Here is a 242,084-nt window from a genome sequence, read left to right on the forward strand (position 1 = left end):
TTGCAGTTCACTCAAATCAACACTAGGTGTCATGAGACAAATACAAAGAGATTTTTGTTGAACCATACTCTATTAAACAAAATTCGAACTTTCAATAAGTGTACAAAAGTGCTGAAACAAATATATTTAATATAGAGTTGTCCCAAACCCTTAACCTGAAATGACCTAATTAAAGCATTTCCCACAGTGGAAAAATAAGAATATGTAGGTTTGTTAAAGTTCTAAGTTCATCTGACATTTTGGTTATGAAGAGAACATTACATGGTTAATGTGTGCAATAGTGGGTTATTTTACAGTGTAGTTGTAATACTCCTGCTAGCAATACTAAAGTAACGCTGTAAAATAACCCTACTGTAATTGACCATGAAACCACATTTCAAAGCATTTTGTTAAGTCAGTGATCTACTCTGTCAGTGATCTGCAAATCACCTTGTAAATAACTACTCATTATGATTTGTAGATCAGTCAATGATCAGCGACTCAGCAGAATTGATGCTCTCAAACATGGCCAACACCTTCTACATCGAGGTCAGCAATAGACAACCCGCGAGCAAAAACCGTCCTTCAAGTGTTTTTTTGGGGTCCCCCAAAGTTATAACTTTTTTTGTTTTCGGTCAAAAAAGACTGAAGTCAAGAATTCAGCTAAACATGTGTTTAATTTAGGAAATCTGTTCCCAAGTATTCCTATGAATAATTTTTAAAAAGAGACCTGATCGTGTCTCAATGTAATCAACATATAAAATTGTTATTTTCAAATACAAATCACTTTTTGGGCTTAGATGTGGTCAATTTGCAGTGTATAAATATAATTACTGTATGTTCCGGCCCCCCGATCTAGTTGCCTACCCTGTTCTACATCAAATGAACCCGGGGTTTCTGTGCTAACACAGTTTTTAATTGCCAATACGCTGTACAAGTGACATTGTCCTACGTTATAGATCCTGGTCCTGTCCCCTAATCTTTTGAATAGGCTTGACGATCATATAACCAAACTCAAGGGTTAAAAATAGACTGTGCAATAAAACGGTAGCTACAACAAACATACAATTCCATGAAACAGTGTGGCAGGAGACGCCATGTCCTATACAGTATAGTGCGAAAACATGCTGGGTCCATTTAGTCAAATGTCACCTGTACAAATGAGTGCTAGGTCTAAGATATGTCTCATTTCCAAATCCACACTGCAAAAAGTTCAATCTAAGCAAGCCTAAATATCTTATATTGACTGATAATTCACTTACAATTAGTGATATGTTTTTTCTTTTTTTTTTTTAAAAAAAGGATTTTATCAAGCTAAATGATCTAACGTCATTTAGCTTGGTAAAATCCTTTTTTTTTTTTATCAATCACTCAATATTATAAGCTTAGATTTCACTTTTTGCAGGTTACTCGGCTACTGAAACTGTGCCACTTAGCCCATTAAGTCCACTTACTTTTTCGTTCAGCGGTTAAATGAGACTTGCAAAATTGCACACCTTGTATCCTCGACCATTGTTTGAAACCGCAGCATTGTACAGCATTGTACTTTCAAGTACACTTCCTTAAAATCTTAGCCACTGAATGGAAGCTACAGTAGTGCACACTGTTAACTTTACTCTGAACCATACAATGAGAGCAACAGTTTTGCACACTTTCCACACCCTTACACCCACTGTCATCATTTAAGAAATATAGCCAAGTATTACATAAACGTAATAATACCATCTGCAAGCGCAGGGCTCTCCAGAGGGTGGTGTGGTCAGATGTCCTGGAGGGCACACTGCCTGCCCTACAGGACATCTACAGCACCCGGTGTCACAGGAAGGCCAAGAAGATCATCAAGGACCTCAGCCACCCGAGCCACGGCCTGTTCACCCGCTACAATCTAGAAGGCAGAGACAGTACAGGTGCATCAAAACCGAGAGACTGATAAACAGCTTCTATCTCCAGGCCTTCAGACTGTTAAACAGTCACCACTAGCCGGCCTCTGCCCAGTACTCTGAACTTTAGTCACTGTTACTAGCAGGCTACCACCTGGTACTCTACCCTGCACCTTAGAGGCTGGTGCCCTATGTACAAAGTCATTGAACACCGGTTGCTATAATAATGTTTACATCCTGTTTTACACACTTCACATGTACAGTATACACTGTATTCAAGTCAAGGCATATCCTATAGAACTACTGCTGTGCACACCTTTTCTATTCATATAGTGTCCATACACACCATCAAATACACACCATCAAATACATACAGTATATATTCATATCCCAAACTCAGACATTTCTTTCTTTACATTTTGGGGATTTGTTTTGTATTGCTAGTTATTACTGCACTGTTGGAGTTAGAAACATAAGCATTTCGCTGAACCTGTGATAACATCTGAAAAATGAGTACATGACCAATACATTTGATTTGGCTTAAGTCAAATTTTCAGTACACCTTTAAGCATAATGGCATGGAGAAAGTTACTGCACTCGGTTGGTGGTGCTCAGGGCGACGCGGAGCCTCTGGTGGAAGGCGGGCACCCTCTCCCTCTGCAGGGGCCAGTTGAGGATGCAATGTGGACGAAGCATGCCCCTGCGCAGGAGCAGACAGCGGGACAACTTGTAGTCCTGCACGTCCTCCAGGAAGACCAGCACCACCGAGTCCCGGCTGTCCTCGATCACCTGGTGCAGGGCGTGGTGGGCCGTGAACCTGAGGGGAAAGGGAGAGAATGGTAGGAGGTGAGGGGAGGGAAAGGAAATGGGAGGAAGTGGTTTTCAGGGAGAGGAGGGGGGGGGGGGGGAAGTGGGGAAACGCGGAGAGACAGAAGAGGGCATTTGTCAGAGAGGGCAAGTAAAAGAGGCTCAAAGTACAGAAACATAACAGGAATAACATTTCAGATCTCAATCATATACATATCATTTACACTTATCCAGAGTGATGTGCAATCAAATCAATCAAAAGGGTGAAACATGAAAAGTGCTAGAATAAAATACAATCAAAGTTTAAAAAATATATATAATCAATGAATGGCAACATTTAACACTGGTTTATACTGTACTGTTAGAGCAGCTTTCAAGAACACAGATTAAGCCAATAACCTCAACACTTCAAGGGTTTAGACAGAAACACCTGCCTTGGATCAGTGCTGTGTAGATCCTTTAAATATGCATTCTTCACTTAGACATTCTTTGAGCATTATGGTCCATAGCCAAAAAAAGGGTAACGAGTTCAGAATAATAGCATTTTACATTTATGTAATTTAGCAGACGCTCTTATCCACGGCGACTTGAGTTGTGAGTGTACTTACATAGTTTACACATTATAGAATCATTATTGAACTCAAATATTATTATTTTTTCGATGAAGAAATGGTTGTCCAGACGCTAAGAGAATTTTCTGTGTAAAATGTTTTTTTTTACTGCTTGTTTGGGTTTCATATCTTCTTCCAGAAATACCTAAACTCACTTACCCACTTCACACAATCTCCACTTCCCCTGTATGAGTAAAACTTGTTCAGTTTAATTTTAAAACAGAACAATTATGGTATTATCACTATCATAACACATTAAAACGCCTGAAATAAAGACTCCTGCAGATTTTCCAACCACTGTCCTTATCAATGTTCTCTTTTCCATGACCAGTGACCACACATGCTCTACCAAAGCTTATGTAACGTGAATGTTAGAAAAAATATAACAATATTAATTTTACTTACTGTCGACACATGGGGTCTTCGAGAAGAGTTTCGGTGACCACAAATAGTATTTTTCTGGACCTTCTCATATTCTCCACAATGGACTCCAGTCGCGAATCACCTGGCACTGCATCTCGATCCTGCAGATAAAATTTATACCCCTGTTCTTTCTCTAAGGGGATCAAGCTTCGATCCACCCAGGTTTTATCCTTTGCAACATGAATGACGTACGCGTCGTAGTTGAACTCTCTCCTCTCCCCGGAACTGGCATCGCTCAATCCGAGTGTACGGTTGATCAGAACTTTCCAGTAGAACTGAATCCTCCAACCCTGGAAGCGCACTAGGAGTGAGGTCACCATTAAGGTCAGGACCGCAGTGCTGGTGAGCACGTAGAGCGCCTGGAATGGTGTCATGTCCAGGCAGGAGAGCCTGTCGAACTCCATGATCGAGCGGTTGTAGTAGGCTTGCGGCGTGTTGCACACATATTCATCCCTGAGGCCCGGCACACTGGCGTTTGATCCGTTCAGCCACACCACAAACCACAGGATGCTCTCGCAGGTGCAGTCGAACGGGTTCTTCTCCATGACCAGCTGGCTGAGGTTGGCCAAAGCCGGCCCAAACACTTCCTTCCTCACCGACGTTATTAGGTTCTTCTGGAGCCGAAGCACCCGGAGCGACCCCAAGTCGTTGAAGACTGAGTCCTTGAGTTGGTTCAGGATGTTCCCACTGAGGCTGAGCTCTTGAAGGTTGGTTAATCCATGAAGGGCCTCCTCGGGGATCTCATCCAGACCGTTGAAGTCCATCTCCAGGGCAACAAGGCTGCGGAGCCCCCTAAGAAATAGCACCGGCCCACCCGGGTTGGCACTCTTCCACAGCCGGGCCAAGTTGTTGTGCTGAAGCTTCAGCACCTTCAGATTCTCTAGTCCATCCAGAAGATCAATTCTGATGTTGGCGATGTTGTTGTTGCTGAGGTCCAGGATGGTGAGGTTGGACAGCGGCTTGAACGGAGAGGTATTCATATACATGGTGCTTGACAGAGCTCTCCCCAGCATCAGGGTCCTGAGAGCGGGGACATGGACGAAGGACATAGGGCTGAGGATGAGCTTCTGGTTGCCGTTAGAGAGGTAGATCTCCTGTAGCTGGCCCAAACCCTGGAACTCTTTTCCCGTCAGGGTCTGGGAGATGGAGTTGTTGCCCAGCAGAAGGGTGGTGAGATTGCCCAGGCTGGAGAAGGCTCCAGGGTCTAGACGGGAGATTTCAGTGCGTGTAAGCTTTAGCGTAAGAAGTGGTGAATGTGCGAGGGACACAAAGGTCTGGTTGGTGATGATTTTGAGCGACATGCAGCTGGTCCCGCTCAGGTGGAGTTGGCGGAGACTCATCAAACCCGCAAAGGTGAGCACCGAGATGTTTCGAAAGGCAGTATTCTCCATGCTCAGGCTCTCCAGTGCCCCTAGTGGCTGGAAGGAGAAGTCGTCGATAATAGGGTAAGAAGAAGTGTGACTCTTCACCAGCGCCATATTCAGGTTGAGCCGTGTCAGATTCCCCAGCCCGTGGAAAGTGTTCTTAGTCAGGCGCTTGATGTTGCTCTGCTCCAGAGAAAGAACTTCCAGCATGGGCAGCCACTGGAAAGAACCATCCCCGATCTTAGCTATGCTGTTGTGGGATAGATCCAAAGTAGTGAGGTGGGTCTTCACCAGGCCTTTGAAGGTGGTGTTGTCTAGTGTAACTAGCTGTGTCTTCTGAAGGAAGAGGCTGCGGATCGCTGTCCCAGAAAGCTCTGTACAAAGTTTAGACGTGAGCGAAGGGCCAAGTTTGCTCCCATTCATGACTAACTCATGTATGCTTGCAATGGGCTTCAAGCAATCAGGCTCAAACTGCAAGGGAAAAAAACACTGATTAGTTGCTGATTAGATGCTGCACAAGATGCTGCCATAGACTGTAGATACGTTGTCAAAAGACCTTGAACCTACTAATTCCTACTTATTTGTGGTTCAATCAATGTTGTTTCCATGTAATCTCAACTAAATTACGTTGAACCAACGTGGAATAAACGTTGAATTGACGTCTGTGGCAAGTGAGCTGTCGCATTATTACAACCTTTCAAGTGAGGCGTTGAGTGATCCAGTTTTCACTACCATTGTATTTTTCTGGACCCTGCCTTGCTCTGTTCCTCTTTTGCCTAATTTGGCATCCATTAGTTTAATATGAAAATGTTGGTTCAAAATGCCCTCGATGTTAATTTGGTGGCTTTGCACTATGCCTAGAAAATAAGAGAGGAAACACTGAAGGGATCTTGACAACATAAAAAAAGGTGTGATTGGTTGAGCATGGTTCTTATTCCTAGTGTCAGCAGCTGAAATCATTAACATCCTTTCATTTCCCATTTCACAGGATCTTTCGTACCTTTGCTAGAGTTGTTAGATTCGACAGGTGGAGGACTCGTAGGGATGAGGAATTACTGAGAAAATTGAAGTCATCCTTTTTCAAGGTTGATATGCTGTTGCTAGACAAGATGAGAGTCACCAGGCTTGGAAGCTGAATGTAGGTGCCCAACTTGGCTGTCTTCAGGTCATTTTTGGACACGTCCAGCAGTGTCAGACTCTGGTGAAAAATGGAAAGATATTCTAAGAGGGTTTGAGAGAAAATGTAACTGAGACAACTGCAATCAAATCATAATTTGTCTATGGTTTAGGCTTAGGCTTGAAAGAGAATAACCCAAATCCAAATCATTGGATGGTATATGAAAGAAACAAAAAAAATGGTCCCAAAATATTGTCCTGAAGAGTCAAGAGCATCCCCCGCTCTCTCATCTGTATCATCATCATCTAGTACTGTATATCATCATTATCAACACATCCACAACCCCTGCCATCCTTGTCTTCACCATGACACCAGGCAGATCCCTACCTGTAGGGCAGCAAAGGGCTCTCCCTGTAGCTTCAACCTGTTGCCAGCCAGGTTAAGCTCTGTCAGATTGGTGCAGTTGCTCAGGTCCTTCTCCGTCAGCCGATGTACCTCGTTGTGCTGCACGGTCAGTGTCCTCAGCAGGCCCAGGGTCTGACACAGGCTGTCCTCCAGCTTGGTGAGGCTGTTGAAGCCCACGTCCAGGTGCACGAGCCCTGGGTAAGTGGCCAGCGATGCTGGGGGTAGCTCCACCAGCCTGTTGTGGGAGACATCCAGGCCGGTGATATTCCATGGCAGGTTGGGAGGTATCTCCTTGAGGCGGAGGTGGCTGCAGTCGGCCCGGCCGTTTCGCACCTGGCATTCGGATTTCTGGCGCTTTTGAGAGGCGTGGCATAGGGTAGGGCCAGTGATGAGGTCACCCAGATTGACAGCCAATAGAATGAGGATTATATCTGGCCAATTCATAGCTTCAGATGGTTTTAACAGTTTTTCATAAAAACTGCAAAAGAAATGGATAGGTATATAGTAAGTAAGCAGAGCTATATAAAGAGTTCAATTATTTGGCAATGAATATTTGTGAACAGGTTTGGCAACATATGGTGATTTATCATGAGTCATCAGAGAGAGAAAACAAACATAGCTTCTCCCATTTAATATACAGTTGCACTATCAGAGCCATTGTGTCATTTTGCACACAAGATTATCACAATCTACATTTTGATAAATTGAAACAGTTAAACTGACAACTGCTGCAAAACTCTGCAGAGCAAAAATAAGATACACATTGGCTACAGAAACCTATTTCGATTCTAACATTTGAAAGAAGAAAACAGAACCTACCAGATGTCGTTTATTGAGACGGAGAGTGTTGCTCGTCAGTCATTTTGAACGTAAAAGTTGCAGAGTTATGTACACAGTAAATCCGAGGAAGCATAGAAGCCTTTGAGACATGAACAGCTGCCGTGTGGGCGGCTGCAGTGTTGTGGGAAGTGAAATGACACGTATCTGCATATCTATAGCAGTGCGTTGTTCCGTCAGGCTACGTGCTGGCCCACAGACAATTTCTTCAAAAACGAAACTGGCAAGGACCCAAGGTTTGTGGGTACAGTTGGATCTTTGGCTGCCACTTTCGTTGTTGGCGGGATGTCATTGGAAAGAGGACCCAAACAACTGTGCAAACCTTTTAAAGGCATCACCTTTGAACGTTTCTGGTTCATGTCCGGGTCTGTGTAGGTTATGTTAATGTACTTTAATAGACATGCAGTTATCAGTCATAGAAAATATGAATTATGTTTAGAAGATAGTTTTCCGTAAATGTGTATTTTTTTTTGCTCACTGTTAGGACACTTGAAGTAAGCCTATAGTGAAACATGTGCGTCGCTTTCATTGCCCATCCAATTACACAAGAGTCCTAGTGAAATTGATAAACTGTCTAGGGGCCACTTTCACAGACTTCACCCACTATAAGCCTAGCTTTTTGCCTTTTGATTTAAAAAAAGCTATACATAAATTAAAGCTATAGTCTGCGATTGGTGCATCAATTTGTTTACTTTTAAACTAATGAAATATTGATTATTGAATAATATAATATGTAAATGCCAAATGACCTTAGTTCAACTGAACACAAAATATAATGGCTATTATTAATTCTAAGTCCAAAAATGGACCAATTGCAGACTGCAGTTTTAATAATATTTGATGAACTTAATGTCAATGACTTGTTCAGCCTTGTGATAACTGCAAAGCTCACTAAACAGGGGCGGCAGGTAGCCTAGTGGTTAGAGCATTAGGCCTGTATCCGAAAGGTTGCTGGATTGAATCCCCGAGCTGACAAGGTAAAAATCTGTCATTTTGCCCCTGAACAAGGCAGTTATTAACCCACGGTTCCTCAGTAGACCGTCATTGTAAATAAGAATGTGTTCTTAACTTCTTATGGCTGGGGGGCGATAGTGGCGATAGTGATCAAGCAAAAAGTTAATTGGAAAATGTGTAAATAAATGAATAAAATAAGTAGGTTGCGTAATAGAACATGACTCAAGTCAGAGTCACCCAGTAAAACACTTTTTGAGTGAAAGTCTAAAAGTATTTGGTTTTAAATATATTTAAATATCAAAAGTAAAAATAAAAATAAATCCTTACATTAAGCAAACCCGACAACACCCTTTTCTTGTCCTTTTAATTTACAGAGGCACACTCCAACACTCAGACATCATTTACAAACTAAGTATGTGTGTTTAGTGAGTCCGCCAGATCAGAGGCAGTAGGGATGACCAGTGATGTTCTCTTGATAAGGGATTTTCCTGTCCTACTAAGCATTCAAAATGTAACAAGTACTTTTGGGTGTCAGGGAAAATGTATGGAGTAAAAAGTACATTATTTTCTTTAAGAATGTAGTAAAAGTAGTTTATAAATATTATAGATAGTAAAGTACTGATACCAACAAAAAAAATCTACTTAAATAGAGAACTTCAAATGAATTGTCTAAACAAGAAACTGTTCCATTACAACAATCTACCATTTCCTTAAGTCTATTTTCATTTCCCTTTTTGGTCCATTCTTTGTGTATCGGGATTTCCCCCTCAATCCCTAAAATAGAGGTTTATCCCTTTGAAGAGTAGAGTAAGACAAAGAGTAAGACAAAATTCCACAATATATTCCAAAATCAGCATGGCTATGAATTCATCTGAATCAAAGTAGTCTAAAATAGTTTGGTAAATAAACATAACTCTAATTTCTCCTTTGTCATAGTCTGAGATTTCGAACTTCTCTGTGGTACTTTCGCATCCCCATTCACACTGACTAATATGAATGAAGTTAGTTCAGTTGAATTTACACAAAATTACATTTAAGGAGTTTGTTTGGCTACCAAACGTTCTGGATTTCTTTCTCTATTGCTGACCAGGAAGTGAAAGTAGACCACATTGTGAATTTACAGAACCCAATGTTTTTTTATTACCATCCGAATCAGAGGTATTGTGTCGACAAAGAAGCAATACAATCTCACTCCTCGAGCTAATCCATTCCCCCGTCTCTAGGAAATCCAACAGGTTTGTGTCAAATCTAGTGATTGATAGGGGAGTCAACTATGCTATCCACTTCTCAGCACAGGTTTACTCAATTGACGAAGGGAGCACACCTCCGCTTTGCCTGTCTTAGAGCTGTAATCACCAAGATTCTATAGGCAAGTGGGTTTCAGCGCCATCCATTCTGAAACATTGGCATTCAAATCTCAAATAGACATTTTTGTTATAGTCCTGCACAAACACACCTGGTTCAACTAATCATCAAGCCCCTGACTTTTTGAATCAGGTATGTTAGGAGTGTTAGAACTTGTAGTGGCTTCCTTACCAATTGACTATAGCCATTGCCCAAGCCTGAAGCGTGGCTGTTTCGGACGCATACAGTCCACATTTCGAAGTTCCCAAAAGCCAAACGGCAAAACATTCAATGAGATCCAGGGATATGGTGCAACAACAACAACAAAAAAGGTTAATTCTTCTTATATATAACACAAAATTCTTCTCCAATCAACTTAAAGCATAGCTTACTTGAAATGAAAATAAATAATATGGTTTATTTGTATGTATCTATCTATGTATGGTCAAAAGACTATAACGCTCCCGAGTCTAACTAGGATTACAGTACCTTCGCCCACGAAGGCCCAACTTCCTGCCTTTATCCTATCACTAACACACTTACCGCAGTTCAATGAATGGGCAAGAGGGGGAGCCAAAACCTAAGGTACACTAATGCCAAAGGAATATATCTCAATCAGGTAAATACAGATCATAAAGGTACGTACCTAATATATTTTTTATTCATATTTCATATATTTACAAATACATACATGGAGCTCTGTATGTTCTGTCTTTAATACAAATATGTCTAAATCGGCTCTAACAGTGCTAGTCTGGAACAAAAATGTGGAAACCATGTTGAAAACCATTGCCACAGAGTCGTAGATCTATAGATTCTAGACTGTATTGATTGACTTATTTACTCATCGCATCGTTGCCTCAGAAACAAACCAAATAGGGAAAGGATCCATACCTACCATATCTACCATACGATAGCTTGATTGAAACATAATCTTTTGGATATACACCCATTGATTCTTGAGGAATATAGCTTACAAATGTCTCATGGTCTTAGTTAAACTGCCTACCTGCATTAGAACCCAAAACGCAGTGGTGTAAAGCACTTAAGTAAAAATATTTGAAAGTACTACTTAAGTCGTTTTTTGGGGTATCTGTACTTTACTATTTATATTTTTGACAACTTTTACTTTTACTTCACTACATTCCTAAAGAAAAGTATGTACTTTCTACTCCATACATTTTCCCTGACACCCAAAAGTACTCGTTACGTTATGAATGCTTAGCAGGACAGGAAAGTGGTATAATTCACACACTTATCAATAGAACATTCCTGGTCTTCCTTACTGCCTCTGATCTGGCAGACTCACTTAACACATGCTTCCTTTGTAAAGGATGTCTGAGTGTTGGAGCGTGCCCCTGGCTATCCGTAACTTTTTTTTAAAATAAAGAAATGGTGTCATCTGGTTTGCCTAATATAAGGGATTTGAAATGATTTATACTCTTACTTTTGATACTTAAGTATATTTTAGAAATGACATTTACTTTTGATACTTAAGTATATTTAAAACCAAATACTTTTAGACTTTTACTCAAATAGGATTTTACTGGGTGACTTTCACTTTGACTTGAGTCATTTTCTATTAAGATATACTTACTTTTACTCAAGTATGACAGTTTACAAAAGTATGGTACTTTTTCCACCACTGCCAAAATGTAAGCCTGTTTAACTGTACTGTTTGTAAACAATGCAATTGTAAAGCTTCAAAACACGGTTCAAAGTATCATTGTGATCTCATGGATGGTCAGTCCTTGTGTCCATATCTTTGTGTGTGAATTTGAGAGTACTTACATTTATCCTGCCCCATCCCTCAGTTGTGGCCCTTTGTTATTGTATGACATTCCGATTTCCCCTTTACGTGTGCATATCGGAACAGTTCCAGTCTGGCACTAAATTACTTTGAAACGTGTTAATTGCAGAGCTGTCTGGGAGCTTCCCGTGTGAAATTACAGCCCTCTGATTCGCAGTTGTGTCGTTACCTGGCAACAACAGCAGGAAGAGAGCTGCGGTGAAAGGAACTGTGCGGAGATAACTAATTGACAGAGCGCTGCTTTACAGTTCCTGAGAATACATAAGAGGATGAGGGAACTGTGGGGCTCAATTTGCTCAAACTTGAACTGATTATCACTTTCCTTTGTTGATATTCGGAATATGAAGTCTGTAAGGATGAGGATGTTCATTATAACTCGCTTTGAATCATTGGTAATTGGAGAATAAGTTGATCATGTCCAGCGGGAATGATGGCAACGGTGAAGGGATCAGTTTGCATGCTCTGATTGTGTCTATGAGTATCATTTCCTCAGAAAGTCTTACATCTAATGGCCTTCTTTTTTCTCTCTCTCAATCTGTCTCTATCTCTCTCTCTCCTCCCTCCTCTCTCTTTACTCTGCCATTTCTATCTCTTTCTGTCTCTATTGATCTCAGTGGCTGGGGGGGGGTGGGGGTGGGGGGGGGGGGGCACCAACTGTGCTGTCAGTCTGCAGTCTTTCCACTCCAGCTCTTCTGCAGGGCCGATCACTGATCAATCTTTCGGGCCGTATGAATCTCTCCAGTCTAATGGATTACTGTACTACCGGGTGACAGAGGAGAGGATGTTCAATATGCTAGCCCGGCGCTATAGAGCGTGTAAGATTGGAATTACACTCTCGTGTTGTATTTTTATACCTTATTGAGACAGGTTAGAAGTGTAGGAGGGGAGATAAAGTCAGAAGGGTACACGTGGGGATTGAACTCCGGTCTCTGGTGGGGAGACACACATAACATATTATGTGACTAGCTTTGGACATACTGCTGTGAACTGCTATTTGTCTTTTATTTCAGCAATATAGTCCTCATTGATATAATAGGATGACTGATGCCATTGAGATTGAACGCGTCCTAGATTGTAATGGAGAGGTATCCCAAGTGTGTGGAAAGCTACCAAATAACAATTGAAGTCTTACAGTTCACATAATACACTTTTTACGCATCATTTGTTATTTGCTAAATATGATTGGCGAATTTACATTATGTTTACGGTAGTTTTACCATAAACTTACTGTAATACATTTTAGGATAAGGTACGGAACAAAAGGACTCAAGTTTTTGCCCGACTAAAACTGTATTTTAAACAGATTCAATGTAATTACTTATTTGTAGAGACAAGGGGTCCCTATGAGGCTTGGAGGGCTCTGTAAACACCAACAAATGACGATAACCACATAGTCATTCTCTGTCAACATCTGAACACCAAATGAATCTTTGTTTTTATAATACACACCCGAAGGTCGTAATTTTAAAGCACATTGGATCGACGGATGAGGTTAGTGCTGTTGTAAGCAAAAGTCCAATTAGCCCCAAGTCCCGGGATTGCACTTGACCGGAGTCTCTGAATTTATTTATTGATCGCAATGTGGTTATTAGATTCTGGCAAGGTACCAATTAAAAAGATTAATTAAAAAGAGCCGAACAGTAGCTTGTTTGTGAACGTTTCACGAAGATGAACAGCATTGCAGTGGGATTCAGAAATCCCTGTTCATTCACAGTCAGTAGTTGCTTGATTTATTAGTTGTGTATAGCTCAAATTCTTCCTCCAGTATGTCTGTTATTAATGTGTATGGCGAAACCAAGAACACTAGTGTTATCCACCATACTTATTAGTACTGTATGCTACTGTAATTACACTACTGTAAACAAGTCATGTAGTTGGCGTTTTGTTCTTCATTCAAAATTGCATTACACTCCATACATGCACAACCAACAATAGTATAATATTATAATCACTATTTCACGTGACCATTAGAGATTTCAGTTGAGTTTGAGAAATGCTATTGACATTAAAGGCATTTCTATATCATTTATTGTACAAATAATTCCTTTTCGAAACGTCTATGAGAGGAACACCTCCCTTCAAGTGCCTTCCGAAACAGCTTCCAAGTTCCCTCACTTATTCATGTGTACAGCAACACTTGTTTGCTACATTATTAAACAGATACAACGATTTGCCCGTCTGTCTCAGGAGAGCTGAACCTGCTTTTGTTCCCGCTCTCTTTATGATCCCCCCATCATTCCATCTCTCCCATGAGACCTTTCACTCAGAGCTGTGACCCTACCGTGACCTTTTGTCAAAACACTCTCTCGCTCTCTCTTTCAGAAACCTTTGAGTCATGTTGCTGTGAAGGAGAAGCATAAACATAATCACGCAAACTATGTTGGTTCCCCTGTCGGGATTTTGGTTGTGTTATTAAAAGCAGTTATATCCAAGATAATCACTGACATTTGAAGTCATTGAGTAGTAGCCTATATTGGTGTACAGGCTAGCAGGAAAGCATCAACACAATCACACCATTGGTTCTCTTGGGGATGTTTTGTGTGATTTGAAGCAGGTATATCCAACCTGATGGACATATCTTGGAGGTTTTGGAGTAGTAGCCTGTACTGGTGTATACTGTAGTCTACCAGGGTTTGGCTCAATTCCATTTCAATTCAGTTCATCCAGGAAGTTCATTCTCATTCTCGTAGAATCATTTCATTTTATTTCAATTCTGGTTGCAGTACTTCCTGCCGTGACTGAGCTGAAATGGCGTGATCCATGCTGTGAGTGGCTGAAAAGCGGAACATAATGGGACCATAGGTCAACGCAGATGTTCCTCTATTGGTCTTTTTTATTTCTAACTATCATACTTACACATACTGAACATTTTCAGGTCTTGGGGTAAATACTGTATTTTATTGGTTCGAGGTTATTAAGAACCATGGTCAAACCTGCACCTCTTGAACCCTTCTAGGATTCCGGTACAAATGAACATTTGCCTCCATGATGTGTAATGTGAATAAAATGTTATTACAGCAACATGTGTTGGAAAATTCATGTCATTCAAAATGTTTAGTTGCATGTCTCTGTAAGGAACGACGCTGGAGAAGAGAAGCGGGGGAGTTGGTGGAGTTGACATTTCATTTGGAACAGACATTTGGAACAGACATGCAACAGGACAGGAACAGCGTCAGAACTGGGAAACACAAAGACAGATGACAAGCAATGCAGCAGCGGGGAACAGAGCTGGGGAACTGACACATATAGGGGAGGTAATAAACAGGGGATTCCAATATCGCTGATGCGCGTGACGAGGGAAGACAGGTGTGCGTAATGATGGTGGCAGGAGTGTGTAATGCAGGGCAGCCTGGCGCCCTCGAGCGCCAAGGGGGAGAAGAGCGGGAGCAGGCGTGACAATTTCAAACACTCTCACTTACACTATCCACATTAGCCTCAATATAGTGGAGGCTGCTGAGGGGAGGACGGCTCATAGAGGCTGGAGTGGAGCAAATGGAATGGTAACAAACACGTTTTTTGTGTGTTTGATACCATTCTATTCACTCCATTCCAGTCCCAAAACTCCATTCCAGGCATTATTATGAGCCTAACAAGGCACAATGCGAGACCCAAATGCAGACACAGGAGGCAGATGGTTGGAGTCTTACAATGTTTATTAATCCAAAGGGGTAGGCAAGAGAATGGTAGTGGACAGGCAAAAAGGTCAAAACCAGATCAGAGTCCAGGAGGTACAGAGTGGCAGACAGGCTCGTGGTCAAGGCAGGCAGGCAGGTACAAAGTCCAGAAACAGGCAGGACTAGAAAAAGGAGAAAGCAGAAAAACGGGGAAACCGCTGGTTGACTTGGAACACACAAGACGAACTGGCACAGAGAGACAGGAAACACAGGGATAAATACACTGGGGAAAATAAGCGACACCTGGAGGGGGTGGAGACAATCACAAGGACAGGTGAAACAGATCAGGGTGTGACAGAGTCGTCCTCCCCTCAGCAGCCTTCACAGCCACAATAAGATGGATTGCCCGTCTATAGTGAGCCGCTCTATGGCTGGATCCTAAATGATACCCTATTCCCTATATAGTGCACTACTTTTGACCAGGGCCCATAGCGCCTCATACCCTGGGTCAGTGTCTGGGGATACAGGACAGTACCTTGTAGACAAGGTGCAGTAGTGGTGCCCAGCTATTGAAAACTGAGGTTGGCTGTTATAATACTAGCCCTCCTGAGACAGGTTTCTATAACTGTGCAAAATAGTTGCAGCGATAGAGAGATATGAAGAAAAGAGAGTGAGGATTTAGAGGTAGATAGAGAGAGAGCGAGAGAGAGAGATACTGAAAGGGAGACCAGAGAGGAAGAGAGAGAGGCAGATAGGGAGACAAAGAGGAGAGAGGGAGGCAGATGCCTAGAAAGATAGACAGACAGAGGGAGACAGGGAGACGGAGAGAGGAGAGGGAAGCAGAAAAGGAGACAGTGGAGAGGGGGAGTTAGAAAGACAGAGAGAAACTGACAGTGAGGGGGAAAAAAAGAGTAGAGAGAGGGAGATAGAGAGAGAGGGAAACTGACAGGATTCCAATGCGGATCAGATATCCCCACAGGAGTGAAACGACTTGCACTGGAGCCAGTGAGCAGGGGCTTGTGGGAAAAGGAGTACACCCAATCGTAGTATTTACTGACAGGCACAATGTGTTCTAGATACTGCAAGAGAGGTTAGTGTGTGTGCATGAGTGTGTGTGTTTGTGCGTGCAAGTGTGTCTGTGCATGTTTGAGTGCACTCATGCAGAAGGGATAACTGAGGGGGTGGTGGATCCATCATTGATCGTGTGTGTGTGTGTGTGTGTGTGTGTGTGTGTGTGTGTGTGTGTGTGTGTGTGTGTGTGTCACGCTCCTGACCTCCCCAACCTGGTTCGAATCCCCACTCTGTCAGTTGCCGACTGCATCTCTCAGGTGCTGGAATACCACGCAAATGACAGAAAGTTTTACCTTCTGCTTCTCTTGTGTTTTTACACACTTGGTCTTGTGCTCAGTGTGTGTCACTGTGTCTGTGATATGGTTGTGTTTCTGTGTAGTAAGTCAGTTTAATCTATATTTTTACATGTGTCTCTGCATGTTTCCTCTTCCGACCGTGGCCGATGTGATTGGCTATTGATTTCAGATGTGTTTTCCTAATTGCATTGTGGTCAACCTAACACTTTATAACATGTACTGTATGGTGCATTGCCTGAGTTTAAAGGCACAATCTGCAAGATTTCCTGCAGTTCAATAGTTATTTCAATTGGACTAAATGTCCATGAATTGTAATCCACGTAATAATTCACATTTCCTGTTGCTGCAAGATTATTTTCCTGCTGTAGCAAACTGGCTCAAATTAAGATACTACACATGTGTCTGAAAAATATCTTTGCAATTGGATTAGGAACATTACATCGGATAAGCAAATGTAGTTAAATAACAATCAAAAAGACACATGCGCTCTTATCTTCTTATGGGAAGTCACATAATGTTAGCATAAAGTATATTTTCTATGTAAACATGGTAATTGAACTGACAGTTGTAACAAGGGTTCCTACTGAGCAGAACAGCTGAGGTAAATAGAGCCTTCAACAGATTTCCCAACCCCAGGAGGAAGGGAAGAGGGAGAAGAAGAGAGAGCAAGCAGGAAAGGAGAGGAAAGAGAGAGGGAAGTAACGCGAGAAATAGAGAGCGGAAGATAGAGACAGAGGGGTGTGGAGAGTTTAGAGACAGAGAGAGGAAGAGAGAGGGGGTACATCGAAAAATGTAGAGACAGAGGGGGGAGCTTAGCGCGAGAGAAAGAGGGAGTGGGAGAGCAGGAGAGAGCTAGGAAGGGGAAGGAGAGACGGGGGAGCGAGGGAGAGGTGAAGCAGGAGTGGGGAGGAAACTAGAGAGGGCTAGCGAAAGAAACAGAAAGATATAGAGACAGATGGGAACAGAGACAGAGTGAGAGAAAGTGGGATAGGGGGAGGGAGAAGGCAGCAGTACTACATTATCTCTCCTTGTAAAAAAAGGAAAATCTCTGCAGTACATCTCCCCCTCCTCATTTGCTGACAGAGGATGTTTAGAGATCAGACACAGGCAGGTAGCAGCGGTGGGATCCAGAACACACTGGGCTTGCGTTCCCAATTGCATCCTATTCCCTACATATGAGGTCAAAAAAGGTCAAAAGTAGTGCACTATTAAGGAATAGGGTGCCATTTGGGACACCGTCTGGGTAGTACTGGATCAGAAAGTCAAGGACACAGAGTGCGTCCCAAATGACACCCTAGTCTCTATCTAATGCATTACCTTTGACCGGGTCAAAAGCCGTTCACTATGGGCCCTGTTCAAAATGTGTGCACTATATAGGAAGTATGCGGCCATTTTGGAATCATCCAAACACAAAAACATGGTGTGCTCAGAGCCATACTGCATGACATAGCCATTAGTCATAGTGACAAGGGCTCAACAAGGGCAGTACATGCTGGAAAATGGATTATAGCCATATACAAACATTGCAACTTTTTATGCTTATATGGTGACTTTCAATATTCAAAAATCTGAAATCATGTCCATCCATTTCTTATACTGTGTAGTTGTGACTCATTTGATTAAAACTATTCAAATACATCATTATTGCATCATATACAGCTTACATTTTAGGTCAAAGTATTGCATCTTCATTATCATTTCCCGCCAATCCGCTATCAACCCCTAACCAAAGAGCCCCTACTGCATATACAGTAGCCAGTAGGCGCTGTTATTATCAATGAGGTCAGTGGCATAGTGATTTTGAACAATGGCTGATGGTGTGTGTTTCTCATTGTTGGCTCGTGGACAGCGACAGACTGGGACCAGAAATAGGCCCTGGCATTTCTAACACACTGGCACAATATTTTTTCTCGAGGGCCCCACACTTGCCCATTTTGTTTCCCCTTGAGGCTCCATTATTAGCCAAATAATGTGATTTCTGCATGAAAACTCAAACTTAGACAGTCCTGCTGGGCTATATGTGGACCAGCCCATCTGGCATTTGCCAGAATTTCCCTATGGTCAGTCCATCTCTGTCCGGGTGCTGAGTCAGGTCTCTTCTCAATCTAAAGCCCTGGGGGGGCGACAGAACATCAATAACTGAACTGGGATCAGCAGCGTGGCTACTCTAGGCTCTCCCCTCTGCACTGCACTGTAATGTATTGTAATAAGATGACATCAACAGTGAACTGGGATCAGCAGTGTAGATCTACAGTACTAGGATCTCCCCTCTGTAGTGTATTGCAATAAATAATGTAATGAATTGAGAGGCCCACCATGGTTGACAAATCAATCTGCTATCGGTGCTACATGACATCAATACTGAACTGGGATCAGTACCGTGGATCTACATCACTGTGTTTTCCTCTGTACTGTAATGTAATGACATTAATACTGAACTGGGATCAGTAGTGTTGATCTATTAGGCCCGGGAGCAGACAACTTCAATGTCAGTCTGTGTGCAGGACCTTTTAAAAGACAGTTTGATGCATATGCAAATCAAACGATAAAAGGCCAGTTGATTTGATTGATCATTGCTCTGAATCACATGCACAGTGAGGCTAGGGTGCATATGTTTGTGTAGGTGTATGTGTGACTAAGGAACACACTCTCTAAGTCAAAATGTGCAAGCCCTCAGCAAAAATCTCCTTTCCACACTCTCATAGGCTCTCCAACCCTGAGCTTTGACAGATGTGTGTGTGCATGTGTGCTTGTGAGTAAATGCATGTGATTGTGTGTGCATGTTTCTGTATTTCCTCACACAAACCACACACACACACTCACGCACACACATACACTGTGCATAGCCTAGGCTCTCTTGGCTGCGGCCGTGGGACCTGGGTCTGTTGGGCAGATAGAGGGCTTGGTGGTGATAGTGAGTGGTGGTGGTGATACTGACTGGTGGTGGTGATACTGACTGGTGGTGGTGATACTGACTGGTGGTGGAGTTACTGACTGCTGGTGGTGGTGTTGGTGTTGATAGTGAGTGGATGTGGTGGTGATAGTGAGTGGTGGCGGTGGTGGTGGTGTGTGGTGATGTGGTGGTGGTGGTGATAGTGAGTGGTGGTGGTGATAGTGAGTGGATGTGGTGGTGGTGGTGATAGTGAGTGGATGTGGTGGTGATAGTGAGTGGATGTGGTGGTGGTGGTGGTGATAGTGAGTGGATGTGGTGGTGGTGGTGGTGGTGGTGATAGTGAGTGGTGGTGGTGATAGTGAGTGGATGTGGTGGTGGTGGTGATAGTGAGTGGTGGTGGTGGTGGTGGTAGTGAGTGGATGTGGTGGTGGTGTTGATAGTGAGTGGTGGTGGTGGTGGTGATAGTGAGTGGATGTGGTGTTGGTGTTGATAGTGAGTGGTGGTGGTGGTGGTAATGAGTGGTGGTGGTAGTGAGTGGATGTGGTGGTGTTGGTGATAGTGAGTGGTGGTGGTGGTAGTGAGTGGATGTGGTGGTGTTGGTGATAGTGAGTGGTGGTGGTGCTGATAGTGAGTGGTGGTGGTAGTGAGTGGATGTGGTGGTGGTGTTGATAGTGAGTGGTGGTGGTGGTGAAGGTGAATGGTGGTGGTGGTGTTAGTGAGTGGATGTGGTGGTGGTGGTGATAGTGAGTGGTGGTGGTGGTAGTGAGTGGATGTGGTGGTGGTGATAGTGAGTGGTGGTGGTAGTGAGTGAATGTGGTGGTGGTGGTGATAGTGAGTGGATGTGGTGGTGGTGATAGTGAGTGGTGGTGATAGTGAGTGGTGGTGATAGTGAGTGGTAGTGAGTGGATGTGTTGGTGGTGTTAATAGTGAGTGGATGTGATAGTGGTGGTGATATTGAGTGGTGGTGGTGGTGGTAGTGATATTGAGTGGTGGTGGTGGTAGTGAGTGGATGTGGTGGTGGTGATAGTGAGGGGTGGTGATATTGAGTGGTGGTGGTGGTAGTGAGTGGTGGTGGTGGTAGTGAGTGGATGTGGAGGTGGTGTTGATAGTGAGTGGTGGTGGTGGTAGTGGTAGTGGTAGTGAGTGGATGTGGTGGTGATAGTGAGTGGTGATAGTGAGTGGTGGTGGTGGTGATAGTGAGTGGTGGTGGTAGTGAGTGGATGTGGTGGTGGTGGTAGTGGTGATAGTGAGTGGTGGTGGTAGTGAGTGGATGTGGTGGTGATAGTGAGTGGTGGTGGTGGTGATAGTGAGTGGTGGTGGTGGTAGTGAGTGGATGTGGTGGTGGTGGTGGTGGTGATAGTGGTGGTGGTAGTGAGTGGATGTGGTGGTGGTGGTAGTGGTGATAGTGAGTGGTGGTGGTAGTGAGTGGATGTGGTGGTGGTGTTGATAGTGATTGGTGGTGGTGGTAGTGAGTGGATGTGGTGGTGATAGTGATGTGGTGGTGGTGGTGATAGTGAGTGGTGGTGGTGGTGGTAGTGAGTGGATGTGGTGGTGGTGGTGATAGTGAGTGGTGGTGGTGGTGGTGATAGTGAGTGGATGTGGTGTTGGTGTTGATAGTGAGTGGTGGTGGTGGTAGTGAGAGGATGTGGTGGTGATAGTGAGTGGTGGTGGTGGTGATAGTGAGTGGTGGTGGTGGTAGTGAGTGGATGTGGTGTTGGTGTTGATAGTGAGTGGTGGTGGTGGTGATAGTGAGTGGTGGTGGTAGTGAGTGGATGTGGTGGTGGTGGTAGTGGTGATAGTAGGTGGTGGTGGTAGTGAGTGGATGTGGTGGTGATAGTGAGTGGTGGTGGTGGTGATAGTGAGTGGTGGTGGTGGTGGTAGTGAGTGGATGTGGTGGTGGTGGTGGTGATAGTGGTGGTGGTAGTGAGTGGATGTGGTGGTGGTGGTAGTGGTGATAGTGAGTGGTGGTGGTAGTGAGTGGATGTGGTGGTGGTGTTGATAGTGATTGGTGGTGGTGGTAGTGAGTGGATGTGGTGGTGATAGTGATGTGGTGGTGGTGGTGATAGTGAGTGGTGGTGGTGGTGGTAGTGAGTGGATGTGGTGGTGGTGGTGGTGATAGTGAGTGGTGGTGGTGGTGATAGTGAGTGGTGGTGGTAGTGAGTGGATGTGGTGTTGGTGTTGATAGTGAGTGGTGGTGGTGGTAGTGAGAGGATGTGGTGGTGATAGTGAGTGGTGGTGGTGGTGATAGTGAGTGGATGTGGAGGTGGTGTTGATAGTGAGTGGTGGTGGTGGTAGTGGTAGTGGTAGTGAGTGGATGTGGTGGTGATAGTGAGTGGTGATAGTGAGTGGTGGTGGTGGTGATAGTGAGTGGTGGTGGTAGTGAGTGGATGTGGTGGTGGTGGTAGTGGTGATAGTGAGTGGTGGTGGTAGTGAGTGGATGTGGTGGTGATAGTGAGTGGTGGTGGTGGTGATAGTGAGTGGTGGTGGTGGTAGTGAGTGGATGTGGTGGTGGTGGTGGTGGTGATAGTGGTGGTGGTAGTGAGTGGATGTGGTGGTGGTGGTAGTGGTGATAGTGAGTGGTGGTGGTAGTGAGTGGATGTGGTGGTGGTGTTGATAGTGATTGGTGGTGGTGGTAGTGAGTGGATGTGGTGGTGATAGTGATGTGGTGGTGGTGGTGATAGTGAGTGGTGGTGGTGGTGGTAATGAGTGGATGTGGTGGTGGTGGTGATAGTGAGTGGTGGTGGTGGTGATAGTGAGTGGATGTGGTGTTGGTGTTGATAGTGAGTGGTGGTGGTGGTAGTGAGAGGATGTGGTGGTGATAGTGAGTGGTGGTGGTGGTGATAGTGAGTGGTGGTGGTGGTAGTGAGTGGATGTGGTGTTGGTGTTGATAGTGAGTGGTGGTGGTGGTGATAGTGAGTGGTGGTGGTAGTGAGTGGATGTGGTGGTGGTGGTAGTGGTGATAGTGAGTGGTGGTGGTAGTGAGTGGATGTGGTGGTGATAGTGAGTGGTGGTGGTGGTGATAGTGAGTGGTGGTGGTGGTGGTAGTGAGTGGATGTGGTGGTGGTGGTGGTGATAGTGGTGGTGGTAGTGAGTGGATGTGGTGGTGGTGGTAGTGGTGATAGTGAGTGGTGGTGGTAGTGAGTGGATGTGGTGGTGGTGTTGATAGTGATTGGTGGTGGTGGTAGTGAGTGGATGTGGTGGTGATAGTGATGTGGTGGTGGTGGTGATAGTGAGTGGTGGTGGTGGTGGTAGTGAGTGGATGTGGTGGTGGTGGTGGTGATAGTGAGTGGTGGTGGTGGTGATAGTGAGTGGTGGTGGTAGTGAGTGGATGTGGTGTTGGTGTTGATAGTGAGTGGTGGTGGTGGTAGTGAGAGGATGTGGTGGTGATAGTGAGTGGTGGTGGTGGTGATAGTGAGTGGTGGTGGTGGTAGTGAGTGGATGTGGTGTTGGTGTTGATAGTGAGTGGTGGTGGTGGTGATAGTGAGTGCTGGGCATTAGCACCAAGCAACTAGCTGTGGTGCAAGTGGCTTTATCAGGGGATGATTACACTCAGACAACCCCAGCTTTAGTGCACCGAAGCCAAAGAGATCATAATCCTTAGTGCCCTTAGCTTGCCTGCCTGCCTGGCAGAGTCTATCCACCAGCCGGGTTGGGGCTTGATGCATGGACATCTCATTGGAGTAGGCAGATGGTAGTTAGAGCATGGTGCTGGAGAGTGGTAACATTAGGGTTCTGGGTTTCATTGCTTCATGGGTCAAATATACTGAATATGTGTTTCAAAGTTATTTGTAAGTCAAATGACACCCTATTCCCTAGATAGTGCCTTACTTTTGTAGTATTTTATTATTGGACAACTCTGCTCTGCCAAAAAGAGGAACCCCTGGACAAAACCACCACTGATGATTATACATGTGATGCCGTTGCTTTACTTCTTGGTCATACATTGACAGGGTTACATTAGAATATCCCAACCAGATTGTACAGATTGTACAGATTTTTTGGAATAATAGGCCATTTAGCAGACACATCCAAAGTGGTGCGTGCATACATTTTTCTATGGGTAGCCCCACGATCCTGACGTCAGAAGCACCATGCTCTTCTACTGAGCTATATAGGAGAGGAATAATGGGGTTTGTAAATATCAAGGAAAAAGATGTTTGGCGCTCTTATCTGTCAGGTACTGAGATGAGTCATGAGAGCAGCCGTAACCATTTGCATTTTGGTGTTTGAATTTGATTATGCAAATACTGTATCATGGACAGGGACTGTCTGTAACGATTGTCGTCGGGAGAAGGAGAGGAGGACCAAAGTGCAGCGTGGTACGTATCCATAAACTTTTAATAAAGATGAACACGCGAACAAAAACAACAAAAACGACCAACGAACAGTTCTGAAAGATGCAACAAACACTAAACAGAAAATAACCACCCACAAACAAAAATGGGAAAACAGGCTACCTAAGTATTGCTCTCAATCAGAGACAACGATAGACAGCTGCCTCTGATTGGGAACCATACCAGGCCAAACACATAGAAATAGAAAACCTAGACCTACAACATAGAATACCCACCCACATCACACCCTGACCAACTAAAAATAGAAACATACAAAGCAATCTACGGTCAGGGCGTGACACTGTCATTAAACATGAACTGTTAAACCTGTTAAACCTGTAGATAAAATGCCCATTGTGGCAGAGATAATAGTCTAGTAGACTGACTATTTTATTACCTTTATTTAACTAGTCAAGTCAGTTAAGAACAAATTATTATTTTCAATGACGGCCAGTAACAGTGGGTTACTGCCTTGTTCAGGGGCAGAATGACAGATTTGTACCTTGCCAGCTCGGGGATTCGAACTTGCAACCTTTCGGTTACTAGTCCAACGCTCTAACCATTAGGCTACACTGCTGACTATACTGCAACATTATTTTTGCTTTCCACTGCATGCTGTAAAATGAGATCTGTTTCAGTTGTACGAACATGTACATTACAATGTAACACATATGCTGTTACCTAGTTCTGTCAACTCAGCTTGATTCCCCGAGTTGACATAACTTTTATCTCAGTGAAAATAAATATTATTTTTAAGTTGAAACACTACACATTTTACAGTTAATATATAAATGATGATGTTTAAATACTGCAGAAATATTCTGTTTTTACAAGTCAAATAGAGTAGGCAATTGGAAATGGAAGCTACAGTTTAACTACGATGGTTTTGACCATCTGTGTGTCCCAAGCTAGGCTTGGGCAGTATACTGTATATACCGTATACCAGGTTATTTTGAAATACACATGGTATGATTTTCAATACCATCAACAACAAAAAAGTCGGGGTGCCCAAAACCTTGTTAACTATAAAAGTTACCTATCTAAGATGTGCCTATGAAATTATCTCCAGCTCAGGGCTCTAGCCTGGCATTTGGTTCGCTAACTAAGTGGCTAGAAGTCAAGGTTAACTTCTTGGTTCATTTGTAATGCTGAGCCGTGTGTTTCAGACTGTACACACAGATGTCTGTCTAGAGTGGTAAACAACATGTTCAACAGAACACATGTTATATAACTCTGATCAACACACACACTAACACACACACACCCCATGTATGCATATACGTAGGCACGCCAGTCGCATACACACACACATACACACACACACACACACACACACACACACACACACACACACACACACACACACACACACACACACACACACACACACACACACACACTCTCTCAATCAACACAGAGGAACACGAGGGTGACCTTTGCCATTCCCCCTATGGGTAAAAACTTCCATGTGTAATTTGAGCACTGGTCAAGTCATGACACGACATGTGCAGTCAGCTGTTAGGGATGCAGTGAGGGGAAGGAAGCTTTCCACCAGCTCCAGTCAACCTGGCGACATTAATGGCTGCGTCTCAATAGTGCAGAGTGGCTTCCTTTCCTCGCCTCCTTTTCTGCACTGATCTGACATTTGAATAATAAAGTGACGCACAGGTGAAAACAATATGCCTCTGTCATTATTGAGTGAAGTTTAGAATTACATTTGTTTCCCTCCCCCTTTTCCTATTTGTCTTGATGTCCTTTGGTTTGGTCAACCAGGAGGCTATTTAGTTGAGTTTGTTGGCAGTGGAACCATAGTCAACACCCACATTTCCTCTGTGAGGTTATATAAGAGTTGTGATGCAGAACAACACTTCTGACTCATGGTTGGCACAGAGTACATGTCATCTTGCTCTCTGGGTTCACGCACTGTGGACTTCGTCACTCACTGATGAAATGGCATGCAGTTGCTTATTCTGAACACACGAGTGCATGGTTGTCTTCCTGAGTGTGTTTCTGCAGACATGGCCAAAACCTGACAGATTGCTCCACTGACCTGGCCTTCCGTTGTGAAGATCTGTCCAGCATGACTCTTACAAAATATATGTTGTTGAACAGCACAATTTCATTACTCAGACACATTTTGTGCCAGTTTCCGCTATTGAGATAGTAATGTGTTAAAAGCTGAAAACCACACAACACACCCTAAATATGTTAGATTATTGACCAATCAGATTCCGAATCCGACTTTGTGCATCTGTGCCAGGCCCCCACACTGTGGCCCACAAGCAGCACACTATGAAAAGTTCAACTGACAGCCTGGAGTGAGCCAGCCAGCAGGAGGAATGTGAAACAAGGTAAACGTTCTCCTTATCTCAATGAGGTGAACATTTAATTGCTAAAGCTTTAGCCCTGATTTATACAAATATTAGGTGTCTAAGACGGGTTTGATCCTGTTTCCTCCTGCACTTGCTGCTAGGTTAGTCAAGTTAGATAGCTAGCTAGATAGTTAGCTTGGTTGGACTGTTTCGACCAACACCGATATACTCTCATAAATGTGAGGCTGACACGAAGCTTGGTTAATTCTCTCAGTAAGTGTACATTTGTGAGGCGTCCCAGTAAATGTATTTTAATAACTTTACTTTCATTCTTGTCTAAAGGTACTGGGACATATCCAGCTTGGTAGTTAGCTAGCCACATGAGAAGGAGCTGCTTGTGTGTGAGCTGTTGCTGTGACCTTTTCCCACTCTCGTTAATTGAGTGGGGAAAGTCTCAAAATGCTATCAAAACCTCAGTGGCAAAACTCCCCAAAGGCAGCCGGAAAAGTAGCTGAATTTGTCACTAGCCTCTTTGACCAATAAAAGTCGCTGGAGGGGTCTGAAGAGTCGCTAAATATAGTGACAACGTTGCTAAATTGGCAACACTGGCGACAATGTCGCCATCCCCCTGGAGGATGAGAACCTGCGCTATTGACGAACTCCAAGCTGTACTGGGTTTGCACCTTATCATATTCAAATTCAGTCCATTCTCCTGTATCCCAGGTACAAATTTGTCTGAGTTGGTTTTTCTGGACAGCATATCTGACTGGCTAAAATCTAATAAATTAATTGTTTGAGATGTTTCAAGAAGGATATTTGGCGTGCACAAAATGTGTTTTATGTAAAATTCTGTACGTGGAACGCTGTATTAAATGTGTACTCAGTGATATGACATAGATGTAGAAAGTAAACAGCATAGTGGGTTAGTTTCCACAACAACAAAGAGAAAGGCTCAACTTCTCTGCTGTTTTGGTTCCCTGGCTTCCACTTTGTGGCCGGCGTAAAGCAAACTCGTGTACATGGGCCAATACTGTGTGTGACTCACTCATCTCAATACCTGCAATGCTGCTCGTGGGCAACGTCATTTCACTGAGTCTAACTTTAATTGAATAAATGGCTATAGTTTTACAGTGGAATATAACACAATATGTAAAAAAAAAAAAAACATATTTTGACACACCCCTCCCACTGGGCAAAAACTGGTTGAATCAACATTGTTTCAACGTAATTTCAACACAAAAAAAATCAAGCGATGATGTTGAATCAACGGGGAAACTGATTGGATCTGATAAAAGCAATCAACGTACAGGGCATTTCGTCTTTTTTCACCCAACTTTTAACCTAAATCCAATGACATGGTGACTTTGTATGTTAAACTCCACCAAGTGTAAATCAAAACTAAACGTAGAAGTGACGTCTGTGTCTGGTGGCCTGTGTCTAGTTAGGGACAACACATGCTGTGTTACTTTTAACATGATCACTGTGTTGGAAAATGAGCACAGCATGTATCATCTCCAACTAGACACACGGATGTGTTAAAAAACAACACAACATCTGTAAAAAAAAACTAAAAAACATTTGTTCTAAGAGTATGGGTTCAAACCCAGGTCTCCTGCATACCACGAGAGTGTTACCCCGCTGAGCTAAAGCCTAGGCATTAGCCCTGGGATTTAACACAATTATTCAGGTCTCAGATTGATTAATCATGCCACCTCCATTACATTCTATCAAGCGCTATCAAAGCCTGTTGGATAAAAACATACTGAAAGGAGGAGGGGTATTTGTTCAGCGGAGGAGGCAAAAGAGGAGAGATATTTATTCTCTTTTATCAGTCTGTGGGGTCAGAACAGTTAGCTTTTCTGAACGTCTTAGTCCTTTTAACTGAGGTGCTGGAATTTACAAAACGGTCAAATCGGGTTCCTCCCAACAGATTCCGGCTCATTCCGATTGGAATGTGGAAGCTTGTTCTGAGAAGGAATCCATCACTCTTAACATTTTCCTTCCTTTTCATTCCGCTTCAGGGAATCCAGCCCTTTTTGGTCATGGTGCGCCTACTTTCCTTTGTCATGTCGTCAAATACTGATCTCCAGATGTAGATTTTTTTTCTGAAGTGAGGGAATGTTGATACCAAAGAAGGAGAAAAAGGAGAGGAGAAAGGAATGTTTGAAATTCCATCCTAAAAATGTATGCTGTAAGACTCAAATGTCCCCAAAAATCTCACAGAAGACATTGGCTGTGGTGGGTCTGCAGAGGGTGTTTTAACCCGTTTTATTTATTTATTTATTTCATACCTCTTCATCTCTCCTCTTCTGTCTATCATATTTGTATTTGTCTCTCTCCCTCTTTTACCTTTTGACCGCCTGTCTCTTCTCACATACATTTTTTTATCTTCGCCTCTCGCTCTCTCTTTCCCTCCCTTAATCCAGTGTCTTTCTTTTTTGCTCTCTCTGCGCCCTCCCTCTCCTCACCTCCCGCTTCATTCTCTATTTGTCTCACCAGCTCTCTTGCTTCTGCTCCCCCATCCCCCTTTTCCCAGTTGACATAAGCCTCCGGGTCGTTTTAAATTCTTTAACGCGTGTCGGTTATTAGAGTACATTTTAATTCCTCAAAGCCAGGCATTACCAGACCTGAGGTGCTTTAGGACAAACTAGATTGCATTGTTCATCACCTTCATCCACCTGCAAAGCTGCACAGTCAGTGGTAGAGATCAGGGTTTAAAAGGACATTGCCGTGCAGAGCTGTGTTAACACTTCAGGCCCGACACATACTGCTTCCCACCAGAGACCGGGGTAAATCCCCACGTCCACCCTTCCCACTGTTTCTCCAACCTGCCTGTATCCCCATTCTGATTTCCGTTCTGTCTCAATAAAGTTTCAAAATACCCGAAAGTAAGTGTAGCCATGTAGAATTCACCCTGGTACCAACACCACTGTAGGCCTATGCCTGGCTTGTTCCCTAGTGGACCTCTGTCTCTAGCTGAATAGAGCTCCTCTCTCCCTGGCAGCATTGGCTTGATAGGATTAACTGAGCCATTACTTAATTACAGACCAGAGGAAAATCAAGCCGATCGCTAAAGCTGATTTTCCATAGAAATGCCTTCTACTACAGCCGGTAACGAGAGTGAGGGAGAGAGAATAATATTCTATTCCTATCTTTGACATCACATCCTTCAGACAGTCTGCTCAACAGAGCATGACCGATCTTATAATCACTCAGGATCAAACTGGATTCAATAAAGCACCAATGCACAGCACTAAGCCCAGGCAGTTAGCCAGCGACTTCAGCTGTTGAGGTTGTACCCTCACCAACCTGTGCTTGTTTTATGCCCCATGCCAATATCCTCTGGGTCTATCTGTGCCACCCTATTCTGTTCTGCCCTGGCACTGCTGGCATGCTGTCCATCCCAAATTCAACAGCAGGCATCCACGTATTTATCACAGGCACAGTGTGTGTGTGTGTGTGTGTGTGTGTGTGTGTGTGTGTGTGTGTGTGTGTGTGTGTGTGTGTGTGTGTGTGTGTGTGTGTGTGTGTGTCAAGCCATGACCTTAGAGAGCCTTTTACTTTCTCTATTTGGTTGGGTCGGGGTGTGATTTGTGTGGGCATTCTAGTTTTTCTATTTCTTTGTTGGCCGAGTATGGTTCCCAATCAGAGCCTATTGTTGTCTCTGATTGGGGATCATACTTAGACAGCCTTTTTTCCACCTTTAGTTTGTGGGATCTTGTTTTTGTGTAGCTGCCTGTGAGCAGGCCAGAACTTTACGTTTCATTTGTATTATTTTTTTTTCTTCTCGGTGTTCATTTTTAATAAAGTAAGATGTACGCCTACCACACTGCACCTTGGTCCAATCCATCTCTAAACGAACGTGACAGTGTGTGCGTGCTTGTGTGTGTGCTTGTGTTCCCGCTAAAAGTGAAAGTGAGGAAGACACAAGACGTAAACCAACAGCCATGGGAGCCAAACTGATACACTACTGAACCAGCCACGCTCGTTGATATCTCTCTGTTTCTCTCGTTGATACTTTATCTCTCTCACACACGCACGCACCCTCTCTCCTCTCTTTCTTTCTTTCTCTCTCTCTTTCTCATCTTCTTTTCCCCCCATACCATCAACAACATGATAAAAGACACCTGTTCTTTTGGTATCACATATCAGACCTTGCATCATCGAGCTACAGTACCTTCGGAAAGTATTCAGACCCCTTGACGTTTTCCACATATTATGTTACAGCCTTATTCTAAAATGTATTAAATACATAAAAATCCCCCAGCAATCTTGACACAATACCCCATAATACCCAATTAGCAATAAAAAACAGATATATCTTCTCTAAATAAGTATTGAGACCCTTTGCTATAAGACTTGAAATTGAGCTCATGTGCATCCTGTTTCCATTGATCATCCTTGAGATGTTTCTACAACTTGATTGGAGTCCACCTGAGGTAAATTCAATTGATTGTACATGATTTGAAATTGCACACACCTGTCTATATAAGGTCCCACAGACAGAAGCCACTCCTCAGTAAAAGGCAGATGACGGCCCGCTTCAAGTTTGCCAAAAGGCACCTAAAGGACTCTCAGACCATGACAAACAAGATTCTCTGGTCTGATGAAACCAAGATTGAACTATTTGGCCTAAATGCCAAGCGTCACGTCTGGAGAAAACCTGGCACCATCCCTACGGTGAAGCATGGTGGTGGCAGCATCATGCTGTGGGGATGTTTTTCAGCAGGATTGAGGAAAAGATGAACGAAGCAAAGTACAGAGAGATCCTTGATGGAAAACCTACTCCAGAGCGCTCAGGACCTCAGACTGGAGCAAAGGTTCACCTTCCAACCAGACAACGAACCTAAGCACACAACTGGCTTCGGGAGAAGTCTCTGAATGTCATTGAGTGGCCCAGCCAGAGCCCGGACTTGAACCTGATCGAACATCTATGGAGAGACCTGAAAATAGCTGTGCAGCGACGCTCCCCATCCAACCTGACAGAGCTTGAGAGGATCTGCAGAGAAGAATGGGAGAAACTCCCAAATATATATGTGGAAAAAGTCAAGGGGTCTGAAGACTTTCCGAAGGCACTGTATGCCCCATCCTCTCAGGCAACCCCCACTTATCGAGCCAGCCAGCAATCAGACTGAAGAGACCTGGCTGAGAATTAGACGTGTCACTAAACTACACTACAGTGCACCATCTAACAGGGGTGTTGGTGTGATGTCCTGGGTCGTGTTCATTTGGGCAAATATTCCATAAAACATTTTGCAACAGAAGACAATCTGATTCTCTAATTGGACAAGTCCAGGTTGTCCCTCTCTGTTTCAGTTTTTGTTTTCAGTTTTCTTACGTTCCATGCCGAATGAACAGGACCTTAGTGAAGCTGAATAAAACGCATGGGAAAATGTGAAGGAGGATGTTACTTAATAAAGTGTAACCTACGCCCCTAAGGAAAAGGCGAGAGGTATTAGGTGGGTTGTGAACTGTTAAGTATGAGTGACACTGGCATAGCACACACCCCCTCAAAATACTTTCAATATTATTAATTTCCATGTCGGCCCTATGCTGGAAAAGTTCTTGTCCGGAGAAAAAGGATCCCAATTTAAAACTCCCCCAAAAAGTGTTTCAAATGAACAAATCTGGCAATAATGGATATTAACTGAAAAAATGACCTGATGTAGTTTCTTTGGTGTCGGGCCCTTGCTCAAACCCTGTGGGGGGCCCCGCGAAACTGCGCTATGCTACTGATGAGTGGTATGTTATTGGAGATACTTGTCTACAGTTAGGTATTACCTGTGATGAGGTAAGTGGGGTACGGTATGAGGCGTATCACCAGGAATGGAGACAATGTGAGCTATGAATCTAATATTTAATCATCAGTCAAAAGTTTGCCTCTGGCATTTTCAGTTGCGTCGCAATTTTGCAAACAAGACAGGTCCTCTTTTTCTTTCGTTGTTTTACTGGGGAGTGACTGGCAGGTTGCTGGCACAGTTGTCAGACAAAATGCCATCTCCCATCAGAGACAGGAAGAGATCGAGAGAAAAAGGTCCAGACAGAGAAAGACAGTGGTTGAGACAGACGTGGAAGCATCCTGGTTGTGATGTGTGACGCTTACTGGTCCTGGCTAACAAAGCCTTGGTTAGCGTGTGCACGCGCACACACACACACACACACACACACACACACACACACACACACACACACACACACACACACACACACACACACACACACACACACACACACACACACACACACACACACACACACACACACACACACACACACACACACACACACACACACACACAAGCTCTCTCTTTCCCTCTCTCCTTTTCTCTCCCTCTCTCTCACACACACACTGAGCCAGCCATCTGTGTCTGAGCAGAGGTGTGAGAGGCAGATATACATTGCTAAAACAGTGGCTGCAGCTAAATTACCATGCGAATGTGACGAAGGTGAAATGGTGTCATTGGTCGAGTGTACAACCTTTCCTGTCAGTGGGAATGGGAGTTGACTTTTTCATTTGATATTCTGTCAGAGTAAACGTGTTTTATGAAGTTGTGGTTTCGGGGAAGGTGAGCACGAAGTTGACAATATAGCACCTTGTGTTTGTGTGTGTCAAATCAAATTGGTCAAATACACGTGTTTAGCAGATGTTATTGCGGGTGTAGTGAAATGCTTGTGTTTCTAGCTCTAACAGTGCAGTAATATCTAACAAGTAATATCTAACAATTTCACAAAGATATTCGGTGTGTGTGTGTGTGTGTGTGTGTGTGCGTGTGCACGTGCCTGACTTTGGGCATGTGTGTGCGCGTGCACGCTGGTGCACATTTGTTCATGTACTCCTTTGTGTACAGATGTCGGATCTTCAAATTAAGATCCTACACCTGTATGTGCGCACAAGCACTTTTGTGATTGTGTGTGCGTGTCACATTTAGTGTATTACAGCCTTTACAGTAGGTGTGATGTCTGGTTCCACAGGCCATTCCCTCGTCTCTGACACTAGCCCTCTCAGCACATCCCAGTATTACTGATAAGGCTGTTCTGAGAACTGCTTGGACAAGCCTTTTCACAGTGGCTGGATACAGGATGAAGTCACTGTATTTTATATAAACCGGCTTTGATGCCTGGAGAGCCTGTGGTTGTGTGGCTGCTATCATAGGAGCTGGTGCTGAGAGATGTGAGGAAGGATGTTATTCAGTTCTTCACTACATTCAGTTCTTCATATCGTAGATATTATACAGTGTGCGTTAATATAGTTTCTACATCCATTTTTGGACCTATAAATGAATGGTATACCCATTGATTCTTGAAGAATATAACTTATAAATGCCTCATGAGTTTAGTTCAACTGTCATACCGCATCAGGACCCAAAATATAAGCTTGTTTTACTCCGATGTTTGTAATGAATGTAATTGTAAACAAACACTAAATAGGCTGAAAACCAGCCAGGTCACCCATGATACAAGTCAGTATTCAACGTCCATCTAAACTCAGCATAAAAAGAAACGTCCCTTTTTCAGGACCCTGTCTTTCAAAGATAATTTGTAAAAATCCAAATAACTTCACAGATCTTCATTGTAAAGGGTTTAAACACTGTTTTCCATGCTTTTTCAACGAACCATAAATAATTAATGAACATGCACCTGTGGAACGGTCATTAAGACACTAACAGCTTACAGATGTTAGGCAATTAAGGTCACAGTTATGAAAATGTAGGATACTAAAGAGGTCTTTCTACTGACTCTGAAAAACACCAAAAGAAAGATGCCCAGGGTCCCTCATCTGTGTGAACGTGCCTTAGGCATGCTGCAAGGAGGCATTCGGACTGCAGATGTGGCCAGGGCAAGAAATTGCAATGTCCGTACTGTGAGACGCTTAAGACAGCGCTACAGGGAGACAGAACAGACAGGTGATTGTCCTCGCAGTGGCAGACCACGTGTAACAACACCTGCACAGGATCGGTACATACGAACATCACACCGGGATAGGTACAGGATGGCAACAACAACTGCCCGAGTTACACGCACAATCGCTCCATCAGTGCTCAGACTGTCCGCAATAGGCTGAGAGAGGCTGGACTGAGGGCTTGTAGGCCTGTTGTAAGGCAGGTCCTCACCAGACATCACCGGCAACCACGTCACCTATGGGCACAAACCTACGGTCGCTGGACCAGACAGGACTGGCAAAAAGTGCTCTTTACTGACGAGTCGCGGTTTTGTCTCACCAGGGTTGATGGTCGGATTCGCGTTTATCGTCGAAGGAATGAGCGTTACACCGAGGCCTGTACTCTGGGGCGGGATCGATTTGGAGGTGGAGGGTCCGTCATGGTCTGGGGCAGTGTGTCACAGCATCATTGGACTGAGCTTGTTGTCATTGCAGGCAAACTCATTACAGGAAGCGTTACAGGAAGACATCCTCCTCCCTCATGTGGTACCCTTCCTGCAGGCTCATCCTGACATGACCCTCCAGCATGACAATGCCACCAGCCGTACTGCTCGTTCTGTGCGTGATTTCCTGCAAGACAGGAATGTTAGTGTTCTACCGTGGCCAGCGAAGAGCCCGGATCTCAATCCCATTGAGCACGTCTGGGACCTGTTGGATCGGAGGGTGAGGGCTAAGGCCAAGTCTGGGTACTTGCAGGTGCCTTGGTGGAAGAGTGTGGTAACATCTCACAGCAAAAACTGGCAAATCTGGTGCAGTCCATGAGGAGGAGATGCACTGCAGTACTTAATGCAGCTGGTGGCCACACCAGATACTGACTGTTACTTTTGATTTTGACCCCCCCCCCCCCTTAGTTCAGGGACACATTTTTCCATTTCTGTTTGTCACATGTCTGTGGAACTTGTTCAGTTTGTGTCTCAGTTGTTGAATCTTATGTTCATACAAATATTTACACGTTAAGTTTGCTGAAAATAAACGCAGTTGACAGTGAGAGGACGTTCCTTTTTTAACTGAGTTTATGTCCTCGGACATCGGTAGATAACGTGGATACCGGCCACTAGGGGCAACAGTGAGCGCTGTTTCCTTCAAGTAGTTTTCGGTTTGACTAAGGCATGAAATTTAAGACTCTTTCTCTGATTCCAAAGGTTGCAAGTTCAAATCCAGCAATAGAAAGTAGTTTTTGATATTTTTGTTTTAAGCCTATTCCAAATCCTAACCATTACCTTAACTATTCAGAGTTAATGGCTAACCTTAAGAATTTGGAGTTAATCACTGAATTTAATTTTGTACAATTTGACATTTGGAACAACTTCGAAATATGATGTTTGAGAAACATGGATCAACGTCTAATTCTGACATGAGACTGTATATCTGGTATCTGGTTGCTGAAAACATGGCTAAAACAACTATTTTTGTACCGTGGATGGTCAGTCCTTGCATCCATAGCTCTGTTTATGAATTTGGGAGTGGTTACATTTCTCCAGGCCCATTCCTTTCGCTTTTTACCAAAATGGAGGCGGGGTGACGGCTTTGTTACAAGTACATAAGCATTTCAGAAATGCTTTAGTAAACTTTAGTTAACAACTGCAGTTGATGCTTAAATGCATTTATTTAAAAAAAATCTAATTATTTTTGAGAAAAGGATGTTGTCGTTTGCATCAGAGATTTAGGACAATGCTACAGTCAGGTGTTTTTTGGCCTGACAAGCATGTCCCTCTATGGCTGACAAGTGGTGGTTACGACACATTTCAAAATCCTCACTGTTATCCGAAGACATTCATCCATCCACCTCTCTCTCTCTCTCTTTTTCCCTCTTTCCCTCTCTCTCTCTCTCTCTCTCTCTCTCTCTCTCGTCCTCTCTCTCTCTCTCTTTCTCTCACTGTCGGTGTCTCTCTCTCTCCCTCTCTCTTTCCCTCACTCTGTCTCTATCTCATTATTTCTCTCTGTCTGTCCCCTACTGACGTGCATCAAATAACACCAGAATGCCAGCTGGCCTAATGTGAAATGCAGTGCCATGAATAAGATTGGCACTTTCAGCTGGCAGTGCCCGCTGTGTGGATTAATGCAGGCAGGCAGGGGGGTAGAGCTTGGGGAAAGGAATAGCGGGCATAATCTGTGCTCGGCTGGTCAAGGGAGGTGGGCGGGTGACAGAATCAGCATCTCTATCCCCTCCACTCCACCGGAGCGAGGTGGAAATCGATGCCAGCTTTAATGGTTTTTAATCGAATGTTGGCAGGAGCCATTCCCTCTTAATAGTGATGGAGGTCTGACTACGACCAGGTAATGAAGCATATAGGAGGGAGGTTAGGGTCTGACAGGAAAATAAAAGGGTCTAGATGACAGGGACAATGTATAATACAGGTCCTGAATTGAAAGGTAAAACGTAGCATGGTCAACCAAATCCATGACGATTCAGGAGATATTGGATTTGCCTAGACCCGATCAACTGTGTTCCAAATGAGTCACACTAAATCGGGTACATTAATTATTTGTATTACAATACCCTAAAAGGACCTGCGTCAGCAACCTTGGTCTATCACATTTCTGGTCAGGCACTTGACGTGGCCAGCCCTCAAAGCAATATCATCAAAGACAAGTCTGTCTGGAATTTACAGTGGAAGTGGCAACATAGTGTAATGCCCCAACAATGTCCCTGCCTGTGCCCTCTCTGCATACCTGCCAACCATCCATTCAGCACCACACGGCAGTGCCCTTAACGTTCGCCAGGCCACCAATAAAGACAATATCGGATGTTTGTTATGTGTACCCCTCTGGAAGCCAACAGAAGGAAACAGCCATGTGAGAGGAAGATCTCAGATAAAGAAGTTATTTTGTCCTATGGAGTGTCGAGTCGACCTTTCTAGCTCTTTTATTGTGGGCTGTGTGAACGACCACAGACGAGGCACGGCGCTATGTTTAACCCTTTGGACGTTAAAATTAAAGAGAGACACGGGGGCAGGGAGCCCCCCTTTTCACTGCGTTTGTTAAAAAAAATATATATACATTTTACCTTTTTTTTTAACTAGGCAAGTCTGTTAACAAATTCTTATTTACAATGATGGCCTACCACGGCCAAACCCTAACCCGGACGTGGCTGGGCCAACTGTGCATCGCCCTATGGTACTCCCAATCACTGGTTGTGATACAGCCTGGAATCGAACCAGGGTCTGTAGTGATGCCTCTAGCACTGAGATGCAGTGCCTTAGACCGCTACGCCACATTGTGAGAGGTGGGATGGGCGGTGCCAAAATATGTCACACCTTAGTTATGCCAGACTGTGCTGGACCCCTTATGTTTATGAATCAACCTTCAGCTATTAGCTCCGACATTCACAGACACCATGAAGGCAGGGTGTCTGTGAATGCCCAAGAACCAAGGGTTTATTTCTAAACATTGAATTCTTAGACTCTCAGGCCTTGTCCCAATAATTCGAAAATACATATTTCCTTCCTTTCCTCCTCACATTGAAGTGACTACTGGGCTGAGATGATTGGACAAGTTCTGGGGTCAGATAGGAAGTATTTACCTATCCAGCCATGAAAGAAAAGAAAGATGCATTTTACAGTTTCTAAATCCTTGGTTCAGTGAGGCCTAGTTCCAATCCTGGCTGGGTATGAGCTAAAAGCAAATCAAGCCAAGAGACCCAGCAGACAAGCCTGACCTCCATGAAACTAGCTGGCTTTTTCCATGAACCACCAGTCCGCCAGTGTACTGCAATGGCCCCAGCCGTCACCCCTAAGTATATCTTCCTGTGTCCCTGTCACCGGCGGGTCCCTGCATACTAGACGCCACCGCAGCGTCACCCTCTCTCTCCAGACCCAGCGAGGGGCCTGTCCCATGTCTGTCCCCCTGGAGTTGACGGGATAAGGGTGCTATTTAAGGGCCCACTATGCCCTGCGGATAACACCCCCCCCCCCCCCTAAAAGAAGGGCTCCACTTGACAACAGTAGGATGCTTTTGGATTTTGCAGTATGAGTATATTATTTCAAGATGGTAGCAGAAACTAAACAGACCCCACACACACACACATATTTGGACACACACACGCCTGCGCGCACACACACACACTCTTTGATGTTGTTACCACCCCTCAAAGGTCATCTATCAACGAATGGTTATATTTGGCCATCTTTGACCTTGTGTAGAGGGAGGGGCGGGGGACACCAAACTGGATGGAAGCTTCAAAACGCTTCATATACAACGTGCCCTTAACCACAGATCTAGGATCAGTTACCCTGAACCCCAATCCTAACCTTAACCATCAGGGGGGTGATAACATCTGACCCTAGATCAGTGGTTGGGGCAACTTCTGCCAACTCCATTCAAAGGACCACAATGGAAATAAGTCTTCAAGCTTTGTTGTGATTTTATCCTTGATAATGTTTAATATATGTCTTCACTTCCTTATGAGGTCGTCACCCACTGATATGCCCACTAGACTGTTCATAACAACCTACACTGGAAAAACATTTTAAAAATTCATAAGCGATATGGGTTCCTCTGGTCGTGTGTGCATGCATGTGTGCAAGTGTGTGTTTGTGTGTGTGTGTGTGTGTGCCCCCTTTCCGTTAGTCTCATTCATTTCTGTCCCAGTGGTGTTTACGATGCATTAGTACTCCATGTAAACTCGGTTTGTTCTTACTCATGTTATTCCACTACGACACCTGTTAAGGGTTTACAACTGTCTGGGCAAGTGTAGCAAAACACCAGCGGTCTAGCGTCTGCTATAGAACTGGTAATGAAGCAGAAAATGGAAAGAATAGCCCTGGGCTCTAAGGCTAAATGATTCCTTATCTGTTCAATCAATGAAATGTATTTATAAAGCCCTTTTTACATCAGCATTTGTCAGAAAGTGCTGTACAGAAACCCAGCCTAAAACCCCAAAGAGCAAGCAATGCAGATCTAGAATCACGGTGGCTAGAAAAACTCCCTAGAAAGGCAGGAACCTACACTGTAAGACTTTTCTGTAATTTCAACAGTAAAACACTGTAGAATGCACAGTAAACTACCTTAAATGTGTTTTACAGCATTCATGCTGTAGATTACACTGCATTATGGGTAAAATGCTGAAAAATACTGTTATTAACTGTCATTGTAAGCCACCTGTAAAAGTAGTACTCAAACACTGCTGTAGTTGGCGGCGCCAAACTTCTGTGGTGTGTGTGTGAGAGAAAGAGAGTTGTATCACAGTGTTGAAACAAATACTGTTCTCAGGGCAGGTCTGTCGGTTTTGACTAGCAGAAGTTGCTTTTCTTAGCAGGTTACGAGAATTAACGCAGCAGGTTAGGAAAGTTAGGGAAAGCTAAAATGCTAACTATGTCCCCGACGTGACACGAACCTATCTACAAACAGGCCTGCCCTGAGAACAGACTTGATTTCCACTAATGCGATGCTCCGCGCCAAACGATCTGTGAGGGAAGACTAATGAGAATATACGCTTTCTGTTCTACTCAAGCTATTTTATTTTGTATTTTAGTGCAAAAGTCGCCAAAATATTTTTGAGAAGCTGCTAGGTATGTACTAATTCCATATACTATATAATTGTAAATACCTACTGCATGTTTTCTTAACTCTAAGCAACTAGCTAGCTAACGTTAGCTTGTTTGGATTGTGTTAGCTAACAGTATAGCCAAGTTGACATGTCGGTTTGTTATGTTGATCTTTCTTGCTGGTAAAATAATCAGTGATATCGTAGCTATAGAGCAAATCATTTTAGTATTAACAACGTGCAGAAATCCATATGTGTGTTTCCTTGGATAGGCTAAATGATTTTACCGGTGGGTGCATGACATGGGTGACATGGTGCTAACTCTATGGTATTAGTGGCAAAGTGGTCGTAGGCTTCACCGGACAAAAATACAGCTCGGAGCGAGAGGGAGCGAGAGTTTAGCTATTTCGAATACGCCTTCAGTTTATCAGCAGGCACGGACTGACATGTTGTTGCATTGGGACGTATACTCTTTGGGTGATGGGTGATTCTGTAGTTGGAATGAGAGGAATGGAAGCGCTCAGATGAAATGGGAATTGTGCTTGCTAACGTTAGCTATAGCTCAGAGATGAGGAACTCCATTGGACACCTTTCTCTAAATATCTCTGGTTAACGTTAACTCTATTCAGTCTCGGGGTTCGTGTGATTTAGCAAAAGTGTACTGGAATATTCCCCCTTTGCTTTTGTTGCCCTTATTAGTCCGTTAAATTAATTAATTCAGAAACAACAGCCACAGACTGATATTTCACCCTGCAGGGTATTCTTTTACTTCAGTTTTCTTCAGATTGTGTGGTTAGCTTGCAAGCATTATTCAGGGCGATGGTCGTGGCATTTTCCCATGTGGTTTTGCTAATTTTTCAGAAGTGATCCTTATCCAAACATTAATTAGGCAACGTTATATTAATGATTTCTGAAACATCAGGCACAGACTGATATTTTATTTATCCTTGTAGTCTATAATATTATTTTTTAGATTGTGTGGTTGGCACGAGTTGCATGGTAACGTATAGCTTGATAGCTCTCTTCGTGTGTCCATGCAATTTGGTGGCTGGGGGGTAGTGTAATTTTGATATTGCAGGCTTGCTGGTAGCTGGAAGTAGCTGTATTGGGAATGTACAGGTGTAAATCCTGCAATTTCTGTTTCCTAAATATTAAAGCATTCATTACTCATGCAAAAAAACATAATGTGGCAAACTACAGTTTTGCTTGTGGGGTAGCATTGCACCAAAGCATCACAACTTGTTACACTACCCCGACCTCATCCTGCAATTTGGGCGACTCATTTGTTTGTGGACACCGAGGTTTGAGAGCAAGCACTCCTACTTCAAGGAGTGTGCCAGAAAACTTGCCCGAGTGCCACCAGTTACTCCAATCTTCGGTCCCGTGTGGCTCAGTTGGTAGAGCATGGCGCTTGCAACGCCAGGGTTGTGGGTTCATTCCCCACGGGGGGACCAGGTTGAATATGTATGAACTTTCCAATTTGTAAGTCGCTCTGGACAAGAGTGTCTGCTAAATGACTTAAAATGTAAATGTAAATCTTACTTATGCAGCTGCCAATTGTTTCCACATAGCATTGAAGTTGTTGGTGTCATGAATTAATGTGAGGAGCAATTATATAACAACGCCATTCAGGGAGCTGTACAGTCAAAAGGGTTCACAAAGCAAAGCACTGCAGAGGTGTCAAACATTTTATACAAAGTAAAAACTTACACTAAAGGCCTTGTTTTAATGGGAGAAAATGATGACGGATACACATTTGGAAAGATCTCACAGATTCTGGTCACAGAATCACAGGTTCATTTAATTGTTGGAGTGTATCTGTCTGTGTCACTGGTCGATCTCGGGGTTCATTTTATACCAGATTCTCAGATTAATTATGTGTGTGTTAATGAAGATAGTCTAATAATTACTCACCCACTACCAGTTTATAAAGTGTCAGGTTTCTCTGTTGTTTCCCTGCATCACTCAGTGTGTTCTCCTTAAACCAGTGTAGGCATGGAGGGTCTTCAAGATGCAATTAAACACCAATTGCCCGAGTTGGAGACCGAGGTGGTGAGATCTTTGTCAGAGCATCTGAGGGCAAATGTAGGAGTGGTGTCACGTTCCTGACCTTGTTTTCCTTTTGTATTGTTGTGTTTAGTGGGTCAGGACGTGAGATGGGTGGGCAGTCTGTGTTTGTTCTATGTTAAATGTCAGGTTTAATTGACCTTGTATGGCTCTCAATCAGAGGCAGGTGTTTTCGTTTTCCTCTGATTGAGAGACATACATAGGGAGGTTGTTTCACATTGTTTGTCGTGGGTGGTTGTCTTCCGTGTCTGTATGTTATTTCGTACCACACGGGACTGTTTCGGTGTGTATGTAGTCTGTTCCTGTTCGTGCGTTCTTCGTGTCTATGTAAGTTCTCATGTTTAGGTCAGTCTACGTCGTTTGTTATTTTGTATCATTTCAAGTGTAGTTCGTGTTCGTTTTTCGTCTTGTCAATAAATTCATTATGTATTCACAACCCGCTGCACCTTGGTTCAATCCCTGCTCCTCCTCTTCGGAGGAAGAGGAGGAGGACAGCCGTTACAGAACCACCCACCAAATTACCAGAACCAAGCAGCGGGGAAAAGGGCAGCGACAGCAACCGCAGAGATCCCAGGATTCATGGACATGGGAGGAGATCTTGAACGGAGAAGGACCCTGGGCACAGGCTGGGGAGTATCGCCGCCCCAAAGCTGAGCTGGAGAAAGCGAAAGCTGAACGGAGGCGATATGAGGAGGCAGCACGGCAGCGGGACAGGTACGAGAGGCAACCCCAGAATTTTTTTTGGGGGGGGCTAGAGAGGAGTGTGGCTAAGCCAGGTAGCAGACCTGAGCGCACTCCTCGTGCTTATTATAAGCAACGCGTCACTGGTCAGGCACCGTGTTATGCGGTTAAGCGCACGGTGTCGCCAGTGCGTGCCCATAGCCTGGTGCGCTATAGGGCAGCCCCCCGAAAGTGTCAAGTGAGTGTGGGCATCCAGCCGGGGCGTATTGTGCCTGCTCAGCGCGTCTGGTCTCCGGTACGCAGTTTCGGTCCAGGGTATCCTGCGCCGGCTCTGCGTGCTGTGTCTCCGGAGCGCTGGGAGGGTGCAGTGCGTCCTATGCCTACGCTCCGCTCGTACCGGGCAAATGTGGTAGTAGAGCCTAAGAGAGAAGTGCGTGTAGTAGGCACTAGATATCCAGTGCTCATCCACAGCCCGGTTCAACCTGTGCCTGCACTCTGGAGGGTACGGGCTGGTGTAGTATTCCAGCCTGGGGGAGTGGTGCCAAGGCTGCGCACCAGAGCTCCAGTACTCCCCCACAGCCCGGTCCTTCAGGTGCCTCGTAACATCAAGCCTCCTGTAGGTCTCTCCAGCCTGGTGGGTCCTGTGGCAGCCCCACGCACCAGGCTGTCTCTCCGTCTCCTCCCTACAGGTGTGCCCATCTGCCCAGCGGCGCCTGAACTGCCCGTCTGCCCAGCGGCGCCTGAACTGCCCGTCTGCCCAGCGGCGCCTGAACTGCCCGTCTGCCCAGCGGCGCCTGAACTGTCCGTCTGCCCAACGGCGCCTGAACTGCCCGTCTGTCATGAGCCTGCAAAGCTGCCCGTCTGTCATGAGCCTGCAAAGCCGCCCGTCTGCCATGAGCCTGCAAAGCCGCCCGTCTGCCAAGAGCCTACAGAGCCGTCCGCCAGACAGGAGCCGCTAGAGCCTTCCGCCAGACCGGATCAGCCAGAGCCTTCCGCCAGACTGGATCAGCCAGAGCCTTCCGCCAGACCGGATCAGCCAGAGCCTTCCGCCAGACCGGATCAGCCAGAGCCTTCCGCCAGACCGGATCAGCCAGAGCCTTCCGCCAGACCGGATCAGCCAGAGCCTTCCGCCAGACCAGATCAGCCAGAGCCTTCCGCCAGACCGGATCAGCCAGAGCCTTCCGCCAGACCGGATCAGCCAGAGCCTTCCGCCAGCCAGGACCAGCCAGAGCTTTCCGCCAGCCAGGACCAGCCAGAGCCGTCCAGCCAGGACCAGCCAGAGCCGTCCAGCCAGGACCAGCCAGAGCCGTCCAGCCAGGACCAGCCAGAGCCGTCCAGCCAGGACCAGCCAGAGCCGTCCAGCCAGGACCAGCCAGAGCCAGCTAGCCAGGATCCGCCAGAGCCAGCCAGCCAGGATCCGCCAGCCAGTCCGGTGTTGTCCCTCAGTCCGGAGCTGCCGTCCCTCAGTCCGGGGCTGCCCCTAAATCCAGCGGGACCCATGTCTAGGGTTCCCAGTCCAAGGTCGGTGGCGAGGGTCGCCACCTTGAGGAGGCCACAGAAGCGGGGATTTATTATGGTGGGATGGGATCCACGTCCTGCGCCAGAGCCGCCGCCGCGGACAGATGCCCACCCAGACCCTCCCCTAGACTTTTTTTTATGGTGCGTCCGGAGTTCGCACCTTAAGGGGGGGGTTCTGTCACGTTCCTGACCTTGTTTTCCTTTTGTATTGTTGTGTTTAGTGGGTCAGGACGTGAGATGGGTGGGCAGTCTGTGTTTGTTCTATGTTAAGTGTCAGGTTTAATTGACCTTGTATGGCTCTCAATCAGAGGCAGGTGTTTTCGTTTTCCTCTGATTGAGAGACATACATAGGGAGGTTGTTTCACATTGTTTGTCGTGGGTGGTTGTCTTCCGTGTCTGTATGTTATTTCGTACCACACGGGACTGTTTCGGTGTGTATGTAGTCTGTTCCTGTTCGTGCGTTCTTCGTGTCTATGTAAGTTCTCATGTTTAGGTCAGTCTACGTCGTTTGTTATTTTGTATCATTTCAAGTGTAGTTCGTGTTCGTTTTTCGTCTTGTCAATAAATTCATTATGTATTCACAACCCGCTGCACCTTGGTTCAATCCCTGCTCCTCCTCTTCGGATGAAGAGGAGGAGGACAGCCGTTACAAGTGGAGAATATTAACGACCTTGAATATGTTCAGCCGGAGGACATAAAATACAATTTGACGCCGATATAGTGCCAGGAATTGCTTCAGTCCTTCAACCAAAGAGGTGTGATCTTGATTCATAAATGTAACATATTTATGTCATTGTTATTAAAAAAGGTGCTATCTAGAACCTAAAATGGTTATTTGGCTGTCCCCATAAGAGAACCCTTTGAAGATCCCTTTTTGATTCCAGTTACTGGTATAACCTTTTTTTGTTCCAGGTAGAACTCTTCTGGGTTCCATGTAGAACCCTTTCCACAGAGGGTTCTACATGGAACCCAAAAGGGTTCTACTTGGAATCAAAAAGGGTTCTCCTATGGGGACAGCCAAAGAACCCTTTCGGAACCCTTTTTTCTAAGAGTGTACACACACACTGTCACGCCCTGACCATAGAGAGCTGTTTATTCTCTATGTTGGTTAGGTCGGGATGTGATTAAGGGTGGGTTATCTAGGGAATTATATGTCTATGTTGGCCTGGTATGGTTCCCAATCAGAGGCAGCTGTTTATCGTTGTCTCTGATTGGGGATCATATTTAGGTAGCCATTTCCCCATTGTGCTTTGTGGGATCTTGTCTAGGTATAGTTGCCTGTGAGCACTACTCTGAGCTTCACGTTTCATTTGTTCGCTTTATTGTTTTTGTTCTTTAAGTTTCTCTTCCTAATAAAAGGATGGAAACATACCACGCTGCATCTTGGTCCACTCCTTATAACGATCGTGACACACACACACAAGGTTAAAAAGAGTCTGTAAATAGTTTGTTTGTTTGCCCTCAAAATAAATGGTTTATGCTATGAGGGAGCGAGGCATATGCAATAAAAAGGACGGAAATACATAAAAGTACAAAAATATACAAATGTTTCTGTGAATTGTTTGTTTGTCCTCTTGTGCTGATATGGAGTGCAGCGCATAGCCTAACAGTTTTTTTCTTTGTATTTTTTTTTAAGAAAATGAAGAAGGGATAGGATTTGTAACAATGGATAGGACACTTGTCCTTCTCCAAGCATCAGTGACGTCCAGGAACAGTGGCCTTTCCTTTTCACCAAGTTATGGCTCTGCAACCATTTCAATACTCGTGATTGACAGTCACCTGACTCAAGTTCTCCTGAACAAGGGTAAGAGAATTGTCAACTTTTTATCAAAAGCCAAAAGACCAAATTGAGGAGAGAGTTCCAGTGCCTTCTCAATAAAATCGTCGGTTACATAAAAGGCAATGACGATCTAACAGCCACTGCTGCCATTCTTTTGTTGACCCACTTCAAAGAGAAGGACGAATCTCTGTTCCTCTTGGCAGATGTAAGGAATAGTGTTTTTATACTTATAAAGTTTATATGCACCCTCTCCGAGCTGGGCATCTCCGGCAAGGTCCACGCTTGGATTGCGTCCTACCTGACAGGTCGCTCCTACCAGGTGGCGTGGCGAGAATCTGTCTCCGCACCACGTGCTCTCACCACTGGTGTCCCCCAGGGCTCTGTTCTAGGCCCTCTCCTATTCTCGCTATACACCAAGTCACTTGGCTCTGTCATATCCTCACATGGTCTCTCCTATCATTGCTATGCAGACGACACACAATTAATCTTCTCCTTTCCCCCCTCTGATAACCAGGTGGTGAATCGCATCTCTGCATGTCTGGCAGACATATCAGTGTGGATGACGGATCACCACCTCAAGCTGAACCTCGGCAAGACGGAGCTGCTCTTCCTCCCGGGGAAGGACTGCCCGTTCCATGATCTCGCCATCACGGTTGACAACTCCATTGTGTCCTCCTCCCAGAGTGCTAAGAACCTTGGCGTGATACTGGACAACACCCTGTCGTTCTCAACTAACATCAAGGCGGTGACCCGTTCCTGTAGGTTCATGCTCTACAACATTCGCAGAGTACGACCCTGCCTCACGCAGGAAGCGGCGCAGGTCCTAATCCAGGCACTTGTCATCTCCCGTCTGGATTACTGCAACTCGCTGTTGGCTGGGCTCCCTGCCTGTGCCATTAAACCCCTACAACTCATCCAGAACGCCGCAGCCCGTCTGGTGTTCAACTTTCCCAAGTTCTCTCACGTCACCCCGCTCCTCCGCTCTCTCCACTGGCTTCCAGTTGAAGCTCGCATCCGCTACAAGACCATGGTGCTTGCCTACGGAGCTGTGAGGGGAACGGCACCTCCGTACCTTCAGGCTCTGATCAGGCCCTACACCCAAACAAGGGCACTGCGTTCATCCACCTCTGGCCTGCTCGCCTCCCTACCTCTGAGGAAGTACAGTTCCCGCTCAGCCCAGTCAAAACTGTTCGCTGCTCTGGCACCCCAATGGTGGAACAAACTCCCTCACGACGCCAGGTCAGCGGAGTCAATCACCACCTTCCGGAGACACCTGAAACCCCACCTCTTTAAGGAATACCTAGGATAGGATAAAGTAATCCTTCTAACCCCCCCCCCCCCCCCTTAAAAGAGTTAGATGCACTATTGTAAAGTGGTTGTTCCACTGGATATCATAAGGTGAATGCACCAATTTGTAAGTCGCTCTGGATAAGAGCGTCTGCTAAATGACTTAAATGTAAAAAATGTAAAAATATGATTAATGGTGTTTATACTGTACTATTACACATGATTTGAATATTTTTATATATGTACAGTTGAAGTCGGAAGTTTACATACACTTACAGTGAGGGAAAAAAGTATTTGATCCCCTGCTGATTTTGTACGTTTGCCCACTGACAAAGAAATTATCAGTCTATAATTTTAATGGTAGGTTTATTTGAACAGTGAGAGACAGAATAACAACAAAAATATCCAGAAAAATGCATGTCAAAAATTTTATAAATTGATTTGCATTTTAATGAGGGAAATAAGTATTTGACCCCTTCTCAATCAAAAAAGATTTCTGGCTCCCAGGTGTCTTTCATACAGGTAACGAACGGAGATTAGGAGCACACTCTTAAAGGGAGTGCTCCTAATCTCAGTTTCTTACCTGTATAAAAGATACCTGTCCACAGAAGCAATCAATCAATCAGATTCCAAACTCTCCACCATGGCCAAGACCAAAGAGCTCTCCAAGGATGTCAGGGACAAGATTGTAGACCTACACAAGGCTGGAATTGGCTACAAGACCATCGCCAAGCAGCTTGGTGAGAAGGTGACAACAGTTTCTATGATTATTCGCAAATGGAAGAAACACAAAAGAACTGTCAATCTCCCTCAGCCTGGGGCTCCATGCAAGATCTCACCTCGTGGAGTTGCAATGATCATGAGAACGGTGAGGAATCAGCCCAGAACTACACAGGAGGATCTTGTCAATGATCTCAAGGCAGCTGGGACCATAGTCATCAAGAAAACAATTGGTAACACACTATGCCGTGAAGGACTGAAATCCTGCAGCGCCCGCAAGGTCCCCCTGCTCAAGAAAGCACATATACATGCCCGTCTGAAGTTTGCCAATGAACATCTGAATGATTCAGAGGACAACTGGGTGAACGTGTTGTGGTCAGATGAGACCAAAATGGAGTTCTTTGGCATCAACCCAACTTGCCGTGTTTGGAGGAGGAGGAATGCTGCCTATGACCCCAAGAAACCATCCCCACCGTCAAACATGGAGGTGGAAACATTATGCTTTGGGGGTGTTTTTCTGCTAAAGGGACAGGACAACTTCACCGCATCAAAGGGACGATGGACGGAGCCATGTACCGTCAAATCTTGGGTGAAAACCTCCTTCCCTCAGCCAGGGTATTGAAAATGGGTCGTGGATAGGTATTCCAGCATGACAATGACCCAAAACACACGGCCAAGGCAACAAAGGAGTGGCTCAAGAAGAAGCACATTAAGGTCCTGGAGTGGCCTAGCCAGTCTCCAGACCTTAATCCCATAGAAAATCTGTGGAGGGAGTTGAAGGTTCGAGTTGCCAAACGTCAGCCTCGAAACCTTAATGACTTGAAGAAGATCTGCAAAGAGGAGTGGGACAAAATCCCTCCTGAGATGTGTGCAAACCTGGTGGCCAACTACAAGAAACGTCTGACCTCTGTGATTGCCAACAAGGGTTTTGCCACCAAGTACTAAGTCATGTTTTGCAGAGGGGTCAAATACTTATTTCCCTCATTAAAATGCAAATCAATTCATAACATTTTTGACATGCGTTTTTCTGGATTTTTTTGTTGATATTCTGTCTCTCACTGTTCAAATAAACCTACCATTAAAATTATAGACTGATCATTTCTTTGTCAGTGGGCAAACGTACAAAATCAGCAGGGGATCAAATACTTTTTTCCCTCACTGTAGATAGGAGTCAATTAAACTTGTTTTTCAACCACTCCACACATTTCTTGTTAACAAACTATAGTTTTGGCAAGTCGTTAGGACATCTACTTTGTGCATGACACAAGTCATTTTTCCAACAATTGTTTACAGACAGATTATTTCACCTATAATTCACTGTATCACAATTCCAGCGGGTCAGAAGTTTACATACACTAAGTTGACTGTGCCTTTAAACAACTTGGAAAATTCCAGAAAATGATGTCATGGCTTTAGAAGCTTCTGATAGGCTAATTGACATAATTTGAGTCAATTGGAGGGGTACCTGTGGGTGTATTTCAAGGCCTACCTTCAAACTCAGTGCCTCTTTGCTTGACATCATGGGAAAATCTAAAGAAATCAGCCAAGACCTCAGAAATAAAATCGTAGACCTCCACAAGTCTGGTTCATCCTTGGGAGCAATTTCCAAACGCCTGAAGGTACCACGTTCATTTGTACAAACAATAGTACGCAAGTATAAACACCATGGGACCACGCAGCCGTCATACCGCTCAGGAAGGAGACACGTTCTGTCTCCTAGAGATGAACGTACTTTGGTGCGAAAAGTGCAAATCTATCCCATAACAACAGCAAAGGACCTTGTGAAAATGCTGGAGGAAACAGGTACAAAAGTATCTATATCCACAGTAAAACGAGTCCTATATCAACATAATCTGAAAGGCCACTCAGCAAGGAAGAAGCCACTGCTCCCAAACCGCCATAAAAAAGCCAGACTACGGTTTGCAACTGCACATGGGTACAAAGATTGTAATTTTTTGAGAAATGTCCTCTGGTCTGATGAAACAAAAATATAACTGTTTGGCCATAATGACCATCGTTATGTTTGGAGGAAAAAGGGGGAGGCTTGCAAGCCGAAGAACACCATCCCAACCGTGAAACACGGGGGTGGCAGTATCATGTTGTGGGTGTGCTTTGCTGCAGGAGGGACTGGTGCACTTCACAAAATTGATGGCATCATGAGAAAGAAAAATGATGTGGATATATTGAAGCACCATCTCAAGACATCAGTCAGGAAGTTAAAGCTTGGTTGCAAATGGGTCTTCCAAATGGACAATGACCCCAAGCATACTTCCAAAGTTGTGGCAAAATGGCTTAAGGACAACAAAGTCAAGGTATTGGAGTGGCCATCACAAAGCTCTGACCTCAATCCTATAGACAATGTGTGCACAGAACTGAAAAAGCGTCTGCGAGCAAGGAGGCCTATAAACCTGACTCAGTTACACCATCTCTGTCAGGAGGAATGGGCCAAAATTCACCCAACTTATTGTCGGAAGCTTGTGGAAGGCTACCCAAAACATTTGACCCAAGTTAAACAATTTAAAGGCAATGCTACCAAATACTAATTGGGTGTATGTAAACTTCTGACCCACTGGGAATGTGATGAAAGAAATAAAAGCTGAAATAAATCATTCTCTCTACTATTATTCTGACATTTCACATTCTTAAAATAAAGTGGTTATCCTAACTGACCTAAAACAGGGAATATTTACTAGGATTAAATGTCAGGAATTGTGAAAAACTGAGTTTAAATGTATTTGGCTAAGGTGTATGTAAACTTCCGACTTCAACTGTGTATAGTATTGCGGTACCTATCTAGAGATGTCTAGTAAGTATACACTAACACCCTTACTTTTGTGTATTTCAAGAAATACTCTATTGGGTTTCCTCAAAATGGATTGTGTCGATCGAGGGGAGAGTGGTCTGTGTTTTGGACAATGAGTCCAACTTTGCTGCTGCCCTCTGTGCTCTTCAGCACTTTCTATGTTTTTAGCATAGAATACCAGAAGTCGGCCTCTGCAACCTTGGAGCTGATACAGAGGTAAACATTGAACATTCATTCATCCAACACTTACATTTAGCATTTGTTTGTTACATTGCAATGATATTTCTTATTGTTATTTTTTCAATGCCTCAACTGATTTAATATATTCTATGTTGGGTTGTGCAGGTTCCTGGCTCGAATAACCCCTGAGAGAACCAAATACACAGTGAAAGCAGGAGTGATCCGCAATACCGGAAAGGTCGTTCAGAGGAAGCCATTGCCAATTGACCCACGTGTTACACGCTTTCTCGCAGACCTGACGGAGTTTGAGTGGAAAAACTCCAACATGTGAGTACACAAACACACACACCTGATGAACACAAACTTTATTTGTCAGTTGTAATAGTAATAGCCTTTTTACCTAGCGAGTAATAGTAATAGTAGTAGTATTGATAGTAGTAGCGATAGTAATAGTAGTAGTATTGATAGTAGTAGGAGTATTATTGACAGTAGCAGTGGTGGCAGTAGTAGTAGTATTAATAGTAGTAGTAATAGTAGTAGTATTAATAGTAGTAGTGATAGTAATAGCAGTAGTATTGATAGTAGTAGTATTGATAGTATTTATAGTATTAATGATAGTAATAGTAGTATTGGTAGTAGTAGTGATAGTAGTAGTGATAGTGGTAGTAGTAGTGATAGTAATATTAATAGTATTGATAGTAGTGGTGATAGCAGTAGTAGTAATATTGATAGTAGTAGTGATAGTAATAGTAGTAGTATTGCTAGTAGTAGTATTGATATTAGTAGTGGTAGTAATAGTAGTAGTATTGATAGTAGTAGTGGTAGTAATAGCAGTAGTATTGCTAGTGGTGGTAGTATTAGTGATAGTAGTAGTATTGATAGTAGTAGTAGTAGTATTGATAGTAGTAGTGATAGGGATAGTAATAGTAGTAGTAGTGATAGTAATAGTGATAGTGATAGTATTAGTAGTGATAGTAATATTAATATTATTGATAGTAGCGGTGATAGTAGTAGTAATATTGATAGTAGTAGTGATAGTAATAGCAGTAGTATTGGTAGTAGTAGTGGTAGTAATAGTAGTATTATTGATAGTAGTAGTGATAGTAATAGTAGTAGTAGCGATAGTAATAGTATTGATAGTAGTAGTAGTAGTAATAGTAGTAGTATTGATAGTAGTAGTGATAGTAGTAGTATTGATGATAATAGTAGTAATAGTATTGATGATAGTAGTAGTAGTAGTAGTAGTATTGATGATAGTAGTAGTATTGATAGTATTGATAGTAGTGATAGTAATAGCAATCTCTCTCTCTAAGTAGGATCAGAGTTAGGAAGATTGGGGTGATAATCTGCATGCCACCAAGTTGCCACCGAGATTTATTTGAGACTTGTTTGCATCTCTCATTCTCTCAGAAATCCTGCCATGCGGGTTGGGTCAGCAAATGATCTGCTTGTGCCATCCCGGAGCCCGCGTTGGCTTGCGGTAGCGTGCTACTCTGGCTCCAGTCTAGCCCTGCTCGCTCCTCTCTATCCATCCTTCTCTCTCAGCCTCTTTCTTTCTCAATCTCTTTTTGTCATTTCTCTCTCAAAGACAGGCAGGCAAGCAGTTCTTGTTATAGTTTTTTGTAAAAATGTCTCCCTGTTCAACTGTTGTTTTCCTATTTTTCATTGATCTGTTTAGATTAAATTTTTTTCTTACATAATCCTGTATTTTCAAGAATGACCTATTCTGATGTCTTGGTTTGTGTATGGTGAAGTACATTATTTGCTAGTATTTGTCAATGTTTTTATCACTGTATATCTCTCTCCCCTACTATCTGGAGTTGTACTGTTGCTCTTTTCAAATGTTGTTCTTTGTGGTTTAAGTGCAATTCATATGAAATTCATGTTATGAAATTGAATAAATATATATTTGTACACGTATTGTTTTTCTTACAATATTACATTTCAGGGAGCTGTCTTCTAAAGACAACCTGCAATGCTGCTTAGTACTGTAAAATAATTGTATATTACTGTATGTATTTCCCTGTAAATGTACAGTATTATACTGGCACCACAGTTGCCAGTTTAATACTGTAATTTTGCTTTACAGCAGTGATGCTGTAATATAGTTTATAGCATGATTTTCCTTACTGTAAAACATATTACAGCATCCTTGCTGTAAATTTACTGCAGGAATGCTGTAATATCTTTTTATATTATGGAAAATACTATAAACTATTACAGAATCACTGCTGTAAAGCAAAATTACAGTATTAAACTGGCAACTGTGGTGCCAGTATAATGCTGTAAATTTACAGGGAAAAGTTTTACAGTGTAGGAAGAAACCTAGAGAGGAACCAGGTTCTGAGGGGTGGCCAGTCCTTTTCTGGCTGTGCCGGGTGGAGATTATAAGAGTACATGGCCATTAAGGCAAGATCGTTCTTCAAATGTTTCAAATGTTCATAGATGACCACCAGTGTCAAATAATAATCACTGGAGTTGAGGTCATCTCTATCACTTGAATGGCCCAGAGTGATGTATCGAAGGCTGGCAGAGTATAGCGACTGATAAAGTTGTCACCTTACCTTCTTGAGCTGGTTGGGAAGCCTGGGTTTCGATAGCTGGTTGGTCACAGACACTCGTATCCCCCCCCAAAAATCTGAAATGTACAATGTCATTTCATTTTGTGAAACACTTCACACAAATTATGCCCAATGTTTCACAGGGAGTATCGTATCTAATTTAATTCAGAGCATATAGCTTTCAAAGACATTTGGACAGTGACCAAGGTAATGGAAGTGAGTATGAAGCTTCCACTGTGTGTATGCAGCATGTGTCAACCCTGCTCTCAAAGCAATGTGCTTTCCCCTGCCATGACCAGACACCACAGAGGACATCTATATGGGTCATGGGCAACCCCCTTACACTTCATCTGAATAATTCAGTGGTGTGTGTGTGAGTTAGGCTATACCATGCTTTCAAAACTCACTGTGTGTACAACATGTAATATTTTTGGTATACTTTGATGGCCATGGTGATACAATATGGATGTATGTGTGTGTGTGTTTGCAATGCCTGATAAAATGCAAATCTTGATAGATAACTTATCTTCTGCAGGTGCTCTATTTCTCTAGCTATGGATCATACACTGCAGGCTCATTGTGCATCCTAACCAGTAGTGCAGAGAAACAGGCCGTATAGGCTACAGGCTCCAATATAGGCCACTGCATTGTAAGCACATGTGCTGGTCTTTTGCAAACTATATGCAGAGGTAGGGGAATGACATTTTGCCCTGTTATAGGTGACCTGCACATCTCTCATCTCCATTCCATCCTCCCAGAAGAGCACATAATTGAACCAGGGTCGTTGCCATGACTACGGAAGGGGCCAATGAACTGCACCATAGGCTACTGCACTAGGCCATTTTACACATGGAGGTGCACACAGCATATAGCATCATCCTCGCATACAACCGCCTTTTCGCTGGGAAACAAGGAGGCAGGCTCGAGCCATTGGATGATATCTGATAAACGCGAGCTGTTCCTGGGCTGTCAGATTGGCGGCACCCAGCCGCGTCGCTACGCGCAACGATCATGCGGGAACAATGTGAGCTCTCGTCTCCTCCTCTTCAGCTAGCCCCTCTTCAGTCAAGAGGTGTTGTCGTGGTGAGACGGCGTTTTGTCAGGAGTAAAGGGACAGTTTTACTGCAATGCTATCTCCATAGCTCCGAGTGAGAGCAAGTGACCCGGGAGAAAGGGTGTTGCCTTGCTTTTGCCTGGCCGTGCACGGTGCGGTATCAACGTCCATGCGCGTTTGCTTATTTGAAATTGGACCGAGCCAATTGAGGACGACGAGGCAGGTGTGCGGTGTCATTTGTAATTCTGCTGGCCAAAAGCGTATACCCTGTCCATTTTCCCGTCTCATATCAGATTTGTATGGACTTTAATTCCGGCCAAGCAGGCTCCTGTCGACGAGGTTGATACAGTATTTTGTTGCAGAGCGAATTTCTTCAGATGTCTCCGCGTTCGCTTTGAGGTAAGCAATATTGCAACAGCCACTGCAAGCTATCGCTACTGCAATTAACGCACATCAGCTATTGTAGCTAGGTTATCTACAGAGTTTCATATCAGAGACAAAACATTATCCAATATCCTGAGAAAAGGCTGCAATGTGGCCAATGTTCAAAGTAAGGCAACATTAACGGAACATCATGTTTTGCGGTTTGCTTATTTGGGAATGCATTGACGAAAACAACAGTGCTGATGCTTAGCCTAAATGTCCTCTGCCATAGCGGAATGGTTGTTGTTACGTATCCCAATTAATGTTCTATATTGTAGCATATTTATAAAACACTCACCATAATTTGAACAAAAAATTTGAAAAGTTTCTCCTTGTCAACTTCTAGATAACACGACTCGACTTCAATTCGATCTAAGTGGGTTTGATCACATTCCAATGGACCGGTGTTGCAAGTTCTTGGCAATGGATAAGAAGGTTTACGGTAACCCAGTCTAGCGTGACCTTCTTCAACAAGAAAGGATGCTCTCGAGTTGATGCGCCAATATTTGGCCACGTTAATTAACATAACAATTAGACAAGGACCATCATTAAACTCATTAGTGGAGACGGGCCCAGGGGGTTGTGAGTAGAAAGTGGATTTCTTGTTGAATACAATAATTACATTGTTGCACTGTTCTTGCTTGTGTGTTTCCCAAACTCGGTCCCGGTGCCCCCGCTGGCAGCCTGGTCTCATAGACTAGACGTGACATAGTAAATGTAAATCCGGCACACTCAAATTAGTGTAATATGTTACATTTGTTATGGTTACATAAGACAGATGTTTACTTAAGGCAAAATTTAAAGTATTGGATGGGTGAGCGCATAACTTAACCCTAACTCTAGCCTAGCTAATGTTAGCCACCTAGCTAACGTTAGCCACCTAGCTAGAATTCTGAAGATATCATACGTTTGCAAACTCGTAACATATAATACAAATTGTATTTCATAACATATAAATACGTGATGGGGGATGGACATCCACAAATTAATACATACCATACAAAACGTATCATATCATACTAATTGAAGGATCTCGGGTTTACATACAGAATATTACAAAATGCTCTGAGACCAGGTTGCCCCTGGGTGTACATTTTTATATTTTTGCCCTACACTCTAAGAAAAGGTTCCTGGAGTATCCTTTAGGGGTTCTTCAAATTGAAACTGTGGGGGAACCCCTTTTAAGAACCCCTTTTAATGGTTCCTCGAATAACCTTTTTGGGTAAATTTTTTACCTACCCCTTAATAATAATACTACGCATAACAATAACATATTTTAGTTGTCAGTGTTTATTATGATTTTAGTGGCAAAGCAGAATAAAAAAATCCAAATATGAGGTAAACTCCCACAGAGCCCCAAATATAATGGGTATATCCTCTGGTGTGTTAGCTTCCTGCAAGAACCCCCACCAACTAAGGAGGTTCCTCGATGAACCCCACCTCCCATGGAAGAACCTTTTGGGGGCAATTGTCAGTGCCAAGAACACTAAGGTTCTTCAAAGAACTTTAAAGCTATTAGAATAACCCATGTTGAACCCCAAATTACCAAAGCTTGATGATGAGTTGGTTATTTGAATCGGATGTGTTAGTGCTAGGGCAAAAACCAATCCATGCACCCAGGGTGCTGGTGTGCCCAGGCCTGAGTTTGGGAAACCCTGGACTAGGTGATCATTAGCCAAGCCAGCAATCAACACCATCCATGTTTACTTTGTAAGTTGTGTAGGAGATATTGAGTGAAACGATTATAGCCTACTTGGAAAACCAGACATTGAGTAAATTAAGTTATGTTTTCTCCAGTTTTCATACCTACCAAATAATGCCCTCTTCTTCCTTTGAACATTTTAAAATGAATACAGTGTCAAAATGGATTTTAAATTGTTGTCACCCATTCACTTTCACTGAAGAAAACACCTTCCTTTGGATTCAAATGCTCATTAACCTCCCTTCACTCACTGGGCTCTAGCAGAATGGACTCGTGTCATTACACCACCCCCACTGCATGGGCGTAAAAGGCTTAGTGCACATGAAGAAGATTACCCTGGCCAATTGTTGCAGCATTACTGGGGTTTCACTTCCTTCACTCACTGCTATGCCCTTCAACAATGGCAATCAGTCTTAACATTTGCCATAGTAGGCAGTTATTGATTAGTCTTAAACTTATAATAATTATCAGCCTGATGGTGATCATATGATGTTGGTTATGTTTTGCATAAACTATCAAAATAAATTTGCACACTCCATGTATAAACTCCCAGCAATTTAATGGGTATTTACCAACGTTTCGGCATCACTGTGCCTTGATCAGGGTGTTTTGCATCACATTAGTTGATCAATTCTATTTGTTATATGCAGTAGCACAAAATAAATGACTTGTTTTACATTAGATTTTTAATTTTTTAAAGAAAGTTGATGGCATTTCATGGCATATTCAATTGGTGAAATGAATGCCGCCACATAGAACAGCTGAACTGTCATGAAGGCTATTTAAGTCAGACACGATACGGTAGTCTCTTTTCACAGCCACTGTGTCTGACATACGGTAGCTCAGTGAGCTCACTCATGCCCAGCGATCTGACAGGAAATGTTCAAGAGGATTGAATCACTTTTTTTACTGTAACTCGGTCCCACCCACCATTAAAGGGATGACGTAATGAGAAAAAGTGAAAGGCCTTGTGGTGACTTCCCGTTGTCAGTCTAGTCATTTAGACACACACATGCACGTACAAACACACACACACACACACACACACACACACTCATTTTAATGCCTTCCCCTCTTCCTGTTCAGTTCCGATGTGTTTTGTTTTTGATGAATACTGTGTAATGCTATCTGTCAGGTTTTGGCCAGGACTGTTCTGGTTTTGTCACTAGATGTCCCCATTGCACCTTTTTTGAACCTTTTGTTTTTTCCTTGCTCTTTTATTGTTTGCACCTGTAGGTCGTTCCCTTGTTTGTATTTAAACCCTGTGTGTTCCTCAGTTCTTTGCTCAGTGTTTGTATGTTAGCACCCAGCCCCAGACCAAGCCTTTTTGTGTGAAACATATATTTCTCGGATTGGATTTTCCAGAGGTTCTCTGGTTTAGTTCTTGTGTAATTTTGAGTAGTCTTTTGAGGTTTGTTTTTCCCTGCTGTTTTTTACCACTTTGTGGAGTTTTCTTTGTATTTTTGAGGATATCCATTTTGTGCCTCTTGGCTTTATTTTGGACATTGTGGATTTAGATTTTGGCCTGAAGATTTTGTTCTTTAATTAAACCACCATCTCTAGAACTACTGTGTCTGCCTCATCTTCTGGGTTCTGGTGATTATTAGTGACTGTTTCTCGCACCGGGTCCTGACAGCTATCACTACGGGAACCGCATACCGTGTACCTGCGAGCGAGTCTGGGGTGTGTGTCTGCGTGTTTGCGTGTTTGCAGAAGTGTTAGTGTGTGGGTTTGTGTGTAATTCTGGAGGTAGGTGTGTGTATTTGGAAACTACTTTGTAACGTGTGTTTGTGTGTAAACAAGAGAGAAATCCAACCTAGTCCAATGAAACTCATAATGGGAATCAACAGTTGGCAACTTGGCGTTTGAATGGATGCCACTAAGACGAGCTAGCCAATAAACAGTCCGGAGGGGCGGCTTAAATATAACCATACATTAATGGGACAATCATCGCATTTTCACTTGATTGATTACCCAGGGAGGGATGGCGTTACAGTGTCCCGCCACTACAGCTACAGTGGGGAGAACAAGTATTTGATACACTGCCGATTTTGCAGGTTTTCCTACTTACAAAGCATGTAGAGGTCTGTAATTTTTATCATAGGTACACTTCAACTGTGAGAGACGGAATTTAAAACAAAAATCCAGAAAATCACATTGTATGATTTTTAAGTAATTAATTCGCATTTTATTGCATGACATAAGTATTTGATCACCTACCAACCAGTAAGAATTCCGGCTCTCACAGACCTGTTAGTTTTTCTTTAAGAAGCCCTCCTGTTCTCCACTCATTACCTGTATTAACTGCACCTGTTTGAACTCGTTACCTGTATAAAAGACACCTGTCCACCCACTCAATCAAACAGACTCCAACCTCTCTACAATGGCCAAGACCTGAGAGCTGTGTAAGGACATCAGGGATATAATTGTAGACCTGCACAAGGCTGGGATGGGCTACAGGACAATAGGCAAGCAGCTTGGTGAGAAGGCAACAACTGTTGGCGAAATTATTCGAAAATGGAAGAAGTTCAATCACCCTCGGTCTGGGGCTCCATGCAAGACCTCACCTTGTGGGGCATCAATGATCATGAGGAAGGTGAGGGATCAGCCCAGAACTACACGGCAGGACCTGGTCAATGACCTGAAGAGAGCTGGGACCACAGTCTCAAAGAAAACCATTAGTAACACACTACGCCGACATGGATTAAAATCCTGCAGCGCACGCAAGGTCCCCCTGCTCAAGCCAGCGCATGTCCAGGCCCGTCTGAAGTTTGCCAATGACCATCTGGATGATCCAGAGGAGGAATGGGAGAAGGTCATGTGGTCTGATGAGACAAAACTAGAGCTTTTTGGTCTAAACTCCACTCGCCGTGTTTGGAGGAAGAAGAAGGATGAGTACAACCCCAAGAACACCATCCCAACCGTGAAGCATGGAGGTGGAAACATCATTCTTTGGGGATGCTTTTCTGCAAAGGGGACAGGACAACTGCACCGTATTGAGGGGAGGATGGATGGGGCCATGTATCGCGAGATCTTGGCCAACAACCTCCTTCCCTCAGTAAGAGCATTGAAGATGGGTCGTGGCTGGGTCTTCCAGCATGACAACGACCCGAAACACACAGCCAGGGCAACTAAGGAGTGGCTCCGTAAGAAGCATCTCAAGGTCCTGGAGTGGCCTAGCCAGTCTCCAGACCTGAACCCAATAGAAAATCTTTGGAGGGAGCTGAAAGTCCGTATTGCCCAGCGACAGCCCCGAAACCTGAAGGATCTGGAGAAGGTCTGTATGGAGGAGTGGGCCAAAATCCCTGCTGCAGTGTGTGCAAACCTGGTCAAGAACTACAGGAAACGTATGATCTCTGTAATTGCAAACAAAGGTTTCTGTACCAAATATTAAGTTCTGTTTTTCTGATGTATCAAATACTTATGTCATGCAATAAAATGCAAACGAATTACTTACAAATCATACAATGTGATTTTCTGGATTTTTGTTTTAGATTCCGTCTCTCACAGTTGAACTGTACCTATGATAAAAATTACAGACCTCTACATGCTTTGTAAGTAGGAAAACCTGCAAAATCGGCAGTGTATCAAATACTTGTTCTCCCCACTGTATGTGGCTGCACCTGCTACCTGCCAGTTAGAGTTACTGAGGGGAGTGGTGCAGGATCTAGGCGGGCCATCTGGGATTTGGAGAATGCGATACGGTTTCTCTCGAAAGTACAGAACAGGGGTCGCACATTCTCTCTCCCCCTCTCTATTTTATTACCTCTTCTCTCCAACTCTCTCCCTTTTCTATTTCCCTTGTTTGCCCATTCACTCTTCCTTTGTCTCTCTCTCTCTCTCTCCTGCTTTAGAAGAAGAGCTGATGTCATGGCTCAAGTGGTCTGTCTTTGAAAAGCTTGCCTGACCTGTTTCTCAGAACCCTTTTGATAAAAGTGCTGTGGAGGATATTGGTTGGTCTCCAATACAGCAACTCAATTACCTTTTATTCAGACATACTGTAGTTTTCCCCAGAAACTTTCATCTTAGTAGCCCTTCCAACTATCTACTGTGTTTGCCATCAGTTTAAATGGACATTTTAGTCATTTAACAGACACTCTCATTTTACAGTGATTTAGTCAGTGAATTTAAATGAAGTAAGTTAAACGACTGCGTATCACAGTAATTGTTCGAAATGATGGAGAAGTGAAGTTGAAGGTTGCATGCCGTGGACTTTAAGGCTTCCCTCATAGTAAGCGGGTCAGAGTTGCCCTTTTGCCCGTAGCCTGATTTAGCGATAGTGGGATTACAGTCACACAAGGCTAGATCAGTGGAGAATGGTCTCTTGTCTGGTTTTTAAATAGTCATATTGTTCTTAAGTCATAGTGTTCTTAGTTTAAATTTGTGTTGCTGTTCTTTTCCATTAGTGTCCTGTGTTTTGTGTGGACCCCGGGAAGAATGGCTGCCGTTTCTTCAGCAGCTAATGGGAATCAAAATAAGAATCATAACGGACTGCGGGCTGCATTCCATTCCAAAAGGAGACACAGGATCTCTAGTGGAACAGTGCCTTAGACCCCTGCGCCACTCCGGAGGCCACATTAATTTCAAAGTTTAACAAACAATATGCACCAGGGCTAGAGGTCGACCGATTATGATTTTTCAACGCCGATACCGATTTATTGGAGGACCAAAAAAAGCCGATACCGATTAATCGGCCGGTTTTTATATATATATATATTTGTAATAATGACAATTACAGCAATACTGAATGAACACTTTTATTTTAACTTAATATAATACATCACTAAAATCTATTTAGTCTCAAATAAATAATGAAACATGTTCAATTTGGTTTAAATAATGCAAAAACAAAGTGTTGGAGAAGAAAGTAAAAGTGCAATATTTGCCATGCAAAAAAGCTAACGTTTAAGTTCCTTGCTCAGAACATGAGAACATATGAACGCTGGAGGTTCCTTTTAACATGAGTCTTCAATATTCACAGGTAAGAAGTTTTAGGTTGTAGTTATTATAGGACTATTTCTCTCCATACCATTTGTATTTCATATACCTTTGACTATTGGATGTTCTTATAGGCACTATAGTATTGCCAGCCTAATCTCGGGAGTTGATAGGCTTGAAGTCATAAACAGCGCAATGCTTGAAGCACAGCGAAGTGCTGCTGGCAAATGCAGGAAAGTGCTGTTTGAATGAATGCTTATGAGCGTGCTGCTGCCTACCACCGCTCAGTCAGACTGCTCTATCAAATATCAAATCATAGACTTAATTATAATATAAGAACACACAGAAATACGAGCCTTAGGTCATTAATATGGTCAAATCCAGAAACTATAATTTCGAAAACAAAACGTTTATTCTTTCAGTGAAAAACAGAACTGTTCCGTATTTTATCCAACAGGTGGCATCCCTAAGTCTAAATATTGCTGTTACATTGAAGGTTGTGCAATGTTATGTCATAATTATGTACAATTCTGGCAAATGAATTACGGTCTTTGTTAGGAATAAATGGTCTTCACACAGTGCGCAACGAGCCAGGCAGCCCAAACAGCTGCATATACCCTGACTCTGCTTGCACAGAACGCAAGAGAAGTGACACAATTTCCCTAGTTAAAATAAATTCATGTTAGCAGGCAATATTAACTAAATTGCAGGTTTAAAAATATATACTTGTGTGTTGATTTTAAGAAAGGCATTGATGTTTATGGTTATTTACACATTGGTGCAACGACAGTGCTTTTTTCGCAAATGCGCTTGTTAAATTCGATGATAAATGAACAGGCACCGCATCGATTATATGTAACGCAGGACAAGCTAGATAAACTAGTAATATCATCAACTATGTGTAGTTTATTATTGATTATGTTAAGATTGATTGTTTTTTATAAGATCATTTTAATGCTAGCTAGCACCTTACCTTGGCTCCTTGCTGTACTCGCGTAACAGGTAGTCAGCCTGCCACGCAGTCTCCTCGTGGAGTGCAATGTAATCGGCCATAATCAGTGTCCAAAAATGCAGATTACCGATTGTTATGAAAACTTGAAATCGGCCCTAATTAATCGTCCATTCCGATTAATCGGTCGATCTCTAACCAGGAACTACCATTAATAATTTACACTGAACATTTTACAAAAACACATTTACTGGAGGAACTGTGCAGATAGTAAGTTTGGAAACAGAATTTCCAAAAACTCCTATAAATATCTCCTCTGAATTAAGATTCAAAGATGTCTGCAGAAGAATGGAATGTCAGCTATGACATGATACCTTGACTTTGAAAACATCTCTTTTGTTTATGGAACTACAGTAAGTGAAGAGGATTTACACCCGGTAACGGAATTTCATCATTGGTCCCTAATCTGTACTACACAGAATGCTTAATTATGTATATGAATGTCATTCTCTTCATGATGAATACTAAGTTGATGCACAAATGTATAAATATGCAATATCCTCTTTTGCATATTTGGGTATTCTAAGAGCTATTTTAATGAGCTCTTCTTCCAAACAAGACCAACTTTGATTGGTCCGGGTCGGACCAAATCTTAAACGAACATCGCGTCTATGTTTGTCACGCCCTGAACTTAGAGAGCCGTTTTATTTCTCTATTTGGTTAGGTCAGGGTGTGATGTGGGGTGGGCATTCTAGTTTCTTTATTTCTATGTTTTCTATTTCTTTGTTTTTAGCCAAGTGTGGTTCCCAATCAGAGGCACCTGTCTATCGTTGTCTCCGATTGGGAATCATACTTAGGCAGTCCTTTTTCCCTCTTTCATTTGTGGGATCTTATTTTTTAATTGGTTGTTATTTTGTTTTGCCCTGCAGAACGTCACGTTCGTGTTTTGTTGTTGTCGGTGTTCATTAAATAAATAAATACAATGAACGCGTAACACGCTGCGCTTTGGTCCACTTCTTCCCATGACGATCGTGACAATGTTTCACAAGATTGGACATCAAAGTACAGCACGGTAGAGTACAGTAGATTAGTGTGCTCTACTGTGTACTGTACTGTACTTAACTATACTTTTCTGTGCTGTACTGTACCGCACTGTACTGTGCTGTCCAAACTTGTGAACCCAACTGTGATTTGTGACTAATATGATTTCCCATTGTAGCGAATTCAATTGCAGAAATTCCTTTTCAGATTTTTCTGAAATTCCATTACCGATTTGGTCACGGAATTTAGAGTTTTAATCACTTCATAAAAAAATTGATATCAGTGAAAACACTAACTACATGATATGTCTAACTTTACTTGTTACTTCTGTGAACTTTAATTTTCCTCCCATCTCATGAGGGAGAGCAATTAGAACATATCTTAATCGCCCACAACAGTAGAAATCCACTTTTTCAAGATAAATGACGATGGACAGAGTTTACCTATGATGTAAGTCAAGTCATCGGTTTAGTCAAAGTATGATTTATTTGGACTTGGAAGTGCCAAATCCGAATGTGTTACTTCAGATGTTTCTGTGAGTCTTACTTGTCTTTTCCTATGAGATTACGTGCAAATTCTTTTCAGATTACGGTTCATTTCAAGGCTGGGTTTTATTTATTTAAATGTTACCACCCACCAGCGTGGCACTGTTTATTAATCAGAAACACCTGGTAAGTTCTTCCTATTCGCAAGTTGTCTGAAAGCCGAACCACTTTTCTCTGTAGCCTACAATTGGGTTTCCACTAGATAAAACAGCCACAAAGTCAAAATTGGCTATATCGTATAAGTTCATGAAAGCAGACAGGAGCTTTTTGGTCTGAATTTAAAGGTAGCCTGACCCTAAGGTTTGCAGTGTGGTTAGGGTTAACCCGATTCTAAGGCCAGCATCATGCAGTGGGGATGTTTTTCAGCAGGAGGGCCTGGGAGACTAGTAGGGATCGAGGGATAGATGAACGTAACAAAGTACAGAGGGATCCTTGATGAAAACCTGCTCCAGAGCACTCAGGATCTCAGACTGGGGCGAAGGTTCACATTCCAACAGGACAACGACCCTAAGCACACAGCCAAGACAATGCAGGAGTGGCTTTGGGACAAGTCTCTGAATGTCCTTGAGTGGCCCAGCCAGAGCACCATCACACCACCACCTCCATGCTTCACGGTGGGAACCATGCGGAGATCATCCGTTCACCTACTCTTTGTCTCACAAAGATACGGCAGTTGGAACCAAAATTCTCAAATTTGGACTCATCAGACCAAAGGACAGATTTCCACAGGTCTAATGTCCATTGCTTGGCCTAAGCAAGTCTCTTCTTCCGTGTAGAATTCCCGAAGAGGGTGACAAGCAGAGAGAGATAGGTGGAATGGGCTGGGATGTGGAATTGGAGTCAAGCGGTAGTGGATTTGCTTTGCGGGAGATAGAATGATGGTCAAAGATAAGTCAAAATAAAACATGATAAAAAGTAAGTTTGAATGACACTGAAGGGCAGTGCTTTTACAGCTGATGCTGGTTTGCCTGAGGCTGATGACGTGCAGGTGTTTATACACATGCATATACACACACTCTCATTCAAATACACGCATACACATGTAATAGTGCCAGACATGCACTCAAAATATACAGTTGGTTTTGCTGTTATGATTTTAGTTGTCCTTGATGTCCTTTTTTTTGACTGTGGGATGGGTCTCAGGTGGTTGAGGGACAGCTATTGGAGAACTGTGGGGGGATCTTGGAAGGTTAGGGTTCACGTTTTTTGCCTTGTGGGAGATCTGTCAACGTGCCCTTGAGCAGGGCGCTGACCCTGGATGCTTCTGTGTGTCGCTCTAAATGGGAGTCTGTTGGATGACTGGTGTGGTGTAGTTGTTGAGCGGCTTCACTGCAAGTATATTGTATGTTTTGGATATTCAATTTAAAAAAAATTGTCTCTTCTTATTGGTGTCCTTTTTAGTAATGGTTTCTTTGAAGCAATTCAACCATGAAGGCCTGATTCACACAGTCTCCTCTGGACAGTTGATGTTGAGATGTGTCTGTTACTTGAACTCCGAAGCATTTATTTGGGCTGCAATTTCTGAGGCTGGTAACTCTAACATATCCTCTGCAGCAGAGGTAACTCTTTCCTGTGGCAGTCCTCATGAGAGCCAGTTTCATCATAGCGCTTTATGGTTTTTGCAACTGCACTTGAAGAAACTTTAAAAGTTCTTAATTTTCAACATTGCCTGACCTTCATGTCTTAAAGTAATGATGGACAGATTTGATGTCTTCACTTTTATTCTACAATGTAGAAAATAGTACAATTAAGAAAAAACCTTAGATGAGTAAGTGTGTCCAAATGTTTGATTGGGACTGTATATACAATCAATCAATCAAATGTATTTATAAAGCCCTTTTTACATCAGCCTATGTCACAAAGTGCTATACAGAAACTCAGCCTAAAACCCCAAACGGCTGGCGATGTAGAAGCACAGTGGCTAGGAAAAACTCCATAGAAAAGCAGGAACCTAGGAAGAAACCTAGAGAGGAACCAGGCTCTGACGGGTGGCCAGTCCTCTTCTGGCTGTGCCGGGTAGAGAGTACAAGAGTACATGGCAATTAAGGCCAGATTGTTCTTCAAGATGTTCAAATGTTCATAGATGACCAGCAGGTTCAAATAATAATCACAGTGGTTGTAGAGCGTGATACTGGTCAGAACCTGAGGAGTAAATGTCAGTTGGCTTTTCATAGCCGAGCTTTCAGAGTTAGACAGCAGGTGCGGTAGAGAGAGTGTTGAAACAATGTAGCACGTCCGGTGAACAGGTCAGGTTTCCGTAGCTGCAGGCAGAACAGTTGCAACTGGAGCAGCAGCACGACTAGGTGGAGTGGGAACAGCAAGGAGTCATCAGGCCAGGAAGTCCTGAGGCATGATCCTAGGGCTCAGGTGCTTCTGGAGGGGAGGGAGAGAGAGAATTAGAGGGAGTATACTTAAATTCGCACAACACAGCAGATAAGACAGGATAATTACACCAGATATAACAGACTGACTCTATCCCTCCGGCACATAGACTATTGCAGCATAGATACTGGAGACTGAGACGGGTGGGTCGGGGGGACACTGTGGCACCGTCTGACGATACCCCCGGACAGGGCCAACCAGGCAGGATATAACCCCACCCACTTGAGGGATATCTTCAACCACAATTTACTACCCTGAGACAAGGCTCAGTATAGCCCACGAAGATCTCCTCCACCGCATGAGCATGAGGGGGTGCAAAACCGGACAGGAAGATCACGTCTGTGACTCAACCCACTCAAGTGATGCACCCCTCTTAGGGACAGCATGGAAGGGCACTAGACAGCCAGTGACTCATCCCCCGTAATAGGGTCAGAGGCAGAGAATCCCAGTGGAGAGAGGGGAGCCGGCCAGGTAGAGACAGCAAGGGCAGTTCGTTGCTTCAGTGCCTTGCCGTTCACCTTTGCACCCCTGGGCCAGACTATACTCAATCATCGGACCTACTGAAGAGATGAGTCTTCAGTAAAGACTTAAAGGTCAAGTCCGAGTCTGCATCTCTCTCATGGATAGGCAGATTATTCCATTAAAATGGAGCTCTATAGGAGAAAGCCTGCACTGCCTCCAGCTGTTTGCTTAGAAATTCTAGGGACAGTAAGGAGGCCTGCGTCTTGTGACCGTAGCATACGTGTAGGTACGTACTGCAGGTTAGCGGTAAAACCTTAAAATCAGCCATAACCTTAACAGGAAGCCAATGTAGATATTTTCTGGGTCAAGGTTTGGCTTTTTCAAGAGAGGCTTTATTACTGCCACTTTTAGTGAGTTTGGTACACATCCGGTGGATAGGGAGCCATTTATTATGTTCAACATAGGAGGACCAAGCACAGGAAGTAGCTCTTTCATTAGTTTAGTTGGAATAGGGTCCAGTATGCAGCTTGATGGTTTAGAGGCCATGACTATTTTCATGAATGTGTCAAGAGATACAGGATCTAAAAACTTGAGTGTCTCCATTTTTCCTAGGTCCTGGCAGTTCTGAGCAGACTCAGGACAACTGAGCTTTGGAGAAATACGCAGATTTAAAGAGGAGTCCGTAATTTGCTTTCTAACGATCATGATCTTTTCATCAAAGAAGTTTATCACTGCTGAAGTGAACGCTACCCTCTTTTGTGGTAGGCTTGATTACCAACAACGACGAGGCGGCCTACAGGGAGGAGGTGAGGGCCCTCGGAGTGTGGTGTCAGGAAAATAACGTCACACTCAACGTCAACAAAACAAAGGAGATGATTGTGGACTTCAGGAAACAGCAGAGGGAGCACCCCCCTATCCACATCGACGGGACAGTAGTGGAGAGGGTAGTAAGTTTTAAGTTCCTCGGTGTACACATCACGGACAAACTGAATTGGTCCACCCACACAGACAGTGTTGTGAAGAAGGCGCAGCAGTGCCTCTTCAACCTCAGGAGGCTGAAGAAATTTGGCTTGTCACCAAAAGCACTCACAAACTTCTACAGATGCACAATCGAGAGCATCCTGTCGGGCTGTATCACCACCTGGTACGGCAACTGCTCCGCCCACAACCGTAAGGCACTCCAGAGGGTAGTGAGGTCTGCACAACACATCACCGGGGGAAAACTACCTGCCCTCCAGGACACCTACACCACCCGATGTCACAGGAAGGCCATAAAGATCATCAAGGACAACAACCATCCGAGCCACTGCCTGTTCACCCCGCTATCATCCAGAAGGCGAGGTCAGTACAGGTGCATCAAAGCAGGGACCGAGAGACTGAAAAACAGCTTCTATCTCAAGGCCTCAGACTGTTAAACAGCCACCACTAACATTTAGTGGCCGCTGCCAACATACTGACTCAACTCCAGCCACTTTAATAATGGGAATTGATGGAAATTTATGTAAAAATTTACCACTAGCCACTTTAAACAATGCCACTTAATATAATGTTTACATACCCTACATTACTCATCTCATATGTATATACTGTACTCTATATCATCTACTGCATCTTACCATCTTTATGTAATACATGTATCACTAGCCACTTTAAACTATGCCACTTTATGTTTATATACCCTACATTACTCATCTCATATGTATATATTGTACTCTATACCATCTACTGCATCTTGCCTATGCCGTTCTGTACCATCTCTCATTCATATATCTTTATGTACATATTCTTTATCCCTTTACACTTGTGTGTATAAGGTAGTAGTTGTGGAATTGTTAGGTTAGATTACTCGTTGGTTATTACTGCATTGTCGGAACTAGAAGCACAAGCATTTCGCTACACTCGCATTAACATCTGCTAACCATGTGTATGTGACAAATAACATTTGATTTGATTCAATGCTGCTTTTTAGTTAGCTTTGCGACAGTATCAAAAATACATTTTGGATTGTCTCTCAATTAGGTTGGAAAAATAGGATGATTGAGCTGCAGTGAGGGCTCTTCGATATTGCATGTTACTGTCTTTCCAAGCTAGTCGGAAGACTTCCAGTTTGGTGGAGCGCCATTTCTTTTCCAATTTTCTGGAAGCTTGTTTCAGGGCTCAGGTATTTTCTGTATACCAGGGAGCAAATTTCTTGTGACAAATGTTTTAGTTTTTAGGGGTGTGTCTGCATCTAGGGTATTACGCAAGGTTAAATTAACTTTTACTTGGTACTCATCCCGGATCCGGGAGCACCCCCCACAGTAAAAAAGCTGACTAGCATAGCCTAGCATAGCGTCACAAGTAAATACTAGCATCTAAATATCATTAAATCACAAGTCCAAGACACCAGATGAAAGACCAACATCTTGTGAATCCAGCCATCATTTCTGATTTTTAAAATGTTTTACAGGGAAGACACAATATGTAAATCTATTAGCTAACCACGTTAGCAAAAGACACCACTTTTTTTACTCCACCAGTTTTTTACTCCATCAGTAGCTATCACTAATTCGACTAAATAAAGATATATATAGCCACTAACCAAGAAACAACTTCATAAGATGACAGTCTGATAACATATTTATGGTATAGCATATGTTTTTTTAGAAAAATGTGCATATTTCAGGTATAAATCACAGTTCTACATTGCAGCTGCAATCTGAAATAGCGTTGGAAGCAGCCGGAATAATTACAGAGACCGACGTCAATTACCAAAATACTCATCCTAAAACATTTCTGAAAAATACACAGCATACAGCAATCGAAAGACACAGATCTTGTGAATCCAGACAATATTTCAGATTTTCTAAGTGTTTTACAGGGAAGACACACTATGTAAATCTATTAGCTAACCACGATAGCAAAAGACACAACTTTTTTTTCCCACCATTTTTTTCCTGCATCAGTAGCTATCACTAATTCGACTAAATAAAGATATATATAGCCACTAACCAAGAAACAACATCATAAGATGACAGTCTGATAACATATTTATGGTATAGCATATGTTATTTTTGAAAAATGTGCATATTTCAGGTATAAATCACAGTTCTACATTGCAGCTGCAATCTGAAATAGCGTTGGAAGCAGCCGGAATAATTACAGAGACCGACGTCAATTACCAAAATACTCATCCTAAAACATTTCTGAAAAATACACAGCATACAGCAATCGAAAGACACAGATCTTGTGAATCCAGACAATATTTCAGATTTTCTAAGTGTTTTACAGCGAAAACACAATATATCGTTATATTAGCATACCACATGAGCTAACATCACCCCAGCATTGAATCAATGCAAAAGGGGCGATAACGTTATCGCCACCAAAATATATTAATTTTTTCACTAACCTTCTCAGAATTCTTCAGATGACAGTCCTGTAACATCATATTACACAATGCATATAGAGTTTGTTCGAAAATGTGCATATTTAGCATCACAAATCGTGGTTATGCAATGTAATCTGTCAAAACATGGCATGCATTCTGGCCGGCGCCATCTTGGAAAGGCACCTATGTTTACGATTATTTATCGATTAGATTGACTAAAAAAATACAGGTTGGACAGCTAATGAAAGATTCATTGGTTATTAATGCAACCGCTGATTTAGATTTTTTAAATTAACGTTACAAGACATACATTGTGAGTTACAGCCAGACTAGTGCCGCAAAAAATGGCCGACAACTGCGTTTACATTTTTCCACATAAATACGGAATAAAATCATAAATAACTCTTACTTTTGGACGAGCTTCCATCAGTATCTTGGGCAATGTGTCCTTTGTCCAAAAGAATCGTTGCTTTGTTGTAAAACGACCTCTTCAACTTCGGAACTAGCAGCTAACGATAGCTACACGGCACACACATGTCCAAATCCTCAAACGCAATACTAAGGAAATTCCGAAAAATAGCAATATACTCGCATAAACTGATATAAATCGGTTTCAAATAACTTCGTTATGATGTTTCTAACACCTATATCGAATTAAATCACAGACGGATAGATCTTTGGTCAATAACGAGAGCTTTTGAGCATGCCATTCTGATGTCCTCCCTTGCGTCCTGGCGAGCGTCGAAAAGAAGGGACATCTCACTCCATTGCCTTTTATAAACTCTGAGAAACACGTAGAGACGCCATTCCACTTCTCATTGGTTACTGACATCCAGGGGAAGGCGGGTGCAGTTCATTTCGATCCATAGGGCACACACAGAGCTTAAAACTGATCCGAGATCAGAGACTATTTTTCAGAGCTTCGCATGTCCTGTCATGATTTTCGCTGTAGAAAGAGTTCTGGTTCACCCACAGACGTAATTCAAACGGTTTTAGAAACTAGAGATTGTTTTCTATCCAATAGTAATAATAATATGCATATTGTACGAGCAGGAATTGAGTATGAGGCAGTTTAATTTGGAGACGATATTTTCCAAAGTGGAAACAGCACCCCCTGTATTGAGAAAAGGTTTTTAAGATCCTCAATTAGGTGGTTAAATATTTTTTTTTACTCAGACGTCCTTGGGTAGGTGGAGGTAGTCTGGAAGGGCATCTAGGAATCATTGGGTTGTCTGAGAATTTATAGGACAGCTTTTGATGATCCTTGGTTGGGGTCTGAACAGATTATTGGTTGCGATTTGCAAACGTAATAAAATGGTAGTCCAAAAGTCCAGGATTATGAGGAAAAACATTTAGATCCACAATATTTATTCCACGGGACAAAACTAGATCCAGGGTATGACTGTGGCAATGAGTCCAGAGACATGTTGGACAAAACCCACTGAGTCAATAATAGCTCTGAAATCCTGTTGGAGTGGGTCTGTGGACTTTTCCATGTGAATATTGAAGTCACCAGCAATTACAATATTATCTGCCATGACTACAAGGTCTGATATAAAATTCAGGGAGGAACGCTGTACAGCGAGGAACGCTGTATACGGCCCAGGAGGCCTGTAAACAGTAGCTATAAAAAGTATCCACTTCTTCCTAATATTGAGTTGCACTCCCTTTTGACCTCCAGAACAGCCTCAATTCCTTGGGGCATGGACTCTACAAGGTGTCAAAAGCATTCCACAGGGATGCTAACCCATATTGACTCCAATGCTTCCCACACTCGTGTCAAGTTGGCTGGATGTCCTTTGGGTGGTGGACCATTCTTGATACACATGGGAAACTGTTGAGCGTGAAAAACCCAGGAGCGTTGCAGTTCTTAACACACTCAAACCGGTGCGCCTGGCACCTATGACCATACCCCGTTCAAAGGCACTTAAATATTTTGTCTTGCCCATTCACCCTCTGAATGGCACACATACACTATCCATGTCTCAATTGTCTCAAGGCTTAAAAATCGTTCTTTAACCTGTCTCTTCCCCTTCATCCACACTGATTTTAAGTGGATTTAACAAGTGACATCAATGAGGGGTCATAGCGTTCACCTGGATTCACCTGGTCAGTCAATGTCCCTCAGTGTATATGTCTTCATAGACTCTTAGCTTTCATCCGGCACCCAATTGTACATGCTCCTATGAACTTCACATGTTGGTGCTCATGGGTCCTTTACATGGAAATGACCTGGATAAGGAAGTCCCACGGCTGAGTTCTTTGTGACAAAGGACCCCATTGACCTTTACCCTTAGGCAGCGGGATATGACACGCTGAGTGTCCCAAATGGCACCCTATTCATAGAGCTATGGTTGAAAGTAGTGCACTATATAGGGGTTAGGGTGGCATTTGGGAGCCAGGCGCTATTTTCACAGCATCAAGAGGGGTCGATGTCACTGGAACACCAGCAGATCTTCTCTGTGTGAAAGAGGACACACAAACAAGCTATTTTCTCTACATGTAGCAGGACTATTGTACTTTTCTAAAGTGCTTCAGTGGGGAACAAAGTTACTGTTGGTTTGAATTGACCCCCCCTCTCTAGAAACAGCTATCGCTGAGTTAAGCAAATCCTCTATAACGCTTTAGGGCGCTGTAGAATATTGTAGATATCAACATAAAGTACTGAAAGCTTATGCCTGCAGTGTTTTCAAATGTAGGAGTTCTTTCTGAGGTTATTGAATGTACGAAGCCTACGTTTCTTTATAAGACCGTTATGTTTTCAAAGTGTCAAACCAGCTACTCCCTTCCCGGGTCTCGTTTGTTTACGTCCTGTTTGTTGCGAGCGGTGGAAAAAGTGTGCTGTGATTCATGGGGGTCAAAGGTCAAGCTCTCTCTGAAAAGGCACAGTGGTGGTGCCCCTCTGGCCCCGGCCCAAGGCTTGTTCCTCTGTGACCTTTCTGTGGGCCCGGGATAAGCTGTGAAAATGAGCGGTACGGATTACAGAGGAGGAAAGTATTAATGACAATCCTACATCCGTTTCGCTCTTTTTCTCTCTCGCGCGCGCTCTTGCTCTCTCTCTCATTCTCTCTGTGTATTCTATTGTCGTGCTGACATACGCTACCAGACGGTGCACCAGCTGCGAGAGTAGTTTGCGCCAACGACTCTGCAATAGATGCCGATATGGCGGAACTGGCGTTGGGGTATGTAGAGGAAGTAAGGGCTACACACACACACACACACACACACACACACACACACACACACACCACCTATCTCTTTCCCTCCCTTGCTTCTGTCTCTCCGGTTTGATGAGAGGTATAGCGCTAAAGAAAGCCTTCCCGTCTCTAAACCCTGCACCAGTCAAGTATGTGTAAATCCCGGGGTTGACACGTCCTAAGCCAAAATGCCTGGGCGCCGCCGTCAACAGTTTGGATCCCGTTACCGGGCAGAATGCGAGGGAAGTAGTGAGCGTGGGTGCCCGATTGGCTGCCGGGCGAGGTGGTAGGAAATGGGCCCGTTGGTGGGGTCCCAGGGCAGAGGTGTGAAGGAGTCTGGGAGAGGTTGAGCAGGGTTGATGGATGACTCGTGTCATAATGTTCATAACATTCTTACGGCACTCTATCATCGGAGAATAATGTTCCCACTTATGACATCGATCTCCCAACACTTCACGTCCCGAAACTTTCGATAAGGTTCAGGCTCAACAGTGGGATGCAGTTTATTTTATATGTGAAGGGTATGTTAACTTTAGCCACAGCCTACTTTGAATTCTATTTGGGGCCATTTTGTCATTAATCTTATATGGCTGTGTCTAGCCTTTACATGGCAAAGGTCACATAACCTACTACTGTATACTGTAGCTATAGCTATCTATATGATTTAACTTAGGCCTAGTTTAAATAGGCTATTATAACAGGTTTTATATAATCAACATACCAGGACAGTGTTCCTTGTTATCTGTAGGTGACATACATTAAGCCAACCATAGAGTAATTATATTTGTATGAAGCCAACCACCCAAAAATAAAAGTCAGTGGCTTAAGGTTATTTTCTGGGATGTTTGCTAGTGGGGTGAAATATAGGCCTAGGGCCGTTTTAATTTTTTTGGTCCACCACTAAACTGAGTTTGGGTGTGCCCCAAATGGCGCTCTATTCCAGGGATAGTGCATTACTTTGACCAGAGCACTATAGGGTCCCTGTTCAAAAGTAGTACACTCTATAGGGAATAGTGTAATTTGGGACGCAGACATTGTGCCACTGTAACTTGTGTTTATCCTGCTCCTCTCTGCTTTTTATAACCTGTCACTTACTTAGCTGGGAATGGCTGGACCCATATTGGTGCTGATAATGAATTGGGTGTTGAAATCAGGCCGGTGAGACAATGTTGACGTGCCCCGTCTAGTCCTGATTGGCTCAGGTTTGTGTGTGCGCCAGCTTTTCGTCTCTGGTACTTTAATGTGATAATTCCAGAGCTGTTTGGGCAACATATTTATTATTTTCTCCCTTTAACAATCATGTATTACTGAAGTCTCTACCTGAACAGTAATCAGCGACAATGCCCAATTTGTGTTTAAATGCCATAAGACTGGGCAGTACCAGGTTGGATGAAAACGTCCCATTTTTATCTTCATGACTAGAACTGAAATGGAACAGGCTGAAAATTACTCTCTTTCTGGCCCTCAGAATAACAGACAGAATGACAGACCGTTCCTTTTAGGTCCATGATCTGTCTGAATACCCCCCCCCCCCCCCCCCCACCAAGGTTACATCATTAGCACATGTCAATTCTCAGCTCATCGAGATACCGCAGCTAGCGCTGCCAGTTGCCGCTTAATCATGACAGCTGACGCCCCAATCGCCGTGGTCCTCAAGGTGCCAGGCTTAGAATGGGACTACTTCAGTGGCAGGAGACATGTTATCATGTCGTCAGCGCTGCTTATTTCCATGGTGGCCGTCGGTACCTTTTTTAGAGGGGATTTGAGCGTTACCACTTCATCGTTGGCAGGGTGACAGAGGGACTCGGACTGTGTTGATCCAGGACGGGCAGCTGGCTGAATCGATGCTCCATTTACCTTTTTGTCACACTGCATAGTTGCTGGACATGCAGGTGGAGGAGAGTTTCTCTGGGCCTTCTTGTTAGCACTGAGCTAGCTAGCGGTAGCGGCTCAACTGTCGGTAGCTCTATTGCTTGGACTTAGTTTGTTGTTAGCATCAGTTAGCACCAGGTTGTTGTTGTTAGCACAGTTCGCGGTTGACTTGTTGCTAGCTCTATTGCTAGGAGTTAGCTTGTTGTTAGTATCCGTTAGCATCAAGCTAACTAGTTGAAAGTATGAGCAAAGACCGCACAGTATGAAGACAGGCTGTAACTGCTTCCCAGTGTGACATTGGCTAGCTAAGCTCATGTGCAGAAACACGTCATCGGGTCTAACGGTCGTCTCGCGCCGAACTTGACGAAAATAAAAACGTGCCAGTTTGCAACTTTCACGAAGTTGGAGTAATAACATGTACGACTACTCAAGACATTGGCTCCAATCTAGGTTGTGCCTTTTTTAGATTTCGAGAAAATTAACAACTTAAGAATTTTTCACTTCTCACATTGACTTCTCAAACCACAATCCCCGGTCTGCTTGGTTGGCTTCACAAATGTTCCCGGAAGTCTTGCGATGTCGCGCTACTGGGTTTAGAAACTATGTGGTATTAGTTAGCATCACATTAGTTAGTTAGCATCAGAATCATTTAAACACCTATTCGATTATCAGGGATTTCTGTGTCTCAAAGCATGTGGATGATAAAGACTTGCAATTCAGGTTGCATGACCTTAAAAACTTCTTATGGCTGAGATCCCGCTAACGGGATCGATTTGACAACAGCCAGTGAAAGTGCAGGGCGCCAAATTCAAACAACAAAAATCTCATAAAATAAAATTCCTCAAACATACATGTATCTTATACCATTTTAAAGGTAATCTTGTTGTTAATCCCACCACAGTGTCCGATTTCAAAAAGGCTTTACAGCGAAAGCACCACAAATGTAAATGTTAGGTCACCGCCAAGTCACAGAAACACAGCCATTTTTCCAGCCAAAGACAGGAGTCACAAAAAGCAGAAATAGAGATAGAATGAATCACTAACCTTTGATCTTCATCAGATGACACTCATAGGACTTCATTTTACACAATACATGTATGTTTTGTTTCGGTAAAGTTCATATTTATATAAAAAAATCTCAGTATACATTGACGCGTTATGTTCAGTAGTTCCAAAAACATCCGGTGATTTTGCAGAGAGCCACATCAATTTCCAAAAATACTCATAATAAACGTTGATCAAAAATACAAGTGTTATACATGGAATTTTAGATCCACTTCTCCTTAATGCAACCGCTGTGTCAGATTTCAAAAAAGCTTTACGGAAAAAGCAAACCATGCAATAATCTGAGTACGGCGCTCAGAGCCCAAACCAGCCAAAAAGATATCGGCCATGTTGTGCAGTCAACAGAAGTCAGAAATAACATGATAAATATTCACTTACCTTTGATGATCTTCATCAGAATGCACTCCCAGGAATCCCAGTTCCACAATAAATGTTTGTTTTGTTCGATAATGTCCATCATTTATGTCCAAATAGCTACTTTTGTTAGCGCATTTTGTAAACATATCCAAAGTCACGAAGCGCGTTCACTAGGAGCAGACGAAATGTCAAAATGTTCCGTTACAGTCCGTAGAAACATGTCAAAGGATGTATAGAATCAATCTTTAGGATGTTTTTAACATAAATCTTCAATAATGTTCCAACCGGAGAATTCCTTTGTCTGTAGAAAAAGCAAGCTACCTCTCACGTGAACGAGCGTCACGAGCCTGTGGCACTCTGCCAGACCACTGACTCAAAGAGCCCTTATGAGCCCCTCCTTTACAGTAGAAGCCTCAAACAAGTTTCTAAAGACTGTTGACATCTAGTGGAAGCCTTAGGAAGTGCAACATGACCAATATCCCACTGTATCTTCATTTACATTTTACATTTAAGTCATTTAGCAGACGCTCTTATCCAGAGCGACTTACAAGTATGTGCATTCACCTTATGATGTCCAGTGGAACAACCACTTTACAATAGTGCATCTAACTCTAAGGGGGGGGGGGGGGGTTAGAAGGATTACTTTATCCTATCCTAGGTATTCCTTAAAGAGGTGGGGTTTCAGGTGTCTCCGGAAGGTGGTGATTGATTCTGCTGACCTGGCGTCGTGGGGGAGTTTGTTCCACCATTGGGGTGCCAGAGCAGCGAACAGTTTTGACTGGGCTGAGCGGGAGCTGTACTTCCTCAGAGGTAGGGAGGCGAGCAGGCCAGAGGTGGATGAACGCAGTGCCCTTGTTTGGGTGTAGGGCCTGATCAGAGCCTGAAGGTACGGAGGTGCCGTTCCCCTCACAGCTCCGTAGGCAAGCACCATGGTCTTGTAGCGGATGCGAGCTTCAACTGGAAGCCAGTGGAGAGAGCGGAGGAGCGGGGTGACGTGAGAGAACTTGGGAAGGTTGAACACCAGACGGGCTGCGGCGTTCTGGATGAGTTGTAGGGGTTTAATCGCACAGGCAGGGAGCCCAGCCAACAGCGAGTTGCAGTAATCCAGACGGGAGATGACAAGTGCCTGGATTAGTACCTGCGCCGCTTCCTGTGTGAGGCAGGGTCGTACTCTGCGAATGTTGTAGAGCATGAACCTACAGGAACGGGTCACCGCCTTGATGTTGGTTGAGAACGACAGGGTGTTGTCCAGGATCACGCCAAGGTTCTTAGCGCTCTGGGAGGAGGACACAATGGAGTTGTCAAGCGTGATGGCAAGATCATGGAACGGGCAGTCCTTCCCCGGGAGGAAGAGCAGCTCCGTCTTGCCGAGGTTCAGCTTGAGGTGGTGATCCGTCATCCACACTGATATGTCTGCCAGACATGCAGAGATGCGATTCGCCACCTGGTTATCAGAAGGGGGAAAGGAGAAGATTAATTGTGTGTCGTCTGCATAGCAATGATAGGAGAGACCATGTGAGGATATGACAGAGCCAAGTGACTTGGTGTATAGCGAGAATAGGAGAGGGCCTAGAACAGAGCCCTGGGGGACACCAGTGGTGAGAGCACGTGGTGCGGAGACAGATTCTCGCCACGCCACCTGGTAGGAGCGACCTGTCAGGTAGGACGCAATCCAAGCGTGGGCCGCGCCGGAGATGCCCAACTCGGAGAGGGTGGAGAGGAGGATCTGATGGTTCACAGTATCAAAGGCAGCCGATAGGTCTAGAAGGATGAGAGCAGAGGAGAGAGAGTTAGCTTTAGCAGTGCGGAGCGCCTCCGTGACACAGAGAAGAGCAGTCTCAGTTGAATGACTAGTCTTGAAACCTGACTGATTTGGATCAAGAAGGTCATTCTGAGAGAGATAGCAGGAGAGCTGGCCAAGGACGGCACGTTCAAGAGTTTTGGAGAGAAAAGAAAGAAGGGATACTGGTCTTCAATAGGGAATGAGTTGAAAAACGACCAACCTCAGATTTCCCACTTCCTGGTTGGATTTCTTCTCAGGTTTTTGCCTGCCATATGAGTTATGTTATACTCACAGACATCATTCAAACAGTTTTAGAAACTTCAGAGTGTTTTCTATCCAAATCTACTAATACTATGCATATATTAGCAACTGGGACTGAGTAGCAGGCCGTTTACTCTGGGCACCTTATTCATCCAAGCTACTCAATACTGCCCCCAGCCACAAGAAGTTAACTTTACAATTAGAAAAATATACTTTGTGTGAAATGAAAGTAGTCTATGTATTGTATGGTACATTCACATGCGAGGCATCCATATTTATAGCTCAATAATACATGATGTTAAAGTTCGGAAGTAATCTATGCAGACCATTGGAGCCATTTTAACGCAAGAGGAAGTTCTATCAGTGGATGGAATACAACTTATTTTTCCTACCACATCACAGATAGGGATAGCATTGTCCTCATCTCTCCAACAACATGAAACTCTCCATTTCTCTTAGCACGTTCACAGTGGGAACCCCATAATAGACACTGTGCTGTACGTCAATGTGCCTTTCTGTAAACAGCAGAAATGCATCGCAGAACTCACAACACACAAAGCTACACCCCAAATGGCCAAAGTAGCTCTTGTGGTTGGCAAGTGTAGGAGACACCCAAAATCCACAAGAAAAGGGAGTGGTTGGCACAGCAGTTTCTGTAGGCATGTTTGTTATGGAAGCCTCTGCCTCAAAATGGTAACAAGTGAAACATCAATCTCTTTATCCCACTATTTCCTTGAAAGCTTCCTCATCTCATTTCCTTCATGGCCACTGATTTTTAAATTACTCATCTTGATGAAAACATTTAATTGAAAACATATCCATTCTTGTCATCCATCTGTTTTGATTGGAAAGTAGGAAATGAGGCCATATATTACAGTATATTGGGGCGAAGCCCATGAGAGAGCACTGGAGTGTGAGCCGGTGAAGTTCACCGGAGAAATTGCGGTAGTGAATTATCGTCCACGATAACTAACTCCTTTTGTTAAATATGTTGAATAATTTATCAGTCTTGGCTACCTCATCAGTGACCACCAGTGAGTTTTTAATTCGACTCATCCAAAGGGGTTCATTAAAGGAACTTAATGAACATCTCAGGGACCAGGCGGATGAAGCTTGTGTTATGTCGTGTATGTCCCTTGCCGCATCTATTTGTGTCTGTTTGGTTTACTGCTGCGCTTAGAGAGGTGGAAGTTGTCCAGTAGCTGTGTTACGGCATGCGATGACCAGCCTCTAAATGCAAGGTGAATATAGCTCTAGTTATATCACTTGCCTGCGAATAGCTGCTCGGGATAGGGTGGAGGGGAGGGTGTGCGCGACGTGTGTGTGTGTGTGTGCTTAATGTTTATGTGCTCGCGGATCATCACACTGAGCCGGGCCAACTTTTCTGACAGATGATCAAACCGTCAACAGCAGCGAGCGAAAGCTTGTGTCATGCATGGGCTATATCAAATATGGCTTGTTGCTCAACATCATTTCTGTGTGGGAACTCCACTTTACATGGCCCCCAATAAGTTAACGGCACACACATAATCGTTCAAATAGCGACGCTTGGGGAGAGATGGGTGTGCGTTACCTATTTGACACCTCACTCCGCGCAGTCTGCCCATTCCGTCCCCCTTCTAGTCTATCCATCATTTATTTTGACTCTGCTGCTTATCCTGACAGAGGAATGCCTGTCTGGTACTTAGCTGCTGCCCCACTGGCGTTGCTCATGCCTGGGATGTGGAGGTGTGTGTGTGAGCGTGTGGGTTTGTAACTGCGTGATGGCTACGTGTATGTATGTATGTATGTATGTATGTATGTATGTAGGCATATATATTCAGAAGCAGATCCTGTCACTTTATCCACCCCCCCATACACATTCCCACACACTCTGACCCACCTACTCTAGGGGTAACTTTCCAGTCCTGTAGTTGCAGCATGTCTGTGTCTCAAAATAGCCATATCTCATCACTGCTTCACCTAAACAGGGAACTCTCTCGCTCTCTTCTCTAACTCTGTTTTCCTCTTCTCTCTGTTGCATCTGGGTGCTTCCCAGGAACGGACAGACTAGGCTCTGGATTTAAAGCCTGAGGAGGAGTGCGGAATTCTCCGGAACGAGGGAAGAATTGAGATCCCCGATGCCCGTCTCTCCCGAATAAGTCTCCCAGCTTTTGATTTTTATGACGGTAAGATTTTTCTTTTTGCCACTCTTGCACTAGCTGTCTGTACATGAAAGGTAATGAGTTTTTGCTGTGTTTGCAGGTGTAATGTCAGTCAGAGTAGGCTTTGTTTGAACGGACATGCCTCACAAACCATTGGGAGTCGAGCACTTGCGTATCAGTGGACTGGATGTATGATTTTGATAACAATTCATAAGTTGTCATAAAATCAACAATGAGGGCAAAGTGAATGGAATAGTCCAGCAGTAATTATGTGCACTCCAAAATTATGAATAATAAACAAGTATTTATTTTGTACTTTTTTTTTTAAGTCTATTTGCTTTTTGCATTATAGTATTTGATTTTAGTCATTTGTTTTTGTATTGAGAACATGCACTTAAAAACATAATTGTGATATGATTAGATCGGATACTCTTTGTCTGTTGGAACAGAACAGTACCACTACATCCCAGCACTACACCATAGCCAAACCCAACAGTGGACAGGACGAAAATGGTTTAAATTAAAACCAGGATTTTTCTTCCCGAACCTCTAACCTCAGGAAAAAGCCTGACAAATAACTGTACTCTGCTTTCATTTAGAACATAGAAATGTCTAACCCAAACCAGGCTCTTCAAATAGTCTACAATATAGCCACAAAAAAACAATACGTTGCTTGCATTTTCACCTCTAACACGTCGGCTGCCTGTCAAAATGGTGTATGGCCTTTAGGGCTTTCGCCTCTGCAGTCTTGTCAATGCTCATCATGTTTACACAGCCTCGCTGGTCCCGTGCCACTTGTCTGTCTTGAACCCTGATGTGCCATCATATTGCAAATAGAACATGGCTAAAATAATGAAAGAGATGGAGAACGGGGGGAAGATGGAGGCAGAGAGAGAGAGAGTGACATGGATTGAGTTTTGTGTAGTATCCGGAAGGCTTCCATAACTCTAATTTGAACCCATATTGAAAGACAACCGAAACCAACCAATTTCCCAAACCCTCCCCTGCCTTTTCTCTTCCTCTCTCTCCCTCCTACTTCATTCTACCCTTTTCACTTTTTCGTCCTGCTCTTTTTCCCCTCCACAATTATCAGTCCATTAGGCCAGTCTCTGAGGTGTTGTGGAATGCCACCTTGACCCCACCCACCCCTTGAGTCCACACTCTCACATGCAGAGAGAGAGAGAGAGAGAGAGAGAGAGAGAGAGAGAGAGAGAGCGCAGCTCCCTTGGTCCTTGTTCCCCCTGACCTCACACACACACAGGGACGCTTTGTTGCATGCCCATTGGCGAATGGTACAAGGACATTTTTGCCCCCCCACCACCACCACACTTTCGGGTGACGATTTCACCTCACAGGGTTGTGTACGCACAGTGTCCACAGTGATCAATCGATAGGGCGTTAATGGATGGAATGTGGTTCAGTTTTATTTACAGGCAAAGGATTTCAATTTAGTTCAGGAAGAGGAGGGCTTGACTGACCAATAGGCAAGAGGACTCAGTTGAAGTATTAGCAGATTTCGGGTTAGGTTGAAAAATGTTGAAGATAAATGTGTCTGGTTTGGCAACTCTTGTTTTTTTATCTTCCTCATACCATGCCGTTTAGGGTCATTTGTTAAAAGGCCCTGTCGTACACAAAGACAAAAGATCTTCCAAAGATTGCTTTGCAGCAAGCAGTGAAAAACAAGCTTCTTGAGTTACAAGGCCGTGTCAGAAAGTGAAACTCAGCAAACACGTATGCACAGATACACCAACACGCATGCATAACGACAACCACACGCATACAAACAGTTGCATGCTCACACACACACACACGCACACACACACACACACACACACACACACACACACACACACACACACACACACACACACACACACACACACACACACACACACACACACACACACACAGGTCAGCAAAGAAACCCACAAGCACAACAACACCCACAGACCTGCACACACACACTCATTTTCAGTGCTATGTAATGTCTGCTATTGCTTACCGTTAGCTGGGCGAGTAGTGTGTCAGGGTTGTGTCACAGCTAAACTCTTTAGGCCTGTTGCTATTTGATGACGGCAATGAAAATAGAAGTATAATTGTCTGTAACAAGAGCCCAAAACACCAGGAGGGTACTTAAAATATTTTTCTGGTACACAGTCTACCCCACAAGATTGAGACTGGTACCAAAACAAGGGCTCTCCAGTCCAACTATACACACCAAGAGTTTGTCTTTGACATTCTTTACATGTCAAGCCTTTGACTGTCACCTTTCCCATATACTTTAACCTCTGAGTCTATAAACTTTGTTTGCATCTGTGACCTTTTTTGAGCCACTTGCCCTACGATCTCGCGGGGGGCTTTCAGAGTGTTATGAAGTTGCCCCTTGAAGCTGATCAGAAGACAATTTTGCATTACCCCCTAACCCCTACTCCACCCTCACCTCCAAAGGTTAAGCTGATCTTAGATCAGTGTCTAAGGACAACGACTCGAAACTCAACTCAAAAAGTTAAATGTGGCATCATTACAGAGTGCCTATCCGACAGTAAAGCATCCTGGCCTGGGAATATCTTAACTCGCAGAGGTTAGTGTTACCCTCTCCGACACAGATCCTATAAAGTCCCCTCCTGATAGAGCAAGGCGCTAAACCCTAATTGCTCCTGTAAGTCGCTCTGGATAGGAGTGTCTGCTAAATGACTAAAATGTAAATAGACCTCTCTCTGCTCCAGAGCCCTCTGGAGGGCAAAGGGCCTGTCTAAGGGATGTAAGTATAACCCACTCGCCCCTCGTTAGACCACCTTATCCTACTCCACGCAGTTCACGCTGGCACCTGGGGAATTCAGTCCGTCTATGGGGTGGTAATACCGTATTGGGGAATTCCGTCCCATCTATTGGCAGGTAATACCGTATTGGATAATTCAGTCCCATCTATGGGGAGGTAATACCGTATTGGATAATTCAGTTCCATCTATGGGGTGGTAATACCGTATTGGATAATTCAGTCCCATCTATGGGGAGGTAATACCGTATTGGATAATTCAGTCCCATCTATGGGGAGGTAATACCGTATTGGATAATTCAGTTCCATCTATGGGGTGGTAATACCGTATTGGATAATTCAGTCCCATCTATGGGGAGGTAATACCGTATTGGATAATTCAGTCCCATCTATGGGGTGGTAATACCGTATTGGATAATTCAGTTCCATCTATGGGGTGGTAATACCGTATTGGATAATTCAGTCCCATCTATGGGGAGGTAATACCGTATTGGATAATTCAGTCCCATCTATGGGGTGGTAATACCGTATTGGATAATTCAGTCCCATCTATGGGGTGGTAATACCGTATTGGATAATTCAGTCCCATCTATGGGGTGGTAATACCGTATTGGATAATTCAGTCCCATCTATGGGGAGGTAATACCGTATTGGATAATTCAGTCCCATCTATGGGGAGGTAATACCGTATTGGATAATTCAGTTCCATCTATGGGGTGGTAATACCGTATTGGGGAATTCCGTCCCATCTATGGGGAGGTAATACCGTATTGGGGAATTCCGTCCCATCTATGGGGAGGTAATACTGTATAAGCTACAGCTGATCGAGTCAATCTTGTTATGTTGAAATCTACTTCTCTTTTTAATCATGCTTGTCTAGTAGCCTGATTGTAGGTTATGTGAATATCAATGTTATATCCACGATGTATTCATTGAGTGGGGTAATTCATTAGCCATACCGCTAAATTGTCTTTTGCAAGGATGCAGGGAACGCTGTCCCCCTTTGCAGTTGAAGAGAAATTGTCTTAGCATGACATTACCCCTACTGGTTAATTCCCGCAGATAGCCACATTCACCTTCAAAACCATTAGCATTGAGCCAGAAAGTTTGAATTCATACGTGTCTCAATTCTCTGCGCTAGCTGCTTCACCCCTCATTCCACCTTCAAAACATTTAGCAGTTAGCTATTATCATTAGTGATGTAGCATTAGCATTGAGCCTGCCTGAATAATGATCCTCTCTATCCTCCACACTGAAATGGCATTTCCTTCAGCGCTAGGCTAGCTGCTTCACTCTTACTACCACATTCCCTCCACCTTCAAAGTCGTTAGCAGTTAGTGGTAGCATTAGCATAGGAGTGTTTTAGAATAACAAGGCTCTCTAGCCTGCTGTCCAAAGACTCTGCAGGTCCCCTGTGGGGCTATTTAGCTCTTCGCACGTCACGAAAGGTCTTCTTTCCAATGCTAAACACCCAGTCAACAGACGGTGCTCTCGCTCCCAACTCCCCCATAACGTCTGTCTCCTCCGCACCGCCTAGCCGCGAATAGGAAATGTCAGGCCTATTAAAATGGATGTCAGGTCAGCTTCACAGAGATGGAAAGACGGTATAGAAGCCCTCACCAAGGCTTTTTAATTGCAGGCCTGCAGAGCTTCCGTTTCCTTTTCCACCTAGTTGCTCGCCAATGGATTGATTCGTGTCACGATTTAAAGCGCAGATGAGGAACACCGGCAGTGTTTGGGGCTCAGCCCTCCAAGCATGGAGTTGAAAAGTTCTGCGCCCTATGCCCTCCTAGGACTTCAGAACCTAGAACCCTTCTCAGCAGTGGCCTGTTTTAGGACCCTTCTCAGATGGTTAGCAGTGACTTTTCACTGATTTTGACTTACCAACCTTGGCCTGTCAGGAATGCCTGCTGTTTTACAGAGAAAGTCTCTTTGTGGAGACTATCTGGCAGGGCAGATAACAAAACTGCTTTGACAGTCAGCCCATGCAGTGTGTCACACAGAGCGATCGAAGGCCCTGTCACATTCCAAGATGGGTTGAAAATGAGAAGTATGGTTTTGAACATAGTTGACAGAGAATTGTTGACTATTGTATCTGAAATAAACTGTTTTGCCATTTCTGCAGCATTCAAGTAGACGATTCCACGAGACTCCATAGGACTGAGCATGGCACTTGACACGTGAAATATGATCGCGAGACAGTGGTCGACATTGGGGCTCCGTCATACTATCAGTCCACTGACTCCACTCTTTTCTGTTTTGTTTGTGAGGTCACATGGTGCCAACGTCTGCCAGGTCTATTCATCAGGGTATGCAATATGGACATGATGGCCTGTGGACAGACAGTCCCTCAGTAGAATAATGATTTGAGCTGAAATACCGCCGCTGACGAGGCTCCTCCAGCATGTCCACTCGCACCAACACACACACACACACACACACACACACACACACACACACACACACACACACACACACACACACACACACACACACACACACACACACACACACACACACACACACACACACACACACACACACACACACAGAGAGAGAGAGTCCTGCCAGACTGCAGACTTTGCAGGTCTACAGAGATGGAGGGACTGACAGGACCACAGGTAGACAGAATGACAGAGACGGGCAGACAGAACAACAGAAAGAGTGCCACATTGAGCAAGATTTATGGGCAGTCCTTTCACTCCAGGCTACCTTGACTTGTTTATCCCTATCCACATCTCCACACATTGGTAGGGAACCGCATTTTGAATGCATACTAATTACTCATATGATAATTCCCTACTTTTCTGATGAACCGGTTCGATCTGGTTTTGGATAGCAGGCCATCTCTATACTGCAATTACTTCCCGTTAGCGCTAACTGTTAATCGTTATGGCCATGGTCCAGTGGGGTAGAGGAGACCGCAGAGGCAACTCTTGAGGTATTGTTCACTGTTAGAGGACCATTCTGCCATACAGCTTACATAACGCTACCATGCTAATCGTAGCTAGCGCTATTGCTAACGCTAATGCCCTTTCTCTGTTTCTGCCTGACGGGATGGAGTGGTGACCTGAACGAGTCCTATTCTGCTCCCCGTCTCTATTTCTATCTCTCGTTCTCTGTCGTCATGCTTTTTCGCTCTGTCACTTTGCTCCCTCTGCCTCTTTCCCTGTTTTCCATTTTCTTTCTCACTTTTTCTGTCTTTCACTTTTTCTGTCCTCACTCTTCTAATCATCCTCCTGTGCCTCCATAGGTTTCTACTGCTGCTCTATAACAGTAACAGTAGCACAGTATAATCCCGGACCCACACTGGACAGAAGCAACACCGCAGGTTGTCATATCCAATTGCTTTTCCCCCCAGCCACAGAGCATGGCCTTGTGTTGCGTAATTGCATTAGCTTACATTAGCGCTCTCAGGGCAGTGGCTACTGCTCGTTGGCGGTTGGCCGCCATAGCAATGATGTGATGCAACCCTGCTGGACAACACCGGGCTCTGTTGTTGCCTCGGACCCAGTATGGGTATTGGGAACGAGGGGGTCAGCGTATTGTCCTCCCCCCCCCCCCCCCCCCCCCCTCCCGGGCTCATTCGTTCACACAGAGGGGGGTCCGCTAATGAGTAGAGAGGTTGAACAAACACATCCCATGTAACAGGGAGATATAATTTTATTTAAAACTGTTAAGTCCAGTGGAGGGCTTGTTGGGGATCAAATGTGATATGGGGTCTAAGCAGTTTGATATTTTCATTTTAGTCATTTAGCAGACGCTCTTATCCAGAGTGACTTACAGGAGCAATAAGGGTGAAGTGTCTTGCTCAAGGGCACATGGACAGATTTACTATCCCAAAGCATCTTATAGCTCTTTTAGTAAAGTGGCGTGGGCTAAAGGTGTTCTCAAGTCTTCTACACTTCAGCTGCCTATTTGGCCGGGGCTGTGACTGAATTGTCATACTACATACTGTTTAGTGAATACTACTTTAGGACTGTAAATAAATAAATAGTATAAGGATTCTGGGAATTCTGGAGTTGCCTATTTGGCTAGGCCTTTGACCGAGTTATCATAAATGTACTATGTATACTGAACAAAAATATAAACGTAACATGTAAAGTGTTGGTTTTTTGAGCTGAAATAAAAGATCCCAGAAATTTTCCACACGCACAAAAAGCTTATTTCTCTCACATTTTGTGCACAGATTTGTGGATTTGCAAATTGTGGGTTTTCACAACCAAAGGATTTCTGCACAAACTGTCAGAAACCATCTCAGGGAAAATCATCTGTGTGCTCGCCGTCCACACCAGGGTCGTGACCTGACTACAGTTCGGTGTCGTAACTGACTTCAGTGGTCAAATGCTCGATGGCCACTGGCACGCTGGAGAAGCGTGCCCTTCACAGATGAATCCTGGTTTCAACTGTACCGGGCAGATGGCAGACGCCATGCACGGTGTCGTGTGGTTGTGCGGCTTGCTGACATAGTTGTGAACAGAGTGCCCCGTGGTGGTGGGGTTATGGTATGGGCAGGCATAAGCTACAGACAAGGAACACACTTGCATTTTAGCGGTGCCAAATTGAATGCACAGAGATACCATGATGAGATGCTGAGACCCCACTGTCGTGCCGTTCATCCGCCGCCATCACCTTATGTTTCAGCGTGATAATGAACGGTCCCATGTCGCAAGGATCTGTACACAATTCCTGGAAGCTGAAAATGTCCTAGGCCTGACTGCTCACCAGACATGGCACCCATTGAGCATGTGTGGTATGCTCTGGTTTGATGTGTACGACAACGTGTTCCAGTTCCTGACAATATCCAGCGACTTTGCACAGCCATTGAAGAGGAGTGAGACAACATTGCACAGGCCACAATCAAAAGCCTAATCAACTATATGTAAAGGAGATGTGTCGCATTGCATAAGGCAAATTGTGTTCACACCATATACTGACTGGTTTTCTGATCCACGCTCCTACTTTTTTCCCAGTCAAATCAAATCAAAGTTTATTTGTCACGTGCGCTGAATACAACAGGTGTAGGTAGACCTTACAGTGAACTGCTTACTTACAGGCTCTAACCAATAGTGCAAAAAAGCTATTAGGTGAACTCCATAGATTAGGGCCTAATGCATTTATTTAAATTGACTGATTTCCTTATACGAACTAACTCAGTAAAATCATTGAAATTGTTGCATGTTGCGTTTTATTTTTGTTCAGTGTAGTAATACAAGCTACCAAATATTGAGAATTCTTGGAAAAGGGATTCTTTATCTCATTGGCAATTCCTGATTTTTAAAGGCTGAATAAAAAGTCAGAGTGCTGATTTACAGTGCATTCATAAACAGATACCTTATTTACATAAGTATTCAGACCCTTTGCTATGATACTCTAAATGGTTTCCGTTGATCATCCTTGATGTTTCTGCAACTTGATTGGAGTCCACCTGTGGTAAATTCAATTGATTGGACATGATTTGGAAAGTCACACACCTGTCTATGTAAGGTCCCACAGTTGACATAGCACGTCAGAGCAAAAACTAAGCCATGAGGTTGAAGGAATTTCCCGTAGAGCTCCGAGACAGGATTATGTCAAGGCACAGATATGGGGGAAGGGTACCAAAAGAATTCTGCAGCATTGAAGGTCCCCAAGAACACAGTGGCCTCCATCATTCTTAAATGGAAAAAGTTTGGAACAACCAAGACTCTTCCTAGAGCTGGCTGACCGGCCAAACTGAGCAATCGGGCAAGAAGGGCCTTGGTCAGGGAGGTGACCCTAAAGGACTCTCACAACATGAGAAACAAGATTCTCTGGTCTGATGAAACCAAGATTGAACTCTTGGGCCTCTCGGGTGGTGCAGTGGTCTAAGTGATCTGCTAGCTGTGCCACCAGAGGTTCTGGGTTCAAGCCCAGGCTCTGTCGCAGCCAGCCACGACCGGGAGGTCCATGGGGCGACGCACAATTGGCCCAGCGTCGTCCGGGTCAGGGAGGGTTTGGACGGCAGGGATATCCTTGTTTCATCGCGCACTAGCGACTCCTGTGGCGGGCCGGGCGCAGTGCACGTTGACCAGGTCCCCTGGTGTACGGTGTTTCCTCCGACACATTGGTGCGGCTGGCTTCCGGGTTGGATGTGCATGGTGGAAGCAGTGCAGCTAGGTTGGGTTGTGTTTCGGAGGACGCATGGCTCTCGACCTTCGCCTCTCCGAGTCCGTACGGGAATTGCAGCGATGAGACAAGACTGTAACTACTACCAATTGGATACCACATAATTGGGGAGAATAAAGGGGTAAAAAAAAACTATTGAACTCTTTAGCCTGAATGCTGAGCGTCACGTCTGGAGGAAATCTGGCACCATCCCTACGGTGAAGCATGGTGGTGGCAGCATCATGTTGTGGAGATGTTTTTCAGCGGCAGTGACTGGGAGACTAGTCAGGATCGAAGGAAAGATGAACGGAGCAAAGTACAGAGAGATCCTTGATGAAAATCTACTCGAGCGCTCAGGACCTCAGACTGGGGCGAAGGTTCACCTTCCAACAAGACAGCTACCAGCCAAGACAACAAAGGAGTCTCTTCGAGACAAGTCTCTGAATGTCTTTGAGTGGCCCAGCCAGAGTACCTGAAAATAGCTATGCAGCAACACTCCCCATCCAATCTGACAGAGCTTTAGAGGATCTGCAGAGAAGAATGCGAGAAACTCCCCAAATACAGGTTTGCCAAGTAGAGGTCGACCGATTATGATTTTTCAACGCCGATACCGATTATTGGAGGACCAAAAAAGCCGATACCGATTAATAAGCCGATTAAAAAAAAAAAAAAAAAAAACTTTTTTAATGTATTTGTAATAATGACAATTACAACAATACTGAATGAACACTTATTTTTAACTTAATATAATACATCTATAAAATGAAACATGTTCAATTTGGTTTAAATAATGCAAAAACAAAGTGTTGGAGACGCTAACGTTTAAAAAAGCTAACGTTTAAGTTCCTTGCTCAGAACATGAGAACATATGAAAGATGGTGGTTCCTTTTAACATGAGTCTTCAATGTTCCCAGGTAAGAAGTTTTAGGTTGTAGTTATTATAGGAATTATAGGACTATTTCTCTCTATACCATTTGTATTTCATATACATTTGACTATTGGATGTTCTTATAGGCACTTTAGTATTGCCAGTGTAACAGTATAGCTTCCGTCCCTCTCCTCGCCCCTACCTGGGCTCGAACCAGGAACACATCGACAACAGCCACCCTCGAAGCATCGTTACCCATCGCTCCACAAAAGTTGCGTTCCCTTTCAGAGCAAGGGGAACAACTACTCCAAGTCTCAGAGCGAGTGACGTCACTGATTGAAACGCTATTAGCGCGCACCCCGCTAACTAGCTAGCCATTTCACATCGGTTACACCAGCCTCATCTCGGGAGTTGATAGGCTTGAAGTCATAAACAGCTCAATGCTTGAAGCATTGCGAAGAGCTGCTGGCAAACGCAGGAAAGTGCTGTTTGAATGAATGCTTACGAGCCTGCTGCTGCCTACCATCAATCAGTCAGACTGCTCTATCAAATATCAAATCATAGACTTAATTATAACATAATAACACACAGAAATACGAGCCTTTGGTCATTAATATGGTCGAATCCGAAAACTATCATTTCGAAAACAAAACGTTTATTCTTTCAGTGAAATACGGAACCGTTCCGAATTTTATCTAACGGGTGGCATCTTACCTTGGCTTCTTGCTGCCCACGCGTAACAGGTAGTCAGCCTGCCACGCAGGCTCCTCGAGGAGTGCAATGTAAGGCAGGTGGTTAGAGCGTTGGACTAGTAACCGGAAGGTTGCAAAAACGAATCCCCGAGCTGACAAGGTAAAAATCTGTCGTTCTGCCCCTGAACAAGGCAGTTAACCCACCGTTCCTAGGCTGTGTTTTTAACTGACTTGCCTAGTTAAATAAAGGTGTAAAAATAAGGTGTCCAAAAAATACCGATTTCCGATTGTTACGAAAACCTGAAATCGGCCCTAATTAATCGGCCATTCCGATTAATCGGCCAAGCTTGTAGCGTCATACCCTAAAAGACTCGAGGCTGTAATCGCTGCCAAAGGCGATTCAACAAATTACTGAGTAAAGGCTCTGAATACTTATGTAAATGTGATATTTCAATTGTTATTTAAAACTTCTTATGGCTGAGATCCCGTTAACGGGATCGATATGACAACAGCCAATGAAAGTGCAGGGCGCCAAATTCAAAACAACAGAAATCCCATAATTCAAATTCCTCAAACATACAAGTATTTCACACCATTTTAAAGATACACTTCTTGTTAATCCCACCACAGTGTCCGATTTCAAATAGGCTTTACGGCAATACTGCCCCCAGCCATAGAAGTAAAAAAAAATGTCTAATCCTGTTTTTGCTTTTTGCATGACAGGAGCTAGCTGATGGGCACATTTTAATTTACACATTTCTAGATCAGATGTTGCTCTTAGAGAACGTGTTGACTGTGTGGACAGCAGTGGGGTTTTACTGACTTTGGATCAGTGCTTCTACACCTGCATTGCATGCTGTTTGGGGTTTTAGGCTGGGTTTCTGTACAGCACTGAGATATCAGCTGATGTAAGAAGGGCTATATAAATACATTTGATTTGAATAAACTGTTCTAATCCTGGATTACGACCCACATTTTCATCTATTTCCTTCTCAGGAATTGTTCAGTACAGCAGTGGAGCTTTTGTATTGTGTTTTGTTTATTGTTTCGGGTTTATCTGATTTTTATTGCAAAGCTCAATGGGAATCATGCTTTTCCTCAGACAATACCGCTTAGAAGTGCCGCACTAAAATACACACATCTGAAACCACAATTTGACCTTTTTACATTCTCTTTGCTTTTGTATTTTGTTTTGGTTCACTGATTTGGGTTTATTGATTTTCTTTCAAAGCTGAATGCAAATCATGCTTTTTCTCTGACAACAGTGCTTTGAAGTAACGCACCAAAATACCCGCAGCTAAAACCCCAAGCAACCCATAAAAATTGACCGTATCCACCAAAAGCACACTAGCCTTCTCAAGGTCTTATTTTGTTTCCCAAGCGTCTCTTTTCCTGTGCCACCGGCCCGAGCTCCCCACATATTTCCCACAAAAATACACCACTAAAATAACTTGGCCCCAATTCAGTTAATTGTGGAAGAGAGTAATTGTGGATTCTATCCTTTTTTGGCGAAGCGTTGAGGTGCCCTGTCGGCATCGGACGATTTAAGGGGAGCCTCAGACTCACCATGTCTTGACTGAGATTTACTTGGACTTGACGGACATTCCTTTGCTTTTACATTTCTGGTCTCCATCTCTCATTCTCTGTCGTCGAGATCCTCACCAAATTACCAGGCTATGGTTTATTCTCAACCCCACAGTACATTAACTGGGACTTTGAAACTATCTCTGGGGCTTCAATTACCGGTAATAATAAAATGAACTAATTTCACATTTACCTCCGGATATTGCACTTAGTCAACCTCCATTAGCACCAGAGCCAAAGAAACATTTTCACAGACAGTTTAAGTAATCCTTATGCGTGCATAAAAATAGACTCAACCCAAAAAAGGCTATCGGCTTCATTTTTGGTGTGCGTCTTTAAATAGCCCTTCCCCCACCCCCTTAGGACTTGCTGACCTCTTGCTAGTGTGTGTGGCCACTGTGGGGTCATGGCCCCTTGTAGAGGAGACCATAGTCAGCTTATCTAACAGCGGCCATCCGAGTCGCTCATGCGTCTGCGTACACACAAACGCATACAGACACTCACGCATACTGTACGAATTCAAACGGTCGGGCCATGTTCACCAGCTAACCTGAACTGACACAGATACACACACACACACACACACACATACACACACACACACACACACACACACACACACACACACACACACACACACACACACACACACACACACACACACACACACACACACACACACACACACACACACACACACAGGAACCTTCCATGTACACTAACCAACCTGAAAACATAACCAGACACACAATCAATCCTCTTTTGAAACGCTGTATGTTTGAATGTGTGTGTACATGCGTGTGTATCAAGAAACACAGAGATCGAAACCAACATCTGCACCTGACTTTTTTCAATGGCAAACATTATGCCTCCGTTTTTGACACTGAGCGCAGCTGCAGTGTATTACCTTGGTCACGGACACTGACGAACGTCAAACGGCATATAGCATGTCTCTTTTGCATCCATTATTTCATGAGGCCTTTCCACTAAAATACACCAACCAGCTCCTTTGAGACATATAACCGTAGCCTCTAATATGATTAGATCTTTGATTTGAAAAGTCCGTATTTGGAGAGGCAGAGATTGGAGACATTGGCAATGTTTTTCCCCTCAGTCTCTTTGCCGAGATTTTCCTTGACGTATAAGGCTGCCTCCCAAATGGCACCCTATTTGCTGTTAGTGCAGTACTTTTGACCAGGGCCAATAGGTGCCATTTTGGGAGACAACCTGAGTCTGTTTCCAATAGACTTCCCCTATATTTACTGTCACTGAGTGATGCTAGCGGATGGTGCTAAGCTTAGTTTCATTTTCTGCTCTGTTTTATTTACCTCAAGGCTGCAGCCAAGTCCATTATATCCCACTCGGTCATACTAGCTTTGACAAGCAGGCCTGTCTTGATTTCCATCAAATCAGCCATTTAAAAAGAAATCTCCCGCTCGCTTAAATGCGTTTGAGGGCCCATGTAAAGCATCTGCGATCACTCTCCCTTTCTCTCTTACTCAAATAAAATTTGTGGCCAATAAGTTTTGTTGAGATCATCATTATTATAACGCTAGCTCCGACAGGTCGGAAAAGTGCCAAGTCATCGGGGGAGATGGAGAGGGAACACCTCAAACGGCCACAGATGGAAGAGCACGCTTTAATAGTCACCACCTCTCTCCCCAGTTATCAGCACACGCCGACGAGGACTCTCTAAAGTGGAGAACGGTGGGAGGACGCTCTTCACACAAGTCACTATCTATCTTTTGAGTGCATTTAACATTTAACACCCCTGTGCGTCGGGAGTGGTTCGATCCACTGATAGAAAGTGACTGGTGATCCCTGGAGGTCATTCATTCAATCAATCAAATGTATTTATACGTTTTTTTTACATCAGCCGATGCCACAAAGTGCTATACAGAAACCCAGCCTAAAACCCCAAACAGCAAACAATGCAGATGTAGAAGCACGGTGGCTAGGGAAAAACTCCCTAGAACCTAGAAAGGCAGGAATTTAGGAAGAAACCTAGAGAGGAACCAGGCTCTGAAGGGTGGCCAGTCCTCTTCTGGCTGTGTCGGGTGGAGATTATAACAGAACATGGCCAAGATGTTCAAACGTTCATAGATGACCAGCAGGGTCAAATAATAATAATCAGTTGTTGTAGAGGATGCAACAGGTCAGGAGTAAATGTCAGTTGGCTTTTCATAGCCGAGCATTCAGAGTTAGAGACAGCAGGTGTGGGACAAGGTAGCACGTCCGGTGAACAGGTCAGGGTTCCATAGCCGCAGGCAGAACAGTTGAAACTGGAGAAGCAGCATGACCAGGTGGACTCTGGACAGCAAGGAGTCATCAGGCCAGTTAGTCCTGAGGCATGGTCCTAGGGCTCAGGTCCTCCGAGAGAAGAGAAAGCAAGAGAGAGAGAATTAGCATACTTAAATTCACACAGGACACCGGATAAGACAAACTAGAATGGTCCAAACACACCAAGACCGTCGTGAAGAGGGCACGACAAAGCCTATTCCCCCTCAGGAAAATAAAAAGATTTGGCATGGGTCCTGAGATCCTCAAAAGGTTCTACAGCTGCAACATCGAGAGCATCCTGACTGGTTGCATCACTGCCTGGTACGGCAATTGCTCGGCCTCCGACCGCAAGGCACTACAGAGGGTAGTGCGTACGGCCCAGTACATCACTGGGGCTAAGCTGCCTGCCATCCAGGACCTCTACACCAGGCGGTGTCAGAGGAAGGCCCTAAAAATTGTCAAAGACCCCAGCCATCCCAGTCATAGACTGTTCTCTCTACTACCGCATGGCAAGCGGTACCAGAGTGCCAAGTCTAGGATAAAAAGGCTTCTCAACAATTTTTACCCACAAGCCATAAGACTCCTGAACAGGTAACCAAATGGCTACCCGGACTATTTGCATGATGTGCCCCCCCAACCCCTCTTTTACGCTGCTGCTACTCTCTGTTTATCATATATGCATAATCACTTTGGACAGAATCACTTTAATCTTTGGACAGAAAGTTTCAGATTTTTGCAATGTTACGTAGATGGAAAAAAGCTGTCATTGAAACAGTCTTGATACGTTCATCAAAAGAGAGATCAGGGTCCAGAGTAACGCCGAGGTCCTTTTCAGTTTTATTTGAGATGACTCTACAACCATCAAGATGAATTGTCAGATCCAACAGAAGATCTCTTTGTTTCTTGGGACCTAGAACTAGCATCTCTGTTTTGTCAGAGTTTTTAAAAGTAAAACATTTGCCACCATCCACTTCCTTATGTCTGAAACACAGGCTTCCAGGGAGGGCAATTTTGGGGCTGCATTGTGTTTCATCGAAATGTACAGCTGTGTATTGTCCGCATAGCAGTGAAAGTTAACATGATGTTTCCGAATGACATCACCAAGAGGTTATATATTATATATGTGAAAACAATAGAGGTCCTAAAACGGAACCTTGAGGAACACCGAAATTTACAGGTGATTTGTCAGAGGACAAACCATCCAGAGACGAACCGATATCTTTCCGACAGATAAGATCTAAACCAGGCCAGAACTTGTAGACCAATTTGGGTTTGCAGTCTCTCCAAAAGAATGTGTTGAGCAATGGTATCAAAAGCAGCACTTAGGTCTAGGAGCACGAGGACAGATGAAGAGCCTTGGTCTGACGCCATTAAAAAGGTAATTTGCCACCTTCACAAGTGCAGTCTCAGTGCTATGATGGGGTCTAAAACCAGAGTGAAGTGTTTCGTATACATTGTTAGTCTTCAGGAAGGCAGTGAGTTGCTGTGCAACAGATTTTTCTGCATTCTAAAATGCTTTTTCTAAAATGTTTGAGAGGAATGGAAGATTTGATGTAGGCCAATTTTTTTCTTCTTTTTTAAATTTTGGGTCAAGGTTTGGCTTTTCAAGAGAGGCTTTATTACTGCCTATTTTTAATGAGTTTGGTCCACATCCGTTGGATATGGAGCCGTTGGAATAGGGTCCAGTTGGAATAGGGTCCAGTTGGAATAGGGTCCAGTATGCAGATTGAAGGTTTAGAGGCCATGACTATTTTCATCAACAAACTATTTTAATTCAACAGGTCTCGTGGGGGCGAACCGGGGGCCTTTCTGTGGCTTAGACATTGCTAGCTCTGGGCTGTGTCTCTGGAGACCCAGTGAAACTATAGAGAACAAAAATATTAACACAACATGGAAAATGTTTGAAACGTGTCCCATATGCACAAAAATATATTTCTCAAAAAATGTGTGCACAAATTTGTTTACATCCTTGTTAGTGAGCATTTCTCCTTTGCTAGATAATCCATCCACCTGACAGGTGTGGCATATCAAGAAGCTAATTAAACAGCATGATCATTACACAGGTGCAACTTGTGTTGGGGACAAAAGGCCACTCTAAAATGTGCAGTTTTGTCACACAACACAGTGGCATAGATGTTTGAGAGAGCATGGTATGTTGACTGCAGGAATGTCCACCAAAGCTGTTGCCAGATAATTTAATGTATATTTTTCTACCATAAGCTGCCTCTAAAGTTGTTTTAAAGAATTTGGCAGTACGTCGAACCAGCCTCACAACCACAGACCACGTGTAACCACGCCAGCCAGGAACTCCACATTTGGCTTCTTTACCTGTGGGATTGTCTGAGACCAGCCACCTGGACAGCTGATGAAACTGAGGAGCCACCCCCTTTTGTGGGGAAAACTCATTCTGATTGGCTCTCAAGTAGTTGGGCCTATGACCTCCCAAGCCCACCTATGGCTGCACCCCTGCCCAGTCATGTGAAATCCATAGATTACGCCTAAGGAATTTTTCATTTGACTGATTTCCTTCTGTGAACTGTAACTCAGTAGAATCGCTGGAATTGTTGCATGTTGCGGTTTTATATTTTTGTTCAGTAATTATATACACAACTCTCCAGAGGTCTCCACCAACACCTAAATTACAAGCTACGGATAAACCACTGTGACCCAATAAAATATAACAGCTCTAGGCAATCTCAACGTATGTTTTTGGGGCTTGAAAACAGAGGAAGAAGGGAATAGTACTTCTTGGAGATTTGCAGTTCCTCCTCTCCAGGCTTTCTGCTCGGCATTAGCCACAGATGTTGCAGTTAGCTTAGTTTATTTTAACTCTTGGGGGAGGATTCAATAAATTGCAAAGCTGAGAACTGAAGAAATTCAAGTATGAGAGTATTTTCCCACATAGAGTTTAAGGAAATGCATTATTTATCCATACAGAGCTTCTACATTAGGCTCAGATTGAATCGCCTTTTATATCATTCAAAACATCTGTGGTATAAAAGAGCGAAGTTAGACTCATAACATGCTCGGTGGCACCACAAGTGTCAGCTGGATATGATTTATAAGCCTACCCCAGACGTTTTAGTCAAAATGAGATTTTACTCTATCCTCAAAGGGCACGGGAGTATGGGAGTAGCGCATAGTGCTGCTATGTCAATAGACTTCTGAAAGTTACGAGTTTTTCCCCAAGAACAAGCCAACAAAAACTCCAGAGAAGTAAAAAATATATATATATTTATGCGAGCTGGAGTCTCTGGCATTTTATGTCTTAACTTTGGGAAGGAACTACAGTCCCATTGTTTGCCCCGGAGCACAATTGGAAGTTATTATGGACATTATTTTTGTTGTCGACGTTTTGATAGTGGCTCTTTGTGTACAGTAGGTCCCTTGATATGAGGTTTAGTGTTTTTATTGCCCTCCGATAAAGGTAGACTGACGTGTTCCTAGGACTGGGGCTGTGAATCTTTATAGAAATATAACATTTTGCCATAAACTTCAGTACATCATAAACCATAACTTAAACCACCATCCTGATTCAGCGCATCTGTTTTCTTAAGGCTACAAAATATAACTCGATTTTAAAATGGAAATAGTCCCTTTTTAATTGAAAACTGTGCAGTGTCAATCGGGTGATAATGTGCCCCGCTAGACTCTGACTAAACCAATAAACTCATGGCTAATCCACCTTTTAATGCCATTAATCAAATTACTTCATGGCAAAGGTATCATTTCTTATCCCTTATGGAAGAGTCTGAATGTATCCAACTGAAAGGAACCACCTGGTCAGAGTGATTTTCACAATGCTTTCATACTCACAAGGCCTAAATTACCATCTCTAACGGATTGTTTCACATCCACTTTTGCAAGTGTGAAACACCTTTTAAACGCCGTGATCACACCGACAGCGCCATTGTGCAAAATAGTACGCGGCATCATCTGGGTATGTGTGCAACAAAAGTTCAACATTCACCTTCTGCTACCATTTCTGTCAAGCCGTCTATGCATATAGTTTGACTCATACTTTCGATAAATCCAAGGTATGTGTAACAGTATAACTTTATGACGTCCCCTCGCCCCGACCCGGGCGCGAACCAGGGACCCTCTGCACACATCAACAACTGACACCCACGAAGCGTCGTTACCCATCGCTCCACAAAAGCCGCGGCCCTTGCAGAGCAAGGGGAAACCCTACTTCAGGTCTCAGAGCAAGTGACGTAACCGATTGAAATGCTATTAGCGCGTACCCGCTAACTAGCTAGCCAGTTCACATCCGTTACATTTGCACCACACAGAACGCACTGCGACTGCCTCTGCAATGCAATGCTGCAAGGCAAACACAACGTTCCATTGGAAATGAATGTACTTCTGCTGTACCAAAATGCAATGACGCTGTCATTGTGATCGAGGCGTAAGCAAAGTTCCCTCAGAATGCGTGGAGTAGGAGCCTATTGCATGACTCAGGCCCCTACTCGACACAGACCGGTGCGCCATAAAAAATCTGAGCTGCAGTAGGCCTATATGCAAATAGACCATTGCCATATATGGATCTGTGCCATTTACGTTGAACTGGACTGTGTTTACAGCATGAGCGAGTGGTCATGAGTAGATGCGCTTGTTATGAGATCAATGTGAAAGCTGCATGTAGCCATGTGTGCACATTTTGTTCATAGCCTTTGCTAGTGTGTGAGTTATAGATCATTTGTAGTCAGCAACGGGGGAGTGATTTCTTCCTACAAGAGCACAAAACGTGTACATTTCTAGACATCTTTGAAAAGTGAGTCAGGTAAAGTGCTTTTTTTTTGTCTTAAAGGGGCAGTGTTGTATTTTGAGATGGACTTGAATAAGCTTAGACAATAGGCAGAGGGTAGCACAATTTGTCTGATCCTCTAATTATGGTATGGGAATAATAATGCATTTTATTTTGTAAAGTGGTTTCTTGCATAAAGCTACACACCAACATTTTCAGTCATCTCCTTGTCTGAAGGACAAGTGGATAAACAGGTTAATGTCTAGCCCTGCATTTTTTTTTTCAAAAGGAATATAGGCCCACATTGGCTGCTAATGTAGGCTGAATGAACAGCTATTTCCATGTTATGGGATGCGTTTTCTCTGGTTAGCCTACATTATGAGCATCCACAGTAGCCTACTTGACCACAGTCTGAAACTGTAACTTAAAGCGGGTACAGCCTCAGTGTTCACAGTAAACGAACACAGAAAGTGGCACAGAATTTTCACAATGTTAAAGTTTGTGCTCAGCAGACCTGAAATTTGCTCTATGCTGAAGAAAATTTGAGGTACCATTGCTTCTAAGCAACATTTTTATAGCTCCACATTGCTCTCTTAGACTGACAACTATCCGATCCATGCAATATATCCTCTACACCAAGGTTTCCCAAACTGTTTTGCCCACCCCTGGACTAGGCACAGATTAAGCCTAGTCCAGGACAAAGAAATCATTCTTAATGGAATTTTGATGCACAGGCCTGGGCAAAGGCCGGCCCGGGCAGCCCGCAACCTGATTCAATACGGCCCGCGGAATCATGCTCAGATCACATAATGAATTTTCGATAGTAAAGTGGTAAACTTCATAACAGAAAAATCTTTAAATCACTGTCTCACTGTTGGAAGAGACAGAGTCGGGTCATGCAGATCTCCCCTACCACACAAACGTGAGATGGCTGAGTTTGGGGAAGGTGCTTAAAAGGGTGTGGGACCTGAAGTCAGAGATTGCTGAGTTTTTACAAATGAAAGGAAAATATGTGGATTTCCCTCAACTGCGAGATAAAGAATGGTTGGCTGATTTTGCCTTCACCGTGGGCATCATGGCCCTCATGAATTAACTGAATTCCAAACTACAAGGGAAGGGCCTTTTTGTACATCAGATGTACAGCCTTGTCAAAGCATTCAAAGGAAAATTTCTCATCCTGACCGGCCAAGTAGAAGCCAACAATCTCACCCACCTTCCGACACGACTAGTCTGTTCCCTATCAGATGACCAGCGGGAGAAGTATACATCACTGCTGCGTGCTTTGAACGGTGAGTTTTCTCATTGTTTTGAGGATTTCTAAGTGTTGGAAAATGACATGCTGTAATGCTGACCTGCAACTTGAGCTTATTGATCTTTACTCTGATGCAGTGATTGGAGAACTATTCAAAACAATGTCACTGATGAGGTTCTTTGCATCTCTTAATGAACAAAACTTTCCAAATATGTACATTTTGGGTCAACAGACATTTTCAGGGATGAAATATAACAAGTCAAGGCACAGATCTCTTACTGACTCACCTCTCAGCAATCCTACTCCTAGCGACATCCGAAACTACCTGACTTCACTGCTCTAGTCAATGCCCATCAGAGACATCACTCCTCACACTGAGTAGTTGAAATGTAATGTTGAGCTCTCTCTCTTTCTTGTGTTTTTGTGCATACCCGTGAACAAGAGTTCTGTCCGTGGTGCTGAATGCACAGTGTACTTTTCCCTCCGTGTAGGTCACTGCATGTTTAATAATGAAAATACTGACCAAAAGGAGAACATGGATGTGGTTTATTTCTGTGCATGTTAAAAAAGTAAAATAAGTAGCATATCTGGATGTGATTTACAGTAGATATATCTGTCAACACAGTCATATACATGTAATATGATTCTGGCCCGTGATGGCAAAAATATATTCTAATGTGGCCCTCCATGGAAAATAATTGCCCATGCCTGCCCTAGCACTACGCAGCTGATTCAAATAGTCAAAGCTTGATGATGAGTTGGTTATTTGAATCAGCTGTGTAGGACAACAAACTAAACATGCACCCAGGGGGACCCCAGGCCTATGGGCCGGTTTCGCTGGCACAGATTGTCTAGTCCTGGAAATTCCATTTGGAATGTGTTATTTTGTTTGTCCTGGACTAGGCTTAATCTGTGTCTCGGAAACCGGACCAAAACATTCAGGGTTATGGGTAAAAAGGGGTCCATTTGAAATTGGGTAGGAGTCTGCAGAAGATATACGTTTTTTTCCCAAGACCTACTAGCGTACATAGTCAAACGCACATCACCTGGGACGAAGACATCTTGTATAGGGAAATTCCCCCCCCCCCCCACCACCACTTGTTCGCGTATGTGTGTGACTGCGTACCCCAATGCTCCCAAGGGGTGTGACGCATCGGACATCCGAGAAGCTCAGAGGGTTTTATTTTGAGAAGTTCCCAAAATGTCGCAGTGAGATGCATTGTTTGTGGGTCATCAAAGATCAGCGGTGTGCTGGAGTGTCTTCCTTTTGTCATGAGAAGTGCACAGGGGAACAGCGTGGGAGCTCGGTTGTTTGTCGACGCAAAGCGGAGACATTTGTATAGTGAGGACCCAGCGAAATGCAACACTGAGGCTGAGCATATCTGTTCACGTGACGCAAAGTTAAGTGGTCACTGCAGTGGCAGAGAATGGCACGATTCGAACATGGTAGTCTCATTTTATGAATGTAATGGTTCAGACATTGTGTGTGTATGTATCCATGGAATAAGGAGCTCTGGTGAGAGCATCAAGCAGTGATCCCACATCCCTCTCCCTCCCTCTTTTTATCCTCCCATCCAGCTTACTCGTTTCCTGTTCGATAAATGATTCCGTTGATGTGTGGCGATGTGCTCGTCTGGGGATTCATCAGGTGCTGGCAGCTAATAAACAGCGCCGCCACACTCGCCGATTAATCACAGCGGTACGCGCCAGGCCTCAATATTTACAGCCGCTGTCACAACCGTCCCCATGACCGTCTGATACGAAGACTGTGACTTGTTTTATAGCCATTAAAGCTTTAGACATTGGAATGGCTCCATGCTGATTCTTTGGGTCAGAGGTAGGCTAGGCAAAGTGTAGGACACTGCCCCCCAAAGGGGACTGAGTGGAATTGCAGGTGGATATGGGGCTCGGTGTGGAAAGACATTTTAGGTGTACCTGCGTATTCCCAGATTCCAATTGGACACAAGTTGTGAATTATAGTTGTTCTCTCAGTCAACTTGCTTTGTGAAATAAGGGTTAGACAAAAACAATGTCTTCCTATTGGACACAAGTTTCTAAAGTTTTTTTTATAGCTGAAAAGGTTTGAATACCATTCATTTCCATTCAGAGAAGGGAGGGGGAGAGAGAGAGCGCGTGCTCGGATCCAGTGTCCCACCATAACACTTCCCCTGTGGGCCGTGGTGGCCACAGCTGCTGTGTCGCCGCTGGTCTGTCCCCCGGAAACATGATCCTTTTAATCTGGCCCTGGTTTGGATGGCGACAAGCCACGACGCCGGTGCCGTGATTTACCCCAGTGTGTGTGGCCGTGCGTGTGTGTGTGGCCGTGTAAGATTTCTAAATGGACAGACAACTAGCCATTTTATAGCAGCATTTACCATCTAGTATCATTGGCGCTCTATAGAAACCCATCACAGTGCTAGACCCTTGGCTAACACCACCAACACTGGCTGTGTTGGCAAGACATATGGCGTGTGTTTTTAAAAATCAATAGAGTCCTAAGTGCTTCTCTCGCACATTCTTTAAAATGGAGAGAAATAAATTTTCCAGTTCGCTGTCTAAGCAGAGGTGGCCTCGGTTGTTGGATGGGCTTTATCGGCTGTCTGTGAGCTTGTTTATCTGTTAGCGTTCTAAAAAGGACCAAAATCGATAGGTTCTGTTTTTGCCATTAAATGATTATTGAGAGTACCCTTTGTTTTAATCCATCCATGATGGTGCATTTGGGGATTTCTGAGCTGCTTTGGTTTTAGCAGAGCAACTTTGTATCAGATATCGAAAATATACGTTTGTAGTCAACTGTCTAAAGTATTGTCCACGAACAACCTAATCCTACTGTATATGTTAATTAGGGTAAGTTGAGACACCTGAAAGTTAGTTGGAGGTTTTGCATATTAACACGCTTATATTGAACTGTGAGAGTATTTACTGTCATTTCACGTCTTCCTATGGATGTATAAGAGCGTTCTATTTCCAGTCCCCTCCGTGTGACAAGTGTGGTGTGGTGTGTCACTAACTTGTAGACATGATGTGTGGAGGAGTCGTCACCCGGTGATGGCTCTTTCCCACATATCTCAAAAGTCTAAAAATGGCTTCTTCCCTGTGTGTCATGTGGGTTTGGTTACCTGATGACAACCATGCCAGAGGAGACGCTGTTTCTGTAGCTTTTAGTTAAACATCACTTGTGGGAGCAGCAAACAAACGGTGTGTGGACATAAACCTTTTTCAAAAGTGACTTCCTCCCCTCATCTCCTCACCCCCTGCGATGTTCTGAAAACACAGGATGGGTGAAGGCAATGTGGAGGATGCCTGCTTTTGTAAGTTGCTTTCACTTGTTCAGCTCTTTAATGCCAGTGCAGATGTGGAGACCATCTATGGTGTATTGAGATGTCCTCCTGGCTCCTGTCGTGACCAGAATGCAACACTTCCCCTGTCAGCCAGTCAGTCAGACAGGGTGTTGGTATAGTCATCATCTTCCTGCTGTAATATGTTCTCAACCTCCCCGGGTCCATTTTCACCTGCTGTATTTTTAGCCACCTTTTGCCTATTTTCAATGCTGCATAGAGGCTAAGTGGTTTGCCATGTACTGTACTGGCTGCCAGGAAAGGATTGTGGGTAATGGGCATTTCCATGTAAAGGACCCATGAGAACCAATATGTGAAGTTCGTAGGAGCATGTCAAAGTGGGTGTCAAATGAAAGCTATGAGTCAATATTTTTGAGAAATTAATGCATATATATACATTTTTCAACCATTTTCCAACCTAAAGTGAGGTATTTGATATTTATTGGTATTTAAAGGCTTTGATTTCTAGTCAAACAGACGGAAAAGGGGTCTTAGACAACATCTACAAGAAAACGTATTTCAAAGGGATTAGAAATGCAGTAATGCTGAAGTAAAGACCTCTGCCAACTACAATGAACAAAAATATACATGCAATATGTCAAGTGTTATAAATGCAACATGTCATGAGGTGAAATAAAAGTGCACAAATGTGTTTACATCCCTGTTAGTGAGCATTTCTCCTTTGCCAAAATAATCCATCCACCTGACAGGTGTGGCATATCAAGAAGCTGATTAAACAGCATGGCCATTACACAGGTGCACCTTGTGCTGGGGACAATAAAAGGCCACTCTAAAATGTGCAGTTTTGTCACAACACAATGCCACCGATGTCAAGTTTTGAGGGATCGTGCAATTGGCATTCTGACAGTAGGAATGTCCACCAGAGCTGTTGCCAGAGAATTGAATGTTCAATTATCTACCATAAGCCGCCTTTAAAGTTGTTTTAGAGAATTTGGCAGTACGTCCAACCGGCCTCACAACCGCAGACCGAGTGTATGGCGTTGTGTGGACGAGTGGTTTGCTGATGTTCACCACGTTGACAGTGCCCCATGGTGGAGGTGGGGTTATGGTATGGGCAGGCACAACCAAATGTGGTCTCGTTTGAGAGCGGAGCTCATTACAACATTAGCCAGTGTGTAGAATAATACCCAAATATGCAAAAGAAGGAAAATTCATAATTATGCATTTCTGTACAGATCAGGGACCCATGATGTAATTCGGTTACCGGGTGTAAATCCTCTTCACTTACTGTAGTTCAATAACCAAAAGAGATGTTTTCAAAGTCAAGGTGTCATGTCATAACTGACACCCCATTCTTTCTGCTGACATCTTTGAGTCTTATTTCAGAGCAGATATATAAGAGTTTTTGGAAAACATGGTCACACAAAGAACTGAGGGAGATTTTTACATATATTTTGTTTCCAAACTTTGCATCTGCACAGTTCTTCCCGTAAATGTGCTTTTGCGTGAATGTTCAGTGGAAATTGTTCAAATTAGTCCTTGTGCATAGAGTTTTATATGATTTTGTTCAACTTTGTTTTTTGTTTGGCACCGTGTATCCACGGACCGTGGATCGTCGCCGGGGGCACCGGACCGTGGATCGTCGCCGGAGGCACCGGACCGGGAACCGTCGCTGGAAGCTTGGTGCGTGGGGCCGGAACTGGTGGCACCGGGCTGGTGACACGCACCTCAGGGCGAGTACGGGGAGGAGGCACAGGACGTACTGGACTGTGAAGGCGCACTGGAGGCCTGATGCGTGGGACCGGTACATGTGGCACCGGGCTGGTGACACGCACCTCAGGGCGAGTGCGGGGAGGAGGTACAGGACGCACTGGGCTGTGAAGGCGCACTGGGGATACAGCGCGTAGAGCCGGCGCAGGATATCCTGGACCGAGGAGGCGCACTGGAGACCAGGCGCGCTGAGCTGGCACAACCCATCCCGGACAGATAACCACTTTAGCACAAGTGCGAGGAGCTGGCACAGAACGCACCGGGCTGTGAATGTGCACTGGAGACACAGTGTGTATCACTGCAAAACATGGTGCCTGACCGGTCACACGCTCCCCACGGTGGCTCTGGTTCACTCCCCTCAACTTTCGCCGCCCACTCCTCGCTCAATCTGTCCCAATATTCCTCCTCGGTCTCTGACTCACCCCTCAGCATCACCGACCACTCCGTGTGCCCCCCCCCCAACATTTTTTGGGGGGCTGTCTTTTGGGCTTGTGTCTTGGCCGCGAACCCTGGCGTCGTCGCTGTTGTTCCCTCGCTGCCTCCGCCTGCTTCCATGGCAGGCTTCTGTCTCCTGCCATAATCTCTTCCCACGTCCAGGATGTCCTCCACTCCTGGCTTTCCTCCTGGGCACGCTGCTTGGTTCCGTTGTTGGTGGGATCTTCTGTCACGATCGTTATAATAAGTGGTCCAAAGCGCAGCGTGATCTGGGTTCCACATCTTTTAATTACTAAGTGAAACTCACAACAAAACAATAAACCTCAAACGAAACGTGAAGCTAACAATAGTGCTAACAGGCAACTATCCATAGTCAAGATCCCACAAAGCACAATGGGGAAATGGCTGCCTAAATATGATCCCCAATCAGAGACAACAATAAACAGCTGCCTCTGATTGGGAACCATACCAGGCCAACATAAATCATTAATCACCTAGATACCCCACCCTAGTCACTGTCACGCCCCAACCAACATAGAGAATAAACAGCTCTCTATGGTCAGGGCGTGACACTAGGTTACAATACTGTCATTTCTAATGAAAAGGACCAGCATGCAGACCTAGGTTACAATACTATGGGAAATCTTTCAAATACTTTGAGCTTGAATATTTGCTCTAGCCTGACTGGAGGCTATTGGTACATGAAGATTTTTCTCTAAATTAGCTCGGGGAGGAAAAAGCACTTTATTTTGATCGGCAAACTTTGAGTGCACTAAATGGTTCCGTGGCAGCTTTCCTCGTGCCAATTCTGTGCCTTCTGCCTAGTAACATCTCTCTGTGGCTAACCTAATCATCTGTGTCACGACTGCTAACTTGTGCATTCGTAAACAAAACGTTTACAAGGCTTGTGATTTAAGACATTACTGTGCATTGCCTTTTGTTTAGCTTCTTTTGTGGACCATGCTTTACTGTAAATGGTTGGCTATAAATAATGGTGTGATGGTGTTTCATAGTACAGTGTTTTTCAACTCCGGTTTAGGGGTACCCTCCAGGTTGCACATTTTAGTTCTAACCCAGCACTAACACGTTCTCATTTAAACTAATAGTGGGTCTGGGTGAATAGTTAAGTAGCTGAATTAGGTGTTTGTCATAAGGCATTTACAAATTCTATTCTTCTAGAATCAATTGGTGTACGGGCCTATTATTATGAGTCGAGGTTCACATCACTTGAAATGTCCATTGAAGAGCAGAACATTGTACAGATTGTGCCTCCTCAAACATGGGGACATGCGCTTGAACACATCTTGGAATGATACCTATCAGCAAAAGCCATGAAGGCTAATCTCTGAACACATGCGAGTGTCATTATCGGGATGCACGCCCGTGTGTTGCAGCCATCTACATATCAGACACGTATGATCCCCGCCACAGACCCCGTGAGCTGACACTAGCTGGATCTGTCACGCCCATAGCCTCAGTAATGAAATGCATACGCACATATGCATGCACATACTGTGCCTTCAGAAAGTATTCATACCCCTTGACTTATTACACATTTTGTTACAACCTGAATTCCCCCCAAAATGTCACACCTGTCTACCCACAATACCCCATAATGACAAAGTGAAAACATGTTTTTTTTTAATATATATATATTCTCCAATTTATTGAAAATTAATTACAGAAATCTAATTTACATAAGTTCACACCCCCCTTAGTCAATACTTTGTAGAAGCACCTTTGGCAGCGATTACAGCTGTGAATCTTTCTGGGTAAGTCTCTAAGAGCTTTCCACACCTGGATTGTACAATATTATCCCATTTCTGTTATTTAAAAAAATTCTTCAAGCTCTGTCAAGTTGATTATTGATCATTGCTAGACAACCGTTTTCAAGTCTTGACATAGATTTTCAAGCCGATTTTAAGTCAAAATTGTAACTACTGAATTTCAAGCACAGGAACAATCAATGTCGTTTTGGTAAGCAACTCCAGTATAGATTCGGCCTTGTGTTTTAGGTTAATGTCCTGCTGAAAGGGGAATTTGTCTCCGTGTCTGTTCGAAAGCAGGCCGAACCAGGTAATCCTCTAGGATTTTGCCTCTGCTTATAGCTGTATTACTTTTATCTTTAAAAAACTCCCTAGTCCTTACTGATAACAAGCATACCCATAACGTGATGCAGCCACCACCATGCTTGAAAATATGAAAAGTGGTACTCAGTGATGTGTTGGATTTTCTTTTGTATTCAGGACGCAAAAATAATTTGCCACATTTTTTGTAGTATTACTTAAGTGCCTTGTTGCAAACAGGATGCATGTTTTGGAATATTTTTTATTCTGTACAGGCTTTTTTACTTCTTATTTTTTACTCCTGAACTTATTTAGGCTTGCAATAACAAAGGGGTTGAATACTTATTCACTCAAGACATTTCAGCTTTTAATTTTTTTATTAATTTCTAAATTCCACTTTGACATTATGCGGTGTTGTAAAGGTGTGTGAATACTTTCTGAAGGCACTGTACATATACACACACACACACACACACACGTACTCATACGTGCACGCACACCGACTGTCGCCTTAGTCGGGTAAGGCCTGAACTTTCAAACAGGGCCTTTCTTCCATGTCAATCATGGACAAGGGTATTTTCAGAGCCGATTTATCATGTCGGCCATGTCCCTACAGTATTAAGGAATTACATTTGGTGTTGTTACAACCTGGCTCAAGATTGTTTGTTTGTTGCAATGGGAAACCACACACTGAGTAAAGGAATAACAAAAATGAATTTATTCCATAAAAAGTAAACACTCCCAACTTTTGGAAGAGCCTACCTCGCCCAATAGTCCCCTCCCCTGGTCCCTCCTTCAACACAACCACAATGGGGGAGATGTTCCGACCAGATCAGATTCAGCGTGGTGATGGTCAGCAGTTGTACTCCGACTGGCTCCGTCGCTACAGCAACCCTGTGTCTCATCAGCTTACACCCGTCTCCCCAAACCTGGCAGAATCCCTACTGTGGGAGGAAGGCTGCCGATCTCACCTGGAATCTCTTGCTACTACCACTGCACCCGTTGGAAGGCAAGCGCACTTCTCACTGCCATACCGGGGTTGGGTTCAACCAGCCCTGCGTGGGCACCTCTGGGTATAGGAACTTTAAGCCACAGACTGTAGCTGGCTCACAGGTAAGATGGTCATCAAACCTCAGTGGACCAGGTTGTCCCCTCCCGTCCGCAGCAGATGTACTGGGATGTGACTCAAGGACAGGGTCATCATCCTCAGGTGGGCCCCCAGACCTCCATCGGATACATCTCAGACCTGATCTATAATGCTGCTATTGTCACCATCTTCCTGAAGTTCTAATTTCCTGCCCCTGCTTACCTATTGTATAGCCTGGTGGTCCCAGCTCTGGTTGTGCGGTCGGTAAATGAGGTGTCACCTGCCAAAACCACGACAAAACAACCAAAGGTATGCATGGAGAGAGGATTCTCTTGCTGAATGGGGAAACAGTGGCTTTATGCCACAGCTGATCTTTCACAGGTGTGCCCCATCAGCACTGACGACCCTCCCAGCTCCGCCCACCAATCTCCAGCAGGAAGTAAGCGCAGCAAAACCCAGTAGACAGAGCAGGGAGGGGCCGTCACAGTGTGTGTTTGGTACGGGTACATACAGTACAGTTAAGTAGCTGTACTGTCGGCCTGTACCATTTATCAGTCCCTTATCAGGATGTTATGCCAGTATGACAGCATGGACATTGAGTGTCTCCTTATCCGTTTATATGTTCCTCAAAGGGAATATCTGTCATACAAAGGTGATATTTGGCTCCATCTGCCAGGGATTTTCTGCGGAAGATACCTACCCTATTGTTGTAAGTTGGAAATGGCCTCATCAAACGTAAGGTTAGCTTTGTTTCCAGTCAACAGCGAGGCAGGGAGGATACATAAAGACGTGTCGGATCTGAGGTACACTAATTGATTTTGATCAGCTCAATGCTCCATGAAGTGAACCAGTTTGTTTCTGCCCGTCCCTCTGTTTGGCACTCTGTCATAACTAGTTATGTATCTGTGGATCTAACTTGTGACAGAGCCCTTGTGCTCAGTGAAGCAGGAAGTATATATTTTTTTGTCTGGTCTTTTGTGTGATGGTCTATGTTTAGCTTATAATATTATACAATATTTATAGATGAATGAATTAATTCAGTTTTCCATGTATAATATTCATATCATCCACATAGTCGCTGAAATTCCTGGATTTTTATTTTGTTACAACAATAAATTGTATATATTTGTTTCTTGTTAGGTCCCCCTGGGAAATGAGCTACAGAACTCAAGGGGGTTTCCTCACACAATTATATATTAAAGCATTTCACATTCCACGACTACCTACTTGTGATACTCGAATGCAGGAGCTACTCTATAAAGATACTGATAGGGCCTCCCGAGTGGCGCAGTGGTCTAAGGCACTGCATCACAGTGCTAGCTGTGCCACTAGAGATTTTGGGTTCGAGTCTAGGCTCTGTCGTAGCTGACCGTGACCGGGAGACCCAATGAGGCGGCGCACAATTGGCCCAGCGTCGTCCGGGTTAGGAGAGGGCTTGGTCGGCAGGGATGTCCTTGTCCCATCTCACACTAGCGACTCCTGTGGCGGGCCGGGCGCAGTGCAGTGTACGGTGTTTCCTCCGACACGACACATTGGTGCGGCTGGCTTCCGGGTTAAGTGGGCATTGTGTCAAGAAGCAGTGCGGCTTGGTTGGGTTGTGTTTCGGAGGACGCGCGGCTCTCGACCTTCGCCTCTCCCGAGTCCGTATGGGAGTTGCAGCGATGAGACAAGACTGTATTGGATACCACGAAATTGGGGAGAAAACAGAGTAAAAGAATATATATAATTTCAAAAATTCTGAAAGATACTGCTTCCCTAGCTACGGTATGACTGGACTGGTGTCCACCTGATTCAGAAGTCAAGACAAACACAAACACAAAATGTAATGTTCATTTTAGTCTACAAGCCCTATTGAGCCTGGACTAAAACTGCTGCCATAACGTCAATGGAAGGAATGAATGTTGGAACTATTTGAGGAAATTGTCTATTTTTAGAACCGCACTGCTTTTGGTAATAACAATCTCCCCCTTAAAGACATTAGCGTTTGAGTAGATTCTCAAGTTATTCCTGATGGAATTGATTTGTTATTCCCAATGTCCATTTCACAAATACACATTGGCAGTTGACATGGCATGTCACACTGACTTGCACCAGGTAATGTGAAAGAGAAGTAGGATTTCTGTTTCTCTGAGGGCATTACAGTGGGTAATAATCTAACCTCTATCTCTGATTTCCTTTATTCCAGGAAAGTGTACCCAGCTACGGTAGAACTGTTAGGAGAGCTCTTCAACATGAATACAGGTATATGACATGCCTCTTTAAACACTACGCAACACATGTACACACACACACACACTAGGATGTTGAACTCGAGACATTGCGCTGTGTCTGATCTGAATCATTTTGACCATCCATATCCATTTTTTATTTTTGCCAGCTGTTGAATATTGCTTGCTGCCGGAGTTGCATAGCTAAGCAAAACTTAACATTTAATTCATCGTTTTTTTTATTTCAACCAACTCATTTGATTTGAAGATTCAGATTGAAGTAAGTTCGCAACAGCTCCTCCTCTTGTTTCGCAAAAAATAACAAATGATCTGTTTGAAGGTTTTTAGAGCTGTTGGAGGATGGACATCTTGTGAAAGACGGGCGATTCCGCGCTTGATCAATTCAACATTATATAGAAAGGGAGTACACTTTCTTCCTGGAGAGCTACTCTCCTGCAGGGTTTCGCTCCAACCCCGCTGTAACAAACCCAACCAATCAGCTGCTCACAGGACCTTGTGTTACAATAGGGTTGAAGCAAAAGCCTCCCCGCAAAGCTATATAGGAGGAGGGATGGCCTCCCCTGCTCTATAATGTAGAATCATAGAGGCATTACACATATTGAATTGCTTTATGGTCTTATACACCCACTTAATTCCTCTCATTCATAAATCGGCCTCCAAAGCTCCGTCTTAAACTTGGCCCGCATCCCAAAATGTATAGAGTATTTCACTACAGTAGCTATGATGACTAATCATTCACTTAGCGTTATTACACTCCCACGCCCTCTGTTACTCTGCCAAATGAAAGTCTTGATTTGTTCCTGCTATGGTAATTGTTTCCAGCACAAGATCTATCGAGGTGCCAATAGCCTCCGCACAATCTAGAATGCTCTTATCAAGTCCACCAGGCATATGCTCTCATTACGTTTCCATGACATTGCAATCAGAGTTTTGCCCCAGCTTTGGTAAATGTTTACATCACGGGTTACTGAGTCACGGAACGTTCCACAGTGTTTGCCTACGGAACATTGCCCTGTTGTGGGGATTCCTTTTTGATTCCCTTACCTTCGTAATGGCAGGGTGTGCTGAAACCTTTTGCATGCGGAGGGATTCTGTGGCCTCTTGGAGAAATGAACAGCGTGTCGTTACTCCTACGTCGATGACCACGCAAGCATGAACGTCAAGCTGCGCTGAGGTCACAGTTCATATGAAGCAGGAAGGGGGACTTTGAATTGCTGTGTGTTTTACTGCATGCCTGACTCAACCAGAATGTAAACAAACACAAAATCCTTTAAGATAGGTTTTTGCCGATGATTGTTCTAGAGTCTTGTTTATAAGTTTTGGTTGGGTTCGGTATTGACAACCTAAGAGCGTGGACACACAAACAGACAAACGTGCCGGTTTTAAAGGTAGAGTCAACGATATGACATCACAGTGGGCAACTTCCTGCTGACGGACCAACCACAACATAGCAGACAGTTGCCCCACTGGGTATGACGGTATCATATTGCTTAGTCTACATTGCCGGGGTAACTATAGGTTACTATGATGTTTGTCAGTACAGTTGACTCCCTCCATCCATCTTGATATGAGCTGTCCTCCTCCCGTCCCCACTGCTTATGAGAATGGAGCCATTGTAATGCATGTGCTTTGCCTCTTTCCTGTGGGCTTTGGCGTGTGCGTGCGTGCGTGCGTGCATGTGTGTGTGTGTGCTGCTTCTGCTGCCGTGGCTGCTGGCTGTGCTCTCCCAGATAGTGGAGGACGCGCTCGCAGCAGCGCTGCCTTGGTACTCACCCTCTCCCACATGAAGCGGGTCCAGAGCGTCCCCAATCTGGCTACAGGTACACACACACACAAGAACACAACCCTTATGCCTACCACGCATACACAGGCCTGTACAGGCTACTGTACCATTGAGTCACACTGATGTTGAAGGGGGTAAGTGAAGGACATGCTAACAAAGTCGAGCAATGCAACTTTTGACTAGACGCAAATAAGACGTGCGGTGCGTTCGGAAAGTATTCAGACCTCTTGACTTTTTCCACATTTTCTTACGTTACAGCCGTATTCTAAAATTGATTAATTATAAAAAAAATCTCATCAATCTACACACAATACACCATAATGAAATCATATTTTTGGAAATTTATAAAAACAATGCGGTGCGTCCTGTTTCCATTGATCATCCTTAAAATGTTTCTACAACTTTATTGGAGTCCACCTGTGGTAAATTCCATTTATTGGACATGATTTGGAAAGGCACACACCTGTCTATATAAGGTCCCACAGTTGACAGTGCATGTCAGAGCAAAAACCCAAGCCATGAGGTCGATGGAATTGTCCTTAGAGCTCCGAGACAGGATTGTGTTGAGGCACAGATCTGGGGAAGGGTACCAAAACATTTCTGCAGCATTGAAGGTCCCCAAGAACACAGTGGCCTCTACCATTCTTAAATGGAAAATGTTTGGAACCACCAAGACTCTTCATTGAGCTGGCCACCCGACCAAACTGAGCAATTGGGGGAGAAGGGCCTTGGTCAGGGAGGTGATGTTAGGGTTGCGAAAGTTCAACTGAGATAGGAACAATAGTACACCTGAACTTGGTTAAAATAATTGTTTAATTCAAAAGTTAATAAATGGCAAATACAATTTCCGTATATACGGATTCAATGTTTCATTACGCAGGATAAGACAGAGAACTGATTTGTTTCTGACAAAGATATTATATTATACTCTGACAGAGGTTAGTTCCCACTTCCGAGCCGGCCTGTCAGAGTAGAGACTGGGCGTGGTTTAGACTCACCCAGCCTATCGTTGATGTTGGCGCCTTAAGCCAGTCCTGGCCCCTTAGCGCATGTGATGTCCCGACGCTGTTGCTGTGTAGATTATGCTCCTTCACCTCAAAGACTGAGGTCAGACAGCTTCTGCAATATTGTCTGAGCTATTCGCACCTGTATACAATGGCCACTTGTTCGCTCAAGGCTAACCACAGCTTCCCAGCTTCTTATCTGAGCTAACTGTTACTTCCAGCACACACACACAGACACCCAGGCGCCCAGGCCAACAGGTTATCAATATCCAATCACGTTTGTTATAGTATTCAATCACAAATAATATAGTTGCTAATCACGTTTGTTATAGTATTCAATCACATATAATAGAGTTGCTAATCACGTTTGTTATAGTATTGGGTTATAGTGCATAACTCAGAACCTCACATGTTTTTCGTGTGTATAGTTTATCTGTTATTGTCTGGTCAGCAGTCTCCTGATTCACCCCCCTCCTGTGTCTCTCTAAGATTAGCACAGTCTCGGTCACACAGTACAGCGCCCACACTACTGATACATTTGTTGTATACACACACATATTTCATACACACACACATTTCAGACTGCTTGTTCATATCTTATGCTCAGATACATTTGTTGCAATTTCAGGCTGTGGCCTCATGGTTAGACAACATGAGTCAGTAATTCAAACTTTAATGCATAAGAAGCCCTACTAGCTTATAGTTAGTTAAGCATGTCAAAAACCCTTATAAAAAACCCACAGTGACCAAGAATCTGATGGTCACTCTGAAAGAGCTCTGGAATTCCTCTGTGGAACCTTCCAGAAGGACAACCATATCTGCAGCACTCCACCAATCAGGCCTTTATGGTAGATGTGTGTTCTCAGTAAAAGACACATGACAGCCCACTTGGAGTTTGCCAAAAGGCACCTAAAGTACTCTGACCATGGAAAACGAGATTCTCTGGTCAGATGAAACCAAGATTGAGCTCTTTGGCCTGAACGCCAAGTGTCATGTCTGGAGGAAACCTGGCACCATCCCTACGGTGAAGCATGGTGGTGGCAGCATCATGCTGTGGGGGTGTTTTTCAGTGGCTGGGACTGGGAGACTAGTCAGGATCAAGAGAAAGATGATCGGAGCAAAATACAGAGAGATCTTGATGAAAACCTGTTCCAGAGCACTCAGGACCTCCGACTGGGGCGAAGGTTCACCTTCCAACAGGAAACTGACCCTAACCACACAGCCAAGACAATACAGGAGTGGCTTCGGGACAAGTCTCTGAATGTCGAGTGGCCGAGCCATAGCCCCGACTTGAACCTGATCAAACATCTCTGGAGAGACCTGAAAATAGCTGATGCAGCGACGCTCCTCATCCAACCTGACAGAGCCTGAGAGGCAGAGAAGAATGGGAGGAACTCCCCAAATACAGGTGTGTCAAGCTTGTAGCGTCATACCCAAGAAGACTCAAGGCTGTAATAGCTGCCAAAGGTGCTTCAACGAAGTAAAGGGTCTGAATACTTATGTAAATGTGATATTTCAGTTTTTAATACATTTGCAAACATTTCTATAAACATGTTTTCGCTTTGTCATTATGGGGTATTGTGATGTCATTATGGGGTATTGTGTGTAGATTGATGAAGGAAAAAAACGACTTAATCCATTTTAGAATAAGGCTGTAACGTAACAAAATGTGGAAAAAGTCAAGGTGTCTGAATACTTTCCGAATGCACTGTAATCGAGTAAATTACTGTACCAGTTGTTAATTTTGTTAAGACACCATACCATTTTATTTCATAGATTACTTGGTGGGGTTTCATGTTCTATCAAGACATAAAATGGCCCCTTTGTTCAAATGTCCACCTCATCCCTTCCACCGTCTTGACATCATTCACTTCCTGTTGCTTCCACTTGTCTGACTCCCTGTGACAGACGTCGTTTATCACCCTCCGGGACCAGCATCCTTCTCACTATCTGTCACTCCGTTCCGTCTCCTTTTTCCTCTGCTATCACTCAGTATCACTCTCTTTTCCTCATGTCAGTTTCTCAGAGCTTTGCTGTGATTGGGTAAGACTGGGCTCTGTTTGAGTCAAGAGGGAATTCCCAACGTGCTTTGCAGCGGATGTGTGCAGTGTACACTGTTGGGCGTGACCGCTAAAAATGGTACTGTGTTGGCTCAAAACCATAGCAACCCCGACTCACTCTTATCATTTCGGCTCTGAGCTTGGATCTAGTGGGAACCGACAGGGATTTTTTGTGTTTATTAATTCATAGACTGACATCCAACACAAATATTGCTTGTATTGTTTAGTCTAAATCAGGGTTCACCAACTGGTGGCACGTGGGCCAAATCTTGCCTGCCAGCAATATTATTTGGCCACAAATGAATTATGAATATAATTTATGCTACCTACATAAGCAATAGTTACATTTAACTTCATTCATGAGGAGAGAGATTGAAGAAGACAGTCAACTAATAAAGCAGGCAACGGACCATTTTGTGGTGCTGAAACGTAAAGCTGCAACCGCAGCGCAATCAATAGGAGGTGAACAGTGCCTGGTGCTGAAAATATAGCTAACTTGTTATGTACATTTTGCACAGCAACAGATGGAGAAGAACTACACCAGTCGAGTAATTGATTTCAACAAAAATCTTCATTTTAATTTACAAACAACAAGAGGGCATAATTGGAGTCTATTTCTTCATAGCCTAGGCATAAATAAAATAACTTGGCCTACCTCTGCCAGTTGTGAGGCTAACATCTTTCACAAGAAAAGAAAATATGGCCAAATACAAGTGGGAGGGGATTTTTTTTATTAGGCCTACTTACAATGGCAACTGACCAAAAATGTAGCATCCTACACAAAACAATAATTTAAAGAAAAGAAAGGTGCTGTCTGTGTCTGAATGTCTATCGGGATAGCCTGCTCCTGTAACGACAGAACAAACATAAAATACTGTCAGCTTGAGACTTAAATATCCCCAGATAAACACTCACAATAATGTTAGTATTTACTAAATACAGTTATATAGGCTACTAAGTTACCTACTCAATGGGAAAAGTTTCATTTCCCCTCGGACGCAATCTTCTGAATGTCGGGTGAGATGGATGTCATTTTGATGCGCAGGCAGTCCTCGATTGACTTATGTGAATGCCGGTGCCTATCGTGACTCTATATTGCGTTCATGGAAGAAAAATGAGGACTTGCAGGTGTGATCATTGTTAGCACATAAAATGCAAGTTTCTTTATTTTTGTGCTGTATTCCTCTGAGCATGCCACCCAAAACCCAAAACGAACGTATTATGTACTAATCAGACGTGTTAAAAATGTTGTTCAATTTGTAGTGTAGGCCAATTAACTGTGCTAATATTATATGCTAATTATGTTCTAGCCCACCGACTATTAGCTCAGAAAAGAATTTGTCCCGAGGCCAAACCTATTTGACAAACCCTAGTCTGGTGCACTAATCACTGATACAGGATCAGGTATTATGCCATCCCCTATGACTAAAACCAGGATTGAGATGTACGATAATCTGATCCTAGGTCTGTGTTTAAGCACAACTTCTACCTCAACTCTGCTGTATAGAACAAGTTGACAGATTGAAGTGCGGCCTGCCTCAGGCTGTTTGTCTTAGGAACCCAGCTAGCGCTCCATAGGGGGTGAAACCACATGAGAGGAGACTTTAGCGTGTTCATTTCCCTGCCGTGAAAAGTAATGGACCACTCCCCCCCCCCCGTGGCTCATGGGTAACATAGTGAAAGACATTTCCCCCGAAATTACAATGCAAGGCAGCGACGGCTTCGCACACTGCGGCATCAGCTATTAACGACATATCCTGTCTCAACGCCGAATATCTCCGGATACCCAGAATTCCCTGGGTGATGGCGTGCAGCGGGCGAGAGCTATTAAGCCTGGCCAGGGATATCAAAACACCCTCCGCACCTCATGAAATGTTCAACGCTCGTTCCGGCTACAAACACACACACACACACACACACACACACACAGGGGCGGGCACACACAAACACTCATGCACAGAGAAACACTCTCGCAACACACAGGCATGCACGCACACACACACACTTAATCTCCCCGACCCCGACTGTCTCATCCCCCTTTGAATGTGTTTCTGATATCAGTTTAATAAGTAGGAGAGAGCTAACTTAGCCAAGCCTCTAAAGACTTTGTATTCTGACTGGCCGGGAGATTCCTTTTCTTTTCTGGCTTTGTGTTGGCTTCTCTGTCATCAGTTCCCACTCTGGTTGGCTTCGGAGAGAGCAGCAGAGTCAAACCTATAGGGATTGATACATTAGTTAGGCTGATGTACTGTATGTCTGTGTTCAGTAGGCTCCCGTTACAACAAACTCTCCCGTCTTCTACAGTAGTGTTCCCTTTGCCTTTCATCGAGCGGCCCCAGTTCCACATATTTGATCTATTCCAGTGGTAATTAGTTTAGTCCGTTGTGCTAGAAGATAGAACCACATCATATACTATCATGTGTCAGTATGCAGCTTGGCTATGGCTACATAGTCAGTCTGGTGTTATCTGATAAAATACATTTAGCAACTGCAAATATTTATTTGGTAGCTATAACTGTTTGTCAGTTAGCCCGTGTTACTTTGTTTTGGGCCCCGTTGAGTGTCTCTAGCTGGTTAGCTGCCGTATGTCCTCTTACCTCTAATAATAGATTTATAATCAAGTCTTCTATTTGACACTGATCCCCTTGAGTGACAATCGAGTTAATAGCAGTTGGGATATGTGGACGGTAACACAGGGTCATGTGCAATAGGGCACAGCGTGGCAAAACGTTTTGCCACGGAAAACAAGCATTTCTTATTGGGAATATTCAGGTGGTACCTCCCCCTTCCACTCTGATTTGTTGCGTTTGGTGCTGAATGAGCACGACCCTGGTTTCGATCTCTCTCGCGTACCCTGGGTCATAATGTCCCGGCTTTGTGTCTCGGCTCCATTGGCTTTTGTAAGGGCTGCGTTCAGAAGGGCACAACGTTGAGATGAGAATAGGATTGTGTAGAACACACCCTTGGGGAACATTCTGATAGAAATCGATTGTGTAGAACAGACATGCCTCTGACAGCACTCTATATTAACTGTATCCCTTCTGTGTATCATTGAGTTGTCCCTTTTTCCTTCTCTAAATGTTCCTCTCACCCTCGTTCAGCAGTCTGTCGCATTCATTTGGATACGTATTCAAACTACTGAACCCACCGTTCAAATGTCTCTCTTGCTGCATATTGTTGAGGATCACGCATGGCAAAAGTCACATGTTAATGTGTGTTTATTTTCTCCTCACAGGGAGTGAGTCTCACTCATCAGATTCAGGTAACTACCGTTCAAAGTAGTACGTCTTGACACAGTTCTCATAATCCAATTTATCTTGGACTGTTAGCTGTGAAAAGGGATGCACCGTGTGTTGGCGTCAAGGGGTCTAGTTGTTATGTAAGGCCTGTCACCTATAATTGTATTTTGAGATGTGACTGTGACCTGTAATTGTGTGTGTGTGTATTCCAGATGCTTGGAGGTCGCGTAGCACCGACGGCCTGAGGAACGGCGACGACGTCAGTTCTTCCCTGGCTGCCAAGGGCTTCCGCAGCGTCAGGCCCAACCTGCAAGACAAGAAGTCCCCCACACAGGTGAATACACACACACGCACGCACACACACACACACACACACACACACACACACACACACACACACACACATACTGTGCCTTGTTGAATTCCTATACAGCTTTTTAATGTGCTTCATCAGTTTAACCAGAGTATTCACGCCACACTGATTGATTTCGGTGGCAAGCTATCATTGTTGAATCCGTAGTATTAAAGCAGTATGAATCCTGCTTTATCAGGGAGTTTATAATGTGAATAAATCCTACAGTGTTATTCCTTCATTCCTTCACCACCAGTGCCTCCAGAACATTTCCCGTGAAGTTCTTCTGTTGATTCAAGTTGATATGTTGTTTTCCGGCGGCTGTAAAGAGACTAATCAACGATTCCTTTTATCCTCCAGAGGAGTGTGTGTTCGGTGTTTATGCGTCATTTGAGGAAGATAATAAACGCAGCAAGGAAGCAGTCTGCTCCACACATCTCTTCAATCTTCTAAAATGATCTTTATTTGATTCCAGGCCACATTTTTATGACGTTGGCTTCAAAGTGGAAAATAAATCGCACCACAACCTCATAAAATGTTTACAACAGAGAGGGAAAAGATGAATATATTCCGGTCAAGGGTGTATTGTTCTTGTATTATACTTTGGCCTGGATTTTGTCTGTCTCATATATTTATTTCAATCATTCCATTGATAAACAATGTTTGTTTGCTGTTTTCTCCGATTCTAATTGGCTGCGCAGGCTGTCAATCAGGTCCCCCTCCCGCCCCCTAGGAGAGAGAGCTACCCCTCCCCCGCCACAGGTGCTATCCCCCCCTCCTACAGCTCCCTCCTAGCCGAGACCCTCGGACCCGGGATGCTAGCCCTCTCCAACGAGAAGGCCATCCTCAATGAGTCGTACACAGTCAAGAGCAGGTCTTCTTACTCCCACCATCAGAGTACTACCACCACTTTTGCACCTCAACCCCAATCTGAACCCGAACCCGAACCCGAACCGAACCCCCAGCCCCCACAAACAAACCCTCAGTCTCCCCTCGCCAGCCCCATCCCCTATGACACCAGCAAGGTCAAAGCCTCCACTGCTACTTCCTCCACCACCACCCAGCTTCAGGCTGCAGAGCGCAAGGTGTCCTCCCTCAGACTCACCCCCGTCACCATCCCTGATCCCCCCTCCCACCAACCCATCCCCCAGCCTGAGACTCTCACCACCTCCCTTCCTCCCCCTAACCTTCCCCCCCGTAGAGACTCCTCCATCGGCCCCCAAAGCCAGCACACAGCCTCCCTCTCCGTCCAGATGGCCCCGCGGAACCCCAAACCACCGGGCTCCAAGGCTCCTACCCTGGAGCCCAAGGCCCCAGCCCCAGCTTCTGACCCTGGGGAGGGCAGGAAGGTGAAGGCCCCCCCTCCAGTTCCACCTCTACCGTCCGCAGCGAATGTGGTGGTACTATAACTGAGTTCCAGTTTCCTAATCAACCTCCGTCAGTTATTCGTCAACAGCACCACTGTGGTTTGTCAGGCACAACCAACCAACCAGACTAACCGGGACTGTGTGCGTGTGTTTGTGCGTTTGTCAGGGGAAGGGCCAGATTTAGAAGCACAGTGTGTTTTGTTCAGTGTCCGATATCTTCAAACACCGTGATTGCACTAATCCAATCTCTTACCCCACAGTGAAGGTAACAACAGTCTGCCCACTATAATGCAGTGTGACAAAACACCACATAGTTTCCTGTCACACAGTGTCACTTCCTGTCCTTTTTGGACGACCCAACCATGCACAGACGCATCAGTTTAAACTCTCTCACCCTCCCTTTCTTCCTCCTCCATAACCCCCTTCCATCCTACCAGGGCTCGCCTCCTCACCCTTGCTTCCCCGACCACAGAGCCCGGCCCTCACCTCACAACCGCCAAAGCGCCGACTCACTGGACTACCTGGCGGGCTTCAAAGCCCTGTCGCCCACCCCGTACGCCCCATCTCCATACGCCACCTTGGAGCGCGGTGGGGGGGACCGAATGGACAAAATTGGCATAGTCGGCGGGGTTAGCTTTAGCGTGGTTAGTGCTGATGGATGTATGGGGGGCATGTCACCCTCGCTCTCCCCAGTGACAGTGTCAGCGCTCAGCCAATACTCATCCTCCACGGCAGGCCTCCTGGAGGAGCTCCAGATCTGCAGCCTAGACTCCCCCGGCGTGTCTCCCACACCCTCGCCCACCCTCAGCCACACGTCGACCTCCCCGTCCACCACGGGCAACGACGAGGCGCCGCCGCTAACCTCCGCCGCTGCTGCCACTAACGTAACTATCCCCCTCCACCCCCACAACGTCGCTAACTACTGGCTACACCAAGGAAGCTTGAGTCCCCACCCAACCCCCAAAACCTGTTACCCACCCAGACATTCCAGTGTTTACAAGCTCCTCCAACTAATCCACTCACCCGTCTTGAGTGAGGCGCTCTTGTATGCCCTACCCCCTTGTCCCACTGTCATAACATCTCCCTTCGCACTCTTCTGATGGTTTAGTCTAACGTCGTCTTTGTGCACCGTGATCCCACTTATGTAACGGGTCTTCTGTGTGTGTTTCTCACGCACCATAATGTGAGGATTTGTCCAACTGTCATTAACTCTTAGGTGCGACAACTTCTTTCCTATGTCTGTTAAATCCCGGTGGGACTTTTGACTGTTGGTCTTTCAATGTGACAGTGATGTGACACAGTCTTCTGTGTTTTGCACTGTGTCGTTTCTAACCAATAAGGACATCCCTGATTTGAAGTAAGCCCAAGTTTATTTCCAGCTACTCAACTACTTCCTTTGGACTAACCTGTTGTGTTCTCTGACGCTGCACGATTTTCCAGTACTGTCTGTTGCACTCCTCTCCTAACAATCAGATTGACCTATTTCACTTTGGCCCTTAAAATCTACTCGTACAGTCATTTCAGTCTTATTGGTAGCCTGTTCTTATTACAGACTCATCAGTTCTTAGTAGCGAGTCTTTGATTCTTAGTAGCGAGTCTTTGATTCTTAACCAGCTGATAACATTTATGTGGGTGTCTGTCTCATCAGTTTTGACGGCTATAGACATTTACCCTCTGGTTCTGATGTCTGTCCTGTCTGTCTGTCTGTCTGTCTGTCTGTCTGTCTGTCTGTCTGTCTGTCTGTCCGTCCTTCTCTTCTCTCCCTCTTTTTCTCTCACTTCATCTCCCCATCGCTCTCTCTTTTTCTCTCACTCTCTCTCCCCTCCAGGGCCAAGCTATTCAAGTGGCTATGAATGGAAGTGCGCCCCACCCCCAGAGGCCCTCCTCACCCCCGGCCTACCCCCCTCTCCCCGCCTCGTTCAGCCCAGGGGGGGTTCACATGCAGAGTCGGAGCGCAGGTGAGAGCGGGGATCCCGACCTTTGTCAGCCTGGGCTGATTTTAGAATTTTTGTTGACTTTGCTCTGCTATGAACCACAATGCCATATTGCTGAGTCTACCTTTAACAAAATAATGAGCACAGAATAAGGTTTGACAAAAAAAAAATCTATCAACCAATACATAACCAAGAACTCTTACGCTAAGAACGATCCTGAACCACAATGTACGCCTCCACACAAAGTAAGCCAATTGATTACCGGTATTCAGATGCCTGTGAATGTAGGCGTCGTCACACCACTGTGGTGATTTACTTCAACCCATACTTTCACTTTGTTCTGATGTTGATCCCCCTCACTATTACTACCGCCCAGAGATAATGGATCTTTAATGCACTTGTCTAGTTAGTTGATGTAACGGGACTATTGAGGTTCGCAGGATATGATGTATTTACACCCATTAGAGGCAGACGGGACCTAACCGATAGGGGAGCACAGTGGAAAATGAATGGCTGACAAAGTGGACCTGGGCAGTGGGAATATGCTTATCGGCGCATAACTCGCATCTGCGTTGCACAGCATGTACTATGATATACTGGATGTACTGTTTACACACTGAGTGTACAGAGCATTAGGAACACCTCTTTCCATGACACTGACACAGGTGGAAGCTATGATCCCTTGTTGGGGACACCTCAATCAGTGTAGATGAAGGGGAAGAGACGGGTTAAAGAATGATTTTTTTTTAAAGCCTTGAGACAATTGGGGTTTTCACGCTCAACAGTTTCTCCGTGTGTATCAAGAATGGTTCCACCACCCAAAGGACATCCAGTCAACTTGACACAACTGTGGGAAGCATTGGAGTCAACATGGGCCAGCATCCCTGTGGAACGCTTTCGACACCTCGCTGAGTTCATTCCTTGACGAATTGAGGCTGTTCTGATGTCAAAATGGGGGGGGGGTTTACTCAGTGGATATCTCTAATAAACTGTTTCCCCACTACTCTGAAGTGCGTGGCGAACCAACATTGTGGATAAGAGTGTGTGTGTGGTGAGGGGCTGCCGTTTCGTACCTTTGTTTGTGTGCGTGTGGCTGCGTCTGTATGAAATGGAGAATATAAGGAGAGCGTGTACGTTTGTGTGTTTTCTGGGCCAGCCGATCCACGTCACTCACATCAGTTCACTGTCCTCTCTTCCTTGCTCCATCCCTCTATTCATCCCTTTTTTTCCTCCTCTTCTCTCCCCTTCCACATACTACACTACACACACGCACACACACACGCACACACACACACCATAAAGAAGGTTCCGAGTCGGTGACGTCGGGCCACACCAGCGTGAGCAGCACGGTGCCCATCGCCCGCTTTTCAGAGGAGGAGAAGAGGGTGTCGGTCATCAAGGCGCCCCACTACGAGGGCATCGGCCCCGTGGATGACACGGGCATCCCAATCGCCATTCGCACGGTGAGGCGAGGGCCCGCGCAGTCATACCCACGCATGCATGTACACGCAGGCATACAGACGACAAGACAAGTGCAACAAAACAAACTCTTTGGACACATACTTTAATAAGAAGACGTTTTAAGAAGGCTTAAAAGCTCTGTTTCATTTTAAGTAGGATGAATTTCGCTACAGAGCAGTAAGCGTATATTCCATATCTGGTGGTCGTTGACAGTGGCTCTGTTCCACACAGCACCCGATTCCCTTTATAGTGCACCACTTTTGACCGGAACCCTATGTAGCTTGGCCAAAAGTAGTGCACTATGTAGGGAACAGGGGGCCGTTTGGGATGCACCCAATGTGTGTTGTGGAGTTTCATGACTCGCCGTTGTGTTTTTCCTTGGGGAATGTGGAGTACCTCTGGCCCTGACTATCCCTGTCTGCTGTCTGATATGTGAGCAGGGCCCAGTGGGAGGAATGCTTTTGAGATGTCAGCAGCTTTAGACCCCTTATTCAGAGCCCTTTCTCTCTCCTTACCTTTTTTATGTCCGCTAGCTATAATTAGGGACTTAGTCAAAGTCCTCCTTATTGTACTACAGGGCAATGAGCAGCCTTTCTCTCTCTGTCTCTGTCTCTGTCTCTGTGTGTGTGTGTGTGTGTGTGTGTGTGTGTGTGTGTGTGTGTGTGTGTGTGTGTGTGTGTGTGTGTGTGTGTGTGTGTGTGTGTACCCACATCCAAGTGTGTATGTATCTCAGCCGTCTATAACAGTACTTCAGACACTAGTCCTCGCTCTATTGTGAAGAGCACGGAGAAGGGCAGAGAGGCAGAGAGAGAGACAGATGCGCTGTGCGGAAAAGGTTTCTGGCCCCTCGCTGGTAACCATGGTATTAGCGGGGGTGTGTAGCCAGGCTTGGGCCATCTGGGTACGTCTGGTCAAACACACACACACATACGCACACACACTCTGGACTCAAAACAGACACTTTTCTGCCTAGTCAGGTCTCAGTGGCGGTCAATGTTATCGACTGGCCAAGAAATGAACTTCCCCTGTCAGCCGATGACAGACGACTGAGTGTGTGGGAGTGCGTGTGCGTGACAAACAAAAACACGTGGCTATGCACACAGACTTTTCTTTGCCCGTGTCCTGTCCGTCCATCTATCCATCCATCGATGGCCCGCCTGTCTGTCTGCCTGCCTATCTGTCCGTCTGTCCGTAGCCAACATTGATTTCTGATTGTTTTCTCTCTCCCCACAGACGGTGGACAGGCCGAAAGACTGGTACAAGACCATGTTCAAGCAGATCCACATGGTTCACAAAGCAGGTGGGGTGGATGTACAGTAGACTGGAGGAGATTGTACGGTGTACTATGTGCACGGTCAAATCCCATTTTATTGGTCATCTGCGCCTAATACAACCTAATAATACTGTGAAATGCTTACTTTACAGTATGCCATTACTTGCTGCTCACCTAGATTGGTCACCTGGGGGGGTGTGTGTGTGTGTGTGTGTGTGTGTGTGTGTGTGTGTGTGTGTGTGTGTGTGTGTGTGTGTGTGTGTGTGTGTGTGTGTGTGTGTGTGTGTGTGTGTGTGTGTGTGTGTGTGTGTGTGTGTGTGTGTGTGTGTGTGTGTGTGTGTGTGTGTGTGTGTGTGCGCGCGCGTCATGTATGTACACTATATATACAAAAGGATGTGGACATCCCTTCAAATGGGTGGATTCAGTTATTTCAGCCGCACCCGTTGCTGACAGGTGTATAAAATCGAGCGCACAGCCGTGTAATCTCCATAGACAAACATTGGCAGTAGAATGGCATTACTAAAGAGCTCAGGGACTTTCAACGTGGCACCGTCATAGGATGCCACCTTTCCAACAAGTCAGTTTGTCAATTTTCTGCCCTGTTAGATCTCACGCCGGTCAACTGTAAGTGCTGTTATTGTGAAGTGGCCGCAAAGTGGTAGGCCACACAAGCTCACAGAACGGGACCGCCGAGTGTGTAAAAATTGTCTGTCCTCAGTTGCAACACTCACTACCGAGTTCCAAACTGCTTCTGGAAGCAACGTCAACACATGAACTGTTCGTTGTGAGCTTAATGAAATGGGTTTCCATGGCTGAGCAGACACACACAAGCCTAAGAACACCATGCTCAATGCCAGCGTCGGCTAGAGTGGCTTTGGAGCAGTGGAAACGCGTTCTCTGGAGTGATGAATCACGCTTCACCATCTGGCAGTCCGACGGACGACTCTAGGTTTGGCGGATGCCGGGAGTAATGGTCTGGGGCTGTTTTTCATGGTTCAGGCTAGGTCCCTTAGTTCCAGTGAAGGGAAATCGTAATGCTACAGCATACACTGACACTCTAGACGATTCTGCTCTTCCAACTTTTTGTGGCAACAGTTTGGGAAAGGCCCTTTCCTGTTTCAGCGTGACAATGCCCCCGTGCACAAAGTGAGGTCCATACAGAAATGGGTTGTCGAGATCGGTGTGGAAGAACTTGACTGGCCCGCACAGAGCCCTGACCTCAACCCCATCGAACATCGTTGGGATAAATTGGATCGCCGACTGCGAGCCAGGCCTAATCGCCCAACATCAGTGCCCGACCTCACTAATGCTCTTGTGGCTGAATGCAAGCAAGTCCCCGCAGCAATGTTCCGACATCTAGTGGAAAGCCTTCCCAGAAGAGTGGAGGCTGTTATAGCAGCAAAGGGGGGACCAACTCCATATTAATGACCATGATTTTAGAATGAGATGTTCAACAAGCAGGTGTCCACATACTTTTGTTTCATATAGTGTATGTATGTGTGGATGGACATGCATGTATTGTGTTTGTTTGTGTGTGTGGGTTTCTTTCTGTGTGCCCTTGTTAAGCCAGAACTCATTAGACAGAGAGACAGAGTGTAGAAGGGGAGAGACTGAGACGGATACAAGGAGGGCAATAGAAAGAGGAAGACGAGGGAGGGATTGAGTGGGAGAAGCGGCGTCTAATCGAACCTACAGATGCACTGCCGCGATCTCTGCTCCGTTGTGTGGGCTTCACCAAATCACATAGTCAATACAAGGCATATTTGTTCTTAACAACACACACACACACACACACACAGATTATTGTAGTTCTCAAAGGATAATGTAAATAGTCAGCCCTTCATTATCCTTGATCCTTATACTTTGATCTTCAGTATTCACCCTGCTGATAAGCTACCTAGGGAGCCTTAGTGTGCCCACTGAGGTTTTCCCTGAGACGGGCAGAATATTTCTGCAGTAATGGAGGTAGGGTGTGTGTGTGTGTGTGTGTGTGTGTGTGTGTGTGTGTGTGTGTGTGTGTGTGTGTGTGTGTGTGTGTGTGTGTGTGTGTGTGTGTGTGTGTGTGTGTGTGTGTGTGTGTGTGTGTGTGTGTGTGTGTGTGTGTGTGTGTGTGTGTGTGTGTGTGTGTGTGTGTGTGTGTGTGTGTGTGTGTGTGTGTGTGTGTGTGTGTGTGTGTGTGAACAAATGGAGGCAGGGAAAAGGGTGCTCTCGGCAGGGTGTGTGTGTGTTCTGCTCACCGTCTTCCGTGTTTCTACAGATGACGACTACGCCGACTCGTACAACGCCACATACACTGTCAGCGGTGACAGTGGTAAGAGTCTCTAAGATCTCTTCTTGAAGATTCAAATGTATGCCGCTGGCTCGTCACATTGTCCTGTGTTCAAGGACAATGAAAAGACCTGACTCACAAGAATGCTTAGTTTACCATCCCCTTCTTCTCCTTTCTTTTCACTCTTTCTGTCTTTATCGCTCTCTATTTTTCCTGTCCCATCATATCTCTCTCTCTCTCTCTATTCTTCCTCCACCTCTTTCTCTATTTTTCTTCCCTTTTTCTCTCTATTCTCTCTCTCTCTCTCTAGACACATATGGTCAGTCCTCCAACCCCACCGTGGCCTACCCTCCCCCCAGGACACAAACGTACAGGCCCCTGGCCAAGAGCCCGTCGGACAACGGAGGCCCCGGGACCTTCAGGGAGCCCTCCCCCGTGCCACCGCCACCCCCGCCCAAGCCCTCCCTCCTACAGCTGAGGTCCAGAGACAGCGACCGGGAGCGAGACTCGCCCATGTAAGACACCGCGATCTGGTTTTCTTTCGCTTGGTCCTAGACCAATGGCCTGTTAGTCTACATCTCTTAGGCTTAGACTTAGGCCTTGTCTGCAATGTAGGCCTAGACATAGGCTTTGTCCTTACCCAGGCCTAGTCACTTGAGACCCTCACCTTAGGTGTTACCTTAGACCTAGAACCTAGACCTAGGCTAGTGGTGTGCCTTTGACATCATCTTAAACTAGGTCCAAGATCACACTGATGTTTTTTATTTATTTTCGCACCAGGAATCAGTGGGGCCCTCCCGATAGGAAAGTGGACACTAGAAAGTACCGCGCTGAACCCAGGAGTATCTTTGAGTACGAGCCCGGGAAATCATCCGTTCTGGAGCAGGAGAGGCCGGTGAGTGCCCAAAAGCACGTCTTGTCACTTTTTTTACTACCCTACATCAGGGTGTCAAACTCAATTCCCGGAGGGCCATGTGTTTCCTGGTTTTTGTTATTCCCTTTCAATTGGTGTCCAATTAGACTGCCAGAAATGAATAAATGAATCCATCAACCAGGTGAGGGGAGTTCCTAACTAATCAAAGGGAGGAGCGAAAACCCACTGACACTTAGCCCTTCAGGAATCCAGTTTGACACCCCCGGCCTACACTGTCATTATCTAAGCCATTTAAAACTCCCCATAATCCCCCTCTAATCTACAGCGTCCTCGTTTCCGAATAAGCGCGTGATCTCCAACTCTCGGTCCTGGAGAGCTAAATGGAGGTGTAGGCTTTTGTTCCTGCCCAGCACGAATACACCCGCTTTCAGATATTAAGATCCAGAGTGAATAAGAGGTGTGTTATTAGAGCTGGGTTGGGACAAAACCCTCTACACACAAAGGCTCTGTCTACAGGAACAGAGTTGGGAGACCCCTTGACCTACGCTCTAGGAAGAAGCGTTTAGAGGTGCTATACCTCAATCATTAGGGGGATAAAGATATTTCTATTCGTGTCCTGAAGTGGTTGAACTGACTGACTGCTATTTTGGGCTGATATGCTTGTTAAGGTTGAGTAGGAAAGCAATTATATAACAGTGGTAATTTTAAGCCCGAGGAGGGACTTATCCTTGAATGTGTATTTTTAGAAAGGCAATGGCCTTATAGATGTTCTGTTAGTGAACTGAAGTTTCGTATTAATGTCAATTCTGAAATTAGTCATAAAACGAATTTAAGAATATTAATGTTCCATGTGCTTTATATGCACATTTATGTATATACAGTGCACTCGGAAAGTATTCAGACCCCTTGACATTTTACACATTTTGTTACACACATTACAGTGCCTTGCAAAAGGATTCATCCCCCTTGGCGTTTTTCTTATTTTGTTGCATTACAACCTGTAATTTAAATAGATTTTTATTTGGATTTCATGTAATGGACATACACAAAATAGTCCAAATTGGTGAAGTGAAATGAAAAAAAGAACGTAAATAAAAATAAAGAACAGAAAAGTGGTGCATGCATATGTATTCAACCCCTTTTCTAAATATTGTCTGGTGCAACCAATTACCTTCAGAAGTCACATAATTAGTTAGATTGCACACAGGTTTATTTAAGTGTCACATGGTCTCAGTATATATACACCTGTTCTGAAAGAGTCCCAGAGCCTGCAACACCACTAAGCAAAGGGCACCACCAAGCAAGCGGCACCATGAAGACCAAGGAGTACAGATCAGGGTTGGGTTATAAAAAAGCATCCGAAACTTTGAACATCCCATGGAGCACCATTAAATCAATTATTACTTTTTTAAAGAATATGGCACCACAACAAACCTGCCAAGAGGGGGCCGCCCACCAAAACTCACAGACCAGGCAAGGAGGGCATTAATCAGAGAGGCAACAAAGAGGCCAAAGATAACCCTGAAGGAGCTGCAAAGCTCCACAGCGGAGATTGGAGTATCTGTCCATAGGACCACTTCAAGCTGTACACTCCACAGAGCTGGGCTTTACGGAAGAGCGGCCAGAAAAAAGCCATTGCTTAAAGATAAAAAAATAAGCAAACACGTTTGGTGTTCGCCAAAAGGCATATGGGAGACTCCCCAAACACATAGAATATGGTACTCTGGTTAGATGAGACTAAAATTTAGCTTTTTGGCCATCAAGGAAAACGCTGTGTCTGGCGCAAACCCAACACCTCTCATCATCCCGAGAACCCTATCCTCACAGTGAAGCATGGTGGTGGCAGCATCATGCTGTGGGGATGTTTTTCACCAGCAGGGCCTGGGAAACTGGTCAGAATTGAAGGAATGATGATGGCGCTAAATACAGAGAATGTCTTGAAGGAAACCTGTTTTTGAGACTGGGACGGAAGTTCACCTTCCAGCAGGACAATGACCCTAAGCATACTGCTAAAGCAACACTTGAGTTGTTAAGGTTGTCGTAGTCGTTCTCCTCCTCAGACGAGGAGGAGCATGGATCGGACCAAGATGCGGAGTAGGAGGTATTCATGATTTTAATGGCAAACCAACAAACACTACAAATTAACAAACGTGACTAACCTGCAACAGTCCTGTGTGGCCCAAACGCTAACACAGGAAACAAACACCCACAAAAAACCAGTGAAACCCTGGCTGCCTTAGTATGACTCTCAATCAGAGACAAACGATACACACCTGTCTCTGATTGAGAATCATACCAGGCCGAACACAAAAAGCCAACATAGAAATAGAAACCTAGACCAACCCACCCAACTCACGCCCTGACCAACTAAAACAAATACATAACAAAGGAAAACAGGTCAGGAACGTGACATGAGTGGTTTAAGGGAAACATTTAAATGTCTTGGAATGGCCTAGTCAAAGCCCAGACCTCAATCTAATTGAGAATCTGTGGTATGACTTAAAGATTGCTGTACACCAGCGGAACCCATCCAACTTGAAGGAGCTGAAGTAGTTTTGCCTTGAAGAATGGGCAAAAATCCCAGTGGCTAGATGTGACAAGCTTATAGAGACAAACCTCAAGAGACTTGCAGCTGTAATTGCCTCAAAAGGTGGCTCTACAAAGTATTGACTTTGGGGGGGGTGAATAGTTATGCACACTCAAATTTTCATTTTTTTGTCTGGTTTGTTTCACAATAAAAAATATTTTGCTTCGTCAGTGGTAGGCAAGTTGTCTAAATCAAATGATACAAGCCCCCAAAAAATCTATTTTAATTCCAGGTTGTAAGGCAAGAAAATAGGAACAATGCCAAGGGGGTGAAAACTTTTGCATTTTAAAATATATTACTTTTTTTCCTCATCAATCTACAGACAATACCCCATGATGACAAAGCAAAAAACAAGTCATTATTTTATTTATTTATTTGCTACGAAACTCGAAGTTGAGCTCAGATGCATTCTGTTTCTATTGATCATCCTTGAGATATTTCTAGAACTTGAAGTCCACCTGTGGTAAATGCATTTGATTGGACAGATGCGTGCCTTTCCAAATCATGTCTATATAAGTTCCCACAGTTCAAAACCAAGCCATGAGGTCGTAGGAATTGTCCGTAGAGCTCTGAGACAAGATTGTGTCGAGGCACAGATCTGGGGAAGGGTACCAAAAAATGACTGCAGCATTGAAGGTCCCCAAGAACACAGTGGCCTCCATCATTCTTAAATGGGAGATGTTTTGAACCACCAAGACTCTTCCTAGAGCTGGCCAAACCGAGCAATCGGGGTAAAAGGGCCTTGGTCAGGGAGGTGACCAAGAACTCGATGGTCACTCTGACAGAACTCCAGTGTTCCTCTGTGGAGATGGGAGAACCTTCCAGAACGACAACCATCTCTGGGCACCAATCAGGCCTTCATGGTAGAGTGGCCAGACGGAAGACACTTTTCAGTAAAAGGCACATTGCAGCCCGCTTTGAGTTTGCCAAAAGGCACCTACAGGAATCTCAGACCATGAGAAACAAGAATCTCTGGTCTGATGAAACCAAGATTGAACTCGGCCTGAATGCCAAGCATCATGTCTGGAGGAAGCCTGGCACCATACCTACGGTGACTAGTCAGGGTTGAGGGAAAGATGAACGGAGCAAAGTACACAGGTCCTTGATGGAAAACCTGCTCCAGAGCCCTCAGGACCTCAGACTTGAGCGTAGGTTCACCTTCCAACAGGACAGCGACCCTAAGCACACAGCCAAGACAATGCAGGTGTGACTTCGAGACAAGTCTCAATGTCCTTGAGTGGCCCAACCAGAGCCCGGACTTGAACCCGATCAAGCATCTCTGGAGAGACCTGAAAATGTCTGTGCAGCAACGCTCCCCATCCAAACTGACAACGCTTGAGAGGATTTGCAGAGAATGAGGGAAACTCCCCAAATACAGGTGTGCCAAGCTTGTAGCGTCATACCCAAGAAGACTTGAGGCTGTAATTGCTGCCAAAGGTGCTTCAACAACGTCCTGAGTAAAGAGTCTGAATAGTTATGTAAATGTCATATTTAAAATAAAATATATTTGCTTTGTCATTATGGGGTATTGTGTGTAGATTGATTATGGAAAAACAAACAATTTAATTTATTTTAGAATAAAGTTGTAACGTAATAAAATGTGGAAAAAGTCAAGGGGTCTGAATACTTTCCCAATGCTCTGTAGACCTAGAAGCAAGCTTATATTTGGATTTCCATAAAGTGTACCCATTTACATGTATTCAACGGACGGTGTTCATTCATTTTAAATGGTTTCCTTTTCACGCAATCCCCTTCCCGATGCCGTCAAAACTGAAGCGGAGGTTTTGTGTTGTGGTGTTGTGCCCAAATCAAGCAATTGTGTGGGCTAGAAGCAAGGGGAAGTAATGTCTAGATGCGTTTACAGTGGCGATCAGGAATTGGCTGGCTGGGCTGATGGGACAGTGAATGCGTAGGGAGTTCTCAGATGCAACAGAAAACAAAATGCCTGTTTTTGCGTCAAACGCTTACCAATGCTAAACTGTTTTTGTATGGCTTAGAACGCGTCTCAACCAATCACAATGCTTGTTTTGACCAACCCCTTGTAGAATATAATTGTAATATAATTTACATTCTATAGTGTTTCCTTATAAAGCATTTCAGTGACCTTTTAAAACAAAGGCGAAGGGTTGGAATCTTCTTTTCACTCCCTATCTGTGTGTCACCCATTGTATTGGTGAAGCTGGGCTTGTTTACTACATGGAATTGAGGGCAAGAGGTGACGTGAGGGGATAGTTGTGTATTGTGTAAGCTGTATTGGACTGGTCAACCATCCTCCTGGAGAGCCTGTCGCAATGCAGCGTTTTGCTCCAACCCTGTTGTAAACCCACCTGATTCGGTTTGGAGCGACATCTTGCAGGAGGAGGGTCGGCCACCCACGTGCTAGTCTGTATGCTCCATGGACTCGAGGGTGATCGTTTAGGACAGCGAGGGAGGTGAAGGGGGGGTGAAAGCGAACTCTTCTGAAGTTAAGGACGTTGTTCAGCTTAAAGCAGTCAAAAAACGTGTTTCGTTTCTGCAATCATAAACATGATTTTCCTGTGTTTTATATACAGTCCCACACTATAGAATAAAACTGTACAATTGTGGAAATGATGATAACGCTCTTTTAGTGTAAGAGCTGTTTGGAAAGGCTGCCTGAAATGTCAGCCTGTTTTGGTAGGATGGAGTTTTGGCCTGCCTGGTGACAACTGAGTTAATAGACCAATAAGAAAGAGGGTTCCAAACCTCTGTCAATAACATCTAGTTTTCAGTTTTCCCCTCCCCACTCAGAACACTCCCAGACAACTAGCTAAGTTCTTGCTTGATAAATTGCTATTTTTGTTTGTTTTCAATTAAAATGATCAAAAATAATCACAGTAACGAACTTAATTCTTACCCAGAAATGATTTGATATTGAGATAAAACCGGTTGCATTGGACCTTTTAACGTCTTTAGACAAGTTCTCCAGAACAACATGGCTCCCTCCCAAAGGGCACCCTATTCCCTATAGCAATGGTATAGTGTAGAGAATAGTGTAGGGAATAGGGAGCCATTTGTCGCACACCCTAATGTGGGAATCAATCCACGTCGAGCACAGGGAGAGGAGCAGGCGTGGGGAATATCAATGAGTCAGGGATGTCTGTAATGCAGGGTGAGCTATAGGCATCCGCATGCATCCCAACTACGCTGTCTCTCTCCCCGTTTCTCGAAAGAAAGCCACGATTAAACCATGTTTCTAGCCTTCGTCACATCACCTTCGTGTGTGTTTCTGGTCGCGGTGTGGGTCTCTCCGCTGCTGATGGAAAAACTAGTTCACACACGTCTACGCCTCTGGATATGGCCTTCCATAAAGAAGGCTATTATTAACATCGTGTGGTCCACTTCTTGGATTGTAGTCTGATCACTGCAATGACTGGAAGTCTATGGGTAGCTCCTAGCATGCTAGCAGATACTGTACCCATAGACTTCCAGTCAGTGCGCTAACGCTAGTTACCGTTGACTCGCGAAACGACCTCTTAACTTCCTTCAGACTGGACACGGAGACATAAAAAGGGTATCACACGTGTTCGTCTGACTCATTGGCAAAATCCCAAAGTATCCCTTTAAATGGCTCCTGGACATGGGTCACCCAGTGAGGGCTGGGGCTCAGCTGAGCCAGCTGGTAAAAGGCACCGGCGTTTTGGCCTTGTGGCATGAAGTAGCCAGAGGGGGAGGGGGGTGGTTGGTTGACCTCTGTAAACCTTTTCTTCAGCTACGTCAGGCGCTCTACTTTCTTATGGGCACGGCCCACATAGAGGCGCCTCCCGTTCAGCTCCTTCCTATTAATTTTATCGACCGCCTAAGGAGGTCAGCTATACTCCAATTAGACATAGTACAGTCCCCTCCACAGCGCAATTCACCTCTTCCTGAGCTAAAGTAGCTGTTTTGCAAGTCCAATACAAAAAGCCTTTTCCCCCAGCAGCTCATATACTACATTTCCCAGTAGACACTGGGGGTGGTAAATGTCACTGCCAGTCTGCAGTGTGCCGGGCACTGCAGTGAATCACTCCTCCGCTCCACAGTAAACCTCTTGGAAAGGGACTGAGGAATAAGCCCCAGGACTGGTGCGTAGGAGTCGTTCTAGCACTCTGTAGTCCTTCGGGAGAGGAGGTGGGAGAGCGAGAGTTCCTGTATGTTCAGTTATGGGGAGTTTTGCTACAGGTGTAAAAGTTCACTTTTAAGAGTATTGGGCAGAGTACATGTTGGAGGTTTAAATGAGACTTTTAGAAAGAATCAAATCATTTATTAACAGTTAAACCAACGTTCCTTTTTTTTACCTCACTTACCCAGGACCACGTTCAGCAGGATGCAGTGGTGTGGAACTTTTAATTCTGCGGCTATGGTGCTGTTCTGAACATTCAGTTGAATGGTGTGATTGTAATGGCCCAGAGGGTGATTTCGTATGGTGTGCTGCACAATTTCAAAATGGTCACGACCATATTGATCAGGTCACACCCACCGAACGAGAGCAAACGAACCTCGAAAAGGCCGGTTGGCGCTCAACTGGGGGGCGCGTTTCGGCAGGACCTAACGTTTTGAAACATCCAGATAGAAATGTACTTTGAAGAACGAACATGACTTTCTGACATGTAGAATAAGGAATCGCGTTGGCTCTGTTCGTGGAATTTTTATCTGCAATGTTTGATAATGTTTGGCTACTTGAACGTGGCCCAGGTGTTCTGAAATGAACCAGAGTTGTACAGGGCTTATGACAGGAAGATGTTGCCCTCTGCTGGAGTAGTTTACACATTACAACACTTTTTCTGCTCTGCTTTGGCACTTTCTAGTGAATGACTGTGCGGTGTCACAAGCTAAAGGCAGCAAAGACACATCACACAGGACTGTTCAACAGATGGTGATGCAGTTTGGTTTCTTAACCTCAGGACACTTCATGAGCCAATGTTATATCTTTACCGCTCAATTGAATTGACCGTTCTCCTACAACCCATTCAACTTTTTATCCGTTTTTCCATTATTTGAATGAGAGCTATGACAAGTAGCGCGGTAAAATGAATTGCACAACAATGCTTTCCGTGACGAGCGTCATAGTTAGCCCCCCAAAAATTATTTGTGTAATGGTGGGTGTGCCCCGGTAACAACACTGTGTTTGTCTCTTTACCCCTGGTGTTAAACTCTCCATCTGGACCCACTCTTCTTTACCCATCAGCCCCTGCAGCCGTGCGCTGCACACCCCTATCCTAGCCATGAGATCCATATCGCTCTGTGCTTTCTCGTCCTCCTCTCTCTCCCTCCCTCTTTCTTTGTCACTCTCCGCTCTCTCTAGACCTATAAGCCAAACCCAGATGACATAGATTTAGAGAACGAGCCTTGGTATAAGTTCTTTTCCGAGCTGGAGTTCGGCCGTCCGGTAAGTGAGGGTCCGTAACTCCCACCTAGGCACCCCCAGCCTTAGGTATACCCCCCCCCCCCCCTCCCCTCCCCTCTACCTGTTCAGTCTTCACCCCGCTGTAGCTGGGTGGTAATAATGTCGTCCAGGTGTCGTCCACGTCTCGGACTGGAGAGCTAGTGGGTGTGCAGGCTTTTCTTCCAGCCCAGCAGTAACACACCTGATTCAACGAAAGGCTGTTTGTTATATTTCGCAACTCAACACTAACGCATAATGAGTCAACGTTCTTCAGTCTGGACAGAGATTGGTCGAATCCGGTGTGTTAGTGCTGAGTTGGAACAAAGGCGTGTCTGGGGTCTGGAGTCTGGGGTTCTTCCTGTTGTAGTTGCTTTGGCATGCTGCTGGGTGCTGTGGTGGTCACTGTGGTGGTCGCCTGTTGTGTAGCTCCTTGTGACGGGTCTTCTTGTGTCTCTGCATCTTGGTGAGTTGGTTTTGCATAGTGTGGCTGTCTCGTTATCAGCTGGCCTCGCGACACGTTGAAAGCTCGAAACACTGCAAAACAAAACGAAGTCCCAAGTTAACATGGATTGGTCCTTTTACCACAAAAATCCTCCTACTAAGGGATACCTCTCTTCCTACATTGTATAATTTCCTATTTTTCACGAACAAAATTCAGGTTCTTTTTGCAGTGTGTGCTTACCGCTGTTGATAAGCTAGTGGAGCAGCCGGTAGAACTGAGCAGAACAGAGATCAATCGAAATAACATGCTAATTAAAATTGACAAATGAATCAGCAGTGTCTGGTCAGAGCATCGTTCTGCACCGTTCTTCATGCTCCTCTTGTATGTTGCAGCTTGTGTGGTTTGTTTCTGTTAGCCAGTTTAGACATTTTGGTTTCTACCCCTTCTCCCACATTCTCAACTCGGTCACTCCTCCTAAACCTTAGGCAACCTAAGGCATTAAAGGTATTAGATTGGTGTAAACTTGGGCTGGATTGAGTTACTGTTTTCCACCATATTCCTTGCACCAGTCCCATTGCTTTGAAATCCACGAGAGGAAGTGTACAGGTGCACACTTTGGGGAGAAGGGTGAGAAACACTCTGTTTTGTCGGTCTGTTGTTAGGTTGAGGAAATGGACTTATTCAGAATGTTCAGCTAGAAATATGCAGTCTAGAAAAGACACGACTCTGATGTCATGCAGAATAAGGAATGATTAGATTTTATATATCACATTTGTAGCTGTAATATTCTTTCTGTTGCACCCTGACCCCACCACTGAATAAACCCAAGACAACATACTCTGAGAAAGATAGAAAAGGTTCCTTAATGAACATGGCTGGAGGTTAGTTTTGAGACGGATGGTTCCGCCAATGTCATGTTTTAGCTAGTCCGTCTTCACAACCGAATCACCTTATGTCCATAGCTCTGCTTTCTGCCTCTTGCTCCCACAATCTGTGTGTGTGTGTGTGTGTGTGTGTGTGTGTGTTGCTTTATGGTTATGGGTTTGTAGATGTGCCTAGCAGTAGTGAGTGTGTGTTGGAGCTAACATAATGTACTAGATGTGTTCAAATTGGCTTAATCATTACTGCAATATGTGTTTGTGTGCATTGTGTGCATTGTGTGCGTGTGTGTGTGTGTGTGTGTGTGTGTGTGTGTGTGTGTGTGTGTGTGCAGCGCGTCTGAAACTCGTCAGTCTTCAGTTCCTCTGTGTGCTCTAACGGATGTCACTTTCCTCTTCTGTTTTTTTGTTGTTGTTTTTTTTCCTCCCCATGACGCCACTTCCTCTCCTCCTCCACCACCACTCCATCTTCACCTCCTCCTCTTCCTCCTCCTCTTCCTCCTCACCGCTGCTTGGGGCTCAAGCCTCCTAAAAAACGTCTGGATTATAATCCAGACATCTGCCCTCGCCGACTCACCGAGGTAAACGTTGGCATTCATGAGCATCGTGGGAATGGGAGGATTGGGTGGGAGTTGAATAGCCTGGTTCCAGATAATTTTGTGCTGTTTTGCCAAGTCCTTGTCACGCCAAACATGTTAGGCATCACTAAGGTTGCAAAATCCTGGTAACTTTCCCCAAAATTCAAAGAAAGTACAGAAATCCTGGTTGGAATATTCCTGGAATATCGAGGGAATAAGCGGGAAATCCGGGAATCCTCTAACCAGGATCTCTGGAAAACTAGTGGATTTTGGGAAAGAGACCCGGAATTTTGCAACCGTAGACACGGCAACTCCATAAGGAGTTGGCAAGAGAGTACAAACAGACTGGCAAGAGTTTAACGCAAACCTTGCTAAACAATTGTGGTCTTCGATTGCTTTATTACTAAACTCTGCGTGTTGTGTGCTTTGGATGAAAACTACCAGACGTACTGTGTCTATACATTTTCTTCGGCTACCGTACGTCAACACAGGCACAATGTGTACCTACACTATAATTACACAGCACCGAATGTAACCATGTAACTAGATGACTGATTGGGGACAGTTGTCGCCATGTGTAGTACACCATAGCAGGACCTTTTCATATGGCCTCATCTTTCAGCATCCGTATCAGTCCTATGTCATTTGTCAGTCAGTCATCTCTTTATTGTGTCTGTATTTACAACGGCCTCTCTGCTAGTGTCTCAATTCACTGTGTTATTACTAGATGTAAACCGGGTGGTTCGAGCCCTAAATGCTGATTGGCGGTTCTAATTAAGTTTGTAACCGGTTTATAATAGCTATAAGGCGCCTAGGGGGGGTTGTGGCCAATATACCGCGGCGAAGGGCTGTATCCAGGCACTCCACGTTGTGTCGTACAGAAGCACAGCCCCTAGCCGTGGTATATTGGCCATGTACAGTAGCACACCTGCTCTGGCCTTCTTTCTTAAATATAACAGCATAGACAGTACTGCTCTTATGTATTTCCAATATGGATGACCGTTACACAAGAAAATCTAGCGCTAATCATGATCTCGCTCTCGTCTTATCAATTATGTCTATCAATGTATCTCTCTCTCTCGCTATCTCTCTTCACTATCTGTCTATCGATGTATCTCTCTCGCTATCTCTCACTATCTGTCTATCTAAATCATCTATTGACAGCTTATTATTGACGTGAATTTTAAGACTGTATAAATTGCTATCAACCCATGTATATCATGTCAGATATAAAGGTCATATTTGAGTAGGTAAGCTTTGGGATTTAATATGTATCTGCTGGTCTAGGATCAGTTTTCCCGTTGGAATCAAAACGAATAAGATGATATGGACAGGGAGGACCTGATCCTAGATCAGCAAAGGGCCCAGGTCTGTAGCATAGGGTAGAAACGGCTGTGCTTTATGCTTTGTTACCACATGGAGCCAATCCTATGATCCAAAGAGTCCGTTTTGGGTCTTCCAGGGGCGCGTCTTAATCTCCAAGCCGGAAAGCGTGATAGAGCGCCTCCCTCACGCTACCCTTTAGTTCATCACTTCACTCATGCCCTTTCTCCCTCCTGAACGAACCCCTCAAACAGACCACGGTCAGAGATCAACAGAATCAGCGGTCGCAGCTCTCAGCGCCAACCGGTAGGCCCATTCGAGATTCCATACACACGCCATGTGGAACCTACCACGGCGCGGCGGTGGAGGCGGCGTGCGAGCTGAGCATTGTGTGTCCCACCGCCACCTCCTCCACCAGTCTTTGTTCGCGGGGCGCTCACTCTTCCTCTCCCTCCCTTTTGTTGTCTGCCCTCTTTCAGACGTCGCTGTACTTCACTCCGACTGCTGACCGGGTTCCAGAGAGGCCGGCGAGGTGAGTCTTCAATTCTCTCTCTCTCTTTCTTTTATTCTCTGCATCGCTCTCTCCCCCTCCTCCCTCTCGACCTCTTTCTTTCACACCAGCAGTAGGCCATGTCGTGTTGCGGCGCAGTGTCCCAAACTCTCTGTGACGTGTGACGGTGACTCTCCACACATACCGCCCCCCCCCTCCTCCCCAACCCTGCATACATTATCCACTCAGCCTATTGATTCTGCCCTTCAACCCTGTCCCCCTTCTCTTCTCCTCCCCTCCTCCTCCCATTCCCTTTCACAGATGCTAGGCTTAATCGGTTCTATTTGCTCTGAGTGAATGGGATGGTTGAAAAGAGGATGTCATGAATAACCCATGTTATTCATGGAAGGCTGACAGGGATTGTATTCAGTATAGTTGAACGTCTAGTAGCCCGGTTAACCCACACTAGAAGTCTTGATCTTTTTATTTATTGGCCGGGCAGTTAAGAACTAGATCGGGAGAGGTTTACATGTAGGAAAGACGTAGCCAGTCGGGCGACCCTGGGTTCGACTCTTTCGTCCCCAGGGGTCATGTGTAGTCCGGAGTCGGGACTCTGGCGCAGGTCTAGGGCGTTTTTAAGGAACAATAGCAGTCATGCTACATCATCCTAGTGTGAATTGAATTGACGGTGACGATAACGTTTTTTTTTGATGAGTTGGTAATGCTCAACAAATGTAGCTTTGTTCTTTAAAAGCTCTATTTTACCGCTTTCTTTTTGTTCCTTAAGGGTCTCTTTGTTGAACCACGAAAAGGCGATGAACGCTATTATACCAGAGGGAATTACAACCCAGGATATTAAATGAACTGGGTCAAAGGAACAATCTGTAATATTTCCTTGGATTGAAATATGAATTAAGGTCGAAGGTGTTTGGCGTACGTTTCACATCGATGTATCTCATTCTGTTCCAAACAAAGTGGCGGGGCCGTCGTTGGGCTGAAACACAGGCCCTGTTCGAATCATTTGAAAACGTACTTCCTCCCTTGAAGTAATGACTGATGTAGAAATAATGGCTAAACAGGTGATAGATTGTGGACGGTGACTTTAAAACCGTGTGTTCTATCGCTTTGTGTTCCAGTGCTGCCAGTGACTACAGAAAGAGGAGGAAGTCGGAGCCGTCAGGTGACCAGGGCAAGAACCAGGTCTCCCCAAAACCACCGGACCCTTACAGAGGCAGCAGCACACTGAGGAAACCTGCCATCCGCTCCTCCCCCTCCTCCCCCTCCAAAGTCAAAGGTACACACACAGATATATACACACACACACATACACACATACACACACACACAATGCAAACAGAGAGACGTATGTACACACGCACACTCACACATTCATAGGCATATACACACACTGGATCCCTATAGAGCCTGCACCCTGAGGAAACTGGCCATGAATGAGAAACCCATAAAGGATACAGATGCACACACACACACACACACACACACACACACACACACACACACACACACACACACACACACACACACACACACACACACACACACACACACACACACACACACACACACACACACACACACACACACACACACAGTACAATCAACCTCTCTCTTCCGATGTATAAGCATTCTCAAACGCACACACACAAAAACACACTCGCACACAATCTTAACAACCTCTCTCTTGCAGATGTACAAGCGTTCATAAACACACTCTCATACACACACACACACACACACACACACATTCGCTGCGCTCCCTCACTCTATACCCGACAGCAATCAAACAGTACACAAGCCCACTGAGAGACACATTTCCTCTTTTCACGCTATGCTGAGGGCCTCTTCCAGGTCAAGGAGCATCCAACCCAGTCTAAGTAGCCTTGTGTTGACGCTGTAAACAAACAACCATGTTCCACGAGCTAATGGGAACGTTCTAACTCAGTGTTTCTCATTCCAATTCAGGGGTTGCACATTTTTGTCCTAGCCCAGCGCTAACATAGCCAACAGAGCAAATCCACTAGGATTCCAGGCTAGCGCTAACACTTGTCCCAAACAAATCGACAAACCATGTAACTACGCTGTTGATTAGTCGAATGAGGTGTGTTAGTACTGGGCTGGGGCAAAAAAATGTGAACCCCCATCGGGATCCCCCCCAGGAATGGATTGGGAAACAAAGTCTGTTGTGTAGTGTTGTCTAATTACGCTCACTATGTCCACAGGTTTCCTCTCTCACAGTGGGGTGACCACAGAAAAGATTAGCGGTACTGTTTTGTCATCTTTCCGTTGTCTGCCTTTGTCAGTTGAACATCTGTCCCTGTTGCATGTACACTGACAAAACATTTAAGAACACCTTCCTAACATTGAGTTGCAGCCCTCCTTTTTGTCCTCAGAACAGCCTCAAATAGTCGGGGGAATGGACTCTACGAGGTGTCGAAAGCGTTCCACAGGGATGCTGACCCATGTTGACGCCAATGCTTCCCACAGTTGTGTCAAGTTGGCTGGATGTCCTTTGGGGGGGTGGACCATTCTTGATACACACGGGGAAACTGTTGAGTGTGAAAAACCCAGCAGCGTTGCAGTTCTTGAAACAAAGCGATGCGCCTGGCACCTACGACCATACCCCGTTCAAAGGCACTTACTTTTTGTGTCTTGCCCATTCACCCTCTGAATGGCACACACACACAATCCATGTCTCATAAAAATCCTTCTTTAATCTGCCTCCTCCCCTTCATCTACACTGATTGAAGTGGATTTAACGAGTGACATCAGTAAGTGATCATAGCTTTCACCTGGTCAGTCTATGTCATGGAAAGAGCAGGTGTTCTTAATGTTTTGTACACTCAGTGTATAGGATATCGTGAAAAGGATGTGAGATGTGTAAATGTAAATCTCTCCGTCTCTCTCTCTCCACCATTGTCCTCCTGTGTTTGACACAGTGGAACTGATGTTCAAGTGCTCCGTTTTAGCCTCTCTCTCGTTCTCACCCTCTCTCCACCATTGCATGATGAAGGCTACAGTATGTTCAAGTGTTCTGTTATAGCCTCTATTTCTCCTTCTCTATTTCTTTATCTCTGTATTCCTCTCTCTCTCTCTGCGTTGTTAATATCCTCCTCCTCTGTTCCTCTCTACCACGCTGCTCTGGTTTATGGGATCGTCTGAAAGGTGGGGACACGTGCGAAATGACCTACTCCCCCCGTTTGAGCTCTTCCCCGGGCCCGTACCTCCGCTCCCCTCTCTCCCCCATGCCCTCCAACCTCGCCCACCGTCGCTACGACGACGATGCCCACCCGGGGGCAGCCTCCTCACCCTCCTCGCCCCTCAAGCGCGCCATCTGCTTCAAGAACGGCTGGCAGACGCGGCGGCAGGACGCCGAGACATGGAGCAGCACAGAAGAGGCACCGCCCGCAAAGCTGAAGTCGCGTAGCTGCGACAACCTGCTCAACGACGGGCACCCAGTGGGCACCGGCGGGCACAAGGCTACCCGTTCGGAGAGCGCTGGGTCACTGGTATTCGACAACCCATTGGGGCAAACCGCATCGTCCTCTACTCGCTCCTTGCCTCGCCCGCACCGGCGACGTGCCCACGACGCGCCAGGCTTCCTGAAGCTCTACCGCAAGATGCACCACATCGACCGCGCCCAGCTGCTGCCCTCTGACGTCATCCGCTCAGTCCGTGCCCGCATCCTGGAGCTGGAGCGCCAGCCTCACCTCTTCCCCCGAAAACTCTCCCCCTGGGGGCCGTCGTGGGGCCTGGAGGTCCCTCGCGATACGGTGCCAATGCGCATCTCCACGTACGAGCAACTCATCCAGAAGTCCAAGTCCATGCCCGACTTGGGAGATAGCGAGGTCCCATCTGGCGCAACCACGCCTGGTGGGTCATCGTCCCGTGCCAGTAGTAGCGGGGGAGGAGGCGGCGGGGGCAGGGAGCCACCCGGGTACCCCAAACGCCGTTTCTCCATTGAGTCTCTGCTAGAAGAGGACATTAACAACGGGAATGGGAACGGGACGTCCCATCACACTTTTGACCACCATCACACTCACCAGGGGGCGAGGAACCCGCCTGAGGGTCAGCCCCGCCTCGCCCTGGACCCCCACCACCGCGATTTCCCCGACCCCCTCGTTTATCGACGCGAAGCTGTCCCGGGGGCCGAATACTCTGAGTCGGAGCAGGATGCAGCCGCCTCGGACCTCAGTGACTTTGTCCAAGTCGAAGGATCCTCCTTCTGCAGCGAGAGCGACTTCGACCACTGCTCGCTCACCTCGTCAGTCGAGAGCTTCTACGGCCCCTCCTCCCACCACCACCTTCGCCACCACCACAGCCACAGCCACCACAACCCCAGTCATCAGTCTCTCGGTCAGGGTCAGGGCTACCAGCACCGTCACCTCATCAGCTCGTGTAAAGGACGCTGCCCGGCCTCCAACACCCGCTTCACCACGATGCTGCGCCACGAGCGGGAGCGGGCCCGCCAGGAGCTCCGTCAGAAACCCCCCCAGACACAGCAAACCAGACACGTGGGAAGGGGAGGGAGCGGAGGGGACCACCATGCCCTACCCCCCTCGTCCCAAACAGCCCAAACCCAGCAGGGGATGTCCAAACTGGCCTTCCTCATCAGTCCTGTGCCTTTCCGAAGGAAAAAGGGGGATTCTCCACCCACTTCGAGAAGGAGTAGTGGAGGTCGAAGTACCAGGCCCAAGTCTAAAGAAGCCGTCTATGAAGCTTTGGATGCGGCCTTGAGGGATATCTACGAACACATCCAAGCGGAGCGGGGCCGGAGTGGCTCTAGGCTACCAGACGATAGCATCCTCCGGAGGCTACTGGCTGAGATCCTCCCGGATGTGCCCGAGAGGAGCTCCTCGTTGCGGGGACAGAGGGGGAGCCGCAAGGGGGGTCCCTCCTCGAGCTCCTCGTACCCCGACGAGAGTCCAACAGGGTATGGCTCGTCGCCGCAGCTACAGTCGCCGCTAAGTACCTCTTACAGTCTCCATACAGACGCCTCCAATAACGACTATGGAGAGGAGCCAGGCAACGGCAACGCAGGTGGAGCATGCACACACACATATATACACACACCTGTACTACAAACACACGCACACACACCAGCCCTGAGTCCATCATCTCCCTCCTCGACTCCCCCCAGTACTGCCTGCCTGTGACCACCTCCCCTCCTACTAGTCACTGTGCTCCAGCAACGGGCCAATGAACAGAGCTGAGGTTAAAGAAGCCCTGTTCCTATTGGCTCATCCTCAAGACACCCAGGGACCGCATGCTTCCTCTTCATTCCCTTATGTGGTTAAAGGATTGTGTTGTTCACTGAGATGTATGTTGTGTTATTGTCGGTATTTTTCTTTTTGCTGCTTGTTTCCCAGTTGTTTTTGGTGTATTGTTTCACTCCCCTTTGGTACGTGCCTTGTTACGTTGAAAATCATTTATGATTTTGTCAGGGATGGTTTATCAATTGGATGAGTATATTTTGGGAATGTACAGCGAGCTCAAAGTATTGGGGCAGTGACGCCATTGTTGTTTTGGCTCTGTACTCCAAACAAGTGTACACTTTTGGATTTGAAATGATACAACGACTATGAGTTTGATCCTTACGAGTCTAAAAAGTCACCCGTTCGTCAATCTAAGTAGCATAGTGAAAGGATCCCCGTCGAAATTCGACGGCCTACGCTAGAGGTATTGCACGGGCTGCGTCTCAATCCACCGGCATCCGCCTACGGTGGCCTTCTGCGGTAGAAGGTGGCCGAGCTGCAGCGGTGTTTGTCAGACCATGAGACATCCTGATATGGACGGTTTATCAATTGGATTCGTTGTTGTTGTTTTTATACGGTGCTCTCCAAATGTATTGGGACAAAACAGCAACAACAATTGTCACTCTCCCAATACTTTTGGAGCTCACCGTATGCACTTGCTGGTATGAATGACCTCTCCTTCTGTTCAAATGTTCTGTTCTCGTTTTGTGACGTGCATGCTTTTCCTTTTGATCATACTGTGCTACACTATCCAAACCATGTGTTTTCCCTGCAATGGAAATCAAATGCATTTGAATTCATTTCTTATAATTTTATTTTGTCATTTCCTGCCCGACACTCATTTCCTGGATGACATCACTACCCTGAATGACATCATCACTAATTGCGTAAACCAACGTGGTTTTACTCAGGGAGGCGCAACGCTACAGAACGCTAAGACACGGAATATATTGACTAGAACAGACGTACCTCATTTGATCATGGGGAATAGACATTTGTGTCAGCTCTATAATGTTGCATTTCCACCCTTCTGAATCCTCCATGGGAAATGTAACGGATAAAGCCAACATGATGTTCTGCATAAAAGACCATCATGTCAGTTTCTGCACAATACATTTCTATCTGAGCATGCTGTAACAGTTTCGCCCTTCTGAACATGCCTCCTGGCGTCGCTGTGCACGTGTCGTCCCATCGCCATGACAACACTGTTTTGTTGACCCTTATGATAACCTTTGACCCCTTGTGCTGTTCTCCCTCACAGAGCAGGATGCCTCCAGGGGGTACAACACAACCACCAGCGACGGGGGAGGGGGGCAGACCAAACGAGCCACCCCTGACAGAGAGGTAGCCAAACCAGAACTTTGATTTTCCAGACTAACTTTGATGATGAATGACACCGCATCACGCATGCGGTGATATATGCTTCAGCCAAGCGCCAACGCCTGGATCAGCCTTCGGCTGCCGATGAGGACGATGATGACATCATTGCACTAGACTAGTATGTCTCTCCTGGCCCCTCCCCTCTTCAGAAGGTTAATTAACAGTTTTTGTACATTTATATTTACACATGTTTGGTAAGAGGAACAGCGTATGAAAACACAAACACAGAGTTTCATCCTTCTGAAGAGGGGAGGGGCCAGGAGAGACATACTAGTCTAGTGCAATGATGTCATCATCGTCCTCATCGGCAGCCGAAGGCTGATCCAGGCGTTGGCGCTTGGCTGAAGCATATATCACCGCATATAGCATCACGAGACTAGCTAAACCAGTACATCCCGGTGTTTCCCTTAGTTTATTTATTTTGCAAACGGGGCGCATTAAATCTGCAACATTTTCAATTGAAATCAATTGAAGCCACATTCTTTTAGGTGGGGTCCAAAGAGCTAGACACCCCGTCTATTCAATGCAAGGGGAAACACTTGTACTCCTATTTAGAATATGTATTTTATTTTTAGCAGGCTATTACACCACTGGCCCAAAGGGGGCAGAAGTACTGATTGTTTTCTTCTCTACCTAGTACTTGATTGATTCAATAAGAATAATTTCACTGTCCTGATAACCTTTACATTTCAACATAATTGTATCATATCTAGTAACACATGGCTGCTCTCTTTCTCTTTACCTCTCGCTCTCTCTCCCTCCCCCTCTCTCTCTTTACCTCTACGTCTTTCTCTCTTTACCTCTCGCTCTCTCTCCCTCCCTCTCTCTCTCTTTACCTCTACGTCTTTCTCTCTTTACCTCTCGCTCTCTCTCCCTCCCTCTCTCTCTCTTTACCTCTACGTCTTTCTCTCTTTACCTCTCGCTCTCTCTCCCTCTCTCTCTCTCTCTTTACCTCTACGTCTCTCTCTCTTTACCTCTCACTTTCTCTCCCTCTCTCTCTCTCTTTACCTTTATGTCTTTCTCTCTTTACCTCTCGCTCGCTCTCCCTCCCTCTCTCTCTCTCTTTACCTCTACGTCTTTCTCTCTTTACCTCTCACTCTCTCCCTCTCTCTCTCTCTTTACCTCTACGTCTTTCTCTCTTTACCTCTCACTCTCTCTCCCTCTCTCTCTCTCTCTTTACCTCTCGCTCTCTCTCTCTCTCTCTTTACCTCTGTCTTTCTCTCTTTACCTCTCGCTCTCTCTCCCTCCCTCTCTCTTTACCTCTCGCTCTCTCTCTCTCTCTTTACCTCTCGCTCTCCCTCTCTCTCTCTCTCTCTCTCTCTCTCTCTTTACCTCTCTCTCCCTCTCTCTCTCTCTCTTTACCTCTGTCTTTCTCTCTTTACCTCTCACTCTCTCTCCCTCTCTCTCTCTCTCTTTACCTCTGTCTTTCTCTCTTTACCTCTCGCTCTCCCTCCCTCTCTCTCTCTTTACCTCTACGTCTTTCTCTCTTTACCTCTCTCTTTCTCTCTCTCTTTACCTCTGTCTTTCTCTCTTTACCTCTCGCTCTCCCTCTCTCTCTCTCTCTTTACCTCTCTCTCCCTCTCTCTCTCTCTTTACCTCTGTCTTTCTCTCTTTACCTCTCGCTCTCTCTTTCTCCCTCTTGCTCTCTCTTTACCTCTACGTCTTTCTCTCTTTACCTCTCGCTCTCTCCCTCTCTCTCTCTCTTTACCTCTCGCTCTCTCTCCCTCCCTCTCTCTCTCTCTTTACCTCTACGTCTTTCTCTCTTTACCTCTCGCTCTCTCTTTCTTCCTCTTGCTCTCTTTCTCGCTCTGTCCCTCTTGCTCTCTCTCTTTATATCCCTCTTTTTATATCTCTCTCTTTATCTCTCTCTCTCTTTACCTCTCGCTCTCTCTCCCTCCGTCTCTCTCTTTACCTCTCGCTCTCTCTTTCTCCCTCTTGCTCTCTCTTTACCTCTACGTCTTTCTCTCTTTACCTCTCCCTCTCTCTCTCTCTTTACCTCTCGCTCTCTCTCTCTTTACCTGTCCCTCTCTCTCCCTCTCTCTCTCTCTCTTTACCTCTATGTCTTTCTCTCTTTACCTCTCGCTCTCTCTTTCTTCCTCTTGCTCTCTTTCTCGCTCTGTCCCTCTTGCTCTCTCTCTTTATATCCCTCTTTTTATATCTCTCTCTTTATCTCTCTCCCTCTCTATATCTCTCGCTCTTTATATATCTCGCTCTATATATCTCTCGCTCTCTCTTTATATCTATCTCGCTCTCTCTTTATCTCTCGCTCTCTCTTTATATCTCTCTCTTTATATCTCTCTCGCTCTCTATATATATATCTCTCTCTTTATCTCTCTCTCTCTCTCTGTCTTTATCTCTCTCTCTCTTTATCTCTCTCTCTCTCGCTCTCTCTTTATATCTTTCTCTCTCTCTCTCTCTGTCTTTATCTCTCTCTCTTTATATCTCTCTCTCTCTCTCTCTCTCTCTCTCGCTCTCTTTATATCTCTCTCGCTCTCTCTTTATCTCTCTCGCTCTCTCTTTATATCTCTCTCTCTTTGTCTCTCTCTTATATCTCTCTCTCACTCTCATCTTCATAGGTCTCCCATAAGCAGATGACCCAACTCATTCTCTTCTCTCTCCTCCATCAGAAACAGCCTGCCAGAGCTATATATGACTTTAAGGCACAGACTGCTAAGTGAGTAGAGTGACTGAATGCAATGAAATGCGTGTGTGGAGGGGAGGTACAGGGACCTCGGTATGTGCTGCACTGGTTTGGAAGCATGTAGGCTGGGCATGCACTACGCTTGAAACAGACAGTCCGCTTTTCTTTGAGGTGGCCAAAGTTAACCTCAGTTATGGGCAATAACCTCATATTCATTATCTCCAGCCCCTTCCAGTGTCTTCAAGTGAAAACTGTGGTTTGATGTGTTTTATCAAAACGATAAATCGGGTTTCTAGGTCTCTTCCTCCTTGTGTTTTTTACTAGGGAACGTAGAAAATTACTTTGTTCCCATACTATAGACACTGGTATGGTGCAGTGGGTAATGCATTTTAGGTTAAAAAGCAGTGACTTGTTTACCTTCACATCCGCCTGCTTAATCATTTCCCTACCTTCAAAGGCATGCATGGACGATTGTTGCCCCCATTGCTCTTCATACTAAAATGGTGCTTGGCTAGTCTCTCTAGACATCGAGGTTGCCTCCCACAATGCTCCAATGTTCCGGCTTAACACGCCTAGAGTCTGGGCTCGAGACTAGTGCCTGGCTGGTTAACAATGTCACATTGATGATTCCAGTGACTTAATGTTTGTACCATTAGAACACAGTGCTGCCAACACCAGGGTTTTGGGTTTGATTCCTGCATGGGCCACATATAGTCAATACATGTCATTGGTAGCCGGTTTTCCAAGCACGGACCAAGCCCAGTTCTGGACTGAAAAGCAATTTCAATAGAGATTCTCCATTAAGCATGCCTTTTTAGTTCAGGACTGCTTCATCTGGGAAACGGGCCCATAGAGACAGGTGTTTGGGGGTTAAGAAGCATCTTGTGACGGTTGTTTCAGAGAGCTGACGTTCAAGAAGGGCGACGCGGTGAACATCATCAGACAGATTGACAGCAACTGGTACGAGGGGGAGCACCGCGGACGACTGGGCATCTTCCCCATCTCCTACATAGAGGTAGAGCACATTGAGTGTGTATGAGGTGAAAGGAAAGGGGGATACCTTAGTCAGTTGCACAACTGAATGCTTTCAACCGAAATGTCTTCCGCGTTTAACCCAACCCCTCTGAATCAGCGCCGGAGAGGAGTTGTTGGAGGTTAACGGCCTTGCTCGAGGCTATATCTCTCCCCGTCCCGGGGGATTTGAACCCGTGACCTTTGTGTGTGTGTGTGTGTGTGTGTGTGTGTGTGTGTGTGTGTGTGTGTGTGTGTGTGTGTGTGTGTGTGTGTGTGTGTGTGTGTGTGTGTGTGTGTGTGTGTGTGTGTGTGTGTGTGTGTGTGTGTGTGTGTGTGCGTGTGTTTCAGACGATAATGATTATGTTGTGTGTCAATGTGAACGTCTAGGTGTGTGTGTGTGTGTGTCACCACCCGGCTTTGTGTGCAGTTTAATTGATTACTTCTTGGACCTATGCTTTCCCCGCTCTCTACACACACACACACACACACACACACACACACACACACACACAGAAGATGGCGTTGCCAGAGAAGCAGCAGCCGATTAGGCCTCCTCCACCAGCACACGTCAGAGAGATCGGGGAGGGGGTGGCCCGTTACAACTTCAACGCTGACACTAACGTGGAGCTGTCCCTCCGCAAGGTGAGGTGTGTGTGTGTGCACGAATTTCTGCGTGTGTGTTGGTGTGATTGTGCACGATTCAATGTGCATGGCTGTTCACTTACGTGTCTTAATTTCCGTGTGTGTGTGTGTGTATATAATCTGCAGGGTGAGCGGGTAGTCTTGCTGAGACAGGTGGACCAGAACTGGTATGAGGGGAACATCCCAGACACCACCAAGCAGGGCATCTTCCCTGCTTCCTACATAGACATCGTCAAACGCTCGCCCTCCAAGAGCCCCACCCCCTCCCACCACCCAGACCCACACGGCTACCCGAGCAACAGGACACAGGGCTCCACGCCCACCAAGGTAGGGACAGGAGAAGAAGAATGTTTTATTAGTCCATACAAGACTTAGTCCAAACTGGAGAAAGCCAATAGTGGACAGTCTGTTGTTTTTTTATGTCAGTGAGCAGCAAGTTTCCCCGCTGTGTATAATGATGCCATATCACTGAAACTTCCTTTAAGTCTTAGGGTGAGTTGCACCAACATGGATTATCTGGGTTAAATCAAGGTTTTATCTATTAATCTTGTTGGACCAAATGTTAAACCTAGTTTTAAATTAATCCGAGGTAAATGAAATCCTTCCTCTAATCTAACTTTAGTTTTCACTTTAAACCTAGATTAAAATGGCCCAGGTGTCTTCCTTCTTTTTGACAGTGTTGTCTGTTTTTTTTTATCCTCCGGTACGTTACTAAATTCCTCCATCAGCTCTGACGAGGGTTTTTTTTTCATAAGAGGAGAAATTTGAACTTCAAATCAAAGTTTATTTGTCATGTGCGCCGAATACAACAGTGAAATGCTTACTTATAGGCTCTAACCAATAGTGCAAAAAAGGTGTTAGGTGAACAATGGTAGGTGATAGGTAGGTAAAGAAATAAACAACAGTAAAAAGACAGGCTATATACAGTAGAGAGGCTATAAAAGTAGCGAGGCTACATACAGACACCGGTTAGTCAGGCTGATTGAGGTAGTATGTACATGTAGATATGGTTAAAGTGACGATGCATATATGATGAACAGAGAGTAGCAGTTGCGTGAAAGAGGGTTGGTGGGTGGCGGGACAATGCAGATAGCCCGGTTAGCCAATGTGCGGGAGCACTGGTTGGTCCAATTGAGGTAGTATGTACATTAATGTATAGTTAAAGTGACTATGCATATATGATAAACAGAGAGTAGCAGCAGTTTAAAAAGAGGGTTGGGAGGGGGGCTCACAATGCAAATATTCTGGGTAGCCATTTGATTACCTGTTCAGGAGTCTTATGGCTTGGGGGTAAAACACTTATTTGACGTGCCATGATCAGGTGACTAGCAGACAAATAATAAAAGGCTAAATAACGTTAAGTAATGACAATGATACATGCTATTGTATGCCAGCTAGCTTGGTTCATAAACTAGCTAGCTGCAGTAGCTAACAAATTAGTTTTCCGTCTAGTACGGGCAAATAACAGATGTTATTTCAAGTCAGCCAACCCGTGAGAACCTTTCACGATGGAGCAACAGTAGTTCTAACGTTACATCGTCTATTTGATCAGGGAACAGCAACTTTGTGGCCTCATTTGTCAAGTAGGCTAGCTACTTCGTTTTCCACTCACGAAATACCTCGTATATTGGTGTAACACGTCACTAATCATAGTTTAAAACCTTTAATGATAGATTTACTGATCCAGATTTCGAATGACGTGGTGCGACACATCTCTGATTGATTATAAACCTAGATTTACAAAACCTAGATTCGCTCTAGTCCTAGATGAATTTAAACCATGTTGGTGCAACCCACCCTTAATCAATCAACCCCCCCCCAAAAAAAATAAATAAATATATAAAGCCCTTTTTACATCAGCAGTTGTCACAGTGTTTTGAAGATATCCAGCCTAAAACTCAAGCAAGTCTTGTCACTTGCACAGTTTCCTCTTTCTGGACGTTGTGTAAAGCTTTTCCTAAGCGCTGTAAATGCGTTAGGGATCCTACTCCCCTTTAATAAACCTACATACAGTGGGGAGAACAAGTATTTGATACACTGCCGATTTTGCAGGTTTTCCTACTTACAAAGCATGTAGAGGTCTGTAATTTTTATCATAGGTACACTTCAACTGTGAGAAGTGTATACAATGTGATTTTCTGGATTTTTGTTTTAGATTCCGTCCCTCACAGTTGAAGTGTACCTATGATAAAAATTACAGACCTCTACATGCTTTGTAAGTAGGAAAACCTGCAAAATCGGCAGTGTATCAAATACTTGTTCTCCCCACTGTATGTACCATGCTGTCTCAAGTGGCTGTCGACATGCTATGGCTTAAAGAGGAAGTCCTGTCCATGCAGAGTGATAGCATTTCAATGCTAGTAGAGATTTTGAGCGTGGATGACAGTCCCTCCTTGTCCATAGACTGCTTTCACGGTAAGGAAACAAATACCTAAATATGTCAAATCTTTGTACTATCCCTTTAACGGAGAGGCTTCACACAACTGGATCCAGATGCATTTAGAAAATTTGAGCCTGGTGAAGTGTGTGTGTGTGTGTGTGTGTGTGTGTGTGTGTGTGTGTGTGTGTGTGTGTGTGTGTGTGTGTGTGTGTGTGTGTGTGTGTGTGTGTGTGTGTGTGTTCGAGAAAATGAAATGAGATGGAGAGAGGGTACTGTTGGGTTTGGATGGCAGGGGAGAATGAGTGTGGATGAGTTTGTGTGCATCTCCTTTCCCTCAGTCCCTCACACCTCTCCACTCCTGGTGTGTAAGTCTCCACTTTTTTACCCCCCCCCCTCCTCCTCTCTCTCTTTCTCTCTGCCTCCGGAGCCATTCGACAGCACTCCCACCCCCCCTTCCCTCCATCACCACCATCCTCCTCGCTCCACGCCCCCCTCCCCCCACACCCCTCCTCCTCCTGTGAAGACCCTCCATCTGCAGGCCGTCACCAGCGAGTGGCTCTCCCTCACCCTCAGCCCCCCCTCCTCCGATACCCCCGTACCACCCACGCCGCCCCCCTTCCCCCCGAGCCTCCTCCCTTTCCTTGAAGATCAAGAACGGAGGGCCACCCCTCCCGCGCCACCCAAACGAGGGCTCACCCCTCCGCCACGAAATGCATCCAGTTGTCTCGCCGCCTCCCGCCCGGCTGTCAAGCAGTGGCTGTTTGACTTAGACTCCCCCCCCTCAGCCCCTCCTTTCTCTCCGCCCCTTCCTCCTGACTCCTCCTCTCCCTCCCCCGTGCCCGACTCCTTCCTGGGATACCTCGAAGAGAGGGGCCTAAGAGACAGTGAACAGAACGAACCACTGTCCCTAGCAGGCAGAGGGGGGTTCTTCTGCACTGAACCCGAGCTGGGGAACACGCCCGCAGATTTGTTGCTGTGGTACAGGACAAGTGTTCAGCCAGTATCCTTAGAACTACAAACGGAACCCCCCTCTCTTCAGCAGCAAGTGGAAGATCCCTATGATCAGTTGTTGTCTATGATCCTGGATCAGCCCATGTGTGACGAAGATGGGGGGGAGGTTCTCAGGCCGGACGTGGCACTGACCAACAAATCACAGAGCAGGGTTAGGCTAGAGGCGGAGTTTCATAGGCCTGTGAATACGCAGGCCCTGTCCATCACGCAGGACAGCCAATCAAAAAGGGTGAATAGGCGGACGGCAGGGTCTCAAAGGCCGGTGACATTGTACATTGAGGAAGAGGAGGAAGCTATAGGAGGGGAAGAAGAGGAGAAGGAAGAAGAAAGGAACATTGATGTAGACTGTGGTACTACAACTGTCCACAGAGAGGGGCTGAAAACAGAGGTAGCGCATGATGTGTGGACCAGTTTCAGACTCAGTTGAAGCATACACACATGCTTGCTAACACCTAACCCGAGCCAATTCCAAGCAGTTTTACACAGTTTGATAATAAATTCAGATGTATTATTTACCCCTCCCCCAATTATTATAATGAAACGTACAGGATTAGCCAGGGCTTTGGTACATTTGGATATATGGAGGCTTTTCAGTCATGAACCGAAATGGAATTGACCCTAACCCCCGTAGTTTCACATCTTGCCTTTTCTGGCTCGTTTTACTTGATTTTGCAGAATAATGCTTTGATACTGGAACCTACATTTTGGAATGTTGATTCAGCTCGAGGTTTGACGCTGGGTGTGATTGGTGTCACATTTTCCTTCCCTTCCCAGGCTGATGTCTATCTGTCCCGCTGTCACAGCACTTTGTGCAACCCGGCACAGTTGGAACCCATCACCCTCCTCCCTCCCCCTGTCTCTCCTCCCTCCTCACCATCCCCCGCTATTTACTCTGCCTCACAACCAGCTGAAGCCCTGGCTATGCCTTCTTCCTATCCACTGTCCCATCTTCCTACCCCTCCCCCAATTCCCCTCTCCTCCTCGGAACAGATTGTGCCACCCTGCTCTCCTCCCCCTACTTCCCTCATCTCTACATCCTACCTCTCCTCTCCTTCACCCTCCTCTCCCCTTCTCGCCTCTCCGCCTCTCACGGCCTCACCCCTCCCAACCTCCCGCCCATCCTCTACTCCTCCTCCCCCCACCCCTCCATCTTCCACCCTTTTGGCCTCACATCAACCCCTGGTCTCCCCTCCTCTCCAACCCTCTCCTCCAACCTCTCCCATCCCTGACGCACAACAGCCGCTCCCATCCTCCCCTCCACCCTCTTCTCCTCCTCTCCCTCTCTCCCCTCCACCTGTACCCTTTCCAGATCCTAGGTCTCCTAAGATCAAGGTAAAAGACACTGCAGGTGCTCGTATTGCGTTATAGAAACTGATAAGAAACGCTAACTAAAATGAACCCTAATGGACTATGTGTGTGTGTGTTGTGCCCTAATTCATCTGTATTAATCACCTGTTGGACCAGTGAAGTGTGTGTGCGGCTGTGTGATGACAATACGTGAATTAGCAGCATGTTGGAAGCCTGGTTGCAGATGCTCAGTGTTAATGAGAGAGCAGCAGTGTGTGTACGCAGGCTAGCTTCTTTTATATGTATTGTGTGTAGCCTACAAGAGGTGTAGAAATCATCTATACTGTCACGGCCGTCGAAAGAACTGGACCAAGGTGCAGCGTGGTGAGCGTACATTTTCGTTTATTTGAAAAATGACGCCGAACAAAACAATAAACACGACAAAACAAAAACCGTGAAGCTAAAGCTATGTGCCATAAACAAAGTCAACTTCCCACCAAGACAGGTGGGAAAAAGGGCTACCTAAGTATGGTTCTCAATCAGAGACAACAATAGACAGCTGTCCCTGATTGAGAACCCACCGGCCAAAACATAGAAATACAAATAATAGAACATAGAATACCCACCACAAATCACCCTGACCAAACCAAATAGACATAAAAAGGATCTCTACGGTCAGGGCGTGACATATACAGTATAAACTATGTACAGTTGAAGTCGGAAGTTTACATACACTTAGGTTGGAGTGATTAAAACTAGTTTTTCAACCACTCCACAAATTTCTTGTTAACAAACTATAGTTTTGGCAAGTCGGTTAGGACATCTACTTTATGCATGACACAAGTCATTTTTCCAACAATTGTTTATAGACAGATTATTTCACCTATAATTTACTGTATCACAATTCCAGCGGGTCAGAAGTTTACATTGACTGTGCCTTTAAACAGCTTGGAAAATCCAGAAAATTATGTCATGGCTTTAGAAGCTTCTGATAGGCAAATTTACATAATTTGAGTCAATTGGAGGTGTACCTGTGGGTGTATTTCAAGGCCTACCTGCAAACTCAGTGCCTCTTTGCTTGACATCATGGAAAAATCTAAAGAAATCAGCTAAGACCTCAGAAAAAAAATTGTAGACCTCCACAAGTCTGGTTCATCCTTGGGAGCAATTTCAAATTGCCCGAAGGTACCACGTTCATCTGTACAAACAATTTTACGCAAGTATAAACACCATGGGACCACGCAGCCGTCATACCGCTCAGGAAGGAGACGCATTCTGTTTCCTAGAGATTAACGTACTTTGGTGCGAAAAGTGCAAATCAATCCCAGAACAACAGCAAAGGACCTTGTGACGATTCTGGGGGAAACAGGTACAAAAGTATCTATATCCTCAGTAAAACAAGTCCTATATCGACATAACCTGAAAGGCCGCTCAGCAAGGAAGAAGCCACTGCTCCAAAACCGCGATAATAAAGCCAGACTACAGTTTGCAACTGCACATGGGAACAAAGATTGTACTTTTTGGAGAAATGTCCTCTGGTTTGATGAAACAAAAATTTAACTGTTTGGACATAATGACTATCATTATGTTTGGAGTTGAGGTAAGTCAAAGTCAAGGTATTGGAGTGGCCATCACAAAGCCCTGACCTCAGTCCCATAGAAGATTTGTGGGCAGAACTGAAAAAGCATGTGCGAGGAAGGAGGCCTACACACCGATTCAGTTACACCAGCTCTGTCAGGAGGAATGGGCCAAAATTCACCCAACTTATTGTGGGAAGCTTGTGGAAGGCTACCCAAAATGTTTGACCCAAGTTTGACCCAAACAATTTTAAAGGCAATGCTACCAAATACTAATTGAGTGTATGTAATCTTCTGACCCACTGGGAATGTGATGAAAGAAATAAAAGCTGAAATAAATCATTCTCTCAATTATTATTCTGCCATTTCACAATTCTTAAAATAAAGTGGTGATCCTAACTGGCCTAAGACAGGGAATTTTTACTAGGATTAAATGTCAGGAATTGTGAAACTGAGTTTAAATGTATTTGGCTAAGGTGTATGTAAACTTCCGACTTCAACTCTATGTCTTTGTATATATGGGAAAACAGCTCTTGCATACAGCATGAGTGCTCAGGAGTTTGCAACTAAAGTGATTTTGTATGCCATTACAATGTATTCCCTATATAATGCACTAAACTTTAACTTTGTAAAAAAAAAATTTTTGCATTATATAGGGAATAAAAATGGTCCTTTGTGGTCAAAATGGCTGCTCTTGTTCTTTCTGAAAATGGAGGCTGACGGCCGTCTGCCTTGTTGTTGTGTCGCATTTCTGCTTCTCAGCCTCCTTTTAAGCACGACCTCCTCGCGGTCGATGGTAAACCCCCCCGTAGCCCCGTCACGACCCGAAGGTCCTGTATGTCACCTGTTAGAGGTCGAAGGGTAGGGGCGTGACACTAGCAGCTGTGCATTGTGGGGAATGTAGTCTTTGTTCTCTAATAACACCCTGTTGGTTACACCTGTATTCGGTGCATGATATTGTTTTGACTACATTGTAGCGCATTTGTTTCTTTGTAGGGGATTGTGCATTGAGATTGGGTGTGTTTTTGTTCGTGGATTTGGGGGTTTATTTGATTCTGATAAGTGTGACTCAAAGCAGTGGATTTATATCACCATATCAACTGTTTGTCAAACGACTTATATCTCTCTCTCTCTCTCTCTCTCTCTCTCTCTCTCTCTCTCTCTCTCTCTCTCTCTCTCTCTCTCTCTCTCTCTCTCTCTCTCTCAGAGGTTTGTGCAGGATTCGCTCCATAGTGGAGGAGACCCGTAAGTAACAATAGAATCTCAATCATCGTCATCATTGACACAACAATAATAATCTTATCAAAGGACTGTAGCTATGTGGGTTATATTTCCATGGTTGTGGCCCCATCAGTCGTTCTAGTAATCATCAATATCTTCATCAACATCATCTCAGATGTCCTACGTTTACATGTATTTAATTTGGAGTCTGACATTATCCGTCAGCATAACCTCCTAAATACTTTTACAATCAGCATGATCATCAACATTTTACTAGACACTGTTATTCAGAGCAATTAGGGCTAAGTGCCTTGCTCAAGGGCAACGCGGCAGATTTTTCACCTAGTCCGCTCTGGGATTTGAACCAGAAACCATTTGGTCACTCGCCCAATGCTCTTAACCGCTAGGCTACCTGCCTACATCAACATCAACCATCAATAATGATCTCATCACAAAGCCATAGTGGCGTGGGCCACGTTTCTCACACAGCCCTGGTTGTGTACCCCCAGGTTCCAGGCCCTGTACAACTATCTGCCCCGTAACGAGGACGAGCTGGATCTGAAGGAGGGGGACGTCGTGGACGTCATGGAGAAGTGTGACGATGGCTGGTTTGTCGGTAAGAGAGGAAAATAAAGTCTTTCACTTTTCCTCACAGAATCACAGTACTTGGTTGTTGAAAAGCTAAGCTTGTTCTCTATCGAGTCATGACAGAAGATTGGAAATAGTGTCATGGTTAAGGAGGTTCGAAGGGCGCAACGTTCTGGTAGGCTGTAGTAGAGGGTTCTCCAACCCTGTTCCTAGAGAGCTACCCTCCTGTAGGTTTTTGCTCCAACCCCAATTGCAACAAACCGGATTCATCTCATCAACCAGCTGATTATTAGAATCAGGTGTGCTTGATTTGGGTTGGAGTGAACCTACAAGCCGGTAGCTCTGCAGGAACAGGGATGGAGAGCCCCGAAGCTAGTAGATTTGCAGCAGTGGATACTGTAATGGCATTTATGTTCAACTTGTACCCCACTCTCAACCAGTTGGTGGTGCTCAAGTTCCTTGTGCGATCTACTACCCTTTAGTTCTACTGCCTGTGCCCTGAGTACAACACACTTCAGCCCCATCCTGAACGTGCTTAGGAGCTAGGGGAAGTGCCTGGGGGCTAGGAGTTGTTTCAGAACAGGGACTTCCTCTCCCACTCTGAAATGTCCACTTAATCCATTTTGACAACTCAGCCGGATACCAAACGGCAGTATTATCCACTAAAGACTGGTTGCACTGAGAATGCACCCCCCCCCCCCCCCCCCCCCCCCCCCTCTGCTAGGTCCTTGTTTTTCCTTCCTTCCTAAAAATTCAGCCATGTTGCAATGGGATGTTTAGCTGGACGAGATCATTAGTTTCCTGATCTGGATATTGAGTACATTGCAGTGTGGTAGGAATGCTGCCCTCTAGACAGGCACAGCTGCTGAAAAAAATCAACTTTGAATGTATTTAAAGGTGCAGGGAATCATTTATGTTTTTTTGCAATATTTGAATACAGTGTTTAATACAGCAATGATCTGGCTAGTTTTCTCTGCGTATAAGAACCACTGAATCACTTCTAGTGAGCTGTGTAAACGGACACATTCGATTGTTGATTATTATTAGCCTTCATTAAACACGTTCTCTTTTTACATGTACGGCCTACGACGACGTTTCGTTGTGTCACCGTGGGTGTCCACATACGGTGGAAAATGTCATCTCTGTTTTTTTGTGTTTTTGCAAAGGGACTTCTCGACGGAGCAAGCAGTTTGGAACCTTCCCAGGAAACTATGTCAAGAAACTATAATGATGAATCCGGTCCACCCCCGCACCCTCCTTGGACCCTTCCATCTCCAGCACAACCCACATTGGACACAACCAACCCGGAGTAAAATGAAGTTGCTCCTAGACACTGATTTGGGTCAGTTTTGCACTTTCCCCACCAATTGGTTATGGTTAGGATTGGGGGAGGTGGAGCTGACCCTAGATCTGTACCTAGGGGAAACCTCACCCCGGAACAACACGCCCCCCACTATGTCGGGTCATCCAAGAAGCCTTTCCCAAGCGTGTGCGACAACGTCACAACAAGTGTTTTGTTTTAGCTCTAACTAGCCAACTCTTACAGGAGACTATTCCACTAACTAAACGGTTCTTTTCTAAATGATGGAGGAGAGGTTGAGGAAGATCCATACTTTTGTATTCCTGTCGCCTCAGATACGGAAGGAAGGGTAGCCAAACAAGATGGCCACCTTTTTAGTGTTGACATCTGCTCTTATTTGATTCATTAGATCTATTTTCACCCGGTAATGTAATAACTTGCATTGATAAGTTGATTGTGTAACATTCAGAAAGGTCAAATATGGTAAAGAGAGAGTTCAAGATGCCAAGTAAACTGCCACTCAGGATTGCCTTGACATCATCATGTCAGCCATGTTTCTTTTCCCTTTTTCCTCAGTGTTAAATGAATACAAAGACCCCCCCCTAAGCGTATTATCTGTAATAGAGGGGCTTGTTGGTATTTTCAGAGCAGTATTGTCATAGGACATTGCAACACATTTCAATGTTCAGTCGTTTGGCAAATGCTCTTATCCACATCGCCTTTCAATAACCAACACGAAACAACCACAGCATTATTAGTCAAGAAATCTTCATCAGATGTTACATTTCATACACCAACGCAGGAACACTCACCTATTTCCCCAGTGAAAACGATGATGCTGTTTAATCCATGATACCCAAAAGTGTTGCTGGATACCACGGGATAGGGTATGACTTGTTTGGAGGCAAATACATTGATATTGAATGCACATATATCCATCCAGAGCCTTCTATTCGCACCGGAAGGTTCTGGATATCTGCCCGCTATGCCCGGTCTACAGTCAATTCCAGTTTCTCATTATAGTGTTTGCAAACTCCTATATGGATGAGTTATTTCATATGTGGAAGTGGCAATCGTTGATATTTTATTTTGAACCCTTCTGTTTGAACAAGTACAGTACATTTTGTACTTTTGATGGAAAATAATATTTATAGATTTGGGATTTTATTGATTGGTTGACTTGGCGTTTTATCCTTTTTCTCACGTAAAATGTCTGAGTACACTACGGATTTTACAAGTGAAAGCTAGATTGGATTGTCGACAGGGCTTTAGGAGTTTGATACCGTTGGGAAAAACATATGCAAAAGCAACTAGTTTCCCCACTTTTTTCTGTATGTATAGATGTTTATAATGGGAAAAGTATTGAATATTGATAAAACGTCATGTAGATGTCTCCGTCCATAGATATAACTCATGGAATGGATGGAGCAACATCAGTTTCTCAGCTTACTTTGTGTACTTTTCTTTTATTTGAAGTGGCCTAAAGTGAAGTGTACTTTTGGCTCATTTCAACCACAGCAAATCCCCTTGCCATGTTTAAGATAACGAGACAATAGCTCACATTTGTTCCCAGCCAAGTCTGACATTTTACTTTTGTCAATATACAACAAATGTTCAGGTCTCAACAATAAAACAACCCTCCTTTTTGAAATGGTGTTATTTTATTCTATGACGAGGTTTTCTTTCTACGATTGCTGTTGAATACCGTATTAGGAATGTTGCCACATTCATTGCCTTTGTCCAGATGGGATGTTTTACTTCACTCTAATATAATCAGATAAGCAGTGTAAATGAATTTGATTGAATTATACAGTTATGTTCTTGGAGTTGTTTTTCCTCTATAGGTAATTCTGACGGCGACCTTTTTTTACAGTCCGGGATGAATGAAACGATTAGAGAGAGTGTCACTGCGATAGCTTATAACAATGTATTTGAATAACATTTGTTAGGCATACTTTTTGTGTTCAATGAATATGATTTATGACATTTGTTTTGCCTTTTTCGTGTGTAAATGAGTATGTATTCATATAGGAAGGACACTGCCCGCAGAACAATCGTTTAAGCACCTTAAATATGTAATTACTTTATTTTTGGTTTCTGTCTTTGGTTGGTTTTGTTCTAGTTTATTGTTCTCCTCATCCCCTTTTCATTCACTTTTCCCTGGGTCGTGTTCATTAGGCACCAAAAGAAAACGGACTACCTGAACATGTCCAATAAGAAATGCACATTTTCATGTTCTGTTGCAAACGTTTCCCGTTGCTATCCCTAATGAACCCGACCCTGGCATGAGAGAGTACTGTGTGTCTGTTGGCGTTTTTATTTTTTTTACGTCTTTTGTATGGAGCTGTAAATCGATGACACGATCCACTGCTTTATAAACTCTTCTTTTCTCACCCACCATCAGTTTGAGTTGCCTTTCTTTCTGCTTGTCATTTTTTTCACACCACCTCTTCCCACATCCACCTCATTCGCCTCAAACAGCCATACCGCCATATCCCTATGGTGCAAAAATAAATAAACAACATTTATGCAAAAACAGAAAACTCTTGTAGTGGGTTACACTACTTTAAGGTTCTCTTTATGAAGGGTACCTTAATGTAAAGTGGTACCTTGTAGTGTTACCAGGGATAACCGCTCTGGAGAACAAAATTGAGTATAAGGGTATGTACTTTTTGCACAACTTAATAAGGATAGACTGTAACGTTTAACATATTTCTAGTCTGCCTTTGCTACCACTTTCGGGGACTTTGAAGGTTTTGGACTGAAGACATGGAGGATCCTCCGCTCAGATTGGAGTTGTTTATATTGAATCTGAAAGGGGGGCCTACAAGTACGGATTCTTAGCTTTGTCCAAATGTAAACTCAAGTGGATGCATTGCAATGACGTTCTTATTACAAGTCTTTCTGCGATAATTTACGATTTTGGGGGACTGTATGTATTCCTAATAAATTCTGCCGGATAATTTCATTATTTTTCTCTCTTTGGAAAGTCTGTAAAAGCAGGCGAACTTCTTTTCTCACTGGTGTGACAAAACATGGTTATACAGTAGTTAAGTAGGGCTGTTGTTCACGTAGGAATTACTGTACATTTGATACTGTATGCAATTAAACTGTGTTTATCCCAAAAAAACATAATTTGCCCCGGGATACTTCAACTGGTGACTATCAGAATAAATACAAAGGAGCCCTTTGTTGCTGGGCAAATCTGATAGATTTATTGATCAAACAAACAAACAAACAAACAAAAGGCTTATGTTTCGGCATAAATCGTCTCCATCAGAGCCTTCTGTTTAAGCTGGGCTGTAGCGCGTTTGGGTGTACGTCTTTTCTATTGGTAAACTGAAAGGTTAAAGTTCACTCTGCCCCAATATGTATTGGAGTGTATTGTTGGATCAAGACGATTTGAATTGTTCTATGTGAAGTAGGTACGTATTTGGAGACGGGGGTGTGTGTCTGTGCGTACGCTCCTTCTCCATACACACACCATCCCAGACATCCTTTATTTGTGTAGGAGTCAGCTCCTCCCTAAACCTGTCCCCATGGCAAATGTACAAACAAACCCGGACTGATATGTCTTGAGGGAGGTATGTTAGCCGTTTCAGGAGATCGACACTGAGGGGAGAACGAACGACTTTAATAATAATCATTATAATTGGCCATCCATTGTTTTCGTTGGCTTTCTTCCTCCCCGTAGACATTATGGAAACAGACTTCATGCACATAGGGAGGGCTGACAACTTGAATAGATTAGGTTGTCTTGCTTCAATGCTTACTGTGCGTTAACGTTGTTATGCATATATACACATAACTGCTTGTGTTTGACGGATGAGTTAATTGCATTGGATATTTTTGTAACGGTTTCAGTTAGGCGTGAGCGAGAGTAAGAAAAATTGCCTCCGCTAATGGGAATGTAAACACCTCTGACCTCGTTTCTGTTAAACACTCACTGTGTAGAGATAGAGAAAGAAAAATAGAGAAAGTGAAACGTTCAGAACAGAATGGAGATTGGTTCATGTCCAGATCAGACAAACATAAAAAGAACGAGAGATCTCGAATTAAATAAAGAGCGCGAAAGAGAGGCGGGGAGGAGAGCCCTAGCTCTGGGCCGCTCCAGATCAATAGGGCCTGGAATGCTGCTGCGCCTGGGGGACCTCCAGGGCCTGAGCAAGGAGCTGCGCCGGCAGACCAAATAAGGGCAGGAGCAGCCGGAGAACCAGAGTGTGGAGGGGGGCAGTCGGGCTCCGAGGCAACCCAGGGACAAGGAGAGACAAGTGGGCCGCCTGCTCACAGACGCTGGCCTATCGCCGCTCTTCCCCTGGATGTTCATAGGCATACAGGTGGAGCAAGAGAGCGAGACACTGTTGGAGAAGAATGACGCTACGTGAGTTGGATGAGTTGAAGTGTAACGACTATCATGTTCAGAAACAGCGAAAGAGCCACTATGGCCGAGAAGTAGGTGGAAAGAGAGGGAGTCCAAACAGAAGTAAAGGAAAGCAGGAGAAAGTGTCGCCAGCCAAAAGAGAAAAAGAATGAGAGAGCGAGGGAGGGAGAACTGCCTCTGGTCCTGAGTCGTGCCAATGACTTCACTCAGGGGGTGGGGTTTCCCCCCCCACCCCTCTGCTAGTATAAAAGGGTACATGACTAAGTTGTCCCGCTGCTCTGTTTATGAGAACCCTGCTGTGTTTGGGACACACACACCAGTGTACTTCCAGCTACAGGAACAGAGATACAGGGACAAGGGACAGAGAGGGGGACATGCCACTGGACGTTGTCCTAAACGGCCCGGCCCCGTGGGGTTTCCGACTGACCGGGGGCAAGGACTTCAACCAGCCCCTCACCATCTCCAGGGTAAGAGCATGTGTACCTGATACGTTCAGGTTGACAACGGGTGGGTGATTGTGTGTTTACAGTATGTGTTGTATGTGTGATGTGTGTTCGAGCGTCTTTGAGTGGGCCTGGCGCTAGGTGTTTGTGTGGGTGAGGAGGCAGTCGTAGGGAGGTGTGTGTGTGCATGTGTCTTCCTACAGTGAACGCACACAGTCCGATATACAGTACTCAACCGTTCCACCATTGTGTTCTGTGTGTAGGTTATGTTGATCCGCTCTGTCTTAGCCTATGGTGTGCGTGTGTCTCTCTTTCTCTCTCTCTCTCTCTCTCCCCCCTCCCCCCTTTCTCTCTCTCACTGCCAGCATACTTGGCTCACCTTCCTTTTACCCTCTTGTCTCAGTTAAGTAGCTGCGCTAAGATGAGAAACAGCATGGAAGAGCTCAGTGTATTTAACATGACTGACTGTGCAGTAATTTTGCCAAAAAGGCTGCATCCCAAATGAAAACATGTTCCCTATATAGTGACTAAGACCCATAGGAATCTGGTAAAAAAGTAGTGCACTATAAAGGGAATAGGAAGCAATTTGGACACGGTCGTTCCCTAACATAGAACAGCTCAGATACTTACAGGGAAAGATCAATGGATTGTGAATGTGTGTTTTGGGGATGTGTGTGTTGAAGCGTGATACAGCAGGGGTCTTTCCATGGGGTGGGAGCATCCTCACACACACACACACACACGCACGCACACACGCACACACGCGTACATGCACACACACACCCGTGTTCCAGTACATATCTGCAGCTTAGTTTGAAATAGCTGTTTGCATCATCTACTGACACACACACACACACACACACACACACACACACACACACACACACACACACACACACACACACACACACACACACACACACAGCAGCTGAATGAACACAGACGGTTGGGAATGGATTAATAGCTGGTGATCAAAGCGCAGTCTCCTGGCTAGCCATCTAGGTTGAGTTATCCAGAGAATGCCCTCCATTTAGCTCAAGTCAACACATTCAACTGTGTGTTTGTGTTAGCATTGTGCGTTTGTTTGTGTGTGTGTCTGTCCGTCTCTGTGTGTGCGTATATGTTGGAGTTTTTAACACTGGCAAGGTGCGTGTGTTTGTGTATGTGTGTGCGCGTGTGTGACCATAGGAGTATAAGTAATCCCTGTCGTGTGTCTAAGTTTAGGCCTGACACCAGGGCAGGGGGCTAAAAGTTACTGGGGAGATCTGTGAATCACTGACCCTTGGGGGCCACTGCACACCTGTTGTGTGAGCAGAGAACCACAAGCTGAAGGAGAGGAGGGAGGGAGGGAGGCAGGCAGGCGAGAGGGAGGGAGGGACAGATACTGGGGTCTCTGCCATGAAGTGTTTATTATCAAATAACTTTTCAAAGGCACTGCAGGTGGATGATGCCCCTAACCACAGATCTAGGGTCAGATTACCCAATCCCTAAACTTAACCATCAGGGGGATGAAGTACAGTCTGAGTCAGTTTCAGGCACTTTTCACTTTTTTCCCGCTGATTGATTTAAATCTCCTCACATACCCTTGACCCTGTCCGTGTGTCACGTATCCCTTCATAATCCACCCACTAGACACACTCTCATCACTTTACTCCCAACCTCTCACAAAGCAGCCGTTGATCAAAGCTTTTTAAACCTCTCTACGTGGTTTTATCAGCTCTCGTTCGAAGGGCTGCTCACTTGTAATGAGATTTAGCCACTGCCACATTCCTCTCGCTCGCAGAGCTTGAACCCCGACCTTCGACCTTGTCTCAACCTCATCTTCCCGGGCCATTTTGGTCAAAAACATCCCCTTCTTCGTCGGATTTTGTTTCCAAATGAAAGTGTAAACTATCTCCAGGACGGATGACGAGTGGTGGTTAAATTAGCTGCGGCCGTGCATTTTTGGCTGGGACTGGAAGCTGAGTAGGGAAGAAACTAAGGGCTGTGTTCAGTAGCGTGTGTACAGCAAAGCGAAATAGAAATTAGTTATTGTAGTAGCTCCCTGTTTCAAATCGTTGCTTTCTCCCTCCTGAACACAACCCAGGTGTCCATCCATGCAGGAAACTGTTGGGTAGGTTCCAGTGTAGTGGAGAAGCTTCCGCCATATTGCTTTTCACCTTATAGATCTGCAAACGTTTAATGGGCCAAATGAAGAGTTAGGGAGCGATCTGTGACTGACTGTTGGAATGGATAGGAGAGTAGTAAAAATGATGCACATCCCAGGGAGATGCAGATGGTTGTCTAGGAAAAAGCCAAAGTTACAAATGTTCATCCTGGGTTATTTATAGGCCTATGAGTTAAGAGCGAGAGAGAGCACGAGAGAGCGAGAGAGAGCACGAGAGAGCGAGAGAGAGAGAGCGAGCACGAGAGAGCACGAGAGAGAGAGCACGAGCTCAAATACCAGCGAGGGCAAGTCACTTTATACAGAGAGAGAGAGGTTTACCTCCTGACTTTATACACAGAGAGGTTTCAGCCATGTACTTTGGAGGCCAGGACACTGTCAAGTAGACAGGCTACTAAAAACAATCTGCAAAATCTGCAACGGAATCTACTTTTGAGTTGGAGTTTTGGTATCGCTTTTAATTTGTATGAACATACAGAGCATATAGTTGTGGGTTGTTGTGCACAAAATGCAGCAACCCTATCAACAAAATTGGGTCGTCAAAACGTTGCCATATGGTAATTTCATTACCAACCTTCTCCCAATCTATATGCAACGATGTGTTAGGAGGAAATAGAATCGTGCAAATCTATGCTTTTATTAGAGGTTCTATCGACCAGAAGTGGTTTTAAAGGTGGTCTACCTCACTAGATGTGGGCCTACAGTTAACCTAACGTATCAATTAGGCCCAAAGAGATTTGTTCAACTACAATCAGTCACATAGATGATGAGGTGGTGCTGATATAGGGCAGGCCAATCTAACTACAGACAGATGACGAGGTGGCACTGATATACAGCAGACCAACCTAACTACAGACAGATGACGAGGTGGCACTGATATAGGGCAGGCCAACCTAACTACAGACAGATGACGAGGTGGCACTGATATAGGGCAGGCCAACCTAACTACAGACAGATGACGAGGTGGCACTGATATAGGGCAGGCCAACCTAACTACAGACAGATGACGAGGTGGCACTGATATAGGGCAGGCCAACCTAACTACAGACAGATGAGGTGGCTCTGATATACAGCAGACCAACCTAACTACAGATTGATGACGAGGTGGCACTGATATACAGCAGACCAACCTAACTACAGATTGATGACGAGGTAGCACTGATATACAGCAGACCAACCTAACTACAGACAGATGACGAGGTGGCACTGATATAGGGCAGGCCAACCTAACTACAGACAGATGACGAGGTGGCACTGATATAGGGCAGGCCAACCTAACTACAGACAGATGACGAGGTGGCACTGATATAGGGCAGGCCAACCTAACTACAGACAGATGACGAGGTGGCACTGATATAGGGCAGGCCAACCTAACTACAGACAGATGACGAGGTGGCACTGATATACCGCAGACCAACCTAACTACATTGTGTTCATTCATTTTGTTTACATAGGACAGTACATGCCTTTTGAAGTGCCATTTGATTGTGATGAAGAAAGAGTGCAAGATGGAGGGAGAAGGAGAGAGATGGAAGGAGAGAGTGTTAGAGAGAATAAGAGAGGTGGAGTGTGAGACAGAAATAGGGAGAGAGATGGGGAAGTGAGGGAGGGAGGGGACAAGGGAGGAAGGGAGTGAGATGGAGATGGCATGCTTGTGTGGTGAGGTAAGAAGGATATCCCCATGTTGTTTGCGTGACTACGGAACCACACAAATATGGCACACATTTCTGCCTGGCTAATACTAGATTGTTAACAGCAGTATGCACCTGCTCCTTACTGATCTCTCTCTCCTCCCTCTGTCTCCATCTCTCTCTCTACATCTCTCACTCTGTCTGAATGATCGGGTTTTACAAGTCATACCGAGTTACATACGGGAGAGAATCGTAAAAATATACCTTGGCAGCAGCCGGGGTTCTCACTTCAAGCTCTCTCTCTCTCTCTTTCCATCTCCCTCTCCCTCATTCTCTCAGTTCAGTTCACTTTCTAAGTGTGAAAAGTGAAGACATTGGCTTGCTTCCCCAAAGTAAACGAAGACAACACTAATAACAGCAACCGTCATTGTAATCATTTGTGACAATGGAATTAATAATGATCAATCTCATGTGTCCGCCGCTCTCGTTCTCTCTCTCGCTGGGCAGATCACTCCGGGCAGTAAGGCGGCGGTGGCCAACCTGTGTCCTGGTGATGTCATCCTGGCCATCGAGGGCGTCCCGGCGGAGGACATGATGCACTGTGAGGCCCAGAACAAGATCAAAGACGCCATCTACCAGCTCACCCTCACCGTCCAGAGGTCAGGGGTCACACTGTGGGGTCACACTACTCGCATGCACACACAGGAATAAACACACGGATATTAGTCGTCTCGCATAAACACATACACACACATCCATACACGTACGCCAATACGCACGCGCCTCTCACATAAAAGCGCACACCATACAATTGAGACAGGTGTACAAACATCACTGACACAAGTGACTACCAATGAAGTAAACAAACTGTCACTGGTTGGTTGTGTCCTATGACACACGTAGCTAGTCAAACACACGTTCATGTTGGACTAACTACAGAACTTACTTGATGAATCCCAAGGTACCTTTAACACACACGTAGAACGTTCCATCTTATGTAGAATGTTCCAGAGCTGGCAAAAGACGAGCTCTCGCGTTCCTGTTCTTTGATTTCCTACCCAACAACGCCAAGAAAGGAGCTACACACACCCACTCTCTAATAGAGACACACTTATACACGACCACGCACATACTCACACAAATACTCTCTCATACACACACACACACGCTTTTATACTGTTCACACACCAAAGGAAGTCTATAAAGTTGGGTTTGATTTATGAGTGCTCATATGAGTGCTCAGCGCACCGTGGCCCAGCCGCCATGTAAACTGATGTTTTGTCTGTGGCCATAATCGTTTCACCTGCGGTCGAGGGAGTTGACAGTGAGCTCTTGTTTGATTGTGACCCGATTCTTGTTCCCAGACCAGAAACCAGGCTGTGGTCGCCTCAAGTCACGGAAGATGGGAAAGCCAACCCGTTTAAAATCAACTTGGAGGCTGAGCAGCAGGTGAGAGAGAAAGACTGTGTGTGCGTGAGTATATGTGTGTGTACCTGCATAGCTTGTATGTGTGTATTTGTTTGTTTTAGATGTCTGTATATCTTTGTGTCTACACCTGTTCTGGTTTGTGTGTGTAATCACACATATACAACTAGAATAAAAAGTCAGAGAACATCACATAAGGCCTCCTTGCCCTTTTCTCTCTCTCTCTCTCTCTCTCTCTCTCTCTCTCTCTCTCTCTCTCTCTCTCTCTCTCTCTCCCCCCCCCCCCCCCCGTTCAGGACTTCAAACCCATTGGTACGGGTCACAACCGCAAGGCCCAGCCCTTTATAGCTGCAGCTAACATTGACGACCATCGTCAGGTAGTGAGCACAGCCTACAACACCCCCATAGGCCTCTACTCCTCAGGCAACATCCAGGACGCCATGCACGGACAGATGAGGGGCCTGGTCCAGGACAAGCCAGAGGGGTGAGATGGTCGGTGGGTTGGGTGGGTGTCTGTCTGCCTGCTTTCAATCTGTCGCCATGGTGATATCAGTAAGCTGTATAAGCTTCCACTGTCGTCTTCTATGAAAGCCTCTGTTCATTTGTTTCTGCCAGAGTTTGCTTACTGTAGCTAGCACTATTCCAAAACACATACAGTGCATTCGGAAAGTGTTCAGACCCCTTGACTTTAATCAACACAACCGTTTTCAGCTGTGCTAACATAATTACAAAAGGGTTTTATAATAATCAATTAACCTTTTAAAATGATAAACTGGGATTAGCTAACACAACGTGCCATTGGAACACAGGAGTGATGGTTGCTGATAATGGGCCTCTCTACGCCTATGTAGATATTCCATTAAAAATCAGCCATTTTCAGCTATAATTGTCATTTACAACATTAACAATGTCTACACTGTATTTCTGATCAATTTTATGTTATTTTAATGGACCAAAAATGTGCTTTTCTTTCAAAAACAAGGACATTTCTTAGTGACCCCAAACTTTTGAACGGTAGTGTATGTATTAAAAAAAAGGATGGTCCACCACCCAAAGAATATCTGGCCAACTTGACACAACTGTGGGAAGCATTGGAGTCAACATGGGCCAGCATCCCTGCGGAACGCTTTCAACACCTTGTAGAGTCCCCAGCCCGATGAATTGAGGCTATTCTGAGGGCAAAAGGGGGTTAAACTAAATATTAGGAAGGTGTTCCTAATGTTTTGTACACTCAGTGTATATATATACACTTAAAAATTGGGTGGTTCGAGCCCTGAATGCTGATTGGCTGACAGCCGCGGTATATCAGACCGTATACCACGTGTATGCTAAAACATTTATTTGTACTTCTCTAATTACACTGGAAACCAGTTTATAGTAACAATAAGGCACCTCGGGGGTTTGCGTTGCGTCATTCATAAGAACAGCCCTAGCCGTGGTATATTGGCCATATACCACAAATCCCTGAGGTGCCTTATTGCTTAAATATAGCATATTCAATCCATGTTTAGTATTATAGACCTGTTGATCTCTTTCAGAAAACTCTGATTAGATGACTTGGTGTTCTGGCTATGGGCGGTGACTATAAAAAGAGTTGTGTATACGAAAGGCATCTGCACACTCATGCTTCATCACCTCTAACCTCCTCTCTCCATTCTTCTCCCGTCCATTCTTCCTCTCTGTTTTTTTTCCCTCTCTTCACTTCCTTTTATGGATGTCTGCTGATGCCTGTGTTATGTGTGTCTCTGTCAGACCTGGGTTCAAATACTATTTGAAATATTTCAAATACTTTGGGTGCTTGCTCTAGCCTGCCTGGAGTACCTCATGGGTGGGGTTTGCCATTTTGGGACTATTTTATTGGTCCATTAAGCCAGGCAAGCTCAATAAAGCACTGATAATGTATTTGGAAATTATTTCAAATAGTATTTGACCCCAGGTCTGGTCTCTGTAATGTCTGGAGAGCCTCCTTTTGCCTGATGCGGCCTACGATAACCAAAAGCCTCAGGGCCCTGTAGTGAGAGTGCCCCAGCTGGCAGGCATCATTTCCCTCCGTCCCTAAACCTGGAGCTGGGCCTCAATACGACTCTGATGTTAAATCTGATATGGAGGATAGTGTTGTTATGACTACACTGGTGTCTGCTGGGCTAGATGAACAGTGCTTTCCATGGTAACCGCAGATCTCGGATGGAATAGGTGCAGTCGATGTCGATTAAGGCAGCCCCCTGCACCTCTCTGATTCAGAGGGGTTGGGTTAAATGTGGAAGACACATTTCAGTTCAATGCATTCAGTTGTACAACTGACTAGGTTTCCCCCTTTTTTTAATCTCCACAAAATGTGGGATATTTGTGTGTGTGTTTGTGAGTGTGTGCAGCATCTGTTATTAATGCTCACCTCTGTGTCTGTGTATTTTTGCTCATCTCTGTGTGTGTGTGTGTCCGTCTCTGTAGTAGCAAGACGCTGAGCTCCATCGAGGAGTCTGATGTGTACCGCATGCTCCTGAAAGACCAGGAGGAGCCCCAGGAGCCCCGGCAATCAGGTTCCTTCAAGGCCCTGCAGGACTTCGTCGACAGCGACGGTCAGTTCTCCACTAAATATATTTTCTTTCATTATGATTTGGGTGGCAATGATATCATCATTCAGTGTGGATTCCAGGCTATAATGCTGCAGTCCCGCACTCAAGAAGAGCTTCACGGTTGCATATAATAAGGTATTATTTCTTAATGAGACATATCAAGGACGAACCTGTCGGTGTTGAAGCCGTCGTCAGTGTGGGCTAGCTCTCTCCCCCTCACACACTTCAGGACCTATAGTTGAATAAAACCTCTAGCTATCAACATGGCATACATTTTGACCCCAAGAAAAAAACAATTGGAAAGAGCCACAATCAAAAGGAAGATATGACTTGAAATCAGTATTTTGTTGGCCATTCATTTTATAAGAAAGTGGAAAGTTGTACTGATCTTGGAAAGTGGGTATACAAGGAGTAAACTCTATATACAAATGAATTAGTAGGGAACAGATTACATGTCTAGGCTTTGGTTCAACAGGCTAACATGGTCACCTTGAGTGGTACTGATGACCCAGGTTTGATATCTTTACTTGTTGTTTATTGTAAAGGTTCTTTGGGTTTTAGAAAAGTTCTATATAAGGCCAATGAACAAAAATATAAACACAACATGTAAGGTCCCATGTTTCATGAGCTGAAATAAAAGATCCTAGACATTTTCCATACGCACAAAAAGCTTATTTCTCTCAAATTCTGTGCTAAGGTGTCATCATCAATATACTGTGCTATGGTGATATCATCATTATACTGTGCTATGGTGACATCATCAATATACTGTGCTATGGGGTTATCATATCTGTGACATCATATATGTCTCTAATGCTCTGCTCCCTTTTGTATTTCAATATTAAAATAATTTAATATACTCCATGTACAGTATGCTCCTAATTTGTATTGACCTGCTCGAAGTAGTGCACTATATAGGGAATAGGGTACCAATAGTGTGTGTCCCATGTGTTGTCCAGGGACTCGCCCCATGGTGACGAGGACAGTGAGAGCGCCCATGACTAAGCCACCGCCGCCCACAGGAAACCTGCAGAAACTGCCCATGTGTGACAAGTGTGGAAACGGCATTGTGTGAGTACTTCGAAAGACCAAGCTGCTCTGAGAATGTCATATAAATAGTTGGTATTGAGTTGCACCCATTTCTTTCAGTACTTAAAAGAAGAGTTACGGCCTGAAATCCAGAACCTGTTTTGTAGATAACATTCCACTCCTTTTATTCTGTGTCATTGCCAAGAACAGGCGGCTGCTGAGGGGAGGACGGCTCATAATAACGGTCGGAACGTTTGAAGTCTTTGATACCATTCCACCAATTCCGCTCCGGCCGTTACCACGAGCCAGTCCTCCCCAATTAAGGTTCCATCAACTTCCTGTGTTGCCAAACAGTATCTTTCTTCTACAGAGAGTTTGCTTAGTTGTGTTAATCATCAGTGTTTGGTCAGACAAAGAGTGGCAAGGAGTATAATGATAGCAGAAACAAACTGCTACCCAGGCCAGAAGAGTTACACCTAAAAAGTTCTGCCAGAAACTAGTCGCCTCTTGAAAGTCCAATGTGGGCCGTTTTTGTCTCATTATCAAAACATTTTTGGGGCAACAATTAAGTACCTTACTGTGATTGTTTTCATTTAAAAAGACATAATAAACTTTTAGTAAAGAGGAATTTCTCACGCAATAATTTTGTTAAGACTGTCTGGGAGTGGTCTGATTGGGGAGGGGAAAACTAGCTGTTATTGGCAGAGAGGTTTGGGAAAAACCAGGCCAAAACTCCATCCCACTGAAACAGGCTGAAATTTCAGGCAGTCTTTTTAAACAGCTCTTACATTAAAAGGGCATTATCATAATGTTCACAATTTGACAGTATTGTTCCAACCTCTTAGTGTGGAAATGTATATAAAACACAGGAAAATCATTTTTTTTAAACTGCACTGGGCCTTTAAAGGGGAAGTTGGAATTTGAGGTTGTACTTTTTAATATTTCTACCAGTCTTTAGACTAAAGACTGGCATATGAGAAATATGTATGACAAAACATGTCATCAGGTGAGGAGCAACATAGCTGACAACAATGTACACTGAGAACACCTACTGTTTCCATGACATAGACTGACCAGGTGAATCCAGGTGAAAGCTATAAGGGGAGGAGACAGGTTAAAGAAGGATTTCTAAGCCTTGAGACAATTGAGACATCGATTGTGTATGTTTGCCATTCAGCGGGTGAATGGGTAAGACAACAGATTTCAGTGCCTTTGAACGGGGTATGGTAGTAGGTGCCGGCCGCACCAGTTTGAGTGTGTCAAGAACCGCAACGCTGCTGGGATTTTCACGCTCAACAGTTTCCCGTGTATATCAAGAATGGTCAACCACCCAAAGAATATCCAGCAAACTTGGGGGGGGGGGGGGGGTAACAGCATCAGCGGTAACTTCAGCCTACTCATGTTGTTAACTCTGTTGTTCTCCTATAGGGGCACTGTGGTGAAAGCAAGGGACAAGTTCCGTCACCCTGGCTGCTTCGTGTGCACCGACTGTGACGTCAACCTTAAACAGAAGGGCTACTTCTTCGTGGAGGGCCAACTGTACTGCGAGACCCACGCTCGAGCCCGAACGAGACCCCCGGAGGGCCATGACCTTGTCACCGCTTTCCCCTCGGCATAGGACCCTTCTCACACACACACACACGCACCAGCCTAAAAACTCTGTCTGCCAGTGAGGCACCTTTGATTGTAACTGTTTGTGTCTGTGTTCTTCTGTGTTCTCTATTGTCTGTATGCTCTGTTTTGCACAAATCCTGAGAGTGCATTTGTTTGTGAATACACTTACATGTATACTACTCTCTTCCTTCAAATAAAGGGGGTTTTGACTCCATGTTGTGGAAATGCCTCATATGGTCTTTCTCTTCATCCCTTTCCTGAGCTGGCTGACTGACTGATTGACTGACAGGCAGACACACTAGATGAAGTGCTGGCACGTCACAGTGTCACAAAGGGCACTGAGAGCCCCTCAAGAGGGTGGACGGCGAGGAGCTTTGAATGTGTCACCTTCCCCGGGTCAGCTGCTATTCCTCACGGGGTGTCACGGTGGGCATAAAGGGTACTGTCTGTTTACGATCTGGGATTTGGCATCCGGCCAGACGGTGAGCCTCAATGAATGAGTTGTAAGGTCAGCAAGTGTTTGGGTGACAGCTGAAAGGGATGAACGCGAGGACGGACAACTGTGATTAGACAAAAACGAATGAGATTTAAAAAAAAGTTACACGTCTTCTGTTGGTTGAGCTTGTCATACACCTACTATGTGCATGTCGCTGAAGTGAAGTGAACCTAATTCATGTCGCTAGCTTACATTATTTCAACCTTTATCCCGAAGAGACTATGCTTTCCCCTAGTGATCAGTCGCCATCCCAACAGCTGTGTGGGTGAAGGAATTAATGGATATGAAGTAGTAGTCTGAAAAGACACGTGTCCTGGATGTGTAAATTAAGTCACAATAACGGTCAATGACATTTTGTTTTGCATGCTCTTTTCAAAAAAGTTAACTCAGAGAGGTGTTATGAGATAAGTCGACAGTGATGTAGCCTATATCCTTCCACCAGTTGTGAGAGGCCTATAAAACCGGCCCTGGCTCCAATAATAACCCAAAGACCCCAGCTAAATAATGTACCATCGGCCCAGTGAATCAGATACTGATACATTTTTTTTCTCTGAATACTGTATCTTGTGTGACTTTTGTAGGTCACTTTTCAGTTCCCACACATTGAGGTGGGCTCAAGTGTCACGTCCCTCTTTTTCTAGATGACGCCAGATGTTTTCTCAGTGGGGCAAAACATCACAGACATTTGACAGGGTGAGATCACAGGTAAGTTGATCCCGTTGGCTATAACCGTAAAAGGAAAAGGGTACCTTGGCAAGAGTCTGTATTACAACATGGCATAAGGTTGAGAAGTGTTGGCACAAAATACAACAGCCTAGTTGTCCATGAAATGTTGTAAACAGGCCTTTAATAGGCCTACTATAGAACAATATCTAATTTGAAGCATACAGATATTTCTTAAGAAGAGACTAAGCATATGTATAGATTAGACATGACTTGTTAAAATGGCAAAAGGTTCAGTCTCAAAAGTCACAAATTGAGAAGGGTGTAAAAATGGTGTGTGAAAGAAATGTTGATGCTAAACTTCGTGCTCCCTCATAAATCATTGCGTAATGCTACCATGGTAATCGGAGTTCTGATTTCCCTCAAATTCTATCCAAACTCTGATTGGAACCAGAACGCCGGTTACCATGGTAACATTACGCTATGATATATTAGGGAGCACAAAGTTTAGCAAGTCTTGAAACTAATGAGCTACGATTATTAATTAGCAGTTTGAACGTGTCAAGTTCAAGCAAACAGAGTTTCTGCAGAGGGTAAGTTATTATTTATGTACCCTTTGACTATGTTTTACTATAACGTTCGCTAATTACCTAGCAAACAACGCCTGGCTTTGACTAGCTACAGTAACGTTAGCTAGCTAAGTTAGTTATTTAGTTAGCTAACTTTAGCTATCTACAGTCGCCTTGTAGCTGGCTTTTTAACCCAGTAATGTTGATAGCCTTGAGTCTTAACATGAGAGGTCTAGCTGGAACATTAGCTAAGCTATCCTAAATTAAATGTCATTTAATCCCTGCTCATTAATGTTTTAGGTTACTGTCAATGACTGCAATACAAGGTCCATTCCTGTTCAGGGACCAAACGTGCTGTCATCTAGCTATCACCCCAGATAGCATCAGCAGCTTGAGAAGGCTCCTGCACACCCGAGGCCCCTCTGTCTCCAAGAGAAGGCAACAAGGTTGAATGTTAATAATGAGGACATATCATGTCCTGCATTTAAGCTAGGCATTTTCATGTTATGACATTGTTTGATGATAGTTACAAAGAATATACCCTAGGCTTTCATTATGAAATACGTCAAGTGTTCGATATGCTAAGTCTACTTGTTGGAGAGTAGGCTAATTAAGAATGGCTGCTGAATATGTATGTACAAATCTGTGTTAAACCCACGATAATATTTTATTATTGACCTCACTCATTCCTTGCACTCATTTCAGGTTGAGTGGAGCACACTGGTTTCATCAGCACATGGAGATAACACGGCCTCTTCATAATTGTAACAGCAAATCAGGGATATCTTCAGAAAAGTTTAACAATGTTTCATTGATGAAAGAAACAAATGGATCAGAGACGCGTAGAGCATCCTACAGGCATTCAGCGACGGCGTTCGACTCTGCCTGCTCCCCAAGACGCAGTGACTCAGGAGACCGAGCTCTCGTGACAAACTATAAATCTGGGATAATAGTCGATTTGGAGAATGCGGTGGACAGACGGAAAAACGCTCTGGTGTCACTGGAGGAGGACAACCTGAGCCTCAACAAGAAGATAAGAGAAAACAAGGCGGAAGACCGCCCATCTTTGGCCAATCACAATGTCTTAAGCTCAACAAGTGGCAACAATTCACAGGAATGCCCATCTTTGACCAATCACAATGTCTTAGGCTCAACAAGTGGCAACAATTCACAGGAAATGGCTGGTGATCCCAGTCCCATCTCCAAACTCAATACCCACCTTGTCACGTTCAACATTGCCAAAACATACCCAGGAAGTCAGAGGCAAGATACACCATCCAAGATAGAGGAGACTAGGATGAGAGAGTTGCTCAAAATGGAGAGCCTATCCTTGGAGGACAAGTGCGCTTACTTGGAGAAGGAGAAACAGGACTTGCGGAGGAAGCTGCGGAAGACTGAGGACTACTGCAAGGAGTGTGTCCGCGAGCTCAAGAGGATCCTTCCAAAGTATGAGGACCTCAAAGCCTTGCATAAAACCCTGGATAAGTGCAACAAGCAGCAGGCCGCTGAGAACCGCAGACTCGTCAACGCTCTTGAGGCCGAGAGCCAGGCAGGGGAGAGATCCAGGGATCCCAGCTTGGCTCGGGAGCCCAAAGAAGGGGATGGTGACAACCGGGTGTGGGTTCAACTGGAGAGGGCCAATGATCGCTGCACCCAGCTAACCCAGGAGAAGTGGCAACTGGAGGACCGAATGGCCTCGCTGGCAAGGGAGGTCAGCCGCCTCACGAACGAGCTGGATATCTGCTGGGCCGAACTCCATCGGCTGGGGGCCAGGAGGCAAAGCTCCCTTGAGGGGAGCACGACTAGGGATGGCAGCCCTCTGGCCTCGTCGGGCAACAAACACCCAGCCGAACGCATCCTGGACAGCGTGGGGAAAGAGCGCAAGGCCATGTCGGGCTCCGTGGCCCATCTCAAAGAGGAGAACAAGACACTACGAGAGAACCTCAAGCAGAGTGTCAAGAGGGGTGAGGAGGCAGAGGGCGGAGCCAAGCAGCTGAGGGAATTGCAGGCCATATTGGAAAGCTGCCTGCTCACGGTGCAGCAGGAGAAAGACCTGCTAACGCTGGAGGTGAGGCAGCTCCACCAAGAGTACATTGATCTCAGCAGTAGCATCTCGCTGCAGCTGAGAGAGAGGAGCCCCATCACCACTACTGGGATATTAGCAGGGTCACATGAGGTGATTGATGGTGGAGCCAGGCAGCAAGAGAGTCCAAGGCAGCCTCTGAACAGCAGCCCTATTACCAGAGAAATGCTGGATGGCCCTGTAGGTAAGGTTAAAAGCTAACAGAAGATGAACATTTTAAAAGTAGAGACATCAACACTAGTCGTCCTGGAGCTCATTTGAATGACTTTCTTTTTCTTTGGACTGTGTAGGCGGAGAGGCAATTGACCATATAAGGAAGCGTTTCGAGGAGGAGCAGAGAGGCCAGAGGTACAAAAACATCATCAATCAGAATGAATGAGGCTGTAGCTGGATCAGTGGGCCAGGCAGACTGGATGTTGACCTCCCGTACCACGTCCTGTGTGACAGAGGAGTCCGGAGGGGTCAAACATACTGTAGCTTACCGTAGAGCTCTCTGCACCACTTCACCAACAATATGCCCGTCACAAAATCATGTACCATATGCACTGTATAGATTTGAATTCCCTGATTTTTATATTATGCTTTTCAAAATATTTTGTCAGTGTTATCATTTCTGATGTTTTTTACTTGAGAATTCGAGCTACTGTAGATAAATGGCATATCAAGGCTATTTGTGACTAGGGTTGGGACGATGCCAGTATTACCATACTCGTTAGTAATGTGGCAAGGAAACATAACATGAAGCGGATTTAACTTCTTTAGGAAGTCAGCCCTGATGTTGGAAACAAACCTCATTATGTTGTCATCCAGAGTCACATGGATTGATTTGCCAAGCTATAGCACATAAAATGTTATATACAACAGGTTTTTAAAGGACCAAAGAGTTTGGTCTGCTTCATGTTTTCATTTCTGTCATGGGGGAAAAAATATTGTGATAGCGGTCTAAGGCATCTCAGTGCAAGAGGCACTGGTTCGAATCCAGGCTGAACATTCGGCCGTGATTGGGAGTCCCGTAGGGCGGTGCACAATTGGCCCAGCGTCGTCCTGGTTTGGCCGGGGTAGGCCGTCATTGTAAATAAGAATTTGTTCTTAACTGACTTGCCGAGTTAAATAAAAATAATTTTAAAAATATATCATCCCGGCCCTATTTGTTGCTGTTGTGCAGCACATGCCCCATGTAGTTTCATTTGGAGAAGGTCAGGATATTTTTGGACAGTAGGGGGAGCTGTTGTATCATTCATGAGCCACCTCTCTATTAGACCTCAACAGCCAAAAGGGGTCATCACAGTTTATGTTGGTAGTATGTAGTCTGCTCTATGCATCATTCATACTAACATGTCTAATAAACATGCACTGGGCATTACAATCCAGTTGGTGAAGTTTTATATTTGATTCCCTTGTTTATAGGCAGGCCTAGTATTATAGTGTTTGCTATTTTGCACCCAAAGACCCAATAAGTCAGATGGAAACCCACCATTTGAGTTAACACTTTATTTGGATAGTCTGTAGAGCATCTACAGATGGACTATCAGTAACATTTCAACTAACGATCTACTAACCGTAACAGTATAGCATAACGTTCTGCAGAGATTCTACAGATGGACTACAGCTGGACTATCTGCACTATTCTAATAAGGTGTGAACCCTTTTGACTCCTTATGGTTACACAGATGGCAGATGAGGACATTGGGATTCTGTATACCCCGCTAGCCATGCCATGCTAATCATTGGATGGCTTTTGTGGGACTATATGACTCACATCTCAGCGTCTCTTGAGGCTTTCATTCTTGTCCGCTACCCATCTGTCTGGCAGAAAGAGTTTGTTGTGTTGCATTGTTGTCATCAGGCCACTTATGCTTAGCTACTCTTGCCAACTTGAGTCTATTTAGTCATTTCCAGGAAGTAAGAACCCCATTCTTTGACAGAATCAATACATATTTATTTTTCTCCACCCGAAAACATGTTTTACTTCCTGACTTGTCCGATACCCATTTGTCTGGCAGAAAGACCGATCTATTGCGTTGTCATCAGGCCACTTATCCTGAGCAACTTTAGTCCATTGAGTAATTTCACAAAGTAAGAACTCCATCGTTTGACAGAATCAATATTTTTTTTTGTTTTGTTATGTGTCCCGGGAAACATATTTTTCATCTCATGACATTCATTCTCTCACTGATGTAACTGCTGCAGTCATTTCATGCTACAGTCAGCATGTGAGTCAATGAATAATTCTTTAATGTATATCTGTCGTAAGAAAATATTATATGGGCATTTGATATCGATTCTGTTTCACAAATGTATAACTCCCATTCTGTCAATGGATTCGTAGACTTTGACTTCAAAATGTTAGATGGATGGAAAGCCAAGCGGTAAGTGATCAACTTCACTGCTTGCATCCTAATGTAATTCCGTAGTGAACACAGACAGTATCAAAGGGGAAATGATATACGTCTTAAACCCCATTGCTCATGTTCTTCAGACTTGATTTAGAACGGGGGCAGCTCCCCCCCGGGCTCCGCTCTCTGTAAGCCGCAGGTCAATAACTTTCGACAGCCTGATAAACCATTATTGGCTTACGTGCTGAATGGCCCATGAATGAGTTACTAAAAACAGAGGCATTGAACCAATCCCCGCCACACAACCGCGGTGATGGACTAAGAAACAGGAAGAAAGGACAGCCTCTTAAATGATCCAGAAATATAGTGAGGACATGAGACTGTTTCCTGCAACCGAAGGCGAGGGAGGGGTTCCGGATCTGTCCTGGACTGTCTAATAATATAGCGTGCATATATATGTGCCAGAGTTGCAATATACACTGACTGTACAAAACATCAGGAACATCCTAATATTGCGTTGCACCCCCTTTTGCCCTCAGAACAGTCTCAATTTGTCGGGGCATGGACTGTCGAAAGCATTCCACAGGGATGCTGGCCCATGTTGACTCCAATGCTTCCTACAGTTGTGTCAAGTTGTCTGGATGTCCTTTGGGTGGTGGACCATTCTTGATACATACGGGAAACTGTTGAGTTTGAAAAACCCAGCAGCGTTGCAGTTCTTGACACTCTCAAACCGGTGTTCCTGGCACCTACGACCATACCTTGTTCAAAGGCACTTAAATGTTTTGTCTTGCCCATTCACACTCTGAATGGCACACATACACAATCCATGTCTCAAGGCTTAAAAATCCTTGTTTAACCTGTCTCTTCCCCTTCATCCACACTGATTTGAAGTGGATTTAACAAGTGACATCAATGAGGGATCATACTGTAGCTTTCACCTGGATTCACCTGGTCAGTCTGTTATGGGAAGAGCAGGTGTTCCTAAAGTGTTGTACACTGTGTACATAACATGCTCTACAGTAGCCATAGCTCTAGCTAGGACCATCCATCTATCCAAAATCCACCATGTATGGAAAATTGTCAGACTCTAGCCACCCTAGTCATAGACTGTTCTCTCTGATACCGCGCGGCAAGCGGTACTGGAGCGCCGAGTCTAGGTCCAAAAGGCTCTTTAACAGCTTCTACCCCCAAGCAATAAGACTGCTGAACAATTAATCAAATGGCCACCGGACTATTTACTTTGACCACCCTTTTGTTTTTACACTGCTGCTACTTGCTGTTTATTATGTATGCATAGTCACTTTACCCCAACCTACATGTACAAACTACCTCAACTAACCTGTACCCCCGCACATTGACTCGGTACTGGTACCCCCGGTATACAGCCTCGTTATTGTCATGTTTTATTATTTTGTGTTACTTTTAGTCTATTTAGTAAATATTTTCTAACTCTATTTCTAGAACTGCATTGTTGGTTAAGGCCTTGTAAGTAAGCATTTCACAGTAAGGTCTACACCTGTTGTATTCGGCACATGTGACAAATACGATGTGATTTGATTTGAATTTGGAAATGTCAGCACTGACACACAACTTGATTGAATGAGTCAGTTTCTATCATTACACGCTGAATTTGCAACTATTAGGTGTCAATAAATTACAACCTGCGTTCTGAACTAATGTGTTGTTTTCCACCCCCGCTTTTAATTAAAGCACATCTATCAAAACAAGGCCTCAGAATCCATTTCAAAATAAAAAGTATGATCCACATGGATTACTATGGTAGCATTCACAAAGGCAATGTCAACATATTTCGTCCCACGATCAACATTTAAATATCAACATTTGCATGTGGCCAAAGTAGTCCAGTTGTAAGAAGCAGCAAGTTTTAAACAGCAGTTTCATAAGCTCTTGATTATCAATGGCACAATTCAGCAATGCATTTGGCACTTGCATGAAATCATTTACACATTTTGAACACACTTGGTTCTTCACTGAACCTTTTGACAATAAACTAATGTGAAAAAGCAGAATGTTTTACCCATAATTCACCCTTACAGTAGGTTGCACAGAACAGCAATTTCACATTTCAGTTGATATAATGAATTCAGACTTTAGTCGCTTGGAAATCTGTATCGCTCATGTCCTTTTCCCTCAGTGTCTTTCTGCTCATGATGCTCCTCGACCCAGAATTGACAGGTTGGCTGCACTTACACACGGACAGAAACGCAGTCCGGTAGTTGTTGTTCATCCACCCGTAGAGGATGGGGTTGACAAAGGTCGAGCACATGGCCACGATGTGGAACATGGTGAAAAGCAGCTTGAAGTCTTTCATGTCCAATACACTGTTGTCAATGTCAATGGCCAGCTGGAAGGCGTGGAGAGGCAACCAACTCACTGCAAACACCACCACCACGATCACCAGCATCTTAGTGGTCTTCCTCTTGCGCTGGTTGCGGTTGTTCCTCCCTGCCGGACTCACGTGGTTCTTCAGCTTACTCCAGATGCGGATGTAGGCGAAGGAGTTGATGGCCAGCGGCAGGCAGTACTGGAGCAGGAGCATGGAGATACTATAGATGGTCCCGTCCATGCCGCTCCCTGGCCACTTTTCCGTGCAAACCTGAATGGACTGCTCGGGCGAAAGGTCAAACGTCCCGTACTCCCGGAAGACGGCGAGCGGGCTGGCCAGGACCGCGCTTATGGCCCACGTCATGACGATGACGGCGGCACACATTTCCTTGGACATCTTGGTCTCCAGGTGGTAGACGATGCTCCGGTGGCGGTCCAGGGCGATGATGTTGAGCGTGATGGTGGAAACGTGCACAGACATGCCTTGGGAGAAGGGCAGTATGAAGCACAACGCCTGGCCAAACCTCCACTCTCCATGGAGAGTATTGATCAAAGTAAAGGGCAGACATAGAGTATTCACCAGCAGATCCGCCACAGCCAGGTTCACGATGAAAAAATTGGTGACGGTGTGCAGAGTTTTGAACTTGTACACCACGTATATCACCAGGGAGTTTCCGATGACTCCGAACAGGATGATGGTGCTGTAAGCCAGGATGAGGATCACTTGCACTCCCACCAGCTTGGTGCTGTCCTCCAGGTCTGGAAAGATGTTGTAGCAGTTTGAGAATTCACCAGCAAGTCTCGAAGAATTCGCACAGTCCTCCATTGGAGTTATGTTTACTTGACTTGCATTATCCATTGGTATCGTTCCCCTCCGGGCCTCACAAATTCTGCAATAAGAGGAGGGAGATCATTTTGACAGAGGACATACACTTGTTTACATCTATGAACATAGTCTTGGGTTACAAAACATTTTTAAAGCTCCTTGCCTTTCTCATATTTTAGACTGCAGAGAATGATGTAATTGTTGGGAGGTTTAAAGACCATTGTATAAGCTGCTAGCATCAAGTGTGAGGCATACCTGTGACATATACACTACCGTTCAAAAGTTTGGGGTCACATAGTGTCACGATCGTTGTAATGATGAGACCGAGGCACAGCCTGCATAGAGTTCCACATCATTTTAATAAAGAGAAACTCACTTAAACAAAAAACAACAAAAGCACAAACGAAACGTGAAGCTACTGATGTGCAAAAAGGCAACTATACGTGACAGAAGATCCCACCAACAAAGGACCAAGCGGTGTGCCCAGGAAGAAGAAGGATCCTGGACTTTGGAAGAAATCCTGGATGGAGCAGGACCCTGGACAATGGCCGGGGATTATCGCCGTCCGAAGGAGGAAATAGAGGCAGCGAAAGAGGAACGGCGACGATATGAGGGGACACGGCTAGCACGGAAACCCGAGAGGCAGCTCCAAAAAAAATTTTGGGGGGGGGGGGGGGGGGGGGGGGGGGGCACACGGGGAGATTGGAGGAGGTAGGGTTTAGACCTGAGCCAACTCCCCGTGCTTACTGTGGGGAGCGTGTGACTGGTCAGGCACCGTGTTATGCAGTGATGCGCACGGTGTCTCCAGTGCGCATTCATAGCCCGGTGCGCTCTATTGCAGCTCCCTGCATTGTCCTGCGCTAGAATGGGCATCCAGCCAGGACGGGTTGTGCCGGCTCAGCGCTCCTGGTCTCCAGTACACCTCTTCGGACCAGGATATCCTGCGCCGGCTCTACGTACTGTGTCGCCAGTGCGCCTTCACAGCCCAGTGCGTCCTGTGCCAGCGCCCCGAACTTATCGAGCTAAAGTGAGCATCCAGCCAGGACGCATTGTGCCAGCTCTACACTCCAGATCTCCAGTGCGCCTCCACAGTCCAGTACGTCTTGTGCCTCTTCCCCGCACTCGCCCTGAGGTGCGTGTCATCAGCCCGGTGCCACCTGTACCGGTCCCACGCATCAGGCCTCCAGTGCGCATCCACAGTCCAGTACGTCCTGTGCCTCTTCCCCGCACTCGCCCTGAGGTGCGTGTCATCAGCCCGGTGCCACCGGTACCGGTCCCACGCATCAAGCCTCCAGTGTGCCTCCACAGTCCAGAGCTTCCGGCGACAGTTCCCAGTCCGGAGCTTCCGGCGACAGTTCCCAGTCCGGAGCTTCCGGCGACAGTTCCCAGTCCGGAGCTTCCGGCGACAGTTCCCAGTCCGGAGCTTCCGGCGACAGTTCCCAGTCCGGAGCTTCCGGCGACAGTTCCCAGTCCGGAGCTTCCGGCGACGTTTCACAGTCCGGAACCTCCTGGACGGTCCACGGTCCGGAGCCTCCAGCGACGGTCCCCGGTCCGGAGCCTTCTATGTTGACCTGATATGGTTCCCAATCAGAGACAGCTGTTTATCGTTGTCTCTGATTGGGGTTCATATTTAGTTTGTTTTGTTAGGTGAGTTTCAGTTTATTAAAATTATGTGGAACTCTACTCACGCTGCGCCTTGGTCTCATCATTACAACGATCGTGACAGATAGAAATGTCCTTGTTTTTGAAAGAAAGGCAAAAAAAATGTCCACTAAATGGCCTCTGTACACCTACGTAGATATTCCATAAGAAATCTGCCGTTTCCAGCTACAATAGTAATTTACAATATTAACAATGTCTACACTGTATTTCTGATCAATTTGATGTTATTTTAATGGACAAAAAATGTGCTTTTCTTTCAAAAACAAGGACATTTCTAAGTGACCCCAAACTTTTGAACGGGGGTGTGCATACAAAATCTCCTGCAACATCGAGGGTAGGGCAGAAACATGAGGTCGCCCTATCACAGTGACTCATTGAACTCCGGAGACTAGTTGAATTTTGCAGCCGGAGACTAGTTGAATTTTGCAGCATAGAAATAAATATCATGCCAACAACCTTTTTCTAGTTTTCCTCTCACCCCCAAGCCACTGAATAAAATATGACTTGTGTTCTCTTTCAGTTGTTTCACAGCACATTGTATTAAGGATCACCTGACAAAACTTGTTCGTCTCAATACTGTATTCATTTATAGATTTTATATTTTACCTTTATTTTACCAGGTAAGATTAAATATCTATTCTACAAGCGACAGCTGGATGAAATAGCAGTAAATGTCAGTTACATTTACAACAAAACACAAAGGACTACATTTAAAAAATTGAATTTACACATTGAGCATGCAAGATGCTTTGGGGAGGTGTGGTGCATTTAGGGGTGAAAACATTGATAGCCCCCCAACTTCACTGTCCACCATAGTTTTTACCTTAGCTTTAAACTCATTCAAAGAGACCAGATCCTACAATTTCATGTCCTTTTATAGCTTGTTCCAAGTGGAAGGAGATTTTTTTTTTTTACCTAGCTTTGTACAGGCCTTAACACTGTCAACAAAACACAGTCATGTGAGTGTAGGCGATATAGCTGTAAATCAGCTATACGATTACCTACATTGCTGCAGGGGATTGCTCATCCTGCATCCTACTGTTGCCCTTTGATGATCAAAAAGGGTCATCTTACTTACCACTATAGGTTTAAATACACTATATATATATATATATATATATACATACACATATATATATATATATATACACAAAAATATGTAGACACCCCTTCCAATTAGGGGTTTCTGATATTCTCAGCCACACCCATTGCTGACAGGTGTATAAAATCAAGCACACAGCCTTGCAATCTCCATAGACAAACATTGGCAGTAGAATGACCTTACTGAAGAGCTCAGTGACTATAAAAGTGACACCGTCATAGGATGCCAGCTTTCAGTTTGCAAAAATGTCTGCCCTGCTAGACCTGCCCTGGTCAACTGTAAGTGCTGTTATTGTGAATTGGAAATGTCTAGGACCAGCAACAGCTCAGCCGAGAAGTGGTAGGCGACACAAGCTCACAGAACGGGACCGCCGAGTGCTGAAGCGTGTAAAAAACATCTGTCCACGGTTACAACACTCACTATCGAGTTCCAAACTGCCTCTGGAAGCAACGCCAGCACAAGAATTGTTCTTCGGGAGCAGCGGCACACAAGCCTAAGATCACCATTCGCAATGCCAATAGTCGACTGGAGTGGTGTAAAGCTCGCCGCCATTGGACTTTGTAGCAGTGGAAACATGTTCTCTGGAGTGATGAATCATGCTTCACCACCAGACCGTCTGACGGTCTAATCTGGTTTTGGCGGATGCCAGGAGAACACTACCTGCCCCAATGCATAGTGCCAACTGTAAAGTTTGGTGGAGCAGGAATAATGGTCTAGGGCTGTTTTTCATGGTTCGTTCTAGGCTCCTTAGTTCTAGTGAAGGGAAATCTTAACACTACAGCATACAATGACATTCTAGACGATTCTGTGCTTCCAACTTTGTGGCAACAGTTTGGGGAAGGCCCTTTCCTGTTTCAGCATGACAATACCCCCGTGCACAAAGCGAGGTCCATACAGAAATGGTTTGTCGAGATCGGTGTGGAAGAACTTGACTGGCCTGCACAGAGACCTGATCTCAACCACATCAAACACCTTTGGGATAAATTGGAACGCAGACTGCGAGCCAGGCCTACTCGCCCAACGTCAGTGCCCGACTTCACGAATGCTCTTGTGGCTGAATGGAAACAAGTCTCCGCATCTAGTGGAAAGCCTTCCCAGAAGAATGGAGGCTGTTATAGCAGCAAAGGGGGGACCGACTCCATATTAATGCCCGTGATTTTAGAATGAGATGTTCAACGAGCAGGTGTCCATATACTTTTGGTCATGTAGTGGAGATGTAAATGAACTATCAAATTATGTATAACCTGCATGGAAAACATATGGAAAAACCGAGGGTAGTCGCCTATTCCAGTATTTGTCACTCTTATTGTTTCCAAGATCATGTCTTGTTTGTGGCAGTCTTGGTGAAGCCTATACGGGTTGAAAATGGCAGATTTTTATAATTGATAAGTGCCTAAATTGGAACGCAGTGACTTTACAGTAACATGCTATACATGACGCCAGAGCTCAGGTTCTCCGCCTCACAGTGCTGTATGGGTTTTGACTGACAGCCATTATAAACTTCAGCACGCGACAAGAAGATTCCCCCGTCCCTCCCGCTAACTGGGCTACTTTTGCACATTTGTTATCGTCTGAGTGAGGGAAATGCTGTAAATTGAGAGGAGTCGATGTGTTCTAAAAGATGAGACTTTAAGGATTATAATAAATACCCACGATGTCACACAAGCAAACCACACCCATGAGTCCATATGTGCAGTTCACATTTCCATATTTGAAAACTCATGTCATTTACAGTAGCAACGATTTATGATCGCTATGTTCGATCCACAGTTACAAGGATGACATGCGTTATACCCGGGGTTGTCCTGAAGAGAATGAGCCTATGTTTGTCATATTGTGAAGGACAAGCTTTCAAATGATGCCCACCTGATGGTGGGGACACGGGTCTGTGTTCCAAACCAAAAACTACTAGTGTGCTTGCTTCAGTTCCTCAATGGCAAAGCTAGGAGTGCACAAAAAAACGAAGTACTGTGCACAGTTTGGAGTGGTGTGTGTCCACTTGGAGACACCAGTTCTCACTCAAACCCTTGTAATAGCTTTTTGCACTCCAAAAATGCACTGAATGTTCTTCTTATGTTACTAAATGTATCCAGAGTACTTTCAGATTTTGCTATTGACAAATGCTGTGAAAAGTACAGTAAATGTTAAATGCACACAAAATCAAAAGTGTAATGTTTGGATTCAGTCTTGTGTCAGGTGAGCTGTTGTGACCTCACCTTTTGGTCTGATAACTTCGCCATAATCTCCAAAGTGTTAACTTTCAATTGCTACCTTGGTCATGTATATGCTTTGTATTGTTATTTTGTTAGAAACATTTAAATGTTGCTTTATCCCTATAGGCTAATTGCCAGAGTGTACGGGGTATTAATGAGCAGCATGTCCTAGTGTCTGTAAATAAGATTTTTTTCTTATGATTTATTCTGAGGATCTCCTGACCTGCCTGTTAAAATGAAAGTTATATTTAAATCAATCAATTTCATTTTGCTCTCAAGCTGTATATGTCTAGCTGCTTTTCTAAATGGCAGTATTTTTAGGAGTGAATTTGGGATTTCAAACAGTCCTGCGTTTAATACTTCTTGGCTGACAAACTTTGGCAATTCATGATAATGACTTGGAACTCATACCAAAAATTCCTATTGCTTCCTGTGACAACTGAATCAGAATGAAGAGTAATGATAAGAGTTGATATACTGGCATCCTGTATGATACACCAAGAAATAGACTGTCTACTTTGGAAATCATTCACAATATCTTAGTGCATTCTATACGATTTTTCTTCAAACGATTATCAGGAATTTATTTCTCACGTCATAGACATTTTATGGCGTTCCTAAATGAATTGCATTTGTCTACAACCTATAGAAGGTTAGAAAATATGACATAAGAAATCTTTCATGATACTGATATCTAGAAGAAGAAAGAATATAGGATTAAATTGGATATACATTTGATAAATTCTTAACTAAACAAATGATCAGCATATTTTCGCATCGGCAAGTAACTGCTATAGAATAACAGACTCACCTTGATCTGTAACAGACGCATTCGTTATACTTCCGATGATAACCCTTTTTGTCAAGGTTCTCAGCAGCGTATTAGTATTTTCAAGTTAACATTAAATAATAACCTATGTTCAAGTTGCAGCATTTTTTTTTATCATCACATGTCCTAGGTATCAAGCCATTTTATTGTATCGCACATCAAGTAGTCGACATATCTAGGAATCTAGACAACAAGCAACTGACTAACTGAACAGTGATATATATTGGCAAAACTCCACGGTTTTTTTCTACGAGGTATGTGCTCAACAAGACACGCTGTGGACTCCTGTCTTGAAAGGAGCGCATATTATGTGTGGCCAGCTTCGAGAGTGTGCGCCAGGGGGAGGGGGAGATGATGAAGCGCGCTAAATGACAAGAGGGGGCGTATTACCCTGACAGAAATAAACAAGGGAGAAAGTCTATGCCTTATAAATGATTTCGGATCCATTTCCAGTTCAAACAAACAAGACACCAACAGATATGCCTGGGGTAAACTGCCTGGGTCATTCCACGAAATCAGTCCCTTTTGCGCCCTTTAATATTTTAAGTAGAAATTGTGTTCTAATATTGAATGTATATTATTATATTCAAATTAAGTGCCCTTTAATATAGACCACATGGGAATTTGGTTGTACTTGCAATACTACCAGTTTTTGTCAAATAACGTTATTTTGATAGGTTCTCAGCAATTTATCAGTCTTTTAACATTAATTGAACGTTACATAATTCCCTTTTTCAAGTTGCAGCATTTTTTAAATCACCCCATGTCTGTGATATCAAATACATTTTGATTGTATTGTACATAGACATATTTAGGAAACTACACAACAAGCCGCTAACTAACTGACTGGAGATATATTTTGGTAAAATTGCATGTTTTTTTTTCTACAGCGGTATGCGCGCAACAAGACGAGCGCACTGCGCACGCGGTGGACTCCTTTGAAGGCGCGGATATTCTGTGGCCAGTTTCAAGGAGACAGAAAAGGAGGGGGATATTATATGAAGCGCGTTAATGGCAGAGAGGGGGTGTAACCCTGACAGAAATAAACATTGGGGTGGTTCTATTAATCTCGCCTGGGCGCCCATGTAGGTGTGAAAATTGATTGCATTAGATTTGGAACTAGGCTGCCTTCCGGGCATGAGCCAGGAGCCCAGCTCTGTCTGATGCAGGGTTCTTACATCATGGGAATCCTGGAAAAGTATTGTAATTTTAAAAAATTGTGTTTTCCAGGCCTGGAAAAGTTTTGGAAAATGTTCATATCTGAAAAGTTCTGGAAAAGTCATGGGAATTAATTTAATAATTTATCTTAACTTCTTATGGCTGCAGGGACAGTATTGAGTAGCTTTGATGAAAGGTGCCCACAGTTTTAAAATATTTCATCAATCAAATAAAAATCAACATATCAGCCAGGATCAGAATAACACTAGTGCATCTATTTGAGCGCATCACCTGCGTAGTGCCAGACTAGTGGGCAGTTGCTCAAGGAAAGAGAGCGAGTCGGACTTTGTAGCAGCAGGTAGGACTAGCCTATAAAATATGAAAGAGAACAGATTAATTAGCCAATTCAAAACATATATTGTACCTTCTAGTTAACTTTTTACCTATTATTAGCGTGTGTTAATGTTTTCGTCATGTCCAAAAACCTTTCCACCGACACTCACGAATAAGGCCATAAAAAGTGGATTTACTTTTTTGAACGATTCATATGATTAATTTAAACGATTTTTTTTTGACGAAAGGAAGTATTAACTCCGCCATTGTATTAGTTGGGTTTCGGTTCAGTCGCGGTGAACATACATTTTAGGAAAAACATTAGATGTAGCCTTTCTTGAGGAATATGGGCCTTCAAAGCTTGTTTTGTACAGTGCCTTTGGAAAGTATTCAGACCCCTTGACTTTTCCACACTTTGTTACGTCACAGCCTTATTCTAAAATGTATTAAATAAATACAAATCCTCAATAATCTACACACCATACCCTATAATGATAAAGCGTAAACAGGTTTCTAGAAATTGCTGCCAATGTATATACAGTTGAAGTCGGAAGTTTACATACACTTAGGTTGGAGTCATTAAATCTCGTTTTTCAACCACTCCACAAATGTATTGTGAACAAACTATAGTTTTGGCAAGTCGGTTAGGACATCTACTTTGTGCATGACACAAGTCATTTTTCCAACAATTGTTTACATACAAATTATTTCACTTATAATTCACTGTATCACAATTCCAGTGGGTCAGAAGTTTACATACACTAAGTTGACGGTGCCTTTAAACAGCTAGGAAAATTCCCGAAAATGATGTTATGGCTTTAGAAGCTTCTGATAGGCTAATTGACATAATTTGAGTCAATTGGAGGTGTACCTGTGGATGTATTTCAAGGCCTATCTTCAAACTCTTTGCCTCTTTGCTTGACATTGTGGGAAAATCAAAAGATATCAGCCATGACCTCAGAAACAAATTGTAGACCTCCACAAGTCTGGTTCATCCTTGGGAGCAATTTCCAAACGCCTGAAGTTATCACATTCATCTGCACAAACAATAGTACGCAAGTATAAACACCATGGGACCACGCAGCTGTCATACCGCTCAGGTCCTATCAACATAACCTGAAAGGCCGCTCAGCAAGGAAGAAGCCACTGCTCCAAAACCACCATAAAAAAGCCAGACTACGGTTTGCAACTGCACATGGGGACAAAGATCGTACTTTTTGGAGAAATGTCCTCTGGTCTGATGAAACAAAAATAGAACTGTTTGGCCATAATGACCATCGTTATGTTTGGAGGAAAAAGGGGGAGGCTTGCAAGCCAAAGAACACCATCCCAAACGTGAAGCACGGGGGTGGCAGTATCATGTTGTGGGGGTGCTTTGCTGCAGGGGGGACTGATGCACTTCACAAAATAGATGGCATCATGAGGGAGGAAAATTATGTGGATATATTGAAGCAACATCTCAAGACGTCAGTCAGGAAGTTAAAGCTAAAGTGTATGTAAACCTCCGACTTCCACAAGGTCACAAGGTCGAAGGAGTTGTCTGTAGAGCTCAAAGACAGGATTGTGTCTAGGCACGGATCTGGGGAAGGGTACCAAAAAACGACTGCAGCATTGAAGGTCCCCAAGAACACAGTTGGCTCCATCATTATTAAATGGAAGAAGTTTGGAACCACCAAGTTTGTCCCTAGAGCTGGCCCCCAGCCAAACTGAGCAATCGGGTTAGAAGGGCCTTGGTCAGGGAGGTGACCAAGAACCTGATGGTCACTCTGACAGAGCTCTAGAGTTCATCTGTGGAGAAGGGAAAAACTTCCAGAATGACAACCATCTCTGCAGCACTCCACCAATCAGGCCTTTATGGTAGAGTGGCCAGACGGAAGCCACTCCTCAGTAAAAGGCACATGACAGCCCGCTTAGAGTTTGCCAAAAGCTACCTAAAGACTCTCAGACCATGAGAAACAAGATTCTCTGGTCTGATGAAACCAAGATTGAACTCTTTGGCCTGACTGCCAAGCGTCACGTCTGGAGGAAACCTGGCACCATCCCTATGGTGAAGTGTGGTGGCAGCATCACGCTGTGGGGATGTTTTTCAGCAGCAGGGACTGGGAGACTAGTCAGGATCGAGGCAGATGAACGGAGCAAAGTACAGAGAGATTCTTGATGAAAACCTGCTCCAGAGTGCTCAGGACATCAGACTGGGGTGAAGGTCCACCTTCCAACAGGACAACGACCCTAAGCACACAGCCAAGACAACGCAGGAGTGGCTTCGGGACAAGTCTCTGAATGTCCTTGAGTGGCCCAGCCAGAGCCCGGACTTGAACCCGATCGAACATCTCTCGAGATACCTGAAGATAGCTGTGCAGCAACGCTTCCCATCCAACCTGACAGAGCTTGAGAGGATCTGCAGAGAAGAATGGGAGAAACTCCCCAAATACAGGTGTGCCAAGCTTGTAGTGTCATACCCAAGAAGACTCAATGCTATAATCGCTGCCAAAGGTGCTTCAACAAAGTACTGAGTAAAGGGTCTTATGTAAATGTGATATTTCAGTTGTTTATTTGTCATAAATTAGCAAAAATTTCTAAAAACCTGTTTTTGCTTTATCATTATGGGGTATTTTGTGTAGATTGATGAGGAAATTATTTTTGGGGAATAAGTTTGTAACAAAATGTGGAAAAAGTCAAGGGTCTGAATACTTTCCGAATGCACTGTAGATACTTCCAGTTGATTTGAGTATCCAGTGTATGGGACATTGAAACTGAATAGATGGTAGTCAGCCTGCAAAATAAATACTTCTAAGGTAGCTAAGATAAATATGACTAAGCTAGCAAAGGTACATTTCCTGAAAATGTGTGCGCTTGCTTCAGCTGAATAACAATAATTGTAGCCTGCCATAGCCATTTGATCTTTGATATATTGAATGAGCCCGAATTATTTCAAAAGGCATGAAACGTATTTGATTGTAATGTTACAATGTTTTACATCAAGGGTAATCAACCGTCCTCCAGGAGAGCTAATGGGCGTGCAGGTTTTTATTCCAGCCCCCCTCTAACAAACCACATTTTAGTAATGAGCTGCTCAACCAGACCTTGAAGAACTCTGATGTTTTTGAGCAATGCTTGATCAAAAGCCTGCACACCCAGTAGCTCTCCAGACGTGAGGGCAGATTACTGTTCGATTTGAGAAGGGCGCTGCACTCTCCCCGCTTTCGTCCGATGACGTGATGGGCCATAGGCCGGTGTAACCCGGGCCAGATTACTCAACCCCCCCCCCCCCCCCCCCCCATTGCCTCGAGGGAGAAAGTCTATGCCTTAAGGATTATTTCAGATCCATCTCCAGTTCAAACAAACAACACACACGTTGAAACTCAGGCTCTTAGTATGACAATGTCATGGCTAATATCATCCAAAAGATATGCCTGAGGTAAACTACCTGTTGCAAGTTATCAGTATGCAGCAAGCATATATGATTTTTTTTTTAAAGCACCTAGGGGCTGTGTTGATGCGACCTTCATCTAATTCAAATGAAATTGTATTCGTCACATGCTTTGCCAGCAACAGGTGTGGACTAACAGGGAAATACTTACTTACGGACCCTTCACAACAATGCAGCGAGAAAGAAAATAGAGAAATAATAGAAATGTAAAACATGTAATAATAAAAGTAATACTATATACACAATGACTATGGCGATGTACAATAGGTACAGAGTTTATGTGCAGGGGGACGAGGTAGTTGAGGTAAATACAGTGCCTTAGGAAAGTATTCAGACCCCTTGACTTTTCCCACATTTTGTTACGTTACAGCCTTATTCAAAAATGGATTAAATACATTTAAATCCTCATCAATCTACACACAATACCCCATAATGACAAAGCGAAAACGGGTTTTTAGACATTTTTGGTAATTATATAAAAAATTTAAAACAGATACCTTATTTACATAAGTATTCAGACCCTTTGCTATGAGACTCAGGTGCATCCTGTTTCCATTGATCATCCTTGAGATGTTTCTACAACTTGATTGGAGTCCATCTGCGGTAAATATAATTGATTGGACATGATTTGGAAAGGCACACACCTGTCTATAAGGTCCCACTGTTGACAGTGCATGTCAGAGCAAAAACCAATCCATGAGGTTGAAGGAATTGCCTGTAGAGCTCCGAGACAGGATTTTGTCGAGGCACAGATCTAGGGAAGGGTACCAAATAATTGATGGGAGAACCTTCCAGAATGACAACCATCTCTGCAGCACTCCACCAACCAGGCCTTTATGGTAGAGTGGCCAGAAGGAAGCCACTTCTCAGTAAAAGGCACATGACAGCCCGCTTGGAGTTTTCCAAGAAGCACCTAAAGACTCCCAGACCATGAGAAACAAGATTCTCTGATCTGATGAAACCAAGATTCAACTCTTTGAAGCATGGTGGTGGTAGCATCATGCTGTGGCGATGTTTTTCAGCGGTAGGGACTGGGAGACTAGTCAGGATCGAGGGAAAGATTAACAGAGCAAAGTACAGAGCGATCCTTGATGAAAACCTGCTCCAGAGCGCTCAGGACCACAGACTGGGGCGAAGGTCCACCTTCCTACAGGACAACGATCTTGAGCACACAGCCAAGACAGTGCAGGAGTAGCTTCGGGACAAGTCTCTGAATGTCCTTGAGTGGCCCTGCCAGAGCCCGGACTTGAACCCGATAGAACATTAGAACCCAATACAGATGTGCCAAACTTGTAGCGTCATACCCAAGAAGACTTGTTGTAAGCGCTGCCTAAGGTGCTTCAACAAAGTACTGAGTGAAGGGTCTGAATTCTTATGTAAATGTAATATTTTCCTATTTTAAAAAATAAATAAAAATTGCACAAAATTTTAACTACCTGTTTATGGGGTATTCTGTCATTATGGGGTATTCTGTGTAGATTGATGAGGGGAAAAAAACAATTTCATCCATTTTAGAATAAGGGTGTAACGTAACAAAATGTACTGTGTGTACATATAATTAGGAATAAAGTGACAGATAGTAAACAGTAGCAGCAGTGTATGTGATCAGTTAAAACATTTGTGCAAAAGGGGTCAATGCAGATAGTCTGGGTAGCTATTCAGCAGTTTTTTAGGCTTGGGGGTAGAAGCTGTTCATGGTCCTATTGATTCCAGACTTGGTGTATCTGTACCGCTTGCCTTGCGGTAGCAGAGAGAACAGTCTATGACTTGGGTGGCTGAAGTCTTTGACAATTTTTAGGGCCTTCCTCTGACACCTCCTGGTATAGAGGTCCTGGATGACAGGGAGCTTGGCCCGAGTGATGTACTTGGCCGTACGCACTACCCTCTGTAGTGCTTTTTGAATGGATGCCAAAAATACCAATCAGTGATTTAGCCAGTCGAAATGATCTCAATGTATAACTTTTTGTTCACGGATGTAGCAGACCACATCTAGTAGGCTTGTGTAACTGAGCAGCTCGCGGCTGGGTTTCCCTTTGTAATCTGGGATAGTTTGCAAGCCCTGCAACATAAGATCTGAAAGTTCACATTAGGCGTTTGTAATCTAAATATAGTATGCAAAGTTTCAAAAGTCAAATAACATATAATATTCTCTGTTTACATGGCTGTCTCGGTTTTATTTCACGCTGAAAGACACTTTACAGTTTCCCATTTTTCTAATTTCCCATTCTGCTCTAAATGTGCCTCTAATGACCGGTACTGATGTGAAAGCCACTGCTGAGTCTTCACGAATCCTCTGTAGACTACTGACAGGAAATGCAATAATCAGGAAGACAATGAGAGTTTATCTAACGAAGGGAAACCATGGAGTTGATCCATATCAGACCGTGCCGCAGGTAATTGCGCCTCTAATTCCGTTGCCACCATTATGGTTCAAGACCTCACGTGGCCTCTCAAATTAAGTTAGTGTCTGCCAGCCTCCTTATAGCCAAAGCCCTTGGTGCTAATACGCAGATGGTTAAATAATGAAACAAACCGTGAAATTATGAATACATGGGGCATACTTAGAACTTCCCTTTTTTTTCCCGAGAGCTTCAGCACTTCCCAAGGCAATTATAACATGCATTAGAGCCCATAGGCTCCTGAAGATTCCTCTTACTGGCTTGCAAACCACTTAAACAAATGCACATGGTTGTGACCTTGTTTTAAAGTGAACATCAAGTCGCGAGCAAGAAGCCCCATTTTCTCATTTTAAATCGAAGATATCCCAAAAGGCTTACAAGTCATAGCCAGAAGAGGGTATGAAATCCCCCTAAACAAACAGGCTAGAGTAGAAGCCTTGGTTAACACACGATATTGTAATGTATTGTAATGTAAATGGTATTCTAAAGCACCTCTCAGATTACAGATATGGCCACAGTCTCTACAGGGAAAGCTCTTCTGCCCCTTCAGGGCAGGCCAGCCAGGCAGATGCTGCAAACCTGCTAGCCACTGGCTACAAACAAGTTTCAGCAACTATGTCTCCATGTGATTTATCCACAATTTTGTAAATCTGACTAATCCAGGGATCCCCAACCCTGTTCCTGGAGAGCTAGCGTCCTGTAGATATTGTGAAAAATAACTTATAGCCCAATATTTCTTAATCATAGGCCTGAAAAGCAGGTGAAACAACATCATTGTTCAAGTGTCTGTTTTTAGTCAGACTTCTTGGAGGTATAGCCATTAGCCATCCATCAGCAATAGACCGCAATATACCATGTCTGTCCCTCGGACACAGAATAGAAATCCATTATTGATTCCCCTCCCATCTAGACGGTAATTATTTCCATCCATGGCTGAAGCATAGCTGCAGTAAATGCCCTCAATGGCATTTGAGGCTGCCTCCCTGTGTACTGGCTGGCACTAAATTCATCATTTGTCTAAGTACTACCAAGCATCAATATTCCCAACACCGCGGTAGCCCTGGTGTCAGGGGCTCTTAATCATCATCTAGTCCATTAAATATCACAATTCTGCAATATCACCTGTTAGCTATAATGCCGCCTCCCTCTGTCCACTGTCATTAATGAAGGGTTCAATTATGGTCTCCATGCTAATGTAGGTGAACAAGTGGAATGGGGAAAAGGTTGTATCCCCTCCCGTGTCAGTCTGTTTGTGCTTTGATGCCAACTCGAGCACAAACAGATCTGGAACCAGGCTAAAACTCCACTGGACTTCATTTAGAACTGCCGGTACAATTTTAGCGGATTGCAAGTCAGCCTTGTTTAGCCTGTTATCTCCTGCGAGTTCTATAATATATTGTCCTCGTAGGCGGCAGTATGACGCTATAGATTGTAATTTGTGGCAAGAAAATGAATGGGGGAAATATGGATCGCTATCAATGGGCTCAAATGTAAGAGAACAGGACTTAAGCACAAGAGATGTTACAGTAAACAGTTAAATCGATTCTCAGAAGGCCTATAGTCTATCAAAATTAACAGATGTGACACACGGCCTGAACAATAAGATGTACAGGGCGGTATTTCTATTTTTTTTCTTTTTACCTCCGTCAGACTAACTGCTATGAATGGTGAAGGTCGCTACAGTTCAAGATGGATGTTGTGTTTTATGTGTTACATATTGCTCTGACTGCTTTCATTGCATTTCCAATGCATTGGGTTTTTCTTATAGAGATTGCTCAAGAGGCCTATGACATCAGCAGGTACACCTAATGCTCTTGGGGCAAACGTGATAGGAACTTACACAATACCACCAACACTTCATGTCAGTTTGACAGCTTTTCTCTGATGACAACTTTGGCCGAGACCTCTCAAGCGATATCGATTGAGAGTTTTCTGAGCTCAAGCGTAATGAAAAACTCAAGGTGTTGTCTTTTCATACAGCAGTGTGGACATTTAGGCAGGTTTTTGAGGCTTACGCCGTGTTAATCCACTTTAGTTCCATCACCTCCAATTTCCAAGGCTCTACTCTGTTGAATCTAAATTGAATCATCCCGACGATAGACCTTGAATCATCTTCATCAGGGAAAAATAACTGGCAAATTTGCATCCATAACATGATGAACGGGGTCCATCGCTAGCGACTCTACCGTGTTTCCAGGTTGTGTATAATCAGTTTAGCCTAGTGTTACCATACACATGGTTTCTCATGGCCGGGGCTAATGGGCTATGTGCTGTCTGGCCGACCTTATCTCAGGCACAAAATGCATTACAATTACTGCCACTGCGGCCGTGCAGCGTTTACCCGTCGCTTTTAATAAAGCCGCGGCAGAAAGCGAGCTGCACTGCCTCCATTTGAAAGGATTTGAGGCAGTCGGACCAGTCCATCATGCGGGACTGCAGGGAACACGAGGCGGGAATCCGATTATAACTAAGGTTGCCACGACAAATCTTTCACCTTTTGTGCCACTTCCTGGTTCTCTGTGTCAAGGCGAAATGTAGGCAATCCACCACGCTCGGTTTCCTTTTAAGAGCAGGTAAATTGGGCAGGTAAATTGTCAGTTAGAAAGATGGCCTCCGTAGAAGATCACTATGGTTGACATTTTACGACTCATCCAGAGCTGCGTAACACGATGTATGGTTGCATTACCTTTCACATCACAAGGCACTTGAGAGAGTTTGAATATCCAATTTGCCAGATGCATGGCGTTCACATCGACTTCACCTTAGACAGTTGGGTATTTATGGAATGCGTTTCAAGGACAGCGAAGAATATCAAGGATGTTTGGATGTATTGAATCGATAGGTCGTATAACTGACGGGATCCCACAGGTTATTGAAATTGTGCCCCCGATATAATTTAAAACATGTTCCGAATTTCAAAGCATCGGGGTGTCCTACAAGTATTCAATTCCTAGTGAATGAAGTGTGTGAAATTCCTAGTGAATGAAGTGTGTGAAATCCCTAGTGAATGAATTGTGTGAAATTCCTAGTAAAGGAAGTGTGTGAAATTCCTAGTGAATGAAGTGTGTGAAATTCCTAGTGAATGAAGTGTGTGAAATTCCTGGTGAATGAATTGTGTGAAATTCCTAGTGAATGAATTGTGTGAAATTCCTAGTGAATGCATTGTGTGAAATTCCTAGTGAATGAAGTGTGTGAAATTCCTAGTGAATGAATTGTGTGAAATTCCTAGTGAAGGAAGTGTGTGAAATTCCTAGTGAATGAAGTGTGTGAAATTCCTAGTGAATGAAGTGTGTGAAATTCCTAGGGAATGAAGTGTGTGACAGGCTTAAACCAGGTAGCCTACAGTAGTATAGGGGTTCTAAATATTATTTTTCAGAAACTGTGTCTGAATTAGCGCTCCATCTTCATTGTTTTAATGTGAAAGCTGTAAAATGGCGGTCATGGAGGAAACTAGGAGTTTGTATTAATGCTGTTCAGGGAGCTAGAAGCCTCTGCAGTGGGGGAACCAAAGCTTCAAACGTTTCGCTAAGGGCTTTGTGAATACGGCGTCTTGATATTCTTCAGATTAAACCGTCAACACTAACTGGTATTACCTGCTCAAAGTCTTGCAGTTTCCCGCTCTTTGAACAAGCTCACCTAATAATGCTTAACCACGCAAATCAACCAGACAAAGAACCCGTAGGGAAACATTTTTGATTTAAAATATGTATTACAGAACACAACATAACCCAATACAATCCGTCTCATCGGAGGCCAAAAAGCCTCAACAAGCCACGCCTCCAAGTCTTTCCAATAGGCTCCTGCCGCTACAATAGATTTTGTCAAAATACAATGACTACAAAAAGGACTACAACCGTGATAAAGATCTTATCTTACCCCACACAGACTGTTCAAAATGAAAATACATCCAACCCCGAAATGCTCTCTATGTCCTCAGGGTGCTCCCGGAACCTTAATTCATATGGTCTGGGAGTGCCCTGAGCAGGTACGTGCCCAGATAGGGGTCTACCTGTTCCCGAACACCTGCCCCTTTGCCCTCCCACTTGCCAAGTGCCCTTTTGGGTTTCTGTATTTCTTTTGAATACAGTTTTTGTCATTGTTGTTCTGAACCCACTTTTCCCAAATGTTCCACCCCCCAATCCCTGCCCATCCAATGGTCTGCCCTGTACAGAGCTCACCTGGGCCCGGTTGTGCCTTTTTCCAGTCTGCCCTGTGCGGAGATTGCGTTCACATGGTATCCAAACGTGCATGTCTTGAGCTGTGGTCACCGGTCGAGAGTGTGTGTGTGTGTGTGTGTGTGTGTGTGTGTGTGTGTGTGTGTGTGTGTGTGTGTGTGTGTGTGTGTGTGTGTGGGTGTGGGTGTGTGTGTGGGTGTGTGTGTGTAGCAAGCTACCTAGTTTAAATATCACTTCACAATTGATTTCCTTATAGAATCATAGCCACATGAAGGGTTCTGGAGGAGCTGCAGCACCCCTCATGAATTGAAATACATTAGCCAAAGTTATAGCGTTACTGCTGTCTGTCAGAAGTAAATTAAATCATTCAGAATAGCCTACTACACCATGATTAGGCCTAGAATTTGGCCACAGAGGATCAATAGCTATCCCAATAACAAGGCGTAGCCTACAGTCGGGAACGACAGGCAAATATGTCAGTGAACAGCATGAAGACACAACAGGCCTTTCGCAATATTTCTAATAAAATTGCGGTAAGCAAATGGCTCCTGCTGGAAAGAGAGGACTCTAATATGTCTGCTGTAGACGAACAAAATATTATATCAACTTTCAAATGGGCCTGTTGAGCGAACATTGTTTTACGAAGTTAAACAGGAGGGAGATAAGCTTTTGGCACGAGCGCATTGGCCATCGCCGGCTAGTGAGCTGCGCATCATTGGGTGAGTCAGTGCAACTGGAAGTCTCACAAGTTCCTCCTACAATATGTGTGTCTCCACACACCTGGGCCTAGGCTATTGATGGATTCAAGACTAGGTTGTTTTGAAAGTTTGTCAAAGTAGCCTATCGTTTCAATCATTTGTGTCGGGATTAAAAAAATATTTGTCCGAAGTCTCCAGTCGTGTAGAATTGCATGAGGTGTTTATAAAAGGCAAAAGGTTTCCCGGACCATAAAATGTTTTCTATGTGTTTTCTATGTGTTTTCTATGTGTGCAACTTCTGTAAGCGCTTCAACTCTACTGCGACATGCATGCCACTAAGCAAATACAAAGGTATGCATGCAATGCATTAACTTCATTGAATTAAAACATAAGTTAGTTGAAATCAAATAATTTATATAGAGTAAGACAGTTAGTTTGGCAAAAAAAAACTAAGCCAACATTTGTGGGTTACATCTTTTGTCCAATGGAAAATTGCAAAAAAGGCTGATGACCTATGTAGCAAATTAGGCTAAAGTATCATTTGAGGGCTCACTAATGCAATAAAGTGAGCAGAAAGTAAACAAAATGTATAAAGGTGGACAGGGACACAAATATAGCCCTGGCATTTCAGTCCCCCCCCCGCTACTTACACACACACACATACTGACACATAACATAGGCAACTATAGTACAGCATTTCTCAACTTTTACTGTACCAGTGACTGGTGAAACATAATCCTCCTCCTTTTTTAACCAGCTCATGTTAAAAAACAAATACAACATGTAAAAGCACCACTGGACATACAACTCAACACTATAACTGGGCCTCTGTTGCCTCCCTGTTGTGCAGTCTGTCTCTGCATCTTCTCTGCTGTCACTCGGTCTGTCCGTCCGCCCGTCTGTGTGTCACTCTTTCTGTCCATCTGTCTGTCACTCTTTCTGTCACTCTGTCTGTCTGTGATTCTCATTGTTCTCCGTTGTCACTCCTAACATGACTAGACTGGGCAAGGGAACGTATGTTGAGTTTGTCCATCCGCACCAGACTCGATCAGGACGCACGGGTTGAAATATCAAAACGAACTCTGAACCACCTATATTAACTAGACCTAGTTAGTTTGTAGTAATCTCCCCTTCGGTCTTCTTCTTCTTTGGACTTTGTATGGCGGTTGGCAACCAACTTTAAGGTACATTGCCACCACCAACTGGACTGGAGTGTGGACCTCAGTTCAGCTTTCAATCACCCACGTGGGTATATGCTCCTTGAAACCAATGAGGAGATGGGAGAGGCGGGACTTGCAGCGCGTCAAGCGTCAAAAATAGAACCAAGTTCTATTTTCGCACCTGGCTACGCGGACGCTCGCGAGCAGTTTGGATGAGATGATTGAATAACATGTATGTGTACATTTATTTTTGCAACGCTCGCGCACGTAACGCCAGCGTTGTGGTCAGCATGTTAGTTGCTACTACATACATCCATATTAAGGAACTGGAAGTACATCTGTGTCTCTTTTTTCTTCCAACCTCCTCTGCACTCACCTCTGAGCTGTCTCTGCTAAGCCTAGCATCCTGAACCACATCACTGGCACCAGAAGACCAGGGGATCACACTGCCTGTGCTGGGCTCAGCGACATCTTAGTTGTGAATGAATAAACACATTTATTAGATAAAGAAGAAAGACTACTGAATGAATACCTAATAGATGATCATTGGCTCATGAAAGCCTAACTACTCATATTGCAAATAGAAGTGTCTGGCTGTCATACATAATGGTTCATTAGTATTACATATAGTCGTATATAATGTAGAGCCAAAATATAAACAAAATGTGTCTCACTCTCTATCACTCTTTCGCTCTCTGCGTGTCTGTTTTCTCCCTACATCCACTACACTTGACTGCCTCAGCCTAGCATCACCGGGACCAGAAGACCAGGGGATCACACTGCCTGTGCTGGGCCCATCAACCCCCTAGTGTAACACTTTATTTTAAAGGCATTTACAAACCCTTTACTCACCATTGGTACATTTTTAGTAAGCTAGTTATTCACACATATATACATTTCCTTAAACATCCTGTGTTGTGTGTTAGTTCTTTTACCAGGTACAGTAGGAATGTCTACCAATGGCATGCCCATCTTTTTGTGAGAAATTACACTGGTAACTCAAAACATTTATGGAGTTAAAATAGCGCTCACTTTTGATTAGGGTTTGCAAAAATCCTTTACTAATGTTTAGTAAATGTTTTTTTTTATGTGGGAGTAATAATAAAGAAATGGGGAACACTATTTATAAATGCAGTTGGATATGGAATGAATTTTGACAGCGGAAACACAGCCTATGCAGCCGTGACGCACGCTGCCCATATGGTCACGGAACAAAATGTGATTTGGTGCCTGTATACGTCGTATTTAGAAACATAAAAAACACAAATGTTTTTTCCCCATTTCGTTTTATTTGATTAAAAACCAAGCATAGCCAATGAAGGCTGTTTTCTTTTTGTCCTGCCCAACGTAATCAAGTAGGCTAGTCAAGACCGACGATGACGTTGTTGACTTGTGAGACCGCTGAGAAATGCATCTTAATCACCAAAGCTTTATTCAAATATTAAGTTTGAGAGGAGTAAAACAGTGAGCTGACATTCCCTTTTTATCTATGCATCGTAGGCAGGCCCACATTATTTTAGCCGTCCTTTGGAGGCGTGTAAAACCCCCTCCGTGATGTAGGTGACGTGTCCATGCCCATCATGAAACGAGAGATGAGAACCGCTGGGAATACCGGTGACCCTCGTATTTAGAAGTTATTTTTCCATTTCATATTCTGCTACAACGAAGGCTGGTTCAACAGCAATGCGTTGTCTTTTTATATGCTGCTGATTTTATGACATCATTATATTTTACATGTATTTATTGTTTATGAAAAAAACGAACAGATGGCTTGTTTTTCATTGAATTGTATTAAAACTGTTAGTTTGTAAATGAAGGTTCAAAAATTTCCCGGACGATTAGTAAAGTTTAAACCAAGTCTACTCACCCATTGGGTCATACAGCTGCATTTGACAAAGACATGGTTCCACCAGTGGTAGTATATATACCCCAATTCCCTTCCTTCTCTCTAAACGTGACATCTTTGTCGCTAGGCAGGAAATTCAATGATGCAGGCAATAAACTGTTCCTTCTCCCTTAACGTGACCTGACCTCGGCCCCCGTCCTCACTAAACCACATCTCTCCACCATTATCAGTGGCTGCAATCATGTGATTGCCTCTCCTCTACTCAGTACAATCCAAAGCCTCCTGGGTCCTATCCAACCTTCATTGACCCCACCACATACTTTCCTCCTACAGATACCCATTACTTCTGGTGTATAAACCAGACTATGGCACTCCTCATGTCTCTAGTATAACTGATGATTAACAATATTTAAAGTTTAGAAATCCGAACCCATCAAAACCAAACTTATTAGAATGATTCACTGTCCTTGTTTTATTGTGAGAACGTCCGTGGCATGCATGCATATCTACTTCTGGAGAGGTTCAAATGCAATCTGTTAGATGGTATGTACATAGAACAAAGAAGCACTTTACTGAGGCAATTGTAAGAACAGAACGCAACCGCGTCACAAAAACAAATGCCCAAAGAACAAGTGAGGCAGCACAAAGTACAACAACGAAGTACAAAGTACCGGCTGCCACAAATCACGGGTACAAATAAAACCCGGCGCAAACCAGCCGGAAGCGTGCCAACCTAGACAATAAACAATACCCCACACAGACGTGGAGTGAACAGAGGGCTAAATACACATAGTAATCATGAGGAGATGTAAACCAGGTGTGCGGAAAACAAGACAAAACCAATGGAAAATAAAAGGTGGAGCGGCGATGGCTAGAAGAACGGTGCCGTCGACCGCCGGACGCCGCCCGTACAAGGAGAGGGACCAACTTTGGCGGAAGTCGTGACAGTTATTTTGTTTCTATAAGCTGTTTAACAAACGATAACGGACTAACATTGTAATTGGAGTTGATTCCAAGGTAATACATAAAAGACCATAAATACACAACTTGAAGCAACAATATATTTAGCCATGGAGCACGTTCTGATTGGCCAGTGAGGGGCCAAACCTCAACACACCCACAACTTGTTTATTCATCAAAACCTAGGCCATTCGCCCCAACGCCAGCAAATGTGCCGATAATTGTGGTTGTGAAAATAGCTAAAATATTTTGGACATACCAAGTGCGTTTGGAAAGTATACAGCCTTTTTCTAAAACGGATTAAATAAATAAAATAATCCTGATCGATCTACACACAACACCCCATAATGACAAAGCAAAAACAGTTTAAAAAAAATGTTTGCTTAAAGTATTAAAAATAAACACAAATACCTTATTTACATACGTGTAAGTATTCAAACCCTTTGCTATGAGACTCGTAATTGAGTTCAGGTGCATCCTGTTTCCATTGATGATCCTTGAGATGTTTCCACAACTTGATTGGAATCCACTTGTGGAAAATTCAATTGATTGGACATGATTTGTAAAGGTACACCTGTCAATATAAGGTCCCACAGTTGACAGTGAATGTGAGAGCAAAAATCAAGCCATGAGGTTGAAGGAATTGTCCGTTGAGCTCCGAGACAGGATTGTGTTTGGTACCCTAACCCACAGATCTGGGTTAGGGTACCAAAACATGTCTGCAGGATTTAGGGTCCCCAAGAAAACAGTGGCCTCCATCATTCTTAAATGGAAGAAGTTTGGAACCACCAAGGCTCTTCCTAGAGCTGTCCGCCCGGCCAAACTGAGCAAACAGGGGAGGAGGGCCTTGGTCAGGGAGGTGACCAAGAACCCGATGGTCACTCTGACAGAGCTCCAGAGTTCCTCTCTGGAGATGGGAGAACATTCCAGAAGGACAACCATCTCTGCAGCACTCCACCAATCAGGCATTTATGGTTGAGTGACCAGACAGAAGCCACTCCTCATTAAAAGGGACATGACAGCCCGCACCTAAAGGACTCTCAGACCATGAGAAACAAGATTTTCTGGTCTGATGAAAACATGATTAAACTATTTGGCCTGAATGCGGTGGGGATGAAGCACGGTGGTGGCAGCATCATGCTGTGGGGATGTTTTTCAGAGGCAGGGACTTGGAGACCACTCAGGATCGATGAAAAGTTTAACGGAGCAAAGTACAGAGAGATCCTTGATGAAAACCTGGTCCAGAGCACTCAGGAACTCAGACGGGCGAAGATTCACCTTCCAACAGGACAACGATCTTGAGCACACAGCCAAGACAATCAAATCAAATCAAATGTATTTATAAAGCCCTTCTTACTTCAGCTGATATCTCAAAGTGCTGTACAGAAACCCAGCTTAAAACCCCAAACAGCAAGCAATGCAGTTGTAGAAGCACAGTGGCTAGGAAAAACTCCCTAGAAAGGCCAGAACCTAGGAAGAAACCTAGAGAGGAACCAGGCTATGAGGGGTGGCCAGTCCTCTTCTGGCTGTGCCGGGTGGAGATTATAACAGAACACGGCCATGATGTTCAAATGTTCATAGATGACCAGCAGGGTCAAATAATAATAATCACAGTGGTTGTAGAGGGTGCAACAGGTCAGCACCTCAGGAGTAAATGTCTGTTGGCTTTTCATAGCCGATCATTCAGAGTATCTCTACCGCTCCTGCTGTCTCTCGTGAGTTGCAAACAGCAGGTCTGGGACAGGTAGCACGTCCGGTGAACAGGTAAGGGTTCCATAGCCGCAGGCAGAACAGTTGAAACTGGAGCAGCAGTACGGCCAGGTGGACTGGGGACAGCAAGGAGTCATCAGTCCAGGTAGTCCTGAGGCATGGTCCTAGGGCTCAGGTCCTCAGAGAGAGAGAGAGAGAGAGAGAGAGAGAGAGAGAGAGAGAGAGAGAGAGAGAGAGAGAGAGAGAGAGAGAGAGAGAGAGGAGAGAGAGAGAGAGAGAGAGAGAGAGAGAGAGAGAGAGAGAGAGAGAGAGAGAGAGAGAGAGAGAGAGAGAGAGAGAGAGGAGAGAGAGAAGAGAGAGAGAGAGAGAGAGAGAGAGGGATAGAGAGAGAGAGAGAGAGGGAAGGAGAGAGAGTGAGAGAGAGAGGAGAGAGTAGGAGAGAGATAGAGAGAGAGAAGGAGAGAGAGAGAGAGAGAGAGAGAGAGAGAGAGAGAGAGAGAGGAGAGAGAGAGGAGAGAGAGAGAGAGGAGAGAGGGAGAGGAGAGAGAGAGGAGAGGAGAGCATACTTAAATTCACACAGGACACCGGATAAGACAGGAGAAATACTCCAGATATAACAGACTGACCCTGCCCACCAACACATTAACTACTGCAGCATAAATACTGGAGGCTGAAACAGGAGGGGCCGGGAGACACTGTGGCACCAGCCAAACAGGCAGAATATAACCCCACCCACTTTGCCAAAGCACAGCCCCCACAACACTAGAGGGATATCTTCAACCACCAACTTACCATCCTGAAACAAGGCCGAGTATAGCCCACAAAGAGCACCAGTAAGCCAGTGACTCAGCCCCTGTAATAGGGTTAGAGGCAGAGAATCACAGTAGGGAGAGGTGGAACCGGCCAAGCAGAGACAGCAAGGGCTCGTTGGTTCGTTGCTCCAGCGCCTTTTCGTTCATCTTCACACTCCTGGGCCAGGCTACACTCAATCATAGGACCTACTGAAGAGATGAGTCTTCAATAAAGACTTAAAGGTTGAGACCGAGTCTGCGTCTCTCACATGGGTAGGCAGACCATTCCATAAAAATGGAGCTCTATAGGAGAAAGCCCTGCCTCCAGCTGTTTGCTTAGAAATTCTAGGGACAGTTAGGAGGCCTGCGTCTTGTGACCGTAGCGTACGTGTAGGTATGTACGGCAGGACCAACTCGGAAAGATAGGTAGGAGCAAGCCCATGTAATGCTTTGTAGGTTAGCAGTAAAACCTTGATATCAGCCCTTGCCTTAACAGAAAGCCAGCGTAGAGAGGCTAGCACTGGAGTAATATGATCAAATTTTGGGGTTCTAGTCAAGATTCTAGCAGCCGTGTTTCGCACTTTCTGAAGTTCATTTAGTGCTTTATCCGGGTTGCCGGAAAGGAGAGCATTGCAGTAGTCTAACCTAGAAGTAACAAAAGCATGGATTCATTTTTTGCATCATTTTTGGACAGAAAGTTTCTGATTTTTGCAGTGTTACGTAGATGGAAAAAAGCTGTCCTTGAAACAGTCTTGATATGTTCGTCAAAAGAGATCAGGATCCAGAATATGTCACGTTCCTGACCTATTTATGTTAGTTGTTATGTGTGTTAGTTGGTCAGGACGTGAGGTTGGGTGGGCATTCTATGTTTTCTGTTTCTGTGTTGGTTTTGGGTTACCTGGTATGGCTCTTAATTAGAGGCAGGTGTTTGGCGTTCCTCTAATTAAGAGTCATATTTAGGTAGGGCATTCTCACTGTTTGTTTGTGGGTGATTGTCTCCTGTGTCCGTATGTATGTTCGTACCACATGGGACTGTAGCGTTTGTTTGTTTCGTTTCGTTTCGATGTCGTCTGTTTTCCTGTACGTAAGTTTATGTTTAGTTATGTAAGTTTATGTTCAGGTTTCGTCAACGTCGTTTTCTTGTTTTGTAGTTTGAAAGTGTTTTGTTTCGTTTCGTGTGGCCATCGTATTCTTAATAAAGATGGCTTATTTCCCAAATGCTGCGTTTTGGTCTGAAGATCCTTCTCTCCTCACCTCATCCGAGGATGAGGAGAGCACAAGCCGTTACAGAATCACCCACCACGCTAAGACCAAGCGGCAAGGGAAAAATAAACGGAGTAAGGGACAGGAGAAAAACAAGGATTTCTGGACATGGGAACAGATAATGAATGGAGAAGGTCCCTGGGCTAAGGCAGGAGAAAATCGCCGTTCTCAGGAAGAGAGGGAGGCAGCTAAAGCCCAGGAGCGGTGGTTTAAGGAGGCAGCAAGGAGACGTGGCTGGAAGCCCGAAAAGCCATGGGAGCAGCTGGAGGCACTGGGGAGTGCAGAGGCTACCGGAGAGAGGAACCGGAGCTATGAGGGAACGCGTCTGGCACGGAAGCCCGAAAAGCCCGTAAGTAATTCCCAAAAATTTCTTGGGGGGGGGGCTAGGAGGAAGTGGGCCAAGGGCAGGTAGGAGACCTGCGCCCACTTCCCAGGCTTACCGTGGAGAGCGGGAGTACGGGCAGGCGCCGTGTTACGCAGTAGAGCGCACGGTGTCTCCTGAGTGCATAGCCCAGTGCGGGTTATTCCACCTCCCCGCACTGGTAGGGCTAGATTGAGTATTGAGCCAGGTGTCATGAGGCCGGCTCAACGCGTCTGGTCTCCAGTGCGTCTCCTCGGGCCGGCATACATGGCACCGGCCTTACGCATGGTTTCCCCGGTTCGCCTACATAGGCCGGTGCGGGTTTTTCCACCTCCCCGCACTGGTCGGGCGACCGGGAGCATTCAACCAGGTAAGGTTGGGCGGGTTCAATGCTCAAGAGTGCCAGTACGCCTCCACGGTCCGGTATTTCCGGCACCACCTCCCCGCCCCAGCCTAGTACCTACAGTGTCTACACTACACACTAGGCTACCAGTGCGTATCCTGAGCCCTGTTCCTCCTCCACGCACTCTCCCTGTAGTGCGTGTATCTAGCCCGGTGCCTCCAGTTCCGGCACCACGCACTAAGCCACCTGTGCGTCTCCAGAGCCCTGAACACACTGTATCTTCTCCCCCTACTAATCCTGATGTGCTTGTCCTCAGCCCGGTGTCACCAGTGCCGGTACCTCGCATCAGGGATAGAGTAGGCTTTGAGAGTACAGTGTGCCCTGTCCCTGCTCCCCGCACTAGTAGGAAGGTGCTTGTCATTAGCACGGTGCCTCCAGTTCCGGCACCACGCACCAGGTCTACAGTGCACCGTATCCGGCCAGAGCCATCCGTCTCCCCAGCGCCATCTGAGCCATCCGTCTCCCCAGCGCCATCTGAGCCATCCGTCTCCCCAGCGCCATCTGAGCCATCCGTCTCCCCAGCGCCATCTGAGCCATCCGTCTCCCCAGCGCCATCTGAGCCATCCGTCTCCCCAGCGCCGTCTGAGCCATCCGTCTGCCATGAGCCTGCAAAGCCGCCCGTCTGCCATGAGCCTACAGAGCCGTCAGCCAGACAGGAGCCGCTAGAGCCGTCAGCCAGACAGGAGCCGCTAGAGCCGTCAGCCAGACAGGGTCTGCCAGAGCCGCTAACCAGACAGGATCTGCCAGAGCCGCCAACCAGACAGGATCTGCCAGAGCCGCCAACCAGACAGGATCTGCCAGAGCCGCCAACCAGACAGGATCTGCCAGAGCCGCCAACCAGACAGGATCTGCCAGAGCCGCCAGAGAGCCATGAGCAGCCAGAGCCGTCAGAGAGCCATGAGCAGCCAGAGCCGTCAGAGCGCCATGAGCGTCGAGAGCCGTCAGCCTGCCATGAGCGTCGAGAGCCGTCAGCCTGCCATGAGCGTCGAGAGCCGTCAGCCTGCCATGAGCGTCGAGAGCCGTCAGCCTGCCATGAGCGTCGAGAGCCGTCAGCCTGCCATGAGCGTCGAGAGCCGTCAGCCAGCCATGAGCGTCGAGAGCCGTCAGCCTGCCATGAGCGTCGAGAGCCGTCAGCCTGCCATGAGCGTCGAGAGCCGTCAGCCTGCCATGAGCGTCGAGAGCCGTCAGCCAGCCATGAGCGTCGAGAGTCGTCAGTCAGCCATGAGCTGCCCTTCAGCCTAAAAAGGCTAGATACCCAGAACTGCCCATCAGTCCAGAGCTGTCTCTCTGTCCGGAGCTGCCTTTCAGTCCGGAGTTGCCCCTCTATCCTGATCTCCCTCTCTATCTTTATCTACCTCTATATTCTTATCTATCCCTCTGTATTGATTTATCTCTCTGTCCCGGTGTTGTCCTTATTGGGTATGTTATTAAGAGGATTTTGTGGGGGAGAAAAGAGGGTGGACATTCTTGGAGGGAGGAAGCTAGGATGGATTATGGTGGGGTGGGAACCGCGCCCGGAGCCTGAGCCACCACCGTGGTTAGATGCCCACCCAGACCCTCCCCTAGTCCTTGTGCTGGTGCGTCCGGAGTTCGCACCTTGTGGGGGGGGTACTGTCACGTTCCTGACCTATTTATGTTAGTTGTTATGTGTGTTAGTTGGTCAGGACGTGAGGTTGGGTGGGCATTCTATGTTTTCTGTTTCTGTGTTGGTTTTGGGTTACCTGGTATGGCTCTTAATTAGAGGCAGGTGTTTGGCGTTCCTCTAATTAAGAGTCATATTTAGGTAGGGCATTCTCACTGTTTGTTTGTGGGTGATTGTCTCCTGTGTCCGTATGTATGTTCGTACCACATGGGACTGTAGCGTTTGTTTGTTTCGTTTCGTTTCGATGTCGTCTGTTTTCCTGTACGTAAGTTTATGTTTAGTTATGTAAGTTTATGTTCAGGTTTCGTCAACGTCGTTTTCTTGTTTTGTAGTTTGAAAGTGTTTTGTTTCGTTTCGTGTGGCCATCGTATTCTTAATAAAGATGGCTTATTTCCCAAATGCTGCGTTTTGGTCTGAAGATCCTTCTCTCCTCACCTCATCCGAGGATGAGGAGAGCACAAGCCGTTACAGAATCACCCACCACGCTAAGACCAAGCGGCAAGGGAAAAATAAACGGAGTAAGGGACAGGAGAAAAACAAGGATTTCTGGACATGGGAACAGATAATGAATGGAGAAGGTCCCTGGGCTAAGGCAGGAGAAAATCGCCGTTCTCAGGAAGAGAGGGAGGCAGCTAAAGCCCAGGAGCGGTGGTTTAACCTGTCTAGGATCAGCGTGGCGCTAGCGGGACGTTTGACAAGAAAAAAAAAAAAAATGGCGGAATGTCATAATTATAAATATTTAGCTTTAATTAAATCAGAAGTGTTATACACAATATCAAATCTATACCTCTTGTTAATCTTGCCAATATGTCCGATTTCGAAAAGCTTCACTACAAAAGCGATTATCGATCAGTAAACAACACATTAGGTACAGTTACAACAAAGTACATTAGTCACAAAAGTCATAAATAGCAATGCAAAGCATCAATTACCTTAGGAAATTTTCTTCTTTTGGCAATCCTAAAGGTCACGACGAAACAATCAAGTGGCTTTTTGATCGATATAATCCATTTTTATAGCCTAAAACGAAACATTTTGTGAACGGCTTGTGTGGAAAATTCAGCGTCCATCAACTTTGGACGTAACATTCATTGTAATTACTCACTCTAAAGGGACGTTTATCAAGTCAAGTTCGGTTTCATTAGAATCCTCTGTTTGTTAGTAATACAACCAAACTTCGTGGTTCTTTTTCCGGGACATATTGACCGAAGAAATTCGATCTGAACACACCTACCAGCTACGTCATTACGCGCCAATCGATTGGCCTGTTCGTCTTTGATTGACTGTATCTCGGTCCAATGACCACTGATCTTTTTGAAATCTAGCTGGATAGATAGCCAATGAGCAGAGGTAAATAGGGATATCAAATGGTTCTACCCGGAAATAATAGGCATCTTTGTAAAGCCATGCGTGTTCGCAGCTATTCCCCATTGAAAATCAGAAAGTAAGGAGCTCACCGTTTTACGCGCCGCGAAAGTTTGTTTTGGAGCATTTTCAAGGATCAATCATGGCAAATAAATCAGCCAAATCAACGACCAAGACGAAGTACACAGATGTGCAAGATATAATTAGTGAAATTGACCGTGAAAGTGAAAATGAGCATCTAATTGATTCCAGCGAGGTTGAATCCGTTGATTCTGAATTCGAAGACATGTTTCTACACGGTGAAGACCCAGTTTTGGATCGGTGAGTAACGTTGTTTGGAATTAGTAATATCATATATAATTCATTTGAGTTGTTTGATATATTTGTATTTTATTTGCCTTATATAAAAATATGACTAGGGCATGAAATAAAGGCACATTGTGTATTTCTAATAGGTGCTATTTACACACACACATACTGCAGTAGCCATAAGCTCACCATGGTCACACATTGTGTATTTCTAATAGGTGCTATTTACACACACACATACTGCAGTAGCCATAAGCTCACCATGGTCACACATTGTGTATTTCTAATAGGTGCTATTTACACACACACATACTGCAGTAGCCATAAGCTCACCATGGTCACACATTGTGTATTTCTAATAGGTGCTATTTACACACACACATACTGCAGTAGCCATAAGCTCACCATGGTCACACATTGTGTATTTCTAATAGGTGCTATTTACACACACACATACTGCAGTAGCCATAAGCTCACCATGGTCACACATTGTGCATTTCTAATAGGTGCTATTTACACACACACATACTGCAGTAGCCATAAGCTCACCATGGTCACACATTGTGTATTTCTAATAGGTGCTATTTACACACACACATACTGCAGTAGCCATAAGCTCACCATGGTCACACATTGTGCATTTCTAATAGGTGCTATTTACACACACACATACTGCAGTAGCCATAAGCTCACCATGGTCACACATTGTGCATTTCTAATAGGTGCTATTTACACACACACATACTGCAGTAGCCATAAGCTCACCATGGTCACACATTGTGCATTTCTAATAGGTGTCTGTCTTTATTTCACAGTCGCAGCGATTCTGATTGGGAGCCAAGCTGCAAATCCCCCACTGAAGCTGGTCCATCCAGCTGGACCCCTGCTGTATCCGGCACCACACCTACTCCCGCCCGGCCATCAAGGGGTGGTAAGCCGGCGTCAAGGAAGCGGAGGAAGGGCAGCGTGGAACCGTCCAGCGTGGAACCTGCCAGAGCGGAGGAGGACCGTTGGCACACTGTTCTTGAGGAGGATGTGGCCCCACCAACTCCACTTTTCCGCCCAAAACGCCCAGTAGGCCCTCAATTGGACCTGACTTCCAAATACACCCCCATGCAACTTTTCCAGTTGTTCTTCACCTCGGCAGTTCTTGATACCCTGGTGATGAACACTAATAGATATGGGGCAAAGAAGCAGGAGAAATGGAAGGACATTTCCATTTCAGAACTGTTTTGCTACCTGTCCATGGTCATTTACATGGGGGTGGTGAAGCTGAAGAACCTCAAACACTACTGGAAAACTGCACCACTCTATCAACTGCCTTTCCCCTCAACGGTCATGTCTTGTACTAGGTTTCTGACAATTTCGCGGGCACTTCACATTAGTGACCCAGAGGTTGATAAGGACAACGAGGCGAAACGAGGCACAGCAGGGTTTGATAAGCTCTGCAAGATCAAACCTCTCTACCACGATATCGTTGAGGCATGCAAGACATATTTTCAGCCCGCCCAGAACCTTTCCATAGATGAGAGAATGGTAGCCTCAAAGGCCAGAATTGGCCTAAAACAGTACATGCGCAACAAACCCACAAAATGGGGTTACAAGCTGTTTGTTTTGGCCGATTCTGCGTGTGCATACACGTGCAATTTTTTTGTCTATGAGGGGAAGAACACTTGTGCGAGCGGTAAGGGACTCAGTTATGATTCTGTGATGCAGTTATTAGATTTCCAGCTGCTGGGGAAGGGCTACAAACTATTTGTAGACAACTTCTACACAAGCCCTACCCTGTTCACAGACCTGAGGAAGCTGGAGATGTGGGCCTGTGGCACCATTCGGACCAACCGAGTGGGTTTTCCAAAAACCAGGGTAAATGACATGCCTAAGCGGGCTGAGCGGGGTACCATGAGATGGATCCGTGAAGATGGCCTGCTGTTTGTGAAGTGGATGGACACTCGCGAAGTGGTGATGTGTTCCACTATTCACAAGTCGTTCGGTGGGGATCACGTTGTTCGCCGTTTGAAAGGTCCTACAGGCGCTTGGACTGCCAGAAATGTCCCCATTCCAGATGCTGTGAGGGATTACAACAAGAGCATGGGGGGTGTAGACCTATCCGATGCACTGATAGGATATTATAACGTCCTTCATAAAACCATGAAGTGGTACAAAACACTATTCTATCATTTCATTGACATTGCTGTGGTGAATTCCTTCATCCTCCAGAAGGAAATGGCCAAGAACTGTGGACAGCCCCCCATCTCACAGCTAGCCTTCAGGGAGCAGCTCATCCAGGAGCTTGCTAACTACAGCAAGAACACTGTAGCACCTTCTGTCCCCTCTACCTCTGTCCCTTCTGCTCCAACCAGCGGCACGCACATGCTGGATTTCATCATTGCAGGCAGGGATGTGCCTCGGGGGAAAAGGGGCACAGTAGGGCGGCTTCGTTGTGCCCTGTGCCACAAGAAGTCCCCTGTCACCTGCACCACCTGTGCTGTGACCCTCTGTTTCACACCAGAGAGAAACTGCTATGGGATATGGCATCGGGAGCGCAACATTGTGTAGAGGACAGAGTCTTCACATGATTGAACATTTGAAGTGTAAATAGTTCCCCTTGTTATTATTTTTTTTTTTTAAATATTCATTTTTTTCCTTGAATTTTTCAAATATATATTTTTGGGGGTATGTTACAATAATTGTTTTGTATTTTGTATATAGGTTTTGTATCATTGTATCATTGTACCAATTCGGCCACTTGGGTACATTTGGGAAACTTGTGAGGGACACCTGGTTGACCTCATGCTCAATGGCATGTACCTCACTCATTCCTGAATGTATCCATCTGAAATTTTGGTAAAATACTGTTGCCTACCTATGTTCTCATTTGAAATGATCCCCAGTATCATAACTGAATGTTTGGCCTTTCTTGTTGATTTTTAAAGATGCAACATCAGTAAAAGAACAAAAAACGTCTGTTGATTTCCTTGTATTTTCTTCTACCAGATCTATTGTGTTATATTCTCCTACATTCAATTCACATTTACACAAACTTCAGAATGTTTCCTTTCAAATGATACCAAGAATATGCATATCCTTCCTTCTAGGCCTGAGCTGCAAGCAGTTAGATTAGGGTATGTTTTCAGGCGGAAATTGAGAAAAAGGGGGGTCATCCCCAACAGGTTAAGGAGGCAGCAAGGAGACGTGGCTGGAAGCCCGAAAAGCCATGGGAGCAGCTGGAGGCACTGGGGAGTGCAGAGGCTACCGGAGAGAGGAACCGGAGCTATGAGGGAACGCGTCTGGCACGGAAGCCCGAAAAGCCCGTAAGTAATTCCCAAAAATTTCTTGGGGGGGGGGCTAGGAGGAAGTGGGCCAAGGGCAGGTAGGAGACCTGCGCCCACTTCCCAGGCTTACCGTGGAGAGCGGGAGTACGGGCAGGCGCCGTGTTACGCAGTAGAGCGCACGGTGTCTCCTGAGTGCATAGCCCAGTGCGGGTTATTCCACCTCCCCGCACTGGTAGGGCTAGATTGAGTATTGAGCCAGGTGTCATGAGGCCGGCTCAACGCGTCTGGTCTCCAGTGCGTCTCCTCGGGCCGGCATACATGGCACCGGCCTTACGCATGGTTTCCCCGGTTCGCCTACATAGGCCGGTGCGGGTTTTTCCACCTCCCCGCACTGGTCGGGCGACCGGGAGCATTCAACCAGGTAAGGTTGGGCGGGTTCAATGCTCAAGAGTGCCAGTACGCCTCCACGGTCCGGTATTTCCGGCACCACCTCCCCGCCCCAGCCTAGTACCTACAGTGTCTACACTACACACTAGGCTACCAGTGCGTATCCTGAGCCCTGTTCCTCCTCCACGCACTCTCCCTGTAGTGCGTGTATCTAGCCCGGTGCCTCCAGTTCCGGCACCACGCACTAAGCCACCTGTGCGTCTCCAGAGCCCTGAACACACTGTATCTTCTCCCCCTACTAATCCTGATGTGCTTGTCCTCAGCCCGGTGTCACCAGTGCCGGTACCTCGCATCAGGGATAGAGTAGGCTTTGAGAGTACAGTGTGCCCTGTCCCTGCTCCCCGCACTAGTAGGAAGGTGCTTGTCATTAGCACGGTGCCTCCAGTTCCGGCACCACGCACCAGGTCTACAGTGCACCGTATCCGGCCAGAGCCATCCGTCTCCCCAGCGCCATCTGAGCCATCCGTCTCCCCAGCGCCATCTGAGCCATCCGTCTCCCCAGCGCCATCTGAGCCATCCGTCTCCCCAGCGCCATCTGAGCCATCCGTCTCCCCAGCGCCATCTGAGCCATCCGTCTCCCCAGCGCCATCTGAGCCATCCGTCTGCCATGAGCCTGCAAAGCCGCCCGTCTGCCATGAGCCTACAGAGCCGTCAGCCAGACAGGAGCCGCTAGAGCCGTCAGCCAGACAGGAGCCGCTAGAGCCGTCAGCCAGACAGGGTCTGCCAGAGCCGCTAACCAGACAGGATCTGCCAGAGCCGCCAACCAGACAGGATCTGCCAGAGCCGCCAACCAGACAGGATCTGCCAGAGCCGCCAACCAGACAGGATCTGCCAGAGCCGCCAACCAGACAGGATCTGCCAGAGCCGCCAGAGAGCCATGAGCAGCCAGAGCCGTCAGAGAGCCATGAGCAGCCAGAGCCGTCAGAGCGCCATGAGCGTCGAGAGCCGTCAGCCTGCCATGAGCGTCGAGAGCCGTCAGCCTGCCATGAGCGTCGAGAGCCGTCAGCCTGCCATGAGCGTCGAGAGCCGTCAGCCTGCCATGAGCGTCGAGAGCCGTCAGCCTGCCATGAGCGTCGAGAGCCGTCAGCCAGCCATGAGCGTCGAGAGCCGTCAGCCTGCCATGAGCGTCGAGAGCCGTCAGCCTGCCATGAGCGTCGAGAGCCGTCAGCCAGCCATGAGCGTCGAGAGTCGTCAGTCAGCCATGAGCTGCCCTTCAGCCTAAAAAGGCTAGATACCCAGAACTGCCCATCAGTCCAGAGCTGTCTCTCTGTCCGGAGCTGCCTTTCAGTCCGGAGTTGCCCCTCTATCCTGATCTCCCTCTCTATCTTTATCTACCTCTATATTCTTATCTATCCCTCTGTATTGATTTATCTCTCTGTCCCGGTGTTGTCCTTATTGGGTATGTTATTAAGAGGATTTTGTGGGGGAGAAAAGAGGGTGGACATTCTTGGAGGGAGGAAGCTAGGATGGATTATGGTGGGGTGGGAACCGCGCCCGGAGCCTGAGCCACCACCGTGGTTAGATGCCCACCCAGACCCTCCCCTAGTCCTTGTGCTGGTGCGTCCGGAGTTCGCACCTTGTGGGGGGGGTACTGTCACGTTCCTGACCTATTTATGTTAGTTGTTATGTGTGTTAGTTGGTCAGGACGTGAGGTTGGGTGGGCATTCTATGTTTTCTGTTTCTGTGTTGGTTTTGGGTTACCTGGTATGGCTCTTAATTAGAGGCAGGTGTTTGGCGTTCCTCTAATTAAGAGTCATATTTAGGTAGGGCATTCTCACTGTTTGTTTGTGGGTGATTGTCTCCTGTGTCCGTATGTATGTTCGTACCACATGGGACTGTAGCGTTTGTTTGTTTCGTTTCGTTTCGATGTCGTCTGTTTTCCTGTACGTAAGTTTATGTTTAGTTATGTAAGTTTATGTTCAGGTTTCGTCAACGTCGTTTTCTTGTTTTGTAGTTTGAAAGTGTTTTGTTTCGTTTCGTGTGGCCATCGTATTCTTAATAAAGATGGCTTATTTCCCAAATGCTGCGTTTTGGTCTGAAGATCCTTCTCTCCTCACCTCATCCGAGGATGAGGAGAGCACAAGCCGTTACAGAGTAACGCCGAGGTCCTTCACAGTTTTATTTTAGATGACTGTACAACCATCAAGATGAATGCAGGAATGGCTTCGGGACAAGTCTCTGAATGTCCTTGAGGCCCAGCAAGAGCCCAGAATTGAACATGATCGAAGATCTGTGGAGAGAACTGAAAATAGCTGTGCAGCGACACTCCCCATCCAACCTGACAGAGTTTGAGAGCATCTGCAGAGAAGAATACAGGTGTGCCAAGCTTGTAGCGTCATACCCAAGAACACTCAAGACTGTAATCGCTGCCGAAGGTGCTTCAACAGGGTACTGAGTAAAGGGTCTGAATATTTATGTAAATGGGATATTTCAGTTGTTTATTTTTAATAAGGGAAAAAAACAACTTAATCCATTGTAGAATAAGGCTGTAATGTAACAAAATGTGGAAAAAGTCAAGGATCTGAGTACTTTCCCAATGCACTGTATAGTGCTGCCGCCAACGCTTAGATTGGCCAGCGCGTTAGGCTTGTTAAAAATAGAGCCCATAATACCTTAGAACAGCCTAACTAAATATTTCAAATTAGTGTATTTTAAGTGTTCCCCCCCTGCCCATTAGATTTGTGTTTAAACATTAGGCTGCATATTATTCAATAGAAGAAAACAGAGAGAGAAGGAGAGAGAGACACTGCCAGTTCCTTATTGTCTTGGTTGTAGCCAATGGCTACGTTAAGGCACTGGCTGGCTCTCTCTCTCCTCTCTCTCTGTTTTCTTCTATTGAATTCAGTATACAACCTTCTGTGTTTGTCAAAGAATGATGCCTGGACTAGTTTATGTGGATGCGGGTAGATTTCCAGTGTTTCACAGTGCCTCTCCACCATTATCAGTGGCTGCAATCATGTGATTGCCTCTCCTCTACTCAGTACATTCCAAAGCCTCCTGGGTCCTGGAACAACAGTTTTTAGCTGTGCTAACATAATTGCGAAAGGGTTTTCTAATGATCAATTAGCCTTTTAAAATTATAAACTTGGATTAGCTAACACAATGTGCCATTGGAACACAGGAGTGATGGTTGCTGATAAAAAAGTATTGAGCTAGCTAGCTAGCAGATTTACAGAAATGAACAGAAATCAGTGATCAGCTGATAGCCTACCCTCTTTTCCCGATGTCAATCATGTTTTTAAGAGACACTGTCACTAGCTTGCTTACAATTTGTGAGTGAGTGTGTTGTTGCAGAAATAAATAGGCCTACGCTAAAAAATGTACATTTTCACTACATAGTCAGTCAGTTAGTATGTTTAGCAACATTTTCTCTCAGCTGCCAAGATGATGGTGTCAAATGTTCTTGTCCGGGACCCGGACAGAATTCAGCCGCACAGACCACAGATTCACGCCCATTGCCACGCCCCCTTTCACACACGCCCATTTTTTAATGCAGAAAAATGTGTTACAAATAATTTCATTATTAGACATTCCATTTCTCAAATCTACATTCACATTCCTGTAGATGTTTGTTTTGAAGAAGATTGTATTATTCGTAAATGTTGTTTGGTCTGTGTATGTTTTTTCACCGCTCAACCCTTATGGTGGGTCACGAAGCAAAACAGTTTGAGAACCAATGCTCTAGTGTAAACAGGAAAAGTGACGTGGAGTGAAGTGTAGTGTGCGTAACTATACTTGTGGGGACCAGAACAGAAATTTCACCAACTGGGATTTTTTTTTGTAAATCCCCACAAGGTCAAATGGTATTTCTAGGGGGTTTAGGGTTATGGTTAGAAATAGTGTTGTGTTAGGGTTAAGGTTAGGTTTAGGGGTTAGGGAAAATAGGATTTTGAATGGTACTGAATTGTGTGTCAAGGTTAGTTATACAAGACTGTGTGTGTGTGTGTCATGAGGGGAAGCAGGAAGGGGCTCGTTGGGCTTGATGGATTTCCTGAATGCGGTACAGATGGAAGGGAGTGGCAGCAGGATGTATCCCACGCTGGCTGGCGTGGGGCCAGGGGCCCTCTTCAATCTGCTATTTATTTGGCTCCCCGTTGCAGAAGCAGCAGCTACTCTTCCTGAGGTTAACCAAAAAGCACAAAACATGACAAGTAACAAAACACTTTTACACTGACAGACAAGGACACACATTTAAAATGCAATGATATAAAAACCCTACGCACTAATAGCACGAGCAGTATAGGACCAGGCTAGTTCAGTCAGTGTACCGTTCATTGTACTGTTAGTGTCTTTTGCATCCCTTTGGTATGTTAAGTAGAAATTGTGCACCAATATTGCATTTTTAAAAGCCTGTTATATGTAATTAAGTGACCTTTAATATATACCACATGGTGAATTCAATAAATCTGATTTTCAATATGAATAAAGACAATATGAGTGTCCCTCCATACACTCTCTGTTACTTCTCGGAAGATTTTAACCCACTAACACCCCAAAATACTTGCAAGTTTTTACCGTCATTGTAAAGCACTAGTTATTTTATTGTCACCAGTTCAAGAGCCGTTCAAGTGGATTTTTCCCAAATGTGTTACATTTTCACTTCCCACTTGGTTATGAACGCACTATGACACCGCTAACCAGTCATTGGAAGCACAAGACCTAGATCTACACTTTGACATATTGTGGAGTGTTGTACGATGTATCGTTTTTGTTTAAATCGATACAAACTAAAATAAATAATAAAACCATCCTAGTGCCCGGTCTCGATTTCTTTTTCATGATTTAATTAAGCTGAAGAGAGGCACTTACTATAGTCATTTAGTTTTTGGACTTCTTGTGATGGGAAAACATTGTTTTTTTGTCAAGTTGAACATGTGCTCTTCATGACAGAATGTTCAAGGTTAGGGTTTTTACTCAGCATCACAATTTAAATTATATCATTGCCAAATCTTTGGCTCGGTGGCAAAAATAATGTGTCTCCATTGAACAATGCATAAATGGTCATTTAAGAAGCCGAATAAGGAACCATTGGCCACCCTGCAGTCTACATGTCATAGCCATTTATTTCAGGAATATTGGCATTATCAGGCATTACATACATTTGAGATACGTATGTATTTTTTATATGAGACATGTCGACAGGGGAATTTAATCATTAGCCTAATGCGAAGAAAATGTTTGCGCTTCAAATCAATTGACATTACCATATTCACGTTTAATTACTAGCAGCTTTGCATTAGCCACAGGCCAAATGAAGGCGACCTGACTACTTTGCATATTTTAACCACATTCCTGCTTGTAAATGTTGACATTTACAAACAGGTGTTTGACTCTCCATTTTTGCCAGATGGGTATTTATCATGTACTCGTCCATGTTAGATGGACGCCATACTGTCTTGTGTATGATATTAGGTGAATATAACATCTCTGACAGACATTTATTCGAATATCATTGGCCAGATAGATAGTTCAAAGCAGGTCAGTGTGTTTTAAACTTAATCTTACCTTGGCTTTGGTTTGGTTTAAAATGATGTGCCAAGAGCATTAAGATCACCAGAGGCATATGGTCGATAGCACAACACACAACTGTGATACGGAACAGAAATCACATTTCCACAATAGCGTCTATTTAATTGGGAGTGATACCGTGATAGGATTCCTTTCATTACCTTCTCCTCGGCCCTCACCCCGGCTACACAGCATGGGGCCTGACACCTCATTCATCTCTAATGGTTCAGAAGGCTGCTTGAGGACAGCTCCCAAGAATCAACTATTACATTAAACCTAGTTTTCTTCCTTAAAGCTGCCATAGAGTTGGCGGTCATAGAAGAGAAACAGAAGAATCTCATCGTGCCCAATGACAATTGAAGAAGAAGACAAACAAGAACAGGAGACAGTTTCAAAGCCTTGTATTTCAATAGGGGACTCCAGCCTCCACTCGCCCCACAGTGGCTCTAATGAATGGAAGACGCACAGTATCTAGGTGACATGACAAGAAGGGCAGTGTGCTCGTGGCGAGGCCCCAGGATTTCCACTCCAACTCAGAAGAGGTTGGTACCGCACTGCCCTCCCTCCAAAGGGTTCCAGTAAATTGTAGGCACAACCCACAGAACCACCGAATCAATAGTATGTGTGGCTCTCTCCCGGATTCGTGCCTGGACGTGGGGAGGTCATGATATCTTATTATCGGTGCTCTCTACCTGGCTGCCTCCGCCAAAGGTCTGCGGGGGTGCATACATCTGGCAGGTTTTTATCAGTACCGCGGTGCCCTTTAACAGTCTGCTCGGTAGGGTAAATAAGACCATAGGAAGGAGTAAAATGTTGACATCTGTTCGATTTTCTGGACCTAGGGCGATGATTGGAGGAAGACACGTTTATAATAAGATGGTATTATACCAAATTGCAAATCACAATACATTGTAGGTTTGGAGCTGATATGGAGATGTGGTTATGTCATGCATACCCTTTTACGGGCCTAGCAGCCAAATGTAAATAGCAGGCATTTGCACTGTGATAACAAGGTTTTCCTTTGCCAGAGAGAGTCGATTTGTGTGTCCTGAATTTCACCTAGAGTTCTGAAACGTGACGGCTTAAATAGATTAGATGTTTGATGGGGATATCGCACTTAATCCAGCCAATCAAAATAGCAGGATCTAACATAAAATCCCCCTCGTTCCCGCTGCAGTGAAGTTACTTTGGAAGACCTTCAACAAACTCAGATTGATATGGTAAGACCTTGGGACTGTCTGTAATATTCACATGCGATTTAGGCTGAGATCCACGATAAGCGAAACAGAACCGCTGGCCGCCCGAGGCGCATTTGCTATTGTTTTGAGGAAAGAGCATCCAGCATCATACCAACCAAATTAGTAATAGTAGCACAGTGTCATGCAGTGATGTGCAATGATGGGGAAAAACATTGTTTGTTGTTTGAACCTCTATGGAGTCAAGCTTTAAGGAATGAAACAGATTTCACAACAAACTCATTAGAAGGTAGATTCAATTAGCCTTGCTTCCCTTATCCAAGTGGGAGTTGAACGATGTTGTGTATAATACTTGAATGACAATTGACTGCCATGGGGAAGGGAAACACTTGAGCAAATGAAGGATGCAAAGTATATTGAAAGCATGTGCTTCCACACACATGTGGTTACTGAGTTTATTTAAGCAATTAACATCCCGTCATGCGTAGGGTCACGTATAAAAATGCTGGGGCAGACCATTATTTTGGCTACCATGGCTTTGCCCCCATAGGATGACAATTCCCCCGTCCACAAGGCATGAGTGGTCACTGAATGGCTTGATGAGCATGAAAACGATGTAAACCATATGCCGTGGCCGTCTGTTAACAGCGTTTTCCACCACCGTCAACAAAACACCACATGATGGAAATTCTCAGGGAAGAAAGGTGTCACATCATTCCTCTATGCCAAGGTGAATGGAAGCTGTTCGGGCTCGTGGTGGCCCAATGCCCTCTTAAGACTCTTTATGTAAGTGTTTATTTTATTTTGGCAGTTACAGTTGAAGTCGGAGGTTTACATACACCTTAGCCAAATACATTTAAACTTAGTTTTTCACAATTCCTGACATTTAATCCGAGTAAACATTCCCTGTCTTAGGTCAGTTAGGATAACCACTTTATTTTAAGAATGTGAAATGTCCGAATAATAGTAGAGAGAATGATTTATTTCAGCTTTTATTTATTTCATCACATTCCCAGTGGGTCAGAAGTTTACATACACCCAATTAGTATTTGGTAGCATTGCCTTTAAATAGTTTAGCTTGGGTCAAACGTTTCGGGTAGCCTTCCACAAGCTTCCTACAATAAGTTGGGTGAATTTTGGCCCATTCCTCCTGACAGAATTGTTGTAACTGAGTCAGTTTTGTAGGCCTCCTTGCTCGCACAAGCTTTTTCAGTTCTGCCCACAAATTTTCGATAGGATGAGGTCAGGGCTTTGTGATGGCCACTCCAATACCTTGGCTTTGTTGTCCTTAAGCCAATTTGCCACAACTTTGGAAGTATGCTTGGGGTCATTGTCCATTTGGAAGACCCATTTGCGACAAAGTTTTAACTTCCTGACTGATGTCTTGAGATGTTGCTTCAATATATCCACATAATTTTCCTGCCTCATGATGCCATCTATTTTGTGAAGCGCACAAGTCCCTCCTGCAGCAACGCACACCCACAACATGATGCTGCCACCCCCGTGCTTCACGGTTGGGATGGTGTTCTTCGGCTTGCAAGCCTCCCCCTTTTTCCTCCAAACATAATGATGGTCAAACAGTTCTATTTTTGTTTCATCAGACCAGAGGACATTTCTCTAAAAAGTACGATCTTTGTCCCCATGTTCAGTTGCAAACCGTAGTCTGGCTTTTTTATGGCGGTTTTGGAGCAGTGGCTTCTTCCTTTCTGAGCGGCCTTTCAGGTTATGTCGATATAGGACTCGTTTTACTGTGGATATAGATACTTTTGTACCTGTTTCCTCCAGCATCTTCACAAGGTCCGTTGCTGCTGTTCTGGGATTGATTTGCACATTTCACACCAAAGTATGTTCATCTCTATGAGACAGAACGTGTAACGGCAGCCTTCTGTGTTGAGCCGGCTTCATGACACCTGGCTCAATGCTCAATCTAGCCCTGCCGATACATGGAGCTGGGACGTACCGCACCAGGTTATGCATACGTACAGGAGACACCGTGCTCTTCCGCACAACACGGTGTCTGCCCGTACTCTCGCTTTCCACGGTAAGCCCGGGAAGTTGGCGCAGGTCTCCTTCCTGACTTCACCACACTCCCCTTTCGCCTTCAACTTCATGTCCATTTCATGAAATCCAGGGTTTCTTCTCTGGCTTCCAGCCACGATTCTGTGCTGCCTCCTCATACCACCGCTCCTCGGCTTTAGCTGCCTCTGCTGTCGCTGCTGCCCGTTACTACGCTGCTTGGTCTGAGTTTGGTGGGTGGTTCTGTAACGGCAGCCTTCCCTCTGTTCACGAGAAGAGAGGGTGTAACAGGGATCGGACCAAGACGCAGCGTAGCTCGTGTTCAACATGTTTTTAATAAACAAGACGAAACTGTGAACACTTACAACTAACAAAATAACAAACGTGGCAAACCGAAACAGCCCTATCTGGTGCAGAGAAAACACAGAGACAGGAAACAACCACCCACAATGCCCAACACAAAACAAGCCACATATATGATTCCCAATCAGAGACAACACAAAACATCTGCCTCTGATTGAGAACCATATTAGGCCAAACATAGAAACAGACAAACTAGACACACAACATAGAATGCCCACCCAGCTCACGTCCTGACCAACACTAAAACAAGCACAACACACAAGAACTATGGTCAGGACGTGACAGAACGTGTCTCCTTCCTGAGCGGTATGACGGCTGCGTGGTCCCATGGTGTTTTTTTACTTGCTTAGTATTGTTTGTACAGATTAACGTGGTACCAACATGTGTTTGAAAATTGCTCCCAAGAATGAACCAGACTTGTGGAGGTCTGCAAAAACAAATTGAGGTCCTGGCTGATTTCTTTTGATTTTTCCATGATGTCAAGCAAAGAGGCACTGAGTTTGAACGTAGGCCTTGAAATACATCCACAGATACACCTCCCAATTGACTCAAATGATGTCAATTAGCCTATCAGAAGATTCTAAAGTCATGCAATCCTTTTTGGAATTTTCCTAGCTGTTTAAAGGCACAGTCAATTTAGCGTATGTAAACTTCTGACCCACTGGAATTGTGATACAGTGAATTATAAGTGAAATAATCTGTCTGTAAACAATTGTTGGAAAAATTACTTATGTCATGCACAAAGTAGATGTCCTAACCGACTTACCAAAACTGTAGTTTGTTAACAAGAAATTTGTGGAGTGGTAGAAAAACGAGTTTTAATGACTCGAACCTAAGTGTATGTAAACGTCCGACTTCAACTGTACCTGTAGGTTTCATGGTTAAAAATAACAACAGACTAACTCAGAACTCTGGATCCAGCTGTCATGAAAAAATCCCCAGATGATCCACATATTGAATGAGCGAGTCGCTGCTTGGTTATTGAACCACGAGACCACTCGGTTTCACACTACTACCAGTAGGCTATATCACCCCTCACTGTTTGTCCCACACAGACCCCAGGGGGACAAAAGGTTGATTATTCCAAATGCAATGTTCGACTTTGCAGTCAGCGTACAGCCATCTGCCTGGGTTGTAATATAGGGAGAGGGAGAGGAAGAGGGAGGAAGAGTGAAAGACTGAAGCAAGAGATGGGGAGAGAATATGAGGGAGAGCAAGGGAAAGAGACAGGGGAGTAAGGGAGAGAGATTTGGGTCCATTACATGTGGCCAGAATCTTCCACAGAAATGATATTACATTTGCTTCTTCAATGAGAACTTGGTGAGGTGGCCACTCAACTACCACCGAGAGTCAACTACCACCCACTGGCATTTCTTCTTTCATTATACCTCGATGATTGAGCACTGTAAAAACAAGACAGTATTGCTATTTCCAGTGAGGGAAAAGGAAAGACACTTTTTCGTTGATGATTCATGTCATTTTTGTATCTTTGAGAGGAAGTGTTATAGGGGCATTTTACTTCAAATAACTGACATTTAAAGCTGCAATATGTAACGTTTTGGGCGACCTGAACATATTCACATAGAAATGTGAGTTATAGATCTGCCATTCTAATTGAAAGCAAGTCTAAGACGCTGTAGATCTGTTCCCGAGTTCTATGCTTCCCATTGTTAAGTTTAGTTTTTGCGTCTTTTACTTTCGTTTTGTACACCAGCTTCAAACAGCTGAAAATACAATATTTTTGGTTATTGAAAAAAAAAATGGTTTGGATGGTACAAACTGAAATTAGGCAAACTATTAGTATTTTAGCAAGCAGGCAATGGCGGAGCAATTTCTGTATATTGCACCTTTAAAATAGTGTGTGTTTCCCAAATGTTCTAGATATTTCTCATCAGTTCACCATTATTATGTTCTTACACATCATTATTTTGCACATACATGTTGCAGAGCTCACCTAATGGTGGGTCATCAAAATTGTGTTTTGACAAGTAATCACAGGCCCGCTGTTAGTATAGCTATTGGGCTTGTATGTGCAAAACAATTTGAATTTGAGAACATTCAGGTGGACTGAATAGAAAGTGTTTTAAATTTGAAATATGTGATAAATATATTTTTGGGTTAAATGCTCCTTTAAATGAGTGTTTCTGGGCACGTGGTGTGTCCCAGTACTGTCTTAACAACGCATGTATTACACAGTTAAACGTGAATGTCTAGTGTCCTCAGTAACAGCAGAGGAAATTTACCCACAAACCCATGTAATGCAATCTCAATGTTTTGTCTCCTCCGATTCCGCAAATACTTTCATAATTGAATGTTTAATCACCCTTAAAATCGAATGTTTACATGTACGTTATGTTTGCTGCAGTCATTAGTTCAATTTGTCATCCAATATGCCATATTAGGAAAAGCAATGCCAGCACTGTTGGCATCAGATTACTTCTGAAATGACATTTTTACAGTGAATTATTTAATGGTTTGTTATTATTTCTAAATAGGCCAGTGGGAGACTGAATTGGATGGAAAGGATATCGCCGACTGAGAAAACACTGCTTCTTATCACTACAGTAGTAGGGACACTTCCAACCATGCTTTGAGCCATGCTGAAACCACCACAAACAATAATGGACAAGAATTGAGCACAACTGAGGATATTTCTGTGCCTTCTATATTCAGAGCCGGAGATTTCCCCGTAGACTTACCTCTCCATGTATTCCAAAAGAATGCATTTCATTCAGAAGTATGGCAATGTTACTTACAGTGCTCTCTACTGTGAGTATAGGTAAGGGCAACAAAAGGAGGAGTAAATTAGCACAATATAGTATTAAAGACAAATGCAATAGGCTAATTGAAAAGTTGCACAAGGAAGAGTTGGCATATGAATTTAGTTAAAAGGCATAGGTCAGTACATTCACCCTGTCGGAGGATGGCAATAACAGTGTCAAATTGTCCATCCTGTCCTAATGTCATTATTGTCTGTATAATTTTGACCATCAAGGCCATGATGTCCGTTATATACTGTCAAAACAATGCCTTTATCAGGAACAACAATTTAAAAATATATATATATATATTGCTGTCCATTTATAGACTGTTATACACAGATGTACAGTATATGTATATACCAGATGTGTAGGATGTTTGCTCTTCTTTAAACTGTCAAAACTTTTAACTAATAAAATAACGCAAGTTGGAGAAAAAAACTACTATCACCACCAACGTGACATTTCCCATAATGCTTTAAAAAAAAAATGTCATGTACAATGATAATGCAGTGATACCGATAGTGGGACGTCGTTTAAGCATTCCATATTCCGCAGTCATTTCAACGAGTGTCTTTGTATGTCATGGCCATTTTGTTTTACGATGCCATCCAGATGGCGAAGGGGACGAGCAGGGTGGGTAGTGTGTTCAGCAGCGTTGGGGAGCCCAGGTATAACACGGTGCCCGTTCCACACAGAGCTGTGAGGTAGGCGCTCATCCTTCTGCAGATGACCTTCCTCAATGTCAAACAGAACTGCAGGAGAGAGGATGAAACAAGAGTAAGCATCCTTTACATGTTTGTTTTTTTATCCACCAGATGAATAAAAGCTTGTGAGTGCTTTAAATCTTAACATCGCGTTAACAATCGAGTGAAAGAGAGGAGTGCTCTTTGCCTTTGTCTGTGAAAGCCTTCGTCTTTGTTTGATTGAATTGGGGCCTTTTGATAGTCTAATGGTTAATCGTTATTGTTAATTTTATTTATTTATTCATCCCATGTCCATTTGTAACCATTGAGATGCAAATCTCTTTTTAAAGGAGCTCTGGCCAAGAGGCAGCATCCCAATCATACATACAAATGAAGTACAATGACGATGCAACAATTAATGAAACAGCATGAGATGTCTTAATATGACAGAACAATGTGATTCAACCATAAATACCTCTATTCTATAAAGTACTGTGTAGCAATGGTTCCTATCCAGGGCGACTGGCATTCCATCCTGAAGTGTTTATCATTACTTTGATTTATATTACAATGCATTTCTTATTTAAAATGAGGACTTCCTGTGTCTACATTAAAGGGGCAATCTGGGATTCAAACAACAGCAAAGTGGGTACCCCTCCACTGTTTTGGTAAACAGCCGCAGCCAAACAGCGATGCATGGGGGCCTTTAATGCATTAACACTAGATGGTGCTGCTCACCAGTGCACTATGGTCCAACTCGACAAGCGTGTGGTTTTGTCCCAATTCTCCACTTGCACAAGTTCTCTCATGGATTTAACCAATGTTAGTAACTCCATCCCTCCGCCACTGCTTACACCACTCAGATGCTTTTGAATCCATCGATGGGGAGTGTGCAAGTGCACACTTTTGGAGAAGGGTAGAGAATCGGGATGCAGCCTTTAAGTTCACTTTTCGTTGGCCTAAAAGCAATCTATCCACAGCAAAACACAATCATCTGACCTTTTCAGAGAAATGTGCACCCTTTCAACCGCTCTCATCCTACAGTACTTTGCATCAGTGTGCAGTATTCCCACATTGATTGGCTATTGTCTGAGCTAGGGGTGACCACAGCATGTCTAGACTAGACGTTGGCACCAGCACACCTGTGTCGAGTTCAGATAGAAATGCCATGATTAGAGCTTACCCCGATTCCTTACTTACATGCCAGAGAGGTTGCATGTCTGTTCTACCCAATATATTTCTGAGGGTTCCACAACACTGCCCTGCTGAACTCAGACCAGGACCCGTATTCATAAGAGTGATTAGATGTGCCATTATTACCAGCTTTGACTTTTAGATTCTAATGAATGGATAGCAGGGATCTGATTACAGAGTAGGGCTCCTAGTCTGAGACGTTTTATAAATATGGTGCCTGATGACACTCACTAATTATGCTCCAGAGATTTTGAGGTGCATGTCCATGAATCATGATCCGTTGATCATTTGAACCAGGCGTTTTACTGCTGGGCTGGAAAGAAACGAGCCACCTCTGGTGTATGCCAACCTCCGTCATCTGAAGTATTCCAAAGTAGGCTGCTCTCAACGAGAGACATTGTAAATCCATTCTCAAAACCAAAGGAGTTTTCCCCGTAGTTTTCAACACAGTCAGTCGATGTCAGCGTGAAACAGCACTTTTACTTGGAAGACCAAAACATATCTGACGGTTGAAGAAAGATTTCATCCTATGCGTTTCCCTTTTACCTATGTTCCCGATTTGGCACGTGAGGTGACGGAGGTCAATTTAACGACAGCACTTGATAGTCCCGTAATCTGTGTTTTGTTTCATAAAATCCATTGAAATATCCGGCATATTTCCCACGTAACCCGCATGCCGGGTTCCTTCCAACAAACATTTATTGTGTAGCCTAACGCTCTAACAGCACAGCAATGCACTACTGCAAGTCATTAAACAACATGTTTGTGTAGTTTTTGCTTCCCCGGCGTATTTATCGGCAGCAATTCACTTTAACATGTCTCAGTAGGTTCTTCACTCAATAGTATATGAATAGTATTACAACAAGTATGTCTGACCGTAATTTGAACCAGCAGTAACTCTGACTTGCCTAGTTAAATAAAGGTTAAATAAAAAAACTCATCCCACCATTGGTTCATTGCCCTGCGTATTATGTAATACCAAGTACTACAGTGTACTATTGGCTCATGGTTCACAATGTTATTCCTACAGTCTCAAAGAAAGCATTGTTTTCTTAGCATCTCCTTGAGTACCCCCAGTCATTCCACTGATCTAATCCAGTACCAGTCCAGCACACAACTATAATAGGGCTTGATGATTGGCAGGGGGAATCAGGTGTGCTAAAACTGGGATAGGTCAAATCAGTGGACTGACAGTTGAGAGGATGTTTGGTAAACCCTATTGTTTAAAGTGACACCCTCCTTTACAGTGCCCCGGGAGGGGTCACGTGAGGGCTTCACTCTGAGAAGTTTGCAGTGACTGATCTTAGTCGTCCGGGAAATCACCATTGATTTTCCGATCACATACGAACCCCAAAACGTGTAAGAACAGTGCCCTTTGACAAAGGAGAACCCCGTACTCCACCTGGTTGGTCTGGTAGCTGATGGCCATGGCAGTACATGACGTAGTGTTCACAGTTGTACCACAGCAAGCTGTAGGTCATGGAGCCCATGAGCTTCTCTGTCCCCCTGGCCACCTCGTCCCCTTCCAGGGGGGACTGGCTGCACAGCTTGTCCATGTGGTTGACCAGGATCTCCGAGCCATAAGCAAAATCCGCCAACGAGTCCACCCTGGCGCTCGCCGACTTGGCGATCACCCCTAGAATCAGCCGGTTGTTGGTCACCGTCTTGCCGATGGCACCCTTGTTCTTGGTGAAGGCCGGAAGGATGTCCGGGATGAAGTGCGCCACCCGGTTGTTGCCCAGGTAGATGCCGAAATGGATGAAGAGAGTTCTAGGAACCTCCAAAAGGTCGCCACGTTTGTACAGGGACGAGTCATACTTAGAGTCTTTGTCCTTGTCCTCTTCATCCACTTTAGAAGCAATGAATAAGCGGCTCAGGAGTTGGAGGAAGGGAATCACTTAACTATAATTTGACACCTGGCCGTTTTATCGAGGCTAAGGGTCTGGGAGGCGCCAAGCACGTGGGATTAGAGGTTTCTCAACTTTGCAGTGCAATTTTGACAGAAATAAAGGAGCTTTCCACTAATCGTGTGGTTTCAAGGGCGGCTTAATTTCACAACCGGGAGAGTTTAATCGGGGGAAGTGTAAAAGGTCAGGAATATCTTATAGCCTGAATAAACAGTCAGGTTGAGTCGTATAATGCTGACTCACTCTCGATATGTCTGGAGCTGTGAATACCCCATACAGTAGAAAGAAAAGAATAATGCATAGTCATTACTCAGCAATATTATCCAGAGAAAGTGTATATTTTATGAATGTAACTTTTGTGTAAATTTACTTTATATGATGAAATATTTGGGTTTGGAAATATTACTGGGATATATTGGGGATTTTATGTGGCCAATCATGTCAATAAGATGATCATTTGAAAAGGCTGTGGGTGGTATTGACAGAGATGCAATGTCAGTCTTAAGATGCACTGTGATTGCATGTACCGAACTGTATTGAAAAATGTGTGGGAAAATGCTTTGTTAACATATTTCCTGGAACCAGACCAAAACAAACCAAATGATAACTTTCAATATCTTTATTAACATTTCTGATATTTACAATGTATTTGATTGAAAACAAAATGATCTGCTCTCAAAACACACAAGTATTGTATTAATCAGCGTAGTACTCTTAGAGTTTCAAACTGAAAGTATCTATTTAAAAAAAGTATACAACAGTATCATCATTGAAGAAAATGCATTATTTACAGATTAGACTACAGTGACTTACACAGTAAGATAAAAAGTAGAAAATGCGCCTTGGCCAATCGTTTGGGGGAAATATGGATGATACATTGGTCACAGAGGGATCATATGGCCTTTATAAAGGCTTTATAATGCCTTAACGGCCTACATACAATACAGTAAGTGTTGACATGAACACTCACATGTAAATTGCTAGGCCTGCAGCCACATTGCCCTATGTTTACTTTTGGCTGGCAAGGTAGCTCTTGCTGTAACAATGGCCTATTATATGATATTCCACTATAGGCTTATACCAAAGGCAAATGAGTTGGGAGGTGCCAAGTAATGTCATTGCAAGGACCAATGAAAAGACACCATCCCAAATAGTTTCTATTGTAATGTCCATAGAGGAGTGTTTGAAGGCTTTGAACATTGGCTTCTCAGCCTGCCATCCAAAGAGTGAAGGGGATGAGGATTGTGGGTAACGTAGTTGAAGGCGCCAGGCCAAAGCAGATGATGTAGATAATTCCCAGGAGAACACTGAGAAAGACACTCCTCTGGTCTCGGATGATTGATTTCAGGCACTCACAAAACTGCAAAGAAAGGAGATAAATAATTAATACCCATGTAGGTTTAGGATTTTTATGAACATTTCCTTTTAGGCATATTTTATGTATTTATGTTATAAATCTAAACTTGTAAGACTTATGGAAGAAAAGAGAGAAGAAGATTGGATGCCACAACACCAAAACAACAAATCAAAGCCCAAATAAATGTATTTTCCGTAACACTGAATAAAACACAATGTTTCTGAATATAGTTGCCTATTAAATTAACCATGGCATAGTATAATTTAAAATGGAGATGCATTGTCATGAATCTAAATACAACATCTGGGATTGGAAATATCAAAGGATGAAGATGCTGTGCCCAATACGTATTACAACCAGGTCTAACCTAAATCAACAATTCAATCCGATGCATTTGTAATAATTTTAATCTAAATGCAAATCTCTGAAAACATCTATGCCATAATCTAAAGATAACAGTCCTCGCTGTGATACAGGTCATGCACATGCAAAATATTCTAAGAAGACACTACATTATCTCCTGTAGCGTAAAGGGTTAAGGGGTCAGAATTATGCACAGCGTGATTGTATTGAAAATAAAATATATATCATTCAAGGAAAATTAAATTACCATTTCCGTTTGCTGACTTTTCGCTGAACCGTATCTGCAGTATGTAACAAAATGTTCACAGTTATTCCATAGTAAACTGTAAGGGATGGCGCCGACGAGTCGTTCTGCCCTCTCGGCAACCTCTTCATTTGGGAACGGTTGTTGAGCCTTGCATTTTCTATCCATATGATTCACCAATATGTTTGAGCCATATACAAAGTCATCCAAGGTGTCCACGCGCACCGTGGCACACTTGTACAAGCAACCCATGATGAGTCTCTTATTTGTGATAACTGTTTTGATGATCATCTTATCATTGGTTAGCACGGGCATGATATCAGGGATCAGGTGAGCGACGTTGTTGTCACCCAAGTAGATACCGAAGTGCGTGAACAAAGTTCTCGGCACCTCCAAAAGGTCCCCTCTCTGGAGAGACAACGGCGCGACTGTATGACTATATGTCGTGCGCTCTGTGCATCCCGCCTCTTTGCGTTTCCCATCCGTCCATTTAAACTCAAAAAGTTTGAAGTTCGAGAGAAGGGATAGCTTTTCGACGAGAAATGTCAACGAGTAGAGCATGGTGAAAGTTCCTGTCCAAAGTTTTCTGAGAGTTGTCTGGGAGAAGTGGGTTTATATGCGCACTAGGAGGGGACTAGTGCAGTTTAAAGGTAAACCCCGAAGACACGATTGGCCACAAAGGACATTCCCATGGTGTTTATGGCACGTATGGCGTTTTTCATTAGTCTACAGAAAATGGCATATTGTTGACTTTACTTTTAATAAGTTGTTTATGCTTAAGGTGTACGTTGATCTATATAATTTAAGTTCACAACCATTACATTTGTAGGATAAATAAATCAAATATTATATTATAAGCCTATAATTACAGGCTCATTGGAATTATATTGAACAAATACATTCGATTTTGTTATTTACAATTTTATAATCATAAAGGCAGATTTTTTCAATAAAAAAATAATGACCTTGTGCCTAGATTCTTGAAATTATTTGGCTTTATTATTTATTCTGTATTTTATTTAACCTTTATTTAACTAGGCAACTCAGTTAAGAACACATTCTTATTTACAATGACAGTAGGCCCTATGTGACAGTCAAGACAACATTTTGAAGAGCACCTTGTCTGGCCAATTAGGCCTATATTGTCTTTTAATCTAATCTAACGCGGGGATCTTTACAGTTGTTGTATTCTAAGTCAATTAACCTTGTCTGCCAAGCATTGTGCTACAATTGGACTTTTACCCCATTTTCTCAGCAATTTCGTGCAATCACTGACAGTCCAGTTTCGGTATGCCTTCGCTCTTGCTCCAACGACCCCCCTCAACCCCAAAACTAGTGACTTATGATGTTATCATTGAAACTGTACATTAACTAGAGGTCCATGACAAACGCTCCAAAGTGGGTCAATGTTGGAAAATACAAAAGTAAACAAAGATAGGGTTGAAATGTGTTTGCATGAACTTCTAACCCCCCTCTTATCAACTATAATATTTGGGGTTGAAAGTTGAGGTCTGACCGTCACTGACCTCTGTAAGACTGCAGATGTGAAGTGATCTTTTTGGGGTCAGAAAAGGGTTGTGTTGTGGTCACATCAAGGTCAAGTCAAGAGCCTGTTGACCTCAAACTTCCCTCAACCCTAACTGACTGGCGTCTTAAGATAATACATCCAACAGGATTTGCAGTTCAGTGCCTGTGTTTCTCTAAGTCTGGACAGATGAAAGGTTCCAAAGCGGGTCTATGTTGTATAATACAAAAGTCAACAACGACGGGGTCGAAATGTCTTGCACGAACTTCTAACCGTCCTCTTATCAACCAACATATTTGGGGTTAAAAGTTGAGGTCTGACCATCACTGACCGTCGGAAGACTGCAGATGTGAAGTGGTCTTGTTGGGGTCAGAAAAGGGTCGTGTTGTGGTCACATCCAGGTCAAGTCAAGACCCTGTTGACATCAAACCCCCCTCAACCCTAACTGACTGGCGTCTTAAAATATCAAATCCAACAGGATTTGCAGTTCAGTGCTGGTCTAAGTCTGGACAGATGTTCAGGTCTTGACAGTGCCTGGAGAAGTGTAGACTTATCATGAACCACATCGATAGATAGCCTAACAATCCTAACGATCCTAACGATCCTAACACACGCGCAGAACCTGTGTAAATGCACCCTGCTCCCATTGTGTTTGAAAGTAACGTCACATTTTGTAACGGTAAAAATGAGAGTCCAAGGGTTTCATTTGTAAAACGCTCAGGCGCACAGATTTGATCGTATATTGTGCATACGACGAAATCCACGGCAACAATAGCTAGGTTTCCATCCGATTGGCGACAAATTTTTGAGTGAAATATAAAAAAATCCAGATTTTCACACACGGACTTGTTTCCACAAAACGGACTTGTTGCAGATTAAAAAATCAGTGCCTGATAACACAAAATGTATATTTTTTTGCTTAAGTTTTCATGTACCAAATACAAATCTAATGTTCAATATATTTTCATTGCATTTTCAACTCTACCGATAGTTTTGTCACAAAAACTGTTGTGTTAAATAGCAATGTGCCTAGTCTAGTCTAGCCATCAGTTTGCAGATACAGTGTGGGTAGGCTCTGCGGGTAGGTTAGTCTACAATAGCCTACATGATGAGAATATTTATATTTATCAAACTTCAGTCAAGCATCGATCATCACCTCACCAGAATAAGACCCTCAACACTTATTGGAAAGGAGTAGCAAGCTCATCACAGTGCACTTTCACCACCCTGTGAAGTTCACGATTAATTTAATCTGTAAACTAATCAACTAATCAAATACATGTTTTCCCGAGTGGTAGTGGGAGGACCACACACCATGTCATCGTGTGATTCCAAGTTTACTTCGACATGTTGGTTATTATATCAATATTTGTTCATAAAGGCCGTTCCACCTCCATTTCTTTCATAAGTAATTTTACCGTCACAAAAAGATCCCACCATGTCGAATGAACAAATTATCTGTCGGCATTTATAAAATTATACCAAAACTTCCTGCTTCCATCACGGTGTGACTTTACTCGCATAAAAACTGTGGGTGGAAACATGGTTGGAGTGATTCGTAAATCTTGAAGTTTACATTAAATGATGCCATTTATATCAATTTTGGATGACATTTTTCAATTTACAAATGAAACATAGGCTTACTTATTTGTGAATAACAACTTTATTCATGGCTGTATATATTATTAAGAAATGATCATGCGCAGAATGTGGTATAAAAATTAAGAAGATTATGATAACCACATGTCAACCAGCGCTCTCGCGTTCCACGTCCAGCTGAATGAACTTACAGTTCGTGACCATAAACTGAACTTCTGGGTGGCATTAAAACAAACCTTTGGCCTCTACACACTCAGAGATTTACTCCCCAGTCAAATGGCCCCATAGTTATAGCAGTCACCTGTCACGGTTGTGTGGAGAGACGGACCAAGGCGCAAGCGTGAATAAAGTTCCACATCTTTATTATAGTGAAGCTTTCAAACAAAAGAAGAACCAAGGGCTCTCTATGGTCAGGGCGTGACAGTACCCCCCCCCCCCCCCCCCCCAAAGGTGCGGACTCCTGCCGCAAAACCTGAAACCCGATGGGGAGGGTGGGGGGGTGACTAGTGTCGGTGCCGGCTCCGGTGCGGGTCGTAGCCCCCGCCCAGACCCCGGATCCGGCCATCGGCGTGGCACCAGCGCAGAAGAAGACTGACCCTAGTCACACCCCGACCTAACCAAAATAGAGAATAAAAAGCTCTCTCAGGTCAGGGCGTGACATCACCACTGGGGGACTTTTAACAAGGGTCCTGAAAGGTAATTCCGTGAGGGTCACCAATAGTCAGTGTCGGCTTTGTTCTTGACTCCATAAACTTGAGATTATTACTGAGAGAAGCACGTTGGCTATTTGCTAGGTGAGAGTCACCAGTTTGAGGATAACCCAAAAACTGCTCGTTATGCACTTCTTTTGACTGAACTGTCAGTGATATACACTGTATAACTCATTTAACCATTTAGGGTTGCAAAGGCAAATAGGGGTGAACCTTAACTTCCACTTAAAGCTGGAATCCTTCATGGTAAAACTGCCAGGTCCGTTTGCGATACAACAACAAAGGAGATACTGCAAATCCCCAGTGGCGCTCTTTCCCCCTCCTGCGGAATCCATCTTTTAGCAGATTTTCCACTTGGTCATGCATTGATGTCATTGGGAGTCTAAATTAACATTTGACTGAAGTTCAAGCCCCCCCCCCATACTGAGACTTAAAATTCTTAGACTAACTGACTGAACAGCTAACTTTACTGTATATGTAATGAAAAAGGAAACACAGCTATCTCTTTGTTGTGAAGCCAATGTAAGGGCCAATGAGAGGCTTTGAAGCCGTCGGCCGCCATATTGGTACCGCCAGAAGGAGCAGTCCCTCCATAGGAATGAAGAAAATTATTTGCAATGGATTTGCAAATAACAAAAATTTGCAATGGAGGCGTACTGCCAAAATGGCTGCGTGGTGTCTTCAATACAGCGCCCCTGACAGTCATCCACGGTTTATACACATCAGTGGGCGCAGCAGACTAAATACAGGACTGGAAAAGGGCAGATTGCAGGTTCAAATGTGTCACGCACTGACCATAGAGAGATTTTTATTCTCTACGCTGGTTAGGTTGGGGTGTGACTAGGGTGGGTTATCTATGTTGGCATGGTATGGTTCCCAATCAGAGGCAGCTGTTTATCGTTGTCTGTGATTTGGGATCATATTTAGGCAGTCCTTTCCCCATTGTGCTTTGTGGGATCTTGACTATGTATAGTTGCCTGTGAGCACTATTGTAGCGTCACGTTTCGTTTTGCGATTTATTGTTTTTCTTTGAGTTTCTCTTCAAAATAAAGAGGATGGAACCATACCACGCTGCATCTTGGTCCACTCCTTATAACGATCGTGAC

At 44.6% G+C, this 242,084-nt stretch overlaps 8 protein-coding genes and 2 pseudogenes across 13 annotated transcripts; 5 read left to right on the forward strand and 5 right to left on the reverse strand.

Annotated features, from left to right (window-relative positions):
* Positions 1 to 1,999: 1,999 nt before the first annotated feature.
* On the reverse strand, positions 2,000 to 7,688 carry tlr3 (toll-like receptor 3). Its single transcript, XM_055909836.1, has 5 exons — positions 7,406 to 7,688; positions 6,569 to 7,064; positions 6,065 to 6,262; positions 3,683 to 5,535; positions 2,000 to 2,676 (listed from the first exon to the last, which is right to left on the reverse strand). Exons 2-5 carry the CDS (start codon positions 7,028 to 7,030, stop codon positions 2,448 to 2,450), a joined length of 2,742 nt encoding a protein of 913 aa, XP_055765811.1. The 5' UTR covers positions 7,031 to 7,064; positions 7,406 to 7,688; the 3' UTR covers positions 2,000 to 2,447.
* Positions 7,689 to 53,903: 46,215 nt separating this feature from the next.
* On the forward strand, positions 53,904 to 163,089 carry LOC129841503 (sorbin and SH3 domain-containing protein 2-like). Of its 5 annotated transcripts, none has more exons than XM_055909797.1 (25): positions 53,904 to 54,525; positions 79,654 to 79,714; positions 80,512 to 80,641; positions 119,910 to 119,936; positions 120,126 to 120,247; positions 123,461 to 123,590; positions 124,869 to 125,029; positions 126,261 to 126,327; positions 128,558 to 128,611; positions 128,880 to 129,084; positions 129,350 to 129,464; positions 137,333 to 137,416; positions 139,258 to 139,314; positions 141,114 to 141,166; positions 142,261 to 142,418; positions 143,365 to 143,406; positions 144,308 to 146,182; positions 147,659 to 147,741; positions 150,354 to 150,451; positions 151,319 to 151,433; positions 151,946 to 152,074; positions 152,201 to 152,401; positions 159,537 to 159,574; positions 160,060 to 160,166; positions 161,305 to 163,089. In XM_055909797.1, the coding sequence occupies exons 6-25, from the start codon at positions 123,482 to 123,484 to the stop codon at positions 161,364 to 161,366; spliced, it is 3,813 nt and encodes a 1,270-aa protein (XP_055765772.1). In that variant the 5' UTR covers positions 53,904 to 54,525; positions 79,654 to 79,714; positions 80,512 to 80,641; positions 119,910 to 119,936; positions 120,126 to 120,247; positions 123,461 to 123,481; the 3' UTR covers positions 161,367 to 163,089. The 5 variants fall into 5 exon arrangements, with proteins under 5 accessions (XP_055765772.1, XP_055765771.1, XP_055765768.1 ...); XM_055909793.1 differs by lacking the exons at positions 53,904 to 54,525; positions 79,654 to 79,714; positions 80,512 to 80,641 and adding exons at positions 111,766 to 111,840; positions 113,558 to 113,647; positions 120,967 to 121,665 and having other exon boundaries at positions 124,872 to 125,029; XM_055909796.1 differs by lacking the exon at positions 79,654 to 79,714.
* On the reverse strand, positions 77,079 to 106,566 carry LOC129841365 (uncharacterized). Its single transcript, XM_055909613.1, has 2 exons — positions 106,331 to 106,566; positions 77,079 to 77,967 (listed from the first exon to the last, which is right to left on the reverse strand). The coding sequence occupies exons 1-2, from the start codon at positions 106,564 to 106,566 to the stop codon at positions 77,079 to 77,081; spliced, it is 1,125 nt and encodes a 374-aa protein (XP_055765588.1).
* LOC129841366 (homeobox protein SEBOX-like) lies at positions 109,076 to 110,570 on the forward strand (annotated as a pseudogene).
* A 2,618-nt stretch (positions 163,090 to 165,707) lies between the features above and the next one.
* Positions 165,708 to 176,927, forward strand: LOC129841298 (PDZ and LIM domain protein 3-like). The gene is made up of 7 exons (XM_055909501.1): positions 165,708 to 166,286; positions 170,565 to 170,716; positions 171,422 to 171,506; positions 171,779 to 171,966; positions 173,931 to 174,058; positions 175,015 to 175,126; positions 176,513 to 176,927. The coding sequence occupies exons 1-7, from the start codon at positions 166,104 to 166,106 to the stop codon at positions 176,700 to 176,702; spliced, it is 1,038 nt and encodes a 345-aa protein (XP_055765476.1). The 5' UTR covers positions 165,708 to 166,103; the 3' UTR covers positions 176,703 to 176,927.
* A 1,309-nt stretch (positions 176,928 to 178,236) lies between these two features.
* Positions 178,237 to 181,742, forward strand: LOC129841296 (uncharacterized). 2 transcript variants are annotated; one of them, XM_055909499.1, is made up of 4 exons: positions 178,237 to 178,450; positions 178,727 to 178,872; positions 179,132 to 180,693; positions 180,800 to 181,742. In XM_055909499.1, the coding sequence occupies exons 3-4, from the start codon at positions 179,163 to 179,165 to the stop codon at positions 180,886 to 180,888; spliced, it is 1,620 nt and encodes a 539-aa protein (XP_055765474.1). In that variant the 5' UTR covers positions 178,237 to 178,450; positions 178,727 to 178,872; positions 179,132 to 179,162; the 3' UTR covers positions 180,889 to 181,742. The 2 variants fall into 2 exon arrangements, with proteins under 2 accessions (XP_055765474.1, XP_055765473.1); XM_055909498.1 differs by lacking the exon at positions 178,727 to 178,872.
* A 360-nt stretch (positions 181,743 to 182,102) lies between these two features.
* Positions 182,103 to 192,120, reverse strand: LOC129841297 (neuropeptide Y receptor type 2-like). The gene is made up of 2 exons (XM_055909500.1): positions 191,809 to 192,120; positions 182,103 to 186,084 (listed from the first exon to the last, which is right to left on the reverse strand). The coding sequence occupies exon 2, from the start codon at positions 186,051 to 186,053 to the stop codon at positions 184,953 to 184,955; it is 1,101 nt and encodes a 366-aa protein (XP_055765475.1). The 5' UTR covers positions 186,054 to 186,084; positions 191,809 to 192,120; the 3' UTR covers positions 182,103 to 184,952.
* A 22,694-nt stretch (positions 192,121 to 214,814) lies between these two features.
* Positions 214,815 to 218,796, forward strand: LOC129841336 (piggyBac transposable element-derived protein 4-like). The gene is made up of 2 exons (XM_055909560.1): positions 214,815 to 215,841; positions 216,645 to 218,796. The coding sequence occupies exons 1-2, from the start codon at positions 215,663 to 215,665 to the stop codon at positions 218,386 to 218,388; spliced, it is 1,923 nt and encodes a 640-aa protein (XP_055765535.1). The 5' UTR covers positions 214,815 to 215,662; the 3' UTR covers positions 218,389 to 218,796.
* Positions 218,797 to 231,728: 12,932 nt separating this feature from the next.
* On the reverse strand, positions 231,729 to 235,481 carry LOC129841367 (lecithin retinol acyltransferase-like; annotated as a pseudogene).
* A 303-nt stretch (positions 235,482 to 235,784) lies between these two features.
* Positions 235,785 to 237,776, reverse strand: LOC129841351 (lecithin retinol acyltransferase-like). Its single transcript, XM_055909589.1, has 2 exons — positions 237,148 to 237,776; positions 235,785 to 236,540 (listed from the first exon to the last, which is right to left on the reverse strand). The coding sequence occupies exons 1-2, from the start codon at positions 237,703 to 237,705 to the stop codon at positions 236,388 to 236,390; spliced, it is 711 nt and encodes a 236-aa protein (XP_055765564.1). The 5' UTR covers positions 237,706 to 237,776; the 3' UTR covers positions 235,785 to 236,387.
* Positions 237,777 to 242,084: the final 4,308 nt, after the last annotated feature.

The sequence above is a fragment of the Salvelinus fontinalis genome, chromosome 42 (assembly GCF_029448725.1).
Source record: "Salvelinus fontinalis isolate EN_2023a chromosome 42, ASM2944872v1, whole genome shotgun sequence".
Classification (NCBI taxonomy): Eukaryota; Metazoa; Chordata; class Actinopteri; order Salmoniformes; family Salmonidae; genus Salvelinus; species Salvelinus fontinalis.

Bases quoted from the DNA above. Each gene is read 5' to 3' on its own strand.
- LOC129841336 (XM_055909560.1), top strand. From the start codon at position 215,663: ATGGCAAATAAATCAGCCAAATCAACGACCAAGACGAAGTACACAGAT. The intron at 215,842-216,644 runs GTGAGTAACGTT...TTTATTTCACAG, and splicing joins GAAGACCCAGTTTTGGATCG to TCGCAGCGATTCTGATTGGG.
- LOC129841365 (XM_055909613.1), bottom strand. From the start codon at position 106,566: ATGGAAGCAGGCGGAGGCAGCGAGGGAACAACAGCGACGACGCCAGGG. The intron at 77,968-106,330 runs GTCAGGCACCAT...ATACACCAAGTC, and splicing joins CCGTGGGGAGCGTGTGACCG to ACTTGGCTCTGTCATATCCT.
- LOC129841297 (XM_055909500.1), bottom strand. From the start codon at position 186,053: ATGGATAATGCAAGTCAAGTAAACATAACTCCAATGGAGGACTGTGCG.
- LOC129841351 (XM_055909589.1), bottom strand. From the start codon at position 237,705: ATGCTCTACTCGTTGACATTTCTCGTCGAAAAGCTATCCCTTCTCTCG. The intron at 236,541-237,147 runs GTAATTTAATTT...CTTTCTTTGCAG, and splicing joins AAAGTCAGCAAACGGAAATG to TTTTGTGAGTGCCTGAAATC.
- LOC129841298 (XM_055909501.1), top strand. From the start codon at position 166,104: ATGAGAACCCTGCTGTGTTTGGGACACACACACCAGTGTACTTCCAGC. The intron at 171,507-171,778 runs GTGAGAGAGAAA...CCCCCCGTTCAG, and splicing joins ACTTGGAGGCTGAGCAGCAG to GACTTCAAACCCATTGGTAC. The intron at 171,967-173,930 runs GTGAGATGGTCG...CCGTCTCTGTAG, and splicing joins GTCCAGGACAAGCCAGAGGG to TAGCAAGACGCTGAGCTCCA.
- LOC129841503 (XM_055909793.1), top strand. The intron at 128,612-128,879 runs GTAAGAGTCTCT...CTCTCTCTCTAG, and splicing joins CACTGTCAGCGGTGACAGTG to ACACATATGGTCAGTCCTCC. The intron at 141,167-142,260 runs GTGAGTCTTCAA...TTTGTGTTCCAG, and splicing joins GTTCCAGAGAGGCCGGCGAG to TGCTGCCAGTGACTACAGAA.
- tlr3 (XM_055909836.1), bottom strand. From the start codon at position 7,030: ATGAATTGGCCAGATATAATCCTCATTCTATTGGCTGTCAATCTGGGT. The intron at 6,263-6,568 runs GTAGGGATCTGC...ATTTTTCACCAG, and splicing joins AGCCCTTTGCTGCCCTACAG to AGTCTGACACTGCTGGACGT. The intron at 2,677-3,682 runs GTAAGTAAAATT...CTTTCCCCTCAG, and splicing joins GAAGACCCCATGTGTCGACA to GTTCACGGCCCACCACGCCC.
- LOC129841296 (XM_055909499.1), top strand. From the start codon at position 179,163: ATGGAGATAACACGGCCTCTTCATAATTGTAACAGCAAATCAGGGATA. The intron at 180,694-180,799 runs GTAAGGTTAAAA...TGGACTGTGTAG, and splicing joins AATGCTGGATGGCCCTGTAG to GCGGAGAGGCAATTGACCAT.